This window comes from Cricetulus griseus, chromosome 3, assembly GCF_003668045.3.
Source record: "Cricetulus griseus strain 17A/GY chromosome 3, alternate assembly CriGri-PICRH-1.0, whole genome shotgun sequence".
Taxonomy (NCBI): Eukaryota; Metazoa; Chordata; class Mammalia; order Rodentia; family Cricetidae; genus Cricetulus; species Cricetulus griseus.
In genome coordinates this window covers 162,201,603-162,465,835 of record NC_048596.1, presented here as the reverse complement: position 1 = coordinate 162,465,835, position 264,233 = coordinate 162,201,603, and the positions used below count along the sequence as shown (strand labels likewise).

The following is a 264,233-nucleotide window of genomic DNA, read 5'->3' as shown; positions in this document are numbered from 1 at the left end:
TGTTTGGTGGCTTTCTATCCAAATCACAGGACTGTACACTGCAGACTGCAGCTTCTAGGGTTTTACTTGCCATCTCCTTCCAGGTCCCCACCCAGCCCTGCTCAGCCACACAGTCTGGAACCCAGTCTGGGGTCAGACCCATCCTTCATCACTTCTAGCAAAGGAATCAGATCTGCACTGCTCTGCCATATGTCCTGGATCAGGCTCAAGTTACAGGCTCTCACCTGTAACCCCAGCACCCAAACAGGCAGCAGGAAGAAGGGTCCTCCTAAATGGTCCACAGGAGCTGAAAACAAGGCTGTGTGTTCACAACTTCCCCCATCCACAGAGGCTAAACCAACAAGTCACCTGGGCCTTCTGAAAAGGGTTGGACACCCACAGGAAACAGCCCCAATACCACCTCCCCTCTGGATACTTCTGAGTCCCTTCTACTCAAAAGAAACCGCAGAGACAATGCTGTGGAGGAAGGAAAGAGGCAGCCACAATGGCCCTCTGGTGAGTGTGTGGGCCCTGGTCTAACACCTTGAGGAAGTTCCTCAGTCTCTTTGGAAGGCTTGATGCTACTGCCTGGAAGACTTGATGACATGGATACTGTTGTCTGCCCCCACATACCCTCAGAGCTAAACCTACTGAAGTGTTACTGCAAGCTGTTGTGGCTATGCATAGCTGAGCTCATGGGACTTGGGCAGCTGAGACAGGGGGATTGCCTCAAGTTTGAGGCCAGGCTGGACTATTATGTAAGACTGTCTCAAAAGAAGAAATGGGGGAGGGCCGATGCAAGGGATTGAGTGTCAAGCCTTGATGCTGGTCCTCAGGACCTGTTTTGACTGCCAACCACTAAATGCCCTTCCTGACCCCTGTCTCCACCTTGCATCCTCACATCCTGGAAGAAACGACTAATCACATCTAGAACAATTCCTGAAGAAAGAAACAAGGGAAAGGAACAGCTGGATCTTTTCAGGAAACTAGCTCATTACCTTCTGCAGCCATCATTCACAGTGTGTGGAGGCCCAGCTGGCTCAGGCTGTCCACAACCACCAACCATTAGGTGAAGCAAGGTTTGAACTCCCATTTTATCCCCATTTGTTCAGAAGATGAGGGTGGCTTTTGCCTTAGAGTGTTATGCATTGTCTGACACCTTCAGGACCTCCAAGACCAGAACCAGCCAGAGCCCCTTCTAGATAGATAGTGGAGAGCAATGCTGAACTCCTTGTACCCTCAAGAGCCCTAACTCTCGGGGCACTGGGGAGTGCTGATGGGGAGAGACCCTGGGCTGCTGTAGAAATGGCCTTGGCCAAGATGGTTGTTTAGCTCCCATCCTGATCCAGGCTTGCATCTGTTTGCTATCCTAGGATTCTTATGGTGAACTGCCTCGGCACGTATGGCAGCCTGTCACAGATAACCAAAGAAATCAGCATCATGGGTCCAGGGCCTGAGAGCAAGCCCCAGCCCAGATGGCCGTGAGGTATTCTGCTTTCCACACAGTTGCTCTCCAGATGGATGGCCCAGGCCCCCGTGCTCAGGTGTCTTCTGCAGTCCTCCCCATGCCCACCCAGCACTGGTCATCTCATGGTGACCCCATCCTGCAATAACCAGAAGACTAGGGTTAGCAGAAATAGTTCTCGGTGCAGGTGAGAAACAGGACAGCAGAGCTGAGGCCTGCCCCACAGTCTCCATGCTCCAAGAGCAACATTGTATCTACCCACTGAATAGGCCAGAAGCCATAGCCAGGTGTTCATAGCCAGCAGTCAGTCATTCCATAATGTCATCAACCCTCCACAAATACCTAAGTCTGGACATCCATGGTGTGTACCCCATGTATATCTAGGCAAGGAGAGTGTGGATGGAGCATGTGGAAGGAGCCAGCCTCGGCAAGGCAGGCACAGCCTGAGAGATCTGTCCTGGCAAAGGAAGGGACACCATGGCGAGGTTCAAAGAGCTCAGGCGCTCCAAGGCTGGAGAGATCAGGGCAAGGGGCCTGGCTGTGGCCTGCTCTCCTTTTTCAGGTGGAGGCCTGTGGAAAGTCAGCAGGCTCTGAGCTCTGCTGTTTGGAAAGCCCTTCCAGGTCCCTGTTCTGCACCTTAGAGACATCAGTGTAGGAAGGGCCTCAGTCATTTCCAGCCAAGCCATCTCCATCACAGTGGGTGTTGAGTAGTAGTGTCAGGTAGCTTCCCCAACGTGCACTGTCGAGTTCCAGGAAAGTGTGGCTTGGCCTGTCAGTAGTATGTGATGGCCCAAGTGTGCCTTAGACCGGATAACAGATACATTTTCCAAGTCCCCTGAGATGGGTCATTACCCCTGCAGGGAACCCTAACCAGTCTACATGTGTGCATTCCATGGCTAGTCAATCTGAAGCCCTTCCTGGGTAGTGGGAAAAATGCATGATTCCTGTTTGTGAAAGGTCTGAAGTGAAGCTAGGCGGTGTCTATCTGTTGGATAGCTTACACAAGGCCTTGGGATTCATCCCCAGAGAGTAACTCTCTCTCTCTCTCTCTCTCTCTCTCTCTCTCTCTCTCTCTCTCTCTTCCTACCCCTCTTCCTCTCTCTCTGTGTCCCCCCCTCACACACTTTCTGTATCTCTGTCCTCTCTCTCTCTCCCTCTCCCCCTTTCCCCCTCTCTCCCTCCCTCCCTCTCTCTCTTGCTCTCTCTCACACACAGACACACACACACACTGTCTTTGTCTCTCTCACAGAAAAAGGAGGGATTTTGGGGTTTTTTTTGGGGGGGGGGACAAAGACTGATTACTAATCATGGTGTAGTATGTAACCTCTGTTAATGAGTCCCCTAACTACTCAGAGCTTTGAGTTTCTAATCTTTTACTTGGTCCGTCTTGTAGGAAGGAAGGAAGGAAGGAAGGAAGGAAGGAAGGAAGGAAGGAAGGAAGGAAGGAAGGAAGGAAGGAAGGAAGGAAGGAAATTGAGCCAAGACAACAAAAATCTACTGTCATCTTATCCCCCCAAAGCCCAAATATCAATGTGGGCGAGTTTCTCTCTCTCTCGTGAACTCTGGGGCACATAATCAACATGTAGAAAAGAACACAGCTCATAAACACATGGCTCGCTAAAATGCCAAAACCCAACATTCTACATCAGTGACACCCAGAAGAGAAGACTGTCAGCTACCAGAGTCCTCTCCACCTCTCAGTCCCCACTTCTGCCATAATACCCACAGTTTGGCCCTCTACCAGGCTTTGAAAAGTCTTCTGGCTCCTTCAGCACAGGCTGACAAGGACCCTCAAAAAGGAATAGAATCGGGTATAGTACAGTTAAGGCAGGACCTAAGTCCCTGTGCAGGACTCCAGGTCCCGTGACCAAGTAGGACTTACCTTCTATAGGTCTTGACCTTCTCACCCAGGCTGCCTCAAGAGGGACCTCCTGAGAGCCCATCTACAGAAAGCCTACACCACAACGCCCCAGGAAAAAAGTGTTGTAAGAGGGTTTTCGAGCCACATGCCTGTTTGGTACGGCAGAGAAGATGAACTAAAAAAAGGCTGTATCGTGCCTATCATGTATAAAGATTGGAATGTGGGATTGAGCCCCAACACCACCCAGCCACACACACACACACACACACACACACACACACACAAGATTTTATACTGGAGATGGCTGTATATGGAGGGGCTGGAGATGGCTCTGTGTTAAGAGCACTGGCTGCTCCTTCAGAGGACCTGGGTTCAATTCCCAACACCCACATGGCAGCTCACAAACATCTGTAACTCTAGTTCCAGGGCATTTCATACCCTCTTTGGCCTCCAAGAGCAATGCATACTTGTGGTACACAGAAGGCAAAAGCTCATATGCATAAAATAAAAATAAATAAATATTCTTTAAAAATAAAAAGAGGCAACAGGGTTTTGTTGTTTGTTACCCTGTGCCCAGTGTCACTGGACTGGGTACTTGGGCATATGTCTTGCTTGCCTCTCTTCCCATTTCATATGCCAGTTTTCTTCATTCTTATTTTCTAGTGTGATGAAAATATTGGCATGCACATCATAGGGCCACAGAAAAAAATGCATTGAGATGTCCATGAGGCCAGAGGAGAGCATCAGATCCCCCAGAACTGAAGTTATAGGCAGTTACAGCTGAAGTTAGTTACAGGCTCCCTGATGTGGGTGCTGGGAACCGAACTCAGGTCCTCTGGGAGAGTAGTGGTGCTCTTAGCCTCTGATCATTTCTACAGTGATCTAGAGGTCCAACTTGTATTTCTGAAACAGTCTCATGCTTGAACTTTGGAGGAGTCTTACCTACAGCCCACTCTGTCCCTGCCCTCAGCCAATCCTCCCACAGAGCTAGGTAGGCAAAACCTGTCCTTAGAAGACCAAGGGAGGGAGACATGGATCTGCCCGCAAAGTAAATACTCAGCAGGGTCATGTGTCTGGTGCAGGCTCAGTGCTGCTCTGCACCTCCCTCCGTCAGGGGCCCAGCACACTCCACTCACCCCTACTCCAGTTTTAGTAGAGCCCTTCACAGAGTCCTCCATACAGGCCCCTTAACACAGGCCACCATTTCATCGGCTTCCTCGACAGTACCATCTCTTGCTGTCTCTGTCTCTGTCTCTGTCTCTCTCTCTTCTCTCTCTCTCTCTCTCTCTCTCTCACACACACACACACACACACACACACACACACACACACACACACACACACACACACACACAAATGCTTGGGAATTTAGTCCACCTGGAGGCCCCTTCGGCCCTGGTTGTCACTGATGACTCCAAAATGGGGTGTTTCCTTGGGGAACTTGCTAGAAAGGGCCCGGCCTCAGAAGCTTCCACATCCCTCTCCTACTCAATACATGCATTGATAGTTCCCCTCTCTTAAATTAATAAAAAGAAACCTGTGCTTCTGCAGCAGGACAGATGACTGTGCCTGGCTTAGGTGGCTTTCTTCAACCAACCAGAGGTGCCTGTCATTGAATCACACATTCCGTCATGCACGTTCCCTGAAGGCAAGAAAACCTCTCCCATCTGTGACTAACCAGTCTCTGTAACAAAGAATGTTAAGGAGGATGGGGCATGGTCCAATGACATATGCTCGCCAGGCAGCAACATCTATGCCCTTATGGCTGCAAAGATTCTCCTGCAAAAAGGAGTGGAAATGAACAGAGTTAAAATAGCCTTTTAAAACCGGCGTGGGAATGTCTCCAGTAATGTCTCTGGTAAAGACAAGACCTAAGTTTGCCCTTCTAAATACACTTTTACCCTAAGGCTTGTAAGTTACACGTTACATTCCTGTTAGAATGAACTCTGACTTCTTATTTCCATAAACATTTCCATAGCACATACAGCAAAGGTTACGAACATTAACAATTTCAGTATGAACATACATTAGGGTGAGTTACAATGCAATCAAAAGACAATAAAATGTTCTCATGATCTGTGGAGTGCGAACAATTCCACAATTCTTAACTTTCCCCCTTTTCCCCTGTCTAGAGCTTTGTTGGCTGTAAAATTCCAAAATCAGGTTTGCAATATCACAGTCCTTGAATGTTAACAGCAAAACTTTTTCTCCATGTCTCATACAAACATTGAGGAGAGGCTTTTGCCACTCATCACGGATTATACTAGTGCCCAATTGTTCTAAATGGGCCCTTTTTCCCCAATGGGAAAAACTGGCAAAACAGTTCTATTTTTCAAGTTGTGGCAAAACACAAGCTGTTAGTCCTCCAGTTCTTTGTCGGCTCCAGGATGAGAACTCACAGGTCTAGGGAGGTGGATGTCGAGAAACTGGAACTCTGGAACTGGGTGTCCCCTTTCCTCCTCTGGCTGTAGAGCAGATGTCATCAAGGAACAGGAACACCGGTTCAGCGGCTTTCACTTAAGCTGGTTCAGACAGTCTCCCGAGGTCTCAGGTCCGGTTTTTCTCTGCTCCACGAATCTCACCAACCACTCCAGCAGCCAACATGCCTTGTTTTCCTCCTTTGAGAAAACACAAACAAACCCTCGACCCCAGATTATCACAGGGTCTGGTCCCTGCCATTGTCTGGTGTATGGATTTCTCCATTTGACCTGAGCGAAATTATGCCAGAATCTGTCTGCAGCAGATTGCTCATTGGCATCCATATTTAAAAAATTTTAAATGAAGAGTATATGATTTAATGCATCATGTGGGACATTTCTCCTCCTTCTTAATTCTTTGAAGCTGCGTTTTCAAGGAGCTATGAGCATGCTCCATAATTCCTTGTCCTGGAGGATCATAAGGATTATCTGTTTTTTGATCATTTTTCCATTGAATACAAAATAACTGAAATGCTTTTACTATATATCCAGATCTATTGTCTGTTTTTATTACTTTTGGAACTCTCATGTAAGCAAAACATTTTAAACAATGACTTACCACATGTTTAGAAACCTGAATATCAACTGTCGTGTATATATTTTAACTTGCCAAACTTTGCAATATTAGTAACATCCCTTTGCCATGGATGATTAGCAAGTGGACCTCAAAGGTTCATTCTTAAATTAGCCACAGGTAAATATTGTGGTACACCTCACATTGTTTGACAATTTGGCAAGCAGTCTCTCTAGTTAAGCTAAATTGTTTTCTTAAATTTTTGTTATTTTGGTGATGAAAGTTATGAGACTGTAGAGCTCTCTCTATCTAAGACAAATCAACCCAATTTTGTTAACCAGTAGGCAGGGAAAGGCCTGAATGGGCTTCCAATGTGACCCATGAAACATGGCAATTTTCTTAGATGAATAACATTTTGCATTTGTCCAAATAATATTTTTATCTGATCATTACTAGTTCCTATGTACTGAACTACCTCTATTACTTAAAGAGCTTTAAAAACATGATGATTATCAGCATACAAATTAAATGAATCATTTACTAGAAGCTGAAAACCATTGTAACAGCTCCTAACTTGATTATCTGAGCTGTAGTTGGAGCCATTTGTTCCATATATTATCATTTATAACATAAGAACCATCAGTAAAAATTAACATAGTGTTTTTTATAGGACTGCTTCTTGGGGAATTTTGAAAGGATGTACTAGCACAAACTGTAACAGCCTATGAGCTGCAAACTGATTATTAATTTTCCCTGAAAACTTAGCAAAAACAAAATGTCCAATGAATCACTATTTTGAAATAATCAGTCAACTTGTTGCTTCACATAAGTAACATGCATCATATTTGGTTCTCTGCCAAAGTATCATCTAGACTCCATACGGCACTTTTACACCATATAGGCTACTGCTTCAAAGTAAGGATTTAACATTGTTGCTGGGAAGACAGCATAAGCCTTCCATGGTTTTGAACTGCTAACATAACATCTGTTGTTGCTGGATTACATTCTCTAACACTTTAGTTAACTGTGTGGGATCTAACAGGGTGGCTGTTTTGAGGCTTTTTCTCAAAAAACCTTTTTCTAAATCATGTATTAATTTCTATTTTCTAGATTTCCTTTTCCAACCCATAAAAATTTAGGAGGATTTTTGTATCCTCTTCTCTGCTAAACTCTATAAAATCATTCGTATAGATTTCTTTTGCTCTAAGTCAACACTGTTGGCTTTTGCTATTTTTCCACCAACTGGCTCTGAGGGCTCAAATCGCCAACCTTTTTATTAAGACATAGACTGACTGATTAGGTGCTCTTTTTAGCTATACTCAAAGCAATTTAAGTAACCCTTGTTTTACTATATCTGAGGCAATTTAAGTATCCTTTTAGTCATATCCAAGGCAATTTAAGCGGTTCCTTTTGTCAACATTCACGCATTCACAATCACATTTCATACATACTGGTGTGGCCACATCATAGACACAGAACATGCACACATCTCTCATTTCCCCTTTTGTCTAGGTTATGACCAATTTGTTGAAATGAAAAATCCTTAATTGAAATCTCTCGTAACATAGCAGCTATAGCCAATCCTTGAATTATAAGCATCCAAAATTTGTACAAATGCAATTTTTTTATGTTGCCTTTCTTTCTCCATAAGATCTTAAAATAGTTTTTGACTGGCTGTATTAATAGCATTTTCTATACATTTGGCTGGGCATCAGCCACAGTAGCAGCTCTCAAGGTTGCAAATTTTCTAGGTTTTGACCTTGGCCTATTGCTTGCCTTCTGCCCTCTGGGCCTGGGCTGATCTGCTGTAGATGATCTGTGGCTGTCTTCTTCTCCTGTGCCTCAGGCATAAACCTGGTTCCCTATTTCCTCCTCTGTTGGGACTCTGACCTGGTGCCCTTCCTGACAATATCCAAAGCAACATCTAGAAAGCTCTGTGACTTTCTTCCTCCTTATTCCTTGCTTTCTCTGTAGGAATAACATATCCTTAACTGGTGTTCCTGCTGGTCTGATCTCTGAACAAATCTCAATAAACTCATCTATGTCATTTTCCTTTCTATAAGGTCTTAGCGTGGACTGGCATGCTGTATCATTATTCTCATAAGCTAGTTGTTTCACAATTAAAAGCTTAACATCTGTATCTCCCATTATTTTGGATGATGCCTGTATTAGCCTAGAGATAAAGTTCTGAAATAGCTCATTGGGGGCCACTGTCTGATCTTTGTTAAGGCCTCTGCCTGCACCCCAGCAGCTGGACGTTTACTCCAAGCACTTTTGGCCGCTGTGCCAATCTGCGTATACATTGCTATCCCAAAACCTAACTGTTGATTTATACCTTTGTATTGTCCTTTCTCAGTGAGCATCTCATAAGAAATGGGAAGGTTATGGGTTCTATCTTTTTCAGCTGTGATCTGATACTGCTCTGCAAATTCTGCTTTCCACAACAAATAATCTCCTCCTGACAGACAGGCCTTGGCCATCTGCTTCCAATCTCCTAGGGGTAAGGCTTTTACAGCAATATTCTCGATTAGTGTCTGAGTAAAAACCGCTGTTGGTCTATACTGAACATAAGCCATCTTTAGTTCCTTGAGCTGCTTAGATGGTATGTACTCTATGTTCCCCTGAGCATCCCTATGCTCCAATATGGGAAATGTCTGAAATCCCTGTACATCCTCTCCTTCGTCTGTTTTTCTAATGCTAGCCTGCATTAGACACCTGACCTGCTGCAGCTTTCTGCCATGATGTGAAGGGTGTCTGTACCTTAGGCTGACCCATGCTTGGTGCTATCATAGACAAAAGAACATTTCTCTGATCTGAGGAAACCTGCAAATTTCTTATCTCCTGTGAGAGTCAGTCTGCTAAATTTTTTAAGCCTTTTCGCTCTTGCTGAATTTTACCACTAGGTTTTTGCCTCTCTGTATTCTCAGTTAAAATGAGGGAGGTGAAGACTCTCCATCCTGATACTTAGTAACTCTCTTCATATGCATTCCAATCACTCTGCCCTGTATATTCTTTCTCATCCAGCTGCTCCTTAGTAGGCATGGAGGTTTCTGCTCTCCATTACATTCCTAACCAGTTTGGGGGCATATATTTCCCACTGTCCTGCGCGTATGTGAGGTCGCACCTTCCTTTCGCCAAGCCCCGGCATAACTCTGATACAGTTAAGGCGGTGGTTTCTTCGAGAGGGAAGGATCCTTTCAAAACTCTTAAACTCTACAATCTTCTGTACTTGCTTCTCCTTTGCTTCAGCTCTCCTGGCTATTAAAATATACCCAAGTAAATATACAATCATCTGACTAATAAGTCTCTGTCTCATATCTCTAACTACATACATTTTTATTCTCAAGGCTAACTTACTTCTCTTCATCATCTGGCTAATATTCCTCTGTTTCATATCTACAATTATCTGCATTTTTTACTCCAGAGTCTAACTCGTTATATTCACTTCTTTATCATCTGACTGTCATTTCTCACTCTCATATTTATACTTGTGCACATTTTCACTTTTAGCCTATGATCCATCTTTAGTTTTCTATCTGCTCTTAACAAGGTGGAGGTTCATGTTTTGTCTGGCACATGGAGTGTACTAGTTTTCTGTGCCACATCATGAATGACCACTCTTATTCACTTAATAAACTCACACTTGTCATCTTAGGTCCTGGGGGTCAGGAGTCCAACTGGCTGAGGCTCTCCTAGAGAGCACCAGGGTGTGACCATGTGGTTGCTCCTCTCTCCTCTGAGGCCCGATGACGACAAAGAATCCACCTCCCAGTTCATTTGAACTGCTGGCAGTACTCATTTGCCTGCAGTTGTGAGAGCAAAGGCCCAGCTTGTCACAGGTCACCCTCTGCTCCCACAGGCTCCTAATGGACCCTTGTTTAGCAAGCTTCCCAAATACACTCACTTTCTCATCAGCCAGAGAGTCTGTGGCAGCTGCTCAGGACATGATGCAATACACCCTTGGGGATATCCCTGCCACAGGAGCCACTCACACTCAAGGTATGAAACCATCAGGCAAAGGTCACTGTCCATTTGACTTCGTGCCATGGGGACATACCACATTCTGAAAGGCCATCTTTTGTCCACTGACCAGTATGAGCACTTTTGTACAAAATCAATTAAACAGAAGAGTGTGCACCCATTTCGACTTCATTCGTCTGTATGTCTGTTAGCCAAGAACATGTGGTCCTGATAACAAGTTTTAGACTAGTCAACTAACCAACTTGAAACCAGAGAATGAGTCTTCTTTTTTTTTTTTTTTTTTTTTTTTTTTTTGGTTTGGTTTGGCTGGGGGCTCACCCTGTAGCCAAGGCAGGGCCTGAACTGGAGATCCTCCTGTTTCTGCCTCTATTGTGTGACCTGCAGTTAGTTTAACGCTTTGCCAACTTGCAAGAAAGGATTCCTCCAGTCAAGCAGGCTTAGAGAGCAGTAGTTTTTAGAGATTGGCCCCTCCCCCCATCCTGGGTTGGGACCTCCTTCTGGGGGCTTGTTCTCAGAAGTTCTGTGAGGCCCTGATGGGATGGGAGCTATGGCTGGGCTCTAGACTAGCCACCTAAACCATCAGGCATCTGGAGAATACACAGCAGCCCAATGCCTGGTGCTAGGCCTAGCTCTGTGGAGATCTGGGTGCCCCTTAGAAATCTGCTCTGCCTTCAGCCAGGTTGACAGGGTGTCTGTTCCAGCAAACAGCAACCAATTCTGCTCAGACACATCTTGTATCCAGTACACATCTTGTATCCAGCTGCTTCCTGCCATCAGGAGTCAGGAAGATGCTGGCCAAGTAGGTGGCCAAAGCCACTGCTCATGAGGACAGGCCTTGTACACTGCTCTCGGCCAAGTGTCCCTGTGCTCCTGTGCCTATCTTGCATGCTGCCAAAATCCATGGCTGAAGCAAAGGGGAGTGACTTTGCCCCGGGGGCCCATAGCGGCCAGTCCAGGAGCCAAGTGGCCACTCTCCCATGTATCACATTCTAAGGCACTGGCACCCACAGAGGGGACCAATGAACACAACGGAATCCACAGCCGAGCAGGGGCCAGAACTAGGGTGTTCTTGACCAAAGAAGAGATGGCTTGTGAATGACTGGCAAGGGACTTCTACTGCTGGTAACCTAGTCATTCTTCAGTGATCAGAAGGCACCTCTGGGCTCTGGAAGCAGGAGGTTCTACTCTGGACAGATGGTGACAATTACAGAGCTTGGGAGAACAGAGGAAGAGGAATGAGGCTGCACAGGCCTGCAGCCAATAGGTGGATTACACCTTGAGCCTAAGGATTCTGGGAGTCCAAGAAGTAACTTGATCAGGTGCGTTTGTTATTTTAATTTAGTTGAACTATTAACTTTTTCCTTCCATCCTTCCTTCCTTCCTTTCTTCTTTTCTTTCTTCCTTCCTTCCTTCCTTCCATTTTTCTTTCTCTTCTTCCTTTCTCTCATTTGCAGTGCTAACAATAGAACCCTGAACCTCACACATGCTTCACAATCAAACATGCCCAGTTCACTGAGCATATTAATCAGAGTGGACAAAACCAAGAGTTAGCAACTAACCTCAGCAGCGCATTTAAATCTGGTCAATTATTTAAATCTGGTATTAAAAATGGTCAATATGAGCCGGGCGGTGGTGGCACATGCCTTTAATCCCAGCACTCGGGAGGCAGAGGCAGAGGATCTCTGTGAGTTCGAGACCAGCCTGGTCTACAAGAGCTAGTTCCAGGACAGCCTCCAAAGCCACAGGGAAACCCTGTCTCAAAAAACAACAAAAAGAATGGTCAATATGGTGGCACATTCCTAAATCCCTACCACTTGGGAGACTGAGACAGGAGAATCACAAGCTAAAGACCAGTTTGGTCTACATAGCAAGATCCTGTTCCTAAATAACTAAATACAGTCAAACCCAACAAAACATACTACTTCAGAATAGCTTCTTTGAAGCCACAACAGCATATAAATATTGTAACATTAATTCTAATTAGTCTTAACAATAAAAAACTAGAATCAGCTATCCGGGTAAAAGCTGAAAGATCAGAGAAGCCAGCCATTAGAGTTCTTACCTCTACCAAATCCTCAGACTGAAAATGCTGAGCTCCTGTCTATGTCCGCCTGTCTATGTTCCTCTCAATGCCCAGCCGTATCACTTCTTGTTTCCTCCTCCCTAGTGAAAAGTTTTTGCACCCCGATAAGCCGCTCTGCTGATGTAGCAATCCAAATCAGGCCAAATCAAACCTAATTAGGAAAAGTCCATGTTTAATGGATACAATGCTCCTGAGTGGCCTTCCAGCCCCCAGAGAGAGACCAGAAAACCACGAGTATGGAGGGATACAAATGGAGTCAGAGAGAGGTGAATAAGTAATTTATTAGGGGAAATGCTCACACAAGGGAACCAGCAACCAGGTTCGCACCCTGAGCAGGATGGACCCAGAAATGCTCAGCCTCTCGAGAGGGCCCAAGTGCTGGCCTCTTTAGCTCTTATACACCCTGCTAGTACCTGTGACCATGCCCAAATGGGCATGGTCAGCGGTACCTGTAATCAGGGTCTCTCCCTACACACAAGTCTGTTTTGGGGGGGGGGACACTTTAAATATCCTGTGGAATAGCCCTGGGCATCTCTGGGGGAGGGGTCATCATTTGGCAGACTTTCTGAGATGCAGCAGGGTTTAGAGAGACATAGGGGAGGGGGCTTGAATGGAACTTCAAGTGCTGAGACCAAAGGCATGAGATCCCAAGTGCTGGGATTCAATGTGTGAGCCACCACTGCCTGGCCTCTATGGCTAACTAGTGGCTAGCTCCAAACTCTGATCTCCAGGCAAGCTTTATTTGTTAGAGCACAAACAAAATATCACCACAAAATATGCTTAAAACTAAAATACAGAGAGGAAGTTTGACTAGAATGCTAAGCAAATATGGTGGTTTAGAAGAAAATGGCCCCCAAAGGAAGGAGGTATAGTCTTTTTGGAGGAAGTGTGTCACTGTGGAGGTGGGCTTTGGGATCTTTTTCTCAAGCTTCACTTAGTGGGACTTTCAGTTGACTTCCTGTTGCCTGAAAAATGTAAAATTCTCAACTCTAGCATCACATCTGCCTGCACGCTGCCATCCTCTCTTTCGTGATCATAATGGACTGAACCTCTGAAACTGTGAAGACATCCATATCCATGCAAATGCTCATCAAACAGTGACTTTAACAGAGGAATAGATCTGATGTACTGTTCTTTGCACCATCAACCTCTTTGCCTGGCCATTCCTGTCATTACCCAAATGGACCCATGTACAAAGTGGCCATGGTGAAAGAGATGGCAGTTGGTTATTCATAGACACAACAACATGGACTTCCACTCCCTAAGGCTGACCTGGCCACAGCTGCTGCTGAATGTCAGGTCTGCCAGCAAGAGAGACCAACACTGAACCCTCAGTATGGCACCATTCCCCAAGGTGACCAGCCAGCAACCTGGTGGCTGGTTGACTTCATTGGACCACTCCATCTGTAGAAAGGACAATGCTTTGTCCTTACTGGAGTAGATACTTATTCTGGTTGTGGATTTGCCTTTCCTGCATGTAATACTTCTGCCAAAACCACCATACATGCATGACTTACAGACTGCCTTATCCACTGACACAGTATTTCACACAGTATTATTACTTTTAACCAACGAACTCACTTCACAGCCAGAGTAGTGCAGCAGTGGGCCCAAGGTCATGGAATCCACTGGTCTTACCATGTTCCTTACCATCCTGAGGCAGCATCAGAATGATAAGAAGGCCTTTTGAAGATCCAGTGACAATGCCAATTGGATGGCAGTAGCCCAGAAGGCTGAAACAGGATTCTCTGGAAGGTGGTGTATGCTTTGAATCGATGGCAAATATATGATATGGTGTTGTGGGATATTTGCACACTGTGTGAAGATGTATTGCTGTGATTAGTGTAATAAAGACTAAACAGCCAATAGCTAGGCTGGAGGTATAGATGGACTTCCAGGCAGAGAGAGAACTCTGGGAAGAAGAAAGGTAGAGTTGCCAGCCTGACTTGGAAGAAGCAGAATGGGCATTACAGAGATGAGTGACAAAACATGTTAAGGCTGAGCTTTCATAATTAATAAGTCTCTGTCCCAACAAGAAAGTACTATTACAGATAGTTTCTCCCATAGCCAGGATTCATGAGTCCAAGAATCTAGAAATGGGATTGGTTCCACTCTTAGTTACCCACTAGGAAAATTTTTGCTTCCTGTTCCTGAGGCCTTAAATTCTGCTACCTAGAAGTTTTGAGTGATCACTTATGCCAGGAGACCCAACAAACATTCGTTGAACTGGAAGCTCAGACTTCCCCCTCATCATTTTTGGTTTCTGGTGCCTTAGATGTTCTTAGACAAATGCAAAAAAAAAAAAAAAAAAGGATGACAGTGTTGGGAGGAATGACTGATCTAGATTACCAAGGAGAAATTGGATTGCTTCTTCTCAATGGAAGGAAGGAAGATTATGTCTGGAGTACAGGAGATCTTTTAGGGCGTCTCTTGGTGCTACCATATTTTGTGATTAAAGTCAATGGGACACTACAACCTAATTCAGGCAGGATGACAAAAGGCACAGACCCTTCAGAATAAAGGTGTGGGCCACTCCTCCAGGAAAAGAGCCAAGACCTACCTAAGTTCTTATTTAGAATGGAGAATGGGTAGAAGAGGACAGTAGTTATACCAGCTAAGGCCACATGACCAGTTGCAGACATGAGGGTTATAATTGGCATGAGTATTTCTGTCATAGTTTGTTAAGAATGTGTTTGTGCCAGGTGTTGGTGGTGCATGCTTTTAATCCCAGCACTGGGGAGGCAGGGGTAGGTATTCTAGGACAGCTGGGGGCTACACAGAAAAGCCCTGTCTCAAAAAACTAAGACAAAACAAAAATAGGAATGCATTTGTGCAGATATTTGTGTTTTGTTTCCTTTTTGTCTTTATCTTATAATGTAGCATCAATTAAGATAATACGATATGATATTAATTGAGATAATATATTTAAGCTGAGACACTAAAAGAATGTCCCTCAAGATACATTGCCACCTATTCTGAGATATATATTGCATTTGCAGCTATCTGTACATGGTATAGTTACATCATGTTAGGCATAACTAGAACCTGGTTATTGTTTACATTTGGAAATTAAACATAACATTAAGAGATATGATTGTGCCAAGTTGGCAAGGGGTGGGCTTGTGATGGCTCATCTTGATTGTCAACTAGACCACATCTGGAATCAACTAAAACCCAAGGATCTGTGAGAGATCACTCTTGATTGGATCATGTGAGGTGGGAAACACCCACCCTAACCCTGGATGATTTGAGCCTGAAAGACCTTCTCTAAACTTAGGCACCCCTGCTGGTGGCAGCCTAGATAAAAGGACCCTGATCTAAATAAGGAAACTGCCATTTGCCTGCCTGCTTGCCTTCACTCCTGTGAGTTCATACACCCTATTGCTGTATCATTCCTTCACTGATACTAGAATCAACCTTTCAGGCTTCCAAAGGACCAGCAGCTCTCTAAGAATCCTTTAGGCCTTCAGTACAAGACTGGGACTGCTGAGACATCTAGTCTTGTAAATGAGTAGCTACCAGATTCTTGACTCCCAGAGTGGGTGTGATGGAAGTGGCATGATTTTATGTACAAGAGCCTGCCCCCACTCCCACCCCCCAAAATTGTGTGGTTTGTTGAAGGACATATGTAAACATGTATGTCAAGTCTAGACTCTTGCAAGGCACAGTAAATGGCTGACATGCTTCTTAGCACTTCTATACTACATGCCTTGCTTTTTCTAAATCAAATTCAATCTGTCTGGGGCTCCTGTTTGTCAAGGGTACAAAGGCCCATGCTAGATTCCTGTTGTGGTGGTTTGAATAGCCCCCATAGACTTAAGGGTTTGAGTGCTTGGCCCATAGATGGTGGCACTATTAGGAGGAGGTGTGGCCTTGTTGGAGGAAGTGTGTCGCTGTGGAGGCAGGCTTTGAAGTCTTAGAAGTTCAGGTCTGGCCTGGGTAACACAATTGTTTCTGCTACCTATGGATCAAGATGTAGAACTCTCAGCTCCTTCTCCAGTACCATATCTGCCTGCATGTTGCCGTGTCCTAACATGACAATAATGGCCTAAACCTCTGAGCTCTAAGCCACCCAGATTAAATGTTTTCCTTTATAAGAGTTGCTGTGGTGTTTCTTCACAGTAATAGGAACCCTAACTAAGACACTTGTCATGGCTTTTTCTGTCTGGGGCTATTCAATGGTACCATGGCCTTGCCACCCACACCCTACACATGGCCCTACTTTCCAGCAAAGGTATCCTGGGGGCGGGGGCTGCTGCTTAGACTAGAGAGGTCATAAGAAGACAGTATCTCTGGGTCACAGTAGTTACTGTTCAGGCTATCAAAGACAGAACACCCTCCACCATGCCACTCAAAGGTTAGCCACCATCACATGCTGGCCTAGGGTGCTTTAGATCTCCCCCTTTCTGAATCCAGCTGCTTGTGTTAGGTCTACCTTATCCTACTCAGTGCAGTCCTACCAATGGCGCCATGCTCACAGACAGCACTTTTCTGAGGACTTCTGCCTGACCTTAAAGGAGCTCACAGGCCTGACCTGTGCAACCTGGAGATGGAGAATGTGCAGTGGAACCCCCAAGTTACATAGTTCAGGAAATTATCTTGTCAGGTGTCCATAAGTGACAGTGTATTCAGACTGTCCTGGAGGGCTACTCTACCCCTGATATTCTGATTCCTTGTCCATGAGCCTGTAGTCTGGTCAGCATACCTGCTGGTCTGGCCTGGCAGGCACTGCATCAGCAGCAGAGAGCCACCGCCAGGGTAGAGCTTGCCTTGCTTAGCTTCACTGACCAGGCTCTACCTCACACACAAAGACTGCTTTTTCTTGTCTTTCCACACATCCTTTTGAAACAAAATCCAACATGCTCTTTCCAGCCACTTGCTTGTCCTTGCAAGCTGCTCGTGAGGGTGCTAGGTACAGACATTTTCCCTATAGACCATAAGGATGCTGCTGGCCTAGCTCCAACTGAGAGCAGAGGCTGTTCTAGAGTCTGAGAACGGGGAAGCACAGGGTGATCCATGATGGGGGATGTCCTGAATTCTGTGATCTTCTCAAGTATGAACCCGGCAAGTTGGCAAGGGGCACAAGCAAATCAGGTAACTACAGACTGGTGCCACAAAGTGGGGCTACTACAGATGGCAACTACAGATCCGTGCCTCTGTTGCACTCTGACCTGGTAGACAAATGGTTTGTCCGCATGTGCACAGTGTGCGGGTGAGTGAAAGACAGCTTGTGCCTGCCTGGCCTTTTGCACTAGGTGGAGATGCTACTACCCTCAACTCCAAGCCCATGCAGGCAGAGTGCCCCCTAGCTCTCTGCCATCATGTCTGCATCTTACTCACTCTATTGTTGGGGAAAAGCTGAGAGACAGGCAGGGATGACTCTCCAGGGAATTCAGCATTGGGCTGCCAGTGGAAGCTCCACCCCCACCCCCGCCTCCTTCCTCGGGATTTCTTGTGGAAACTGAGTGGCCTACAGAGGCCCAGGCAACTCTATCACCCTGGAAAGGGAGTGGTTGTTTTGCCCCTCCTGCTGGGTGCTGGCTGATGGCCAGCCCTGGTTTTCAATATTCTGCTGCTAAATGGGACCCAGATGTTACTTAGTAATCTGATGTCAACAGTGCGTCACAGGAAGTTGCTGTGGGTGGACAGAAGCCTCAAACTCCCAAACCCCACACAGTTTTGGGGGGCACTTATGACGTAGCAAGCTGTGGGTTTAGCTGGCCAAACTTCTGTATTATCAGTTTGGTGAAATGACTGCACAAGATGATGGGTAGGATCTCAAGCAAAGTGCTGGCATTACAGGTACATACAGCAGGCCCAGACAGCCTGACTCCATGTGCTATTAAATGTGTTCTTAATCTGAGACCTGCTCTCCATCAAGCTTGGGAGGGTCGGACTAGGGGAAGGGACATCCAGGAGCAGAGACTGGATGTCCCATGTCCTCCTGCTCTATGAACTCTGCTACGCTCTCTTCCTTCTACCCAGGTGTACTTTGAGCCGGGCATTCTGACAGCACCCAGGCAGATCCTCTTGGATGCCAGCAAAGCCCACTGTTCTTGAGAGCAACTTGCACCACAGTGGTCTGAAAAGCAGAAACTGGGCAGGGGTTGGGAGGAGCCATAGTTGAGATCTGGCTCCGCTGATTCCAGGCAAGGGTTCTTTCCCCCAGACTCTGGCAGGCATGGCTCTGGGAAAGGAGATAAACCAGAGGCTCTGTCCTGGACTGATGCCAGCACGGGAAGGAGAAAAAAGGAGAGAAGGAGCCAAAAGAGGCTGCAAGGGCCAGGAGCCCTTTCTAGTGGATTGGTGACTGTAACAGGGACAGGATCTCACTGAGTGACAGCCTGGGGACAGTGGCTCTGGAGGAAGCAAGGCATGCCGATTCATGATAATTATGTATTCCCAGGCTGGCTACTGGGTCAGATAAGGATGCAAAAAAGGACATTATAAGGGAGGGCAACTGTGGTATTTAAATAGGAGTGTATTTTATACAAGAATAGTGTGTCAATATACAGTTTCTTTCACTGACATCTAAATTGTAGCTGTGTAAGAAAATGTCCTGTTCCTAGAAAACACAGCTGAAGCTAAGGGTGATGACTCACAAGGCTTTAACTTACTTTCCAACAGCTCCACAAATAACACCATCAAAGTGTAGACACACTGGATATGGAAAATGGCAGCATGCCGACAGCTGGTGAGTTCAGATGGAAGATAAAGAAACACGCATTGAATTAGTGCAACTTTGCTCTAAGTCTGAAAACTTTCCAAGGAAAAGGGAGAAATAAGACAAAAGTAGTGTGAGCAGGTAGAGAAGTCAAGAAAGAGACAAGAGGGCAGGCCCGGCCTCAGAGAAGAAAGGGCCCTGCAGCTGGACAGGGCAGGAGACAGGCTACAGAAGGCAGAACCAGCAAGGGGTGAGCAGGTGGCTGAAGAACAGGAGGGGCTCCGAGGCTCAGGAGTGCAGGAGAGCTGAGGGGAGGAAGCCATCCTTCCAAGATCTCTCTGGTGCCTGAGTGGAGCCACTCTCCACCCCAACCTCTAAGCATAGCAGGTGTGAGAAGAGTCCTGCTTAGCATGGGGGGAAGCCTTTCCTAGGAAGGCAGAAAGGATTGACAGAAACAGAGGTGGTAAGAGCCAGGGGCCCTCTTGCTCCTGTCAAAGGTCTCCCCACCATGTGGCATTATCTGTCCCCACCCAAGATGTAAGCCCCCAAGATGCAATTACTCTTCATCCTTTCTTTTTGTTATTTTTTTTAATCCCCAGCACTGGTGGCTGGACTGCATGGTTTACCTGGGCAGAGACTTTATATAAGTCTCTGTGAAATATCCTGGGCGCCCACATGGCGGCGGGGCTCGGGCGGCTAGGCAGAAAGATTTACCGTTACAGTGATTTGGTCCACAGCAGCAGGGGCATGTGGCAGAGGATGTTCACATTACAGGGGCCAGGAAACAGAGAGAGAGGCAGGAGTTAGGTGCTATTTTCTCTTTTGTTTAATTTTTTGTGTGTATTACACTTACTTATAATGTGAAATAGCAATATGGAGTCAGGTATAGATATAAGGGTATTTATTTAGGAGGATCCTACTCACCAGAACAGCCTAGCCAGCAAGCAGGGAGCAAGGTAAGTAGGAGAAGAAGGGGGCCCCAAGTATGTGTCCCTCACTCTTAAACCTTCCTCACATCACCCTGACCACGCCCAAGCTGGTGTGGCCAGGCACACCTGTAACCAGCCCCAAGCAGGCGTGGTTAGGGTGTTCCCTACAAACTTGTGTGCATACACATACATGTGTGTGTACATGTGCATATGTGTATTGTGTGTGTGTGTGTGTGTGTGTGTGTGTGTGTGTGTGTGTGTGTACATGTCTGTTGGTTGGAGGACAACTTGCAGGAGTCTGTTCTCTTCTCTTACCATCTAAGTTCCTGGGATCAAACTCATGGTCATCAGACTTAGCACAAGTGCCTTTACCTGCTGAGCCCTCTCTTGGGCCTGTTTAAGATACTTGTACCCACTTGTCCCTCAGCCTCCTAAGCACTAGGATTCTAGGTATGTGCTGCCACGATAGGTTTTAGGGGCTAAGTGGAGGCTTCAAAGGCTCACTCTTGACTTATGTGGTTGTTTGAGTAAGAATGGCTCCTGTAGGGCCATAGATTTCAATGCTTGGTCAGTAGGGAGTGGCGCTACTTGGCAGGGATTTTAAATTGTGTTTTGTGGTTCTTGACCTACCTAATGCTTCGATCCTTTAATACAGTTCCTCATGCTTTGGTAACCCTCAACCATAAAATTATTTTTGTTGCTACTTCATAACTACAATTTTGCTACTATTATGAATTATAATGTAAATATATGATATGCAGGATATCTGATATGCAACCCCCGTGAAACCCCAAGGGGGTCGAAACCCACTGGATTATGTTGAGAACCACTGGATTAGGAGGTGCGGCCTTCTAGGAGGAAATGTCTCTTCCTGCCTCCTAGCTGCAGATCCAGATGTAGAACTCTCAGCTAGTCTGCAACACCGCCATGACAATGAACTAAACCCCTGAACTGTAAGCCAGTCACAATTAAATGTTTTCCTTTACAAGAGCTGCTGTGGTCATGGAGTCTCTTCATAGCAATGGAACATTGACTAAGATAACCTACTTTGCTTCTTAAAATTCCATGGAGGCATCCTAGCATCTGCTACTGGGGAACTGCTAAGTGTTCAGAACACGAGTCTGTGGAGAATGTCAGATTTAACATCAACAGCTGGGCAGTGAGTGAACTGACCCTGAGGCTGCTTGTGGGTAGAAGGCACTCATCCAGACCATCACAAGAGAAGTGATGGAAGCTTCACCCATTCTGTGTGGTCCAGGAAACTGAACAAAGTCAGAAGGAAGAGGTGAGACTCAGCCAACATCTTTGTCAAGAGGCAGGACAGCCCCAAACAGAAAGAAAGTGCTTGGTAGTGGGAAGTGGGGTCTCCTCCTTTTAAAAGTGAAGCTAGTGGCTTTACACACTCCTCTGCTGTGCCTGGGCTCCTGCTTCATGCAGGCTCAGACCTATAGGCTGTCTGGTGTCCTGCGAGGGGCTATGTTGTCACCACACTCCTGCTGAGGTCTCTCTAGGAGGACTGGCCACACAACTACCCCTGCAGGAGGCTAAGGGACTATAGCCCAGGGACCCAGAGCTAGGGAAAGGCTCTGTCTACACAGACCTGTCTGTGGGTGCCATCTGGTTGAGCTGGTTACCAGTGGACCCCATCATTGGCCCAGGCGGAACCACTATCTCCATATCTGCTACTATGGTTAAAAAAAAATATCCTGGCACACTGCTGAAACTCTTACCGCTGAGGAGCCAAGCGATGGGGGATCCCTGCCGGGCATCACTTTCAAACCGGAAGAAAAAAAACTGTCCACAGCAGCCTGGCACTCTTCAGAGGTGACACGGGTGTCAAATACGGCATGGTGGGACTGGAACCCATCAAAGTGGCCCTGAACGTGGAGCGCTTCCGGAAGTGGGCAGTGGTGCTCACAGACACCACAGTCACCAGTGTCCGACACTAGTGGGAGGTCACAGTGAAGCGCTCCCAGCTGTTCCGGATAGGAGTGGCAGATGTGGATATGTCCCAGGACAGCTGCGTCAGTGCTGACGATCGTTCCTGGATGTTCTCCTATGCCCAGCGCAAGTAGCACAGCATGTTGGCCAACGAGAAAGCCCCAATTGAAGGTATTGGGCAACCAGAGAAAGTGGGGCTGCTGCTGGACTATGAGGCAAAGAAACTGAGCATGGTGGATGTGAGTCAGATCGCCGTGGTCCACACACTACAGACGTATTTCTGTGGCCCAGTGACGCCCGAGTTTGCTCTTTGGGATGGAGAGCTGCTAACCCACTCAGAACTAGAAGTGCCCAAGGGGATCTAATGAGGCTGTTACCTAAGTCCCTTAATCATGGTTTCTGTTCAAAGGATCTAACGCTGTTTTACATTGTCTCAAGCAAGTGGTAGCTCTCACAATTCAGTTGGGAGCCCTTGTGCAATATTTTAGTCATCTTCCTCTGGCCCCTACTCTATGAAAGCTAGGTATATAGCCAAACTTTGTCCTCACATTACTGCCAGTTCCCTAGAGCATCAGGTGAATTTTCTCCTCGAGTTTCTTCCTTGGGTCCCTCTACTTGTACCCAGGTGACTTTTGTACCCAGGTTTCTTAGACTGCTCAGTCCTGGGTCCTGTCTTTCAGCCACTACCTCTCCTTCCTGTTACCCACGAGTAAACTTGTTTTGGGGGTTTACCAGCTTCTCCTGAGTAAATGCTTTCTACCTCTGGCTGGAGGAGTGGTGGCCTTTTCTCTGATGCACCTCAGATTCTTGGGTTCTGGCCCCCTCATTGCTGGATTGACTCAGTAGGGCAGCACCACAGATGTCGGCCCTACGCAGATGCAGCGATGGCACTCTGAGTCCATCTGCCTTCTCCTGCACACCTCTGATACCCAGCCAGTTTGTCATAACCATTGTGCCAGTTACAGCTATGACCAAAGGGGAAGAGACACTAGGGGGCTATGTAGAACTGTAGTGCCAGAAACTCTTACCTTTGAGAAGTTCCATCTACATTTCTGCCGCAGTTGGGAGATTCAGAGAAGAGGGGAGTTCTACATATGTAACCCATTTTAGAGCCTGTTCAGACCCCAAATTCCCACCTCACCCCCTTGGTCACAGAATATACTTAATTAAAACAGTATTTGGGGTTGAGGGAAACCTGGTAAAAGAGATGGATATGTATGTGTGATATATATCGTTTGGACTATCTGACCCCAATGGTTCTGTCTTATTCTATTATCTATGATGGTGATGAAACTGGATATCCTTAGGGGAGAAAGAGAATGACTAGATTTAGCAAAGAAAGAAAAATTCATCTAATTAAAGTGTATTTGAACACACACACACACACACACACACACACACACAATCCTGACAAAAAGCAACTTAGGGGAGAAAGGGTTTATTTCAACGGGTTTATTTCAACTTCCAATTCCTGGTTATAGTCCATCATGGCGGAGAGTCACTGGCAGGAACTAGAAGCAGTTAATAGCGGTGAGGAATGAATGCATGTATGCTTCCTGCTCAGCTAGCTGCCTTGCTTGCTCACCTATGTTCTGCTTGATCTCTGCATTCTGATAAGGTCATGACTCTCACAGTGAGCTGGATCTTTCCACAGCAATTGATTTAATTAAGTTCAGCCCATGCAGGCATAGCCACAGGGCAATCCAATATAGACAATTCCTCATTGAGGCTCTCAGCCCAGATCATTCCCGGCTGTGTCAAGTTGACAAAGCTGACCATCATAACCCCTCGTAGAGGACTGGCAGCATGCCCTCTCAAACTTTGGTTTCCTCATTTGTACAAAGGAGACTATAAGATAATGCAAGGCAGACAGTAACAGTGGGAGCTTGGGATCACATTGGGACAGGACTGTGGTAAGTCTGTTTCATTACTTCCTAGTCTGTGAAATGGGCATGGTGTTGGCACAAGCCAGGGCTGCTGCTGATGGCCCTGACACTGACCAGCACTGTGCTGTGTGGCATTATGGCACAAATAATGGTCCTTTGTAATCTCTGAGGGCAGTGTACATTGTTATTAATATTAAGCCATAAGCTTGAACCTTTTAGGAAAGAAATCTGAGGGTGGTGGCTACCCTCAAGGACCCCAACCTGGTAGCTCTGCTATCTGAGAACACTGCCAGGTCTAGGAGGTGGGGGAAGGACAGGCAAGCTCCAGGGGGAGCTCAGATCTGGGTTGTCCCTTCCTAGTAGGTTGCTCCTCTCCTGAAGAGGCCTTGTCCCACCCCAGCAAAATGGTAAGAAACCCTGTCCTGGCCAATGATATGCAGGAGCTTTTCCAGGGTGAGGAAGATCATCAAAACAGGCACGGCTGTTATTGCTTGCTGTCTAGTGCTGGGATAAACACCATAACCCAAAGCAACTTGGGGCAAAAAGAGATTACAGTTCCTCTCAAAGTTGGCGCCGGAACTAAAACAGAGGCCGTGCTTACTGCTTACTGTCCCTAGCACTCTCAGCCTGTTTTCTCACACACCCCAGGACCACCTGCCAAGGGTGGCACCACCCACAGTGGGTGGACCTTCCCACATCAGTTACTATTGAAGAAAATGTCCCCAGGGACTTGCCTACAGGCTGTCTGATAGAGGCATATTCCTAGTTGAGGTTTTCTCTTCCCAGATCACTTAAGCTTGTGCCAAAGTTGACAAAAACTAAACAGCAGGGTGAAAGGTCATGATGGCTCAGAGACTAAGTCAGGATAATACAAGTCCATGCTGGGCTACAAACAAGACCCCATTTCAAACAACAACTTAACATACACACACACACACACACACACACACACACACACACAGAAGGGGGTGTCAGCCAGCCAGCAGCCACGAGGAGATGCAGGACACATGCTGTCTAAATGTATTTCAGCATCCTAGAACAGGAGGACCTTTGGGAAACCTGTACCATATTGGTTCATTATCGTGTGAGTCACTGAGAACAGGAAAGAGAATGTGAGAGGCCTCATGGGAACCAGTGCTAGTGCAGCAAATGTTCTGCAAATCTAAATGTACCCTCAAAACCAAAATATTTACTTTAAAAATGTATTGATAAAACAAGTGATCACAGAAAGGGTGTTATTTCAGGAATAGCAACAGTTTAGAGACCTTTATTTTACTTTTCTTAGAATTTTTAAAATTTTTTAAAATTGTATTCTATGAGTATGAGTGTTTTGCCTGCATGTTTATATGTACACCGTGCACATGTCTGGTGCCCGAGGAGGTCAGAAGAGGGCTTTGGATCACTTGGAACTGGAGTTACAGGTGGTTGGGAGCTGCTGTGTGGTGCTGGGAATTGAACCTGGGTCCTCTGCAAGAGCAGCCAGTGTTCTTAACCACCGAGCCATCTCGCCAGCCCCTAGAGGTTTTTATCTTTATACCTTTAAAAAATCTCAAAAACTAAAAAATCTCTTGTTCTTTTGGCTGGAGAGATGGCTCAGTGGTGAGAAGAGTGTGTTCTCAAAGAGGACCTGAGTTCAGTTCCCAGAACCCATGTCAGGATCTGCTACCTAAATGCTCCCCAAGCTCTCACAACATGTAAGCCCAGCTCCTGGGGATACACCTGCATATACCCCCACACATACATGGAATTCAAAATAAAATAAAATGGAGGAAGGAGGCCGACAGGAGGGAGGGAGGAGGGAGGGAGGGAGGGAGGGAGGGAGGGAGGGAGGGAGGGAGGGAGGGGAGGGAAACAGGAAACAACCACAAAGCTCAGAAGCAAACAGTCACACCTGGCAAGCCATGGCAACTGGGTAGATGCAGGGCATCCTGGGCACCTCCTTAGGGAACAGTCTCAGAGGACTCAGAGGAGCAGGATCAGAAAGCTGGGATCCCCTTAGGCCTGAACTGTAGTGATCAACATTGGGGAGGGATGATCTGTCTGGTCCAGGCGACCTGAGAGAGAGTGTGTGGGTTGAAGAAAGAAATACATGACAAAGGAGATAGCATAGGGAGGGTACCGGGTGAAGAGCAGGCTCAGCCCCAAGTTTATTACTCAAAGCTCTTTTATACCCCAGTCAAAAGGGGGGAAGGCAAAAGACTTCCTCACCAAGACACAAAGAACAAGCAATCACAATTACCTTCTCAATACCCAAAACATAAAGTAACCACACCCTAAACCAAATATCCTGTTAAGGTAAGGCATCCATTACTCCTTATGCCAAATATCCTGTTGTTTAATCTTGAAAGAGCAATAGTGGGTTTGAACTCTCTGACCTTAAGTCAGGATGAAGTGGAGTTATTTTTATGGACCCGGACACTGAATCCTCCAACCTGTGTCAGGTCCCACTGTGTCACCAAACATGTCACAAAGCAATTTAAAGAGGATGGGTATCCTGGTTGATGATTCAGGGGATAAAGTCCATCACCACAAAGAATGGTAATGCAACTAGCTCTTGCTGTGTTGGAAGGGTCCCAAGGTGGCTTGCTCACATTTCTGTGCATCAGAAAGCAGAGACAGGGCAGGAAGAAACTCTACAGCACTGCCCTCCTCTGTTGAGCTGCCTCATCTCCCATTCAGCAACAAGGCTGAATTTGTAGCCTGTTTGGCCTGGCCTTGTCTATTCTTAAAACAGGTTGGCTCCTCTCTGACCACAACTACCCTAGCAGCGCTCTCTCTCTCTCTCTCTCTCTCTCTCTCTCTCTCTCTCTCTCTCTCTCTCTCTCTCTTCCAAATAGCTATTCCCTCTGTGTGTCTCCCAGATTATATTTTTATGTGTACCAGTGTTTACTTACCTGTATATATGTGCACTATGTGTATGCAGTGCCTGGGAAGGCCAGAAGAGGGCATCAGATCCTGTGGAAATTGAGTTGTGGATTGTTGTGAGCCTCCCTGTGGGTGCTGCAAACTGAACCTGAATCTCCTGCAAGAGCAACAAGAGCTCTTAACCACTGAGCTATCTCTGCAGCCACTTTCACCCAACAATCTCACCTCCACCAATTGCTTTTCATTGTTTCTTTGTGCCATTGTCCCTCCTGCCAGAGGGAAATTTCTCATATAAAATAGTCATCTACTTTTTTCTTTTTCTTCTTCTCCTTTTTCTTTTTTTAAATAGAGAATCATTTTGTAACCTGAAACTCAATGTGCAGCCTGGGCTGGCCTGGAACTACACTTCTGCTTCATCCTCACACATGTTGGGATATGGACATGAGCCACCATGCTCAGATCCATCCTTTTTCCTTCTCTTCAGGCCCTCGGGTTACAAACGGGGATTTATTAGAGTACTGTGTGAGATGCTTGTCTGTCTCCTGGCTGTCTGGAAAGCTAGAGGATCTAATAGCTGTTCTGCTCAGGAGGCATCAGAACAAGAGCAATTGGTGATGCAGCCCCACCCAGAAGATGAAGGCTGGAAGACTCTGAGAGCCACTGCCATAGGGCTGTGCTGAGAGGCTGGAGGCTCGAGAAGTGGCATCCACGAACAACAGCAGCACTGTGGATGAGCTTTCTGCGAAACAGTGGAGTTTGCATGTGTTAGCTGCCTTGGTCCTCTTCCACGCTCGTTCCATTTCGAGTCCCATGCTGTTGGATGGCACTGCCCACATTTAGGCTGTGTCCACCCCTGTCCAGTTACTGTCTTACATGTCAACCATCTCTAGGAATACCTTCAAAGACTCACAGAGAGATGCTTTACTAACCTCACAGACCTCTCTCCAATCATATTGACAATAAGGATGAATCATTCCAACAGCCAGGCATAGAGAGCTGAGACTAGGTTTTAAATTTGCCTTGAGCCTGTGGGTAGGCATTGGGGATATTTGTGAAGCTGATCAAGAGCTGAAAGGAAGTGATACAGTCTGTGCATATATACGCAAACCCCACAGCTCTCTTGGGTCACCAAGTCAGAAAATGGTGTCATAAATGTGAGGTGAGGTGGAGGTCTCCCATGGGGCACTTTGTACAAGCCCATTGTGGACAAGCAAGGTGAGACGTGTGTTGTACAGAAGGTTTATGGGACAGGTCTGAGCTGAGCTGGGTGTTCTTCTTCTTTTTTTTTTTTAAGTTTTGTATGGGTGTTTCGTTTGCAAGTATGCCTTGTACCACGGGTGTGCCTGGTGCCCACGGAGGAACACAGTATGCTTGGTACCCCCAGAGGCACATAGTATATCTGGCACCCCCAGAGGCGCACAGTATGCCTGGTGCCCAGGGAGACAAGAGATGTCAGCATCCGGAGACTGGAGCTGCAAAAGGTCCTGAGCTGCCATGTGGGTATTGGAGATTAAACGGGGGTCCTCTGGAAGAGCAGCCAATGAATGTCCTTAACTTCGGGAACGTCCAGCCTCCCTGGATGTGCTCTTGATAACACTCTTACATCCCCTGAGCCTGGATTTTTCTCTAGGTGAAGTAAGGATTCAGTATTGCAAACAGGGGCATCCCTTCTCCTTTAGCAGCTGCCTTCGTTTTCTGTTATTTGTTGATTAAACACTATGACCAAAAGATGTACTTAGCTTACAGCGTATAGCAGTCCATCATCTGGGGAAGCCAAGGCAGGGACCTGGAGGCAGGAACTGAAGCAGAGATGAAGAAGGAACTCTGCTCACTGGTTTGCTTCCCATGGCTTTCTCAGGTTACTTTCTTACACACCCCAGGACCACCTGCCCAGGAGTGGCACCACCCACAGTGGGCTGGACCCTTCCCCGTCAATCATCAATCAAGAAAATGCCTCCCAGAGTCCCTATGAGTGAGTCTGATGGAGGCATTTTCTCAGTTAATGATGACATGGGAGGTCCCAGCTGTGTCAGCTTGACAAAAGCTAAGCAGCACTGCAGATATCTGAGAGGCTGTGTCCTCTCACACCCTGGTGAGCACTCTATTCCTGTCCCAGCCTCTTTTTATTTTAAGTCAGAGTATCATTAAATTGTTCATGTGGCTTTGAACTTGTGAGCTTCCTCTCTTAGTCTCCCGTAGGTGGGGGATTACAGGAATATGCCACCAGGCCTAGCTCACACCTTCTTTGGACCATGACAACTCTGAGCTCCGGGCCCCACAGTCAGTCCCTGTACCTCAGGCAGGTGTATGAAAAGCCTGACCTATTGCAGCCCTCTGGCCACAGCGACCAGGGCAGGGATGAGCACTTGACTCAGGCCAGGCCGTGGCTTCAGTTCTAAGACTGTTGCTTTGAACTGTGAGAAAGGGAAACTGCTTTTGGCAGATACTGGCAAATGAACAGATGATTTTGCCTGCTGGCAGCTGCTCACTGATGCTTGCTTCTTGACTCCTCAGTCTGCATGCCAGCGTGAAAGGAGGGCTGCAAGTCCCGTGAGTCTCAGCCACAGCACCTGCATCGAGAGTCTGCGCCTTCCAGAAAGAAAGCCCGATGCTGCTGGAAAGTGTTTAGTGGGTTCAACACCTGCTCCCTTTGAGCCCTGGAGCAGGAAGCAGAGGTGAGGTTGCAGGAAGGAAGGGCCACTCTCTCGTCCTGCTGCCAATCAGATGGAGGCTAGTGGAGGGCCTTGCTTCTAGGGTATGCCTGGGTTTTGTATGGGGTAACACCACTGACCAGCCAGTAGCCCAGGATAAAGTGCCTGTTTTAACTTCCTCTTTTCATTCTGCTTGTAACTTCAGTAGTTGTGTTGGCTTTACTCTCAAATGACAGAAACCTGACCACATGGGTTTACACAGGAGCTATTTTTGTCACTTAATAAGTCCTTTTATTGTTAGTTCAGCTGTCAGAAACCTCCGAGAAGCACCCAGGCTTTCTCTCTTTCCTCTCTGCTGTTCTTAATGGATTAGCTTTTATGTGCATAGGTATCTTCTTTCTAGTACCAAACAGCAGCTCCAGCTCCAGACATCACTTCACCACACTAGAGAAGAAGAAGGAAATGGAAAAGAAATAGGATGCATATCATTTTGTAAGCTGGAGCCTGGAGAGATGGCTCCATGGTTAAGAGGACTGACTGTTCTTGGAGAGGACCAGGGTTCAATTCCCAGCACCCACATGGTGGTTCATACCTGCCTGTAACTCCAGTTCCATGGGATCTGATGCCCTCTTCTGACCTTTGAGGGCACCAGGCATGCATGTGGTGCACAGACATACAGACAAAACACTCATACACAAAATAAATCTTTAAACTTCTTTAAACTGTAAGATTTTCAGACTTCCTCCTGCCAACCCCCAGCAGACTCCACTTCAATCTTGTTTAAGTTGAATGACTTCACAGAGCTATGTGGGAAGCCAAGACACATGTATGAAATAGGGAATCCACACCATTGACTCAGACCACAGCCCTCAGCCCTGGCTGTGCTGACTTGTATTGGCCTAGTCTTGTGGATTTTAGTCAAGAGTGATTTGACAAATTGGGTAGGTTTTTAAAATCTGTGTGTACATGTGTATGTATGTCTATGTGTATGTGTGCATGTGTATATATGCATATGTATTTATTTCTGTGTATATGTATACATTTTAGTATATGTATATATGTCTTTGTGTGTGTGTGTGTGTGTGTGTGTGTGTGTGTGTGTGTGTGTGTGTGTGTGTAGGTGGGGAGGAGAGGGAGAGGAGAGACATGCATGCCAGAGGACATGTGTGGAGGTCAGAAGACAACTGTCAGTGTTGATCCTTATCTTCTACCTGTTGGAGACTGCACCTCTTGTTTTTTTTTTTTTTTTTCCCTGAGCAAGCCAGGTTAGCTGGCCAGTGAGTTTGGGAAGTTCTGTTATCTTCACCTCCTGTTTTTGCTGTGGGAATGATGGGATTACACATGTATGCTACCATGTCTGGATTTATGTGGGTTCTGGGGTTCCAAACTCAGGTCATCACACTTGTGTGGCAAGCAATTTACCCACTGAACCATCACCCTGGGAACATTAAAAAAAATTTTTTAATGTATTTACTCAGCATGGAGGGAGTAGGTTTGATTCTTTTTCTTTTTTCTTTTCTTTTTTTCTTCTTTTCTTTCTTTTTTTTTTTTTTTTCCGAGACAGGGTTTCTCTGTGTAGCTTTGGAGCCTATCCTGGCACTCTCTCTGGAGACCAGGCTGGCCTCGAACTCACAGAGATCTGCCTGCCTCTGCCCCCTTCCCACCGAGTGCTGGAATTAAAGGCATGCATCATCAAAGCCCAGTCTTTTTCTTTTTTTTTTTATGGGGGTGGGGACTGTTTTTAAAATGGTCGTATGAATCCAAAGCTAGCCTCAAGTTCACTGTGTAGTTGAGAATGACCTTGAACTTCTAATCCTCCTGCCTGTACTGACACATGCTAGGATCATAGGCATGAACCACCATGCCCAGTTTAATGTAGTGCAGGGGATCAAATGGTAGGTGAGTGCTCTATAGCTGAGTTCTAGCCCTATCTATAGATTCTAAAGGTTGAAATTTAACCAATAACATTTTATTATTTATAATTCACTGTAGAGGCTTAGAATATTCTAAAATTACTTTTTGTTTACATTTTTCTGGAGCTTCAAATCATACCCCCACTTCACCACTTGCCTTGGACCATTTTATTCATACAGCCCCATTTCTAAATGGTTTGAAAGAATCAGAAAGGAAGTAATAGGAACTAAAACTAGACAAAGGTCCTTGTCTGATTCAAATTAGAAATATAAAGTAAATTTCTAAGACTACCTGTCATTCTATGCCTCTTTTGCTAAATAAACCAGTCAATCAATATACTCAAGGTTATTAAATGTTTGTATCAGTTTGGGAATAGTCTTAATGGAAGCTTCTTTTCCCTGGCCCAAACTACCACAGCCCTGGAGCAACCAACTTCCAATTTAAAAAGAAGAAAAATCCATCCTTTTCACTTGTCAAACACACAGTGTTTAGAACACTTTTCAGTGACAGTGATAGCACGGATGTCATGTCATGTGTCCCGTTAGTAATGTTATTTCTATCTCTTTCATTCTGTGCTTTCAAAACAAGGTTATTGGCAATGGATATTTGTCATTATTGACTGCTCAGCAGCAGATCATAAAGGCCGTGGGTAGAAGGGAGGGGTTAAATGGTGGTGTCTCATTCCAGAACCCAGGTTGACCTCAGACTGGCAATCCTCCTGCCTCTGCCTCTACACCCAGGTTCAAAACTGCTAAGTGAGATTGTGTTCAAGCTTCCGGGAGCTGGGAGGTAAGCCCTTGAACACATGAACACATGAACACATGGACACAGCGTGATGGGAACACACCATGATCTCTGTCACAGATACTCTATGGCAGTTTAAGTGACTGTGATGGGCTTCTCCAAGCTGACAGAGCACAGCAGACAGAGGACCTGGCCCCACCAACCAGTCCTGCTGGCAAAAAGATCATGTATCCACAGATTCAGAGCTTTTCCTTTGTTCTCTGTCTCTCTTCATCAGCTGTTGTTTTTATTTCTTTTTTAGAATGTGGAACTTCTCATGTCACCTCTGTCCAGGGGCCACACTGGTCAAATTGTTCAGGCTTTAGGGGTTGTGCTGCCAACTCAAGCACTGATTGGCCATTTTTTAACTGAGGTGAAATGTAGTGAAATGTTATGGATCTTAAGTACAACTCAAAGAGTTCTGACAGACATATATACTTGTACAATGAACATTTTAGTTGGTTAATTTTCTCTTTAGGAATGAGGGGTAAATATTAATTTGGGATAATGCCCACACACTCCTGACTTTTTTTCCCTTTTGATTTCTAGGAAAATTGTGAGAAAATGTATATCACAGAAAATATGCCATTGCTGACATTTAGCTCTTTCTCATGCAGCCACTGCCAAGCTCTAGAACATTCTCACCAGCCCAAAAGCAAGCCACACAAGTAAGCAGCCAGCTCCCCATCCCTCGACTTTTTGTCTGTTTAGCTTTTCCTGTTGATGGCATTTCCCATAAATAGAGGATAAACTGTCCCTTTGCACTCAGCCTTCATTTTCTACCTGGCACAAGGATTTCTAGGTATCATGTATCAGAACATCACTTCTTTATGTAACACCCCACTAGATGGACAGATATGCCTCATTTTACTTACCCACTCACTCACTGATCGACATTTGAATTGTTTCTACGTCTTAGCTATTGGGAAAGTTCACGTGTGAATTTCATTTGGCCATTTCTTTTCAGTTCTGAAAAGGGTATTATTTCACTGAAGTGGCTCAGTGTGATGTGTCATCAAGGTAACTGTGTTGAGGCCTGCTGGTCCATTCCTGTCACTGGTGAAACTGTCAAGGAAAAGATGTTAACAGCGTTATGCTGTGCTGGGTCAGCACGAGGCAACAGCATGGCTGGGTGTCCAGGAAGGGGAAATACATACAAATGGAGAACAGGAAGGAGGGGCCCTGCCTTTCTAGTTGTCAGAATCGAAGACTTTGCCAGCATTGTGTGTTAAGAGGCTTTAGTTCTGTATATATGTCCAAAGCTCTGGCCATTTGAAGCACAGCAGCTTCTTGGTGGCTGGTTACCTTTTAGGTTGGAATGTGCAACAGTTATAAAGTGACAACTGCCCACTGAGCAGTCTGGTGACAGCTGACACCACACTGACTACAGTGGGAAGACTGTAGGAGGGGATAGAAGGAGCTAGAGAGGAAGTCTGGCCTCACCAGGGGAAGTGCTGCCTACAGTATGCGTGTCTGGTGGCTGGGAGTCCCACTACCTCTCTGTCCTCAGACCTTTCAAAATAGTCCCTTCCCCAAGCCCCAGGAGTCAGCAATTCAAGAACTCCAAGAAGGAGCAATCTGGCTACCCAGTCACTCTGGGAATCCCCTTTGCTCAGAAAACAACTACGGATAGGACCTAGCGTGTGCACATGGAGGCTAGCAGCACCCTAGCTCAGCAGGGTGTGTTTCAAGACTTTCTCTGTCCTGCCAGCCAGCTCCCAAATCATGACATGGAGACTTACTATTAATTATGGAAGCTTAGCTGGCAGCTTGGGTTTGTTTCTAACTCGTCCTTATAACTTAAATTAAACCATTTCTTTTAATCTACTTCTTTGATGTGGAGCCCAGTGGTAAAGTCCTTGCCCAATATATCCAAGACCCTGGGTTTCATCTCAGCACAGTACATTAAAAAATAATTAACTTCCTGGGCACTCTGGGATTCTTCTAGAGGCCCATAAATGGGAGAGATGTGAGAAGGAACAATGTCCCTGGATGCTTATGTGTCATGGGTCACCTTGGATAGAAGCTTGCCTCTGCAGCCTAGCGACTTTGAATACACATGACCTGTGGCTCACCTGGGGACATCCCAACTACTGAATCCCTAGGTTGTAATCATTGCATAAATGAGATCATGCAATCATTCATTTATGCCCTGATCAGGAATCATTTATGGGTCATCTTTGTGGGGATTGTTTTTTTTGGGGGGGTTCTAGACAGGGTTTCTCTGTGGCTTTGGAGGCTGTCCTGGAACTAGCTCTTATAGACCAGGCTGGTCTCGAACTCACAGAGATCTGCCTGCCTCTGCCTCCCAAGTGCTGGGAATAAAGGCGTGCGCCACCACTGCCTGGCTTATCTCTATGTTTTTTAACCTCTTTATACCTCAGTTTACTAGTCCATGAAATGAGTAATGATGACAATGATGATGAAGTCATCATGAGTTTTTAATGAATTGCTGTCATCAAGTACAAAGTAGACCTGAAGAGATAGTTCAGTGAGTGCTAATCATACAATCCTGGAGCCCAGAGTTTGAGCCCTGGAACTCACATATAGATGGAAGGAGTAAGTTGTCCCTTCCATATGTACATCTTGGCATGTGGGCACATCACACACATGCATACAACTAATAATAAGTAAGCATTAGGGTGCTGGTTCTTTTTTTTTTAAGTGGAGGGAGGAGGAGGCACAGTACTGCATCAGCACTGACTTTTCTGGTTTGGAAAAGACTGACTGAGAAGAGAAACTGTGTTGAGGATGAGATCAAGAGCTTCCCTCTGGAGTGGAAGGGTTCTACTTAAAGTATCTCTTAAACATCAAAGTGGAGATTGCAGATCAGGAACTCTCATACACATGCCTGGAAGTCAAGGGCTGTTCTGTATTGGAGATGGAATCTGTAGGCAAGTAGCATTTAAAGTCAGTTGCTATTTAAAGTCATGAGACTGAGTGATTTCCAGTGGAGTGGACATGGAGAGTAGACACAACCCGAAGAGCAAGCCCTGGGATGTCCTGAGGCTGGGTATTGCAGATCTCAAAGACAGATGAGCAAAGGAGTCTGATCAGGGACAGAAGGAAACAAACCCTGTGGAGCCAGTGTCCTGGAAGTTCAGGAAAGAAGGCTCTGCAAGAATTGGGGAAAAGAAGCCTGTCATAGAATGTTCAGACAGGAGACTCAGGAGTTCAAGATCAGCCTCAGCGTTATAACAAGCTCAAGGTCAGCATGGGTTACATGCAATGCTGTCTGAAACAAGACCCAAGAAGGAAGGAAGGAAGGAAGGAAGGAAGGAAGGAAGGAAGGAAGGAAGGAAGGGACCAATAGTGCATGCTCCCCACAGCCAAATGAGGACAGGAATATTAAGTAGTGATCACAGTAAGGTCACTGGTTCTTTGGGAATGGTGGAAACCAGTGATGTATTGGAATTTGTTTAATAGAGAAAGGCAAGCCAGGTGGTGTGGTGCACGCCTTTAATCCCAGCACTCCTGAGGCAGAGTCAGGCAGATCACTGTGAGTTCAAGGCCAGCCTGGTCTATAAAGTGAGTTCTAAGACAGCCAGAACTGTTACACAGAGAAACCCTGTCTCAAACAAACAAACAAAAAACTACATGGGGACACGGGAGAGAGAAAGAGACAGAGACAGAGAGGGAGAGACAAGAGACAGAGAAGGAGACAGAAAGAGTTCTTGAATTGGAGACTGTGGTATAGACATCTCTTTTGAAGATATTACTGTAAAGGAGCTCAAAGAACTGGAGTTTCTCCTGCTTGTGTGTACCGAGTGCTGGGATCACAGGTATGTGTCATTCCCTCTGAAAATCATTTTTAAAGTATTAAGTAAGGCTAATTCAAGTGGCTGAGCATACAGACCTCTAGTCAATAGTTGATGTTACAGGATCATTGATGAGCCCTGCCCATGAATACATATACATGTAATTGGCATGGCACACATTGTTCATACTTGAAAGAAACAATATATGAGTTATGAACTGGACAGGTCACTCAGCAGTTAAAAGCATTGGCAGCTCTTCCAGAAGACCTGGGTTTAATTCCAGAAGCTACAATAGTGGCTCCCAACTGTTAGAAATTCTAGTTCCAAGGGACCAGACACCCTCTTCTGACTTTCCTGAGCACAAGGCACACACATGGTACACAGACAAACTTGCAGGAAGAACATCCGCACACAAAAATTTAAATTACAAATGATTAAATGCACTGACAGTGTTATCATCATTATCATCTAAGCAGTTGGTGCACAGAAAAAACTGTACACACACACACACACACACACACACACACACACACACACCAGAAAGCTGGTCACTCAATTTAAAACTCCTGCATGAAGAATGAGGGGACAATGTGCTTCATGGAAGCCCCTATCAACTGAGTGAAACATAACTGTGCTCTGGGGTCATTCTATGAAATCAATAAACACAGCATAAGCAAAATCTGACCTGTTGCAGTGTGGATGTAGCCTCCCAAGGCTCCTGTGCTGAAGGCTTAGTCTCTAGCTCATGTACCATGTGGATGCTGACCCCCTCCATGGATGACCCACTGGTGACATAATAGCGACTGGTCCATTAGGACATGGGTCCTAGTTAGAGGAAGTGGGTCTTTGGGCTGTTCCTATAAAGGGTTTATCTTCAGCTTCCCTCCTCCATGCCTTCTACCAGGCAGTCCAAGCCTAAGAATGGAGGGTCTGTAGGAATGAAGGTTCCTCCTGTAAGCTGAATTCTGTAAAATGGAAAGTAACACCAACCCTCTTTCACCCTTCACTGAAAGGAACCAAAGCTTCTGATGGGTGGGGTGGGGTGGGAACTCCAGGGTGGTGAAGCAAGGGAACTTGAGGCAACCTATAGCCAGGGATCCAAGGCATTCTTTTTTTGTTTGTTTGTTTGGTTTTTTGTTTTTGAGACAGGGTTTCTCTGTGTAGCTTTGGAGCCTATCCTGGCACTCGCTCTGGAGACCAGGCTGGCCTCGAACTCACAGAGATCCTCCTCTGCCTCCCGAGTGCTGGAATTAATCCAAGGCATTCTTAAAGGGCCAGGGCATTCTTTTTTTTATATTTGTTCATATTTATTATGTATAGTGTTCTGCCCAAGCCAGAAGAGGGCAGCAGATCTCATTACAGAAGGTTGTGAGCCACCATGTGGTTGCTGGGAATTGAACTCTGGAAGAGCAGCGAGTGCTCTTAACCTCTGAGCCATCTCTCCAGCCCAGGCCAGGGCATTCTTAAAGGGGTTCCTCTGAGAATAAGAAGGAGGCTGGCCCATTGGAGTTAAGGAACGTCCTTCTCAGCAAGTTTTTAATTTTTTGTTAAATTTATTCATTTTATTTTATGTGTGAGTGTTTTATCTGCATGTGTATGTTGTGCACAACATACATGATTAGCACCCATGGAAGTCAAAAGAGGGTATCAGTTCCAGAGAGGGTGGTTCCTGGTGCAGGGGCTACATGAGCTCCAGTTCCAGATCCCTTGGTTGTGAGCCATCATGTTGTGTTGGGAATTGAACCTGGGACCTCTGAAAGAGCAGCAAGTGCTCTTAACCTTTGAGCCATCTCTCCAGCCCCATCTCAATAGTTTTGTAGGATCTGAATCAGAAAAATTCTTAAGTCCTGCAGAGAGAATGCTATTCTGCATTATTTATGTCTTAGGGTTTCCATTGCTGTGACTACACAGCACAACCAAAGAGCAAGTTGGGGAGGAAAGGGTTTATTAGGGTTATACTTTCAAAATCACTGTCCATCACTGAAAGAAGTCAGAACAGGGTCAGGGCAGGATCCTGGAGGCAGGAGTTGATGCAGAGGCCATGAAGGGGAGCTGCTCACTGGCTTGCTTCCACTTGCTTGCTCAGCCTGCTTTCTTATAGTACCCAGAACCACCAGCCTAGGGGTGGCTCCACCCACAATGATCTGGGCCCTCCTCCATTGATCACTAAAAGAAAATGCCTTGCAGCTGGATCTCAAGGCAGCCTTCCTTCAGCTGAGGCTCCTTCCTCTGATGACTGTAGCTTGTGTCAAGTTGACACACAAAACCACCCAGTACAGTTTATTAGAGAAAGTGCTATGTACAGATTGAAGTTTTCTATGAAGATTTCTTTCAAGCAAAGTGTAAGATTAGTTATTACCCTTAGATACATTCAAGTTATTTGAGGAGGAAGCATACCTGAAATTCTGCAGTGTTACATTTCAAACAGGTTTCTGGGTTTTACTTGTGTCTTGAAACAGTGTCACATATAGCCCCAGCACCAGGAACTCCTGAAATTGACCACTCTCTCTGGAACTTGCTGCACTCTCTGGCCTCTGCCTCCCAGGCGCTGGAATTACAGCAGAGTGAGCTCAGGCCAATAGGAGTCGGTCTCAAAAAGAAAATGGTGGATGGTGTCTGAGGAACAACAACTGACACTGTTCTTTACCCTCAGCATGCATGCACATGCATACATACCTATACACAGGCACACACACACACACACACACACACACACACACACACACCAACAGTCTTCAGGCAGCCAGTGTCACACAATTTATGATCAGAATGTATTGGTTGACCAAGGGTTAAGCCACAATATCTCTAGAAGATCTAGTATAGGCTTTAAGGTATCATAGTTAGGGTTTCTATCACTCTGATAAAACACTATAACCAAAGCAACTTGGGGAGGAAAGGGTTTCTTTTATCTGACACTTCCAGGTACAGTCCATCACTGAGAGAGGTCAGGGCAGGAACGGATGCATTGGAAGAACCTAGAGGTAGGGATTGAAGCAGAGGCCATGGAGGATTGCTGCTTTCAGGTTTGCTTTTTGTGACTTGCTCAACACACACTTAAAACATTTGTCACCTTCTCTACTCATGACAAGGAAGGCAGCCTTTTTCTTAGGTTAAAGAAGTGTTGGGACAACACTTAGAAAGCTAGGGCAGGAGGACAGGCATTCAAGGCCAGTCTGGGCTCCATAGTGAGAAGAAAAAGAAGTGTTTTCCCAAAAGATAAAAGGAAGGAACAGTGTTTCCATTGGCCCACTGGTATCTTTGGTTTAAAAGGTAACTTGTATTTCCTAATCCTGGTGCTTGCCTCTCAACTCAGCTAGACTGCAGTAGCCAAGGTCTTGTCCTGTGTTCTTCCTGCTGCATGATTCTGCCACCAGTTTTTGTTTACTACACTCAAAGAAACGGCTTCTCATGTTTAGGCTGACTAGTAAGAGCTGGGATCTTTCTGGAGAAACTAGAAATGATATGAATAAAGATGCATAGAGTGGCTCAAGAAGTAAGGACTCCAGGCACACTGACCTCGGCCTGCCACACTGCCTCTCCTGGCAGATGGAGTGATCGCTCTGTGTTTGCCTAATACATGAGAAGCCCTGAATCTTCCATCAATCTCTCAATCAATGAGTTGTAAGCTCAGGTCCTTGGCACATGACTCCTAAAGCCATTTGGCTCTCTGGCATGCTAACAGTGCCTGTTACCTACAAGCATCTGGGACCCAAAATTGAAAAAATAAAAATGAAAGGAGAGCTGGAAAAATTGCATGAGAAGGACATATGTTACAGTGTGTGATGGTGCAAACCTGTGATCACAGCATGCAGAAGGCAAAGACAGCAAGGTCACAGGTTCAAGGCTAACCTGGGCTCCATAGCAAGATATTCAGTCAATAAGTGAATAAAGAAATATAAAACAGACACTGACAGTTGCTGTTTCTTATTTCCTACAAACTTTTATGAGGATAAGCAAACCCACATATCCCAGAGGGAAGAGTAAGAGCAAATGCCAAGGCCAGATCTGGTCACTAGCAGCCAAGGCATAGCCCGGTCCAAGGAAACAAAGACCTCACATACTTGGGGGGGGGATGGGGGGGCCCGGCAGCAGGGAAATCCACATGTCTGCAGCTTCCAGCACATGTCTGTGACACAAGCTTTGTGACCAAGCATCACAGGCTGAGGTTTCTTGACCATGTTCAGTTAACACTCAGCTTTCCTTTCATCTCGAAGCCTGAAGACAGGCACAGAAAGAAGCCTGAAGGCCAGGATCTTACACAAAGATGGAAGATGTGGCTGGGCAGTGGTGGCACACACCTTTAACCCAGCACTTGGGAGGCAGAGGCAGGCAGATCTCTGTGAGTTCAAGACCAGCCTGGTCTACAAGAGCAAGTGCCAGGATAGGTTCCAAAGCCACAGAGAAACCCTATCTCAAAAAAAAAAAAAAGAAAAGAAAAGAAAAGAAAAAAGAAAAAAAAGAAAAAGAAAAGAAAAAAAGAAAAAGAAAAAGAAAAAGATGGGAGATGCAGCAGGACCATGAGCTGCTGCTAGAGAGACGAAAAAACTGCTGAATCCAACCCACACCTTAATATGGGAGCACATTACATTCTGCCATGGTTGCTGCTGTCTCTGTTGATTGGGAACGTCTAATATATCTCAGCCATACATGGTTACTCTCTGTGAAGGACACAAAGCAAATGCCCAGTGAGTTAACAGCAAACATGCTCCAGTGTTGTTCTGTGCTTCTTTGTAACAAGATGTCTTGGATTGATGTGGGTGCAGCACCAGTTATCCCCGAACTTTCTGAGTTCAAGTGTGTCAGCATTCTCAGACAAGGCTGCCTTCTCCTCTCCAGGTACTGGGTAACCCTAGACCCTCGGGGGACCAGACACGATCCTAGAGTAAGAGAGAGCACTGGGACTGAAGAGTGTGGTCTGGCATGTTTATTTGAAAAGGAGGAGGAAGAGGAAGAAGAAGAGGAAAAAAAGGAGGAGAAGAAGAAAGAACAAGAACGAGATCAACAAGGGCAAAACGAGAAGGAGAAGAAGCTGGTGGTATAGAACAAGGAGTAAAAAAAACAGCCCTTCAGGGCCTGGACTTGTTCTTGCTTCTTTTATTTTACTTACATATTTAGAAATATCTAGGCAAGGGCTGGAGAGATGGCTCTGTGTTAAAAGCACTGACTGCTCTTACAGAGGACCTGGGTTTGATTCCCAGTACCCTATGACTGCTCACGATAATCTGTAATTCCAGTTCCAAGAGATCTGACACCCTTTTCTGGCTTCCATGGACACCAGACATACATGCAAGCAAAAGATCCACACACATAATAACAAAACTAATTTTTAAAATGCTTAGTCAACATAGAAAGATGAACTATTTCTTAGCAACCAAATTTATTGAAAAACTTAGATTGGAAGGATCAGTGCCAGCATGGGGGACTCTAAGGGGAGGTCTGAGGAAGAAAATGACAAAGTTCATGCTGGCTCTTCTGAACCAATTCAACCCCTAATAGAAATCCAGACAATATAAACTGAACACTGTGGGAGAGTCTGTGCCAGATGTAAAATAGCCATTATCTCATTTACTCTCAATACTATCCCTCAAAGTGAACATGGCAATTATCCCCATTTTCTCAGAAGAAAAGTGACACTAAAGGAAGAGGTGGAGCTGTCCACTGTATTCAGTGTGAAGGGTGTCCTCCTCTCACTTGGTTTCTCTTTGCATTAGTCAGACTTTATGTCACAATGACAGAGTGAGTACTTGAGAAAAGCAGGATCAAGGATGTGATGGTTAATATTGCCAACCTGGCAGGATCTAGAGCAATGGGGTTTTCATCCTTCTTAATCCTGTGACCTTTTAATACAGTTCCTCATATCATGGTGACCCCCAACCATAAAAATTATTTCTGTTGCTACCTCATAACTATAATTTTGTTATTGTTATTAACTACAATATAAATATGTTTTCTGATGGTCTTTTTTTAATTATACCTTTTTTTTTAGATTTTATTTATTTATTATGTATGCAACATTCTGCTTCCATGTATATCTGCAGACCAGAAGAGGGCACCAGATCTCCTAACGGATGGTTGTGAGCCACCATGTGGTTGCCGGGAATTGAACTCAGGACCTCTGGAAGAGCAGTCAGGGCTCTTAACCTCTGAGCCATCTCTCCAGTCCTTCTGATGGTCATTTGACCCCCACCCATAAAGGGGTTGCTACCCACAGGTTGAGAACCACTGATCTAGAGTCACCTGGAGACAAGCCTATAGTCCTATATGTGAAGCAGTTTCTAAAGAGGGCTAATTAAGGAAAAGACTCACCCTAAATATATATGGGCTGAAGTCCTGACAAAAAGAAAGTGTACTGATCCCCAGTGTTCATCGGTGTCTGCTTCCTGACTATGGATGCAATGTGACCAGGTGTTTTAAGTTCCCACTGGCATGACTTCCCTGACATCATTTATGTGTACTCGCAAATTGTGAACCAAAATAAACTCTTCTTCCTTAAATCTTTTTTTTTTTTTTTGTCAGTTACTTTGTCATGACAGTGAAAAAGTCCCCAATACAAGGAGAATTTATTTTGGCTCATGGATTCAGGAGGTTGAGTCAATCTTTGCTGGTCCTATGTGCTTAGACAGAATATTGTGGCAGCAGGAAAAAGTGATGTAGGAAGCTGTCCCCCTCATTGTGACAAGAAGCAGAGCACAGGGAGAGAGGCTCAGAACAAGATACACTTCAAAGAACAGGCCCAAGGCTAGGGAGATGGCTCAGTGGGAAAGAGCTCTTGGGCAATGCAAGCTCATTGGACCTCAGTTTGAACGCCCTGCATCCAGAAGCTGAGTGAGATGTGAATGCTTCATACAAGATCACTTGCCCTGTGCACTCTCAGCCCCTAGGAGTAAGAGGCCCTGATTCAAGAAGAGGGTTTATTTTATCTTCCAGCCTATTGACCACAAGAAGGGAAGTCAGGGCAGAAACTCAAGGCAGAAGCCTGGAGGCAGAAACTGATGCAGAGACCATGGAGAAGTGCTGCTTACTGGCCTGTTCCCCATGGCTTGCTCAGCCTGCCCATGCACCCCAGGACCACCAGCCCAGGGAGAGAGGGGTTGCACAGCTTACAACAGGCGAGGCCTGCCCAAATCAATCGTTAACCAAGGAAGTACCCAAAAGGCTGGCCTACAGGCCAATCTTACAGAGGTATTTTCCCAACTAAGGTTTCTTTTCACATGACTCTAACTTGTGTCAAGTTGACAGTCAACTGATACCGGACCTTATGAAGTCTGTTTGCTTTTCCATAAGCCTCAGCCCCTTTCTGGAAGGTCTGACGCAAGGAAAGATGGACACTTTCCATCTTGGGCGACAGGTACCTGTAATGGGACCTTTAAGTCTGGATGATGAATGGCTTTGCAGACACATCCAAGCTCTGAGTTCAGGCCCCCTGATAGTAGAGACTTGGCACATGCCAGCATACTTGGTGGATCAGAATGCAGGGGACGCCTGAGCTCCAATACCTCCAGCCCTGCTGCTGGAGAACTGTGAGGAGGACTGAGAGCCCACTGTCAGTGTGCTCAGATCTCAGGCCTACAAGGTCCACTAAGACCAGGGAAGTGGGGAGCCCTGCAATGCCCAGCACCTGCCTGTGCTCTACAGGGCTCACCCTGGGCTCAATGGCATCTACTGGCAAGAGAAAAGGCTAATCTCTTCTGAAGACCGTAGAAGCTCTGAAATGCTATCCACCCTGGCTCTCAAAACCCCTTTAATGTTGATGCCACCAACAGTTGCTAAGAGACCAAGCAGGCTCACCGGCGCCACAGAAGGGGATCCCCAGAGTGCTGTGCAGAACCAGCCCTGGCAGCTGCCTGGGGCTCTGCCCACATCCTTGTCTGTCTTATGGAGCCAGAGGTCTCAGCCAGCAACCAGTGGCTGTTTTGAAAAACCACTTGCTTAGAGTGTTCCAACAGCGCCCGGCAGTCCCCAGAGAGTGGAGGAAGGCTAGAGGAGGACCTCTGTGAATTGGACCTTCTTCTCAATAAAATACAAACCTGGAGAGCTCAGTTTGATCCTGGGAGCCAACATAAAGGTGGAAGAGAGAACCAATACCACGACGTTGCCCTCTCACCTCCACAAATGTGTTGTGACACATTCACGCCCCCCCACAATTATGAAAAAAATTATGAAAGTGATAACAAGCCAGGAGTGATGGTGCACACCTTTAATCCCAACACTCAGGAGGCAGAGGCATGTGCCCTCTGTGAGGTCAAGGCCAGCCTGTCTTACAAAGCAAGTTTCAGGACATCCAGGGCTACACAGAGAAACCATATCTTAAAAAAAAAAATTACAAAAAAAAAGTGAGAACACCTGAGGAGACCTTAGTGTCGCCATCATAATCAGTAAGAGAACTAAAGAGCAAGCCATGACTGCACATCTGTAATCCCAGCATTTGGACCAAAAATTTCAGGCCAGCCTGGAATACACCGTGAAGCTCTGTTTCAAAAGGCTAAATAAATAAATAAATGGAATGAAGTTATGGCACCTAAGATAGGGGAAGACACACCCACATGGCCAAACAAGACTTACAAATTATGTCTAGTGTGCATTCTTATGACATTCTTGCATGTAAGTGTATATATACCAGCAAATTGTAATATAATAGAGAATATGTTATTTTCCATAATATACATTTCATTAAATAAGTAAATTTGTTTCAAATACAATTTCCTGCTATTCATAGTTTGTTAATTCATCAATAGGAAATTATAAGTAGGTAGTTTTATAAACAGAAATTTATTTTATTAGCATACATTGATTATATAAAACAATTGGCTTCGTTATATTTCATGCATGTATATAATAATGCATATAATATACTTTTATTGAAAATAGATTTTTTATACAATATATTCTGATGATTTCCCCTCCCCCAGCTATTCCCAGCTCCTCCCCATCTCACAAATCACCCAAATACACACCCTTTCTTGCCTTCTTTCATTAAAAAATAGGCATCTAAAAAATGAATTACTAGCCAGGTGTAGTGGTGTATGCCTTTAATCCCAGCACTTGGAAGAAAGAGGCAGGTGGATCTCCATAAATTCAAGGCCAGTCTGGTCTACAGAGTGAGTTCTAGGACAGTCAGAGCTACATAGTGAGATTCTGTCTCAAAAAATAATTAATTAATTAATAAGTTTAAACTAATGACAAACCAAAGCAGAACAAAGCAAACAAAAATAGCCAAAGAAAAACCACATGAAACACATACAGATGCAGAGACACACATTCACACACACAGAAATCTCATTAAAAAAATAAAATCAGGGGCTGGAGAGATGGCTCAGAGGTTAAGAGCACTGCTTGCTCTTCCAAAGGTCCCGAGTTCAATTCCCAGCAACCACATGGTGGCTCACAACCATCTATAATGAGATCTGGTGCCCTCTTCTGGTATGCAGACATACATGTAAGCAGAATACTGTGTACATAATAAATAAATAGTTAAAAAAATAAAATAAAATCAGAAACAATAATATACAAGCAAAAAACCTGTAAGGCAAAGCAACAACAAAAAGTCCAGACAAACAGCCCAGACCAAAAAAACACCTTCCAAATATATGGGGCCTGCCCTTAAGAGTGGATTGTATACCCTGTGAGACTTCATTGGAGAAAACTAATTTTTCCTTCATGGGCAGCTATCAGTTGGAGATAGCTTCTAGATTGGGGATGGAGGCTTGTGTCCACTTCCTCTCTCAGCACTAGGATCCCATGTGGCTTGGACCCATGCAGGCCCTGTGCATGCTGCCAGTCTGAGTTCTTGTGTCAGTCCTGTTGTACCTAGAAGGCCTGTTTCCTTGGTGTCTTCCATCCCCACTGACTCCTACAATCTTTCCACCTCCTTTAACCCTTGAGGGACAGGGAGGAGCTGAAGTAGAGCCAATCACCAGGGGTCAATACCGTAAGCAGTCAGCTCACACACATGAGCCTCCATAAACCCCAACCAGAAGGGACTGATGGCTCATCAGTAAAGTAAAATCCAAGCCTGAGTAAAATCCCAGAGACTCACATGGTGAAAGGAGAGAACCAACTCTGTCCTCTGACCTCCATACACATATAGATAAAGGTTATTAATTTTTTAAAAATTCTGTAAGAGTAGATTGGGATTGCTAAACACATGGAAGCCTTTGAGGACGATGGTTTTTGAGGGACCTGGAAGCGACGTGTCCCTCACGTGTGCCCTGCACTGGGTACTTCACCCAGCTTCTTTACAATAAACCATTAGATGTGTCTCCCTGGGATCCGAGAGCTGTACAAGCAAATTGATTAGCTCTGAGGAGGGATGGAGGAATGCAGTTTATAGGCTTGTCATTAAAGGGGGCTTGTGGATTTGGTAGCAGGAGGTGGTGGCATCACGTATTGAGCTCTCCACATGTGAGATCTGTGCCCCATCTGCAGGTGGATGATGCCAGAAGTGACTGGGCTGGAGGAAGCTGAGAGTAGGAAGAAATCCCTCCTTTATTGTAGTGTTGGAGATTAAACCCAGGGACTTGTTCTACCACTGGGCTCATTCCAGGCCACAGGGGACTTACAGAAGTCTTTTGTTAATTGTAATTTCAGAGGGAAAACAGGTTCACTTCTTGTCTTACTTGGGGTTTCTTTTGCTGTGAAGAGACACATGATCAGGCTTTGGAAGAAAAATATTCAGAGGTTTAGTCCATTGTCATCATGGCGGGACATGGCAACGTGTAGGCAGACATGGTGCTGGAGAAGGAGAGAGAGTTCTGCATCTTGATCCTCAGGCCACAGGAGTCTGTCACACACTGGGTATGGCTTGATTTCTGAGACCTCAAAGCCCTTTCCCACTGTGACATACTTCCTACAACAAGGTCACACCTACTCCACCAAAGCCACACCTTCTAATAGTGCCACTCCCTGTGAGCTAGCATATGGCGGCCAATTACATTCAAACTACCACACTTCTCCAGCCATGTGGACATTTATTTGGCTTTGGAACAATAAAGGAATTTTCAAAGTCTTTGTTATACTGTGGGACCTGAACAGCCATGTCAAGCTGTGAGAGGAGGTGGTGTGGGGAGGAGGTGGTGTGGTGACATGGGTGAGAACTTCTGCAGACAGGCAGAGAGAGACAGGATTTCAGACGGGAACACTTATCCTGCTTTTTCTCTGGTCCTTGAATGAGAATCAGAAGCCCTACCTCCCACAAACTTTGAGCCAAGCCTGAGGAGGCCACATTAGAGCCAAAGACCACTCCCAGGAGCTTCTCAAAAATGAGGCTCCAAAACCCAGTGAGATTTACCACCTGAGAAAACTCTGTGTTAGACTGGAGCAAACACTGCACACAGGGAGTCTCCTGATGATGCTATTAACTTCAAATGGCTTCCAGGAGGGACTCAGCTCAAACCACAGCAAGAAGGGAGGGGAAGCATCTGCAGTGTGTCCCTGGGGTTCTGATTGCCAGGGCAACTGTGGCTACTGGAGTGTGATCTCAAGGGCCACCAGGCATCCCTGCTGGAGCTCAGATCCTATGACTAAGAATCTTAAAAGTTGGTCCCCTGGTTGGAGTTAGTGGTGTACACAGTGATCCTCGAAACCCAGAGATAATGACGAGAGAATTGTGAGTCAGCAGTCACTGGGTTACAAAGCGAGATCTCTGTGTTCTCAGGAACTCAAAGACAATCTGTATTTAAAAGTAAAATCTGGTAAAAAAAAAAAAAAAAAAATCCCCCTTTTTTTTGAAGGGCCATTTTCAACACTATATCAACGACCCATCCACAAACACTCATCTCATAGCAAAGTAGTTAGCAGTCCTTTCTGGTCCCCAAACCTGGAAGTCTTGTGGTAGAAGGAAAAGACATGAAAACAGGCAAGTTTCACAGTGATGCAGGTGAAGGGACCAGCTCCCCATTTCGGCAAACATAACAGCTGGACACATGCTTGTCTGACCTTGTCTTAGTCACTAGGAGGTCAGATGCCTGCCTCGTGTCAAGGAACCAATCAGAAGTTAGCTGGTGGTGCTATGCTTTATGGCTCTGGGTGTGCTTTACGGACAAGTGCACAGCAATGACCTGCAGAGCATAGCAACCACCCTGGGAGGGCCTATGAGCCATAACAACCAGTTGACCAATCAACACAGGGCAAACCCTCCAAGCCTGGAGCCACACCAATCCTGAGCCTGTGCATACCCCTAGACACTCCCCTTACGCTGCCCTATAAGATCTCTATGCAGACGCTTTGAGCTGTCTTTGCTAGCCATCTACCATGGCGGGTGGATGAAAGACCCGAGGTAACATGAGGTTAACTCGTTAAACAACAATAAAGCGCCAGGAGTTGGTGGCGCACACCTTTAATCCCAGCACTCGGGAGGCAGAGGCAGGCAGATCTCTGTGAGTTCGAGGCCAGCCTGGTCTCCAGAGTGAGTGCCAGAATAGGCTCCAAAGCTACACAGAGAAACCCTGTCTCGAAAAACCAAAAAAAAAAAAAAAAAGAAAGAAACAAACAAACAAACAAACCATAAAGCCTCGTGCAGTTTGCATCAAGCTTTTGACTCTGTCTGGTGATTGGGGTGATCGAGGTCCTGGGCTGAGATCCTGGAGGCCTGAGCTTCTGAGATCAGACGAGATCGGGTGCATTCACCATGCTATCTATCTAAATTTGGCAGTGAGGCCACGGGACAAAGCTCTACCTGGAGAACTTCACAAAAGAGCTGACATACAGCTAAGCCTTGACCTGTCAGGAGTATGTGTAGGAGCCGGGGATGGAGGATGAAGACGGGTGTGCCAGAACAGCCATTTTTGAAAAGCTGATGTCAAAGTGCCTCCTGGGAGATGAGTCCCAGCAGGCAATGTTGTGGGAGCACCTGAAGAAGGGCAGATAATACATGCTGACCCATGCGTTCCACACACCGGAACTGATGCCCTCAGCTGCGGGTGTTTGCTGTTTTGGATGTGACACTCCAAACTGAATACAGGGAGGTGGGCAAATCATAGGATTGTAAGTTGAGAATCATTTCAGGAGACGCTGTGGAGACTCTCTGGGGAAGCACGCCTGTGAGGGGTGGACATGGGCTGGTCTTCCCTAGACTCCAGGATTATTCCCTCAAGGTCCCTCAAAGTAATGATATGTGCCCATAGAAACGCCACCTATGCTGGGTGACAATGAGCAAGGCTCTCTGCCGGCAAACCTGGTGTCTTAGAAGAAAGACGCCTGCCTTCCTAGCACTAGTTATGTTCTCTTCTCATCTTTTGCTCATGTTGACACAAATAAAGCTCTCATTTATTCTGAGCTGAGTATGAGTGACTATGGCCCAGGAACCTAGACGCAGGTCTCTCAAATAGTAAGTTTGATGTAAACATGGTTATGTGAGCTTTTATTGGTTACTAGAGAGAAAGTCCTAAGTCTATGTGTTAATACCAAACAGACTGATGAGTGTCGCAGATAGGCAGGATATAGCAAAGTGGGAAATCTCAGCTATGGTCTCAGACGCTATCTGATGACATTCTTAGCTTTGGAGTTGGTAGAAGCTAGTGATCTATAGGTTAGTACAGTTCAAAAAAATTTTAACTGCTAATAGAAGGATGTTAATTCAAACACAGAGGTCAATAATGAACCATTATGAGTGAGACAAAAGATAATTTGGTCCTGGATCTGCAAACAGTCCAACTTTTTAGCCAGGAAGTTCTAGTCTGTAAGTCTGCCTGTGGAATCTTCAGCACAGGTGCGGGGTTTTGTTTTATTTTCCTGGAAATGTTATTTCATACTACATGATAAGAGCATTATGTCAGGCAGCTTTGGGTACTCGCCTCTTTCTTAGTGCTGCCTATGATTTCTGGGGGGAATGCTATCCAGTGATTGTTATAGAGCACACGGTGACCTAGCTGTCCTCACATCTTGAGTTGGGAATCCTCCTCTCAGTTCTATAGCTAGAGCTCTAATGTGGGAATTACCGATACGCAGTCAGGTAAAAATATAAGGGTTATTTATTAGAGAAAAGCCTTACTTACAGAGCGACCTAGCCAGCCGGCAGGGCAGGAGTAAGTACAGCAAGCCAAAAATGAAACAGAAGAAGGGAAGCCCACATGCGTGCCCCTCACTCTTAAACTTTCCCCACAGTCACCCTGACCACACCCTCGAAGGCGTGGTCAGGCACATCTATAGCCAGCCCCTAGCAGGTGTGGTAACGGTGTCCCCTACAGAGCTCTCCTAGTTGGGGACATGAGAGTGCCCAACAGTAACCCTCTGCTAGGATTGCCTCTGACCTAAAGCTTGGACAGGCAGGGTACAGGAGTCAAAGGTCTCCTCTCTGACAGTCCTCTATCCCAGAGGCTTCATGCCCCATGTTAAGCAATAGAATAACCCTGGATGCTTGCACAAGAGCACAGGCTTTTAAATGCAAAAAGCTGAGAAAAGAGACTTTTCTCACTCAAGTTTATCCCTTCCCTTGAGGCATCAGGAATTCAGGGCTTAGCTGCCTGAATGGGGTCAAAGGTCAAAACACCACAGTTGGGTCTGGATATTCCCTGAAGATGAAAACAAAGCCAAATAAGCAAACTCAACTCCCTCTAACAAAAACAAATAAGCAGCTCAAACCACAGACTGTATAGGCCTGGCCTTGAAGTCTATGTGGCTGCCCTGTGACTGAGGAAAGAGAGGTCACTGTAGGACAGGACTGGGCTCTCCCTTGCTCTCCTACACCTTCCTGGTTCCAGGAATTGTGTTTCCTTGGCCATGACCTGGCTTCTGGGCTCAAGGTTGGTGGAACATGACCAGCAGGAAAAACTATCTTGCTTGTGATTAGAACCCAAAATGAAGTTGCTCTTCAGGTTCATTTTTGACACTAAAACAAAACAAAGCAAAAAACTACTTTCTGCAGCCACTGATAGCCATCATATCCCATAGTCAGCCACCACCCACAAACCAATAACTTCGTCATCTTTCCACCCAACACTCAGAAACAGGAGCTGCATTCTGAGCTCTCTGCCTATGGCTGAAGGCTGGGCTCTGCTTTTCATGCCCCTCTACTTAACGACATTGGAGAGGAGATTGACATTTGCCATGCTTTAGCTTTGTCATGTGCAAAGCTGGGAGGACAAAGCAGGACAAAGAAGGACTGTGAAGGATGACAAGATGAGAAAGAGTCAGGTGGCAGTGCTTGGCCCTGCACCGTCAGCTCCATAAATGTCTTGAATTAGTAGGTGGCTGAGTGAATTGCAAGTATGAAGTCAGCCAGGTTGCTTTGTATGTTCGAGACTAGCCTGAGCTACATAGTCCAAAATAAAAACTGAATTGTTAGGTGACGTAGTTATTACTTCTCAGGGGGCCCTTTGAATTTCTGAGGAATCTGGCACTAAGGAACTCTCTACTTCATTTTTAAAACAACAACAGCAGGAATGGTGACATACATCTTTGATCCTAGCACTTGAGAGTCAGAGAGAAGCCCAACACCAACTTGGGCTACATTGTAAGACCCTGAATCAAAAACAGACAGATAAAAAAAAAAAAACAGAAAAGTAACAAACAAATAAATAACAAGGCAGTTAAGAGCACTTGCTGCTCTTGCAGCGGATCCAAGTTTGATTTCTTGCATTCATATGGTAGCTCAAAACTGTCTATAACAGCAGTTCCAGAGGATCTGACAACCCCACCTGGCATTCACAGGCACCAGGAATGTATATTCGTGAATTCATACATGTAGGCAAATATTCATACACCATACACATAAAATGAAAATAAATAAAATTTTAAAACAAACAAAAAACACAAAACCAAACAACATCTGTGCCTGGGAAGAAATGGGGGGGTAGCTGGAGATTTAACTAGAAGGGAGCTCTGAGGATTTCAGGCTGTAGGAAGGAAGCAGAGTGAAGTCACTTAATCTATAAATAACAGTGTTGCCGTCAAGCCCCCTATCCTGCAAAACAATGAGCTTCTTCCCCTCTGCCAGAGAAGGACTCTGGAATCTCATCCTATGTCTCCACCTACCCAGCACAACCACAGGGAAGAAATCAGAGCCATGTCCACCAACAGAGACATCAGGAGAGGGTCCTGAGGCCCTAGCTTGGTAAGAGAGCATCTTTAGTACCCCTATGGCCTTCCTTGGCAATTCAGAAAGAGACCCCATGCACTGGGCTTCCAGGGACTTCACCAAACCCATAGAACATCAACTAGGCTTTCAGGATTGGGCCTTTGGATCCCCTGCCAGCTACTCTGACAGGGAGAGGAGGGAAATATCCCCTCAAACGTCCAGAGCTGGGTCCATCCTTAGCTCTGGTTCCAGATTTTGTCTTCAGACAGCCTGGCTCTTTAGCCTAAGCAGCAGCAGTATATACCACCAGCATTGCCAAGACAGTCACTCTTGCTCCGATGTTTCCACTGAGTAGTTATCACTGACCTGGCAGTTTGCTAACTGCTAGTACCTTGTTGTGCCAGCACCGAAGTCACTGAGACTTCCTCCAAGACCACTCCAAGGCCATGTCTCCAGAAAGCCTCTGTGGTTTTAGGCCACTGTTGCATGCCTATTCTGTGCTGGACACTGTTCTGAATGGTACATGCTGCCACTGAACATTGCAAACTGGTTGGGGGTGAGAAAGAGAAGGTACAGGCTGACACAGAGAAGACAGCACATTTCAATACTTAGTTGCTCCACTTTCTTTTTTGTTTGTTTGTGTTTGTTTTTGCAGCAAGGTCTTATTATATAATCCAGGCAGGCTTCTAACTTGCCATCCTGCCTGCCTTAGCCTCCCAAGCACTGGTGTTTACAGGCATGCACCACCACAGCTGGCAGCTGCTCCATTTTCTTGGCCATTTTAACCCATCAACGTATGGCCCATTCTTACTGGTGGGCAGACAGTTGAATGACTTAGTGAGGACAGAGCTGTGGATGGATTCTGGGTGTGTATAGGTTGTGAGGGCCTTAAGGACAAGGGCAGGCCACATACCTGAATCTAGAAGTGGGCATTCAGACTTGACAAGAACTGATACAGGACAGTGCCTGTGTCCTTCCGCAAAGGCGACACAGCAGAGGGTTCTGGGCCACTTTCCATTCCCCCCTCATCTGTACCCCAATCTCATGGGCTCAGAGGGAGATATATGAGTAAATGGCAAAGAGAATTAGCGTGGTAGTGCAGACAGGGAGGGGGTACATGCTCTGTACATGTTTGACAGCACATTGAAGAATAACTTACAGGATATTATGCATTCAACTTAGAAAGTGACCAGAAGCATTTTACCCATTATCTTTCATTAGTATATAATAATGAGAGCATAATATAAGCCAGTACTACAGAACTTCTCAGCACAAGCAGAGTTGTGGGCTCAAACCCTAGTACCAGAAAGAAAGGAAATAAGCCTCTTAAGAATGTTCAACAGTGATAGACTTTCTACAATCACACCGTTGTTCGCTCTCTATTTTTGAACTAAATCAGGCCACAGTGGGGAAAGGTGGATAGAGCCTCACCCAGACACTTCTCATGTGAGCAGCCAAATAGACTGTAGAGCCTGCTGGTGTCTTCAGCTGAGGCAGGGGCTGCAGGAGGAAGGGGGTGGGGACCAGAGAGAGGCAGCCTGCTTAAGAATACAGTGGCCTCAGCCATCTGCTCTCTGGGATTTACTCTTTTCTGTTATCAACATCATTGTCCAATTTCCTTATTGACATGCAAAACAAACACCCAGAGGGGCACTTTATTGTGGGAAGGTGCTTACCCTGATGCAGTAGGCCAGGTGGGGTCTGGACAAATGACTTCATGGTCACAGGACACGGGAACAAGCTCCTTTGTCTGCTTTGTTTTAGCATCCCACCTATTCCCAGCCTCACCCTTCATCAGAGTCAGAGACAGAAATATGAAGCAGAGAAACTTGGAGGTTGAAAGCCCCAAGCAGAGAAAGACTCTGGGATGAGTGCTCTTGGGGGATTTGTCATGGCTGCCTGTCCCTCTGCAGTCATCCAGCACACTTCTGGCTTGCCCCACCTCCTCAGAAGTGCTCAGGAGAAGATCTTTATCTGCCACCTGTTTTAGTAACTTCTGCCTTCCTACAGTTCCCTCTTTTGCCAGGGATATTTGTGTGTGTGTGTGTGTGTGTGTGTGTGTGTGTGTGTGTGTGTGTGTGTGTGTGTGTGTCTGTCTGTCTGTCTGTCTGTCTGTCTTTCTGTCTGTCTGTCTATCTCTGTGTATATGTGTGTGTGTTGTTTTTTAAGGCCAGAGCTGGGGGTGGCTCAGCAGTTAAGAGCATGTGCTGGGAAATCATGAGGACCAAAGTTCATATCCCAGTACCCAGTTAACAAGCTGGAGTCATATAGAAACCTGTACCTCCAGCTCTGAGGGGCCTGATACTACCTCTGAGCTCTGGCCTCTGAGGGTGCACACATGCACACACACTAATAATGATTGTCATTATTATTGTTTAAAATTAACATTTGAAATTAAATATGTTTTGAGGGGTTGAAATCTTAGTGATTAAGAACACTGTTCTCAAAGAGGACCCAGGCTCAATTCCCAGCATCTCCATGGTGGCTCCCAACAGGGTATCAGGCATCTGTTTTGACCTCTGAGGAATGGATCTTACACTCAGGGGGTGCACATACATGTGCTCAGACACATATATACATACAATAAAATAAATAAGGCTGGGAAGTGGTGGTGCACGCCTTTAATCCCAGCACTTGAGAAGCAGAGGCAGGCGGATCTCTGTGAGTTCATGGCCAGCCTGGTTTACAGAGTGAGTTCCAGGACAGCCAGGACTTCACAGAGAAACCTTGTCTCAAAAAACCAAAATAGTAGTAGTAGTAAATATTTATTTAAACTAAATAACTAAACTAATAGAAAGGAAGGAAGGAAGGGTTTTGTTCAGCCTACAGTTTTGGAGACTTAAAGTCCCAGTGCAGATGTTACAGGTGCAATTCTCCTGAAGATCAGAGTGGGCTATGAGCAAGGAAAGGCACCTACTCAAAGCACAGGTCTTCAAAGTTCATGGCCTTTTATAGATCATTTTCATAGCACCCTCCTCTTGGGTGTTGTGTACTGTGGCCTTACCTAGTGCATGCTCTTTTAGTTACACAGCGTTAGTTTCCCCGAGTGGGGAAGTATTTTCATTATTTTGCCAACCAGTTTCTTACCCTACTCTCCTGGCACACAGGTGGCCCCATCACATCTAGCCAGGCTTCCCTTGGCTGTGCACACACGGATAAGCAGAGTGGCTCTGCTGCTCAGCAAGCTGCTATCACCAGAATAAGCTCACTGTGGGAGGCTATTCAAATCTCAGAGCAATGTCCTTGTCATCTCATTACCTGTGCTAGCCCTACACCTTGATTGGTCTACCACCCCAGCATGGTCACACCAGGAAGTAAGCTTCCAGCAATGGGCCTTTGGGGACAAGCAAGCAGTTGTCACATTCTCCTTGAGGCATCAGAGGACCAAAAAGAATTGCCAGGTGGCCGGCTGGTCACTCACAGGTCAACTGTTACTCAGTGTTCTTCCTGGTCTGCTGCCAGTGTCCTCAGTGCCTCTTGGGCAGCTCAGCCATGTGTTCAGTACCTTGGCCCTTGATGCTGTGGAGTCCCCAGGCTGTCCACTCAACCCTTCCTCTCTATGAAGGGCTCAGATTCTCCAGCAATTTCATCTGGCAGCCTTACTTTGTTGGAGAGACATGGGTTTTATTTCTCTCTCCTAATGCTCTGCTCTGTATTGCAAAGGCTACATTTCCAGATTGCTCCACAGGGCTTCTATGTAGCTTTACTTCATGGAGAACCAGACTGAAGGAGAACGGGGAGAATCAGGCCATTTTCCCTGCTGCCTCTTCAGTGTGTACCAGTTTCTTTTCCATTATGGCGATAAAATACCATGGCTAACAGCAACTCATAGAAGGGAGAGCTTATTTTAGTTTGTGGTTGCACAGGGATGAGAGTCCATCATGACAGATAGGTACGGCCGTTGAATCAGGGAGCAGTGAGATTACATCTTCAACCACAAACGTATAGCAGAGAGAGAGAACTGGAAGGAGGGATGAGGATACAAACTCTTAAAGTCTGCCCCCAGTGACATATTTCCTCTAGCAAGCCTCCATCTCCTAAAGGTTCTGTAGCCTACCCCGCAAACAGCACCACCAACTGGGGACCAAATGTTCAAATACTTAAGCCTCTGAGAAGACATTCTCATTCAAATCTCCACATGGTGGCATGGCCACTCCTGTGGCCCAGCTCTTGAGGAACACTCTGGAATTTGCCATCTCATGCATTGTCTGCATAACCAATTCATTGTGTTCAGTTTCCTCTGTTGATTGATCAGAAACCTAGAGTCCTTTCTTCGCTACTGGCTCAGAGAAGAAGCAAGCTACAGCTGAGTGTGGTAGCATGAGCCTATAACCCCTGCTCTCTGAGGGTCCAAGTTCAAGACCAGCTTAGGCTACAAAGTGGGTTCCAGACTAGCTTGGGCTGTACAGCAAGATCTCTCTCAAACAAGCAACAAACAAACAATGAGGGAGCACATGCATGGTGTACAACGTTACCTCTAAGAAGTCCTGTACACCAATGATTTGTCTGCAAAAGTCACCCAAAGCCAAGACCCCATTGACTCTGCTGAAATCCTAGATATACTACAGGTAAAGTTGGGAAAATCAACTCTTCACAGGCCTCTTGGAAACCCAGGTATGAGCTCATAGGCCCTGTCTTGACCTTGCCCGTTCCCTTTCCTCTCCCTGCTGTAGTTAGTTGGGATCAATGCCTTTCTGCTATCATGTCAGTTCATAACCATCTTGGCATAAGTGAAGATTTTCTAAGAGACACATGTGTTCATGTCTGTCCATCAGACTACAGAAACACTGGACCCTAAGAAATTGGAATTTCCTCAGGACTCTCATGCTGAGAGAAGGAGACAGATGGGAGCGTGTTTTCAGCCATGGCTAGGATTAGTCTTCCAGGAAAATATTTCACACAGTTCTGACAGTCTTGCAGTGGAGACAATGATAGGTCAGTGGGTGGAGCCACATCTTGACCAGGGATGCTTGGTTATTCTGTGGTAGTTTGAAAGAAAATGGCCCCCAAAGGGAGTGGCACTATCAGGAGGTATAGCCTTGTTGGAGGTAGTGTGGTCTTGTCAAAGGGAGTGTGTCACTGTGGGGGTGGGCTTTGAGGTCTCTTTCCTCAAGCTTCACTCAGTGTGACAATCAGTCATCTTCCTGTTGCCTGCACATTGCCATTGTCCCCTTCATGATCATAATGGACAGAACCTCTGAAACTTTAAGTGAGCCACCCCAATTAAATGTTTTCTTTATTAGAGCTGTCGTGGTCATGGTGCTTCCTCACAGCAATAGTAAACCCCAACCAAGACATATGCACAGCACTTGCCATTCACTTGCTAAACCTCAGGTCTCAACCCTAAAGACAGACTTGCAGGGGCCTCTTCATTTGTTCTCTTTGAAAGGTTCAGGCATTATGCTGACCTGCCCCTGTTACCTGGTTGAACAGGCAATACCCTGGTCAGCCCAAGGTTCCATGGGAACTAAGTCTGCACGCAGGTGCAGAGGACCCCTTTAAAAGATAGGCCCCTGCCCATTTACTCTCTCTGTTTCTCTGTTCCCGCTCTCTGTGCGCTCTGTTCCCCTCTCTCTGTTTCCCCCGCTCTGTCTCTCTATGGCGACCGGCCGTGGCGGGTCAGCCATTTACCCTGTTCCTCTTCTTAGTCTCCCCATTCTGCCGGGCCTTATAATAAACTTATATAGCCTTATGTCTGTCTCAGAATTTCTCTTTTCTTCTTTTTAAACAAAAGAATAACACTCTTTTGTCAGTGTGGCCACCCTGAACAAATCTCCATTCCCTGCTTGTCTTCATCTGTCTAATTGACCTGTAGGGTGGGTGATGAAACAAACTTGTCAGGGCTGATGGAACCTGGACTCTGACCCTAAAGTTCCTTTTCTCACTGCTGTGAGAAAGCTCCCAGGAACCACTTCAAAGAGGAAGGTCTTATTGAAGTTCCTGGTTCCAGAGGACTCAGTCCATGGTCCAAGCACTTGGGCAGAGCATCGTGAGAGTGGGAACATGTCAGGAAGAAGGAGCTGGGCAAAGTACTGCTGAGGACCCATGTCCTGAATGTTCCAGAACCTCTAAAATATCACCACCAGTTAAGGACGAAGCCTTCATCATACTGGCCTTTGGGGATACTTTATTCACACCATAGCATCCGGCCATTAAACAAACAAACAAACACACCAACAGTAATTTCTCACTTGCCTCACCTAGCTTCTCATTAACAACCAGGATGCAAACAGAGAGAAAACACAGTAGGACTTAATCTTGAGTAGATGGTTTTATAGAGCCCAGTTCCCTCATGCAGTTTGTGAGGGTACCAACAAAAAAATTCTAAAGATGTATTTATTTTTATTTTGTGCACATGAGTATTTTAGCTGCATGTATGTATGTGTACCATGTGTGTGCAATACCTACCGAGGCCAGGAAAGGATATTGGATCCCCCAGAACTGGAGTGACAGATGTTTGTAAGATGCCCATGTGGGTGCTAGAAACTGAACCTGTATCCTCTGCAAAAGCAGCAAATAATCTTAACTGCTGAGCCATCTCTCTCTCCCCTAACCTCTGAGCCAGCTCTCCTCAGTGAGAATTTCATGGAGAATCTCCCTTTAACTTTACTTGTTCTCTGGGTGGGAGAGTTGGGAGGAGAAAGAGAAGTGGAGTTAACACTGAGGCTGGGCCCCTGATGCTGTTGTTATTATTCAGGCATCTGTACTATTCTGCCCTTGGGGTTCTGACAGGATAAGTTCTCAGCTATAGCCATTTAAGAGCACCTCCTGTGCATATTCACTATGTTCCCTTTTAAAAGGGCCCTGCCCACCTCCCATCTTTCTTTCTCTTTCTCTCTCTCTGCTTCTCACCCTGTCTGTCTCTCTCTTCCTCCTTCCCTCCCTGCCTCCCTCCCTCCTTCCCTCCCTTCCTTCCTCTTCTTTTCTCTTCTCTTGCCACTCCCGTCCCCAGAGGCCAGTCTCTTCTCTCCCCTCTCCCCCTTTTCCATTCACTTTCTCCTAATAAAAAACCCTTCCACTCAAGCTCTGCCACATGGTGTCTTTCTTTAGAGCCACTTTTAAAAATTATAACAGCTGTGCCTGCTGGGAATTAGATGCTACTTTTTCACTGGAAATGGGCTAAGATTAGAGATAACCAGAAGGGAGTTCTAGGGAGGCAGGCCTGGGAGCAGAGGAGCCTCACACTGGGGCAGCTTAGGTGCCTGGTTCAAGTGTCTGTCTCCCTAGACTGATCCCAAGGCAGGCACACATGAGAGTTTCCCAGGGAGTGAGATCTGCTTCCCTCAGAGTGGCCTCAGTTGTGACATGTACTTTGTTTAAAAAGTGTTGTGGAATATTACTTTATATTACTATATAAAGGTATGTTATATTTGTTTATGCTGTATTTGTTTAACTATGTAAAGATGTGTTGCATTTGTTTTATCTTGCCCACATAAGGCACCTAATTGGTTTAATAACAAGCTGAACAGCCAATAGCTAGGCAGTAGAGGGACAGGCAGGGTTGGCAGGCAGACAGAATAAGTAGGAGGAGGAATCTAGACTTGAGAGAAGAGAATGAGAGAGAAAGAGAAGGAGAGGCCCAGGGCCAGCCAGCCAGGCAGCCACTAGCCAAACAGGGAGGAAGCAGGAAAAGTAGGGACATACTGAAGAGGGGGACAATCGTAAGATAAGACTGAGCATTCATAATTAATAATAAGTCTCCATGTCATGATTTGGGAGCTGGTTGATGGCCCAAAGAAAGTCTCCTACCAAAAAGAATAAACACTTTGTGGACCTACTACTCTGTGTATTGTACCCACTGTCTGGGCAGAGGCTGGGCACTGTGATGACTATGTGTTTAGTATCCAGCTGATGCTGATGCCCAATCCTTTCCAAGTCCTAGTTGTTATTTTTTTCTTCCCACAGACATGTTGGTCAAGGATGAGGGATATGGAGGCTTCTCCTGGCAGGGACAGCTGTAAAAATACTCCAAGAGTTGTTTTATTCTTGGTGCTTCCCACATTCAGGGAGGGTCTTCCCTCATCGACTCATCCTCTCTAGAAACACCCTCACAGACATGCTTAGAGGTATGTCTCCTAGGTGACTACAAATTTGGTCACAATTGAGCAGGTGTACAAAAAATATGGATTCTTAGTCTTTTGGTGTATTATGAATACATACTCTACAGAAAAACAGAGACAAGAAAGAAAAGCAGGGCCCCTGTACCCTCCAAATAGGAGCCACGGCAGTGACTCACAGCCCCTTTCCAGGGCACCCACTATCTTCCCTAAAGTAGTGCTTTGGTTCAGCAGTCTCCGAGTCTTGCAACCGAAGCAGGGTCACTGTAGTCTTGTGCCTGTAGATGCTCACTGATTTGAAGCTAAATACCTCTTCCTCATGTCCTTCACATTGGTGTCCACTTAGGTATGACTGTCATTCTGGTTCCACTGTTAATGACATTATCCATATCTCAGTGGGTCTTCACAAAATCCAGGCCTTTGATGGCTCACAGGTTCTCTAAGTCTTCTCACTGGGACAGGGAGAAACATCAGAATCCTCAAATGCCACACTTCAGAGGGCCAAGATGTTCTGTTAGACTGTCTTTTGTAGCTACCTTTGATGTCACATCCTGGCCATCTCTATGTCCCATCGAAATGAATCTAAGTCACCGGCCATTTTCACAATATAAAAACCAGCCCTGATATCTATCAGCAGATGAATAAACAGAGAAACTCCCTCCCTCCCTCCCTCTCTCTCTCTCTCTCTCTCTCTCTCTCTCTCTCTCTCTCTCTCTCTTTCTCTCTCTCTGTCACACACACACACACACACACACACACACACACACACACTCAGGGAGGAAGTTTATTCAGGAATGAAGGAATGAAATCATGCTACCCTCAGGGGAGTGATGGAACTGGAGATCGTTATGTTAAGAAAATCAGCAGCTTTAGAAAGACAAATATCAGATGTACAGAATTATGGGGTGTGAGGGTGTGGGTAATGGGGTGAATATGTGTGAAGTACCACATGCATATATGAATGAATACATCATAATAAGTCATGTTTTCGAAAACTCACTTTTAAAAAGAAAGTAAAGTTTTAAAATAGGCCAAATCAGAGAGTAGAGTTATCCTCTGGGCCAGCAGCCTCCCCTGGATCATGTCTAAAGGTGACAAGCCTGAGCCTGAGACTCCATCACACACTCTCCTTAATCCTCACTGGCAGCACAGCTCCGAGGACACAATCATCAACCTTCTAATAGTACCTCAAGATCCCTTCTTTTCAGTCTATTGTGGAGGAAAGGGATGCTTCATGCTCACTTCTGTGTGGCCATGATTTCTACTAAACCACCACCCTCCAACTCCAATGTCATAGCTCCCCTAGTTGCAGAGGAACCTCATAAACATTGCTTCTAAAGATGACACTGGTGTGCATAAACCTGAAAAGAAGAAACATTTACTGTAAAGAAATGTGTGTCTCAGGCTGGAGAGATGGCTCAGAGGTTAAGAGCACTGGCTGCCCTTCCAGGGGTCCTGAGTTCAATTCCCAGCAACCACAAGGTGGCCCACAACTTTCTATAATGAGATCTGGTGCCCTCTTCTGGCAGGCAGGCAGAACACTGTATACATAATAAATAAATCTTTCAAAAAAAAAAAAAAACCAAAACATCTGGGTCTCACAGGGCCCTGTAGTCAGGCAGTGAGGCAGAAGCAACAGGGCAGGGCCAACTCCACTCTCAGGTCCCTGTAGTAAATTACACATTTCTAGTCTTAAATATTGATTCTCATGGAGGAAACAATTGGGGCCTGGCTGGGCATGGGAACGTGAGGTACAGATACGGCTTCCAGGGGCGTGCTCCCACATGTGGGAGTAGATGGTGTGTGGGCAGGTCATTTAGAAAGAATAGTGTTTTCTGCATTAGGCAAGTGTCCTTCTAACTGCCCACTGTGGGGGGGACCAAATAATTAATGAAATAAGAAATAACCTTATATGGGAACAATATCTGATAAAATGTTTTAGCCAATAGTGTGATTATGTAGCTTTCCAAATATTTCTACATATAATGATGTTGATTTAACTGTTTACTCTTATGTGGTCTATCTTTGTGCCCTGACTCTCCTGCATAAGAGTCTGAAGGTGGCAAAAAACGCTCAAATCAACAAAGTCGAAAGCAAACAATAGATGAATGGATGTAATCAAAATGAAAAGCTTTTGTATTTCAACAAATGTTATCAAGAAGGTGAAAAGATAACCTAGAGAATGAAAAATAATGCATAGAAAATTATGGAAAAATATATAGATTTCAAACCCTGAGGTTTGGGATTCAGAATGTCTAAAGAACTCAATAAAGAAAAGAAAAACAGATCAATTAAAAGTGGGCTAAGGGGCCGGGCGTTGGTGGCACACGCCTTTAATTCCAGCACTCAGGAGGCAGAGGCAGGCGGTTCTCTGTGAGTTCGAGGCCAGCCTGGTCTCCAGAGCAAGTGCCAGGATAGGCTACAAATCTACACAGAGAAACCCTGTCTCAAAAAACAAAAAACAACAACAAAAATAAAAGTGGGCTAAGGGGGCCACTTGGGAGGCAGATGCAGGTGGATCTATGTGAATTTGAGGCTAGCCTGGTCTACAGAGTGAGTGCCAGGACAGGGGATGGGTAGACAGAGACACATGGGTCTTGGAGTTTTGTTGGTCTGCCAGTCTTAACCAAAACAGTAAGCTCCGTTTTCAGAAGAGACTCTGTCTCAAAAACAAAGGCAAAGAGCAATTGAAGAAGACTCCCCAGTTGACCTCTGTCCCCCGAACATGTATGCACAGGTATGTGGACCCACTCCCACATATAGACAAAAGCATACTTGCACACACACACACACACACACACACACACACACACACACACACACACACACACACGGTGCAGGGTGTTAAAGTGAGAATAAAGGACTTGAACAAATGTTTGTCCAAAGGTATAGGAATGGCTGGCCACAGGCACACAAAAGTGCACAGCAAAATTAGTCACCAGGAAAAGGCAAATCAACCCACAGTGCAACCATCTCAAGCTCCCTTGAATAAGAGTATTTTAGATGGGTGCAGTGGTGCACATTTTTAACCCCAGCACTCAGGAGGCTGAAACAGGTGGATCTCTGAGTTTGAGGCTATCCTGGTCTACAGAGACAGTTCCAAGATAGCCAAAGCTACACAGAAAAACCCTGTCTAAAAACAAAAACAAAAAACCCAAACAGTTGGGGGATGGTGGCACACACCTTTAATCCCAGCACTTGGGAGGCAAAGGTAGGCAAATCTCTGTGAGTTTGAGGCTAGCCTGCTCTACAAAGCAAGTTCCAAGACAGCTGGAACTGTTACACAGAGAAACCCTGTCTGGAAAGGGGAAAAAAATGGAGGCAAAGTATGTATCTTGTTGTTGTATAGATTTTGTCAACAATGTTTGAAGAAAGACTTGTGGGGAGCTAGGATGCACTGTGAGCAGGGCTGCACTGGATGTCCACCTGCAGGTGCCATGCCTGCTACAGTGATGAGTCTTTGGTTCTGTTGCTCTCCAATGAGAAGCAAGCATACATGCAGGTAAAGAGGGAAGAAGGACATGCTTGCCTGCACCCCTCTCATCCTATAATTATTATGAAATGGAATGAAAAGCTAGAAGGAGATCATGTGGTATGGCGAGGTTCCCTCTGAGTGGTACTGATGAGCTGGTGGCAAGGGAATATAATCCTGGCTACTCAGAGGTTGAGGCCCAGGGGTCACAAGTTTAAGACCAGCCTGTGCAACTTAGAAAAACCATGTGTCAAACTGAAAGTTAAAATCAGAAGGGGTGACAGCCAGCCATGGTGGCACATACCTATAACAGAGGACAATGGCAGAGGATCTGGAGTTCGAGGTCAGCCTTGGCCTCCGTTCAAGACCAACCTGAACCACATGAAACTCTTCTGCCATATAGGTCCTGTGAGGTCTCAAACCCTGGACAGATGGCTAATTGAGGTGCCTTTTTAACCTATCAAAGTGGGCTTGACTGCCAGGTTCTCCCTGTATCCCTCAGTCCTTACCTGTTATAGGCTGTGGCTGGCACACCCTGCCCCATACCCTAAACTTCTCCAACCCAAGGGCTGGGCTGCCCTTCCCCAGCTGCCCTTCCCTATACAATCCAGCCATTTGGTTACCCAGTCCCCTTTTGTCTGCCCTTTACCCTCCTGGCCTCTTGCCTGGCTCTTCCTTTTCTCCCCCTCCCCTCCACACATGGCATAGCTCAGGGGCATGTTCACTCTGGACTCTCCCAGATATCCCTGCCTCTGGCTATGCTCTCCCTCAGATCTATAATCAACCTTCCCCTCCACCATACCTAGAAACAGTCATGTCCTTCCTTTATCTCTTTTCTCCAGTCAGGACCACGGGATGGAACATAGATTGTGGAGCTCAGTGGCAGGCTCTCTACAGCCTCACTCACTGAGTCACCTCTCTGGCCTGAACCGGTTTTTAAAAAGTGATTATTGGAATAGTATTCCTAAAATGAAAACATATGCATCAAATTAAATTAACAAGACACGAAAATCTAAATTACAAAATTCCATATGTAATTTACAACCAAAGGATGACTAGTTCCAATGATTTACTTAGGAAGATGCCAAGAGAAAATTGCAGTGCTTGAGTTACATTCATGTAATCTTGTTAAACAGCTGTACTGGGACCTGAGTCACACATTACACACTTCACCCATTCAGGATATACAGCTCACAAAATTCTGAAACCATCACCGCATCCAACTCTAAAAGTTTTTCTTTACCCCCCATAAGAAACTCCAAATACTTTAGCAGTTGCCCCTCAGAACCCACTTCAACACTCCTCCCGCAGCCTCGGCACCCACTAATCTCTCTGTCTGTTGTAGATCTGCTGACTTGGGGTATTTTGTGAGCAGCTTGTTTCCTTAGCACAGTGTCTCTGGGGTTTATCTGTGCCTCTGAGTGCAACAGTGCTGTATTCTTTTTTGGTGATGGATAGTGTTCCATTGCGTGGGTAGACCACATTTTATTTATCTCTACTTTTGGCCACCATGAACAATGCTTCCACAAGCATCCACAAATATGTGAACATGTGGCCTCAGTTCTCTTGGTACATACTTAAGGAGTGGATTGCTAGGTCATGGAGAAGCTGACTTGAAGAACTTCCAGAGTGTGGCTGCACCATGACCCACACTCCCCACAGTAGTGAGGGAGGCTACCAGTTATCTGCACCCTGGCCAGCACTTGTTACTTAACTTTTTTTTTTTCGAGACACGGTTTCTCTGTGTAGCCTTGGAGCCTATCCTGGCACTCGCTCTGGAGACCAGGCTGGCCTTGAACTCACAGAGATCCACCTGCCTCTACCTCCCGAGTGCTGGGATTAAAGGCGTGTGCCACCAACGTCCGGTGTTACTTACCTTTTAATTGTAACCTGTAGGCAAAGTTTTTCTATCTCCACGCAGTTGCTACCAAATAACAACAGGAGACTTAATATTACTTACAAATGCTTGGTAGATAGCTCAGGCTTGTTACTAGCTAATTCTTACATTTAAATTTGACCCATATTTCTTATCTGCCCTCTGTCACATGGTGGTACCTTCTTTTGAAAGACCCCCGGAAGCTCAGGCCTCCAGGATCTCAGCCCAGGACCTTGGTCACCCCAATCACCAGGCAGACTTGAAAGCTTGATGTAAACAGCATGAGGCTTTATTATAGTTGTTTAACAAGTTAGTCCCATTAGCTCGGGCCTTTCATCCACCCACCATGGCAGATGGCTAGCAAAGACAGCTCAAAGCGTCTGCATAGAGATCTTGTAGGGCAGCGTAAGGGGAGTGTCTAGGGGTACGCACAGGCTCAGGATTGGTGTGGCTCCAGGCTTGGAGGGTTTGCCCTGTGTTAATTGTCAACTGGTTGTTATGGCCCGTAGGCCCTCCCAGGGTGGTTGCTATGCTCTGCATGTCATTGCTTGCTGTGCACTTGTCCGTAAAGCACACCCAGAGCCATAAAGCATAGCACAACCAGCTAACTTCTGATTGGTTCCTTGCCACGAGGCAGGCATCTGACCTCCTAGTGACTAAGACAAGGTCAGACAAGCATGTGTCCAGCTGTTATGGCTGCCGAAATGGGGAGCTGGTCCCTTCACTTTCAACACTGATATTCATCTTGCTTCTTTCTCTGTGTCTGCCCTCAACTCCCAAGACTCCACATTTCTTCCCAGGATTCTCTCTGCCCTGAAAATCCTGCCTAGCTATTAGCCAATTAACTTTTTATTAACAATGAGAGCAACACATTTTCACAGTATACAGAAGAACAGCAGTGACCATCCCCAGTGGGTATGATGTGGCACTTCGTGGTGGTCTTAACTGACAGTTCTCTAGTGATTGGTGGTGCTGAACATCTTCCATTCTCTCTCCTATCTAACTCTCCTGCCCTCATTGGCTGGGTCCTCACCATTTCTCCACTGCCTTGTGTGGATCCTCCTAACAGGTCTCTCCATCCTCTACTCTGTTTCCTGTAGCACAGTCTCAGGTGGTCACTTTCAGCCTCAAATAGCTCCCTGCTGCCCACAGGGCAGGATCCGTGCTTCTGAGCATGGAATATGGGATCCTTAATTCCATGCCTTTGCCTATCCAGCTCCCTCTGCCTATGGTCCCTTCCTTGAGATGTCTACCAGTTGACATTTACTCTTTAAATCTTAGTGCAAGAAGAATCTTCTAGTTGGGTGTGGTGGCACATGCTTGTAATCCTAGCAGCCAGAGGCTAAAGCAAGATGGCATCAGTTTGAGGCCATCCAGGACCACAGAGATAGACAAAGTCTCAGATAACTAAAATGAAATCAATTTTCTGAGGAAGCCAATCTAATGTCACCCCCAGGCATGGCCTGAGTGATGCTTGACTCCAGGGGAGACCATTTCCATAACACTAAGTCAGGGTCACCCAAGGACAGTGCAAGGGCCCTTGTTTACACATTGTGTGTGGTTGTTTGTGCTATGAGAGCAGATCTGACTGATTACAATAGAGCCAGACCTGGCCCATTAACATAGATTTCTTCCTACCTAGTCCTTGGCAGAAAGTCTACTAATCTCCATGCGTTGGTCAGCCTGATGGAATTCCCGACATAAACAATTAAAGGGAGGAAGGATTTGTTTGGTATACAGGAGAATGGATGTTTTGGAGCATTCAATCCATGGTCAGCTGATTCCATTGATTCTAGGCCTGTGATGAGGGACAGCATCACGGCAGAAGGGTGTGGCAGAACACAACCGGGAAGCAGAGAATATGAGAAAGAGCCCAGGATAAAAGATATCCCTTTAAAACTTGCTCTCTCCTCCAACTAGGCCACCTCTGAAAGTCTCCACCTCCTCTGGACAATGCTATCAAATTAATTCAAAGATTGGGACAGCTTCTTCATGGGTTACTGACCTCTGAAAGGTTGGCCTCACCAGCTAGGGAATAAACCTTCAATCTCTGAGCCCTCTGGAGGACACTTCATATCTAAACTGTAACACTTTGGTCTGTGTGAACAGTGCCCTGACATTGTGTGGTGGATGGCCCATGTTCATATCCTCCAGCAGCCCTGCCTACAGGTTCTTCCAGAGTGCTTTTCTACGATTTACTTTATGGGCTTCAGCTTATCGCCTGGCCCACAGACACTGTGTTCTGAGTCTTCTTGCTCATCTGTGTCCTTGGGATGGGCTAGGTCTGGCCCAGAGAAGGTCCTCAATCAATGTTTGAGTCACTGCACTGAGTTTTCCTGGATTTTGATGATAAACCCTCAAGACACCAACTAGTTCAGGATTAATACAAACCCCTAGGTAAAAACAGCTGTTAAGAACATTCCACACACCTGCATGACTGGTTTGGCTCCACCCATTCATTCTTCCTCAGAGAGGTTTCACTAATTGGGACACTTCACTGATGCTAATGTAACCCCTGGGGTTACACTGGAAGATGTTAGGGATACCAAAGTACCTCCTAAGGGACAGGACACTGAAGTAAAGCTGTCGGATGAGGTGGAGTCCATGGAGCATAATCTCAGAGCTCTTGGTGGAGAGGAAATTTGGCTGAGTTAGGGTGAAGCTGCTGGGAAAGAATGGTGAAGCCACCGGGTATCTCGGGGAGCATTGCTGAGTGCAAGGGGCCACACCAGTGGAAACTGGCCTGTGCTGGGTACTGTGAGACCTCAGATCTCCCTCATCTCATTCAAGGCTGCAACAATCCAATTCAGGCCCAACACACCTGTCCTGAGAAAGCCAGCAATCTATTCAAAGGCTCTTTAGTTGCAGCCTGTTCTAGGTCTCAATGAATGCTCACCAATCAACAGGGACTTCCACATCCTTTTATGGCTCTGTAGCCTTGGGGATGGAGCCCAGGACCTTGTGAATATGCTAGGCAGGCACTAAGCTAAAGTGTTTTCTCTCTCTCTCTCTCTCTCTCTCTCTCTCTCTCTCTCTCTCTCTCTCTCTCTCTCTCTCACACACACACACACACACACACACACACACACACTCACTCTGATAGGTTCTTGCTCTATAACCCAGGCTGACCTCAAACTCCTCTTGCCTCAGCCTCCTAAGTGCTTGGATGACAGACATACGCCACCACAGCTGGCTCTATAGTTTCCTAGCATACCCTCTACTTTGCCTGACTAATTGGAGTCACTCTATATCTAAGCTAAAATAGCGCCTCCTCCAGAAAGTCTTTCTGGGTTCCTCGATCTGTTTGTCATGGCTGTTGTGGCACAGCATCCTCTGCTAAGACCCTTCCGTAGTACTTCCCACAGCTGATGGACACAGCTGTTGGTTGCCTAGTCCCTACCAGACTGCCAGCTCTGGGAAGCCTGGGAACATGTGGGGTAGGTTTGTGTGAGCTGTGTTGCCTTGCTCTCATACTCAGCCTGACCCAGATGAGAGCCTTAGTGTCTGTCTGTCTGTCTCCCAAGACCCCTCCTTGGGGTTATCCTGGACATTAAGAGTCCAGCCAGGTTTTCTATGTGCTTGAGGGAGGTAGAGAAAGCTGAGGGCCCTAGATTGTTGGTGCTACTCACAAACTCACTCTGCTTCTGAAAACCACCCAGAGAACTCTCATGCCTTCAGTGAGGAATCTAAATCATGTCCCTCACACCCCACCCTGCATGACCAATAGCTGCATGGAGGTCCTGTCCTAGCTGCTAGGATCATAACTATGAGAGACCAAATCCTCACTGAGAATACCACAGAGCAGCAGGTGTCTCAGCCTTTGCTGCCTGTGAGGGAGAAGTAGATCCAAGATAGCCTGAAAAGCATGGCATCATTGCAGCAGAGAGTCGTGGGGCAAAGAAGAAAGGGTGAGACATATCCCTATTGCTGTACTTCTAGAAGGAAACGGGCCGTTTTCCAACAGCCTGGGATGCTGAGTGACAGGGATAGAAGAATTCCTTTTTCTTGCAGATGCTTTGAAAAAGTTAGAGTTTTATGTATTTGTATTTTTATCATATGTATTGGCTAACCATGACAGAGATGTTGGCTTTTAGAAAGGACTTTTTTATATTTATGTATTTTTGTTTGTGAGTGTGTGTACACATGTGCCACAGTGCACAGGTGGAGGTCAGAGGACACCTTTCAAGAGTCAGTTCTCTCCTGTGATGTGGGCTCCAGGGATCAAACACAGATCATGACACTTGGCAGCAAGTGGCTTTAACCATTGAGCAAGCTATCTTGCTGGCCCGAGATTTTTTTTTTTTAATAATTTTAATATGGATCTTACCATGGAGGCTGAACTGGCCTGTAACTCACTATGGAGCCTAGACTGAACTCTTCACCCTCTTGCCTTATTCACCTAGGTGTGTTAGGATTACAGGCACAGGCCACCACATTTGGCGCTTTTTTTTTTTTTTTTTTTTTTTTGTCAGTGTTACTAGGCAGCCCAGATTAGCCTGGATCTCATAGCAACCCTCCTGCCTAAGCTTCCACATGTGGGGATTACAGGTGTGAGCCACTATGTCCTGCTGGCTTTCAGAAATCAAAATAAAGAAACAGGAGCCCTGGAGGCAGCCCTGGCTGATAGCCCAGCACTGTGTGCCTGGCTGATTGGCCCGGGCAAGCTCCTCTCTCCTAAAGCTGTGGCTTCTATACCTTCTTGGAATTTCAGGCCATCTTAACTTTCTCCTAAGTGATTCATGAGGGAGGAGTGTTTCCCAGCTAAGTAGCTTGCTGGCAGCCTATAGCCATCGTTAGGGAAGGACACACAACTCCAGGATCCCAGATGTGGTCAACAACACCACCTTATTAAGAAGCCTGTCAGTGGGAGGGACTCTGTTTTTTCTGTTCTGATGATTTTTTTTTTTTTTTTTTTTTTTTTTTTTTGCAGTCAAACAAAAATGTAAAGTTATGACTAGCCTGAAAATCTATGTGGGGCCAGTTCACTGGGGCTGGCTCTGCACAAATCTTGTAGAAGCCCTGGGCCTTAAGTCATAGGCTGTGTAGGAGGCATCCTGGGATTCAGGAACACAGCTAGTCAAAACCAGTGCTGTGGGCAAGAGGCGCTCTCAGGAGGCACCAAGTCAGAATACACTGCCATGTGTCTGACATGAACTCCCATGTTCTTGAATTGTTCTTGGAGCTTCCCTTCAGCATGTGTTTGAATTCTGAAAACTTCTTCAAAGCATTTCATTTCAAACTTCACTGTTGATTTTTCCAATTCCATCCCGAGCACACATGTCTAGGTTTTACCCTGTCTCTTACTTTGGGTTGCTTTATGGTAAAGGACCATGAAACAGGTGGTTTATAGACAACAAATTTATTTATCACAATTCTTAAAGCAAGGAGGCCATGATCAGAGTGCCGGCAGGGCTGAGTTCTGGTGAGGGCCCTCTTCTGTTATCAGCAGGTGACTGATAACTTACTGCTGTGTCCTCATATGTGGGAAAGAGGGCTGATGAGAGCTTTCTGAGCCTATTCTAAGGGAATCAGTCTTCATGGGGACTCCACAATTATGACTGAGTAGTCACCTTCCAAACTCTCTGCCTCTGAGTGCTGGGATTAAAGGGGTGCACCACTACTGCTCAGCAGACTCCACCTCTTACTGTCCCATAAGAATTAGGGGTTAGTGCTGCACAGTGGTGGCACACACATTATTCCCAGCACTCTGGGGGCAGAAGTAGGCAGATCTCTTAATTCAAGGCCAGCCTGGTCAACACAGCAAGAAACAGAACAGACAGAGCTACACAGAAAAACCTTGTCTCAAAAAACAAAACAACTAAAAAGTATTAGAGTTTCAGCCTGTACATTTGGAGATGGGCTATAATTAGTTCATTATACCTTGTCAATGAATGGCATTCAGCTGGTGCTTCAACAAGACATTTATGTTGTATGTGTGTGAGGAAGGTGTATGTGTCCACACATGTATGTGGATCTACATGTGAGGAGTGCATACATGTGTGTATGTGTAGGGATGCATGCATGTAAGCATGTGTGTGGGTATATATGTACAAGTATGAACATAATTGCATGTGGAAGTCAGAGGTATACTCTACTTTTGTATGAGCTTGGGCTTCTATGGCCTGAAACTCCACCAGGTAGGTTAGGCTAGCTGGCTAGTGAGCTCCAGGATCCTCTGGTCTCTGTCTCCTGTCTCAGCGTTGTGGAGATCACATGTTACTGCACCTGCCTTTTCTCTTCCTTCCTTCCTTCCTTCCTTCCTTCCTTCCTTCCTTCCTTCCTTCCTCCTTCCTTTCTTTCTTTCTTTCTTTCTTCCTTCCTTCTTTTTTCCTTCCTTCCTTTCTTCCTTCCTTCCTGTCTTCTTTCTTTCTTTTTTCTTTCTTCTCTCTCTCCCCCTCCCTCCCTCTTTTCCTTTCTTTCTTCCCTTCCCCCCCAAAGCCCCAGATGTTTAGATCTGACCTCAGCTCTTACCTCCCTATCCACTCCACAGTTTGGCCCATAGCTCTCTTTTCCTACTTACCCTCCTTTCCAAGCCCAGATCATGACCAAAACAAAGATTGTCTCATGTCTGAGTCACTGAAACAGCCCTTCCCTGGTTCCCTGAAGCCTCTTTGGCCTCTCCCCAGCCCTCCATTACTTGGTGAATGGTCTTGCCCAGACACAGACCCAGCTGCTTGTTTGCTTAGACTCTTTTTGGCAACCGCTTTCAGATAAAATGGAAACTCCATAGCATGGTGTAGAGGATTGTCCAGTCATGTCATCCTGTCTCCTACGTCATCTCTCACACTTCTGAGTGGTCTTACACTGACACTTTATGCTCATATATCTTACCTACCTCACCTGGGCTGGGTGCTCTCTGGACTTCTTCACTGCAACCAGTTTCTTTTATGACTCTTTACCTGTTCTCCAAATGGCACCACCAACCCTGTCTACAGCTCCTAGCAGAAAGGAAAGCATAGAGTTCATTTTCATCAAAGCCTCTTCTACTTATTATTGAGTCTCTCAAGTGGGTGAATCACCAGTTTAATTTTTTTTCTGTACTGGCAATTGAGCCCAGGACCCTGCAAATGCTAAGGAGGTAATCTATCACTGAGCTACATCCTTATCTATCTATCTATCTATCTATCTATCTATCTATCTATCTATCATCTATCTATCTGCAATTTGTCTATCTGCTATCTACCAGCTACCTATCAATCAGCTATCTATCAGCTAACAACTATCAATCACCTCTGTATCAATCAGCTATCTATTTATTATTTATCTATTAACTACCTATCAATCAGCTATCTACTCTCTATCATCTATCAGTTATCTATCTCTCTATCAGCTACAAACCTGCTAAATATCTATCATCTATTATCAACTATCAATCTATCAGCTATCTATCTATATCTATCTATCTATCTATCTATCTATCTATCTATCGTCTATCTATCTACATAGAGACAGGCTCTCCTAACAGTCTCCCTTGTAACCTACCTGGCCTCAAATTCATGTAGTAGAAAATGACTTTGAGTTTCTGATCTTTTGCTTGAGCAGAGGAACTACAAGCCTGTGTTACTATGCTTTGATTTTTGTGGTGCTGAGACCTGAGCTAGGGGTTGGTGCACATTAGGCCAGCACTCCACCAACTGAACTACTCCCTTCACTCCACACTACCCTTTTATTATTTTGAGTCAGGATCTTTCTAAGTTGTCTAGGCAGGCTTTGAATTCACAATCAGAATCTTCTTGCTTCAATCTCCTAAGAATCTGAGAGTGCACTACCACACTGGCACCTAGTTAGAAATTAAGTTCAAAACCAAATAGGGGCATGTCATTTGACAATTCTCAAAGAGATGTGAGAAATGGTTCCAGTAAGGGTGAATGCTGTGGGGAAGCCTTGAAACATACTTAGAAGGCTGCCCAATCTATTTGCTACGTCTGTTTAGTTTTTTGTTTGTTTGTTTGTTTTTGTTTTTTTCTGTCCTGTCCTGGAACTCCCTCTGCAGACCAGACTGGCCTCGAACTCACAGAGATCAGCCTGCCTCTTCCTCCTGAGTGCTGGGATTAAAGGCTTGTGCCACCACAGTCTGGCTATCAGTTACTTCTGGAGAATATAGCCATGACCTCAAGGCCAACACTGCCTGGAGGGAGAAGTGTTAAGTGTTGCCCTGAGTTGATCACTTCTCTGGTGGAGGGCTTTCGTGATTAGCAAACAGGGGGTTGGAAATAAGGAATGATGTTTAGCTGGCACTCAGAACCTCTCATCCACTCCACCTTTGACAACCAGCTACCTTTATTAGTCAACAATACACTTCATCTGTTTGTTGCCAAGTCCCACCTTTACAAAATTGTCAACAAATACATGCAATTCTGAATTCTAAGGAACCCACTTTCAAATCCCTTCAGAGAAAGCTGGTGGGTATATAGGCTATCTTAGTGTACTATTTAGAGATGGATAAATTTTTGAGCTGGGCCAAATTGCTTTGGTTGCTAAGTAACAATTGGTTTTTAGTGGAAAAGTTGGCTGAGGCAAGGATTGTGCAATGATATCCTTGCCCTGGTTACTTCAAGGTATTTCCATTAACAGAGGCTGCTGCAGAGCTGGCTGAGGAGGTTGGTCACGTGTGTGGACAAACCTCCGTAATTAGCACTTAGGAGGTGTGGAAAGATGTCACAGCATTCTGTGTGAGTGCCAAGGTGGGGCAGGACTCCGATCTGGACAGGAAAGCTCCTGCTTCACTCTCCGAGTCTAATGTCAAAGCCCCCTTCTTGGATGTCACCTACCCTTAAACTCTAAAGGACCCCAAGGTGCCTCACAGGTGCCTGCTAAGAACCTGAGACAGGAATGCTGAGGGCAGAGAACACAACCCTCCTTAGGATTGCTCAAGAGTGTGCACCATGACCCTTGGCCTACTTCCGATGAGTTGTTGCTTGTCAGGGACTTAAGAGGTGGAGCCATTGAACCCACTGTCAAAAGTGACAGAAACCTCCTTGCAGCAAGTGTGGACTCGGGACAAGTGTCACCTTTGAAAGAATGGAATGTGAAGTCTGCTTATAGTATTCCAGGCCATCACAAAGGCGTTGCCTGGCAAGGTTCTCAAAAGTTTTACCTAGCAAACAGGTTTGTCTATTTGATTTTTTATGAAAAGAAGGAAGAGGGCTGGAGAGATGGCTCAGTGGTTAAGGGTACTTAATACTCTTTCAGAGGACCTGGGTTCCATTCCTAGCACCCACATGGCAGCTCACAACTGTCTGTAACTACAGTTCCAGGGGATCCCATACTTTTTCCTGGCCTGTATAGTCATTGTGCACATAAATACAGGCAAAACACTCATACACATTAAGAAAAAAAAAACTTTTAAAGAAAAGGAAGAGTCGTGTGTGGTGGTGTACACCTGTAATTCCAGCCCTTGAGAGATGGATGCAGGAAGAGCATAGGTTCTAGACCACCCTGGACTGATTACACAGTGAGACACTGCCTGAAGAAATAAGATAAAGTTGTATTTTTCAAAGAGAAGGGAAAGGGAGGAGGAGCTGGAAGATGTGGGCTTTTATTTTTCTCATGGGTTAGAAAAATTCAAGGTGCCCAATCTGAAAATCCCTCAGATTCTAATAGTTATTAAAATGAGATCTCATTAGACCCACGAATGCAACGCTTCCTGAATCTAAACTTTAATTTTTCATGACTCAGATCTGTGTCTCTCGAATCTGTTCCGAAGGCAGGATGAAATGTGACTTCAGGTGGAGGCTGTCCCTTGCTGAGCTGAAAGAAGATGGCAGAGGCCTTCTGTCCCTCCCTCTGTCTGGAAGCATGAATCTCAGTGTCTCTCCCTCCACAACCAGGGCAAAGGGGAACACGATTTCCCCAGTGGGTGGATTCCCTCTGGCCTCTTTCCTTGTCCCATCTTATCATCTTTCTCTCCACTGTGGCTTTCAACCCTCCAACACTCCCCTGTTCTGCATGTGTCACCTTGTGTGGCCCAACTCCTCGAGCTGGTACCTTGAGCCCACATTCCCACAGTACACACCAGTTGCTCACTTAGTCCAAAGTTCTCCCACAGCTATGTCCCAGTTTTACTCCAGGTCCAATTCCAGCTCTCTGTGTCTCCAAAACAAGTCCCTCAGACCACTCTCTGTTCCCTACCCTCTCCAGGCTCCTGTGTCCAGGTCAAAGGCCATGTGGCCCTGCCTTAAATTCCACAAACTCACCTCTGCTTTTATCCCATTTGTGTACCCAGCCACCTTCTCAGCAGGGGCCAGAGTTCATATGCTTTTCTACTTCACTGGGTAAGTGGTCTAGCCTGTAGCTACACATACATTTATATGTATGTGTATGTTTGTATATAGGTAACATTATAGATAGGTAGGTAGGTAGATAGACAGATGGATAGGAGTGAATGAATTTGTTTGCTTTCAATAATGCTGAGGTGGCACATGTTAAATATAACCCCCTACCACTAAGTTACACTCCCCTTCCCTGATTGAATTTTTAAAGAACTTCTCTTTTCTCTTTATCTCAGTCCAATTATTGATTCCCCCCAGAATATTATGCCCCGGTGATACTAATCTCTTTATGAAACAGGGGAAAGGGAATATGATAATAGAATTTATTTTTTACATTATAATGAACTGCATTTTATTTTTAGTGTTTGAAATTGCTTTACCATACAACTAAGTACTAATAGTTATTACATTTTGTCCCCTGAGAACAGAAATCCCCTCAATGGTGCCAGGCTGCTTTGGCAAGGTTGAGGAAGACAATTCGTGTACACCAGAGCACCATGGAGTGGGCAGCAATGTGGGCCAATGGGAGTGCACCAAAGGGCAGAACAAGGCTCTGGACAGTCCTCACTCTTGTAAGGATGAAGGGAAATCGATGAGATCTTTCTACTGCAGAGCTTACGCAACTCAATGCTAATGGGTCTGTTGGCTGTGCCACTGTGTAGTCTTGTGACAGTCTCTAGGTCCACTTCCTGGCAATGTACAGCCCAGAAGCAGCCTGGATTTCAGGGTTGCTGGAACTTGTGCTGGCCCTGGATGCTGGTGGGTGAATGCACAAAAGTGTGTCACTGGAACTGAGCATGGGGTGCCTTGTTGGGAAGTATGGGAGGCTTGGCACATGACCTCACTTGCAGGCTAACTGGCTAGTGTATAGATTCACTGGGGCCTGAAAGACAGGAGAAACAGATTTTTATTACAAGGCTAGCAGTGGCAGAATGTCAGGATTTCCCCATCAGTTTCCTAAGCCAGAGGGACAAATGATACACACGTTTGCAGCTGGTTATACTACAGGAGAGGCCCCTGAGAGTGAGGAACCTGAGGTCCTTCCCTTTGCTGGTCAGTGAGATGCATTTTTCCATCTTCTGATGCTGTAAGCAGCCCTGCTGTTTGAAGGAGGCACCATCTCTGTCTTCAAAGGCTGTCCACCATACAGACCCTTAAAAGGGGTCTGGAACAAGGCAGGAAGAGCCTCTCTTCCAATGGAGGACTGTTCTCAGAGAGGAATTGTGTTTGTTTTGATGTTTTCTGTTAACTCAGGATCAGTGGGAGGGGTCGAGGGGACAGGATAATTAGGGCTGTGACTGTGAGCAAAGTGCAATGCATTATGAAAATGAAAATGAAACTCATTACTTTGAATATTAAATAAAAATAAGGAAGACACTGAGGAGTAGCAACAACTTCAAAGAGTGTTTTTGGTTGGGGAGGGGAGGAGGCAAAAAGTCTTTTGAGGAGACTAGAGGCAGGGCCATCTGCATGCCAGGATAGTACTCTACCTCTAAGCTGCATTCCCAGCTCCAGGAACAAAATTAATAAACAAACATAACAAATAAACCCAAGTTATAATTATCTGGCCACATAAAAATCAGACAAGAGGCCAGTCACCTAAGGAAAAATCCTGGACTTTGTTTAGGTATGTGGAAATAGGTCTGGGTCACACAAGATAAACAGAAATACACCTGCCCAAAGGGTCCTACCTCACTGTCCTACCTCACTGTCCTCATGTCCTAGGCCTTGGATCATCATAAGAGTGGTCATATTCAGCCAGTCATCTTAAAATGTAATCATAGACTGGATCTGAAAGCAGATGCGACCCAAACATTGGCAGGATGGGCATGCAGAAAAGAGCCATGGAAAGGAACAAATTAGACTGACATTGCGTTCTTGATTTCTGAATTATGACTGCTTCATAGCTGATATAGCCTGTGTTATGGAGAATGCATCAGCCTCTGGGAATCATGCATCAACTTCTGGGAAGCATGCATTGGCCTCTGGGAAGCATGCATTGGCCTCTGGGAATGATCATTTTCTTTAAAGGAAAGCCACTTGTCCTAGTGTAGGAGACAGTCAGCCTCCTATTCCAACCTGCTTGAGCAGTCTCAGCTGCGTTCCATGAATGCTCTGGTACTGAGGGTCGCAAGATCACTAGAAGGTGATCACAAGGTTTCAGTCTATACTCACTGTCACCAAGGTGGAGTAGGCAAGTGCCTGCAGTTGAAGGCAAGACTGTGAGCCCTAAATACAAGACAGAGTCTCTGAGAGCCTCTGAGAGAGCATTGGGGGTCTTGGCTGTCGTCTTTTGTGAAGAGGTTTTTCAGAGTCTGGGACTTATAATCAAAAGTGATTGGGCGTCACAGAAAGGCCAACACAGATCTCAATGTGAAGGGCTGCCCTATGACCATCTAACCACAATGGCCTTGGTGAAGCATGTGACATTTCCTGAAGCACATTTCATTACTTATGGAATGGGGCCAACAGTCCAGCAACTGCATTGTCATGACTATGGTGGCACAAGGTAGTTTGCTTTTAATCTTCTAGACCTCCCACCCCATGAAGAAGGACTTGTGCACATAGAACCAGGGCCAGAAAAGTTCCTTCATTTCATAGACAAGAGAAACTCAATATAAGGTATTTGCCCTATCCAGCTCTTTCTGCCAGCTCCCAGACCCCACTTGGCTCTCATCTCTGTGGGCCCCTGTGACCCACTTGCTGAACATGGAAGAAAGGCTTAGTGAGAGTCTTCCTGAGGGAGGATTAAGAAACTGTACTCCACTGAGAGTTTGTGAGTACCCCAGCTGGGCATGTGTCAATTGGTTTAATGGATTCTTGTGCTGGCCCAGCCAAGGGATCCAGAGGGCATGGTAGTGATTGCCTTTTCCATCCACCACTGGGTTTTGTACAAGCATATCCTTGCATTGAGTTCAAGGCTCTAGATGTCTTTCTTGTTATTCCAAGGTCCTGAAGGGTACCAGGTGCATGATGTCCTGCCTTGTCTCTTAATACCCAGGGGGAAATGGGGACTCTATAGAACTTGCACTCTCTTTAGGATGTGGTGGGAGGGCTCTAGGCTGGGCTAGAATTCAATGGTAGGGCTTTCTACAGCAAGCACAAGGACCTAGTTCAAGCTTCATCATTGAAAGGAATGGAGCTGAACTGAAGACCTCTCATAACAAGACTTTGACCTACTGTGGGCTTTTAAAACCTTCATGACCCAGGCCTGAATGCACCTTGTATGACTTTCAGGTCTTACCACACTTCCCATGCCCACATAGGACTGCTATGAATCTTTCAGACTATACAGTTCTCTCCTCCAGCACTAAATGTCAGGGGTTGGTATCAAGGGTTATTCTTCACTGTACACTTTGCTTTTGCTTTTGAGACAGTCTCAAGTAGCAAGGCTAACCTCAAACTCCATCTGTAGTTGAGGTTGGACTTAACTCTTGATCCTCATGCTTCTACTTCCCAGGTTCTAGGATCACAGGCATGTACCACCACAGCTGTCTTCTTTTTCTTTTTAAATTTATTTTTATTTTTAATTTGTTTACTTATTTGCCTGCATATATGTGTGTGCACCATGTGCATGCAGTGCATGCAGAAAGCCAGAAGAGGGCGTCAGACTCCCTGGAACTGAGTTAGAGGAGATTGTAAACCAGTTTATAAGTTCTGGGAACCAGACCTGGATTCTCTGCAAGGAACTCCACACTTCGTCACTGTGCCATTTCTCCAGGCCCTCATAGTTGGCTTCTTTGCTAGGAGTACCTTGTTTCGTTTGGCCAAAAACTTGTTATGTCAGAGTGATGAAAAACAATTCCATCTGTCTATGTAAACATCTGCTTTTCTACTAAATTTTATTCTGTCGGGTAGAAGTAAGCAGGAGGAAGGTATGCTACTGATGAAAGGTGGGAGCATCAAAACCTGGCATGGGGACCCACTAAATTCTGGGTATTTAAAAAAACATTTTATTTACTGCCAGGTGATGGTGGTGCACGCCTTTAATCCCAGCACTTAGGAGGCAAAGGCAGATCTCTGAGTTCAAGGACAGCCTGGTCTACAAAGCGAGTTTTAGGACAGCAGGGCTACATAGAAAAACTTTCTCTCAAAAAAAAAAAAAAAAAAGAAAAAGAAAAAGAAAGAAAGAAAGAAAGAAAGAAAGAAGGGCTGGGCGTTGGTGGCACACGCCTTTAATCCCAACACTTGGGAGGTAGAGGCAGTTGGATCTCTGTGAGTTCCAGGCCAGCCTGGTCTCCAGAGCCAGTGCCAGGATGGCTCCAAAGCTACACAGAGAAACCCTGTCTCGAAAAACCAAAAATAAAAAATAAAAAAATAAAAAAGGAAGGAAGGAAGGAAGAGAAAGAAAGAAAGAAAGAAAGAGGAAAAGAAAGAGTGGCTGGAGATATAGCTCATTGATTAAGAGCACTGGCTGCTCTTCCAGAGGACCTTGGTTCAAGTCCCAGCACCCACATGGCAGCTCAAGACTATAACTCCAGTTCTAGGGGATCTGACACCCTCCCATAGACATACATGAAGTCAAAACATCAATGTACATAAAATAAAAATAAATTTAGAAAAAGAAAGAAAGGAAAAGAAAATTCTGACTTCTTGGGCTACAGACATAGCTCAGCAGTGCCTGCATAGTGTGAGTGAGGCTATGGATTCAAGCCACAGCACTACAAAACCAAGAACAAACAAAACCTTGACTCATAGATATCCCCAACACAATGACATCTGGGGTTCCATTTCTAGTCTATCTTTATCCTGTAGCCTCCCTTTAAGAACTAGGGGGGGAAAAGATTTGAAGTGACAAGAAATGGACACACATTCCAAGGCAGTTGCTTAAGTCAAAATGAAAACGCAGAAAATTGTCCCTGAAGGAATGGGTGACCATCCTTCAGCACTGTCTGTCCAACACAGCTGTGGTCAAATTGGGGGCTTTCTGTGGGTCTTAACCCCAGCCACATCACAAACAAAGCATATCAATGGGCAATCTGAAATCTCTGGAGCCCTGGAGTGAAGTCTATCCATCCTCCTTGCCCTCCACCACACCTGACTGCTTTTCTTTTTCTTAGTGAATACACTGTGATAAAGTCATAGTCCCTGTGCCATTTAGGTATAGAGACAATATGTGTAGAGAAGAAATCCCTAGATGTAGGGTGCCTTGCCTGTGATCACAATACTCAGAGGCTAAAGCAGGGTGGTTGCTGTTCTAGGCCATATAAGGAATTCTTATCTCAAAACTAAAAGCAAACATAATAAGAATAAAAGTGAGGTGATGCTGGCCAAATTGTGTTCCTTGTAGCAATCTAAAAATAAAGAAGACACAAAAAAATAATAAGAAGGAGACATTAGTACAAGGTCCATCACACAAGAGCAGGGAAAATTGTTTAAAAATGTGTTTTTCAGATTGGCTCTAAAAAGAGAGAAAGAGAGAGAGTGGGTGTGAAGAAAGTCAACTTTTCTTCCAAATCGGTTGTTTTAATACAAAATACTTGACAAAAGCAAGTTGGAGGAAGGAAGATTTTGGTTGTTTGGGTTTTTTGTTTATTTGTTTGTTTTCTTGAGACAGTCTTGCCATGTAGCCTAAGCCAGCCTGGAATCCCCCTCCCTCCCCAGACAGAGTTCTTCTGTGTATATAACCCTGGCTGTCCTGGAACTCACTCTGTAGATCAGGCTGTCCTTGAACTCATAGAGATCCACCTGCCTCTACCTCCTGAGTTTTGGGATCAAAGGTGTGTGCCACCACTGCCTGGCTGGAATTCTTTCCATAATACAAGCCAGTATTCAACTTGTGACCTTCCTTCCTCAGCCTCCTAAATGCTGGGATTGCTGATATAGGAATGATAGGGGGAAAGAATAGATTATTGAATCTAGTTTAATCCAAAAACAACTATTAATCTCAAAGTATTTTACGTTGGTATGGATTTTGGTTTATTGATACAAATTAAAAGTTGTTTTTTAATACTGCATGTGTGTTTCCACTCGTGTTTTGGGTGTTGTGCTTATATAGCTCATTTAAAAATATAATGTATTGCCGAGTGTTGGTGACACACAACTTTAATCCCAGCACTCAGGAGGCAGAGGCAGTGGATCTCTGTGAGTTGGAGACCAACCTGGTCTATAAGAGCTAGTTTCAGGACAGTCTCCAAAGCTACACAGGGTAATCCTGTCTTGAAAAAACCAAAAAAAAAAATGTATAATTAAGAAATACAGATTAGCAGTTAGTCATCTATAATAATCAAACTTGTATTCATATTAGGTATGTTTTCAGGGTTAAACATATATACTTAACTAGATAGTAGTCTTCAAACACTTCAAAGGTCTACAGAATATGGTGTTTAAAATGTCTTAGTGACATAAAACTTTTCCTGGTGGTGAGACAAGTCTGCTCCTAACAGCACTGATTTGCTTCAAAAGAGGATGATGGGCATCAAAGAAACTCTGTATGAAGTTTGTTTTCTTTATGGCAAAAGCTAACCATTTGGGCAAAGAAACTGCTTTTGCCTCAATTGCTGACCATATACTGTCCAAACTGGACCAGCAGGGTGCAAAAAAGGTGACTTTGCCAAGACAAGGTAGGACAGTCAAAATTTCCTATTTCTCAAAATTATCTGTCAGATATACTAGCCCTGTCAGCCAAAGTTGGGTGTCCCAATGTTGCAGAAGAACTTTGGGTGACTGTCCAGACAGCCAGATGTCCCTATTTTAGGTAAAGACCTCCCTTCTGAGGTCTTTGATGGAGTTAAAGACTAAATAATTACACTTAAAGTTTTCCTTGGTTATGATAAAAGGTAAATTAGGTATAAAACTTTATACTCTGAATATGGATGTCAATGAGGAGGCCTCAGCATGGTATGGGGCCCCTGGTAGTGGATCAGTATTTATCCCTGGCATAAGAAGAGACTCTGAGAGCCCATCCCACATGGAAGGATGCTCTTTCAGCCTGGACACATGGGGAAGGGCCTAGGCCCTGTCCAGGGTGATATGACAGACTTTGGGGAACCCCCATGGAGGGCTTTACCCTCCCTGGGGAGCAGAGGGGGAATGAGGTGGGAGGGCCGGTAGAGGTTTGGGGGGAGGGGAGGGAGAGGGAGAGGGAGAAGGGATTGACATGTGAAGCAAACTTGTTTCTAATTTGAACTAATAAAAAATTTTTAAAAAACCCTTTAGACTCACAAAGATAAGATAGATAATAGATTATTTTCTCTAATTTTGCCAAATACAAATGGACTAGATATTGTAACTGTAATTCTTACTTGGTAACTGTTTTGTTGTGTATAATTTTACTATGTTAAAGTTTAAACCTTCCTTTTTATTTAGACAAAAAGGGAGAAACGCTGTGGAATAATCCTTCTGTACACTGTGAAATGTGTTGCACTCATTATTAATAAAAAGCAGATTGGCCGATAGCTAGGCAATCTGGAAAGATGCTGGGAAGAAGAAGGTGGAGTTGGAGGAGTAGTGAACAGACATAGAGAAAGCAAGATGAAAGTGCAAGTGTTGAAGGAAGGTACCACCACGTGGCAAAGGGTAGATAAGAAATATGGGTTAATTTCAAATGTAAGAGTTAGCTAGAAAGAAGCTTGAGCTATCGGCCGAGCATTTACAATGAATATTAAGTCTCTGTAAGATTATTTTGGAGCCAGTTGTCCCAACAAAAACTGCCTACAGATTGCAGGCTTGTATACTCTGCCTGACTTTTAAGCATAATCTAAAGCATTCCATGATCAAGAAAGGCCAGCCTTGCAAAGGTTGAGTCAGGACTCCCTTCTCCTTTTACCACCTCCTCCTGCTTCTCTTGGGCTCTGGGTTGTCCATCACTCTCCACGCTGCTCCTCTGTTCCCTGTGTCCTTAGAAATGCACAGACTCCAGCATTCTCAGAAGCCCCCACTTGCACCTGCCCCAACCCCACCTCCTCCTGCTCTCCCCACCCCTCGGCCAACTCTCCTGTTTCCACTCTCTTGCCTTTCTCTGTTGCTCTTTCCATTATCTCTACCTCTTGCCTTGGAATAGTCACTGGCTTTCAGATAAGCTTTCTGTTCTTATAGCAAGTACCTGAGGCTGTGGACCTACGGAAAGGTTCTTTTGGCTCACAGTTTTGGAAGCTTCCATCTGTGGTTAGTTTAGCATCGGGTCTTGTGGTGAGTCAACACACTACAGCAGATGTGCCTGGGGTGCTTCTCTTCTTGTGGCCAGAAAGGAAACAAGATCCAGAGGATGGGCCCTATGCCCTTCAAGGACATACTCTCAATAACCTAAAGGCCCCTCACTTTTCTCCTCATGGTAAGGATTTCACTACCTCCTGGCAAGCTATGCTGGATACTAAGCATTTCTAACATGGACTTGGGGGACACTTAGTATCAAAAGTTCCTGCTATGGTTTTAAACACCCGCTCTATGTAGATGATACCCCAAAACATACTATTCTCTCAACTTGCATTCTGCAGTTCCCTCCTGTCTGCTGCTGCAGTTCACCTGAACACTCATGAGGCACATCTCTGTTTCTTTCCCCAATCTCATCACCATACCCAGTCACTGAGATTCACAACCTTGGGCATTCTGACCTTGTTCTCTTCCTATACATCTGTTCTGCTGTGCTTGAGGTTAAACCCATGTCCTCACAAATTCTGCTCAAGCACTTTACCATAAGGTGGAATGCCCAGAGCCTCCCTCACATGTCTGTTTTATTAAATAAGCACTTTGTTTCATGTCACCACCACTGCTGGGCTAATTTACCTGGATGTTCAGCTGCATCAACTCACCTTCCTGAGTTATGATTCAGAAGGACATAACAATTCCCTTTCTTCCTTTTGTTTCTGATGCTGGCCAGAACCTACTTATGTTTTTAAACTCCCTAACTAGCCCTTTGGAGGCTTTAGTCTGTGATTGGTTGAATGCTGGGCCGATGCTGAGTCAGCACTAATGGTGGAGGTGTGTATCTGTGTGTATCCTTGTGCTCGCTCTCGGGCTCCCTTCCCGGCTATGTGGCTGCCTGAAACCATGTGGCTGCCCTCTGTGCTGGTTTAGCTTCTCCATACTCTTCTTCCCTGCAGCTGTGAGAGCTTGCCTGCTTTGGGGGTTTTCCTCTTAAGCTCTCATAAACTGTTCTCGGGCTTCTGTATTCTGTCTATATTCTTTTTTTTTTCTTTCTTTCTTTTTAAATTAATGAGACGGAAACCCCTGAGAGAGGATCCCATTTTCCCCTTTGTCATATGATGACTCTGCCCGGACCCCTCAAGATTTAATTCTTTGATTGGAGGAAAAAACAAACTTGATCTTGCTCCCCTAGATGGCATCACATCTTTTCTGCTTAGCTTGCACAGACGAATCACAGTACAGCAGGACTCTTGTGTGTGCGGCACTGCCTGCCCAGAACCTGCCTTTGGATTTTTCTGAGGATAGGTTGAGGACTGGCCTTTCTAACTTGGTACCATACTGGTGCTACGGTGTGTCATGTTGAAGTTGCAGCAGCCTTGAGATTCCAAAACCTGGTTAAAAAAAAAAAAATCCTGAATGTGTGACTCTGGGCAAGCTGCTTCACCTCTACAAGCCTTTGGCTTCCTATGTCATTCTGGAGGACATAACAGCACTCTATATGTAAAGTCCTTAATCTTGTTCACATTAGACTATGAACTGCTTTGTTACTGCTCTCATCAGTCCATATAAAGAAGTTTACCTAGCCAAAGTGCTGGCAGGAGGAGCTCAACAATGTTTCCCAAGGCCTCACTGGAGGATGGCTCTCTGGGTTACTTTCCTTTTAAAATTATCTTTTCTAGTTTGCTATAGATTTGTGACAAATGGTAAGATTTTCAAAGGCTTGTATCCATGAGTTTACTCTAGCAGAGGTTGGCAGGCTTTCTATAAAGAGCAAGAGAGTAAATATTTAGCTAAGACAAATTGTGTGGTCCAGGAAGCCAGTATTCAACTCTGCTATTGTAGCAAACTCCGGAGTGAGTGGACAGTATGTAAATGAATGGGTGTGGCTGTGCCACAGGAAAACTTTACTAATGAACTCTAAAAATTATACCTTAAGGTAATTTTCATGTGTCATGACTATTTTTTCCCTAACCAATTAAAAATATAAAACCTCTTCTTGGCTAGTGGGTCGTACAGCCATGAGGGCTCTTGCTAATTTCTGTTGTCCGGAGTTTTCGTTTGAACTCAAAGCAGCAAAGTGACTTAAAGAACCAATCTTGTGAAGTTGTTGGGCAGTGGTGGCCCATGCCTATAATCCCAGCACGTGGGAGGCAGAGTCAGGTGGATCTCAGTGAGTTCGAGGCCAGCTTGGTCTACAAAGTGAGTTCCAGGACAGCCAGGGCTATTACACAGAGAAACTGTCTCAAAACAAAACAAACATAAAAAAGAATCATGTGAAGTGAGGAGCAGTGCAGACAATCTGTGGCTCTGCAGAATATTCTGACAGTGATTAAAATAATGAAATAGACCAAAGTTGGATATGGAATGCCCCTCCACAGTAGAGTGCTTATCTAGCATTGCAAAGCCCTGGGTTTGATCTCTCATATGGAAAACCAAAGCAGAAACATCATAGGACGATGGTTCCTTCCTGCTCCTGATGAACAGCACAGTCCCTTCCTGCCCCCTTTCCTGTGCAGCTCTTCTCCATGGTGGCTGGCTGGTGCCTCCACCACTCAGTTTGCAGTGTAGTTATTTTCTGAAAATGAAGGCCCTTCCCAGATCCAGGACTCCATAAGTGCCTGACATATAACAGACACTCAGTAAGCATTTCTTCAGCTTTTGCATCAGAATTGGAAGTAAGATCTGAAGATGTGGGCTAGAGAGATAGCTCAGCTGTTAAGAGCACATGTTACGAAAGTTACAGAGGACCTGAGTTTGATTCCCAGCATGACACTGTGGTTTGCAACTACCTGTAACTCCCATTCCAGTAGATCTGACACCCTCTTCTGACCTCTAACTGTACCAGGCATACACATGCATTTATGTGTGCAAAACAATCCTACATACTATTGTCTTTTTAAAAAATCTGAAGGCGGGCTTGGTGACACAAGCCTGCAATTACAGAACTTGAGGCTGAGGCAGGAGGATTGCCAAAGTTCATGGTCAGTCTGAACTATTTAGGGAGTTTCAAGACCAGCCTGGATTATATATCCAGATAAACAATAATACTATTTGATGTCATTCCTGCCATTGTATAACAGATCAGATGGTGGGAATTTTAAGAACTGGACCAGGTTTGATGGGTGTGGGGAGGCTATGAGAAGGCAGCCACTCCTGAACTGGGTCCCCCAAGCACGGCTGCTCTATTTTCGTTAGACCTTCCGCAGGAAGCAAGTCTGAATAGAGAGAAAAGTGTGGCCTGAAGCTTCCCACGCACAGGAGGTGAGCTATGAGCACGTGGAGGCCCGCGGCCGGTGCTCAGGGCCTCGGGAGAGCAGAATTCTGAGAAGAGCTGGGTTACCACAGTGCCCCAGTTCCAAGGAGTCAAATGGACGCTGATGCAATCGGCTCAATCACGCGCAGTTCTCGCAGGTTCCCTACAGATGCGCTTTGTATTCCTGCTCTCCCGGGAATCAGTGCCCTTTCTCTTCCAGGCTTTCAGCAGCTCGCCTTGCTCCGCCAGAGTCCAAAGAGACAGCAATTCGAACCGCTCGGATTACCAGGTTTCATTAGGTAAGGGCAACTGATGCTGAGATGGCCCAAATAACCTTCGTGGGACAGACAAGGCTTTTCGAAGTCAGCAGAAGTCTCGCCAAATTGAAGAATGTCAGGATGAAGTTCTGTGAATTATGTGTCTTTCTCTTTGGCACCAGAGAGGACTAATTAAGTGCTCTCGAAGTGCTTTGAAGTTTTTAGCTCCGAAGAGTTATTATTCTGGGTAATGGGGGGGGGGGTTGGAATTTTTGGCTCATTGAAACCATAATGATGTAAGCCTGAGCAGTATTTTCACCATATCCTTAAAGCCTACATTTTTATTAATAAAAGGGGCAAAGACAAGAAATGCAGTAACTACTGAAAAGTCAGGTTAGTCAGTCCCTCCTATTTTATACTGGGAGTCAAACCCAGAGTCTTTCCTACATTCTCTATCTCTATTTATTTTCTTGGAGTCTTGCTGGTCTCAAAAATCCCCACCCTCTTGCCTGAGCCTGCTGTTTGTTAGTACTGGGATTTGAACCTATTCAGCCAGGTTGGAGCCCATTCAAAGGGGTCAGGAGAGATGGCTCAGTGGCTAAGAGCTGACAGTTCTTCCTGAAGATGGCGTTTAATTCCCAGAACCCACATCAGGCAGACAGGAAGTCTGACACTTTCTTCTGGTCTCTGCAGACACCTGCACCAACATGCACACATCTACGTGTGATTAAACATAAAAATGCCTTTAAAAATGGCTTCTGTGCTCGTGTTCTTAGTCAGTAACCACACAGACTATACTTTGTCCTTATTCTCTTTCTCTTTAATTGTAAAAACAACACAATATAAAAACCAGATGGTAGAGGTGGGCCTGTACAGAATCCCAGCACCAGCACTGAAGAGACTGAGGCAGGAGGATTGTTGTAAGTTCTGGGCTAGACTGTGCTGTTAGTGGATTCCAATTCAGCTTAGAGCGGCCGCAGCCGCTGCCGCCAATACACATACCCAAAAAAGGGGGGAAAAAAAAGCAATGTCTGTGCACATTCTCCTGTGCATTTCTTTAGTGTCATGCCAGGGATGGAGTCCAGGACCTTAGGCAAGCACTCTATCACTGGCCTATAGCCTTAGCCCCTTTTAATTTTTAGACTATGTACTCCAGGCCGGCTTCGATCCCTCCACATTCTTTCTCCGCTTCCTCCCCTACAGTTGAGATTACTTCCCAAATTTTTGTGGTACTGAGAGCTGACTGAGGGTCTGGGTGTCCTACTCGATCTACCACTGATTTGAAATCATCTCTAATTTTAAATGCCTAATACAATGAAAATGCATGTAAGTAGTGTTATACTTTATTATTTAGCAGGTAACAACAAGAAAAGCATCCAAGCTAGGTGTGGTAGTACACACCTTTAGTCCCAGCACTTAGGAGGGAATGTCAGGTGGATCCAAAGAAATTGAGGCTACCTAACACTGCAGAGTGAGATCCTACCGCAAAAACAACTTTTTTTTTCTTTTTTTTTTCTTGTAGAATCCATGATGTAGAGAACATGGGTATAGAGACTCAATTACATGTGGTTTAAATAATTCAAATGAAAGCAGGAGGTGGGACATAGCTCAGTTGGTAAGAGTGTTTGTCTGGAATGCAAAAGCCCTAAACTCCATTCCCTGTCTCATATATTCCATGCTTGGTGGTGCAAGCCTGTAACACAGAGCTTCTCAACCTTCCTAATGTTGTGACCCCCAACCATAAAACTATTCTCATTGCTACTTCATAACTGTAGTTTAGTTACTATTATAAATCATAATATAAAATATCTGTTTTCCTCCGGGCATTGGTGGCTCACACCTTTAATCCCAGCACTCTGGAGGCAGAGGCAGGCAGATCTCTGTGAGTTTGAGGCTAGCCTGGTCTCCAGAGCGAGTGCCAGGATAGGCCAGGATAGGCTCTAAAGCTGCACAGAGAAACCCTGTCTCAAAAAAAAAAAAATGTCTGTTTTCTGATGGTCTTAGGTGACCCTTTGAAAGGGTAGTTAGATAATGAAAAAAATATAATAGAGTTTGGAAGGAAATAGTTCACATGAAAAGACAATGTTTCCAAAGGTCATAGGTTATTAAACAAAAGTATATAGGATACCTCCTTATAAGACATTAAGGAGGCCTCAGAAACAACCCCCAGACCCACAAACCATACAGGCTGCTTCCATTGCTCATGGTTACACACCAGAACTAGAGAGACAAAACCCCAGTACTAAAGATACCTGTCTTAGGCTTTCTATTGCTGTGAAGACATCATGACCACAGCAACTCTTATAAAGGAATATATTTAATTGGGGTATGTTGTGTTTAGCTAAGTTATTCTATTATCAGTAAAGACTCAGGAGTCAGATATTGGGGTGAAAAGCTGGTAGTTCAAAGAGGCGGTGGAGGAGTGACCAGCCAGCCTTCTCTCCACACTTCCTAGACCCCAAAAGGAAGGACAGAAAGCTCTCAAATCTCCAAGTCCTTCCCTATTCCTTCTGGTGCCACTCTATAAATATCCTAGGTCCTCCATGTTCTCTGTGACTAATTCTTGTCAGCTAGTCACTGACTCTGCCTCCCACCCCCTTCAAGGTTAACTTAATTAATACAGTCTGGGAGTTTCACATTGCAATCAAATATTCTGCAGCAGGGGTGGCTTACAGTTTCAGAGGTTTAACCCATTATCAGCATGGCTGAACATGGCAGCATGCAGACAGACGTGGTGCTAGAGAAGGAGCTGAGAGTTCTGCATCTTGATCCACAGGGAACAGGAAGTTAACTGTGTGACTGGGTACAGCTTGAGCATAGGAGACCTCAAAGTCCACCCCCATAGTGACACACTTCCTCCAACACAAGGCCATACCTACTCCAACAAAGTCACACCTCTTAATATTACCACTCCCCATGAGCTTACGGGAGACCCCACACACATTTGGCAGGACATAGAGAAAAGCTGGAGCTGAGTTAGAGGTGTCCTCCCTGCTGGCTAGCTTTCATAATGCTATATAAACTGTTAGGGGAGAAAAAGATCAGTAACAATCTGATCTACCTGCAAATCTTATGAGCTACACTATCAACTTGCCAGGCAAGATGCAATAGTAGCATGACTGTTCCATGGGTAACTGTGGTGGTTTGAAAGAAAATGACTCCCAGAGGGATGTGGCCTTGTTGGATTGGAGTAGGTGTGGCCTTGTTGGAGTAAGTAAGTCACTGTGAGGGTGGGCTTTGAGGTCTCTTGTGCTCAAGCTGCACCCTGTGAGACAGATTATTTCCTGTTGCCTGCAGGATCAAGATGAAACTCCTTCTCCACTCTCTCAGCTCCTTCTCCAGCAAGTCTGCCTGCATGCCATCATGTCCCATCATGATGATACTAGGCTAATCCGATGATACTGTAAGCCACTCCAATTAAATGTTTTCCTTGATAAGAGTTGCCATGGTTATGGTGTCTCTTCACAGCAATAGAAATCTTAAGAGTTTCCCCCATTGGATTTGAGGCCTGTTTCATAAAAGCCTGGTACTATAAACCTGGTCAAAATCTCCCAATCTGGAGAGGGCACATTACTGTTATTTGTTATATGGTCATGATGCCAAACTGCTTTCTAAATATTTATGTTTCATTGATCAGTGTTACTCCCAGCCTTGTGGAGAGAAACTTCTGTTTGGAGTGGACAATGATTAAATCATGACCACAGTCCTGAGGATAGGTGGCTTTGAGAGCTCTGCTCTAAATGGTCACCTACAACACTCCCTTCAGGGGCAGGAAACATTGTGGGAGGGGTGGGAAGAATGTAAGAGCTAAAGCTACAGAAACCTCTCTTTTAACTGTTGTATTCATTAACTCACAGTAGGAGTAGCTATAGTACAAGATTGGGTTCATCAAAATTCTATTATGGATAAGGAAGTTTCACAAGGCCTCACCTGTTTCTGGAGAGCTATGAGCAGTTCAGGGCTGCTGGTACAGCCACCTATAAGTTGCCCCATTTATGTTCATGTGGTTGACCCTAATTAAATGGGCCACAAGCCAACTATGGTGGTTTTAATGAGGATGACCCCATAGGTTCATGCATTTGACTATTTGGTTCTCGGTTGGTGGAACTTCTTGGGTAGGGCTAGGAGGTGTGGTCTTGTTGGAAAAGGTGTCTTACTGGGTGCAAGCTTGATGCTTCAAAAGCTTTCCCCCAACCCCTGTACACTCTCTGGCTACTGATTATAGATCAAGATATGAGCTCTCAACTGTTCTAGCTGCTTGCTGCCTTGTCTTCAATCCACAGTTATTGACTGTAGCCCTCTGGAATTGTAAGCCCCAAATAAACTCTCTTATAGTTTGCTTTGGTTATGGTGTTTTATCACAGCAATATAAAAGTAACTAAGACACCAGCCAATCAACCAAATATGAAAGTGGGAGGGGCATTTGATGGGAGGATGAAAGGGATGGATGGGAGAGAGGAGATAATGGGAGGGGAATATAGAATCAAGGTACATTATATATAAAGTTAATTATGAAATAATAAAATTTCAAAACAGAATTGACCTTGCCTCCCTTGTCCCCCCAAACAGACACTTGGAAAGTAATTGTCAATACCACTTGCCTGGCTTGGACAACCAAAATGACAAAATGATAAAAATGTAAAGGAGTTCTTTTTAAGTTTTTTAGATGTTTTTATTCTTTTCTATCTGTCAGGGTTTTGCCTGCATGTATGTATGTGTACCATGTGCATGTCTGGTGCTTGCAGAGACCAGAAGTTTGTGTCAATCCCCTAGAATTGGAGTCATAGGTGGTTCTAAGCCATCACTTAGGTAACTGGGAATTGAACCTGGATCTTCTGCAGGGAACAACAAATGCTCTAAAACACTGAACTATCTCTCTAGTCCCCTGTAAATGATTTTCTAATGTCTGGAAAAATGTAGTGGCGAACACGTAACCCTTTTTCTGAAGATATAGTAAGGTACGGAAGACTATAGTCATCTATAGTCTCATGCATTTCCTGACCATTCAGGAACTTCTTTTGCAGCTAGTTCCATTCTTGGATACCTCAGTTCTTCCAGCTCCCCACCCTATTAGAGTCTTTTTTGCTTGCTGTTTAATGAGTTCTCCAACTCCAGACAGGTGTGTCTAATAGAGAGCCGTGTTTTTGCTCTGATTTAGGCATGTCTGACATGCCTGGGATCTGCTGTCCTTTGCAGAGCTGATAGGAATCTGGGAGGGAGGAACACTTCCCAGTTTCAGGCCAACAAAGGCTGTGTCAGGCTAACGGCAGAGCCAAGTGTTGAGAGGAATGCGATTATGTCTCTAGGGCTGTCCATGTGAACTCACAGTCATACATAAAAAGAGATAATGTAGCTGGGCCCCTACCTGCATAATTCTAGCACTTACCAGGCAGAGGCAGGAAGACGACTGCAAATAGGTCATCCTGAGATACATGCTAGGGCAGCGAGAGCTAGAGAATAAAATCTTGTCTCAAAGAAAACATCCAGCCAGTGAGGTAGCCCAATATGAAAAGGCATTTGCCATCAAGCTGAGGACCTGAGCTCAATCCCTGGAATCCACGTGGTGAATGGAGAGTGCTGACTTCAGCAGGTTGTCCTCTGACTTGCATACATACAGCTTGCCAACTGTATGTATGCATACAGTTTCAACCTGGGAAAGTTAACAACTTTCCCAGGTTGTCCTTGAACTGGCTCTACAGTCTAAAGGGGATTAAGAGTTCTCAGCATGCTTATCTAGCCAGGTTTACAGTCACACACATACATACACAGGCACACAAATAAATTTAAAATTAAAACAACAAAAATAGGAGAAAAGGGGAGTCTTCCAGGGTGAAAGAGACTATAATTGCCTGGAAACAGCACAGGGCAGGTAGGAGATCTAAGCAGGAGGTTGTCCTTGTGAGTCTTTCTGCTGAGGTCACATGGCATCTGGAGAGCAGCAGGAAAGTCTTGATTGGTTTGGCTGATTTGGCACCATTAGAGGGCGTGGTTTCTTTTGTTTTTTCTTACTTGCTAAAACATAGAGTCTTGCTGTGTATCCCAGGCTGGCTTCCAGCTTGATAATCTCCTATCTTAGCCTCTCAAATGTTGGGAGGACAGGTGTGACAGACTACTTTTTAGTGCATTCAGAGGACATCATGCATTGACAGTAGAGGCCAGTCAGCTAGTGGGCTTCTTTAAACACAAATAATATATTCATTCCTCATAGAGTGAGTCAGCGAACCTAAGTGGTTTGATGGAGATTTAATAGGTTTTCTAAAAATGGAGGGACCGCAGAGACCCTGGAAAGCTGTTCTTCATGAGTGTAGTAGCAAACAGATGATATCAAGGCCAGATCTGTGCTTTGGAATGGGGTATTGCAGACTGCTGGGTGAGGGTCATACTGGCTGAGGCTTTTTGAAAGTTACTGTGGTATCACATACTGGAGGGATGAGTTTTTGGGTATCCGAGCTGTATACATACATGAAACTTGAATTCATCTTTGTGTATGCTTTTGCTGTCTGAGGCAGGATCTCATTTCCCAGGTTGTCCTTGAACTTGCTCTACAGTCTAAAGGGGATTAAGAGTTCTCAGCATGCTTATCCAGCCAGGTTTACAGGCATCCCAGAGTACTAGAAACCCGAATTTAAGCCAGGTGCGGTAGCACACACCTATAATCCCAGCACTCAGGAGGACTGTGAGCTATAAACAAGACATTGTCTCAGGGAAAAGGGAGGCAGGCAATGTCAGATCCATTCTGCTTATTTTAATTGTTCCTACTTCATTTCTTAAGAAAAATAACCAGGCATCAAAGACTTCTTGTTGAGACAATGTCAGGAACTGCGTATCTGAACTATATTAACTACCCCAATAAAGATACAGTTATAGATGTATCTTTGTTCCTAAAAGGAAAGTGAGTCATTTCTGTCCCTGGAGCCCTTACAAAAGGGTCATTACAGGACAGGTGCTTTATATCCAATTGGAGATGTGACTGTCACTCCAGGCTCCTCAGGTACTCTTATTCTCAAGTCTTTTCTGCACAGGACCTGAAATCCCCTCATTTACAGCATTATTGTTTACAAAGGTGCAGCTTAGTGGTATAACGAGAGCCGACCCGTAGTCAGTAAGGTTAAGATATCTTTATTCAGATAAACACCAGCCAAATGCAAGCCAGAGCGTGCCAGGGACCGAAAGGCAGGCAGGCCAGAGAGAAGGGTCTCCCATGTGCCTTGCAGCCCCTTAAAAACCTATCACAGGTCATCCTGAACCTCACCTTGACCATGCCCTGACAGGCATGGTCAGGCACATCTGTAGCCAGCCCTTAGGAGGCATGGTTATGGTGTCTCCCTACATAGTGGTATAGTTTTTTTGGTTTTTTGTTTTCTCTTTTCTCTTTGTGGGGCCCACCACCCAGCTCCCAAATAATCACATGGAGACTTATTCTTACTGTTAAGCTCTTTATTAAACCAATAGTGTTTTAGACAGGCAAAGTAACACAGCTCTACAGAGTTAAACAAATGCAACATTGAAGAATGCAACACACCTTTGCATCATTAAACAAATGTTGCACAGCATAAATGAATGTAACACATCTTCAACTAATATTCCACAACAGAGTGGCAGAGTGCTACCGTAGCAAGCAGGGGGTTCTGGGTTTGATCCCCAACAGGGCAAGTAGTAAAATTGTGCTTTTCTACAGTATCACACAAATGCCACCATCCATGTTCTATTTGACTTTAAAATGGGTGGTACATTCACTTTATGACAGTGAGGTTCATGTCCTACCCATGCCTATCACCTGGACTTAGCCAATCAGGTTTCTAAATCTCATTAAAACTGAGATGAAATTAATCTGATTAGCTTTGTATAAAAAGGAATCAGAAAGAGGAGAGACTTTTGGTTTCTGGAGGAGAAGAGACTTGAAACAATCGAAAGGAAGCGCAACAAGTCAAGAAGAAAAGGTGCTCTGGAGGCAGGACCTCATCTGGGTGCTGATGTAAAAATGCTCACACCTTAAGGCCTGCCTGCCTTTGGCATCCCCGGGAACACTCTGTCCTGGGTACCCGGCAACTTCAAAGACTCCAGAGATTTACAAAGTTCTTGGCTGGCTGTCAGCATCAGTCCAGGCAGATGCTGTCATTTTCACATGGACAAATGCTATTGGGACAAAGGAGGGGTAAGGTGTGAGGGGCAGAGATGCCTGTCTTTGTGCTGACAGTGTGTTAACTTTGTCTCAGTGGCAGCTTCTCTTGTTCATCTTGCTGTGTTCAGAAAGACCAAGAGATTGGGGGTGGGGTGGGCTTGGTGGTGGACTATGTCCCACCCCAGAGGGGCTAGCTCTCTTTTTCCCAAGTCTGTATCTTTCCAAACCCAGGTCCAGTGTCTGTGAAAATGCAACGTTCACTCCTGAACTGTCTCCATTTTTTTTCTTACAAAGAAATTGCAAGTTTCTCCTAAAAAGTGAAAGAGTTTTGTTTTCCTTCCTACTGGGGATCAGACCCTGGGCCTTACCAATTCTAGGCAAGTGCTTTACCACTAACCCAGAGCTTCAGATATTTCTGTAGTCTTTGGTTGATTCAGACAGGGTGTCACTCTGTCTGTACCTCAGGCTGGCCTTGAACTAGATATGAAGATCAGGCCTACCTTGAACTCACAGTGACCTGCCTGCCTCTGCCTCCCAAGTGTTAGGACTCAAGGTGTGCACCACATCAGTCTCATTTTTGTAAACAAAGTTTCACTAGGTTACTCTTGAACAATGTCTTCTCTCAAGAAACTGGGGCCACAAGAGTGACACACCTGCCCGGCTTGTCAACTTTTCTATTTTATTCTGGCATTTTGTTGAGATCACAGTTGTGGGCATTTTGTTGTTGCTTTTGAGACAATGTTTCATTCTGTGCTGACCTGGAATCTACAATGTAGTCCAGGCTGGACTTGAACTCTTGTCTCAGCCATGAGCCATCATTACTTAAAATTATATTCCATAAAATTCCATTTTATAGTATCTAGCTAAACAGTAATGGTATCAGCAAACTTCAAAATGTCCATTCCAAAACAAACCCTTTTTGGTTTAAATTAGTTTATCTAGGACTCCAGAGATTTTCCCTCTGTGTAGCCATACAGGGATTCCCTCAAGGGGCAAGGGACTTGACCTCCTTGAATTCTTGGTCCCCATTTCCATGCTTTTCACATGTGCTCTATGCTCCTTCCACTTAATGTTTTGTGATGAGCACCTGCCTTTAATACCAGGCAGAGGCAGGTGGATATCTGAGCTCCAGGGCAGCCAGGCTACAAAGAGAAACCGTGTCTTGAAAAACAAAAACAAGAATGCATCTTGTCTTCTGGAACCAGAATAGCAGTTAGGTCATTGAAGCTGGTTTCTTTTTTTTGGGCAATGTCTTCAATGGTGACTCACTTGTGTCATTCTCCCAAGTATTGTGTCTAAGAGTGTGCCCCACTGTATGCTACCTGGGTTGGATTTAGATCTTGACTGACATCTAGCACTTTCTAGGTTTCATATGCCTTACTTGCTCTAGAAGAGCAAGAATGGGAACAATAATGCTAGTTATTTCCTGGAGGTTTCTACCTTTGCCCCCTCCATGGCTTCTGTGTAGCCCTGGCTGTCTTGAAACATGCTTTGTAGAACAAGTTGGCCTCAAACTCACAGAGATCCACCTGTCTCTGCCTGCGGAGTGCTGGGATTACAGGCACGCACCACTACCCAGTTTATTTCATGGAGTTCTTCTGGGATTGATGAAGTAACACCTGAGTCCGGCACTGAGGCGGTCAAAGTAGCATTTGATACTTTCACGTGCCCATCTGGGATCACTGGTCTTAGATCCTTCTCTGTGGCCACCTCCCCACCATCCCACTTAAGCTCTCACCATTCTGTCACCAGGCTGAGGAGTTTCATCCTTTAGGAAACCAAATGAGTACCTTGCTCCTCAAAGCACAACATCACTAAACTCCACTGGCTTTGCAGCACCCCAGGGCCTATGCCCTCCCGCCTTAAGCCCACCCCCTAATTAAAAAAACCCAGACAGGACAAGTGGACAGCCACAGGGTTATCTACTGACATTTTTTCCTGCTTCATTAGTTAATTGGCTAATTCCTTTTCCTTCAGTTTTGTGCTAGACATCTGTGCATTCACATACCTGAGTCAGGCATGGTTGGTGATTTTTTTTCACAGTTGTAGGGAGTATATTTAATGAGACTAATGTGTCTTCTAGACTACAAATACTTCTAACTGACCAGCCAATGGTTCTGTATTCTTAGGACTAGTATAGTGACTATTGTTTATTCAATGAATGGGAGAGTAAATGAATGTCTTCCTACTTGCTAAGTTCTGTGACTAAGCTCAGTATGGTAATTTTAGATGCCCTATGTAAATAAACATTTGTTGAAATGAACACACTACTAAAACCTAAAGTCTTCGTGGACCTATATAACATAACTCTTTTATCTGGCTTTTGGGCTTTAGGGACCACCATATTGGTCGTATATGGTGCTTTCGGCTAAAAATATTAAAGAAACAAAAACAAAAACACCAAACTTCCCAACTGGATGTGCTAATGGTCCCAGAGGAAGGCCACAATAAGAAAAAGGATTACATGGAGAACAGAAGTAAATATGCTGAGGGAAGCTGATAATTCTGCCTTTGAGCACAAATTTGGGTTCTGGCTGGGGCGGTGTTTGTGCTGATGGTTGGGTGGGGAGACAACTTTCTTGAAATGCCAAATATAAAACAAAGTACTTTGTATTCGCACAGCATTCCATTTCTATAGTTCTTTCCTGGAAATTCATTCAGTAACCTAGTCAGACTCAGGCACACATCAAAAAATTGTAACGGGGACTGGTGAGATGGCTTAGCAGAGCCTGTCACCAAGGCTCACCACTCGTGTCTCACCCCAGAACCCACAGTTGTCCCTCTGACCTCCATACACACATCCTCACAATCACAGAATCAAATGTAAAGGTTTCTACCACTTCACCCGCAGTTGGGGAGTCTCATTGTAGGCAAACATTCCTCATGAATCCATCCCTAGCCTTGACGATGAGGTTTTCGTTTAATTATTTTAGATCAAGGGTCTCACCGTGAAGCCCTAGAACTCTCTGGCCTGGCCCCAAACTTGTGAAGATTCCGTTTTTTGCTTCCCGAGTGCTGGGGTCACATGCGTGCTACACAGTGCCCAGATCCGGGTTTTTTTTTTTTTTTTTCCTTTTTCTTAGTTTAAAGCAGCAGGATGGACAGTCCCCAACGAGGAGCTTCCTAGATGAGTGGGGGGGGACGCAGAGGAAAAGGCGTGCTTCTAACTAGACTACCGGGAGGCGCGGCCCTCTCTTCCTCCAGGAGTGGGGTCGTGGCGGCCGACATAGGCCGCGGGCCAGGGGAGAGGCGAGGCGCAAACCCAGCCCACCTCACAGAAGGGCCGGAGACCGCTCAGCCGCCTCGCGGCGGGGATGCTCGGGGCGCAGCTCCGGTAACCGAAGCGTCCCGTCGCCAACCGCCGCCGCGGTAACCAGTATCACCGTACGCGCGCGGGCCGCGGCCGCCAGCTGCCTCTGCGCTTGCGCGGACCTGGGAAGCCCCGCCCCAACGGGCTCTCGGCGCGCGCCCGCTCATGGCGGCCGCCGCAGTGTGTGGTGTTTAGCGGGCGCGCGCGGCAGGCTCGAGGACGCGCGGGGCGCGGCGGCGGCGGCAGGGGAGCCGGGCTGCCGGGCGGGCGCGCTCTCGAGGGCGGCGGCCCAGGGTGTCCCGTCGGTCTCGGCGCTGGGAGAGGTGGAGGCGCGGCCCGCGCGGCGCGTGGCGGCGGCGGTGGCGGCGGCGGCAGCTGGCGACCGGGCGCGTTAGACGGGGCCGGGGTCCGCGGCGCGCTCTCCGCCCACAGGTAAGCGGGCGGCCTGGAGGGAGGAGCCGGCCGCGGCCCGGGGAGGGCCGGCGGGTCCTCGCGGAGTCGCGGCGCCTTTGTCTCGGCCGCCCGGGCGGGCCCGGCCGAGAGCGGCCGTGTGGGGAGGCGGCGGCGGGCGGGCGCGCCGAGGCTACCGCCCGCGCCCTCGCGCAGCCTTTGTTGTGCGGCCGGGTGGACGGCCAACATGGCGGAGGTCAGCCGCGCCGCGCGGGCCGCGGTCGGGCCTCGCCTCGGCGGCTCCGGGCGGGCGGCCTCAGCCGGACCGGCGCCTTCATTGTGCGGGGAAGAACGCAGCCTCCTCCCTTGTTTATGTCGCCAGGAGCGAGCGCGCGGACGCCCGCCCGGGCCGCTCCAGCCTTTAAGCTTAAGCCTTGCTCCGCCCAGCTTCCTTTGCGGGATAGTTGGGGTCCTTCCTCCACGCTCCCAGATGCAACTTCGTGTGCACGCCCTGGGCCGCTGCGGAGCGCCGGTTCCTGGAAAGAGAGGAAATTTGTTTACCCTGGCAGGAGTCACATTTGTGCCTTCGGAAAATGAGGCCATGTAGTTGATTCGTCAAAGTCAAATGGAAGCCCCGAATGTGCATGTAGGAGACAGGGATCTTACTTGCTATTCCTAGCTTTGAACACTTGCCATTTCTTGATAGGGGACTGGCAAGGGTGAAATGTTAACTCGTTAAAGCGTTAGGAGCACGGGTTCCGAACTCTACTGTCCAGCTTTGATTCAAATCCTGCCCCAACGGTTTGTGACCGTGGGCAAGATGCCTCATTTCTCGGGTGCTTCATTTTCCATATCTGCAAAATGGGTCTAATGCAAAGTATCCACCTCAAGCTTGTTGAGAACTGATGAGGGGGGAAATAGCTGAAGTGCAAAGAGCTCTTACAGTTACTGCTCAACAAATGATTACTGCTCAGGCTGTTGTCTCATAGCATACGCTTAAGTTATCTTGGCATGGATACGTTGGAAGTACATAGACCAAAATATTTGGAATCATAATCGTTAGTGCTTGGGTTTTTTGCTAAATGAAAGGATTTGAGGACAAAATGATCTGCGTTCTGAAATGGTGGAATTTTGGAACTTGAGTGATCGGAGATGTGAATTGGTAGCTATTGTACATTTTGGAATTTGGAAAGTCAACTAGGTTAAAAAATTAAGTTTCCTTTTAGCTGTTTTAGATTATGGATGAGTTCACTTTCAAGGACTTCAGTTACCTAACTTGGAAAAGTAGGACAGTGAATCCCTTTAATTAGTGTAGTTACCTGTGGTGTCACCGTCTCCTTCAGAAGTTGCTATGACAAATGGAGTGACATAGTAACTGTCACGGAGAGATTGGCTCACGTGGTGGAGTGTTTCCCTGTGGGATAAGTTTGTGACCGGTAGATTTTCTCCAAGTGCATTACATAAATTACCCGTACTTTTTTGTTTTGGAAATTTAAATAACAATACAAACTTCTCTAATCTGGATAGGTTAGTTGCAATTTTGTTCAGAGCTTTTTACTTAACGTGGACTTTGCCAGATTTGTTATGAATTAGAATTGTTTTAAGAGACCCCTTTTGGCATGTTTGCAGCATAGCTTTGTAACAGTATTTAAAACTGAAATACAGTGTAGCAAATTTGGGGAATTACAAATTAGTCAGGATAGTATCTCACAGAAAAAGAAAGGAAAAAAAAGAATTACATTTAGAAACAAATGTAATTCATTTTGCATCATAATATCTGCTCTCTCCTGCCTTCAGGAAATTTTTACACCAAAAAGGTGAGCTTGGTGGTAGAAACCTGTACTCATATTACTTGCCTGGAATTCCAACATTTGGGAGGCAGAGGCAGGGGAAGAGTTTTAGGCCAGCTAGGGCTATCTAAGTGAACACCCCCCATACACACACCCCCAAACCTGAAAAAAATGTTGTATTCTTATTATCTGTATTTCAGAAGAATATTCTATTTGGTTAAAAGTAATAAGTAACAAGGGAAATACCCATATGTGCCACTGATTGGAAGAGTTTTGTTTTCAGTGTGTAAAGTATTTTGAAAATCAGTCTTACATAATTAAGGTAACAGAACAAGTTGAGTGACTTTGCATAGTTGTAGATGACTTACTTTTTATTTTATGGTAGTTGATACACTCAATTTTAAGGACTGGAAGTTCTCTTAACAAGATCTACTTCAGATCTTTAAGTACAAATATAAATTTCTGCATGTAATTTATAAAATATTTAAATGTTTCATGTATTTCATTTAGACCTTGTCTTCAACCAGATCTGTATGAAAATTTCAGAGCTTCCCTAGAAATAGACAAATATGAGGAAGAAACTTTCTTATTTACAGTAAATATAGTTACTGGTAATGGTCTGATGACAGAGGCCAGGAGAGGGCAATCTGAAGAGATCATCTGAAGCTGGAGTTACAGGTAGCTGTGAGTTCCCTGACATGAGTGACTGAACTGGGGTCCTCTGCAAGAGTTGTAAGTTCTCTTAACAACTGAGTCAGGTCTCAGCCCTGGTTAGCCATTCTTATGACTGTCTAGTGTTATCACTGTAAATGAACTTCCTCATTAAGCCCGTGAACCTGACTTGAAAGGCCTTCAAGGCCTTGATGTGTTTAGTAAGTACAGCATCTTGCCTGAGCTGGCCCTTTCTGTTGCTTCCTTGCCTTTTTGATGGACCGTGTGCTTCCAGGTCCCGCTCATCCTACTAAGTTCATAATAGCCTCATCATCATTAGCTGAGCTCTTCCTGAACTCCCTACATTGAATTAATTGGGTGCCATCTCTCCATGTTCCCACAGTACTCAGCTTGTCTCCACTGCAGTGTCTCCTGAGCTGCTGTTTTTCTGAATAGTTCTTTGCTTCTCCAAATAGGCTATAATGTCTTTGAGTTTTAGCTTTGTTTACCTGCTTGTTCAGCACTACGTTGGCATATAGCTAGCTGGTGCTCAGTAAATCAAGGCTAAATGACTTGTATCTTTTCATTTACTTAAATAGACTTTTCCAGCCATATCCCAGTGTGTCATCTTTGCCCTACTTATTCAAACTAGATTATTTAGTTCCTTGAACACTGTACATTTCTATAGTACTTTGTGGTTGTACGTAATCTTCAATGCCTGCTTTTGCTATTTTGGGAAGATTAGTTTCTCTGAGCTTTAGGTTCTAGTACTATGTAAACAGCTGTTAAGTATATTACCCACCACCTTGGTCCTACTGTTAAAGTACCATTGTAATTGTGTGATTAAAAGGACAGGCCATTAAGAGTTAGACCTGAATGTATCTTGTGGCCCTGTCATCTGTCAGTTCTCTAAGATCCTTGAGAGCAGAAATACTGCCTACTTTTACATTAAAAAACACAATGCCAGCCAGGTAGGGGTGGTGCACACCTTTAATCCCGGCACTTGAGAGGCAGAGGCAGGTGGATCTCTGTGGGTTCGAGGCCAGCCTGGTCTACACAGTTGAGTTCCAGGACATACAGTGATATTACACAGAGAAACCATGTCTCGAGAAACCAACCAGCTAGCCAACCAACCAACCAACCAAACAAATCAATCCACAATGTTTTTATTTTATTTATTTATTTTTAAAAAGATTTTATTTATTTATTATGTATACAACATTCTGCTTCCATGTATATCTGCACACCAGATGAGGGCACCAGATCTCATAAAGGATGGTTGTGAGCCACCATGTGGTTGCTGGGAATTGAACTCAGGACCTCTGGAAGAGCAGTCAGTGCTCTTAACCTCTGAGCCATCTCTCCAGCCCCCACAATGTTTTTATACACAGCTTAAATAATTGCAGTAAGATACTTCTAAATATTAGCCTGACATTCTCGTGAAGAAATAAAATTACAAGTTATTTTATGTACTATAAAAGGAGTCAGAGGTACTGAAGTAGAGACTGGATGGGAGGGGCAGCTGCTCTTTGGGGTGGTAACATTTAAAGGAAGATGAACTGGAGCTAGCCCTTTGAAGCAGCCTAGTAAGTGTCCTTGAGGCTGCAGGATTTGGAGTCTATAAGATGCCAGGAGAATGTCACTGAAATGAAATGATGGATTGAGGAAGCAGGCGGGTGGGGGAGGGGTTGTTCAGATTTTGTTGAGTCAACAGGAATGTGAATTTTAAGAGTTTTGAGGAAATTCTCAAAAAGGTTTACTTAACAAGGATAACATAATCCACTGACTTTTAAAGTTTGCTTTAAGCCAGGTGGTGGTGGCACATGTCTTTAGTCCCAGCACTTAGTAGGCAGAGGCAAGCTGATCTCTGTGAGTTATAAGGCCAGCCTGGTCTACAGAATGAGTTCAAGGACAGCCAAAGTTATACAGAGAAATGCTGTCTCAAAAAACCAAGAAAAAAAAAAATTGCTTTAGCTCTTCGAAGAAGACTTTATTTCTTATATTCTGTGATAGGTGATTATGATCTGGATTAAATAACGTGCCGGCAGCGAAATGAAGAAAGTGTTATATTTTTGATCCATAATAACAGATCTTTCTGATGGGTTAGACATGAGAGGTAGGGAAGGGAAGGAATGAAGACTTCTGGCTAGAGTGACTATGGGTTGTGTTGCCACTTGACAAGATGAAAAAGACTGGAGGAGATGATAGGCCAGGACAGCAATAAAATTCAGAGTTCTGATGTGCTTGAGTTGAACTGTCTATGGAATCTGAGGGAGAAAGAAAACCAGAGGCATGCAGTGTCATAGAAGCCAGATGGGGGCTAGTAGTGCGTGCTTATGTTGGAAAGACCTGGCCTAAGAGGGAAGTGTAACATGGAGAAGCAAGAAGATAGGGTTCTATCTAAGCAGTAATTTTCAAGGGAGAGAAGTTAGCCTGTAGGCTTGATGGAGAGAAGATAAAGTAGTTTTGGCTTTGGTGGTTTCTGCTGTCTTTTCTGAAAGTAGGAGAGGTGAAACCCTCAGTGAATGCAGGTACTGTATGTGATAGGTCAGAGGTATAGAAATGGATTGGGCATCTGTGCAGGGGGAAAGGAACTGTTATCAGGTGCTTGCCAGGACTCCTGGTTGCTGCTCAAGGAGATCCTAGGAGAGTACTAAAGTGATTGAATGATGCACTTTGGTTCTTAATGTATGCTTTCTGGTTGACATTTTACATAACTACGTATAGAAAGGTGCTCACATCATGTGTAGGCCTTGAATTTTCACCAAGTAAACCCCTATTGTAACCATTCCCTGGGGGTTAAGATGACCATTACCAGAACAAGAAACCCTCTTTCCTCATCTAATTACCACTCCTGACAGGAGGTACCCTTTGCCTTTAATGCCACAGATGGAATTTACTTTTGAGCTTTCTATGAAAGGGATTAATGCTGCATGTGCTCCTTCCCATCTGTTTCAGTTCTTGTTGAGTTTGTTCCTGACAAGGTCACCGTCAAATAACGTAGCATTCCAGCACTTACACATGGTGTGCATGATTGCTGTAAGTCAACAGAAATTGCAGTTTGAATAATGCTGATAAAGTCTGACCGAGTTGTTCTGGATAGTAAAGACTTTTCATTAAGTTCAACATATTGAACTTGTGTGTGTGTGTGTATGTACATTTTTTTGTTTGTTTGTTTGGAACAAAAGTTTGGGCACATGAACCAGAAGGAGAAAAGCTAATCTATATTTATAAACAAACGGCCAGTAACAAATATGTCCTTCCCTCCTTTTTGCTCTTCTCTTTCCCTCTTGGTTTCTGTGGTGTGGAATTCTTGGAATTGGAATTATAGGTGGTTGTAAGCTGCCATATGGGTACTGGGAACCAAACTCTGGGTCCTTTGCAAGAACAGTAAGTGCTTTTAAGCACCATACCTCTCTGCAGCTCTCAATTTATTGAAGGTTTTTCTCTTTTGCAACATCTATTTATTTTCAAATTATGTGTCTTTGTGTAGGTTTGTACCATGAGGATGCTGTGCCCTCAGAGGCTAGAGGAGGGTGTTGGATCTCCTGTAGCTAGAGTTGTATGTGGTTGTGAACTGCCCAGTGTGGGTGCTGGGAGCTGAACTCAGATTCTCTGCAAGAGCAGACATGCTCTTAACCATGGAGCCATCTCCAACCCCAGCCATAAATATTTTAAAGTTAATTTCTTTGATCTGACTGAAATGGGCATTTTCCCATTAAATGATAGATTCCTCTCAGTAACCGTTGAGCTGGCCATATCAAAAGGAGTTTGTGCTTATAAATCTTGAGATCTAACAACTTGATATTTCACTTGTGATTGTAGGTACATTTGCCTCATGCCCTCTGTGCTGATTCTGTTCTCTACTTTTCCTCCTTCTACTTACTGTTTTTGTTGTTTGGGACACTAGGCATAAATCTAGAGCCCCTGGCATGCTAGGAAAATAAATGATCTACCACTGAGTTTTGTCCCCAGACACCTTACCACTTTTAGTAGTTGATTCTTACGTGTAATATATGATAGTCTTATGGACCACAGTATGTTATCTGGACCACACTTAAACCACTTTTTTCTTTTAGACAGTGTTTCTCTGTGTAGCCCTGGGTGTATGTAGACCAGGCTGGTCTGGAACTCACAGGAATCCACCTGCCTCTGGCTCCTGAGTGCTGGGACTACAGGCATGTGCCACCATGTCCAGCCTAAACTTTTCTTCAGGAAGAGTTTTTAGTTTATTCTTTTTATGTATGTTGTAGGTATTTGTGTTCATATGTGTTCATATATCTTTGCCAACATGTGAATCAGAAGAAAGACCCTTGGAAGAAAATGTGCTATATCACAGTGATATACACTTAATATTGTGGTATAAACTGCTTAATTGTGACAGCCTTTTACATTAAGTATCTCCCAAAGAGTTGGACGATTCCCTACATTTTTGCTAAGAGTTAAGACTAAATTCTTTGAAAATAAATTTATATATGACATTTCCTTACTTTTTGAACTTTCCCTTTAGTTGAAAAAGTTTTGTATTCTATATAGTGTAGAATTCACAAGGTTTCTTTGTGTTTCTGTTTTGTTGTGAGACAGGTTCTCATCATGTAGCCCAGATTGGAACTCACTGTGTAGTCAGTCCTGTCTGGCTAACTTACAGAAACTCAACCTATCTCTGCTTCCTAAGCACTAAGACTGCAAGTGTGAGCCACTCTGCCTAACTTCTCAAGAGTTTTGTTGTGTTAGGTATGGAATATAGGGTCTCTCAGCCAGGCAAATGTTCTGTCATTGAGCTTCACAAAAGCCTATTACAGTCCTCTACTGGGACTTTGTTTGTTTTAAATTTCATGTGCTTGGTGTTTTGCCTGTATGCATGCCTAGTGCCCGAGGAGACCAGAAGAGGGCATTGGATCCTCTGGCTCTGGAGATATAGTTGTGAACTGCTATGTGGGTGCTGGGAATCCAGGGTCCTAGGAAGAACAGCCAGTGCTCTTAACCCTGAGCCATTTCTCCAACTCTATATAAGGTTTTGAAGGATGACGCCCCCTTTCTTCTTTTTTCAGGGACAGCTAGGCTCAGCTGATTGTGTTTTGTACTTAACCATTGCCTGTTGGTTTCCTGTTGTGGATGGAGGGAGCTGAGCGCATGCCCCCCACTTCCCAGTTCTCTCTCTCTCTCTCTCTCTCTCTCTCTCTCTCTCTCTCTCTCTCTCTCTCTCTCTGTGTGTGTGTGTGTGTGTGTGTGTGTGTGTGTGTCAGCCTGGCTGGACAGGTTACTTATAATTGGATCAAAATAGTAGATGATGGTTTTCCCTTGCACTATTAAAGTTGTATTTCTTACAGTGAATACCCTCTTTTTGTTCTAAGTTTTACATTGTTTTTGTGCTTTACTGTAATCGTCACCACATCCCTCACTACTTTTCTAAATGTTGAAGTTGCTTGTAGGCTGCAGACTGTAGAGTACTTACTGCCTTCCCTAGCCTAAGTTGTCATTGTTAGAGCTCCCTTTACTGCACTGAATTTATTTTAGGCTCTGTTTACTGCAATCCCTGTTCCTTCTTGCTTCATTCCCTTGAATTTGAAGAGCTTTCCTGAGAACATATGTAGAAGAGATAGTACTTCAAAATGTTGCATCGTTATTTTTGCTCTTAACACTTCCAGCATAGTTTGATCTATATAATCATTCAAGAATTTAAAAAGCAATACCATGCCGGGTGTTGGTGGTGCACGCCTTTAATCCCAGCACTCGGGAGGCAGAGGCAGGCGGATCTCTGTGAGTTCGAGGCCAGCCTGGTCTCCAGAGCGAGTGCCAGGATAGGCTCCAAAGCTACACAGAGAAACCCTGTCTTGAAAAACAAAACAAAACAAAGCAAAACAAAAAGCAATACCATATTGCTTTGTAACTGAATATTGCTGTTCAAAAGTGCAATGCTTCTGTGCTTTCTGCTTACCCATCCAACAAATGTTTTTTTAGGTGATGCTGTGTGTACTAAGTATTGTTTTAAGTATTTGAGGTATGTCATTGAACTAGACAAATTCCACCTTCCAAATAAGGGTGGATGGGCTTGGAACAATAAACCATAAGTAAATTATATAGTATATAGAAAGTAACATAGTCTAAGGAATAAATATTAGAGCTGTTTCAGAAGTAAGTGAGAGAGTAAGAGAGAAGAAGCAAAAAGGGTTAAGATGTGTAGTGATTTTAGGAGTGCACAAAAGAGGGGTTAGAGTCAGGGCACAGACCGATTTTTGGGGGTGTTAAAAATCTTATTACATTTTAGTGTGGGGGTTTGCACATGTCCATGTGGCATGATAATGTGTGTGCGAGCAAGTGTAAGCTAGAGAACACCCTGCAGCAGTCAGTTCTTTCCCTTGTACTTTGAGTCAAGTATGGGTCTTGGGATTGAACTGCCCTCCCCCATCAAGTTTTTTTTTTTTTTTTTAATTTTATGTGCATTGGTGTTTTGCCTGCATGTATGTCTGTATGAGGGTGTTGGATCCCCTGGAACTGGAGTTACAGACAGTTGTGAGTTGCTATGTGAGTATTGAGTCTTGAACCTAGATCCTCTGGAAGAACAGCCAGTGTTCTTAAGCACTGAGCCATCTCTCCATACCCATTGAATGAGGTTTTCACTGCCTCATCCTCTTTTGAGTTGCAGACATGCCCCACCATGCTCAGATTAGGTTACAGTTTAAACCACCAGGGTTGGTCTCATTGAGGAGGTAATGTATACATGAAGATTTGAATCTAAGAGAAAAGCGTTTGAAGACAGAAGAGGTCCAGTGGAACAACGTACCCTTGTCATGGAAGAGTGAGGAGAAAGAAATGATTGAAACAGAGTACTGCAAACACATCATCATATTGTTTAGGGCCTTATAGGCCATTTATAGGATTTTAGTTTTCAATCCGTATGAGCTCCATGGTACGGTACGGAGCAAAGGAGTGAGATAATGTGATATAAGTTTGAATTGCACTAAGCTTGCTGTGCTTAGGACATATTAGTGCTTGAATGTTGGAGACAAAGATGGAAAGAGAGGAAGACTGGATTAGGATGATCTCGTAATCTTCCAGGGGAGAAAATAGTGTCTTAGGCCAGATGGTAGATGTAAAAGAGGGGTGACTTAAGTCTCCTGATCTTCCTTTCGACTCTTCGTCTCATGTGCTGATCTTAGAGACAGCTGGGCTTTTTTTATTTTTATTTTTTTAAATTTGGGCTAGAGATACAATTTTTAAAAATTATTATAATTATAATTAACATCATTCTCCCTCCCATCCCCCCCCCTTTTTTTTTCTTTTTGAGACAGGGTTTCTCTGTGGCTTTGGAGGCTGTCCTGGAACTAGCTCTGTAGACCAGGCTGGTCTTGAACTCACAGAGGTCCACCTGCCTCTGCCTCCTGAATGCTGGCATTAAAGGTATGTGCCACCACCGCCTGGCCATTTACCCTTTTTCTTTCCGTCCCTCAACCCTCTTATGCACATCCCCCTACTTACTCTCTTAAACTCATGGCTCTTTTTGTTGTTGTTGTTGTTGTTTAGTTGTGTGTATTACATAATCTATAAATAAAACAAATTCAGTTTGTATAATGCTAACTATGACTATGACCACTTGGTATTGAATAACCAATTGTGGGGAGGGGTTCTTTCCTGGAGACAACCAATTTTTTTCCCCTCCTCTCAGCATTCCTCCATTTGCCTGTAGGATTTTTTCTAGGATTGAGGCTCCCTGTGAGTTTCCCACTTCCGTTTTAGCACGTCCGTTGGTGGTGTCATTGTTCAGCAGACTGACAAACTCCTGTTCCTTTGTCTCTTAATCTTTGCACCCCCTCTTCCTTCCCTCTTCTTAATTGCAGTGATCCTTGAACTTTAGTACAGAGATTTTGCTGTAGATGTGTCAGTTGGGACTAGGCACTACACAATCTCTTGTTGTCTAGATCTTGGTTAGTTTTAGTTTTCTGTAATTGTCTATTGCAAAGAGTATGAGGGGTGAACTTACCTGTGTGTATAAGGATGAATATTTAGAATGTAATTAGGAATTATGTTGGTTTAGTAATTATTTTGGCATTGTAGGTTCTTTTCCAAGATCCATGAATTTTACTAGCACTAGGTAATGGGTAGGTTTCCAGTACCAGGCATGGTCTTTCTCCCTCTTGTTGAGCGAGTCTGAAGTCCAATTAGGGAGCTGCCAAGGTGTGTGTGCCCTTGCACTCTGTGGTTACTGTGGCTCATGGGTGTCATAGCTGTGTACTGAGTATTGGATGCTTTCATCCTTTGGAAGTTTGTAGGGCATCGTCTGGTACCATGAAAGCTAGTCTTCAGAGGCTTTCCATCCTTTAGGTCTTGTGTCCAAAGTACATGGGGTCTTCAAAAGTAGGGACTTACCTTCCATGTCTGGGAGGCAACCAAGGGGAATAGCAATAGCCTGTAATGTTTTGGGAGTCTATTGGACAACTCTGACTAACAACTCAAAAGGATTCTTATGCATGGTTTTGGGTTTTTTGTTAGATATGCTATGGCTCTTGTGGAAACATTGTCAGCTGTGAAGGAAAAATTTTATTTAAGCTATAAATATATATTTATACACAGATTTATATGTATTATGTGTAATTTTAATAGATATAAATGATTCCTTATGACTTTTTCTGACAGACTTCCTGTTATTTTACTCTCTTGTAGTTTTTCTCCATCCTCCTCCATAATTAAAGCCCCCTTCCCTGATTTTCCCATGTATTTCACCAAATCTCTTATAATCTGTCTCCTTTCTGTTGCTTTTCCTCCTTCTTCATAGTCCCCTTTACCTTCTCGGTTTCTGAGGTTACTCCAGGATTTATATTCACATCTGAAAGTTTGAAGCTAGGAGCCTCAGATGAGAGAGGACTTTCGGTTCACCTCACCCAGTATGGTATTTTCTAGTTCCATCCATTTACCTGGCTAGATTCTGGTGAAGGCTGTATCTAGAGATACAAATTAAATTCCTGGGGAATTTAAAGAAGCATACAAGTTAACCAGTGTAAGAAAAGGTGGCTGTGGGCAACTCTGAAGTTCAGGAATTAGGAGAAAAAATGAGTAATCAAAGAATGATGAGAAGGATTGGTAAGACAGAAAACCATCATAGTGATTGAAATTTATACAGCAGGAGCCTGATCTGTAAACTGTCACATGTTGGTGACAGTTCACAACTTGCAAACAAAATGTACTGAAATATTGGATACTGTGTACTAAATTTATGTCTTAAAGGCAGTTGTGGAATGAGCTGGTCAGCATGCTGGCAGTTTGTTCTGGAGGTCAAAATACCTGGCTTGGGATCCAGTTTAGTTGGTAGTGGTTTTGCCTAGGATGAATGAAGCTCTGAATTTGATTCACAGCACTTCATAAAACTGAGCACAGTGGCAGAAGGTTGAAGAGTTTACATGGTGAGTTAGAAACTAGTCTGGACTACATGAAACCTTCCTCACAAAAACAAAATGAACACACAAAGTTTTATTAGAGAGCTAAATGTCCAGGCCAGTTTGTCTATTGAACCTAGAGAAATAGTTCAACTCCTTGTGTTTTTTTGGATTTGGGGATATTTGCATAGACTCTGAGTTGAGCATTTCTAACCTAGAAGTCTGAAATGCTTCAAAATTAAAAAAGCATTACATGTGTATTATATTAGAATTTGAATTTATTGATTCTTTGTGTGTGTCTAGTCATTATTGTAAAAATAAAGAGTTCTACAAACAGCCTGTTGGGGGTGAGAATACCTAAAATCAACATATATTGCATTTCATCTGTATCACTAAATAATAGAACACAGCAGAGAATTTACAAAGCCTAAGTGGAAAAGGCAAGACCTTCAGATGTTGAGAGTTAGTCAGTTTAACTTTTCTCAAAACTTTCTTGAAATACTGTGGTTGTAACAGAAAGGGTACATTTATTTTTCCTAGTAAATGGGAAAGGAAAAAAATTATGATATTTCCCTATTTCTGTCATTTTAGTTACCGAAGTTTCATTTATCTGTGATCAGCTATCCCCCATCTAATGTGTCCATGTACTGCCTACCTATACCCTTTAGTCAGTCAGAAGCCAACTGTTATCATACCATCTACCGACAAGATGGACTGTCATGGCACTACAGTAAGTCTGAATAATCCTTGTTTTACTTAAAAAGTGGCTCAAAGGGGCTGGAGAGAGAGCTTAGCAAACAGTTAAGAGCATTGGCTTGAGCATAGGTTTGAGTCCTAGCATCCACATGGTACGGGTCACTCCAGTTCCAGGATATCTAAAACCCTCTGCTGGCCTCCATATGCACTAGACACACATATGTTTCGGAGACATACACACAAGCAAAACATTTATACACATAAATAAGAAAAAAATTTAAGCAATAGCTCAGAAATTTAACTTTTATTACTAGTGATTAAGATCTCAAAGAGAGGGTAGAAATGGCTTTCTTTACATGAAAGGTCAAGTTCTTGGGAGAAAAGTTCTCAGAGAACACATAGTGTAAATTACTGGTGGTCTCTTAACTGTGCCCAATTTTAGATTAAACTTTGTCACAGATACATACATACATACATACATACATACATACATACGTGTGTGTGTGTGTGTGTGTGTGTGTGTGTGTGTGTGTGTGTGTGGTGTGTATGTACAACTAAACCACAGTGTATGTAGGATGCAGTACGGTTTGTAATTTCTGGCATCAACTGTGGGTTTTGGACTTGCTCATGAATAAGGTGGTGAAGTGTCTTGTTTTGGGATGGTGAAGGGTTTTGTTTGTGGGATTCTAATACTTCATTTCTGACATTACATAGACAAATTGTGTATGCTGTGTAATAGAACTGACTACAGTGGTGAAGCATGGTTGTACCATTCCCACAGTGAAGTCTGAGATTTTCAGGGTTCCCTGTCATTAAAGCTTCCAGTACTACTGGAAGTCATTTAGTTATTCTTGATATTAAGTTAATAATGACAGATGACTTTTCCTTTGGCTGAAGAAAGACGGCAGGAAGAGTTTTATAGAATTCACAGTGATGTAACATTTAGCAGGGTTACTTCTGCCTGCAGTGTCTTCTTTGGTTGGTTGTTTTTTTTTCTTTTCTTTTTTAGAGGTGGGGGGGAGATAGGGTATCTGTGTAGTTCTGACTGAGAGATTCATCTGCTTATGCCTGATGGTATTAAAGGCCCAAATTGTTACCATGCCTGATCTACATGTTTCTTGATGTTTCAGAGGGATTCCTTAAAACCTCTGTCTTTCTCTTTTTAGCATTACCCTTTCCCCTCCCCCAAGAGAGTGTGGCTATGCTTCCTTTACAATGAAAATGGAAAACTGGTATTTTCTTAACCTTTTCCAGCCTGCCTATATGTTTGTACCTTCTTCTGTTGCTATGGAGGAAGTTCCTTTATTTTGAGGCACTGAGTATTGTATATAGGGGCAGCCTGCACATGTTCAGCCTTTGTTTTTAGTTTTTGAGACAGGATCTCACTAAATTGCCAGGCTGGCCTTGAACTCTCTTTCGCTTGTCCTTTTTGCCCAGTCTCCCATGTAGCTGGGATTACTCACAAAACCCACCAGGCCTGGAAACATGGGGGGAAGTTCTCTCTTCCAACAGTCTGGTTCTTGTTTGAATGAAAAAAATCTCCCTCCACCTTATTAAGAATGTTACTGCTTCGTTCTGTTTCTTATGCTCTCCTTCCCTGGACTCTAATGCTTACTGAGTTCTGGTGTCTTCTATTTAAAGATAGAAAAGAAGGTTAAAGTCTCAGCCTCCGGCTACCATGCACTTGCTTCTCTTTATGGTCTCCTTAAGTGCTGCTCTCCGACCACACCCTCCTCATCTTTCTGTATGACTCTACTGTAGTTATATCTCCAAGACTGCTTTTACTGAAGTCCCTTCTAGGTGGCCTGGATTGGGGCTATTACCTTACCATGTTATTCCTACCCTGCTGAAGGGAATAGGGGGAAACACCCTTTTGCTTTATTTTTAAGAACCTTAACCTCAGCCAGGTGGTAGTGGCCCACACCTTTAGTCCCAGCACTTGGGAGGCAGAGGCAGTCAGTTCTCTGTGAGTTTAAGGCCAGCCTGATCTATAGAGAGAGTTCTAGGAGAGAGCCAGGGCTACATAGAGAAACCCTGTCAAAAAACAAAACAAAAACCCAACAACAACAAAACCCTTAACCACAATAAGTAGGGGTTTCATACATATCAAGCTGTCCCATCAGCACCAGTTGGGTGTCTTGTCATTCAGTTCTACATGCGCTCCCTCAAGTTTGACCTTACAGGTTAAGCTCTGGTCTAGAGGTTCGGATGTCATTCTTAGACTGTAATTTACACTTCTGACCAACAATATATTATGGATGGACATAAAGGGTTTACAGGACTACAATTTTTTTTTTTTTTTTTTTTTTTTTTTTTTGGTTTTCCCAGACAGGTTTTCTCTGTGGCTTTGGAGGCTTCATTTTTAAAACATGGTCGATTAAATCTCTGGCTTTTTGCAGTCAATCCCATCTTTAGCCAAGAAATTTCCTTTTTTAAAGGTCAAGTTTTTGAGTGATAGAGCTGTGTCCATGGCCACCAGCACTGTCCTCTAGCTAACTTGTAACCCCCAGCTATCAGCTATTCATTAGCATACAAAGATTTCGAGGATTTTGGCCCTTTCCTCTTCCTTCTCCAAAGTGCTGATTAGGGCTTGCATCCCTATCCTGGGCTAAGACTTCAGACCTCCCAAATTAGAATCTATGTTTTTTAAATAAGATCCCTAGATGGTTAGTAAACACAGTGAGTTTGAGAACTATTGCAGTCTAGGAATGAACTCTTTCTTTAATGAATACTTTTCAGATGCTGGGAAGTTTCATTTTTTAGTTGACTCACTCTTATTTTATATTTTATTTATTAACCATATTGCAGGATCTCTTTTACATAGTACTTATGGATTCTGAATAGGTATTCTTCTGAAGTGGAAGCCAATAGGGAATCTTGGAAAAAGCAGATGCTTCCCGGATTTGATTTGCTTTTCAAGTCACTGCCTAGGTTCCTCCCCCCCCCCCCCCAGGCATCCCTTGTCTTCAGGAACACCTCCTTTGAGAATGATCCGCAGCTTGGAGTGCTCCATTTTTGCTAGTCTGGCTGACCCTGGAGCTCCCAGGAATCCTCTTGTCTCTATTTCCCAGTGCTGGAATAACAAGTTCTCCCCACACTTGGCTTTTTATGTATGTGAGGATTTGAACTAGGTTTTCATGCTTGCAGAAGTGAGCTATCTCCAGCATGTTTTGTTTTAATTCAAATCCTAATAAAAGGGTAAATTCATAATTGGATAGTTATAATTTTATTAACATTTTTGTCACTTAGAATTTGAACTCAAGGTCTTGCATCTGGTAGTTAGGCATGAGGTTTACCATTGGAATGTATAAAGAAATAAAAAGGAAAAAGGAAGGACATGACTGCTTCTAGGTATGGTGGGGGAAAGGTTTATTGTAGATAAAAGGGAGAGCATAGCCAGAGACAGGATTATCTGGGAGAGTCCAGAGTGAACATGCCACTCAGCCAGGCCATGTGAGGAGAGGGGGAAAGGGAGGAGGAGAGCCAGGAGAGTAAAGAGTAGATGGTGTGTGTTGGGGTGGGAGTGGGGGTGTAACCAAAAAGGCTGGATTATATAAGGAAGCGCAGCTCAGCCCCTGAGCTGGAGAAATTTAGGGTAGGGGGTGGTGTGTGCCAGCCATACCCTGTAACAGGTAGGGACTGAGGGATGCAGGGAAAACCTGGCAGCCAGGTCCACTTTAATATGTTAAATAGGTACCTCAGCCATTTGTCCAAGAGTTTGAGACCTAACATCCCAGTGTTTTTGTTGATAATCAGTGATAAGGGGGGGATGAAGTCTTTTCTATGACTGCTTCCTGTTGACATTGGGGACCCAAGACAGCAGGAATGCTGGCCAAGACCTGGAAGAGCAGGGTTTTTCCCATGCTGTCCAGATTCTATGGGACCTTCTGGAGCTAGGGAAGTGCAGGCCACATTGGAGCAGTCTATGAGGCTGGACCAGCTGGGGCTAGCTACTTTGAAGTAATCTAGGCTGCAGAGGCTCAGGCTGGTTGGAAAGTCCATCTGAATGAAGCAGTTGGGGCTGTTGATTTTGGAGCAGTTTGCAGTACTTAGTTGATTGGAAATATGCTGGAACAGATAGAGATTAGGGATAGAAGGTAAAGTTAAAGGATCTTAGGGGACATATTTTTTAATAATTTATTTTTACTTTATGAGCATTGATTGGTGTATGCCTGCATGTATGTGTGGGCTGATGTGTCATATCCTCTGGATCTGGAGTTGTAAACTGCCATGTGGGTGCTGGGAATTGAACTTGTGTCCCCTGGAAGATCAGCTAATGTTCTTAACCACTGAGCCATCTCTCCAGCTCCTAGGGGTAAATTTTTAATCGAGAGTATACATTTGAAACTTTCAGACCCATGGTCTTGGTAGTTGGAGGGCTGGATTCCCAAGACCAAGGGGGTAGGAGGGGGTAGGAGGAGAGAGGGAGGAAGAAAGGAAAGGAAAGGAAAGGAAAAGGAGGGAGGGAGGGAGGGAGGGAGGAAGGAAGGAAGGAAGGAAGGAAGGAAGGAAGGAAGGAAGGAAGGAAGGAAGGAGATCCCAATCTCAGGAATAGGGCAGGTGGGGAAAATTTATGAGTACTTGAGTCTGGCCTGCAAGAGGTGATTCAAGTTGATTCCCTGAAGCCATTACCTAGATGGTTGCCCTAGGCTCCTGTGGGCTCTGTCTTCATTTGAGGCAGTGTTCAAATAGGACAGCATTTAATCTTTAGTTGCCACACAGAGCAGCCTTGGCCAGACCCAGGTCTGAGAGATGTTCCTGTGGAAAGGACTTGGGGGACTTGACCAGGCAGAGTATAGCAGTTAACCCACAAGTGTCCCTGGCAGCATCAAAATAAAGCTTTAAGCCATACATATAGTCCATAGGAAGACTGGGAACTTTTCTTTTATAGGGCACCATTATATCAATTTTTTGCATGACTCGGTTAATCCAGATAGCTAAAGCTTAAGAAAAGCTTAATAAAGTGAGCAGAGACAATGAAGCTAGATGGCTATTACTCTGACCCTGAGTAGACCTTAGGAATTTATAGACCTTATCAAATATACCTTATTTGTCAAACACATGTTGTTATCTTAGTTTTCTAGAAGCCTGGAGTTGAACAGTTAGCAAAGAGACATAAGTAGTTAGCTGTAAATCTCTAAGTCAGCTTTGTTCATCCAAGTAGACCTGTAATAACCTTAAAATTTTATCATCATAATCCATACCAATCCAAAATATTTTGGAGACCCCTGTTGTTGTTTCATTAGTCTAAAAGGGGAAACAGAGGGCTCAGTAGGACTAAAAAGAAGTATAGGTGTTGCCTTAATTGGCTTATTTTATATGGTCATCATAAGATGGTGGTTAAGTCCCTTGGCATATACCTTTTAACCCTAGTAAAGATGGCTGCCAGCCATGGAGCTGTTATTTAAAGGTTTATTTTTTTTGTAGATCACTTTTTATTTTTTATTCAAGAGTTGAATCCAACTGGGCCGTGATGGTGCACACCTTTACTCCCAGTACTCAGGAAGCAGAAGTCAAGGCTACACAGAGAACCCTGTCTTGAAAAAACAAACAAAAAAGAGTTGAATCTAAGTACATATGCAGTATGTTCTAAACAAGAGTTGAATCACATGTATAGTAACTTGTAGCAAATTATTAAGATTGCCTATGTGTAGATTTTAATTATAAGCCTTTTGTTATAAGTTTAAAGCCAAGTTTTGTTACAGATTTATAGATCATTTTTAACCATACCCAATGAACTTACAAATCCTGAGAGAATTTACAGCATAGTCTTAAGAGACTTTGATAGCAGAGCAAGGAGAAATTGTAGAGCTAAAGATTTTTAAGAGTAGGAAGTAGAAGTGTAGAGCAGAGCTAGTTTAGATAAGAGAGATTTGGGGATCATTTGTTTATGCTGTGACAGTTGTTACGATTTGTGAGGATTTGGAAATCAAGTGTGCCAATGTTTGGCCATTGGTACTGAGGCCAAGTTGTTTATAGTCCGGATGTTGAGAAATGAAACTCCACCCTCAGAGGACTTTTCTATAAACTCCCAAAAGTTGCTGAGTGAGAGTGTATAGAGGCCCAGGTGGGCTCAGGCTTAGAGAAGCTTCCGAGTTGCTGGGAGAGGCCTGGGAGGGCTTAAGGAAGAGACAGAGCAGGAAGCTGCAGAGGGTCAAGGAGACTTTAGGAGGGAGCTGAAAGAAAAAACTAGGTACTACAGCAGGACCTGAGAGAGTGGTGGCCTGCAGGATGGACTACAGGGCCTAGGGGGAGGGGAGAGAATGCAACTGAACTGAGGTGGATAAAGAGCCTTTGTGACAAGAATTTCCATCCAGGGTGTCCTCAAGGGGAATGGGAAACTTGTCAGGGAGAAAAGTGTTCCAAATCCCAGAGGAAAGGTGTCCTTCCCATGTGACTGGGGCCTAAATAGGGCGAGAGGAGCTTCCTGTCACCCTGGTGTGGCTTTTGTAGTAATAGTAGACAAAGGAGGCAGCTTGAGGTGACACTTACCCAGTAAAGAGAGATGGGCGAGCAGGGGAAAAGGGAGACGGTAAGTGTCCTTGGTAGAGATCCAGACAGATGTAGCCGGTGGAGCTGCGATGTGAGGCCAGTGTCCAGGTGGCTGGGTTCCTTGGGAGATGGAGAAGGCCCTAGGAGTCAGAGATACATTCATGGCATAGACAAGGACAGGCGTGGTTAGAGCATGTGGGCGTTGGGGGAGAAGTAGTGAGACAGCGGACTCTAGAATTTGGGGTCAAATTTGATAGATGACAGGAGTTATTGGAAACAAGTGATCTCTACAAACCTTAGGAGAGGCAAATCAGCAGCTTGATTCAGAGCAGCCCAGGTACTTGGAAGGGAGCTCATCTATGCCATTCCCGGCTGTGGGTACCGGATGAATGAAAAAAAAATGAAATTAAAAAGGAAGGATATGACTGCTCCTAGGTATGGTGGAGGGGAGGTTTATTATAGATAAAAGGGAGAGCATAGCCAGAGGCAGGGATATCTAGGAGAGTCCAGAGTGAACATGACCCTGAGCCAGGTCATGTTAGGAGAGAGGAAAGGGGGGGAGGAGAGCCAGGAGAGTACAGGATAGACAGTGAGGGTGTGCATGTAACCAAAAAGGCTGGATTATATAGGGAAGGGCAGCTCAGCCCCTGGGCTGGAGAAATGTAGGGTAGGAGGTGGGGTGTGCCAGCCATACCCTGTAACAGGTAGGGACTGAGGGATGCAGGGAAAACCTGGCAGCCAAGTCCAATTTGTATGTTAAATAAGCACCTCAGTTAACTACGTGTCTTCGGGGTTTAGACCTCACATCACTCATCTATAACCCTTAGCATTGTAACTTTATAATAAACATGTAATTTCTAAGAATTTTAGGGAAATTAAGGGGTGAGCAGTCTTGGTATTCTACCTTTTTATTTTCTTTAAATAAAGAGTGCAAGACTTAGAGAGATGGCTCAACAGATAAGAGCACTTGCTACTCTTTTGGATGTTTTTCAGTACCTAAATAATGGCTCATAACTGTCCAAACTCCAGTTCCAGGATATCCTATGCCCTCTACTGGCCTCTGCTGGCATCATGCATGCAGGTGGTGTATATATACACATGCAGGCAAAACACCCATGCACATTAACAAATGTATATGAGCTGGGGACATAGCTCAGTTGGTGGAGTGCTTGCTTAGTTTTTCCAAAGGTGTGGCACCACACAAAACTAGGTGTGGTGGTGAGCAGTCCCAGTACTCACTGGAAGTTGGTGAAAGCTGGATTATCAGAAGTTCAAAGTCATTTTCAGACTCTTAGAAATCAGTGGTAGTCTAGGATGATTGAGTGAGTCCTGCCTCCACAAACAAAAATTCTCCCAAAAGAACAACAACAAAATGTGGCTAAATGCCCTAAAAATGTTGTGACAAAATTAAAGGCATTAATACTATTTATTTCCTTTTAGATAATAGCTATTTAAACTTAATGCCAAAATAGGCTTGATGTGCAATTTAGAATGTGTAGTTTATATTTCTGTTCTTAAAGCTGTTTGTTGTAGTCTAGTATTAAACAGTTAGGTGGAAGTGATTGAATACAATAAAGGTGGGCAAGTGGTTGGAGTTGAAGTTGCAGAAGGTGTGTGAAACCCATTGTATTGGGGCACTCACTGCCAGTTTCTGGTTGTATTTGAAGATTGTCCTAAGTGTGATGTAATACCAGCTTAAGCTTTGAAGATTCAGCTGACACCATCCAGGTCTGAAGTGTATAGGACTTTATGGGCCAAGGGTAGTGCTTGTTTAAAAACAAGGCAAGCTACTCTAGTTTAATGAGGCCAGTTAAGAAAACTTTCCCAGAGTGGGATGAATATATAACCTCAATTTGGAGGTAGAAGTGGAGGTTTACATGCCCTGAGTGTGTTTACATTCTCACTGCACTGGAAGGGGGCATTTGAAATAGATTGGCACACAAGCGGCAGAGTTAGAATTGAGGAAAATAGTAGTTGAGGCCTGGAAATATTGAGTGAGTTGTGGGGGGGAATGTTTTTCTTGAGAATTCACAGGACAAAGCTGACATTAGGAGTGCTTGCCTGGTTGCGCATTTCCCTTCCTCCCTGTGTGTTTCTTACCCTAGAGACTTAGGAAAGCACTGAGATCCTGACCTCCGGAAACATGTTCTACGGGACTTAAGTGCTGCCAAGTGCACAGGCTTCATGTTGCCGTGGCGTCTGCCAGAGCTGTCCAGGTGGTCTGTGGGGCGGGGCTTGGAGCGAGGTCCGCCCCTTCTCGAGGCCCTGCCCCAGGGCCTGCCAGGTGGTGGAGCCTAAGCAGCAGGACGCCAGAGCTGCTGGCCATCTTCTGCTGACCACCCAGTTTAGAGTTCATGGGAGGTGTTGTCTCTCCTGGGGACAGGTCTTAAGACTGAATGGAAGTGAGCAGCCTTCTATGCTTAGGAGCCAAGGGCCTTGCAGGGTCCTCTGGTGCAGGCTGGCCTTGTGGCTTGCAGGAACCTGACGCCTCGATTCTTATGACCTGGAAGCCGCCCGAACCCCTTCTGCATTCCTGGAAGGGAGTCCTGCTCGCATGCTTGCCGACAGTTAGGACCAGGACCAGGAAGAGGAAAGGTACTGACGTAAACACATCTGTTTCCGAGACAGAAACTGGACTGCACGAATCCATAGATTCTGGTTTAGGCTTGGTGAAAGTCGGCATTGAGGGCTCAGTGGAGCTGTGGCAACTCCTGCTTAAATCTAGCTTTTCAGGTGTGTCCAGACTTCTGTGGACTTGTCCTTGGTTTCTACCTTGCAGCTGCTTGTGGATGAGAGGCTTTGTGGCTCAAGATGGAGCCACACTCCATCCTTCTAACTAGGGAATGGTGTAGCAGTTATCTGTGCTGTCATACTTCCAACCACATTTTGTTTATCATGCTGGGTAGAATATCAGTGTGCTTTCTCTAGTGTTTGGAAGGCAATAAAAATACGATGTAACATGAACCCAAACTTACACTGATAAGTGTTAGAGGTGTTTTGCCAGGTCAAAGCACTGGGCTAGTGTTTTTCTTCTGAACTTGGCTATATTGTGTTTAAATATAAACTGAGCTCTTTGATGTGACCGGAACTGTTTGTTTCGAGAAATCACTTTCCAAAATCTGTGTTCTTTTAAGTGAGCCACAGTTAACATGGTGAAGCAGATGGGAAACCCATGGCTTTGGTAATGCCAAGGCCATTGACCTAAAGTGGATAAATCAGCTGCATAAAGAATTTGATCAGGTGGAAAGTAGAATACAGAGGGGCCATTTTATTATGACACCTGGATCACAGGGCTTCAGATGATGAGAGCTAATTCATGTTGTATTCCTCCATGAGTCTGAGCTGTTGTGGTGGAGTTTTGTCATACTGTATGTGTTGGAGATGAAACCAAGGGATATAGGCAAGCTAAACATTTGTTAGTACTGTTTTGCCCTTTGAACTTGCTAGTATTGCTTTAGTAACAAAAGAAAAAAAATTAAACCTCCAGTGCTGCTCTTAGCCCCCTTATTTACAATGTTACTGTCTACTAAAATTCCATTTGTATTGACTTGGTTACATTTGTAACTTCAGTTTTTTTGAAACTTAAAGGTCTTTGCAACAGAGTGATTATAACTGGGAGAATTACTATATTATTTAGTGTGGTCTCAGGGAGTGCACTATTAGGACATTGATCTTTTGTCAACGTCTGAGATAAATTGCACCCTGCCAAATTCCCCAGAGGCAGAGTCCTGGGGAAAGGAGCTTATTGTGCTTGACTGTCACTGGCTGGTCCTTCCTCCAGATGACTCTGAAATCAGTGTGTATAGTTGGTGTTTGCTGCAGCCACACAGGGAACCCAAGGGTGCAGGGGAGTTCTTTGCTTATTGAGTCTGCCCCTCTCCCCATCCTGTGTTTGTGTCTGTGTGATGCTTTTACCCTTACTTCCTCCTATTGTTTCCTGACTTTCCCTTCCCTTTGCATGTTACATGAGATTTGTGCTGCAGAATGGAAGTAGAATAAGGACTTTCTTCTTTTTTTATAAGTAAAGTTTTTTTAGAATACAACCGTGTCCATTTTAAAAAGGTAGAATAAGGACTTCCTTAAATACAATAACTTACTGAACGATGGTTTTCCACTTCTTCCTGTTGCTTCAGCCTGGAGGTGGGTACTGATTGACAGGAGACAAAATGATGTCTCGCTGATTTGAAAGAAGACCCAGTAGGTAGGTAGCTGCAGGTGGATAGTGGGATGCCAACTCTTCCTTTCCCTGGGCCCTCCGAGCCCCATTCCCAGAACACAGCTCTCCAGAAGATGCTGCTCCCTGCTGGAAAGAATCAGTCTGGCTCTGATATCCTTTGGCATATGGACTACATAGGACTCGGGCTGTAGGTCCTGAAGCTGTGAGAGTTAACTCAGACTTGAGAAGTAGACAGAGGTGGGAACTCTGGGGAGAAAAAGTCCAGCCCAAATAGGTCTTATGTTGTATTTAAGGTCTTCTTTAAAAAAAAATATTTTCATTTTATGTGTATGGGTGTTTTGCCTGCATGTGTCTGTGCACCACATGTATGTAGTTCCCTGGAGGCCTCTCTTGAACCTGCATTTGGGTACTAGGATTTGAACCCTGGTCCTCTCAGCAGTGTTCTTAACTGCTGGACCATCTCTCCAGCCTTACATTTTTTTTTTTTTTTTTTTTTTTTATAGGACTTCTCTGTGTAGCCCTGGTTGTCTGGGAACTTGCTTTATAGACCAGACTGACCTCAAACTCAGAAATCTAACTCCTTCTGCCTCCTGAGTGTTGGGCTTAAAGGCATGGCTATATTTACATTCTTTTTGTTTGTTTTTTGAGACAGGGTTTCTCTGTAGCTTTGGAGGCTGTCCTGGAACTTGAGCTGTAGACCAGGCTGGCCTTGAACTCACAGAGATCCACCTGCCTGTGCCTCCTAAGTGCTGGGATTAAAGGCGTGCGCCAACACTGCCTGGTTGCACTTCTTATTTATGTAGCCCACCTGGAGGTTTTCATAACTTTTTTTAAACAGGAAGGTATTTTAAGCATGCTATACAACATTTTGAAATATGGTTTACTCATTATGTAAATAAAATTCACCTTTAGCATGTTAATTTTTATTTTATTTGTATATAGTTTTAAAACCATATTTATTTAACTTTATTCTTCTGCTCATGACAAGTATTTATGACATGTGTACATTATCTATAAATGTGTTATAGTTATAACTTTCTCCTGCCTCCTTTTATTTTCTTGTTTTTCATTACAGAAATGAGCCGTCAGACTGCTACAGCATTACCCACTGGCACCTCAAAGTGTCCGCCGTCCCAGAGGGTACCTGCCCTGACTGGCACAACTGCATCCAACAATGACTTGGCGAGTCTTTTTGAGTGTCCTGTCTGCTTTGACTATGTGTTGCCACCCATTCTTCAGTGTCAGAGTGGCCATCTTGTTTGTAGCAACTGTCGCCCCAAACTCACATGTTGTCCGACCTGCCGGGGCCCATTGGGATCCATTCGCAACTTGGCTATGGAGAAAGTGGCCAATTCAGTACTTTTCCCTTGTAAATATGCCTCTTCTGGATGTGAAATAACTCTGCCGCACACAGAAAAGGCAGAGCACGAGGAGCTCTGTGAGTTCAGGCCTTACTCCTGCCCCTGCCCTGGTGCTTCCTGTAAGTGGCAAGGCTCCTTGGATGCTGTTATGCCCCACCTGATGCATCAGCACAAGTCCATTACAACCCTGCAGGGAGAAGACATAGTTTTCCTTGCTACAGACATTAACCTTCCTGGTGCTGTTGACTGGGTGATGATGCAGTCCTGTTTTGGCTTTCATTTCATGTTAGTCTTGGAGAAACAGGAAAAATACGATGGTCACCAGCAGTTCTTCGCAATTGTACAGCTGATAGGAACACGCAAGCAAGCTGAAAATTTTGCTTATCGACTTGAGCTAAATGGTCATAGGCGGCGATTGACTTGGGAAGCGACTCCTCGTTCTATTCACGAGGGAATTGCAACAGCCATTATGAATAGTGACTGCCTAGTGTTTGACACCAGCATTGCACAGCTTTTTGCAGAAAATGGCAATTTAGGCATCAATGTAACTATTTCCATGTGTTGAAACCGAAATCAAATATTTCTGGCCAGTGTTTAAAATTTGCATTTGACTTCACAGAGAATAAGGCACCCATCTGCTTGCCAACCTAAAACTCCTGGTAGGTAGAAGCTAGACACATGAAGGTAAATAAAAAGAAAGGCTGTTAATACAGGAAACAGTTGCATGTAGTAACACTAATATATTTAAAAATAATTCAACGTAAACCACTGAAAAAAATATATATACCTAAGATGGGCATCTTTTGTATTAAGAAAGGAAACATTGTAAAATATTTCTGAACTTTGTGTTTGTTGTAGATTGATTGTATTGTTGACAACAAATTTTTGGGGGTGTGTGTCTGTGCACACATTCGTGCACATGTGTGGTTGGATTTTCTTTAACTGACAAGCCATCTGTGTGGTCATGGACCACTGCTTTCCCCTTGTGAGTCAATACATAGTGCTGCTGTGTTTTTTTTTTTTTTTTTCTTTTCTTTTGTGTGTGTATTTGCTAATTTTCTAGTTTTTCATTAAATAAATTTGACTTTCTTTTCTGTAATTCAGGTTTTTCTCACTTTTGTACCTTTTAAGTTAGTGTCTTTTTGATATTCATAATTGCTTATGTCAAAAGTTTGTGTTGAGTACATACTTTCTTTTCCTTCAATCAATTTATTAGAAATATTTTTAATTCAGCCCTTTTGTGAAAATAGGAATTCCAGAAAGGAAAGATAACATGAGAGCAGCTGTCAAAGCTGTAGCAGGTGTAAGATGGTCTTGTCTATGTGAGTTACACCACCAGGCTTACTCTTTGAAAGGTTAGGTTAGGGAGAAAATCTGATTTACATACATATTGAAAACAATCAGGCTTTTCCTCTCTTCAAATGTCTTGGGCGAATCACATGTTTAAATTGGTTCTTGTATTTATTGGTTTTGCAAAAGAGTGCATCATCATACACAGTATTTGTAATTAAAGTAAATCATTTGTTTTTAAGAAAAAGGCAGTTTGCAAAAAAAAATGTTTTTGGTCTTTTATAATTCTCATTAAAAGATTATCTGGCAAATTAAAAAAAAATCTTAATGTGTTTACTTTAGCTCTAGGTTGGTTTGTTTTTTTTCCCCTGGAGCTGAGGACTGAACGCAGGGCTTAGCATTTGATAACCAAGTACTCTCTCACTGGGCTACATCCCCAATCCCTGCTCTACTAGATAGCTCTTTGGCAAAGTCCAAAGGTATTTTCTTGTTCCAGTCTGCATTTTAAAGCAGAAGAGTATATGCCACCATTTTGAAGTATGTTAGTTTTGTTTTGAAGCACAGAAAAGACTGCCCCCCCCTTTGATTTCCACGAGGATATTTGGAGTATGGCTAACTAATGCTGATCACTATTTTCCTTTATAAAAAGTGAGTTGCTTCAGAGTCTTGACCCTGCAGCGTGATTGCCAAGTTCCCATGTACTAGTTTAGTTCTACTCAACTTACCAGCTGTGTGTCCTTGGGCCCAGTTTCCTGATGTGTAAAATGGAGTTAAATTGTGGTGAGTATGTGAATGGTTAAATGAGGAAGGCGTACTTTAACCTGAAACAGTGCTTCACACAGCATACGCATCCAGGCAATGTGGGGCCCTTAGTGTCATGTCCCTAGTTTCTCAGGCACTCAGCAGAAATCTGCCTTTGATAATTTCATGTTTTCCTAGTGGGTACCCCAAGCTTAGAAAGTCATTGAGAATTAATTTGGGTTTCTCCTTTATCCTATTTCCAATTCTGGATTATGTAGCTTGGTTCTGTTAGACATTTTTAGTACAGGTAAAGTCTTGAATTGGTGGTCATGTGCTATATTTTATAGCTATATTTTGGGTGAATAGTTCAGCCACAGATTACAACCAGATTTTTGTTTGCATGAATATTTAGAAAAGCAGTGTGTGTGTGTGTGTGTGTGTGTGTGTGTGTGTGTGTGTGTGTTGGGACAAGGTGTTGCTAGCACTGGTTGTCCCTGAATCCTGTATCTCACCTTAGTGCCCACCAAATGCTAGGATGACAGATAAGTGCCACAAAGCTTAGCTATAAAGCAACTGATTATATCTCTGGGGGAATGTCATTTTGTGGTTCCACTGTATTTTTGCCTAGACTTTAACATCTCAAATGTCATATCCAGTAGAAATCCATAGTCTCCTCCATGAAAGCAGAGCTGACTAACATTTTTATTTTACTAGTTGAATGCATGTGCATGTTCTTTTACACATTTGTTTTGAGAATGTTGATTGGTTATTTCTGTAACCCTCACAATGTAACATGGTCACCTTAGACATCACCATGTTGATGCGAAGGCTGGTTGTAGCTCACACTTATAATCTTAGAGTTTGGAGGCCAAGACAGACTCAAGAGTTTGAGGCCACCCTGCTCTACATAACAAGACTTTGTCTCCAAAATAGAAAAAAACAACTGAACAAAACTTGGAATTTTTTTTTTTTTTTTGGTTGTTATTGGGCTTTAACCTAGGACCTCAGCATACCCCATGAGCAAGCATTACACCGAGCTGAATCCCTAGCAAAAACATTTTAGTAACTTGACCACTCACTGTAATCTTAGCTAATGTGATGTTTGAGACTTTATTTTTGCTACTTACAAATTAGCCTGTACATTCTTAGTATTAGATATCTTAGTATGTTTTGGGCATTAATATTTTAAAAGTCTTGATACTTTTATCAGTACTTTCTGGAGAGGCTTCATCAATGGGGCCCAGAATCGTGAAGGGTTTTGTTTACCTCTGTTTTTGCTAATTTTAGCAAGTGAAGGCATATTTTACGTATATTTAGCAGCAAGCAGGTAAGGGTGACATATTAACATTTATTAGCTGTTAAGTCTTCATAGTCCTGATCCCGCAGATGAGAAATGTGGCTACATTTCTTCCTTCCTTTGAGATTTGGCATACACAAATGAACTCTGTCTTTACATTATTTTGTTAGAGTGGATAATTTCTGTTGATGCCTTGGACCTTTTGGTGTCTCTTGGGAGTTTTGTGGGTAGGTATACATATCCTCTGTGACTTTGTTCTTTTGCTTTTGTTACTCCTGTTTGTGTTGCTCAGGATCAAACTAGGGCCTCTCATGTCACACCCTCAGCTCTTAGCTTGAATTTGTCATACTAAATTAAGTTCTGGGCCAGTTTTGTGTGTTTCAGTGGTTGGGGAAGTTTTCCTTTGCTGTAATTGTTTTTTTTAACTGTTTATGACTTGAAAACTCACATTAATGCCGTTTGCACTTCGGTGATTTTAATTCAGAAAAAAGTGACAGTCATTCTTCATTTTCTGTCCTCAAAGAATTTTAGAGCTCTTTAAAGTCAGAAACATCTACAGTGATGATAAATAAAATGTAGTTTTCTTTAGATTCTGGGAGGAAAGTCTGGTAATTAATCCAAATTTAAAAACAAAGTGGGTTAGAGAGAAGAGTCAGTGGCTAAAAGCAGTGGCTGCTCTTCCAAAGGACCTGGGTTCAGTTCCCAGCACCCATGTAGTGGCATACAACCGTCTGTAACTCCACTTCCTGGGGATCTGATGCCTTCTGGCCTCTATGGGCACCAAGACATGCACACGGTATTCAAATGTACATGTAGGTAAAACACCTGTACACATAAAAAAAATTGAAAACAATTACCAAAAAAAAGCAAGCAAAAAAACCCCAAACAAAAAAAACCTGCAACCATCCAATATTGGATTAAACCAAACATCAGTTTTTGACAATCTCATTAGATGGACAAAAATAAAAATGTAACAGTGAGTAGAGCATATTTGTATGCGTGATCTAAAAATGGTAATCCCAAAGTAGCACTAGGGAGGCTGTAGGAGAAGGGTCGTAACACACCACTCTGCGTAGGTAGGTAGTTAAGCAGCCCCCTGGGCTGCAGAAGAGACTGAGCTGTGTTCCATGGTGGCTGATTAAAACACATGAGTTCTTGATGTCTGACTTACCCAGTTAAGCAAGTTATATCATTTACCAACAGAAACTTACATTTATCAGGCTGGCATTATCCAAAGTTTAACTTTCATATAAAGCAACTACAGTGTATCTCAAGTGAATTTTTATTGAAGACAAATTTTCCCTAGAATTAAAATCTTTTTGATAATGTTTTTATGGAGCTAGGCCTTGCAGTGCAGCTCTGTAGCACTGGCTGGCTTGGAACTTGCTCAGTAAGACTTTGGTGGGTATGAAAACCATGCCCAGCTCATTTGTTTTTGTTTTTAATAAAGAATAATTTTCATTGGAAGGCACACTGCATGTTAATACAACAAGAAGAACATTAGTATTGGGTCTTAACCATCTAATTGGAGATGGATTAAGCCTACTTTTCTTGCTCAAGTTGCTGCTAGGGGTTCTCCTGGGGATGGCCTCATACATAATAGTTTCTCCTTGTGGTCTTAGTAATGTAACAAACATGTTACTTCATTAAACAAAACTAGTGAATAATCCCAGATGAATTTTGTATTTGGAAGGATTGTCAAAATTAATACTTTTGTGTGACTACTGTCAAGACTTACTAATTGTGTGGCTTACTTCATGTAAGTTTCATAGGGGAAGACACTAAGTGCTTTTGCCCTGAGAAGGTGACTATCTGACTTGAGTTGGTTTGGTCTTGATATGAAGCATCCTCCAAAATGGCTGGTGTCAAAAGCTTGACCCCATGATGGTATTGAAAAGTGGATTACTGATAACCTCATCAGTGGATATGTCCATGGCTGAATAGATTGTTGGGGAGGGCTAGTTGGAGAGAGTTATGTCACTGGAGAATGTATTTTCAGTGGGAAATGTATTTTGGAAGGGTGTGTCTTGTCTTTGAATCTTCCTCTCTGGCTCTTCTGCTTCCAGCTGCCATGAGATGAACAGCTTTACTCTGGCATGCCTTCCCTTTCCACATCACAGTGTTCTGCTTCAACACAAGTCCACAGCAATGGGGCAGCTGTGGATGGAAACCTGAAACCATAAGTCCAAAGAAGTCTTTTTCCCAGGTATTCTTATCACAGCAATGAAAAATGACTGTCCCTTCACCTAGTATTAGAAATAAATGGTAGACATCCGTAACCACTGTGCTCCGATGAAAATCAGTGTACTGTAGCTCAAGCAGTGACTCTGAGTTGGGAGTTGGGGCTGCAAATGGAACCCACTTGTGTTTCCACTGTTATGAAGAGGGTATGTGGTATAGCCATAAGTTGGTTTGTGTTTTAGAGACTGAAGCCATGGTCTCTCCAGTTAAGCAAACATTCTGGAGAATGCAAATTTTAATTGTTATCAGAGAAGGGGAAGGAAAACCATGTTTTAGCACATACACTGACTTGGTATTTTTTTTTTAAAAGATTCAGGTATGTTTTATGTCATTCATAATATGGTATCTTATAGTCACTGACTTACCAATTGGTAGTAAATATTTTAGGAATAACTAAGACAAGGCATTTGCCCCTAAATTTGCATGCAGCTTATTGTGCATCTCAGGATCTCAGTCTTATTTAGTACATAGAAAAGTCCAGAGGGATGATAAATGAACAGAATCAGTTGAAACTATACTATAAAGTTGATAACCAAAGGTGCTTACAGCTTTATTCAACTTTGATACCTGAAACTTCTGTGCATGTGAGATTTCCAAATGGTATGGCCAAGGTAGAAAAGAGATGGGGCTGGGGTTGAGTTGTGTAGCTCAGTGTTTGGGTCTTACCCAGTATGTGCCATGTGCACACACACATGCACAGTCAGAAAGTTGGATAGATGTTATCTCAGTTGTTTGTGGCTAGTAAAGGACAAGTGTATTTCTCACAGATCTGGATGCAGAAGATGAAGGTCAGGGTTGGTGAGTTGAATGGTGGGGGCCAGATGCCCCTACCTCCAAGATGTTGCCCCAGTGCTAAGCTGGTGGAGAACTATACCTGCACAAGGTAACTAGCTTGAGCCCTTTCCTAGTGAGGGTGGAACACATGCATTTTGGGAGGACATACTGATCAGAGCACCACCATAGAAGTTCTACTTCTGGGCACACATCCCAAAATAATTAGGCAGGGATTTGGATTTGTACATTCCTGTTCATAGCCAACAGCAGAGGAGTGGATAAACAAAATGTGCCATATGTATACGGTGGCTTGTTCAGCCATAAAAAGAAAATTTGATACATGATATAGGGATAAACTTGACAAGTTGGCGAGATGTCAGATAAGAAAACAAAAAAAACTTCAAAAGCACTTTTATAATAAGGAAAAGTGGAAGAGTGCTACCAGGTCTGGAATCAGGGGAATGAGTTCAGTTATTTGTGTGGGAACACTGAATGTTGAAGATATCCCTGAATTAAATATTTGTAAGTGGTTACAGTGGTGATTTTATGCACATTTTCTCTGATCAAAACCTCTCTAGCAAACTAAAAACAGTGTTAGAAAAACAAAAACCACACTGTTAAATCCCAATGGCTCCTTTCAAAAGGAAAGATGGCTGGAGAGGGCGGCTCGCCAGTTGAGAGTGCTCACTGGAGGTTCTTCTAAGGCTCAGATTCAGTTCCCAGCATTCACACCAGGCAGCTCCCAACCACTTGTAACTCCAGCTCCAGGGGATTTGACTCCCTCTCCTGGCCTCTGAAGGTGCTCATGTACACATGCACATACACACAAAGACAGACTCAAATCTTTTTTTAGAAAAGAAATAATTCAGTTCAGACAGTACAGATATGCCCTGTGAAAGTCCTGTGTAGGTCAGTGCTGATGTCTAGGACCCAGAGAACTCCAAGTGTTAAAAGATATTTGTGACCACCTCAGGTATGAGGTTTGAGGCAGCACAGTGTGAAGGCTCCCTGGCTGGGCACAGCCAATGAATTGTTCCTTCACTCATTGTGCAGGATTACAGAGGCTGATACCTCAACCAACTAGTCCTGGTTTGGCATTTCCTCCAGAGGTTTTATTAGCAGGTTTGAACAGGGTTTCAGGGATGTACAGGCCCCATTCTCATCCACAAAGTATTAAAAGTATCTTTATATTAGCTCTAACTACGTTTTATAATGGAGGATTATGACTTAGAATTAAAATTGAGTTGTTTACAATGCATTCTTGTTGAATCAGCAATAATACTGTTATTTCACACATGAACATGTGTGAAGCAGGATTCAGAAGCCTGGGGACTTCATCCTCCTGGTGCCCTGGACTGAGTAACAGGAGAGGACAGGCATGCAAAGTTGACACCCTTGGGATTTGGTCCCATTGCTGCTTCTGTTAGCCTAAGACCTGTATTGTCATGTATGGTTCTCGTCCTAGACTCCTTTAACTTTGAGCTTTGTCTTTGCTAGTTTCCTAAGTGATTGGTTCTAGGATCCAGTAAAGTCTACATGGGTCTCCAGAATATATGCCAACCATTATTCTTTTTTGAGATAGGGTCTCTCTATGTAGTCCTGGCTGACCTGGGATGTGGTGTAGACCAGGCTGACCTTGAACGTCAAGAGATCCACCTGCCCCTGCCTCCTGAGTTGCCTGTACCACACACTTGACTGACCCAGTTATTAAGCACAGCAGACATATCCGAGGGACTCCTGAATCTCTACTCCACATCCCTGAGTTGGACTTAGGTCTGTGGTGGGCCTGAGGGTTGACATTTCTGGCAAGTTCTTTGTTCTGGGACCACAGAGAACCTCTGTTCTGTATCTTTTCCAGGAACACCCATCCCACTGATGACCACACTTCTAGCTTTAATTCTTTATTAAAACAACAGTGCTGTAATAAACATCAACAGCTACTTGAACAGACGCATTGCTACTTTGATTATGTCCACAAATTAGGGATATTTTACTTATTCTTACTGGTGCCTAAAGCCAGCCTTGCCAGGACCTCTTGGCACCTCACAATTAAAATTCCAACTGACACTGGGGCCTAAAGTTTGCTGTCAATGAGACCAGGTCTGGTCTTGACAGTAAAGCCACCATCAAAAGCTGCATTTAGAACTTCATCCAGGCAGCTTGCTGTGACGAAACTTAGATCCTGTCTGATGTTGCTTGGGATTTCTTCAAGGTCTTTTTCATTCCTCTGTGGAATTATGATATGCTTCAGCCCTGCTCGGTGTGCTGCGAGTACTTTGTCTTTAATTCCACCCACCTGCCAGGCAAGAGAAAACAGCTGTCAAGGGTTATGGTCTGCCAAGTGGATCTACTTCTCACTGATCTGTCACCGACTTAGATGTTCAGTCCACCTCCCATTTTGTTATAGTAGGAGCTGGGATGCCACTAAAAGGGTTAATGGTAGCCTATTTAAAAATGTTTGTGTTACTTCCATATTAAATATTTTTAATGAGAGAAAAATCTGAAATTACGGTTATGGATACCTTTAAAAATATATGTATATGTATGTGTGTCATTGCAACCTTGTATTTAGGTTGATTCTGTAGCAGCATTACATTAGCTTGGTTATGCTATTCCTAGCTAGAAAAAAAGGATTTTGGAAATTTTTACCATAAAGAAATGACAAATGGAGGAAATACATTGATTTAAATGTTACATAATGTGTACATGTATTGAACATCATTTGCTATCTTAATAGATAACAGTTTTGTCTTTATAAAATAAAATTTTAAAAGTTAAATGAACAAAACAGAACTGGTCTTACAGAGGATGCTCAGTTGTGTTACAAGATTATTGTCTCCATTCCCACAAAGCAAAGACCTTTGTGCCACCTAAAAATGAGAACACTGTGAACTAGCTCTGGTGGTTTTGTTGTTGTTTTGTGACTAAATCACTGCAGATTACCCTGGCCTTGAACTCATAGAGATCTGTCTGCCTCTGTTCCCTGCTTCCAAGTGCTAGGATTAAAGGCATGTGCCACCAGGGCCGGCCCCTCTTTCGATTTAAAAACAAACTGAAAGCTATGTCCACAATGGTTCCTTTACAAGAGGTGGAGTCTGATTCCCCTTCCCTCTGATGTGGGCCTGGCTTCCTAACTTGTCTATGAGAAGCATATGGAAGTGATGCTATGTGAATTTCAACGCTAAGGCATAAAAAGCAAGCGTCTGCCTGGATTGGTATCTGGGATCATTTGCCTAGTAGCAAGGGTTGAGGTTTATCTACAGACTGGGAAACCCTCAAGATGAGAGCTTGGGCCTTCTATGCATCATACAGAAGCAGGTCCTCCTGCTCAGTCACCCAGGTGACTGTAGCCTGCAGTTGACACCCTGAATCAGAGCCTTCCCACAACGGCTTCAGCCTAACTGGCTAGCTTTAGGCCTAGGAAGGCCTGCCACCTGGTCACAGCTATCACCTTGCCCTAGACTGTGCTTTTCTGGAGTGCCTTCTTCAAAGACAACTTGGAGACAGGCTGTGTCCTTTCAGTATGAAATGTATATTTTATATGCACACTTGATTTTCAGTAAGACACTATGTATAATACTGTTACACTGCATATCCAGTGTTGCTCAGTGAGCTGAGAACACCTGAGGACATCTTGGCTGCTTGGGGCAGTCTTTCTACTCCAGGATATGCTCTGTTATGACTTCGACTATTTATTCTATTCCATCTTCCTGTTTGCTATAATTCCTTTCAGGTGTTGAATATGAATATGTCAGTCTGATTATACTATTTTATTATTTTTTCCTAGTCATTCTTTAACCATAATCAAGTGACACTCAATCCAAAAACTTCCCTTTTATTTCAGCCTTAGTATTTTTTCTTTTAATTGTTCATGGTCCTTGCATGGTTGAATGAAAATATTTGGGTACAATAGTTTTAGTAGTTTTCCAATATTAGTAATTGACCCGAGTCTTACATACAAGGCTGAGCAAGTCCTCTGCTATCGAACCCTGTCTCTGGCTTATTTTTACTTCTGGCAGGGTCTCACTAAGTTGCCCATGCTGCATCAATCTTCCTGAGTTGTTGGAGTTTTAGGTGTGCCTGGCCCCTTTGGTGATCTTAACTGGTAGTTCTATAATATACTCTCATTCATATGAGGACTTTTGCAGAGTAAAGAGCATTAGCTCTTCTCTTTTTTGCTATGGATCTGTCAATGTTGTAGTAGACAAATCCTAGTAACCTAGTCACTGAAAGCCCTAACACTTGAGTCCTGTGTATTAACCACAGCATTTGTGTAGGCAGATCAGAATGTGCACTGCAGCCCAAGACTCCACAGACACAGGCAGGCTTTTTTAAATTTTTGTTTGTTTTTTGAGACAGGATTTCTCTGTATATCTCTGGCTGTCCTGGAACTCACTCTGTAAACCAGGCAGACCTCAAACTCATTCACCTGCTTCTGCCTCCCAAATGCTGGGATTAAAGGTGTGCACCACTACCACCTGTCAGGCCTTTTGAAATATGACAGCCAACTTTAATTCAGTCGTCCCCCCCCCCTTTTTTTTCAGACCAGGCTGAGATTAAAGTTGTGTGCCGCTACTGTCTGGCTTCAGTTCCCATTTCTATGCTGGTAGTTTTGCTGTAAATCTTGCCAATTATGGTAATCTAAGATTTCTACAAGGTGCTGAGATGTCTCAAATGAACTTCGAGAAGTGTGGATTGAGTTTAAAAGCACCAGTGTGACTCTGTACAGGCAAGGTGTTTAAAGTAGAGGGACTGCAGACACTCAGGAAAACTACTCATCTTCCCATCAACCACACCGATTTTTTTTCACTTAAATAAATCTTTTTAGATGACAAGGGAACATGGGAGAGGTTTTCTAAAAGAGGTTTTCTTTTAGTTGACCCAAAGTTTAAAGTAGTTACAGCTATTAAATTTTTAATATCTTATTTTAAAAGATTTTATAGGAAGAAGGCAAACTACTATTCATGTAAATTTAAAAATATTGAGTAAAAATTAAAAGCACATGAATGTTTTCTATACTTACTGGAAGAACAAGCCCTCTCAGAGTAATTTCCCCAGTCATGGCTACATCTGAACGCACCAGCCGCCCACTAAAAAGTGAGGCGAGACAAGTTACTATGGTAACACCAGCAGATGGTCCATCTTTTGTGACAGCTCCAGCTGGGAAGTGCAGATGGATGTCTGTGTTGTCAAGAAGATCAAAACTTCCAAAAGCTTCAAAAAAGAAAAAAGGAATTTTAATGTGGAAAAATTAAACCCATTTTTTTTCTCTGAATAAAATCAAACACAAAAATGGCTGTTTTGTGTAAATGGATCCTTCAAAAATATTAATGGAGTGAGGTCTGGACAGAAAGATTCGTTCTACTCTATGATTTAAAACAAACCTTTGCTCTTGTTTCTAGTTCAGGCACGGAACCAAATAGTTCTAACATGGTCACTAGAGTCTCCATAGGTGTTCAGAAGCCAAGTTCTGGACTTTACTGAATGGGTCACCTTTGTCACAGAAGTGTAAGACACTTCCTGGATCATGATCTCAGGGCCCTCCTTCCCAGCTGTGTTCCCACCGTGGCTAGGCCATGTACCATTAGTCAGGTGGTATTTCTTTGCATTGCTTCGAAGCCAGCTAATGGCGAGATGGGCAGACTCCTTCATGACGTCCCCGAGCTGGCCAGTCAGTGTTAGCTGGCCTTCGCCGTCCATTCGACTTGCCTCCACAAACATGATTTTGCCACCCAAGGGAGTCCATGCTAATCCTATTGCCACTCCAGGTTGACTCAAACGCTCAGACACCTAGAAGGGTGAAAAATGATAGGCTTTGTCAGTGTGTAGGGATTATCTCGAGAGCATTTAATCACCCTGTCCGGTGAGGCTCTGCTCTTCCAGCCAACTTAAGCACTAGCCCCAAGAACTCACTCCCTGACATTATTTTGAGTCACCTCTCACTATCTGGCTGGCTGCCACAGAGGTATGTACACTTCTTTTTAGTATTTATAGATGCAGTTTAGCCTTAGAATATGGTGAGCAACTGACTTCCCGGAGCTGGGTCCAGTTATATATGCCTTGATATTCAAGAAACAGGGGTTTTATCAGTGTATCTAGTGGACTGTGCATCTCTGCATACCCGAAGCCTGAGTAGGTTTTCACTGTGAGCTCGCTTCAGGGAGCAGCAGTCCTCTTACTGCACTTACCCAAGAAGCAGTAGCTCTCGTAGGGTTTCTATCAATATTGCAGAAACCCTGCCACTCTTTTGTGATATCCTAGACTGGGGGCATGGGACAGCCCTGTGCTGCCTGGCTGCAGTTTAAGTGGAACAAACTGCTTAGCTGGGATTATGAGTCTAGGTGGTAAGCTATAGGTTAACACATCCTAGGTATGAAAATGCAAAGTGACTGTTGAAAGACAGCAATGCTAACTTGGACTGCACTCCATGTCTCCAGACTTCCCATTCTGTTGTGTTATCTGTGTAAGAGGTAGTAAGTACAGTATGCCACCAAGTACCAATCCAATGTAAGGCTTCTGGGGTACCTGTGTCACTGTGGAACAGCAGAGACTGGCTGGCTTCTGGAGAGGGCTGGGTGCTCACACCCAGTCTATCTCTGGCAGGTGCGTGCAGTGGACACTGAGGCATCAGGGAAGCCACTGGGAGTCAGCCTACTTTAAGAGCTAACTCTGACCTTTCACTACACAGGTAGACAGCAGATTTAGCTAGCCTTGGGCTCCAGCCCAGCTCACACCACAGTTACTTCCCTCTTTCACTGGCACCTGCTAGTGCTATATTTAATTGAGAAATATGGAAAAGATAGGTCAGTGCTGTTTAAGACTAAAACAAATAGATGATAAAACTTCACAACTTTAAAAAATTAGTAGTATAGTGTCAATTTTCTTATTCTTTTTATTGCATAGCTTCCTTCAGAATGCAAAGTCATGTTTAACACAATAAGCCATTTGTTACAATTTTATTAGCTGTCAATCACATTCTTACAGCTGGATCCTCAAAACTATTAACTATGTTGCTTCAAGAAACCAGGCCAGGGGAGAGAGAGATGGCTCAGCAGTCAAGATCACTTAGTGTTTTGTAGAGGATCCAGGTTCAGTTACTAGCACTCACATGGCAGCTCATAGCAAGCTGCTTGTTAACTCCAGTTTCAGGGGACCCCATTACCTCTTCTGGCCTCCATGGGCACCAAGGATGCATGTGGTACATAGACATACATTCAAGCAAAAACATCCATACACATAAAATTTAAAAAGAAAGAAACCAAGCTGGGAAGATGATGTAGTATGTAAAGAGCTTGCTCCATAAATCCAAGGCTCAAGTAAAAAGCCAAGTGTGACAATGTGTATTTAATCCCAGCATTCCTACAGGCTACAGGCAATTGGAGGCAGAGATGGAGAATCATTTGGAAGCTTGTATACCAGTCAGCCCAGATATATGTAGAATCAAAACTAAGAAGGACCCTGCCTCAAAAACAGGGTAGGAAGGGATTATCCTATGACTTTCACATGCATGTCACGGCATGCAAGAGGACGTGTGAGTGCATACATGCACACACCCACACACATAAGCACACACACACACACACACACACACACACCCCAACGTGCACACATACATACATACATATACACACACACACCCACATAAGCGCGCGCACGCGCGCGCGCGCACACACACACACACACACACACACACACACACACACAAAGTTTTCTAACATCTGTCTACTGGAGAATCTTGGTATTCTGGGCAGGAAACTGGGAGACTGTTAACTGGAAGGGTGGCTGGGTGTGGCCAGACTGAAAGTGTTAAGACCCTTGGAGACTGACCTGAAGTGCATGACATACACAAACAGGAGAATGAAGTGATGATCAAACAGAGGATCTCTGTGGCCAAGGTTAATACAGTTATCCAAGGAAAGAGGCTGGCATTTCTAGACTTGGGGCCCTGAGGTTTTGTGTTCTCATATAAAACAGTAATACTCAAACACACAGGGAGCCCAAACATCTCTTAAATGAAAGCCTAACCCTTGGCCCCTTTACAGAGCAAGTTGTGTTTTATATTTCTTAAGAAGTGACTCAACAGAAACAATTGCAAAACCCTGCTTACCCACCAGCATGTATCTATCAACTTCCCATTACTACTACTGATTGGTGGAGTCACCAGTTCTGTCAACTAAAACAGGCTGAAGCTTGAGGTTTCCACTGTTTTCTAGGCCTGGGGAGATGGCTCATCGGTAAAGGTGCTTGTCGCCAAGCCGAGTACAGAGTTTGATCCATAGAAGAACCCATATGGTGAAACGAGAGAGCTGACTCCCCAGATCTGCCCCCCCCACCTTCCCATGCATACTGTGACATGCACCTGTGTGTGAACACACACAAATAAACCTTTTATGAATGTTTCTCTTGCTGAGCGGTGGTGGTGTACACCTTTAATCCCAGCACTTGAGAGGCAGAGGCAGGCTGATCTCCGTGAGTTTGAGGCCAGCCTGGTCTACAAAGCTACACAGAGAAATCCTGTCTCAAAAAACCAAAAACCAAACCAAACCAAACCAAACCAAACAAACAAAAAAGAAAGAAAGGAAGGAAGACAGAAAGAATTCAAACAACCCAAATGCCTTTGGTTATATGATTCCAGTTCATATTTGCTGGCAAGGATAAACAAGGTCTATTCCGGTGACTGAGAGCTCTGTGGGAATCGCATTAGCTGCGACAGCCAGTTCAAAATGTAATGCATGAGCAAGGTAGATGGGTGCAGGAAGCCTTTCTTCTCTGCTTTGTTTGTAAACCCTTGGGGAAAACCATCATGACTGCCTTATGCATGGTTTACCAGATTCATTTTCTAGCCATCTTCACAAACCTTTCCTAGGAGCTACCTTGTGAAAGCACCCTGAACAGTTAAATACCCCTGTGGCATGAAAATGAAAACACAGAACAGATACTGGAGTTCAAGCTGAAGATCAGAAGAGCAAAGCAGCCAGCCAGTAGCTCTTACCTCTTCCAAGGCTGAAATGGAGAGCCTGTCTTCCCTGTGACTGGAAACTGAATCTCACATGAGACCCTTTGCCTCTTCTTTATATACCTCTCTAGTGCTGGGACTAAAGGCATGAATTCTGTTATTCTTTTAGACTGATTCACTCTCGTGTATGAACTCACAGATATCCATTTGCCTCTGTCTCCTGAGTCCTGGGATTAAAAGTATGTACCACCACTGCCTGGTGTCTAATTAGTGTGGCTAGTTTTGCATTCTGATCCCCAGGCAAGCTTTATTAAATCATAAACAATATATTGCCACACACCCCCAAACATGCCATGATGCCTTCAACATCCTATTCTATAACCTATGTCCGTCTGCTGCCTCAGCTTGATCTGGCTCTTAGGTGGTCTGTGAGTTAGGACAGGGAAAAGCAGGAAAAGATAGTAATAGGGTAAGCCCAGCACTTGTTTAACCCTAAAGGAATAACCCACAGCACAACAGGCTCCCAAAAGATGTTATCTGGTGGGCATTAGCAGCAGTCTGACACTAAAGCTAGACTCTTGTTTTCAGACATCGGGAAGCAGGTCTGTTCACCCTCTTTCCCAAGCCCTCAGTGGCACAAGATATCCTTGGTTAAAATGCATACAATAGAAGACAGGATTCTTCTTCAGCAGCAAGTCCACCAGCATGAGCTACTCATGAGAGGGAGGTGATGACTAAGTCAACTCAGCCTGGCTGCCCAGAAAAGGACATGACTGGGGTTTCTTCCCTTACAGAGCCACACTATCACATGTAACAGTACACAGGGAAGTTTCCCAATTAAGATAGAACTTCAGCCTCAGAAACCACAACTCTACTTGTCCGATACCAAGCAAGTACCAGTGTAAGCATAGATATGAGAATTATCACCTCCAGTTCATACAGTGGCGGACCCAGGATGTCTTTCAGAGCGTGGAAGTCGATCAGAATTGGCATTTCAGGTGGCAGGGCCAAGTCCGCAGTATCACTGATGGCTTCAGGCTTTGCATCTTCCAGCACATGTTCTCTGCAACCTAAAAGAAACGTTTATTTAGAGGTTCTGAGAAGCTGCTGGTTGTAACATTCATTAGTGGTAAAGTGCAATTGGAAGCACAGCAAATGCCAGTGGTCCAGCCCTTTGTGCATTTATGGGCACAGACCTCCTTAACCTGCACAGTCAGAGGCCTCCGTCTTCCAAAGCTCTCAAGGGAGTATTGCAATTGCCTTGTTTACTGTCTCCATCCCGTCACAAGAGGCAAACTTGACTGTCGTCTTTTAAAATAGAAATTCTATCATTGAGAATAATGTTTGGTTGAGTGTGGTGGCTCAAACCTTCCAGCAATTGGGAAGCTGAAGAAAGAGGACTGCTGAAAATCTGAGCTTAGCCTAGGTTACAAAATAAGACTCTGTCTACAAACAACAAACACCTTTCAAAGTAGTACACATTGAGGCTAGGTAAGATGGACTATACCCCAGCATTTGGAAGGTTCAGGCAGGAGGACCACAAGTTCAAAGCTTGCCTGGGCTATAGAGGGAATTTAAGAGCAATCTGGGCAATTTAGTGAGACTGCTTCAAAAATGAAAACTCAGGCACAATGGCACACACCTTTAATCCCAGCATTTAGGAGGTGACAGGCAGACCTCTGTGAATTCTGGGCCAGCCTGGTCTGTACAGCCAGTTCCAGGACAGCAAAGGCTATATAGTGAGACCCTGAATAGTATAAATACATAAATAAAAAACTAAAAGCAGCTGGGGATATTTTGACTGGGAGTGTGCTTGCTTAGCATGTATAAGGACTTAGGCTCAAAATTTAGCACACTGAAAAACAACAACAACAAAAACCAGTGACCACCAGACACAGTTCATCTATTGGCCCAGAGACCAGAGGCTGAAGGTGCAGACACAACACCTTACTTAGTACAATTCTGTTGGATTGTAAAGCCTGGGCCTTAGGACAAACTCAACTCCCTCTTAGGAGAGTTGGATGTGGTGTTCCATTTTCTTTCTTACATGTTCTCAGAGACAGGGTTTTATTACATAGAACAGGCAGCCTCAAATATCCAGTCTCTCTGCCTCAGTCTTCTGTGTGCTGCAATTACAGATACATGCCATTGTTTCTATCTTGGTGTCCTGTTTCACTTTCTAATGGGCAGTGTGAACCTGAAATGACAGACCCTTATGATCTATGTATGGGTTGGTTTGTATATTTGTGTTTTTAAAGACAGGGCCTTGCTATGTAGCCTTGGTAGGTTTCCAACTCATGGTCCTTTTGCTTCACTCTTGAGCTCTGGGGTTGAAGGCATGTGTCATGGTACCTAGCCAGCAATGACTCTTTTGTAAGGAAAAAGCTCAACTTTAAGGTTATTACCTGCCCATAAATAATTGGGCATGCTGCAGTGAAAGATGCAGAAGCCTAGTTTGAGGTCCTTCTCCCTACTGGAGCTTGCTGCTTGGATGATAAAGTAAAAACCACTTATTTTCATTTGGGTTTAGCACATGGGGGCTGGACCATGCTGACATCAGAGGTTTTTTAATTCCTCAGGTGAAAGATATTATAACCTGCAATCAGAGGTAAAAAGAGTTGAGGTTTAAATCTGTAGGGGTCAGGGTAGCTGGAGAGATGACTTAGCAGTTAAGAGTACTTGCTGCTCTTCAGAGGACCTGGGTTTAGTTCCCATCACTTATATGGCAGCACATAACTTCTAAGGGACCCAAAGCCTCTTCTAGCCTCCTCAAGTGCCTGGCATAGATGGGGTGCATAGACATACATGTAGGGAAAAAGGCAAAACATTCGTACACATTAAAAAACAAAACAAAACAAAACAAAACAAAAAAAAACAGAAAACAAGTGCTCTAAAGCTGTATGGGCTGGAGAGACAGCTTTATCGGTAAAGGCCCTGCAGCCAATCCTGACATGTTGGGTTCCCAGGCCCCACATGGTAGAAGACCCATTCCCTTAAGTGCATCTTATTTCTGTAAGTGTGCACACATGCATGTGCTCACACACACACTTTAAATCAATACACATATTTTAGACAGGCTCTCATTATGTACCTCTGGCTGGAGTGGAACTTGCTATATAGACTAGGTGGGTTTCAAACTAAAAAGGAACTGCCTTTCCTGAGAGCTGGGAATAATGAATGATCTGTGTCACCATGCTGGGCATAAAAATGTTTTAAAAACTGTAGGAAATTTTGCCTTTATTTTGTCTCATAGCTATTGTACTGGTAAGTTTTTGTCAACTTGACACAAACTAGAGTCACTTTGGAAGAAGAAACCTCAGTTGAGGAATTGCCTGAATCTGATTGGCCTGTGGGCATGTCTGTGGGTTTGTTTTTGTTAGGTCTCAAACCAGGGACAGATGTTTAGGTTTCTATATAACATATCATTTAACATAACCTGGCATCCAGGTTCTCCCAGCATCCCTCAGACACTACCTGTTACAGGACCCTCATGGCTGGCATACCCCACCCACCCCATTACCCTAAACTTCCTTAGGTAGTCCAACCATTTTGTTTACCTGGTCCCTTTTGTCTACTCTTTGGGCCTCCTGACTGCTGCACCTGGTCCCCTTCTCTTTCCTGTCCTTATATGGCTCAGGGTCATGTCCACTCTGGACTCTTCCAGATGTCCCTGCCTCTGGCTATACTCTCCCACACATCTACACATCCTTTTAAGCCAAACACATCCTTTTCTCCATCAAGTTGATTTTTGTCATGGTGTTTATTACAGCAACAGAAAGCAAGCTAAGACACTAGCCTTGTTTTCTCTTTGGTTTTGCCTTGATTCTTCATGTATCTTATCATGTACTTAAATTGTTTCATCTCTCATAACCCCTTTCATTCTTCCAGGGAAATGATTAATGTGCACACTAATAAGAAAGATACAGTGGTTACAGTTAGCTAAAATTGTATGTTTATATATTTATTTTAATTTTGTTACAATTTTCCCATTTTTTCTTTCTTCTATTCTTACAGATCATAAAATTAAGACTTGTTTTTATTAACTTCTTTTCTTCCAAAAGTGATTACCAAGTATGTGTAACAGCAGCAAACCCTAAATTTAGTCTCTAATGCTAACTGCAGTCATTATGAGGGAACCATTTAAATGACACAGTATGACCTGGAGGGTAAAGGCTCTTCTGGTCTTTTCCTCATGGGTAACATGAATCATGGGTAACAGAGGAAAGAAAATAAGACTTGTTGGCAAGTTGATGAGAGAACAAGCAGAGCTATGACAGTTATAAAGCCTTAAGACACTCACTATTTCTATGGGGTCTTTTGTAGATTCCACAGTGCGATGCGCATGTATTAGGAGTGTGGTCTTCTTATCTATGCCTTCATAACCATGCCTGAAATACACATGATCTTCCAAGGTTTGGCTCAACACATACTACAAAGTCTTTTTGATCTTCCTAACTTCCTTCATAGTACTTCACAAAAAACAAGCAATGATTGGCTTCTCTGATACTTGTGAAATGGCAGACTTTCTGCAAGTGTCCATTTTCAGCTGCATTAGATCTTAGAGAAGAGAAAGCAGGTGTCACTTGTTAGCTATGGTTAACATCCAGGAGAAAAGCACTACCTGCTTCAGGTTACTGCACCCAGGAGTGCAAGGAAGTGCCTCAGACAGCTGTCAGTTGCCCTGTGAGCTCCGCTGAGATGGAATTGCTGTTGTTGGATTTCATTTACCATCACAAGAGGGGATAAGGCCATATGGGTGGAAGTCAAGAAACAGTTATGAAAGTACTGCTTTGGGATAGTCAACCTTTTCCAAGTGTAGCCCTGGGCTCAGTGCTTTGTGCATGGAGGGAGGAGGGAAGAGAATGGAGGGAGACAGAGGAGAACTTTCTACAGAAAGGATGGCCCTTTACGTACCAGAAGCTATTATAAAAAATCCAGTAAGCTCAAAGCTAACCTATAGTAAAAAAACATTTCATGATTAAAACATAGGGCTTTGATCAGCAGCATTAGTCTCTCTCCTTTCTGACCACTATCAGATGGAACCTGCTGCCACATGCTCCTGCTGCCATGGAGCCACCACTGTGCCGTCTCTTCCAACTGTGAGCCAAAACAAACCTCTGCTCCTTTAAATTCCTTTTGTTGGGTACCTAAAATAAAACTGGTATGGCCAAGTGGAACTGGTGGGATAAACATGACGCTATGGTTTGTGGCATTGTATAACTGGTTTGTAGAAGAAATCTGGAAGAGTTTGGAGTAGTGGTCTAGAGGTGCTGTAGAATGCTGTAAGCAGAGGCACATGGGCTATTCTGATGGAAGCCTGGGAAAATAGAACAGGAATGTGGAGAAAGGAGCTGGGTTCATGGGGTTTCAGTAATGACTAAAGGGTCCTGGGAACTGCACTAGAGGCCATCTGTGTTACATTCTGGTAAAGCATGTAACTGTGTTCTGTCTGTGTCCTGGAGCTGTGAGTAAGGCTACAACAACAAGTGATGGTCTAAGGTTTTTGAGTAAGGCTAAAGTAACAAGTGATGATGGTCTAAGGTTTTGACTGAGGAGATTCAGAAATCGCATGATATTGAGGCTGCGGCAGGGTTAATGCTCACTGGTCTTTGCCAGATTTACAACCAGACAAGCAGGAAGATACTTTTAAAAACATGCAGTTTGGTGAGGAAAGGAATATGAGTAAGTTAAAACTTGTGATCAGAGTTAAAGTTGTGGACAGGGATGGTAATGACAAGTGTGCACAATGGTTAAAGAGATTAGTGCCACTAAAGAGAACAGAGGGACTTGGCACTTGCACAGGACTGGAAAGCTGCCTTGAGGTAAGCCTCACCCACAGAGCGCTCCAGCATGTGTCAGTGCAAACTCACCTGAACAGAGAATGACTGAACAAGGGGAGCTGAAGGACATCCTACAGGACAGGGGGACTCAGAGAAATCTGCCCAGGCAGAGGCCACCTAAACTGTGGTCTAAGGGAAATAGGTTCAAAGGGCAGTACAACTTAGCATCATCTACATGGCACTGGTCTTGCAGGCATGCAAAAATGTAAAAATTATAGGATCACGGAGGCTGACACCAGTGTTCCAGAAAGCCACCAAAGCCAGGCAACATGCACTAGCACTGGATTGCCTGCATGGAGCTCCTGAGCAGGCTGTGTGTGAAGCTATGAAACTGAAACTTGATTGTAACAGAGACCTCAAGATAGCAGAGACGCAGAAGCACTAATCGAGGAAGGCTGCACTCAGACTAATGCAACTGTGGTCAAGCTGGCAGCACAACTTGGCAGTGGCACACAAGTACTTGTTTTGCAAGTATAAAAATTGCATTACTGAGCAGGTTCTGTGGGGGTGCACCAAAGGTCCAGAAAGCTGCCAAGCCCAGGCAACGTGTATTAAGGTTGGATAATGAACTCTAACCTGTAAGATGTAAGAAACCTTTTCCTCCCAAGTTGTTTTTGGTCATTTTGTTTATCATAGCAACTAAAAGCAAACTATCATAACATCTACAGTCCTAGCACTAAGGGGGCTGAGCCTGGGTCACATAGCAGTTTGAGGCCAGCCATGATGGCTACATAGTGAGATTCTATCTTAACAAATAAACAAAATCCCCATAACCCCTTCTAATATATAAGCTGACACAGTCATTAAAATTGTTTTCCAAGTGTCCTAAAGTAGTATAAAAGAGGTCTTTTGAAACAAGATTTATGTGGAAAATGAGGGGAGGGTGTAATTTCATAGAGCACCCCGCCCCCCCCCCCATGCACACACACCCACAAAGTGCTGTAGTCCTGTCTCTGGATTCCAAATCCCCCTTGAACAAAGTTACTTTACCTCTTTGCATTTGTTTTCTAATCAAACAAAACAAAAGCAATCACAGCACCTCCAGAAGTAAGACAGGTTCTAAGTGATTACTATTAACTGCTTCATAGAGAAACAATCATGACATGTTTCTAGAACGCTCATTACAAGAACAGAAAGTGCTCTCCACAACCCAATTCTCTCCAGGAACAAACAGGGCTCTGTTCTCAATTACACAATTGTTTCCAACTATGTAAATTAAATATACACAAGAAAAAATATGTTAATACTTAAGACATATCTATACTTACTGTATACTGTCCATATATTTTTGCCTATATATTTAATATGAATGGTATCTATTAAAGTTTTGTAAAATGACTTAGGAGCATAGTATTGGAATTAAGAGCACTCTGTAGTAAAGTGCTACTAAACAGGCGAGGCAAAGAAAGGGCATGGAAAAATAAAATGGACCTTTCAACTTAGTGCAGCTGTGCCCACAATTCACTTCCCAAGCATTCCTTTCCTATTTTGTATTACTTAATGTTTGCTCTTGCATGTTATGTATCATGATGGCTTTGTTTTTGTTCATGTTGTTCAGGTTTCAGGACTGTCACTGATGCCCTTCCACTTGGGTTTTTCTCCTCTCTCCTATCCTTAACCCCTTCCTCTTTTTGTTCAATTAAAACATCCTATAGCTTTAGCAATCCCTAATAATTGTGCACTTGAACAGTATCCCAACTTTCTCTTTCTAGCTACTTTGTCCACTTCAATTTTTTTCTTTTAAAAGTCAATGTAATACTTAATCTTCATCTTTACCCACACTCCCCTTACTGTATACATTCCTCCCACTCCTAGTCTAATAATCTGCGTATATGCCATACTATCCTTGGCTCTTCATCTTTGAGCAGTGATTGAGGTCAGATGAGCTGCTGTTACTAACTGGTTTGTACCACATATACAGAGTGGGAGTACCAAACAGCTGGGGTTGATCTCACAGTTAATATTCCACTTAGAGAACAAGAGAGAGTTCTGCCAGGTACCCTGAACTCTTGGACTAAGCAACTATTTTCTGAATGAAACACTCTATCACATTAAAGTCTCACTGGAACAATGTGAATATATCAACTGAAAGAATATAGCTGGTAAAAAATAAATCAAGCAAATAAATAACTCCATATATGTACATCCCTAGATAATGACATAACATGAAAACCCAAGCCAACTCCAAAAATTACTAATTCAACAGGAATGATGAGAGTGAGTTAGATGAAATACCAGCTAAAGAACTCAATGATCACAATAATTGTAAGAATGTTCAAAAAAAATAACAAGAAAATAAGTACCTGACTGAGAACCAAACAGCTGAATGAGACAAGGAAAGGGATGCAAGTCATGAAAGAGGAATTCTACAAAAAACTACTGAAGACTGACCAATCTGACATGATAGAAATGAAAAAAAAAAAAAGAACAGTCAAATAAAATCTCTGTGGAAAAATCTCACCAATAGAATGGATCAAGGAAAGGATGGAATACAAGGTGAAAAAACTGGAACCATCCAGCAAGGGCAAAGACAAAAGAAGGTACCAGCAGGAATTCCAAATATACATGGTGTGCAGAAAAGACTAAATCTATGGATAACAGACAAGGATTTGGAATAGAAGACTATAATCCTATTATTTTCTTACATATTTTAGAAGAAAAATGTAATTCTAGAGACATAGAAAACCTTAAAAAAATCCTAACAGGTCAGGCATGGTGATATATATCTTTAATCCCAGCACTTTGGGAGGCAGAGGCAAGTAGATCTCTAAGTCTCAAGCCATTGTGTTCTACATAGCAAGTTCTAAGCCAGCCAGGACTACAGAGTGAGACTCTTTCCATCCCAAGAAACAAATAAACAAACAATCATCATAACAAAATTTCCCAGAGTTTCGAAAAGAGATGCCAACCCAGACACAGGAGACATTTAGGACACCAAACAGTTAAGACCAGAAAAGAACCCCCTTCTGGTCATACTATAATCAAAACACTAAACATGTAAAACATAAAGTATACTGAAAGAAACAAGCAAGAAACACCAAGCCACACAGAGGCAGGCCCATCAGAATAGCAACAGATTAATTAGCTGAAACTTTAAAGGCCAGGGTTGCCTAGACAGACATATTTCAATTTCTGAAAAACAACTACCAACCCAACTACTATACCCATCTATTCTATCTGTCATGATGGAGGAAAAATAAAAACTTTCCATGATAGAAATAGGCTAAAGGAATGTATGAGCATTACACCAGATCTACAGAAGTTACCTAAAGGAATCATTTAGACTGAAGAGAAAAAAAAATCCACCCATAAAGTCACAGGAAACAATAACCCATGCTAGAATACTATTTAAGACAGAGAAGAGAAGGAATAAAAACCCAAATACTACAAGATAACAGAAATCAATGCGTAATACTAGCTCTGAATCTTAATGGTCTTAATTCCCCAATCAAAATACAGACTAGTAGGATGGATCAAAAAGGAGGAACCATCTCTTTGCTGCCTCCAAGAACACATCTAACCATAGAAGGCAGATACTACCTCAGGATGAAAGGACGGACAAAGGTATTCCAAACAAATGGACCCAGGGAACAAGCAGGTGCCACTGTCCCAGTATGTGACAAAACAGGCTTTAGTCTAAACTAGGAAGAAAAGATAGTCACTTAATATTGATTATGGGAACATTGTGATTCTAAACATATGCCCCGAAACTGGTGGACTCAATTTTATGAAATGAATATGTTAGACATAAAGCCACATATTAAACCTAGCAGAATAGTAGTGGGTGACTTTAGTACCTCATTTTTTAAAAAGATTTTATTTATTTATTATGTATACAGTCTTCTGCCTGCATGCCAGCAGAGGGCACCAGATCTCATTCAAGGTGGTTGTGAGCCACCATGTGGTTGTTGGGAATTGAACTCAGGACCTCTGGAAGAACAGTCAGTGCTCTTAACCGATGAGCCATCTCTCCAACCCCCGTAGTACCTCATTCTTATCAATTGGCAAGTCCCTCCCAACAGCAACAACAAAAAATAAACAGAGGGACAGGAGAGATGGCTCAGCAGTTAAGAGAACTGGCTGCTCTTCCAGAGTACCCAGGTTTGATCCCAGAAACCACATAATAGCTGACAACCCTTTGTAGCTCCAGTTTCAGGAAATCCAACACCCTTTTCTGACCCCCACAGGCACCAGGCACACACACTGTTTACAATATATATGCAGGCAAAACACTCATATACATTAAGTAACATAAAATTTTTTAAAATTAAAAAAATAGCGAAATGTGAATTAAATGAGCATAGATCAAATGGACTTAACAGACACTAAGAACATTCTGTTGAAGCACTGTAGGATATGCATTCTGCTCAGAAGCTCATGGAACTTTCTCTAAAATAAATCATTTTTGGACACAGAGCAAGTTTCAACAAATATAGGAAAACTGACATAACTCCTCATATTCATGACAATGGAATAAGACTACAAATCAACAGTAAGAGAAGCACTAGAACATAATAAACTCCTGGGGTTAATATCTTATTAAATGATGAGTGGGTCCCTAAAGAAATCAAGAACATAACAAAAAAAGTCTTAGAATCAAATGAAAATGAAATCACAACATTGCAAAATTGTAGCATGATAAATAGAAGATCCAGGGACAGATATTGGGGGTTCAAGCTTCAAGCTGAAGATCAGAAAAGCAAAGCAGCTGGCCACTAGCTCTTACCTCTACCCCAGCTCAGACCAAAGGGGATCCTCAAACTGCTCCTGACTTCACTGCTCCTCGAATTCACTCAGACTGCTATACTCTCCTCAACATGGCTAGAGACTTATTCTCAGACTGAATGCCTCTTTATAACTTTTATACCTTTTATACCTCTCAAATCCTGGGATTAAAGGTATGAGCTTTGATTCACTCTCCAGTAGCCCAGGGTGATCTTGGAGTTAGAGATCCATTTACCTCTTAATCCTAAATCCTGGGATTAAAGGTGTGTATCACCTCTGCCTGATCTCTATAGATTGAGGCTGGTTTTTGCTTTCTGAATCCTCAGGCAAGCTTTAATAAATCATAAATCATATATCACCACACAAAACCTATGAGATACAATGAAAGCAGCTCTAGGAAAAGAAGTTTATAGCTTCAAGTGTCTACATTAAGAAATCAGAGAGATTGCAAATGAATATTGAAATGAATGGTCCACCTTAGGGCTCTGGGAAACAATCAGACAACCCCCAAGTCAGTCAATACAAAGAAATCATTAAGATTAGGGCTGGAACTAATGAAATGGAAACAACAGCAACAACAACAACAACAACAAAAACCCAAAACACAAACAAGTAATGGAACAAAAATTGGTTCTTTGAAAATATTGATAAACTCTTAGCCAAAAAACAAAAAGAGAGAGAGAAGACCCAATTTAACAAAATTAGGGATGAAAAGGGAGCCATTATTTGAAATGGTAGTGGAATTCAGAAAACCATTTGGTCTTACTTTGAAAGCATATATTCTACTAGATTGGGAAACCTGTAAGAAATGGGTGAATTTCTAGATGCATATGACCTATAAAATTAAACCAAGCTGAGATAAACAATTTAAACAAATCTATAGCAAGCAATAAGACTGAAGTAGTAGTTAAATCTCTGTACACTGAAAAAGTCCAGGCCCAGATGGATTCACAGGAGGATTTTCCCAGGCCTTCAAAGAAGAACTAACTATAATATGTATAAAACTAGTCAATAAAGCGACATAGAAAGGAATATCACCAAACCCCTTTTATAAAGCTAGTATTACCCTGATACCAAAGATAGATAAAAAAAAGAAAAACAAAGAAATTTCTCTGATGCACTTGGATGCAAACTTTTTCAACAAAATACCTTCAAACCGAATTCAAGAACACATCATAAAGATGATTCACCATGAGCCAGTTAGATTTAACTCCAACTAAGATGCTGGGATGGTTCAATACATATAATCAATAAATGTTATAAATTACAAGGAGTCCCAAAGACAGAACTGAAGCAACTCAGAATAGAAGAAACATATGACAAATCTATAGCCAACATCACATGAAACTGGGGAAAACACAAAGTAGTTCCTGTAAAATCAGGAAAAAAGGAGGCTTTCTACCATCTCCACTCTCATGCAATATAGTACTGGAAGTCTTAGCTACAGCAGTATGACAAGAGAAGAGAATAAACAGATACAAATGAGCAAGGAAGAACTCAAAAGTGCCTCTCTATTGTAGGTGATATGATTCTGTATATAAGACTCTATACTCTAAAGACTCTACTAGAAGAACCCTTAAAACTGGTAGACACCTAGAGGAGAATGGCAGGATACAAAATAAACACACAAAAATCATTAGCCTTCTTATACACTAATGGCAAACAAACTGAAAAAAGAAACCAGGGAAACAATCCCATTTACAACAGTCTTAGAAAAATATCTTGGAATAAACCTAACCAAGGATGTGAAAGACCTCTATAGTTAAAACTTCAAAGCACAGATGAAAGAAACTGAAGAGAGCTGGGCATAGTGGCACATGCCTTTAATCCAAGCACTTAGAAAGAAGAAACAGGTGGATCTCTATGAGTTTAAGGCCAGCCTGGTCTACAGAGTGAGTTCCAGGTCAGCCAGAACTATATAGAAAGAACTGTCAGGAAAAAATCAATATTATGAAAATGATCATACTATCAAAAGCAATATACAGATGCAATGCAATCCCCATCAAAATCACAATGTCATCCTTCATAGAATAGGAAAAACAATATTAAAATTAATATAGACCCACAAGAGAATAGCAAGAAGAATACTGCTGGAGTTAATACCATACCTGATTTTAATCTACATATTAGAGCCATAATTATAAAAACAGCATGGCTAGTAAGGTGAGATAGCTTATCTGCCACTTCAATCCCCAGGACCTACATAGTAGAAGCAGAGAACCAAATCCTACAAATTGTCCTCTGAACTTCACACACATGCCTCATAGCATGTGTGCACCCAATACAAACGCACAAAGACAAATAGAGTAAAATAATTTTTTTGGTATTTTTGAGACAGGGTTTCTTTGTGTAGCCTTGCTGTCCTAGAACTCACTCTGTAGACCAGGCTGGCCTAAAACTCACAGAGGCCTGCCTCTGCCTCCAAAATGCTGGGGTTAAAAGCGTGTGCCACCACTGTCTGGCAGTAAAATAATTTTTAAGGCACATGGTACTGTTACAAAAACAGACATATAGATCAATGAGTAGAATAGAGGGTTGAGATATAAGGGCATTAAACTATAGCCACCTGGTTTTTGACAAAGAGGCCAGAAATACACTTCAATAAATGATGCTGGGAAAACTGGATAAACATGCAGAAGGATGAAACAAAATCCTTATCTCTCACCCTTCACAAAATCAACACTAAATAGATCAAGGGCCTCCTACAGGAAAAAGTAGGAAGAACACGCCAAGACACTGGCTTTAGGTTAAGGGCTTTCTGAATAGGATTCTGATTTCTCAGGGTATAAAGCCAATAATCAATAAATGTGATCTTGAAAATCCCAAGGCTTTTGTACAGCAAAGGAAACCAATAATCAAGTGAAGAAAGCTTACAGAGTGGGAGAAAATCTTTCCCAGCTTTGTATTTGACAAAGGATTAGTGTCTAGAATATACAAGGATCTCAAGAAACTAAATGTCAAGAAAATAAACAACTCAGCAAAATACCTGGAAAGATATTCCTAAGGATGGAATAGTAGCATTTATATCTTGCAGCAGCCAGCAGCTGAGTAATTAGACTAAAGGCCTGCTCAACAGGAGGTAAGTCATGCTTATTATTGTAAACCTAGCCAACTACCCGTGGCTGGTGAGGTCAGGATCCTAGAGGAGAACCTACTACTGCCAATTTCTAATTGCATTCTAAATGTTTATCCTTCTGCCCAAATGAGTGTAGCTCTCACCACTCATCAAAGAAGCCTCTTTTTGCACCAGTTGGAGATGATGACAGAAATCCACAATTTGTCAAAATGTAGAGACCATCTGACTATGGGATGACAACTCTAGTAGATACATTTATAATACAACCTGTATTATAAAGGCTCAGGGAACATTGGAAAAGAGTGTAGGAGCCACAGGAGCCAGAGGAAGATAATGTCTTCTATATATGACAGGGAAGCTGCACCTATGAAATCTCAAAAGTATGGTTGCCTAAACAAGACTTGCACAACATCATCAGTTGGCATGCCAACATGGATGGGTGTAATCTCAAAGGCCTCACCCCTAGATGAAGAGCTATAAGCAATTAATGGCTGTTAAGAAGAAGAAGAATCAGTCTTCTCTAAGATAGAGAAGATAAAACCCATGATAGGTTATCCAATCCCAAGAAGTCAGTTAAACACACACACACACACACACACACACACACACACACACACACACACACACACACACCACTAAAAGGACTCAGGAGATTATATATCTATAGATATAGATATAGATACAGATATATGACCCCATGTGGATCCTAGCTTCAAACATTTTTATCCATAAAGGCCAGGGAACTTTTTGAAAAGAGGGGGGGAAAGGGCCTATATAATAGGGAAGGGAAGGTCCCTTAAGGGATAAGAAGATACTGAACACATGTGCTGTGGAAGTAACAGAGGTACGACTGGGGGTTTAAGCAGGTATGGGGATGGGAGAACTGGCAAGAAGTTAGTCAACACTAAGGATTTATGAGAAACCTTAATGGAAATCCACTATTTTGTAAGCAAATTAAAAATACAATAAAAAAGGAGTTTGACATGGCTGCAGTAGACTTCTTTAGTGGTATCCAGCACCACTTGCAGAGGGCTGCTTTATCATATTGTATTTGGGTGTAGGACTCTAGTGTTGGGTGTACTGCATGGGCTGCATTATCTACAGCATTGTACAATAACAACTAGAAAAGGCAGTATACTTCACTGATACTTGTCTGGTAATATCACTTCTGTGTTACAATGGAAGGTTTTTTGTGTTGTATGAAACTTGTGTTTTTTATATATAAATGAGTATAGTTAGATTAGTGTTGTGGTAATGCCTGTTATCATCTGTAAATAGTTAAGTATGTACATAAGGCACTACTGCTGATTTATTGCAGTGTTCAGTCCTAGTTTTTCATTATAAAACATTCAGTTTTGCTTCGATTTTATGTACTTTAGTTCTGAGTTAGATTTGCAGATGTGTACAGATAGTTCATATTTATGTATTGCACATAATCATGCTATTCAGCATTGATGCTATATTGTATTATGTAAATAATATAAGCAGTGTACAGAGGGAAAAAAAGGAGTTTGAACAGAAATATTCTGCATTGATGACAAAGCAGAGGACTCCAGAAGACATGGGCTATTAAATCAAAATCTCAGTGACGGTGTTATAATTTTAAAAAAAGTGGCTCAAGAGAGAAAGACATCATGCAACAGAGTTCAAGCAATTTTTTAAAATTAAGGATAAAAGATTGTAAAAAGGGAAAGGGGAGAGGGGATACTGGCCTCTGGGGACGGGAGCAGCAGGAGAGAGGAAAGAGAAGAGAGAGAGGCAGAGGCAGAGAGGTAGAGAGAGAGGCAGAGAGGCAGAGAGGCAGAGAGGCAGAGAGAGAGGCAGAGAGAGAGGCAGAGAGGCAGAGGCAGGAGAGAAATGGGAGGTGGGCAGGGCCCTTTTAAAAGGGAACTTAGTGAATGTGCACAGGTGGTGCTCTTAGTGGCTGCAGCTGAGGGTATCCTGTCAGAACCCCAAGTCAGGCCAGTACAAATGCCTGAATACTAACACCAGCCATGTGTGGGATACCTCCCTTTGAGTTAATGGTCGGGGAGGACTCAGAGACCCCTCAAACAACATATTGTTGTTTGATGACAAGAGCTATTGTCATCGCTCTTGGTTGTCCATCATAACTAGATGGTAAGACTCCATTGCTGATGACATGACATATTCTTGTTCCAAGACATAGAAAAATCAAGCTGGAAATGTCTAAAAACTTCCTCCCTGTGAGCTATTTTACAGAGTACCAGTAGATGCTATGCAGGCTGCTGGGGGAGAAAAGCCACCAATAATATTATCCAGTGGTAAACCCTGAAAGCTACAATACTTGCCTGGTTAGTATTTTGCCAACTGGATGCAAGCAAGAGTCATCAGGGAAGAGGGAGCATCAATTGAGAAGACACTCCCACCAGACAGGGCTATAGGCAAGCCTGTGGGGCGTTCTCTTGATTAATGATTGATATGGGAGGTCTCATCCCATCATAACAGTACCATCTTTGGGCAGGTGGTCCTGAGTTGTATAAGAAAACAGGCCAGCAGGTGGTGGCGCACGCCTTTATTCCCCGCACTTGGGAGGCAGACACAGGAGGATCTCTGTTAGTTTGAGACCAGCCTGGTCTACTGAGGGAGTTCCAGGACAGCCTCCGAAGCTGCAGAGAAACCCTGTCTCAACAAACAAACAAAAAGATGAGGAAGCATAAAGAGCAAGTGAGTAAGCAGTGTTCTTCCGTGGCCTCTGCCTCAGTTCCTGCCTCTGGATTCTTGCCGTGATGGACTGTGATGTAGAAGTGGAAGTGATATCAACCCCCTTTCCCTAACATTCCCACAGGCAGCACTAATGGGAAAGAAGAGGGTGTGAAAGCAGGAGGGGATGTGTGCGAGGGTGCTCTGGAGGGCTAGAGAGGACAGCTGCGGTGGATGTGATCAAGATACACTGTATGCACATATGAAATTGTCAACAAATAAAAGATACTAAAAGAAAAAACCCCAACTAATATGAGTAGTAGAAAAGCTAGGTCAATCCCATCCCATAATGTTTTTCTTCCTGCTTAAACTTGTTTGAAACCAAAAGAAAGTTGAAATTTTTAAAAACCAATTTACTATCTTCAGAGACATCTTCAAGCCCTTCTGATGTAATCCAGACTGTTTTAAGTTAATTCAGGATATAAACAAGATGGTCAGAGAAAATTCAAGGCACTGAACTGCACTAGGGTAGCAGGGAAGTACATATAGCACAGGGTGCTCCAGCGTAGCTGGGAGCTACAGATACAAGGCAGAGTCAGAGGCAGGTGAATTTCCCAGGGACCATGCACACTCAAGCTTTCTCCACCTACAGACCCCTCATCAGGAGAGGTGAGGTTTACTCCAAGCAGCTCTCACCTACTGCTGAGAGACTTGCAGGTGTCCACCTCACCTTTCCCCTCTTTCACTGAACATGATTTTAATGAAAGCAGGTCCCAGAACTATGGAAAAATCATGAAAATGTCTAGGAAGGGGGAAGTCCTGGAGGGTGAGGAAGGGGCTCGTAATGTAACTTAGTTGGTATGATGCTTGTCTATTCATGAATGCACCCCTGGCTTTGATCCTAGCACCACATTAACAAAAAGCGGTGACACATGCCTGTCATCCCAGCACAGGAGGCAAAGGCAGGGGTAGCCAAAGTTCAAGGATACATACTGAGTCTGAGGCTAGTCTGGGTTACATTAGACAGTCTTAAAAAAAATAGGTGAGGTAAAAAGAAAGGTTATAGCCATCTCTAAAAGCCCAGAGAATTGCCTTTCAGACAAATCTTTCATTAGAATGTGCCTCCTTAAGGTGATCTGTCCAAGCAGGTGGTCTGTCTTGGGGCTGGGAATCAAACCCAATACCCCATGAATGCTAGACAACTGCTTCACTGAGCCACACACTGAGCTGTCACAAGCTCAACACCTGTGAACCACAAGTCCTGAAAAGAAGCTGTGTCTGGCTATCAACAAAATCCTCCTGGAAGGCACTTCTGTGTCTGCAGAGATTGGTGGCCTGGTCAGGATTTCAGTGCTGCAAAGACTGGAGTTTTCTAGGTTTAGAAGCTAATTACTTTATCTTGCGCTAGTTGTAGCCTCTGGAACAGGCATTCCTTGCCCCATAGACGGAGGTAATTTTTGTAGAAATGTTATTGTTTGTGTCACACTAACACGATGTCCTTAAGTGACAGCTTTCTGATAACACTTAGATCACCTCCTGAGGTTAGGGAATTTGGGAAGGACTGAGAACTCAAGAAAACATTAGAGAAACATATTTAAAATTTGAAAAGTTGGGTTGAGCTGATCTAATTCTCCATTTTGCGCCCAGGGAAACAGACCCTGGGAGATGAAACATATCACCTGAATCCACAGAATCATAGATGCATCAGGCCTCGACTCCCAGCCAGACTGATTTCCATAGTCCAGTCTAGGAAAGCCACCCGTAGCCCAGGAGTTCCTTGACAAGGCAAAGGGTGGCAAATCTAGAGTCTAGATTATTTAGCTGGAAATGGCAGTGTGTATTCAACCCAACTTGCAAAGCTGAGGCTGTAAAACCACTTCAAGCCATGAGTCAGAAACCAGTCTGAGCAATACAGACAGCATCCCAGCTGAGCAAGACAGAGAGAAGAGGGGAAACCGAAGGAAAGGTTTTTGTTTTTGTTTTTGTTTTTGTTTTTTTCTTATTGGGGTGGAAATCAAATCTAATGGTAGGCAATTGCTTCATCACCGATCCACACCCTGACTTCTATAAAGACTTTCTTAACTGAAGATAACCAGCATAAGTGGTATCAAAACATACCTCCATGCCAGGTAGTGGTGGCACATGCCTTAAATCCCAGTACTTGGGAGGCAGAAGCAGGTGGATCTCTGTGAATTTGAGGCCAGCCTGATCTACAAAGTGAGTTACACAGAGAAACCCTGTTTCTAAAAGCCAAAACCCCAAACAACAAACAAACAAAAACAAAATAAAAAACATACCTCTGGACTTCTTTGACTATCACTAGGTGAAATCACGAGAGACTTGGAAATAAAAAGAGATAGGGTCTTGGTCTGCTTACCCTCAAGCTGTCTGTACAGTTTATCATCTACCTTCCAATTCTGTTAAGTTAAGCTACATAATTTCAGCATACTTAGATTGCAAATAAATTGGTCTTTGCTTTTTTTTTTTTTTTTTTTTTTTGGATTTTCTACTGAACTAGAATAAAACCTTACAGGGTCTCTCAACTGATGAGTTACTTAAATCTTTGACACACCGATTTATTTATATGCTAGTAGTGACTTTAATTATTTGTTAAAATACTGTACAGGAAACAGGTAGATTTTTCTGAGTAGACTGTTGTGAAATAATCTTTTTTGTACACTGTGAAGATGTGTCTGCCAAGGCACCTTCTGATTAGTTTAATAAAGAGCTGAAGGGCCGATAGCTAGGCAGGAGAGGCAAGGCTGGACTTCCAGAAAGAGATAGGAATTTGGAGAGGAACCTGAGCCATGGGAATTCACCAGTCAGACATGGGAGGAGTGGGATACATGATACTGAGCAGAGGTAACGAGCAATGTGGCAGAACATAGATTAATATAAACCAGTTAATTTAAGTTTTAAGAACTAGTTTCGAACAAGCCTAAGCTAAGGCCAAACTTTCATAATTAATAAGAAGTCTCCCTATTATTATTTGGGAGATGGCAGTCCAAAGAAAGGCCTACTAAGAAAGTTTGACTTCAGTAGACACTTTTTAACATCTAAGAGCAATGGATGCAGTTTGGGTTTTAAAAATTTAGGGGGTTGTTGGCATGGTGGCACACTGATTCCAACACTCAATAGGCAGAGGCAGGAAGAAAATCTCTGTGAGCTTGAGGCCAGCCTATCTACATGGTGAGTTACTCACAGAGTGACCATTTGAAATCCTGCATGCCCCTTTGGGGAGATGGGAGGAGAGACAGGAGAACTGAGTATAGGGTAGTGAACAGTAAGAGATACCTTGCCTCAAACAATGTGAAAGGCAAGGACCAACACCCAAGGCTTTGGGGCAAATCCTCCAAAATGTCCAGCAGAGGTACAAATGCTTTTTCACTCTATCTCAAAGATGCCTCATGGTCAGACAACCTGGTGTAGAAGTCCAGCTCTTTTGTTTGCATAGACTTTGGGAAAGTTCCTTTGTATCCTTTTCTAGAAGTTGCTTTTATTAGAGCAAAATGTGTAGCTCAGTACTTAAAATTTTAACCAGCAAATGAACAATCCAGGTACATCAAATATATCCACAGTGATACAATACCACCATTATCTATACCCAAACTTCCCATCATCTTTAGCATAAATGAACCTGCTAAACCAGTGGCTCTCAACCTTCTTAATGCTGCAACCTTTTTGTACAGTTCCACATATTGTGGTAAGGAACCATAAAATTATTTTTTTAAAGACTTTATTTATTATGTATACAACATTCTGCTTCCATGTATATCTGCACACCAGAAGAGGGCACCAGATCTCATTACGGATGGTTGTGAGCCACCATGTGGTTGCTGGGAATTGAAATCAGGACCTCTGGAAGAGCAGTCAGTGCTCTTAACCTCTGAGCCATCTCTCCAGCCCCCATAAAATTATTTTTGTTGCTACTTCAGAACTATAATTTTGTTGTTGTTATGAACTGTAATGTAAATATCTGATATGCAGGATATCTGATATTCGACCCAAAGGGGTCTTGACCTATAGGTTGAGAAACACTGTGTTAAAATACAATTATCCATTTCACCTCTACAGCCCTGGTAACCATTACATTTACATATCACATTGTTTCTCAATTTATTTGATGACAGACACTTGGATTGTTTTGCCTTTTAGCTTATGGAAATAATTCTACTATAAATATGACTACATATATGTTCTTCCTTTCAGGTACATACAGTGCCCAGGAATAGAACTGTTGGATTACTGCAGTTCTATTTTTAATTGTTTTGAAGAACTGCCACATTCTTTTTAAAGTGGCTACATCATCTGACAGAAATGCAGTTGTCCTAATTTCTCCACATTCCTGCCAACACTAACATGTCCTTTAAAATTTATTATAGCCACCCTACTAAGCATGAGGTGGATTTCACTGTAGTTCTGATAGGCATTTCCCCAGAGAACTTCGATATTATGTATCTTTTCATGTGCTTATGGGCCATCTGCACATCTTCTTTAGAGAATACATGACCTATTTTTAGTTGGGTTGTTTCTATGTAATTATGTTGTTGTTCTTTATATGCTTTGGGAACTGATTCTTATCATATATGGCTTACAGGTGTTTTCTTTCACTGTGTAAACTTTGCTCACTATCATTTTTAATTTTGTAAATTTATTTTATGTGAGGATTGTGCGGATAAATGCATGACATGGTGCAGGTACGGAGGTCATAGGACACCTAACAGGAGTCAGGGGTTGAACTCAGGTTATCAGGCTTGGTAGCAAGAACCTTTACCCGCTGAGCCATCTCACCAGCCCTTCTTTCACTTTGGCTCATTTTAGATACACATTTCCAAAAATTGTATATTTATTTATTCACTTACTGAGTGTGTATGTGTGTGTGTGTGTGTGTGTGTGTGTGTGTGTGTGTGTGTGTGTGTGCGCGCGCGCGCCGTGTGCATGCTTATCACAGTGAATGTGTGAGGATCAGAGGACAACTTGCAGGAGTCAGTTTTCTCTGCTCACCAGTTGGCCTGAAGGATCCTCTTGCTTCTGCCTCCCTGATGCTGGGGTTAAAGCCATAATCTACTGGCTTCAAGCTTTTAAGAAAGAGTCACAGGGCGTGGGGGAGAGCGTGGTGGAGAGCTTGGCAAGCAAGTGCAGAGTCCCACAACCACATGGAAATAATAATGCTGATAATGGAAAACAATTTAAAAGGCTGACAAGATGGCTCACAGGTGAAGGAAGGCACTTGTCTCCAAGCCTGATGACCTGAGTTTGCTCCCCAGACCCACATGGAAGGAAGTGACAACAATTCACTCAGATTGTCCTCTGACCTCCACTGGCATTCAGAGGCACACATGTATGCAAGCACACATAAATGTAGTGCAATAAAAAGTTTAAAATCCTTATTATGAAGTATGTTTTATTTCTGCTTGCCCACTAAGCATTCTACATACTAGTCACTGTAGCACAGCTGAAAGTTATGAATTACTAAGTCACATTTCAATCTGAGGGAAAATTGTGAAAATAACAAATATCTGTAACGTTTCTTTTTTACTCATGAATTTAGATGTCAAATAAATTAATTTTTGTTTCAATTTATTAAAAGCACTTCTTTTTAAAGCCACAGTATATAAAACATGAAGGTCTGCTGGCATAACTTTAAAAGCTGGCATCCAGTTAATGCTGGTGGGAATGTAAATTAAGCCAGAGAGTATGAAAATCAACATGGGGGTTCTTCCAAAATGAAAATAGAGTTACTGAGTGACACAGCTCTGCTCTATCTGAATATTTATCAGAACCCAAGTCAACGCACCACAGTGGGACTCGCACACCCAATGGTGCGGCACTGTTCACAATGGCCAAGTTATGGAGTCAGTCAGGTGTTGTCAACAGCACATAGAACAGAGTTTTAGAAAAATGAAACTGTTGGCCGGGCGGTGGTGGCACACGTCTTTAATCCCAGCACTTGGGAGGCAGAGACAGGTGGATCTCTGTGAGTTGGAGACCAGCCTGGTCTACAAGAGCTAGTTCCAGGACAGCCTCCAAAGCCACAGAGAAACCCTGTCTCAAAAAACAAACAAAAAACAAAAAAGAAAAAAAGAAAAGAAAAGTGAAACTGTGTGGTTTATCAGAAAACTGATAACATGAGATCATCATATTAAGTGAAATAACCCAGACCTGAAAGAGGGAAGGGGAAGAGAGGAAAAGGGACGGCACTGGCGGTGAATATACTTAAAATAGACGAGACCCTTGAAAGGAACTGCCTTTATGAAACTCAGCACTGCCTGTGACACCAGTAGTTTTCTCTTTATGTGTCTGCTTCAACCAGTAGACAACATGCTTGTCACAAGTTCTACTCAGTTTGCAGATCTGATAGAGAGCACGGCATACAGTAAGCACTCAGCAGTGCTAGCTGACCCTATGATTGAATGAACCAACATACTCCAAGCCATATGGTCCTGTTTGGTACTAAAGGATTCTGTACCCCAGTTTCTCAAAGAGTTTATAGGAATTACTTAACAAAACTCATTCTCTACAGTGGAGATTCAGAAAATATTCTCAGACAATTATTTGACTTAGTTTAGCTGCAATGACCATGTACAGTATTTAAAAATTCCCAGTAGAGGGGCTGGAGAGATGGCTCAGGGGCTAAGAGCACTGACTGTTCTTCCAGAGGTTCTGAGTTCAAATCCCAGCAACCACATGGTGGCTCACAACCATCTGTAATGTGATCTGGAGTCCACTTCTGGCACGCACTGTATACATGATAAATAAATCTAAAAAAGAAGGCTTTTAAAAAAAATTCCCAGTAGAACCTTAAGTATTCTTATAGCCAAGAGAGGCTAGTTTTCCCTTTATTGCAGGTTCCTATATATGCATGTATAGGCAAACACTGTGCTCCTGATCCAGGCCAGTCCCATACAGGAAGAACCGGTAAATCAGTCTAAACTTCAGGTGCAGAAGGAAACATTTAGTACATCTTCATGACACTGGCAGATGTAACAGTTTTCACTTCAACATTAGAATATGGTCTGGTTTTAGATGTTCAGACATAACTTACTGCCACCAAACACAAAGGATTTACTATAGAAGCTATCAACTCTAGTCCTAAAATTTATAATTTTAGTTTGTAGAAGGCTACAAAAGCCTAAAGCTTTACCAGAAGGCCCAGTGTCTTGAAAAGTGTCCCTGAAATCCATACTCCCCATCAGTAACCTCAGGCCCTTGACAGTGGCAGATTTTCAACTGTTCTGAGCTACCAATATAATCAAAGAGCACAAAAGAACTGACAAGATGAAGGAAAACTTTAAGCAGAGTCCACACATCCGTGCGCTGTCTGTATACCTTGGGTCTTGAGTGAGAAAGTTCAGTGTTGGCTAAACCAGTCTTCTGATTGTCAGAGTGTCTCAGACTACAACGACTGTCAACTGTTAAAGCTTTTCAGTGACCAAGCTTGATGGGGACAGACAGAGTTCAAAGCTGCAGAGTCTGAAGATTAGGAAAATGGGGGCCAGCTTTATTCAGCCCCCATCACACAGAAATTGTGACCTGTCACAACCTTACCATCACACCCAGGCATTACTCTAGAAACTAAAGCTCACTTCTGAGTCTTGTAGCGAATCAAAACAAGAAGCTGAGGCTCATGCTTTGTGGTTTTGGCCTATGGAGGCAGATACACCATTCTCTTTATTCTAAATCCAACCAGAAAGGCGAGAATGGCAGGTTAAAGTCTTTGAAGACCTGTCTATGTAACTAGAAGCCTGCAAATTCCTTTCATTTCACTAAAAATAGTGATGAAAGGTATTTTTTAAATAGACGTATTAATTTTATGGGTATATGAGTATTTTGCTTACATATATCTGTCTACTATGTGTGTGCCTGGTGTTTGCACAGGTCAGAAGAGGGTGTTAGATCTTCTAGACTGGAGTTGCAGAAGGTTATGAGGAACCATGTGGGTGCTGGGAAGTGAACCTTGGGTCCTCTGCAAGAGCAGTAAGTGCTCTTAACTACAGAGTCATCTCTCCAGCCCCATGAATGAAATCTTTATGTCTTCAAACAAGAACAAAATCCACACTGAATACTGACAAGCAGTCTCAATATTTGGTAAAGATTTGCTCATTTGTGAGTTTTATAAACTTTTCTTCCTCTCAAGGGCATTCAATAATGTCCAATCCTATTCTTACTGCTTCTGTGTCACAGAATTTTCTATTCTCTATTAACACCCAAACACAGGATTTCTTTAGAATTCTAAACAAACTAATTAATCTCTGGGAAATGGGACTGTATTGACAGAAATGAAATATATAAAAACCTCAAAACAGCAATAAACTGTGCTCCCTGGCAACACATACACTAAAATTGGATATACATATTAGCATGGCCTTTTGTTAAAATTCCTTCTCAGGCAGAGACATACACAGAGTCTACCATTTTTCCTGCGGTTCCAATGAGAAACCAAGATGTGTTCCACCAAGGTTTACTCTAGGGAGCCAATGAGTCTACTGGGATTCCTTACATAGCATTGGTTACTTACAGGAGTGTAGGTGCTCCTACCCTGACAAGTCACCACTGGGAAACAGTTAGCTAACAGAGATGAAGGCTTCCCTGTACCTGCATTGATGGAGTACCCTTCCTCTGGTCTTTGCCTATCTGAATACTCTAACCCTTCCTCCAGACCACATACAATCAAGGCAGAGTTGCACACAAAAAGTATGAGGGAGCAAGGAGGTGTGGTTGAATGTCTCAAGGTGGTGGTTGCTGGGCTTGAAGGATAGTGTCTCTCTCTCTCTCTCTCTCCCTCTCTCTCTCTCTCTCTCTCTCTGTGTGTGTGTGTTTGTATGTGTGTTTCTTGAGACAGGGTTTCTCTGTAACAGCCCTGGCTGTCCTGGAACTCACTCTGGAGACCAGGTTGGCCTACAACTCACAGAGATCCACCTGCCTCTGCCTCCTGAGTGCTGGGATTAAAGGCCTGTGCCACTGCCACCACCACCTGGCTAGGAAGTCTCTTGAGACACCTCTCCAAATAGTACATTTCTGGGTGTGGTGACATATGCCTTTAATTCCAGTATCTGGGAGGCTGAGGTAGGAGGATGGCACATTCAAGGCCAGAATTCGTTACAAAATGCTCACTTCCCCCTTCCCCAGAATTCTTTGCTTTCTGCTCTTTGATCCATCAAGGATGTGAGGAGTCTCGGCTGAAAGTTCCCAACCATCTTGACTGTCCCTTAAATGGTGAAAAGTCCACTCTTCCTCCCTCCCTTCCTTCACTTGCTTCTGCCAGTTATATTGTCATAGCAATAGGAAAGTGACTGACACAGTGACAAGCTAAGAGCACTGCCTGTTTGTCTTAAAGATGAGGCCAAGACAGGACTTGCCAATGTGCCTTGCCATTTAAAATTCTGCAAGGGATACATGCTACCCTGTTAATCCTTCAGTGTTCAAGACTTACTTCCTAGGTTCTGGCAGAGTCCCAGGCACTTATGTGGACAGAAATGTACCCCAGCTGTTGGCTGTGGGGGACAGCATTAGTTGAGGTTAACCTGTGTGGATTCAGATGCATGAGTTGTTTGGTGTATGATCCTGAACAGGTCCCTGGATAGCCAATTCCTCTTTCATAAAATAAGGCAGATGTACCTAACTTTATGAAGTTTCTATGATGTGTGGAGATAAGGCCTATAAACTGAGCAGCATACAGTAAATGTTTTAAAAAATTTTTAAACCTGGCCTGTGAATACAGTTCAATGGCAGTGTGCTTGGCTAGCATGTGTGAGGCCCTAAGTTCAATTCCCAGCATCACATAAACAAACACAAAAAAATCTAAAAAGGGAGGAAGGCAATAAAATAAACAAGTAAGTTAGTGGAGAGGGTCTGTTGGATGGCTCCCAAATAGCCTATCCCCACCAACTAGCATCTCTATTGAGTCAGTCCCTTTCACAGTTTATCATAGGTGCTATGTGTAACCCAAAGAATATGGTGCCAGTACTATGAAAGATTGCCAATTCTGCCTCTGGCTTTTCCTATCTCTCTTACATAATATATCCCATCCTCACTGTGAGAAGCCAGCTGCTATGTCCTAAGCCCAAGGAGAGGCCCCTGTGGAAAGAAAGGACTCTAGCCAACAGTCAGCAGGGAACTGGGTTTGGTTAACAGCTGTGAGTGAGCAGATAGACAGTCCCAAGGTGAGCTTGCAGCCTCACTACAAAACTTCAGGGCAAGCCTTGGGTCACAGCTACTCAGCTACCCTCCCTGCTTCTGGATTCCTGATCCACAGAAACCTTGAAACAAACACTTGATAAATAGTTTTAATTTGCTGAGATGGGGGATAATTTGCTACAAAGTAACTGATGAGTAATTTGAAATTCAAAAGACAAATCTTACAACAAGCATAAGTTTGCTACATGAAGATAAAAAGGATTCAGCAAAAAGTTGCACAAAGCACAAACCTTACCACCTCCAAGTATCATATATACCATTTTTTTTTTATTTATTTTATGTTCTGAGACAAGGTCTCATACTGTTGCCTAGGCTAGCCTCAAATTCCTGACCACCCTCTCGCTTCCCTCCTCTTACATGCTGGGATTATGGGTGTGAGCCATGGCACCTGACTATATATACAATTTTCATTACCACATAACACACTTATAGCAATAGAGAGGAGAATGGAAATCTTCAAATTTGGAGACTACTCAGAAGAAAAGTTGAAAATACAAAAATCCCAGGCGTCTCCTGCAGGAACAGCTTCCTGTTTTGGTTAGGAAGGAGCTACACTTAAAATACCCAGCACAGCATGTTTTCAACTTGAGAAGTCAATGGTAGGAAGCTACCACAAAGAACTCCAACAGCTAGGGCCCACCAGAGGACCAACTCTTCCTACAGAACTGGATCCTGAGAGGGGCAAGGAATGACAGCCAAGTGTCTTTGAGGACATCTAGACCCTGCCCTAAGTACATGAGCTCAGGGTGTGGGTTACCTTCCCTTCATCTACCCCGTTCCTGCTTATAGGCAAGGCTGTGGTTACCTGCAAGAATTAAAATGAATGAATGAGAAATCGTAAGGTAGAATTCCAATCTTTTTTTTCTATTGCATTTTAAACTGTGGCGGTGCCTAGAAAGGATGTGGTAAGGCATTAAGATACAGTATTTATCTTAGGCCAAGGTACTGTAAGTATACCTTCTGGAGGACAGTGGGACTAATACAAGGGAAATTATACAAATCAAAATGTACCTCAGTTAAAACAGGATCTACACTGAAATACAGACTGTCCTCAACAGAGACTGGCTGTGCTCCACCATCCCAGGATTCTGTGCCAGCATAGGACTCAGAGGTTTATTATGGGAGGACAAGCCTGTCTTCAGGGAAATAAAATCCAACCACTAGCTTTTTCTCTTTGAAAATACAGCTCTTACTTATCCTCCTGTGGACTGGAAAGTAAGCAGCTAACCAGATGAAAGAGGTAAAGAACAGGTAAGAAACAGTGCTGGCTGAGGAGAACTGTGGATCAAACTGGGGTCACTTACATGCTAAGTGATGGGTGGCCTAGGCCCCTACCTCTGTCTTTTGGCCAAGTGTGCGCACTCTGCATCGAGTTACAACTCTCCAGACCAAGATGTATTTTTCTCTTTCCTTACTTGGGGATATGGGCTAGAATTGTGCATTGTCATGCTTCAGAATGCTTAGAAGATAAGTGGATTTAGTTAAAACAACTATGAGAAGTCAAGTTTATGGAAACACAGTTGACTTCATTGGCAAAGGAGCTAGAAAATTTAAAATCCTTCCCAAATGTGACTGGTTCCTAACTGGAGCATGTTCAGGGTGGGATTCCAGAAACCCAGGAGGAAAACCAACCAGAAAGTAAAGGCCCAACCAGACTCGAAATTGAGGACTCACAACTAAGGGGTCAGGGCAGCAGTAAGATCTGCATTCTTAGAGAACCATATTCTAGAAGACCATATTTTAGGAAAAAAGCTAAACCAGAAATAGAGTAGTCCTACAATGTCTAAAATAAAGTCTTGACAGTATCAAAAGTAGCCTGCTGGTTCCTAGGGATTTGTGAGGAGAAAATATCACCCTTTTTAGAGGGCAATGACTGTTAATAGCCTTTATATTTTCATTATAAGGAAGGAAGAAAACAAACAAAAAAGAAAAAAGGAATCCTAAGAAACAGAAGTTAGTGAAGGAGGACGACGATGATGATGATGACGACGATGATAACAAGGAGGAGGAGAACAGCAACAAGAGTAGGGCTGGGGCAGCACTCAGTGATCGAAGTGCTTCTTCAGCATGTGAGATCCTAGGTTCAACCTACAGCTCTGGACAAACAGCAGACATGAAATAAAGTAAAACAAAACAGAAACAGAAGACAACAGATACATCTGCCAGCAACAGCAGCAGCCACAATGGGCAGGTGACACAGACAGACTCACAGCTGGATCAGATGACAGACTGCTCAAAGGTACCCCAAGCCTATGCTGAATATCTAAGATGAGCAGCTGGGTGTGGTGGCATACACCTTTAATCCCAGTACTCAGGAGTCAGAGGCTGGCAAGTTCAGGAGAGCCAGGGCTACACAGAGAAACCTTGTCTTGAGAAACCGAGACAGAGAGAGAGAGAGAGAGAGAGAGAGAGAGAGAGAGAGAGAGAATTTCAACAAAGAATCCATTGGGTGAAAAATTATATACATGCATACATGTACACACATATAATATATATATATATGTATATATATATGTATATACATATATATATATAATTAAATGGACATTCCATGGGATAAATATATGTATATATACACATACACACATTTATAATTAAATGGCCATTTAAAAAGCAAAAAGCATACTTTATGAAAACAATAATTCCATAGGTTTAAATAGTAGAAGTCAGCAGTTATAAACTGGAATAGAGGACAACAAAAAATATACAAACTGAATTAGAGAGCTAAATTAATGGGAGAAAAGGGCATTAAGAGACAGCATAGTTTTTTCTTAGAGTCCCAATGGAGAAGGAAAAATAATGAATATGTGAAAAAACAATTGTCATAATTTTTCTAAAACTGATGAAAGAAATTAGTTCACAAATTCCAAAAAGCTGGGAAATCCTAAGAATGAATATAAATGATATTTATCAGATGTGATGGTACAAGATGAAATTCCACTGCCTCAGGAGGCTAAGGCAGGAGAATTGAAGGTTCAAGGGCAGCCTGGGCAACTTAATAAGACCTTATCTAAAAACAAACAAATGAACAGAAAAGAAAAGAAAATTGAAAAGAAAAAAGAAAATGAAGTAAGATGTAGCTCAGAATAGAAAATTTGCCTAGTATGTGCAAGGCTCTTTGTCCAACCTCTAGAGCCTCAAATAAATGGACAAATCACACTTTGCCACATGTCTGATAACTGTCTGTTCCCAGAATTGGAGGCCAAGGCAGGGTTTAGTGGAGAACATGAGAAAGAGATTTATGAATCAAGTCAGGATCAAAATGGACAATTTCCTGCTAAGGCTGGCTTCTGAGGAAGAGCCTTACCAGATAAATTATGTCATTGAGCACACATGACACTTAAAGAACTGAACAAACAGACATTTGTGCAACTTCACATACCTAAGTATGTGAAGTTGAATACATGGAATATTTGTCTTAGCAAAAGATAGGCAAATAGCAGAATAAAACTCTAGTCACATGTTTTTATTCTTCAGGCCAACTAATACCCAAGGAAGAAAAAAAAATAAAATTGGAATGTCCTAAACCATGTAGAAAAACAGTAATCAATGTTTTCATGAGAGGCTCTGCTTCACAGCTAACTGAAGCGTCAATATTCCTCTGCTGGCACTAATCAGCTTACATCCCTCATCTGCCTTCCCAAATCACCCATTGCTATGTGACCAATTTTATTGCTTATCTGCCTTCTCAAACCCCCCTCCCCCCATTGCTATGTGGCCAGTTTAATTGTCAAAACAATCCCACAAACATAAAGACGCCGTTCATAGACCAGAGATCCTGGGTCTGTTCCAGGAAGCTTGTTAAAAACACTGGCAGTTTCTGCCTGTTTTGAAGCTCATGGCCCAAAGTTACTTTTCTTCTTGGCAGTAACTCTGTGTCCAGCATTATTTCTAGCATTAAAAAAATAACTCACCCCCTGAAGTACTTGAAATTTCTGAAAACAACTGTTTTAAGCAAATAACTCCTGCTTTAAATAAATCATTTTCTAATAAAAAAAACGCTCAGTTACTGAGCTCCATTTGAAGTTTCTGGCATGAAAACCTCATGTAGATTCTTCTGTAGAAATGTTCTTTTTGGTTTGTTTGAGGTCACAAACACCATTTATTATCATTATATTATATGCCACATATGTTATAATTATAACAGTCCTTTCACTTATTCTGTTAAGTCTGGAGGATGCTCATTCATAGTAACTTGGTGTTTCATGATATCAGAACTACCTAGGGCCATGTCTGTGCCTCTGATAAGGACTGTAGCCAAGGTATCTGAAACATCAATGTCTTCTTAATTATGAAGACACATAGCTATCTTAGATGACAGTTTAAATATTCAATTTTCCTTAGTTATGAGATCATGTACAAGATGAACTGTGATTAAAGAAAATAACAAAACCCAAGTAAATGTTCTCATTAAAACTGTAGGTTCATAAACACTTCACAAGCTTTTTGAATAAGTTCTTGAACATTTGTAAAGATAATATAAAAATAAATGTTAGAAATATTATATATATATATATATATATATACAAATATTAAACTGCATTATAACTATGGAAAATTCCATTTGACACCTCTGAATGTACTGAAAATTCTAAAAACATCTAAATTTTAAAGATAACATCCTGAATGATAAGTGGACACATTTCACTTTAGCTTTTACTTTATATTATATCACAGATACAACAAAAAGACAGAGGCTTAGATGGCTGAGGGCTGAGCACATCAGCGTACAGAAAGAGCACAGCTCCTAATTCTAAAGAGACAAGAAACAGCCATAACCATGCCACTGTATGGCCTTTTCTCTTCATAGGCCTAGGGCAGATAATTTTTTGTTTGTTTTGTTTTGTTTTGTTTTTCGAGACAGGATTTCTTTGTATTGCTTTGAAGGTTGTCCTAGTACTCACTCTGTAGACCAGGCTGGCCTAACTCACAGAGATCCGCCTGCCTCTGCCACCCGAGGGCTGGAATTAAAGGTGTGTACCACCAACACTAGGGCAGACTTTTAAAACTACAATTTCTACAAAGTGTAATCTGAACATGTCTTTATTTTTCCTCTACCAAATTATACTAACTTTCTACTAAAACAATCAGAAATGAAAAAGTACAAACTCAATAATAAGAGAATAAAGATAACTGATAAAGAGATGTTGACAAAATTTTGGAAGGTATAATGTAAATAGACAAAAACACAACGAAAAGTTAGTAGGTTAAAGAAAGCAGAAACCTCAATGTCTACAAGAAACTGATTTGAGCTATGAAATCCTAAAAAGACTCAGGAATTTGGGGTATGCCTTAAAGTATGGGTGAGAACTGACCTAGCCTATTTTTGTGCTGCTATAACAGAATACCACAGACTAGGTAATTTACAGTGAATAGAAATGTGTTTCACTCCTAATTTTGGAGACTGAGAAATCTAAGGGCAAAGAACTATGTCAAGGAAGGACTATGTGCAACATGGCAGAAAGAGTCACATGACAGGAGAGCTCCTGAGAGACAGAGGTGAAGGAAACCCAAAGTGATCCATTCACCAGGAGCCTATTACTGTGAAATGTAACATACACTTCCTCAAGATTAATCCCATCATAAGAGAAGAGCCCTCATGACTTAGTCAGGATAGAACTCAGGGATTGTGGATCCTAGGCAAGCACACCATCACTGAGCTACAGCCCCAGCTCCTCATCATCTCTTAAAAGTTCCCACCTCAGGACACTGGTTGCATTGAAGGCTGAGTTTTCAACATATGAACTTGGTAGACACAAACCACACAAAGGACAACAGAAGTCTTCTGTCCTTATAAGAAACAGTTAGACTTCAATATTCATACTCTACATACCATAACTATAGCGCTCCAATTCAGCGAAAGTGGAGGTTTATTCTCAAGAACAAATGAACCAGTGAGGTTCCAAGCAAAGTGGGAGCAGGTGAGATTACATAGAACCAAGAGGGTCATAGGAACACCTACTCTTCTGTGTACTGAGACATCATCCGGTCTACTACGACTACCACAAAATGCAGTTACTCTCTCGTGGTCACCTAACTGCATCTGGAAAGAGTTTTGGAAATGGTAGAACTCTAATAAATCTGTTTTCTGTGGAGCAATTTTCATTTCCTTACTACTTCATGTTACAAAAACAAATTTTGGTAAATTATATAACATGCTGTGATGAACTGAAGCATAAGCTTCTTAAAGTTCAGGGGCAAAAAGGGCACACATTTTAACTGGGAAGCGAAGGAAACACACGCATTTGGAAAACTACAGTAGTACAACTCTCCTTACATTATCATCTGTTGGATTACTGGAACAAAGTTTGTATTACATTCAATTGTGTACCTATGAAGAAGGGGTGTCAGAAAAACACATGAATCTCTTCTAGTATATAGATATGTGCTGGCAGACTTGGACAGCTTATGTTTAAACAAAGTGTAGCAGCATCATTGTGTCATCATCGGCGTTTTTAGGACAGGCTCTTGCTATGTGGACCAGGATGGCTTTGAACATGTTTCAGCCTCAGCAGTGCTCAGATTATAGGTGTGTGTGTCATCACATTTGGCTTCTAACAACTTAATTATAAAGAATTTAACAACTGCCTACACCAGCCTGAGAAAGAGAACAGTAAACCATACGTAAAGTGTGCACTATAGCAATCTGAAGAAAGTTACTTTATCATTAAAGTAGTAATATTGAAGAATATTGAAGAAGAGTTAACTCTTTGCTATTTCCAAAAAACAAAAACAAAAACAAAAACAAAATCTTGAGAAATACATCAAACCTTATGTTATCCCATCCTCACTTGGACATGATTGTTTCAAGAACTGTCTGATACCCTTCTTGCTCCATACTCAACTGATAGTACCATTTACCTTTAGCTGCCAGACTGAGAATACCAGAACAAAGCCACAAACCTTCTCCATCAGCCACATCAGAACGGTCCAGCTTGGCTTCCTTATGCTGTCCTTCTGCAACTTTCACTGCAACAGCCCGGCAAATGGCCCCAAACTTTCTGTCCAGAGAACGGACTCCTGCCTCTCTGGTATATCTGTTACAAATACAAACATTTTATTTTTGGATACACACCACTTGTAAATAAATAAAAGATAAACAACCACTTCACTAAAGAAACAATGTCGATTTGAAAGTTAATTTAAAAAATACTAACTTCTCTACACATGACACATTTCATTAAAATTAGTGTTTTTTTAACTATTAAAGTATCTTTTCAGCCACAGCTATTTCCTTTACATACACTCTCTTAAACTGTTATTCTTTATCGAAAAGCAGACCATTGGCCTTGTAATTTCACACACCTACAGTAAACCTGGCAGCACATTATACACCACTTATTTCTTGGTGTATATTAAGTAGCTTACTAACTACAACTTGTCAGTGTAACTTGGTTCTGAATGTACAATTCTGGAACTACAGCTAAAGGGATTAGAGAAACTGGTCAGAGCTTGGTGACACCTGCAATCCTAGCACTTGGAATGTAAATGTAGAGGGACTAAGAGTCATTCTATAGGATGATATACTCTATAGGATTCGATAGCATTCTATAGGATACGATAGACTCTGATGACCCCCTATGGAAGGCCTCACCCTCCAGGGGGAGCAGAAAGGATATGTGATAGGTAGGGTTTCAGTTGTGGGGATGGTAGGGGAGGACGGGAGGGAGAGGGAACTGGGATTGTCATGTAAAACAATCTTGTTCCTAATTTAAAAAAAATAGGAAAAAAAAAGGTGTGCAGTGGTAGCGCACACCTTTAATCCCAGCACTCAGGAGGCAGAGTCAGTCGGATCTCTGTGAGTTCGAGACCAGCCTGGTCTACAAGAGTGAGTTCCAGGACAGCCTCCAAAGCCACAGAGAAGCCCTGCCTCGAAAAAACAAAAATAACAACAACAACAAAAAGAGTCATCCTAATGGGCTGGAGGCAGCCTGGGCTGATTGATATACTGTCACAAACAAACAAACAAACAAACAAACAAACAAACCCACTAAAACCTGTGACAGAGATAAAACCATAACAAAAAAAAACTTCTAAATTGTAAATCAAGAAAAGGCTAATGAACTGAATAGACAGTTCTCTCTTAAAGGAAGAAACACAAATGACCTAAAAAGTGTTCAGCATTCTCAGCCACCAGGAAATGCAAATTATAACTGCATATAACCTCTATCTCAGCCAAATAGAATAGCTGTCATTAAGAAACAACAGATGCTGCTGAGGATGTAGGGATACTGATGAGAAGGTAAACCATGAGTGTATTACAGTGGTTCTCAACCTCCCTAATGCTGAAACCCTTTAACACAGTTCCTCACGCTGCAGTGACCCCAACCATAAAATTATTTTGTTACTACTTCATAACCTTAAACTTGCTACTGTTATGAAATATAATGTAAATATCTACTATGCAGGATATCTGTTATCTGACCCCTGTGAAAGGGTCATTTGACCACCCAAGGGGTCATGACCTACAAGTTGAGAAACACTGCTGTAGAAGTCCCTTGTAAACTTATCCCTAGTATAGGTGTGGACTTTGGGAGCCCATTCCATATAGAGGGATACTCCCTGAACCAAGACACGCGGGGGTGGGCCTAAGCCCTATCCCAAAGGATACGATAGACTCTGATGACACCCTATGGAAGGCCTCACCCTCCAGGGGGAGCAGAAAGGATATGTGATAGGCAGGGTTTCAGTTGTGGGGATAGTAGGGGAGGAGGGGAGAGAGAGGGAACTGGGATTGTCATGTAAAACAATCTTGTTCCTAATTCAAATAAAAAAAACATAGGAAAAAAAGTCCCTTGTAAAACACAAACTAGAATCACCAGATGATCCAGCTATACTACTTCTGGGTGGACATTCACAGGTCTGTAAGTCAGCATGCCACAGAAATGCTTACATATCCATGTTGACTGTTGTGCTACTAACAGTAGCCAAAACATGAAAACAGCCCAGGTGTCCATCAACAGACAGAATAAGAAAATTCGGTACACAGACACAGCAGAATTCTATTAAGTGGTAAAAAGAATTAAATTATGACACTTGCAGGAAAATGGATGCACTTGGAAATCACTAAAGTTAAATGAAACAAACCATACTCAAAAAGATTATCAAGTTTCAGAGGAATTATACTTCGGCTTCAGAGGTCTCTATAAGACAGGAGTACAAATTCATAGGACAGTGACTATGAAAGCATACGGCATTCAGGGTTCTCACAAGGAAGTGGAGTAAGCACCTGAGAACTACAAGGTTCCAATCAACTTGAAACAGGGAGGGGAGGGGACACGAACACCAAGGGCCATGACTATAGTGCACAGCAACAGATGAAAAGGTCTGGCCATGATGCTCTGTCTCCTGTGTCTGGCAACTCAGTACCTGGAGCTTAAGTGGAGCTGTGTACACTGCACTGTCTGCTGCTGTGCTCTGCTTACAAGTACTAAAAGCAGTAACACTGTGCACAAAAAAAGTCCCTAATGGCTTTTGCCATCTCACATTTTGAACTAACAAGTTTGTAAGAGGCAGGAACTGGGAACTCGGTATCAGTCTTAGAAGTAAGCAAGGCAGGTGTCTGCTCACTCACTCCCCTTTTTGGATGTAGAAACTATCATAAAGCATCAAGTGGCTTGTTACAAGTTCAGAGTGATGTCACTGCTGGGAGTAATCATTCAGTTTATTTCTTCTGGCATTATCCACATAGTTTATGTCCAAACAAATTAAGAAAAAGAAACTTTTGGGTCAGACTTAGTCCTGCTTTCAGTATGTAAGTAAATAGACCTAGAAGAAAGCTGGCACAGATCATAAGGCAGTCAGTGAGGCCATGCATGGAGAGAAATTTCACATTGCTCGAAAACAACAGTTACTAGGAAAGGGCTGCTGGAGTTCTTGGCAGACCCAAGTTGCTGGATGATGCAATCAATCTGTAACAGTGAGTCAGGAAAACTGTTAAGTGGCTATGGCCAATATAAATTCCAAACAGGGTCTATATTTCATTCAAACCCATGACCTATAAATGAGATCAAGTAATACTCCTCATTGGGGGGGGGGTCAGTGGAGAGAGAGGGTCTTTCTACATAGCACTGGCTGTTCTGGAACTCACTTTGTAGACCAGGCTGGCCTTGAACTCAGAGATCCACCTTCTTCTGCCTCCCAGTGCTGGGATTAAAGGTGAGCCACCACACCTAATTTTGACTCTAGTTTTTAAATGTGTATAAAAAAACACTTCTATATTTTTCTTGAGTTTGGTTCTTAACCTATTAAAGGAATCCCTTAGTTTGCTATTGTGGCAAAGTAGAAGTTCTGGCTCAATGAAGACCCTTTACAATGAATAGAATTCTACATGGTTTCATGCAGAGCTAGCTATACCTACAGCAATACTTTCCATTGCTAGAGGAATCCATGCTCTAGGACGCCAGTTAAACATTTCTTCAGTGCACAGACCTTCAGCAAATTATTGGCATGAAAAAAAAATCCCATCTTCAAGATGACTAACCTGGTAATGATGGCCAGAGTTGTAAGCTGAGGAATCTGAATCTGCTGAGGAGTCAGGCCATGTTGCTCCAGCTGCTTAGGGATCAGGTGCCTGTGGGCAATCTCTATCTTCTCCTCCTGTGTATACCCTGAAAAGAAGAGACCTGTTCTGTAATCACCCTCCAGGCTTTTGCAATGCCGCATCTTGTTTGGTTTCAAGATTTATTTACTTTATGTGTATGAATGTTTTGGCTGCACGTATGTTGGTGCACCATGTGCATGCCTGGTGTCCACGGAAATCAGAAGAGGGTGTAGGAACTTTTGGAATTGGAATTTCAGAGTTGGTTGTAAGACACTATGTGGGTGTTGGAAAACAAACAGGTCATCTGTAAGTGCCCTAGACTGCTGAGCTGTCTCTGTAGCCCCTGCCACAATTTTTAATGAATCAAAAGCAGATTCAGTAGACCTGAGGTTTAGAATGAGCTTAAGTGTTACTTCAACTAATACTGTAACCAGAATAAGGAAATTTAAACTAAATCGTTTTTGATTTTTACCTTCACATTTTATAAAAATACACATTACATATCTAAGAGACTATGTTCTTATTGACTAAGAAGCCCCAATGTGCTTAAATTGTGTAAGAAAAAAATCCCACCTAAACTAGTGTACCCTCTCTGTCTGATAAACATGGGTTGATAAAGCATTTTCAGATAGAAGAGGCTTGAAAACATCACACAGGCTCCAGGACAGGACCACAGCTGTCAAAGGAAGAGGCAGCACCGCAGAGCCTATATGTGTAGCCACTGCCTTCGTCACCTCAGTTCACATCAGTGCAGTGCATGAACTGGCTGCCTCATTGGTAGTTTCTGGACAACTGAATCTCCTTTGTTTACTTTAGTCTTATAAATACACAAAAGCAACATTTTACTCCGCTACATTTTAAAGCTAAATAAAAGAATCTACAAGGCTTTTGGGTATTGGGAAATTCAATTAACATTTACCTAAGAATAAACTGTATTTAGAATGTAAAATATATTGCTACATTTTCAAATATATTTAGAGTCTACCCTATTTTCACTGTAGTGAGTACTCACTGATGTTGGATCTCTTTTAAGACAAAATAATTTTGAGTAACTAAATAGAGTGAAAAGGTTAGGCTCTGAGTATAACTAAAAAGACTATGTAAACTGCAATGAGGCAAAGACATGGCTGAAAAACACGAACAACTAACTGTGTAACTATGACATAATCAACGGGAAGGAAGAGTTCGGTCTGAGAGTACCAGGAGCTTTTCGATAAGAGTGAGGCCAGTCATCAAGAAAAAAGGGTCTTAGACATTGGCTTTGTAGAAATTAATCCTTTTCACCTGTCATTTTGGAATTCTTCAGAGAGTAATGAATGACTGACATTCTAAGAAGGAATCATCCCTTAAGGCAGCATTAGAACTGAGTGTATAGTCCACACTGATTCTTGTGTGATGTCTTCCAGAATGCACTGACTCTTCCCTACCATGGTACAAGCAAATGAACTCTTGTTTGACTCTGGATCTACAGAAAAGATGGTTTACACCCCTTGTGCAGAACTTCTGAAGATTAAATAGTAACAAAGTAACATTCAAAACAAATGAACTCGAGAACATGACCGGTTTGAAAGGATATGCTCCAAAGAGAGAGAGAGAGAGAGAGAGAGAGAGAGAGTATGTATTTATAAATGAAGTACCTGGAACCTGAATGATCTCCATCCTGTCCAACAAAGCAGGTGGAATAGTAGCAGTAGTGTTGGCAGTAGCTATGAAAAGAACTTGGGAAAGGTCAAAGGCCACATTTAGATAGTGATCTGTGAAGTTATGATTTTGTTCAGGATCCAACACCTAGGAAAGAACAATTAACATTTAAACAAACTTAGTTACAACAGAAAGTTCCACAAAACTAAAACCCACTCAGTGTATCAACAACATTGACATTTCTGTTCAATAGAGTTAGCTGATCAACACAGGGATAACAAAAATACCTATATAGCTGATCAACACAGGGATAACAAAAATACCTAATCTTCCTACATGCTAAATCCTTTTTAAAAATGTCACAAGTTCTACTGTCAAAATAACTGGAAGCACAGGAGGGCACACCAACACAAAGCCACAAACACTGCACTGTCAAGCTCTGTCCGAAGACTTCTCTACTACCAGCTCATATGGAGCACAAGCTACCTACCCTGCAGAACCACTTTGATTTTGGGGAACATACCTGTCTTAGTCACTATGGAATACAAAGTAAATATGCAGATTATTTTGAAATTCTTAGGTAAATTAATAATCAGTAGATACCTCTTCAAACATTACCTGAATGTCTGGTATAAATTTTATACCTGGAAGGGGAATGCCAAATGAAACAAACTTATTGTCCCTGTATTCTGTGTAGCACAATGAGAAACTGACTTCTTAAAACACCAAAAGACCTAAGAAAAATAGTTAAACTGATGCAATATCTAATTTAATAACTAGTCTTAATTATGTGGTTTAATTGTTTTTTATTTTAGATATGTGTACACATGCATGCATGTGCATACAGCATGCTTATGGAGGCCATCACATAGCCATCACATGGCTCCAGGTGGCAGCAGGTGTCTTCACCAGCTGAGCCATCTGGGTGGCCCCCTTAGTAATTACCTTCTTAAAATGAACAACTTTGTGTTGAATAGATAATCTTCAGATTATTGCTCGTGTACTTCAAGTTACAGGTGCTCATGTTCACAAGTTACATAGGGCTATAAGCTAGCCAAATCCTTAGGCATGTCCTAAACCTTCAACATATCTAGGGTTGATATACATATTCAAAATGGAAATAGCATGACTTAATATCCATCATAGGCCAGGTGTGGTGGTGCACGTCTTTAAACACAGCACTTGGGAGGCAAAGACAGGTAAATCTCTGAGTTTGAGGCGAGGTAGTCTACAGAATGAGTCCCGACAGCGAAGGCTACACAGAAAAAAACCCTGTCTCAAAAACAAAACACAAATTTAAAAAACAAACAAAAAAAAAACAAATCCAAAATACCAAATTTAGTTTCTTAAAATGTTCATCATAAACTCACCATAAAATAGCTTTTTCTTGCTTCTAATTTTTTAAAAAGTCCCTGCACCCTCGCTCTCTCACACACACACCCCTACCAGTTAATTTTAATTCAAAGCCTGAATTACAGTCCTGAATCTCAGAAACTCATTGTACCTCTCTAGATTGCATTTCCAAGAAAATTCTAATTTCACATTTTATAAGGCACTATAATGTATGTATAATATTGTAAAAAGAATAAAGTACTTTCAACTCCACAAAGAAAACTCTACTGTCTTTCTTGGTGAAGAATAATCACAGTCAGACTGTTGAGATGAAGTGATATTTTTCCCCTTAAAAATAAGACAGTGGGTGTGATGCTTAATATTGGTGTCCACCTGACTGGATCTGGAACCAGCTAAAGGTAAGCCACTGGGCATGCCTCTGAGGGTTTTCTTAACCAGATTAATGGGAGCAGATCCTCTGGACATGGAAGAAGGAAGCTTTGCTCTGTGCTGCTTGCCCTCAGTCTTGACAGCAAGTTCATCTATCTGTTGCTGCATTGCTTCATTGATACTAGGATGAGCTTCTTTTGGTTCCAATATAAAATGAAGTCCAGCAGCTCTCCAAGGGTGTTCCAGGCTGTCAGTGCCAGATTGAAACTGAGTTCTCAGACATCTAGCCTTGTGGGATGAAAACTATTGGATTCTTGGCCTCTCTAGTGTGAGTCAGACATTGTTGGACTAACCTAGAGCATACCTGTAAGCTAATCTGATAAATCGCTTTGATATATATGTCTGCCTGTTATCAATTTGAATTCCACAAAGTTCTTTTCTTCTAGAGAATTCTGACTAATATAATGGGCTTTGTTTCATCTATGTTTTTATTTGTTTGTTTTTGGGACAGGGTCTCTTCATTGTTTAGCTCTGGCTGTCCTGGAACTTGTGTAGATCAGAATGGTCTTGAACTTACAGAGATCCACCTGCCTCTGCCTCTCAAGTGCTGTAATTAAGATGTGTTACATTTGGGGTTTTTTTTGTGTGTGTTACATTTGTTTAATGATGCAAAGATGTTTTACATTCTTTTATGTTGCATTTGTTTCACTCTATAAAGATGTGTTACTGTGTCTGTCTAAAACACCTGATTGATCTAATAAAGAGCTAAATGGCCAATTAGGCAGGAGAAGGAGAGTCAGGGCTGCTAGGCAGAGAGAATAAATAGGAAGAGCGAAAAAGAAAAAAGGGAGAGGAGCAAGAAAAGGAGGAGAAGAGGATGCCAGCCACCCAGCCAGCCATGGAGTAAGAAGGGAAGAATGATACATAGAATGAATAAAGGTAAAAAGCCCAGAAGCAGAATATAGTAAAAAAGAAATGGGTTAATATAAGAAAAGCTGACTAGAAATAAGCAAAGCTAAGACCAGGCTTTCAAAAGAAAGAATAAGCCTCTGTGTATTTATTTGGGAGCCAGGTGGCAATCCCCCAAGGAGTTAAAAAAATCAACTACAGGCATGCATCACCATGCCTGGCCTTTGTCTGTCTTTTGGAATGGAGTCTTACTATAAAGTGAAATCTGGCCTGGAACTCACCATTTGTGATTAGTCCCATTTAGTCCTGGGCTAGAACTTGCTATCCTCTTGGCTTAGCTTCCTGAGTACTGGGGTTATAGGTATGTACCACCATACCCAGAAGGGGTCTTTCAAAGTTAGAAAATTAAAAGCAATAGCTATGAGCTGTGAATAAAGTATTGAATATTTTTTATCACTTAATGTGTGTGGGTGTTTGGCCTACGTATATGTCTATGTGCCATGTGCATTCAAGGTGCCCACAGACCACAAGAGGGCATCAGATCTCTTGGACACAGAGTTACAGATGGTTGTGAGGCACCACGTGGGTGCTCAAAATTGAAGCCAGGTCTTCTGGAAGAGCAGCTAATATTCTTAACCTCAAAGCCATCTCTCCAGTTCCAAGGAGGTATTTTTTAAATGAATCATAGGAAAAATGGGTATGGTGGCAAGTGTCTTGTAATCCTAGGCTAAGTGGGAAGATCACTAGAGTCTAGGAAAGGAAAAACAGTATAAGGTATTTAGGTGATAAGAGAAAGTTAGTAGTTCTCAATCTTTTTTTTTCAAGAAAAGCACTAAGGGAAGTGTAGGCATTTTAAAAGCTCCAGAAATACTAATCAATAACCTAGCAGAGAAAGTTACTACTTCTAATAATTATTTCTCAGACTAAGCCTCAGAGCAAAGTGATGAACACACAAAAGAATAGCATTGCTCTTTGGCCTTGGTCACCACAAAACCTCTGCATTTTAGCCTAATTTAGTGCCAGGGTTATCTGTCCCTCCAGCACAGCTGCATGCATGGTTGGCTTTCCTGGCTGACTAGAGCAACCTTTCCCCCTTTCTTCCAACTTCATGTCAACCCTATGAACGGAATTCCTGTCTAACGTAGCACTTCTGGGAAGTATGGAAGCAGCTGAGATGTAACACTCTATTCCTTAGAGGGTGAAGTCAGGAGGCAGGGATGTAACCATTGTGTGAGTGTGAGTGTGTGAGTTGTGTGTGTGTGTGAGTGTGTGTGTGTGTAGAGAGAGAGGGAAGTATCCACTGAGCAGTGTTCTTTAATAATGTTTTCTGAAAAGAAGTGAATTACATTTTTACAGGCAAGTCAGGAAACATTACATTGATCAGAGATAGCTAGGTAACCACCATATTGAGGTATGATGGTATAGTTATCCCTCTATTGTCATCTACAAAAATCTATTCCCTTTAGAGATAGGAACTGAAATAGTTACAAAAGGACAATGCCTGGATTTTGCTTTAAAATATTCAAAATCCTGAAGACAACAGAAAATATGTAGCACATATAAGATATAAAGTTTAACAAAGAGAACATGGTGACTCCTTTACCCAGGTGGGGCCACATATGTTTTAGATGAGTTGTCAGAGTGAAAAATGACCCTCCTACAAAGTACAAGCAGAAACATTGATGCTTATTTATCTGAAGATAAATAGTAAGATACTGGCTTTCAAAAAAAATAAATAAATTGAAGTGATGGCCTCAGTCAATAGCATGCCAAGTATATTAAAGTGAACAGAAAGCCAGTGGGCAAAGCTAGTTATGGTGTGCCAACTCACCTGCTTTCATTGTAACTTATGCATCTGACACGTGTGCCAGGTTAAGCAATTCTACAATCTAAAACAGACATGCAGAGTAGTTTTAAAAGACTACTGAAAGGTCTTTTCCCAGCCATCCACCATGGTGGATGGATGAAAGGCCAGAGTTTATGGGATTAGCTCGTTAAACAACTGCAATCACTTGCCTCCACCTAGTGATTGGGTCGCCGAAGTCCTGGCCAAGATCCTGGGGGCCTGAGCCTCAGGAGGTCTTTCATTTTTTATGTTGACTGGGAACCTCGACCACCCCTCACTTGAGTGGATTCAATCTTGGAGGTAAGCTACCCTATTCAGTCTCATCTACTGTCTTCCAGCTCTGTCTATTCTGTAAGAGTGCTTTCGGTTTTTGGTTTGCAGTTGTTGTCCTGGCGGTCATGAGATGTGGGGGACCAAAATAGTTCTGCTATGGAATATTTTGAGATCCAGCCTTGGGTTTCACTAAACAGGCCCACTATTGTATTGTTAATGCCAGTAAGGCTACTATTCTTTACCATGGCCTCAGGGTAATATGCCTCCTAATTTGCATCTCTATGTGCCCAAGCATCTGAAAAGGCCTGCACCTGGGCAGGAGGGCTAGATCTGTGAGTAACCTGTGAGGACATGAGGATCAGAGAGGAGAGAACAAAGACAGAAATGGTTCCCTCGTGGTAATGAAAGGATGGTTAAGAAACAACAGAAAAAAATGACAAATAAAGAAAAGACTCTAGTTTTACAACATGGAACTGAGAGCTCTCTGAAGATGACAAGATGCCTGTGTTTGGTCTTTATCGCCGCTGGGTTGCTAGGAGTTTCCAGGTACACACACCCCCACTCAGGCCGAAACCTCATGGGTTAAGGCTGAGGCATGCCGGGTCACGACAGAAAGACTGCTTGGACTGTGATCAGTAGACGTGCCCGGAGGATCGCAGACTGTTGCCCTGGGGAACGCCCCAGGAGGAAAGGAGACCCAAGAACACTTGGGACCCTCCTCAGATAGCAGCGATTGCAGCCACCTGGTTCTGTCTCCTGTCCACCTGGTACCATTGCCTTATAAATGGTGTAGATAGATTGGGTTGGCGTCTGTTCTTTTCTGTCTATTCTGTCTCTGAGTGTTTTTATAGTTGGTTTTCAGTTCAGGATCCACCCCTTTTCATTGAGTCACGTGGTGCCACACAAGGTAACTTTCTTTTTTCTGTCTTTGTTTCTGTACGTTTTCTGTGAAGCCTAGTCACACAGGCTGTGTGACTGGCCAGTTAAGCAGGTTTTAAAAATCTGATCTGTTGCAATCCACAGCTAGCCTGCCTGCTTTTTGGTGCTGGCTTGGCAGATCCTGAGCTGAATGTTCTGTGTCAGTTTTGTGTTTTCATGTCTGCTGTTTTTGTCGATTGTGTAAATGTAAAGGTCCTATGTTGGGTTCGCTAGCAAAATCTGTAAGTGGACCCAGGAGGTCGCCCAATCTGTAGGGGGTGACTTGGTTGTGGACCAAGTTGTTCCCCATGTGGCTAGCCATCTGAAATTCTGAATAGGACCCTAGTCTAGTCTGTGCTGTGTGCTTGTTAAGCCTGTCTTTGTCTTTTGTCCTGACTTTGGAGGTCTTTCAGAACAGCTGCTGCTCTGGACTCCAGAGGCATCTCTGTCCATACCGCCCATGCACGGGGCATGCGTGGGTCAGGGGTCTTTTCTTGCTGCCCTGAGCATGTGGTGTGCGGGACAGGAGTTCCTCTGCCATGTGCCATGGGTTAGAGTGTGCTACGGCGGAGTCCACTATCTCCGAGCACATGGTGAGTCTGCTGTTCTGAACTCCAACCACTGCTGCGGCCCTCACAGGTGAGCCTGGCCTGTGCAGGTGAATCTCTCTCTCCATCCTCACCTGCCTGTCTGTGAGGCATGCAAAGTGGGGCTCTCTCTGCCCCAACTGCCATCCTGCTGCAGGTCCTAGCACTTGGCAGGGGTTTCCCTGCTCTGAGTACATGGCTTGCAAGGCCACCATTTGCCCGGCCTTCTCCATGCTCCACACACATGGTGTGCAGAATGTTGGAACAGGGAAACTGTGGGGTCTCCTGCCCCTGCATGGGCAGAGGGTCTGGGCTTACCAGCAGCCCCCGCCCCCCCAGTCTCTGCCCTGGGCACATGGAGCTGGGGCAGGTGAACCATCTGGCATGATCTGGACGTTCTAAAGAAATGGCCTTAAAGTTATTAAAAACTACAAGAAGGACTTTGGCAAAAGTTTTTATGTTGACTGAGAAATAAGAGAAAATGTAGGAGATTAAAGTAATAAAGAGGGAAAGGGAAAGAGAAATTTGTCTAAATAAGAATGTCTAAGGGAATCGGAGGAATGAACTGAAGGTATATAGAAAGTTATAGAGGGTCAAAGAAAGTCATAGAAGGTCAGAGGAAAGTTGTCAAAGGTCAGAGGAAAGGTTGTTAAGTCAGAGAAAAATGTAAACTATGTTTGTTTTGGTTTCTCATACTTAAATACTAAATTTCAAAAATTGGTAATATAAGCTTAAATTTTAACCATATTAATTCTGTTTTAAAAGTTCTGTTAATTACGGAAATAAGGCCTTACCTAGCCACCTTTATGCTTAAGGCAAGTAACTAAACAGACATGAAGGGACCAGCTCCCCTTTTGGCAGCCATAATGGCCAAACACGTGCTTGTCTGACCTTGTCCTAGAAAGTCAGATGCCTGCCTCATGACAAGGAACCAATCAGAAGTTAGCTAGCTGGTGGTGCTATGCTTTACTGGACGTACTTTACGGACAAGTGCACAGCAATGGCACAGCTATGCACAGAGCATAGCAAACACCTTGGGAGGGCCTATGGGCCATAACAACCAGTTGGCCAATCAACACAGGGCAAGCCCTCCAAGCCTGGAGGCACACCTATAGTGAGCCTCTGCATACCCCTAGACACTCCCCTTACGCTGCCCTACAAGATTTCTCTCTGCATCGGTTAGAGCTGTCTTTTGCAAGCCATCCATCATGCTGGTGGGTGAAAGACCCGAGCTAACATGCGGTTAGCTCGTTAAAAATACAATAAAGCCTCATGCAGTTTGCAGCAAGCTCTCGAATCCGCCTGGTGATTGGGGTGACCGTGGTTGTGGCCTGGGACCCCGGATACCTGAGTTTTCCGGGGGTCTAACAGACAGACCTCTAATGCTTCAGAGACTTGCAGAATGTGGCATTTAAAACGTTGTTGTAAAAATTTATAATATCAGACAGACTGCCAGATCCTGACAGTGACCCAAAGTCTCCAAAGACTATTATGAGGCACCCTAGTTCCTGCACCTGGATGATGACGACGCTGACCAGTGAACAAGATGCTTAGATGCAACACCTGCTGCCTGCCAGGACCTGGCCCAGACTGTAGACAAAGCTGCTAGACATTGGAAAATTGATTGTACCCCCTTTGCCTAGACAAAACAAGGTCAGTCTTTTCCATGTCCTCCTTCCACAGAGAGAAAAAAACCTCTCACCTTATAGGTCTGGTGAAGATTACTGTTCCTTGAGACTTCTGCCTCCAACGCTCGATGGTGGAGACTTGGGTATGGCTAACTGTATATGGACTGGCCTCTGTCACTTTTTAATAGATATGGAAACTGTATAAAATTTACCGTTCTCAGATCTCTGAAATATTAATGGTTGTCAGCTTGACAGCATCAGGCAGTCAGATCCACTATAGACTATAGTCGGCTTGGTAGCTGATAAAGTAATGACTACCTACTCTTCAGTCACAAGCTCAAGGTTTTTAGGTTTATTTTGGTTGTCATCTAAGTATAAACTTCAAGGGCTTTTCATCAGGCCAAAGGCACCTCTGTCCAATCCATACATAGGTCTCTGGACAGAAGAAAAATGTACATGCTTCTAGCCTAAATTTATGGTTTTTGCTAGGACTCAAAGTTATAAATATGTTCCTGCTGTTGAAACAGATATCCAGATATCTACTTTTTCTGTACTGTGGGTTTCAATAAATAAGTTTTAATCTCTGTTCCCAGTTTAAACATGTCTTAAACAGGTTTCTGCTTCTGGCAGACACATCTGAGTATCAGTTGCTGACTACAGGCTGTTCCTAAGTAGACTGTGAGCCCTGGACTTGCTGTGGATGTGAACCAGTCCAGTTGATGTGGACACCCCCTGTCTCTTCAACAGGGTCTGATAACTGGCTGCTTCCCCATTGCCTGAATTCCCTTTTTGCTTTTGACTAGCATTTCAGCCTTTTTGGGTCCCTAACTTCGTCCCAAAGTCAGCAGGAAGTAGCATGGGAAAGAATACGTCGCCCATTTTCCATGGTTGAAATGCTAAGTCAAAATAAACTCCCTTACATAGGGGATACCAACATCACTCCCTCAGAAAAATCGGAAGGACTAGAGAAGCACCAATGGGAGAGAGAGGCCAACCAGAGCTGGTTTGAAAGCTGGTATAGCAGATCCCCTTGGTTTACTACCCTGGTCTCCTCGTTGCTCGGGCCTATCATTATTATCTTGTTACTTCTCACTTTTGGTCCTTGTATTCATTCTCAACCACCTAATGATTTCCGTTCGTGAGAGAGTGAGGTCCAGGTACTGATGCTGGGCCAACAATATCACTCACTCCCTGATGGGGACGCCGGAGAGACAGCAATTCCATGATTGGAATCTCAAAAAAAAAAAAAAAAAATGGGGGAATGAAGGGACCAGCTCCCCATTTCGGCAGCCATAACAGCCTAACATGTGCTTGCCTGACCTTGCCTTGGTCACTCGGAGGTCAGATGCCTGCCTCGTGGTAAGGATCCAATCAGAAGTTAGCTGGTGGTGCTATGCTTTAGGCTCTGAGTGTGCTTTATGGACAAATGCACAGCAATGATGTGCAGAGCATAGCAACCTCCCTGGGAGGGCCTATAGGCCATAACAACCAGTCGACCAATCAACACAGGGTAAGTCCTCCAAGCCTGGAGGCACGCCAATCCTGAGCCTGTGGGTACCCCTAGACACTCCCCTTATGCTGCCCTATAAGATCTCTGTCCCATGGCTTCTGGGGTCTTTTCCCAGCCATCTGCCATGGTGGATGGATGAAAGGCCTGAGCTAATGTGGTTAGCTCTTTAAGCAACTGCAATAAAGCCTCTTGCTGTTTGCATCAAAAAAAAAAAAAAAAAGATTATTGAAACATACCACTAAAGACAAGGATTTGAACAAGAAAATAACAGAGTTGTCATTTTCCTTTCTGAAATAAGTTTTTATGATAACATTATGAACTAAACAATTATTTCTCTGTCATTTTTCTTTCTGAAATAAGTTTTTATGATAACATTATGAATTAAACAATTATTTAAAACACATTGGTTTTCACTAAAAATGCATCATATGCAGCATACTCACACTGTGGTTATTCGGACATAGAACTTTTAAGGAGATATTAAGGCTAAAAGAGGTTGGGCATGAGGTCCTAATACAATTTAACTGATATCGTTTCAAGAACAGAAAGTCCCTAGTAATGCATATACACAGAAGAAAGACCTTCAAAAGTTACAGAGCCCTAGGAGGAATGAAACCTGCCAACATCTAATTTTAGACTTCTAGTCTTCAAAGCTGTCACGTTTTTAGAAGCCAACTATTTTAGTATTTTGTGTGGCAGCCATAACAGATGACCCATCCTTGTTTTATGTAAATGTTTATGTGTGCATATATGTGAGAACATAATTTTAACATGTTTTATGAACAGAACACATAGAAGCTAATGGCACAGATGACAAAGAGGCTTCAAATATAAAAGGACTCAAAACACAGTCCACAGACAAATCTTTAAAAAAAGTAGTTTGAAAATAAATGTTCTCTAAACAGGAGATAAACCACAATAAAAGTGTCAAAAGCAAGAACCAAAATCATTTGACACGCCAATGGGATGAAGGAGAGCCAGAAAGAACTCCAAAAATCTGCTCCTCCATAAAAGCAATGAGTCAGCCCACCAGCAAAAAGGGCCAAATCAACCTTAGATGTTTCATTCCAACCTGGAATAACCTGAATATTGTATATTTCAGGAAAACACTGGATCCTGGCAAGAGATGCAATGCTGTGGTATTTAAAATCTGCATTAACTTCACCTCCCTTTCCCAAATTGACAGAAGTCTGGGAAACCACCAACTTTGTAACTATGAAAGTGTGAAAACCTGTAGCCTAGCAACCACCATACATATAGCAGAGCAGAATTAGAGTTCTCTAGCACCAGTCCTGGAGAATTGTTGGCATTTGACCCACATGGCACATTCTTGGAAAAGCTCTCCCTTTTGACCTAAGAGAATGTGCCTGCAACCACTTCTATTCTAGCAATCAATAGCAACTGTTTAAGACTACAACTGCTTGATGCAATAATACCCACTAGCACTAACATGGAAAAACAGAAACAAAAACAAAACAAAACAATCTACAGGAGGGCGGGAGGGGGGTGTAGTCAGTAGCAGAAGCTTGTATAGCATGTGCAAGGCCCTGAATTTTATCCTTGGCATCACACACACAAAACAAAACATTAAAAAGGAAAAAAAAATGGGGACTAAGATGCTCATTGGTTGTTTTGTTTTGTTTTCAAAGTCCCAGTGTATTTATTGCTGGGAATCTAGAAAGCCATGACTAGGCTACATATGACCAGAAAGGCCCAAGAAGACCCTTTCTTGCTGCTTCTTTTAAACTGACCACTCTAGTTCCTGACTATAAAGTGGCTCACAGCTGTTCCTTTGCACGCTGTTGGCTACCTGTCTTTGCTTCTTGCCGCTATTTCATGTGACCCAGGACAAGGCTGCCCTTCTGTCTCATGGTGCCCTTCTTGTCCATAATTTGTTACTAAAAGCTGAACTTATTTTTCTACTGTGGTGGTAGATAGACTTTGTGCCTGTCAGTTGAAGGAGATACTCCCCAGTGTAGTTTTTCCCAAAGACACCCCTGGGAAGAATACCAGATCAGTTCCCCAGAGCCAGATGGTTGGATGGTCAAGGAGGTATACACTTGTTACAGATCAAACAAGAGTCATGGAGTATCTGCCAGTACCAGGATTCCTGTGAGGGACACAGTGGAGTGTCAGAAACTGGATAGCAGGCCACCCCCAGTACAGAAGTGTCCTATGGAAGTGTCACACACACAAACATTTGCATACAGTTTACTGAAGCTTTGGCGGGACCCTAATTTAATTTAACTAGAGGATCTCAAAACACTAGCTTTTCCAAAATTTAAATATTTATAAAAAGGACTCTAATTAGCACCAAATTTAAGAAATAGTTTAAGTAACATTCTAGGATAATATACCAAGCACTGAAATTGTAGTAAGTTACTAGTTGAGAATAAGTGCTGAGAACACAGAGTCTAATATCTATCTACTGGAACACACTTGCTTTCCTGTTTTCTTTTTCATCATTTTACATGACTTTCTAATTTCTCTTGTATCTTCTTTGGTTCATTGGTTACTCAGGAATGTGTAATTTCCATGTATTTGTGATTTCCTCCAATTCCCATTACTGATTTCTAGCTGCTGTGATGTTTTAGGAGAACACACCATATGCTTTTATCCTTTTAACTTTATTGTGGCTTGTGTCATGGTACAGCATATATTCTATCCTGGAGCATGTTCCATGTGAGCTCAGGAAGATTGTGGATGTTGCTATTGGCAGAAAGTGTTCCATAGGGTGGCTGGGCTTTCTATTCCTCCCAGTGTCTAATTAGTTTCCAGTGCCACTGAAAGTGGGGTGATGAAACTATACACCATTATTGGTAACTGTCAGTTTTGTTCCATGTGTCTTGGGGCTCTGGTGTGTGTGTGTGTATGTAGTGGAGAAGACTACTGTAACTTCCTTGCAGATTTTCCTTGTTAGGAAATACTGCTCTTTACAATATATTTTGTTTGATGTTAGTCATAGCTACCCTGGCCTTCTTTGTTGCTATTAGTCCTGGCCTTCTTTGTTGTTATTGGCATGTAGGTCTTTTGTGTAGTTCTGCTTTCTGATACCTTGTGTTTCTGAGTAGTCACTTCTTTAACCCTAGTAAAGAACAGCTCCGTTTCCTCCTACCTCCATTGTTATTATTAAACATATTGTATGTTCCTATGCATACTCAATCACACATATATATGTATAAATATACATATATATTTCTATATAACTGCTTTTTAAACCAGTGAGGAGCAGAAAGTCTTTCTCCTGTCTTCACTAATATAATTCCTTTTTTGGTACTTTTGTTTGTAGTTCTGAGCTGCTCACTTTCAATCTGAAATTCTCCTTTTGTGTTTCCTGTAGGGTGAGTTTGCTTAAAGTGAATTCTTACTCTTTATTTGGGAATGTCTTTATTTTGCTTTCATGTTTGAAGTATGGTTTTGTTAGTTAGGAGGACGTAGGAGGACAGGGCTGGATTTAGGAGGATAGAGGGAGGAGTGGGGAGTGACTATGATCAAGATACACTGAATGCATGTTGGGAAATCTCAAAAGGTTAATAAAATAATTTTATTTTTAAAAAGAACCACAGTTTCTTAACAATTTTTTTCTTTTTGATGTTTGATTTAAAAAAATTGTACAATGACAAATTACAGATGTATACATTATGGAGTACAAATATGATTTATGAATACAATGTGAAATAATTAAGTCAAGCTCAGTTTTTAAAAATTCATTTTTGGGAGACTTTAGGCATTATTTTTTTTTTAAACAATTGTCCCTTTTTCTTCTGTCCCATAACACATGTATTGGGTGCTTAGTGACATCTGACGTTTTCCTGATACTTCAGTAAGGCTGTAAAATTTAAAAATCAACAGAACATATCTAGATGCAATTTGAAAAGGTAAAGCTCTCTGGTTTAGTTGGAGGGTGGCAGCTTGCATCACTCTTGGCCTTCTCTCTCCACTTGTTAATGGAACTACCCATTATAACTTCAACTGGATATTTCTCTTTTCACATGGGACTACTGAAGCCACTGGAAGGTCCCTCCAGAGACAAAAAGATGGCAGTGTCGGGATTTGAGATGTATATTTAGCCAACGATTCCCTAACATGGTATCTCTTAGGATTTCAGGAGAGGAAAGGAAGTGTCGGGGATTATTAGTCAGTCATGGGTTCATACAGTAATTCCCCATCTCTTAAGATTTTCATGGAAAATTCGGTCATTACTGTGAACTCTAGTAGTGGGAGTGCTAAGTTGGAAATGAAAAAGAACAAACTGCTAGGAAAACAACTAAGAGCTGTTACATACTTTCACACATCCAGGTGGCAGTTGTGAACAATGTAGATAAGAGAAAAAAAAAAAAAAAGAGAAAAACAGAGCTCGGCAGATGTGGCACACACCTCTAATCCCAGCACTTAGAGGGCAGAGATAGGTGGATCTCTGAGTTCAAGACCAGCCTGGTCTACAGAGTGAGTTTCAGGACAGCCAGGGCTACACAGAGAAACCCTGTCTTGAAAAACAAAATAAAACAACAAAAGAGAAAGCAACAGGCTAATGAGAACAGCAGGACTTTTTTTTTTTTTTTTGGTTTAGTTTTCAAGGATGCCTTATGAATTGGAAACAAGGACTGTTGGCACTGAAAATTAAGAATTAACAACAGAAGACCTTGTTCCTCTAAATTAGTTTGGTTTGGTTATTTAGCACTGTCTTGGTGAAGAGAAAAAGTCAGAAAAAACAAGCATGCATTATCTTCTGCACTTCCCTTGTAAGATCATTATTGAGTCACTTCTAGAATTTATACATGTGTCCCTTCACTTATACACATCCCTCCAACACCAGGGGTTTATTTTCTTAAGAAAACAGTGTTGTTTTGTTTGTTTGTCCATGCAACTCAGCACAGCTGAGAAGAGTGTGTTCTATTCTTCTAAGGCTCAGGAGAAGGCACACATATAGCTGCTGAATGCGGTGATACTCTAGACCTTCTCTTATTTTCTCCCAGTGTAGGCCTTCATGCTCAAGAGGCCAAAGAGTCTTTTCGGAGGAAAAGGAAAGCTGAGAAGAAAGGCCTCACTGGGGACTGGAGAGATTACTCAGTGCCTGAGAACTTGCTGCTTGCCAGGCAGTGGTGGCGCACGCCTTCAACCCCAGCACTCAGGAGACAGAGGCAGGTGGATCTCTGTGTGGGAGGCCAGTCTGGTCTACAGAGTGAGTTGCAGGACAACCAGGGCTGTTACACAGAGAAATGCACCCCTACCCCACCCCCCTAAAAGAAGATAAAGCTGAAGAAGTTCTCATGGAAAGTAGAACAAAAACTAAAGGGCATGAGTACCAGGTAAGAAAAGATACAACTAAAGAACTAACATCTCTGAAGTGGGAAGGATAGCTTGATAGGAAGGGCGCTGGCTGCACTTGCAGAGGACCCAGATTCGCTTCTTAGCACCCACATGGCCGCTTGCAACCATCTGAAACTCCAGATACAGGTATCCAATGCCCTCTTCGTGGGTACCAGACATAAGCATGGTGTATGAACATATGTGCCACCAAAACTCATACACATAAAATAGAAATAAAAATCTGAGCTCTAACAAAAATGAGGAAAAGTTATCAATAAGAGAATTAAAGAAGTCTTCCAAAATAAAGGACAAGAAAAATGCAAAGATTCTTTAAAGAATCAGCAAAAATGTCTGGAAAGAGCTCTACAACAGTATCAAATGTATATAAGGTGATTATATATGTACATATATAATATTATATTATAAAGCTGTACAAGCCTGAAATAAAGAGAAGATTGTGAGTTTCTGTAGAGGGCAAATGTGCTTGCACACACAGATCAGCACTGGAGAAGCCAGGAAAGCTAAATTCACACTCATCTTTCAAAGGAAAGAGATGTTTAACTTTCCCCTGGAATGCTGGGAATGGATGTAGTTTACAACCTGGTGACTCTTTGCTGTCTGATGGGCCAAGCTCTGGTTGTATTTCTCAAAATTTATGTTTTATTTATCCCAGACCCTTTCTCCCTAAAACTGTGAGCATTATTTCTAGACCATAAAACTCATCCTTGTGAGAGACATCACTTGCCCTACAAGAGCCTAAATGACTTCTGTGTGCTCTTATGTACAGGCCAAATCCCCACTCCCACAAGGATTACGTTTACCTCATTCTTCCCATACAGTGGTTCTCAACCTGGGGGATGAACGACCCTTTCACAGGGGTCACCTAAGACTATGTAAAACACAGGTATTTACAATTCTTAACAGTAGCAAAATTATAGTTTTGAAGTAGCAACAAAATAATTTTATGGTTGGGGTCACCCCATCATGAGGAACTGTATTCAAGGGTGGTGGGCATTAGGAGGGTTGAGAACCACTGCCCTAGACCCTTATCCTGAGCATTTGTCCCTAAGTCAACAGGAACTCTCCTTACAGAGGAAGCCAGATGTTCTTTGTAAAGAGCCTCAATGCAAACATGCTTTAGGCCTTGTACTCATGGGGCTAAGTTAACTGTTACCTGAAAAAACGTTTTTCCAGTATTGTGGTATGCTTAAATATAGCAAAAACAAATGAGCTGAGGTTCAACTCTTGAAGTCTGAACCCAACACCGATTTTCTAAATCAAGTTGACCGAGCTTCATGCTTCCCTCACCCCAACTTTTTTCCCTGCTGGCTGTACTTCCACAAGTTTCCAGAGAATAAAGCAGGATAGAAACAAAATGACTTCAGGCTTCCCAATGGCAATACTAGATCCAGAAATTATTCCCAACTAGAACTCCATTGTGGCCAAATTATCAAGCAAGTCTGAGGAAAAAAATCAAGACGCTTTAAAATGTACATTTAAAGATACCACCCAGATGAGCTTTCTCCAGAAACTCCTCCTGAATTAACAACACAGAGTGAGGTAAACCAAAACATGGACTGGTTTACCATGGAAATTCAACATGGTGGGAGGTGAAGGACAACACGGGAAGCTCCATGGACTACAGATAGAAAGCAGCTGATTCCAACTGAAGACTAACAGTGGGAAAAAGCTAGGACACTGGAGTGCCTGACTGTCCTGAGAGCAGAGCAAGGACTGAAAGGAAAGAGAAGACATTCTCAGAACAGTATAAGCAAAACGAGACCAGTGAGGACAGGTGGTGGGCTAACTGCATGGTCATCTGTGAAGAGCTGGATCTATGAGCAGGACAGCCAATGATGAGCTAGCCAAAGAGAACATTCTATAAAGAAAGATGAGGGATCAAGAAAGTAAAGGCACGTATTGACATCTTGCAACAAATAAAGCTTGTCTGAAGATCAGAGAATGGAGCTTGCCACTAGCTAACCATAGAGGTATGGAGGTCTGTACAGACAGACAGGAAATGAGATGGCTGCGCAGAGAGAGGATATATGAAGGAAGAAACAGGAATTTGCTCTCTTATCTGCTGAGGTGCTAAGGAGGTAAGGTGTGGCTGTGGCTTGCTCCTTCTCTCTGATCTCTCAGCATTTTCCTCCTTTTTACAAAGGCAGAATCTCAATTTGCCATAGCAGTCTGCACAGAGGATCGAGCTGTTCTGCAGGTGTGAAGCCCATCTTTTGCTCCTCCCTGTCCTCTACTTCTGTCTTCAGGATCTTGCTCTATAGCCTAGCCTAATGTTGAATCCAGCCTGTTTATCGTAGCCTCCTGAGGAGTTAGAATTACAGGCCTGTACCACTGAGCCTGGCTACGTCAGGCAATGTAGAAAATGGAGCAAACTAACAAAGCCTATTAGAGACTAAAGCACAGGAGTAGGATGGGTCCAGGGAACGGGGGCTTTATGCCTTCTTTCTGCAATAAACTTACTACTAAGTCAGTGAGCAACAAGCTAATGTCTAAAATTTTGTTTTCATAAAAATGAAAAAAGAAAGATATCAAAAGATGAAGGAAGTGATTTTTATGTAGATGTCAACAGCTCTCCACTTCAGTCTGTTTTTCTTATAAGCAATTGCACACCAATATGTATGTGACTTGGGTGTGGCCTATGCTCATTCATTCATATGCAAGTTTGATTTCATAGGGAATTTTCTAGACCTTACCTCAAGCAGAGCTGCTGCAGGATCACCCTGTAGGCTTTTTCCCAGCTTGTCAACTTCATCCAATAGGAACACTGGATTGTTAACTCCAACAGTTTTCAAGCCATTGATGATGCGACCAGGCATACTGCCCACATAGGTGCGCCTGAAGAGAGCAGCAGCAAGGTCACAGCAGTGAGGATCAAGAGGCAAAGGGCAACGCCACTGAGAAGTGAAACTTTGGGACTGGTAAGTCCTTAGTTCTCAGCAGCACACAGGAAGGAAGCTCTATGTACACAAAAGCATTACAATATGTTAAAAAGATGTTAGATTCAAGTCTAATTTTCTGCTGGATTTTAATTGTTAGTTGCCAATGACATTGGAAGAACTATAAGTCACATACAAATTTCTGGTTGAGGGATATATATATATAACCAAATCTCTAGCTTTTAAAAGCAATAACCTGAGGTAAACAGAACATCTATCAAGCCTCCATGACCCTGGCTTACTCCTGCCCCACATGCACTAAATGGCATAACTCAGTCCAGTCTGGTATCACTGGGTGAAAATGTCAGAGGCTGTGTTGTCACATCTGAAATCAGGATCATTATGTAACTTCAGCAGATGTAAGCATGTTTACACAACTGGTAGAGGTGCCTTTCCCCAGAGGGGGCAAACGTTCTGCAGCAATCTATTGACTTTACTATAGCCTTGGTGCCTCTACCAGGCAGAGCAGACTCTGCTTCTGGAAGGACTTCAAGGGCAGCCTGCCTGGAAGGAAATGACCAGCAGTAAGGGGAGCAGCAGCAGTTACATCATACCCATACAACCACAAAGCCCATTTACAGAGCAAGCCTCAGCTCTGTCACGTGACTGCACAAAGTAGGGCAGAACAGAGTGACCTTTGAAAACACAAAGCCTGAAAAACTCATGGGAACAGCTTTTCTCCTGAGAAGGTGAACAGTACTGGAGCTGATACAACAGTGTTCTTTTACAATAAGAAATTAGCACATTCAAGGTTTCAGAATGGAGGTCTGGGAATGTAGAGCACTTGACTAGCAACGCACATGGTCCTGGGCTTGATCCCTAGCACTACCTAAGCTAAGCAGGAGGATCAGAAGTTCAAGGTCATCCTTGGTTCTATAGCAAATAAAGGTGGCCTGAGATACAAGAGACCTTGTCTTAAGAATAATAATCATCTGTGTAAGAGCCAGGGGTAACGAATGACTCCAAGGAAATAGTGTCTTCCAGGCACAACAGTATTCATGCACATATGAATTTATAGAGACTATGGCAGCACACACAGGACTTGAACAGGTTCAAGTCAGCTGAGGGGGAAGATGGCATGGGCTACCACACCTAACCAAGAAGCTATCTGCAATTGGTATCCACTGGCAAAGGGAAAATCAGGGTGGGCTCCATGCCCAGGGGTAGTTAGCTGGCCAACACAAAATAAACTCAGTATTTTTGGAGACTTTTTGTCTCATTATGCTTTGTTTGGGCATTTTTTTTTTGTCTTAGTCTTATTGGTCTTCTGTTTGTTTATGTTGATTTTCATTTTTTTTTTTTGGTTTGGTGGGAGATTTTGTTTCTGTTTTGTTTTTGTCTCTGTTTTGAGAGAGAGTGTGTTAAGTTGGGTGGGTACAGAGGTGAGGAGGATTTGGGAGGAATTGGAGTAAGGGAAAAATACAATCAAAATATACTGTGTGGAAAAAATTTAACAAAAAGTTTAAACACTAATAATAATAAATTTGAGAATGGAATACAGAAAGGACAACATGAGAAATCACTAAACTTTTTCAAATTTTTTCTCTACTGAACACAGACTTGCCACTACTCTGATTATTTAAATGTGGCAGAAAAGAAAGTTGTTTAACTTTCAAATGGGCCATTTCTTACTTTTCTGGTTTTGATAAGATTTCAAAAACTAGCACTTATAATTCTATGCCTAAAGTCAGGGGAGAAAATGATATCCCAGGACCCTCTCTAGAGCACAGCAAACAAACAAGTCCTTGTTATGGCTCACTTTCCCTCAAAGCCCACAGAAAAGATCCAAACCCTTCTATCTAGAGTTATGGTTCATCACAGTCTACCTGCCAGTCTTCCCCAACAGCAGCCAGCCTTCTGTTGCTTCATTCATAAACAAGATATTATAATATTAAGCAGAAAGGGTAATATTACAATTTTGTTGCTTTAAAAATGGTATCACTACCACCATCATCATTGTCCCCAATGAGGGTCTGGACAGAAGGTCAGTGGCTAATGAAGCTTATTGCTTGCTTTTCCAGCACCAGCATCAAGCAGCTCACAACCATCTCTAACTCTAGCTCTAGATCTGATATCCTCTTCTGGCCTCTGTGGGCACTGTACTCACATGAACAAACCCACACACAGACACACTTCAAAAATAAATCTAAAACAAAATCCTCAATGAAAGTCTAGCAGCAAATAAATAAATAAATAAATAAATGATAGTGATTGTCTTTGTACGAAAGAAAAAACAAGTATTTTTTTCCTTAATTTTTTTTCATGATCTCTATCAATGGTGTGGTGTGGTGATAGTGGTGTGTGTGCATTTATTTCCTTATGCAAAAGTTTTAACTGAGAAAAAGGCAGGTTGAGGGGAATGAACAGCATTGGTTCTGGAAACTCTGACTACCCATGTGCACTTATATGTAGCTATGCTTCAAATCTGAAAAAGTAGTAAGCTTAGAGGAGATTTCAATGATCTTCAGAAGAAAAAATGTGATTTAAATGTATCATGTCTAAACAAATTTGATTGTTACTTTTCCGGCAGTCATTTCTAAATCTTTATAAAGACAATTTGGATTTACCTGAAGGGCTGAATTCCAAAATGCAATTAGGTTTTAACCTTACATGAATTCACAAAACACTCAGAAACCATGTTTAGCACTGTGCTAAATAAATAAATAAGCATGAGTTAATATAAAGATGTGTAAGACACCCAGTAAATCCTCTGGGTCACAGATCATTTTTACATACAGGCTGACTATTCAATCCAAAATGTTTGAGAACAGAAGTGTTTTGGATTTAATTTTTTTCTGGTTTTAGAATATTTGCATATATGTGTAACAGGTGTTTTGGACTAGGATCCATATCAACACAAACAATTCATTTATGTTTCCTATGTATTCTTACACATAAAGCCCTTGCACACATAGCATACAGGCAATTTATACAATATTTTTAAAGTACCTACATTAAAAATTATTTTATATGTATGGACAGTTTGCATGTCTCACATGCAAATGCCTTAAGAAGCTAGAAGAGGACATTGGATCCCCTGGATCTTCAGTAACAGGCAGTTGTAAGTCATATGTATGTTCTAGAAATAAAATTCAAGTCGTCTGGAAGGGCAGTCAATGCTCTTAACCACTATACTATCCCTTATCCCTTAAGAGCACATATATTTTGATTGAGACATGCATGAAGCTAGGCATGCATTTTCCACTTGGGCATCATGTCAGCACTCAAAAATATTTGGTATTTTAGAGCTCTCCAGATTTATAGATTAAGGATGATCAATCTGTATTTATGTTGTACATTTTCAGATGTGTTAGAAGTGGTGGAGACCTACAGTATTTGATCACTAAGACGACACAATAAAAATATGTCCTCTGGTTCATACACAGAAAAGAACAATCATAACTGGTTGTATATATTAATAAGGGAAGCCTATTAATAAGGCCTGCATTACTTCCTTGTTGCTTTGACAAGAGGTAACATAGAGGATTTGTTTCAGCTTATAGCCTGAGGGAGGGCTAGTTCATAATTAATGGTAAGGAAAGTTCGAGAGCTTAAGTGTGAGGCCATCAGGAAGCAGAGAGATGAATGCTCAATTTGCTTTCTCCTCATTATTTTACTTATGTATTTATTAAGACAGGGTCCCATTGTGTTTAGCCCTGGTTGTCCTGGAACTCATTCTGTAGACCAGGCTGGCCACAAACTCACAGAGATCTGCCTGCCTCTGCCTCCCAAGTGCTGGGATTAAAGGCATGCACCACCATGCCTGGCCCACTTTCTCTTTTTGTTATTCATTCTAAATGGTGTTGCCCACATTTAGATTGGGGCTTTTTACCGTATTAACTGAACTGAGAAACCTCCCTTATATATAGACCCAGAGGTCTGTCTCCTAGGTGATCTAGATCTTGTCAAGTTGACAGTGTTAAACATGGAGTGTGTGTGGGGGGGGGCTTAAATAAATCTCTTTTAGAAGAATTATAAGCAAAGGCAGGTGGTGAGGAGGATATGAGCACACCAGATTAGATCTAATGTACTTTGGTAAAATTAATATTAAGAACTTACTGATACAGCTATTTTTGCTTTGTAGAGGAACAGATGGTTTATTTATAGCTATCCTATTTAGTTACAGATGAAAATTTATCAACATAGAAGTCAAAAGATTTTCTTTTCATCTTGTTTTAATTGTGACCCGTTGATAACTTGCAATGACAGAATTTTATTATTTGTACATGTAGGAAGCAAAGTTATTTCAACAAGTCAATATCAGCAGTGATTTCAGACATATTATAAGGATAAGTATTTGACTTTTTAAATCAAAGAACAACACATAAGAAACAGCATTATGGGGCTGTGAGATGGCTGCGGTATTAAAATGCTTGCTGGACAAACAAGAGGACCAGAGTTCAGATGCCAAGAACCTATGTAAGTGCCAGGTAGTGTGGCCGGTTGTCTGTAACTCCAGCCTCAGATGGTAGAGACAGATCGCCAAGGCAAGCTGGCTAACAAAACCAGCTGAACTGGCAAGCTCTGCTCCAGGTCTGACAGAGATCCCACCTCAAAGAATAAGGTGACAGTGCAATCAAAAAAGATTTCATTTATTTGTTTGTTTATTTATTTATTTATCTCTTTATCTTTTCCCTTTTTTATTAGAAAGAAAATTATTTTACATGTCAATCCCAGGTCCCTCTCCCTCCCCTCCTCCTCTGCTCCCTACAACTAATGCCCTACCCATCCCATACCCTTTCTGCTCCCCAGGGAGGGTGAGGCCTTCCATAGGGGGTCTTCAAAGTCTGTCATATTCTTTGGGATAGGGCCTAAACCAACCCATTTGTCTAGGCTCAGGGAGTATCCCTCTATGTGGAATGGGCTCCCAAAGTCTATTCCTATGCTAGGGATAAGTACTGATCCACTACAAGAGGCCCCATAGATTCCCAAGGTCTCCTCACTGACACCCACATTCAGGGGGTCTGGATCAGTCCCGTGCTGGTTTCCCAGCTATCAGTCTGGGGACCAAGAACTCCCTCTTGTTCAGGTCAGCTGTTTCTGTGGGTTTCACCAGCCTGGAATGGACCCCTTTGCTCATCAGTCCTCCTTCTCTGCATCTGGATTTCAGTTCAGTTCAAGGTTTAGCTGTGGGTGTCTGCTTCTACTTCCACCAGCTGCTGGATGAAGGCTATATGATGGCATATGAATTAGTCATCAATCTCATTATCAGGAGAGGGCATTTAAGGTAGCCTCTCCTCTGTTGCTTAGATTGTTAGTTGGTGTCATCTTTGTAGCTCTCCAGACATTTCCCTAGTGCATGATTTCTCTGTAAACCTATAATGTCTCCCTCTATTATATTATCTCTTATCTTGCTCTCCTGTTCTTCGCTCAACTCAATCTCCCTGCCCCATCATGTCTTCCTCATCCCTCCTCTTCTCCCCTTCTCTTTCTCCTAGTTCCCTCTCCCCTCCCGCTCCCCTCCCGCCATGCTCCCAATTTGCTTAGGAGATCTTGTCCCTTTCCCCTTCTCCAGGGGACCATGTATGTCTCTCCTAGGGTCCTCCTTGTTTACCAGCCTCTCTGGCTTCCTAGGCTGCAGGCTGGCAATCCTGAAAAAGATTTCCTGACATCAACCTGGGGTCTCCACACGCACATGAGCTCAAATACATGTGCCCATACACATGAGAACACACATACATGCACAAATGCACAACACACACACACACACACACACATACACACACACCAGAAAAGAAAAAAAAAAACACCCCAGACTTATACAAACACAATTTCATAAACTTCATCCTTTAGGAAAATTTTTCATACTCTATTTCTAATAACTCATGTATTTAGATACAAAAAACAAAAGTAATGGGAATTTTGTGGCTTATAGACAGAAAAATATGCATAGAGATAAAACTGCATGTGTGAATTAATGGCCATACTTTACTTCTTTCCTCCTTTAAGCCACTGAAAATATATGAAGAAAACAACAGGCTCCTTTCATCAGATCATTACTTAACACATAAGTGTAAGTCAAGCCTTTCTTTTTCTCCCCTATCTCCCTCTCACTTCATCATTTTTCAACTATTAAAATACAGTCTTGAGCTGTTTTTAAAAACCAATCTCTGACTTACTAGCACCTTCCTTTTCTATAAACAGGTGACACTAGCAAATGGCTGGCATTCCATGCATGGGAAAATGGTGGCTGAAGCAGACAGCACAAAGCAACCACGTTTCCTTCTATCTCAGACTGTAGAGCAGTGGCGCCTACTCAGAGGCCAAGGAAGAACAAAACTTCCCATGAATGCCAATAGAGTGCATGTGACAATACTCAAAAGCCAAACCTGGGTGTTTCCTAAAGGCCCCCACTTCACATGGAATTGCATGTTCTCAGGGGACACCTGAGGACTCATAACTATGCTCTACCTTCATTGTTCCTTCTGCCTCCTTCCAGTTACCTTCAGTTCATGACTGGGATGTGGACCCACACTCTGTCCTCACTGCTTCCATTCTTTAGCAAGCGCACCCCACTGTCCATGAGCTTCCAACAGGTTTTCAAAGAAAAGCTTTAGTACTTTGTATTTATCCCCAACAGCATAAGGGTGGATTGCTGTGTTGTTCAATAAACTACAGAAGATACACACCCAGAACATAGCTGGACTGAATTCACAACCAAACCTAAATATGTTTTGGGGGAGGGGACATCAATCACATTCTCTATCTATACCACCTATTTCTAAATGAACTCATAGCTACAAATATTTTAGGCAATGGAGACCATAAATTTTAATTTTCAGTAGACTTAGCTCTCAATACAGTTATACAATACATAAAATACATTTGCTTGAAAATTTTATTTGCAAGCAAAAATTTAGATCAGAGATGGTTTAAATTCAGCAATGTCAGTAAGAAATGATGAGACCCTGCATGTCTATAATACTGCATTTGGGAAGTGGAGGCAGAAGGATCCTCAGTTTAAGGCCAGCCTTGACTGCATGGTAAGTCCAAGGCCCCACTGGTTTATAGGAGACCCTCATCTCAAAACATATAAAAAAAATTAGTGACAAGACCCATGACAGTATATATTCACTACTAGGCAAGAGACTTTTTTTTTCATAATTCTGCTACATAAATAATAACACCAAGAATAGGATAAATTGTTTGAGTGAAATTTAAAAATCTAATGTTTATAAAAGGTCATATTGAAGCTTATAAACCTAGACCCATCCTCCTGAGGATTCACATTTAAAATAAAAACAAAGCTAAGGTTTGAAGTGAAACTGTAGAGCAGAGATGTGTTTAAATCCAAGAATGGCAGTAAGAAGCAATGAGACCTTGCATGCCTGTGTGCCAAGCACTGCGCATTACACAATTACCAGCACCGATGGAGGAAGAAACAATGGAGCACTGATGGAGAAGATGGACTCCCTATCAACCATGTACATGCAACAAAAACTCCCTCACACTGCCTAACCCCATCAGACACAGTACAGTGCTGCACTAAGAAAGGGAATAATCCAAAATCAAAGTGTACAAGTCAAATCACTGGGAAGGGGAAAGCCTCATGAGTTTTGTGGTCAAAATCAGATTTCAGCCCCCAAATTCTCTGCAGTTGGTCCACAAATAAGGGTATGATTTCATTATGAAAGTGAACTACAGCCCCTAGTGGCACTAGTGAGAACAAGACAGTCTAGGCAAAACAAAAACAAAAACAAAAACAAAAACAAAAAAACCAAACTCTGGCCTGATGTGTACTCTCATGCCTTATTAGATCCTTTGCAGGCTTTTTCCTTATATACATTCTTCATTTATGAACAAATAAAAGAGAATAATATTTTTTTAAAAATAGGGGTAGCCCAGGTTGGTCTCAAACTTGGTATATAACTATTGCTGCCTTGATCTCCTGGCTTTTCTACTTCCACCTCCTAAATGGTAGGATTACAGGCATTCTTAGTAATGCTACTAGATCAAAGAAAACATAAAGGCAACTAATGTCCAATCATAAAGTAAGTTACAATTCTATTCAAGTAAGACTGCGGAAAGCTGAGGCATACACTAGTCAGCCCACTGTACAAATGTCAGTTAAATCATGAAGCCGAATCAGAGGTGAGGCTGAGAGCAGTGTTTTACCTGTGTCCTCGAATGTCAGACTGGTCACACACGCCCCCAAGTGCAATCCTGTGGAACTCTCGACCCAGAGTCTTGGCCACTGATCTCCCCACACTTGTTTTGCCTACTCCAGGAGGGCCAACAAAACAGAGGATTGGGCCCTTCAGGTTGTTTTTCAGCTGTCTGACAGCCAAGTACTCCAGAACCCTCCTCTTCAATTTTTCCATAGCGTAATGGTCATTGTCCAGAAGAATCCGGGCTGCCCGAATGTCCAGGCGGTCTGCCAAACAATAGAAGTCATTTCAATACTTGGGACTTTTATGTGAAAGAACTCTTTTCAAGCTTTACAAGAGCCTAAATATTATTTAGAAAGAAAATTAATGAAAAACAGATTTGAATCACTCTAAGTCTTCAAATAGATTATGCTAGCTAGTTTTTTGTTTGTTTGTAACTTAGCACAAGCTGGAGTCATCTAAGAGGAGGGAACCTCAATTGAGAAAATGCTTCCATAAGATTGGACTATAGGCATGTCTATGTTGCATTTTCTTGACTGATGACTGATATGGGATGGCCCAATCCATTGTGGGTGGTGCCACCCCTCACCTGAGTACTATAAGGAAGCAGGATGAGCAAGTCATGAGGAGCAAGACTGTAACCCTCGCCCCTCCATAGCCTCTGCATCATCTCCTGCCTCTAGGCTCCTGCCTGACTTCCCTGGGTAATGGACTACCAATTGTAAATTGTAAAAAGAAATAAGCCTCTTTCTTTCCAAGTTACTTTTTTTGGGGGGGCAGGTTTCGAGACAGGGTTTCTCTGTGCAGCTTTGGAGCCTATCCTGGAACTCGCTCTGTAGACCAGGCTGGCCTCAAACTCACAGAGATCCACCTGCCTCTGCCTCCCAAGTGCTGGGATTAAAGGCGTGTGCCACCAACGACCAGCCCAAGTTACTTTTAGTCATAGTGTTTATCACAGCAATAGAAAACAAGCTAAGATAGAGGCCTCCATTGTGTTGGATTGTTCTATTTAAAATTTAGTGTCTCCAGAGACACTCACCCATTAAAACCCCATGTTCAAATCATATAATGTGCAATGATTTTCTATATATCCATTATTTCTTTGGGGGATATGTTTTCTATATAATTTATTGTGCTGTCATCTTGCCTTTAGAAGAGAAAAGGGGTGGTGGGAAGAAAGATGGCTTAGGGGGTAAAAGCACTTGCTGCACAAGCCTGACCACCCAGAACCCACATAAATGTAAAGGAGAAAACCAACGCCACACAGTTGCCCATTGACACCATCCCCTCCAGGTAATAAAAATGTAAAAATTTAGAGTATTTTTCTCATTTCAGTAGTAATATTATATATTCCCTCCCCCAATCTAGAAACTCATAAAAAAAATCAAGAAAGCAGTTATCTATAATCTTCTTCTCCTAACAGTGTTGTGTGTTGTCTCGGGTGGTGTAAGTGTGAGCTTATATACATATTTTTCAAAATGAGGGCTTCTGTCAAATACTTTTCTTTTCTTCCCCATTTAATGTTAGGCAACTTTCAAAAACATATATACATTTCAACAATACTTCATGGCTACTTTACAGTGTATTATTTAATTATCCATATTCACTTAACATTTCCTATACTGAACTGGACTCAAAAACACATTAAAAGACTCATATGCCATAACCATGTGGGATGTTTTACTCAGGCTACACAGTTAGTTTAACATACACAAAACAATAAATGTCTACATTACATTAGTAAAATGGAAGCCAAATTCATACAATCATCTCAATAAATACAGAAAAGCATTTGACAAAGTTCACTTTTTTGTTGTTTTTTTGTTTGTTGGTTTTTCGAGACAAGGTTTCTCTGTGTAGCCTTGGCGGTCCTAGAACTATCTCTTGTAGACCAGGCTGGTCTCGAACTCACAGAGATGTGGTGCCTCTGCCTCCCGAGTGCTGGGGTTAAAGGCAAGGTGTGCACCACCGATGTCCGGCAAAGTTCTTTTTTTTTTTTTTCATGATAAAAATTCAGCAAACTTTGGGTAGAAGCTGATGACCAAGGATGAGGCTAGAGCTGACCCAGGGTAAGGCACCCAAAGGCAGGCAGCCCCACAACACATGAGCTAAGCCTTGGAAGCAGGGAGGAGGCTGGACCTGACTCAGGTTAAGGTGCGCAGGCTACAAAGAGAGGGGGTATAATTTTTCCTTGGGGTGTGACCACTGGTATGTTGCCAATGCTTCACTGGATGGCCCCACACCATGTGCACAGGGGCAACATTAGGCAGATTCAGAGGGTTACACAATAATCAAGAAGTATGGTTTTGACATGAAAACATTCATAAGAATGGAATAGAACAGATCCCAGTACATATATGGCCAACTAATTTTCAATAAGGTCTTCAAGACTGAATACTAGGGAAAGGATAGTCTCTTCCAACAAATGGTGTAGCAAAAACCAGGTAGTGCATGTAGATGAATGAAAAGTTCTAGAGTTGTTCTTGGCAATGACAATTTTGAAAATGACATTAATGGCAAGTCACCAAACGCAAAATCAAGAGCTGGGCATGGTGCACATGCTTGCAATACTAGTATTGACAGGAGGAAGGCAAGAGGATCCTCCTTAGCTATACAGTGAGTTCAAGCCAAACTGACCCACATAAGACCCTATCTCAAACAAGCAGCAAAACAAATTATACCAAGTAATAGTGAGAAAATGGAGAAATGGGAGCCTTCATACACTGTTATAGCAATGTGAATTGGTATGCCCAGAATTAAAAACAGTACACAGGTTTCTTTTCTTTTGGAGAATGGGAGTGGTGAGCTTTCACTTTCGCATAGCAGTCTACCTTTGAAGGAAGTCTGTGCAGGAACTAACAGGAACTGATGTAGGAGTGCTGCTTGCTGGCTTGTTCCCAATAGCTTGCTCAGCCTATTTTTTTTAACACACTCAGAACCACTAGCCCAGGGGTGGTACCACTCACAATGGGCTGGGCCCTCCCCCTCAATCACTGGTTAAGAAAATGCCTCACAGGCTTGCCAGTCTTGTGAAAGCATTTTCTCAACTGTGGTTATTTATTCTAAAACAACTCTAGCTTCTGTCAAGCTGGAAAAACAAAAACAAAAACCAGGACAGCCCAAAACTAATAAACACCTTTGTTAGATTTGAGAAATAGAAAAAAAAATAGTCTGAGAGATTTTTTTTGTTTCTTTTTTGAATCAGGGCCTCATGCAGCATAGACTTGCCTTGAACCCACTACATGGATCTTTGTCTGCTGCTTTTCAAATGCTGTGATTACAGGAGTGCACCACCATGCCTAGCACAAGAGGATGTTTGTAACCCTTTCCTTTCCTCTTACTTCCATACTCCTGAATGTATTTTCAGTAACTGCTGTGTTCTCAGATGCTAGTACAGAGGTTTCTTAACACTTAAAAAATAAACCTACCAGCCAGGCAGCAGTGGCTCACGCCTTTAACCCCACCACTTGGGAGGCAGAGACAGTTGGATCTCTGAGCTTGAGGCCAGCCTGGTCTGCAGATCCAGTTCCAAGACAGTCAGAGTGTTACACAGAGAAACCCTGTCTCAAAAAACCACAAACAAACAAACAAACCTACCATATGACTAAGCAGTCCCACTTCAGGGTATATATAATTTAAAGCAGGACCTTGGAGAGTGTCTACATGCTGACATAAAATGCAATATATTATTTACAATACCCAAGAATGAAAGCTGTTCAAATGTCCACTGAGATGAACAGATGAAGAAAATGACTCTGCTTCTCTATCACACACATACCGATTAGAAGAACATAATGAGGGCTGGAGAGATGGCTCAGTGGTTATGAGCACCGGTTGCTCATCCAGAGGACCTAGGTTCAATTCCCAGGACCCACATGGCAGCTCATAACAGCCCCCTGGGATCTGACACTGTCACACAGACATACATACAGGCAAAACCCCAATGTACACTATATAAATAAATAAATCTTAAAAAGAAGAAGAACACAATGAATGGGAGTTGACTTTGGGAAGTGATGGGTATACTTACAGTGTAGGTGATGGTGGGAATTTCATGAATGGTATTTGAATTTCATCAAGAGGGAATCATAACGTGTGCAACTTTTTCTATGCCACAACATCTCAATAAAGTGGTTTCAAAATAATTAAAGTAAAAATTTGTTGCCGTTTGTTTTTTGAGATAGTTTCCCAATGTAGCCCAGGCTGGCCTTAAGCCTAGAACCCTCCTGAATGTAGGAATACAGGCATGTACCACCATGCCCTGCTATGCTGTGTAAAATGAAACCTTGCATCAGATTTGTGAGTGACCATGAGACTGAAAAGCAGGTGTCATTGTGAGCTCACCAGTTGTACTTTTGTTCCAAGGAAGCTCCACCATAAGTTCCAAATAATTTCTAGTCAGAGCATATTCAGGCATTGACTGAGGCATTTTTTTGAGTCTGTGGGGAAAAATATGTAGTCAACAGATTCAAGAACACAATAATTCCACAATAACAGAAAATCCAAGCATGTCTCCTTATGTGTGCTTGAAAAGCCTGAATAAGGTTTTAAAAAGCTAGTTGGCAAGATATCTATCTATCTATCTAATCTATCTATCTATCTATCTATCTATCTATCTATCTATCTATCTATCATCTATCTCCAGGGTTATCCTGAATGTGCAATCCACTTTATGCGTGTATAAACTAAATACCCACACAAGTAAAAAATAAATAAAATACATCCTATTTTGTTGTTAAGGTTTTCCTGTACTTTGCCTATAGAAGGAAAACTGACAGTCCCCATTCCCTGGAGTTAATTAACTAATTAATTCATTGCAGTACTGGGCAAGGAACCTGGGTTTTGTACATGATATGCAAGCATGTTACTTCTGAGCTACAGCCCTAGCCCTCCTCTGGAATTTATAATATAGTGAGAAAAGGAAACAACAGAGGTGGGATAACAACTCAGTAGCAGAGCCATGCTTACTGTCCACAAGGTCCTGGGTTAATCTCTTAGAACCACAAAACAAACAGGCCCCTGACCTGTAAACAACATTGTAACTAAACAAAGAAGTTTGGTCAATTCTTTTAGAGACTGAAAAGGCAGCTGTAGTAGTTAGGTATGACTGCAGAATACAAGCAGAACAGATAAATCTCCTCTCAGTCTTTGAAGAAAAGATCAGTGAAAGTGGTGTTAATTTAGGAGTATTGACAATGTTTCCACAGCTGAGCAAGGTGGTACATGCCTATGGTCTATTCACTTAGAAGGCTGAGGCAGGAGGATTGAGTTCAAAGCCAAGGCCAGTCTGACCTACACGGAGAGATCCTTTCCAAAAAAAGCTGAGAAAAAGAAATGTTTTAAGATGTAAGTTATACAAAGCAAAGAAAACAGAAGGAGAACATTCCACTAATCACAGCTGCAAGTCAAGAGTTAGGGAGGGTAGGGCTGGAGGGATGGCTTAGCAGTTAAGAGCATTGGCTGCCCTTAAAGAGGACCAGGTTTTGATTTCCAGCACCCACATGGTGGCTCACAACCATCTGTAACTCCAATCCCAGGGGATCTAATGCTCTTTTCTGACCTCCTCAGGCACTGCATGTATTTACAGGTTAAATACCCATACAAGCAAATAAATAAAAAGAAAGAAAGAAAAGAATTATGAAGGTCAAGAAAGACAAAAGTTGGCAATGAAGTAATATGCATAGGTGGTTTAAGAACTGATCAAGCATAAGAAAAGCCAAAGATCAGTGAATAAACAATAATGCAGATTTTAGTCTATGACTCAAGGTAGCATAATCAAGTTTCCACAAGCAATAATTTTTAACATTAGCAAGCAAAGTGAAAATACTTCTGAACTTTTACCTTTTAATCTCTTTGACACAGACTTTATGAGCCTGCTCTGGCATACTAGATGTTTTTATTTTTTTCTCCAGCATGACAATGTCATCATTATCTTCTTCCTCATCCTCATCTTCTAAGGTCCCTGGGATATGTGTAATCCTCCTGATAGGGCGTATTGCTATAACCTAAGTAGAAAGTATATGTCAAAACAAATCGGAGCTGAGGCAGGATGGCAAAGAGTTTACAAAGTGAGCCCTGTCTCCAAAGTATTAATAAAACAAAACAAGAAAAACAAGGAAAGAAAAAAAAGGAGCAGTGAGAGAGAGGATAAGGAGTGTGAGAGAGAATGAAAGGCAGAGGAAGAGAGGAAAGAAGTAGCAGGCTAAGGTTGGCCAGGATGGGTGCTACAGAGACACTCTTATGGCGACAGTTGGTCCCTTCAGAAATAGGTTCAGAACTACTGGGAGGTAGGTGCACATGTTCATACAAGGAACTTAAAAAACAGGCCAGCATAGAGTGGGCATGGCTGTCAGTGCGCACAACAGACAGGAAGTGTCTACCAGAGACACTAGGAAGCAGAGGTGTCCTCTGTGCCTGACTACACAGCTGTTTCTCACATGCAATGCCACCTACACTCAGTAACTGCCATCCATCTCCTGCATGCAAATGTCGCTTAGCATTCCCAACCTTCCCACACTAATTTTAACTTCATCTGTCTTGTGACCTGTCCTGGGTGAGTGCCACCTTGCTTACTCGACTTCTTGTGATATTCTGCTTCTCTAGCAAAGGGTCATTAGCCCCGCCTCCCAGCACCAACCCCCTCCCCCCAGTTCTAGCGCTTCACTGCCTTCTGCCTTCTATTCTATTATGCTCAAATTGTTCTTTTCCCGATCCAAACTCTTTTCTGTGCCAATTCAAAAAGGCTTTCCCTCCTCAAATGGTTTTTATTTATTTTCTTCCCATGATCACCCCCACCCTGCCCCGTGAGACAGGGTTTCTCTGTGGCTTTGGAGACTGTCCTGGAACTTGCTCTGTAGACCAGGCTAGCCTCATACTCACAGATCTACCTGCCTCTGCCTCCCAAGTGCTGTGGTTAAAGGTGTGTGCCACCACCACCTAACTCTCATCCCATGATCTTGCTATCATATTTTAAAAATACTGTATGTGTTCTTTGAATTTCCAAATCATTAGTATCATGAACTAACTCCAACTATTGCTAGACAAAAATGATAGCATTTTGGGAATGTTGTTAAGAACTGAGATGGGGGTTTATATACTACAAGAAAAGAAAATCCAGGCAATAAAGAACTACTGCGGACACATCAAGATCTTCTGAGAAACAATGAACTTTTGTCTTCTTTATTTTCAAATTCATTTAAAGGTTTTTGTTTTCTTGTTTATTTGTGAAATAGGTTCTTGCTATGTAGCTCATGCTAGCTCCTATCACCTATACTCAAGAGATCACCATATTTATTGCTCCCTAGTAGTTAGAATTACAGACACACATTGAATTCCAAGTTTTTCATTTCTCAAAAGAACTTAATCTCATGAGAGAGAGAGAGAGAGAGAGAGAGAGAGAGAGAGAGAGAGAGAGAAAATGTAATAAAAGAATGAGATGGGAATGATGGCACATGTTTATAATCTTGAGGCTAGAGAAAGAGAACTGCTGTGAGTTCAAGACCACCCTGGGTGGCAAGGCAAAGACACTGCCAAGAAAGAAAAAAAAGAAAAGAAAAGAAAGATATTTACCCGTTTGTCATCATCTTGTTTAGGTTTTCGGGTTTTCTGAAGTAATTTCAGGCCTTCAATCTGTCTGACAAGCAGGGGTATGGTCATCTTGAACCGATCCTCCAGGCTCACAGCATCTAAGATCTAGGAAGCACAAGCCAATTAATAGCACCTTTTCCAGAAGCACATGCTCTAAACACAAGCAGATAGAACCATGACTTAAGTTCTTAAATTATAAGAAAGGCAAAACTGTAATCCACATGGCCCTGGCCCCACTGGGGGCCTACCAGGGTGGTGTGGCAGTGCCTGGGCAGTTGCCACTGAGGCAGAGCTGTGTAAGGTGCAGCTCTGAGGCACTCTGTGTTGTGGTGGGCCTCATCTCTAGCCCAGCCTGAACCTCTTACCTCCCAGCCACTTCGGGCATCTAGGCCACACTGGGCCTGGGTCAGCCAGTCTCCTCCAGTAAACTATAAGATGCAGCCATCCTGCCAATTTTAAGTATATACTCCTCTAAACTAAAAGAGCCTCAACAATTCCATTAACACAGGAATCATGCTATAGCATGGCTAACACCACCAAATCATATTATCAGCAGAGTGGAAATGAGCAGAATTTTTAAAAGATAAAAAAATTGATTTTTTATTTTAAAATGTTAAATATCCCATGATCAAGAACTAAATATATAGCTAAGCTTGGCAACAGAAAAGAAAAGAGGAAGAGAACCAAACATGATCGATTTCAACTGTTTCTAACAATTAGTCTATGTGTATTTTGGAGCTCAGCAAATTCTAGGTCCAAAATACTAAACTGTGTATGTGTCTGAGTATGTATGCATGGTGTATGTGTGTGTGTGTGTGTGTGTGTGTGTGTGTGTGTGTGTGTGTGTGTGTGTGTGTGGTGTGCTTGCACATAGACATGGAGGCCAAGGGGGTTTCAATATCAGATGTCTTCTTTAACTCTTTCCAACTCTTCTTTTGAGAGAGATTTCTCAGTGAAGCAGAACTTGCCATTTTGGCTAGACACTCACTAGCTCCCAGGACCCATTGTCTCCTAAAGTCCTAGAGTGACAAATGCTCATTTACCTCCATGCCTGGATTTGACAGGATGCTAAAACTCTGAACTCAGGTCCCCATCCATGCATAGTAAACAAGCACTTTACCCACTGAGCCATCTCCCCAGCTCTAAATACTACATTTTTCTATAGATGATTAACAGATATCAAGGACAGCCTGATTTGGCAGCTGCTCCACTCTACTCCCTTGGGATAATGTGCTCACTAATGCTGCAGCCTGGTGACTCCAAAGCATGTCTGCTCTCTCCTGCTTCTACCTTTTGAATCTATACCAACCAGCACATATCAGTTGAGGACCTGAGTTTGGATTCCCAGGAACCATGTTGAAGCTGGGTGTGCTGGCTCATCTCCATAACCTTAGCACTTGGAGATCAGGGGAAGAGCCAGGCAGATATCCCAAGACCTCACTGTCAGCCAGTCTAGCCAACCAGAGAGCTCCAGGTTCAATGAGAGACCCTGCCTAAAGAAGGAAGGTATAAAGTGATGGAGAAAGACACCCAACATCAATCTCTGATCACCCCATAACCCCAAATATGTGACATTTAAATAAAAAAACTAGGTATTTACTTTAAAAACCATCTTTTGCTTTCTCTGTTTTCATAAACTGACCACCACTACTACTGATTGTATACACGCTCCCCCACCCTCCGCCAAAGCATTGATTGTGCAAACAACAATATAAACTCTGTTTTGTTTGCTTCTGGTCCTGAGACACAGTCTGGCTGTGCAGTCTAACCTAGCCTTGAACTGCTGATCCAGGGTGCTAAGATTACAGCTGTGTGCTACTGGCCTGGTAAAAATAACCACCTTTGAAAGTCAGTTCGTATTCTTTCTTCCCACCTCTTACTTCCTCCTCCTCTTTTCTCGAGAGAGGGTCTCATATAGCCAAAGTTGGCTTTGATATCCGTATGCTGCCAAGGATGACCCTGAACTTCTGATCTCTCCACCCTTACCTCCCAAGTGCTTAGATCATAAGCAATTGCCATAATGCCTACAAGAAGTCATTTTTTTAGAGTAAAAGCATCTTAACTACATCCTTGAGCCTCCAGAATGTGTTTATGAAGGTGAAAGATTAAGTATTATCCAGATCTACTTCAGAAGGGCACAGTACCTGGAGCTTCTCTTTGTTACTTGTTCGAATAATTGAAGTTAGAATGTCCGGTAGAGCTTCCCTTGGAAGGCTATCTAAAAGACGTCTCAATTTAGCAACGGCAGGGACTGACATATCCAACATTTCAACCAACTAAAAGAAAAAAGAGAGAGAGAGTCTAATGAAATCAAGCAGTGGCAATTGTGAACCAAAATAATCAGATTTGCATGCAGGTTTAATGTTTGCATTTGTATCTTTTGTTTTGAAAGATCACTGATTCATAATGTCAAGCATTTCACAGGCCACAGAAGAAACAAGTATACATCACAGAATGTACATCAGCAGGTACAGGTACCATTTTCCAGGCATGATGACCTGTGACCCCCAGGATGCACATGGTGGAAGGAAAGAACTGATTCCTGAAACTTGTCCTCTGACCCCACACATATGCACAAAAAAATAAAATATTTTTGAATGTTTATGAATGAGAAGCAAAATGGCTAGTATTTAATACAAAATTGTACAAGGCTTTACAAATTTGTTCTATGACTTTAAAACTCAAATTTATAGCAAAGTTGCAAGAATATGATGAACCCCTTGTATTCCTCATTTAGATTCACTAATTCTTCCTATCTTGTGACGCTGCTTTCTCTCTGTGCACTTCCCAGACATACTACATGGAAGCTGTCGGCATCATGCCTCTTGTTCCTAATGAAAGAACACTCTTACATAACTACAATGTAATAATTAGATTCTGGAACTTGATAGCACAGTTGATGCTAATATAACAGCCAATTACTAGTTGAAATCCTGATTTTTCAGTGTACTATTTAGGTTAATTAGTTTGCACACTGATAATTTAGTTGGCGAGCATACACAAACAAAACTTCCAGGCTAGAATATTACAACAGATTAAGCTGAACATAAGCTTCTAGCAACTGTCTTAGTTATTAGGACAAGTGACAGAGATCCCTTTTTCTTTTGAGCACACAGTTGGGCTGCCCTTTCTCACCTCTTCTGAATACAGAGGCAGCTACAGTCTTGTGCTGATCTTTGCTATTTTGCTGTTGTTGTTTGTTTTTTGAGACAGGGTTTTTCTGTGTAGCTTTGTAGATCCACAGAGATCCACCTGCCTCTGCCTCCCGAGTGCTAGGACTAAAGAAAGGCATGCACCACCACTGCCTGGCTTGTGCTGATCTTTGAAACGTAAGAGACATCTCAACATTCCTTCTCCAGAAATACTAAGTCAGACTACCTTTTCTGTCAGCATAAGGAGAAAGGCTCAGCAAGTAGAATGAGTCAGGGATAGGAGAGAGTAGAAGGAACTCAGAAAGCCCCAGAAGAGGCAGAAAGGAAGGAGCTGAAGGGAAGCAAAAGAAGCTCTCACTAAACATACTCTTACAGTCTAACGAGGACAGCAAAGCCAGTGACTTCAATGCACATACTTAATTAAAAGTATTTAACACAAAAGTAAGACACATATAAAAATTAAACAAAGCAGAGTATAGACCAAATACAGAAAAAAAAGGCAGAAACTAAATTCTATTTTTCTACAAAAGTTCTTCTAATGTCACTGCAAACTCTTCACGTTAATAGTCTTCTGTGGACTCAAACTGGAGAGAAGTAAAGGCCAGAAAAGAGGCTACAGAGCTGCACCTTTGTGTTAAATGGGGGCCATCCTACCTCTCACCTCTGCAAGTCAGGAGTATATAACCCTGCTTCATGTATTGGAGGTTCTTTCTTCCAGTACACACATTCTTCCTCAGCCCTGAAGTTCCAGCTCCTGACCCTCCATGTTTCTATTGCTGTCTCCCACATCAGGAGCGCATATTACTTTGAATGACCATCAGATGCAAACACCACAGACTGTGAACATCTGCTCCCTACTTGAGTCATCATTGGATGTCTGAAATCAAGACCTTAGGCACCAACTAGTCCTCACAGACTCAGACATGCAGTGGATTACACTAATAGAAAAGTAGTAGACTACATTTGATGATACAATTTCACATTTTATCACAGTTTTAAGAAAAACAAGGTGGAAAAAGTTTTTAATCTAGAGTTGACCAAAAACCTGACACATAGAATTAAGGAGTGGGATTCTTTTTTTTTTTCCCAAGAAATTATTTTTTTTATTAGTTCAAATTAGAAACAAGCCTGCTTCACATGTCAATCCCTTCTCCCTCTCCCTCCCTTCCTTCCCCCCCCACCCCCCCACCCCATCTCCCCTTTACTCCCCAGGGAGGGTAAGGCCCTCCATCGTGGATCCCCAAAGTCTGTCATATCATCCTGGGCAGGGCCTAGCTAGAATGCCAGGAGGGAAACATGCTTTAGTTATGCATGAAGAATTTGCACTCCTGGCATTCTAGCTAGCCAAAAGTGCAACCATTCTTGAAACTGGTTCACTATGGCTTCACCCTCCCAGTCACTGGACCTGAAACAGTATAACTTCTATTATCCTAACTGGGTATTTTGGTGGCAACTCTGTATTATTTTCCTTTTAACATTGAATACTTAGGTTTAACAGGTCTGGTTGGGAGATACTGGGGATTATCAAGAAACTGTAATCATATTTTTGGAACAACTTTAGAAAGAGTTGGCCAATATGTCCAGGATAATTTAAGAACAAAGCAAGGCAAAGGAAAACTGGAATACACTATAAAATACCACAAATTATTTCTATGTACGCAGCTTCACCGCCTCACAGAATCACCTGATCTCAGGACAGCAAAGAACCAAGGGGAAAGGTTTTAAGGAAAAGTTGATGCCACCCACTTGCACTGCATATCTGTAGAACTGCTCGGACAACTCTCCCAGCTCCTCCTTAGTTTTGCAGGTGTTGGGAAATTCCTCAAGTCGGTCCAGCTGCTCCACTTCAGCCACGGGATATGGTTTCTCTTTTAAGACCTGCACAATCTGGAACCGGCACAGGCCTGTGATCAGCAAAGTGTAGTGTGGCTTGGGCCAATTACTGCCCACAACCTGAACTGCCAGGGCAGCTGTCCCAATCCTGAAAAATACACAAAATGTTGGCATTACACTTAACATGGCAGAACAGAAATTCCCTTCAAAAGGTACTGACGTAGCCAGGTGTGGTGGTGTACATCTTTAGTCCCAGAATTCAGGAAGCAGAGGCAGGGGCATCTCTGAGTTCAAAGTCAGCCTGGTCTAAAGATCAAGTTCTAGGACAGCCAGGGAAACACAGGAAAATTGCCAGCTCTGCCCCCCAAAGTGCCGACTTTCCCAGACTCAGAAAGACAAATATCATGCTTTCTACAAAATCTGCATGCTACAAAATGCAGATTTAAACTTGTAGATACATGTGTACACTTATGTCTATAGCACACAAAAGCAGAAAGGAAACATTGAGGGGAGAAAGAAGACTGAGGAAGGGAGCAAGGGAGGAGGAACAAATAAGAATGAAGTATAGTTATATACATATATGAAATGAAAATGTCACAATGAGCCAGGCATGATGACACACCTGCCAAAGGCATCTGATTGGTTTACTAAAGAGCTGAATGGCTAGCCAATAGCTACATAGGGGAGAATAGGCGGGACTTCCAGGCAGAGAGAGAAACTAAGGTTAGAATCTGACACAGCAAGAGACATACATGTTAGTGAGACACGGAGGGAGTCAGATGTACAGAATGGAGGAGAGGCAAAGAGCCACATGGCAGAACATAGATTAGTAGAAACAGGTTCATTTAAGTTGTAAGAGCTAATTGGGAACAAGTCTTAGCTAAAGGCCAAGCTTTCATAATAATAAGTCCCCATGTCATTATTTGGTGGCTGCCAGTCCAAAGAAAGCCTGACAATAAAGACTCACTACAGGATTTCATATATTTGGATTCTTTAAATACAAAAATGTAGGAAAAAAGTAATTGGTAATTATATAACTTAATTATACCAAGTAGGAACACCTAAATACCATTCTGAAAAGCCAAAACATAAGCAACACAAATGAATGTCCAAATCTGTTCCAGTATCACCTCTGCAAATATCAAGCCAATTATCTCCATCATCAACCTGTCATTTAGATTTATATGCACTTAAGCTTGAACTGCTACACTGTTTACACTGTAGGACTTAGTAGAGAGAACTAAAGGCATGTTGTCCAAGAATCCTTAAACCTAGTTACAAGTGGCAAACCTCATTGAATGAACTGAAAGGTTTTAAGGTTTTGGTTTTTTTGTTTGTTTGTTTGTTTGTTTGTTTTTTGGGGGGGGAGTTGAGACAGGGTTTCTCTGTGTAGCTTTGTAGACCAGGCTGGCCTTGAACTCACAGAGATCCTTCTGCCTCGGCCTCCTGAGCGCAGGGATTAAAGGCGTGCGCCACCACCGCCTGGCCAAAAGGTTAAGTTTTAGCTCCTTATCAGACATATTTTTGACCAACTCACATGCACATGTAATACACAGAAAGAAAGTCTTATCTTCAGGGCCAGAAAAATAGCTCAGTGGGTAAAGAATCCTATCACCAATCCTGCCAACCTGAGCTCAACTCCCGAGACCCACATGGTGGAAGGAGAGGACTGACTCCTGTGGGCTGTTCTCTGAAGAAATGAAATAAATAAAATAAATATCCAAACTAAAAATAAAAAGCTTCCAAATCCCAAGTCAGAATATTTTATTCCCTCAAGGAATGTGGAAATCTCAGAACGAGGCTGAAATTAACATGACATGCTGCTTGCTTAGGAATTCTATTGTGATAAAACATCATGTCCAAGAGAAAAATGGGGAGGAAAGGGTTTATTTTATCTTACAGCTTGTAGTCCATCTTCAGGGAAGCCACTGCAGGAAAACCAAGGCAAGAACGGGCAGAAGCCATGGAAGAACACTGCTTACTGCCTTGCTCCCCGTGGTTTTCCCAGCCTGCTTTCTTACAACTCAGAACCACCAGCCCAGGGGTGACCCCACTCCCAGTGAACTGTGCCCTTTCACAATCAATCAAGAAAATGTCCTACAGGCTTGCTGTTGGGCCAATCTGGTGGGGATATTTTCTCAAATGAGGTTCCCTCTTTCCCAAATGACTCTAACCTGTGTTAAGTTGACATAAAACTAGACAGTACACCTGCACTCAGGGAAAATGGAAGAAGAGACTCTATGCCCACTTATCACAAATGTACTGAGTCACATACAAATGTGATTATTTCAGTAAATTTGCTGACTTGCATATACAGCAAATTTCCAACTACTACTTATAAACTTTACTGGATTATATACACATTCAGCCTCCTAGCTTTGCTTCATTCTACTTTATAGAATGAAACAAAACTAAAGAGATGAGCCAAGTCAAAACCTCTAGATTTAACGACAAATTTAATTATTTTGTCTAGGTTACCAATAAAATTTTACACTAAAAAATGAATTTTCTTACAAAGCACTTGTATATATAATGAAAGAAATGTGTTCCAAACTAAATCCAGTTTAAGCTGGACTTACATTATACCTCTCAGGCTCCTAAAGGGACAAAGGTTTAAATGTGTCAGTTGGTTCTTTCTTGAATTCACAAAGAGCTGACAAGAACATATACCTTTTAATTACATTTACTGACTTATTTAGTGTGTGAGTTTGCATGTGTGAATGTATGGAAGTCAGAACTTAAGAGTAGTTGGTTCTCTCCTCCCATTATATGTATCCAGAATTGAACTCAGATTGTCAGGCTTGCAAGCACCTTTACCCACCGAGCTTTCTTAACAGCCCTGAATATATGCATTTCAAAGAAAAACATGATTTGTGACATTAGAAGACACTATTGGTATTATTAGACATGATACCCGATAAAGACACTTTCAGATAAAAAGTATTGTGGAAAAAGTTTAATTCTATTTTAGGCAAGTTATAGCATCTTTTTGCAGTAGCCTGAATAAGATGTTCCACATTTTCCTAGGCATTTGCTTACTTAGTCCCCAGTTGATGAGGACACTCCTAGGTGTGGCAATGCCAGAAGTGTATCACTGGGCACCGGCTTTGAGGTTTCAAAGTCTGCTGCTACTTCCAGTGTGCCCTCTCTGTATCCTGCTTGTGGTTTGAAATATGAGCACTCGGTTATTTCTGCCACCATGCCTAGTGCTTGCAGCCACAACTTCCCTCCATGATGGTGACAGACCATTATCCCTCTGAAACCATAAGCCAAAATAAACCCTTCCTTATATTATTCACCTTGGTCATGGTGTTTTATCACAACAATAAAGAAGTAACTCAGATAGAAGTTGGTACCAAGGACTGGGCATGTGCTCATGTCAGGTTTATGCCAGTGCCTTCAGAGGCCAAAGAGGGCACTGGATCCCTGCAAGCTGTAGTTACAGGACGTTGTGAGTGACCCAACCTGATGCTGGGTGAGAACTGGTAAGCCACCAATCACTATCTAAAAAATGCTATACAGCCTGATCTTATGGAGGCATTTTCTCAATTGAAGTTCCCTCCTTTCAGATGACTAGCTTGTGTCAAGCTGACACAAAACTAGCCAGGACAACTGACCCTTTGTCAACTCAATGCCCAAACATATCACTGTTAAGCCATAGTCTTTCCTTTCTTGTTCAGCCTCAAGATTACACATTAACAACAAAATCACACTATAAAACATTTTACAAACTTTAAAAGTCCCAGTCTTTATAAAGTCAAACCCTGTAAAATCAAGTCTCTTTAAAAATCCAAAGTTTCTTTTAAAACCCCAAATCTCTCTAAAAATTAGTCTTTTAACTGTCGGCTCCTGTAAAATCAAATATAAGTTAAGTACATTCTTACTTCAGAAGGGAAGAACCAGGGCATAGTCACAACTTGAACAAAGCAAAACTAAACTCCAAAGGTGTAATTAACACCACATCCAATTATGTGGGATTCACTCATGATCTTCAGGCTCGCCACTAGTCCAGCATGGATGGCTCCACACCACTGTTACTGCTACTCTTGGTGGTGATTCCATGGTACTAGAATCTCCAAAAAGCTGGGGTCTCTTGTCTAGCTGGGCTCCATTTTCACCAACAGCTTCTCCTGGGCTCTCTTCAGGGATTCCAGCCCTGCCACACAGTGCCAAGCCCCAGATGCTCTCCATGACCCATTCATACCTTCAAAAATAGTACTATCTAGGTGACACCTAAACTACCAAGTTCCGCTATGACCTCTGGAACATAGCTTCTATGTGCTGACTCTCAGGAGGCACTTCCCAGAAGATTTCACTTAATTGATGCTGGCCTCTTCTTAATCACAACTGATTTTTCAGCCCCAGCTGACCAGCGTCCATACTCCCAGCAAAGCAAAGCTTTTAGTAGTTCTGGTATCTTGTCAATCACAGCCAATTTTCTTCAGCTCCAGCTGACCAGACACCACAGATTCTTCACACAGAAGACCCAGTAGAGTCTTTGCTTTTCTATGAAAGTTCATAAGCCAGGGCTCCATTATCTGCACTGCTCTCAATATTCTTGTCTTCCAAGTTCCCATAGAAAAGCTCACCAAGCTTTGAACACTCAACGGCCTTTCTAGGCCAAAGTTCCAAAGTCCTTCCACAATTCTCTCCCAAACAACATGAAACACCATGACCAAAAGCAACTTGGGGGAGGAAAGGGTTTATTTCACGTACACTTCCATATAACCTTTTATCACCAAAAGCAGTTAGGGCAGGAAGTCAAGGAGGGCAGGAACATGAAGGGGGAGCTGATGCAGGGGCCTTGGAGGAGAGCCTTACTGGCTTGTTCTTTATGACATGCTCATCCTGCTGCCTTATAGAACACAGGACCACCAATCCTGGCAGGGTACCACCTACAATGGTCTGGACCCTCCCACATCAATTACTAAATAAGAAGATGCTCTACAGCTTGCCTACAGTCTGATTTTATAGAGGCATTTTCACAATTGAAGTTCCCTACTCTCAGATGCTTAGGTGATTTGAAAGAAAATGTCCCCGAAAGGGAGTGGCACTATTAGCAGGTGTGGCCTTGTTGGAGTAGGTGTGGTCTCATTTGAGGAATTGTGTCTCTGTGGAGGTGGGCTTTGAGGTCTTGTATATGCTCAAGATACTGCCCAGTGCCTCAGACCTCTTCTGTTGCTTGCACAAGATGTAGCGCTCCCAGTCCCTTCTCCAGCATGTCTGCCTGCACACCACCATGTCCCACCGTGATGACTGAACCTCTGAACCGAAAGCCACATCATTAAACATTTTCCTTCATAAGAGTTGCCGTGGTCATGGTGTCTCTTCACAGCAACAGAAACCTTACCTAAGACAGAAGTCTATAGCTGTGTCAAGATGACATAAAACTATCCAGCACACATTAGAAATAAATCAAGCTAGACCTGGTAGCACAGGCATATAAATCTTACTACTTGGAGCGCTGAGGACAATCACCAGTTCAATTCTTGATTGCAGTACAGAAGAGTTCAAAGCCTGTAGGCAGAGTTTTTTTATGGGGACAGCTAATCATCTTTGTTCCACCAGCTGCTCCCAAATAACCACACAGAGACTTAATATTAATTATATTAGCTATATTATATTAATTATATTTAGCTGATTGCTTAGGCTTGTTTTTAGCTAGCTCTTAAACATAAATTAACCCATTTCTATTAATCCATGCGCTACCCTGAGGCTTGCTTACCTCATCTACGTACTTCTCATCCCACTTACTCTGCATCTCATGGTGTCTCCTCCTGACTCCTGAGACTCTACCCTTCTTTACATCGTTCTCTCTGCTCCAAAAATACTGCATAGTCCTCGGCCAATCAGCTTTTTATTAATAATGAGAACAACACATTTTCACAGTATACAGAAGGATTATTCCACAGCAAAAGCCAGCACAAAGTACTTAGTGAGACTCAGAATCAAAATAAAAAGCTAAAAAAGGGCTGATGATGTAGCTTAATGGTAGAGTACTTACCTAGCAAGCATGAGGGCCATAAGTTCAATCTCTAATGCACTCCCCCACAGAAGAAATGAAACAAAAAAAATCTAATCATGAGAACTTCTGCCTCAACTAAGCAGTTGAACACAGAATGTAAAATAATATGGAACACATAAGCAGAGGTTTAAGGAATGAGGTAACATGCTGGGAAACTAGTGTCAAATATAATAAAGTACTGAAACTTTAGTGTCCAACCCTATTTAGGCAACGGCCAAAACAGATCAAATGGAGGTAAAAAATTATCATGATGATGCAATGTAAACTACCATTATCTAGTTGTTGTGGGTTTATCTTGTTTTACTGCTCGATTTGTTTTTAAGGAACTATCAGTCTCCTTTGAAAATATGAAGAAAAGCTACAATTTTTGTCAAAGAAATGTAGTCCCACTTAAGTATAAATAAGGCATTCTAAACTTTATCAAAATCTATTCAGAGTCAGGAATCCTTAATTTGAAAATAAAGAGGGGAAGGAGGCTCTCCAAACTGGAGAAATTCCTTCAGTACAATATATGGACCAAGAACTTGGGAGCAGAGTTTGAAAATAACATGCGCTAAGACATACAATATATAGATCAGTACTGTTCAATAAAAATACCAGCCACATCTGTGATTTTAGTATCCACAAATAAAGTAGTAACAGGTGAAATGGTCAAAATATTAGCATTACAACATTTACTTTTTGTAACATTAATCAACATTTTTCATGCTTCCTCAAAACCCAGTGTGCACTGCACATTTATGACAAATTTAAGGTAACCAACTGTCCTAAGCTTCCAGGAGTTGACAGCCTTTCTGGGACACAACCACTCCAGTACTAAAACTCATACTAGACCAGCCGTACTTCAAAAGGTCTATATTCATAACCACTGTACAGTCCAGGTGAGCACAGCCATCCATCAAGCATGGTACACAACGTCTTCACAGATGGACCTTCATAACACACCTAAGAGACAGATGCAGTTTTAAAGATACAGATACAGAGTCAGGCACAAGTGAAATCTAGCACCCAAGTTGTAGAACTAGGGCCAGGACACGGGGAAATCCAGTGACAAGCCTAAGATAAAAATGCTAGGATGGAGCCGAGGTGAGAAGAGGCTGGGAAGGTTGAAGACGGAGACCCCAAGGAAAAAGCGAATAGGAAAGGGCCCTTCAAGGAGGAGGCCACTGGAGGTGGGGAAAATGGGTAGCATAAAATGTAAAGCAAAACACCCAAAAGTTAACTGCGCAGTTTAGGCATAGGCAGGAAAAAAGAAATCTCTAGATTTATAGTGTTTCAAGTGGAGAACATGGCAGGAGGCCGGTTGAAAATTGAGAAAGGGAACAGGGTGAAAGGTAGGTGGGGGAAGGGAGCAGCACCCAGAGAGAAGGGAGGGGCCAGCAAAGTAAACAGTACTGGCCTATAGCACCGGTGGGTCGGACCAGGTTTCAAATCAGATTATCAACAGCAGCGGACAGGTAATCAAGCAGCAGCAGAGTTTCCAACGGTGTCAGGGATTGCTCCAAGAATTATCTAGCTCGCTAATGGTCATTGGTTAAAAGCGTCACTCCCACTTTTCACGTGAGAGACCCGAGACACAACCGTGCACGCAGGCCGCCGGGGCGCTGGTGGAGAAGACTCCGGGCGCCCGGCCTACCTATGCAAAGGTGGCAGGTCCTGCGCGTCGCTGGCCGGGTCCGGCGTGTTGGGGATGATGCCTAGGATGGTGCTCTGCAACGACGTGCCCTTGAGCAGGCGGCTCCGCACCAGCTGCAGGTTGCGGGCCGTGTCCACACTTGTGCGCATAGTGGAGCCGGGCAGCAACACTCCCTCGTGGGTCAACAGCAGCGGAAGGCGGCTGGGGATCTGGATGGGGCTCACAGACGACATGGCGACAGCTGTTAGCACCAGGACTGTCAGGAGGACTCCCGCTGAGAGCTCTGATCGTCTTGTGCCAAGGCCACCGGAGCGCACCACAGACAGCCCACTACGGCCCGCCCCCAGGCCTGAGTGCCGAAGCTTCCGGCCCCGCCCCCTCCCCTTCCCCAGGCCCCTAGGCTCAAGCCCCGCAGCTTCGGCCCCGCCCCCAGGCCTGAGTGCCGCCGCTTCCGGCCCGCCCACAGCCCTCCCAGAGACCTGAGCGACTAGGGTTCCGGCCTCGTGCTGTGACCCGCCTTCAGGCAAATAGTGGCGGCTTCTGGCCCCGCCCCCAGGCTCCGGCCTCTCAGTTTCTGGCTGGTCCCTACACCTGAGCACCTTCACTTCCGCCTAGTCCAGAGATACGGTGGGCCCTCTGGTCCAAACTCTGTGGCTTCGCTCTGCACTTCTCCCTGAACTTGTGATGCCAGAGTTAAAGAAAGAAATCGGTGTGCAGCAACATAAAAGAAATGTTGAGAAGGAGTGTATTTGAAAGGTGTACACTAGAAAAATTTTTGCCTGTAGTTGAATAGATTTTAGATTTTAGCAAGTTTCATACCTTTCACCCGGTTTTTCCTGTTATATTACACAATCAGGGTTCATTATCAAAACCAGGACGTTAGTATTACCATTACCTCATCTATTGACCTTCCCTCAATCTTCTGGGTTTTACTGTTGTCCTTAATTTTCACTGAAGTCTGGGACGTTGCATCCATTTTGCTTTATCTTATTTGTATTTTAAACAGATACTTTAAAAATATTATATAGAGATGGCCCTTTATTTAAAAATCATCTCACACAATATAGTGAGCTTGAAGCTTTAAAGAAATCCATTGTTATCATTTGCAAATGAGGTGAATTCCAAGAGGCCAACTAGTCACACAGTTCAGTCAACGATAAAGTTGGGTTTTTTAAAGCAGTCTTACAGATTGACTGACATTCAGTGAACTATAGATATTAATAGCCTATGCTTTGATAATGTTTGACGTGTGTAGACTAAGGGAACAATCACCTTGTAAAGATAAAAACATACCCATTATCTCCGAAATTTCCCTTGTTCTTCTTCATTATCTCTTCCACTTGAGCCCTCAAAAACTTTAGAGTTGACCGGAAGGCCTGCTGCCACTTTGCCTGGGCACTTTTCTCACCCTCTGATAGGCCCCGTACCCTGCTGGGTAAGAGTAATATGGTAAGGATGAAATAAGGTTCTTGAGAAAACTTTAGCAGCAGGTTGCCTGGCTCAAATTTGTAATCCTTACCTTTGCTCTCCCCTCATCTCCCACCACCTGGGATGGGAGAACACAGGGCTGAAAGCAAGTGCTTCCTCTCTGTGCTATTCCCAGTCACACTGGACTTCAGCTCTGGCTCCTTCCTGGGAGAAAGTTAGGAAGCCAGGGACCTTTTCGGGGCCCTGGGGCTGAAACTCTAGAGGGGATTTTTGTAGCTGGTCTGGGAAGATGGACCTTACTGAATGCAAGGAGATAGGCCAATTCCAGTTTGGGAGAGATGAACAATTCACTTTCTAGAAACATAATTGTTACCAACCCTTGCACTTCATCATTGTTTATTTGGATTATTTCCCCTGTAGTTAGTTTCTTGAAAAAATACATAGAGGAAAGAGTCACACATATGAAACTCTTGGAGCAATGCTTTGCAGGTGTGTGTGTGTGTGTGTGTGTGTGTGTGTGTGTGTGTGTGTGGTGTTGTTTTGAGATAAGATTTTCATGCCTTCCTGCCTCAGCCCCCAAACACTGAGATTACAAGCGTGTGCTGTCATTTGTGGCTGTCACTGCAGGCAGTGTGAATAAATCAGGCCATCAAATTATGTTCCAGCTTAAAAAGCAAAAGAAACTCATAATTTACTTGGTCTCTAAGAATCTGTTCTTCTTCTGGTCTGTCATTTGCTGATTAATGCAAGGAAGATAAATGTTCAAGTTTACCACTCTAGGATTTTCTTTTGGTTCCGTGATGCAATTAACTTCGTTAAATAGTGAGCAAAGGTTCAAGCTCAGAGCAGCCAGGTTCAAGCTCCAGCACTTTTCCTACGGTCTGAGGCTTTTGCAGGCCATGATTTTGTCCACCTGCCTTCGCTGTCATTGGAGGATCTCCTGCAGATTTTCAGCTATGCTTTTTGGCTCACTCACGTGATTATTGCTGGGACTCACCCCTCCCATTTCTGCTGGCAATTTACCCCATCTAAGACATTCCCATGATTCCTAGGTGTTCACAACCTATCCATTAGGCTCACCCACACTTTCAACTTCTTTCATTATTTCTGGTTGTTTGAGACAGAGACTCCTGTAATCCAGGCTGGCTTTAAGCTTGCTGTGTAGACTTGGAGGCCTTGAACTCCCAAGTGCTGGAATGTACACCCATGGCTAGTGACTTATTTTCATCTCCACCACAGGAAAGCTAACAGCAACATAAGCATAGCAATATCCTTGCATAGAGCCCTTAGGAGCAAATTGTGAAAGATGTCCTAGTAGAAGGAAGGAACATTTAGGAAAAAAACTCACAATTACTTTCTTTTTAATTAAAAAAATTGTGTGTGTGTGTGTGTGTGTGTGTGTGTGAGAGAGAGAGAGAGAGAGAGAGAGAGAGAGAGAGAGAGAGAGAGATCTGATGTCTGCAAGCATGTCACCACATTCATGCAGAGGTCAGAGGGTAACTTTTAGCAGTCAGTTCTTGCCTCCCACTTAGATCAGACAAGTCTCTCGTTTCTGTCAAAATGATGCATACTGCAGGCTAGCTAGCCTGTAAGCTTCTGGGTGATTCTCTTGACTCTGGGTCCCATCTTGAAGCATGAGTGCTGGGATTACACATGTGTGCTGCTTCATCTGGCTTTTCTACATACCAAGGTTATTGGGCTTACACAGCAAGTGCTTTTCTTAGCGAAGCCATCTTAGTAGCACCAAGTCTCCACCTGTAGATGAACTTTTCTTTCCCACCCGACAGTTCCCAAATAACTGACTTGAAGACTAATATTAATTATAAATTCTCATCCAATAGCTCAGAATTTTCACTACCTAACTCTTATAACTTAAATTAACCCATTTACATTAATCTATGTTCTGCCACGAAGTGTTACCTCTCTTTTATCTTTTACCTCCTGTTTCTTCTCCATGTCTGGCTGGTGACTCCTCTGACTCTGCCCTTCTTTCTCCCAGTGTCCTTAGTCTGGTTCTCCCACCTAGCAGTCTCAGTTTGGCTCTTCTACCTAACTTTATTGTGATCAGCTATCAGCCAGTCAGCTTCTTTATTAAACCAATCACAGCAACATATGTTGCACAGTGTAAATGAATATTGCACAACCACCTTTATTAAGTGGTGGTGCTTGTAGAGTCTGCTCACAGCAACTTGTGGAAACTGGTCACCAAAACAAGACATTTTGACAGTTTAGTTTTACCTTACAAATACTATTTTAAAATAAGTTGTATTAAGCTTAGAGTTAGGCAAATTAAAACAAAAACAAAGGTGTCTTAGTTAGAGATTCTTTTTCCTTTGTGTGTATGTGTTTGTTTTGTTTTGTTTGTTTGTTTGTTTGTTTTAAGACAGGGTTTCTCTGTGTAACAGTTCTGGCTGTCCTGGAACTCACTCTGTAGACCAGGCTGGCCCGGAACTCAGAGATCCGCCTGCCTCTGCCTCCTGAGTGTTGGTATTAAAGGTGTGTGTCATCATGCCCAGCTATCATTTGTGGTTTTGAAGCTCACATCTGCATGGTAGTAACAGTATGGAGGAGGTATTATGTGATGCTATTCCCATTTCTACATTTAGTAGAGTATTGTTGCTTCCTTGAAATCAGCCACTGTGGGATTATTTACCTGGAGGAAATTTGCAAAAGATACACATAAAGGCTTGATTATTATTTTGTTAGTTATGTGGGCTTGAACAGGATGTGTAGGAAGTGTTAATAATATAAATTAAATTCACAAATATGTTGTCTATAGCCGACACAAGAATAGTTGTGTGAGGAGTTTCAGGCTTAGAAACTAGTCAACAGTTCCTAGGGATATTGACAAACAAGTGCAAATACAACCAACACATGTCTTTGGCATTTCACTTTTCTCCTAATCATCAATGTAAAGCAAAATCTCAAGCAGTCCTGAAGTTGGACTGCACACACTGACTGTGATAGCTAGTCTTGAGAGAAGAGAGGAACTCAGCTGAGGAATTGTCTCTATCGGATTGGCCTTTGGGCATGTTGGTGGGGCATTTGCTTGATCACTAACTGATATAGAAGGGCCCAGTACACTGTAGGTGGTGCCTACACCTCTGGGTGGGTGGGCCTGGTAGTTGAGCAAGCCAGGAAAAACAAGCCAGTAAGCAGTACTCCTCCATGGTCTCTGGTTCAGTTCCTGCCTCCAGGTTTCTGCCTTGGCTTTTCTCAACCACAGACTATAACCTGGAGGCCAAATAAACCCTGTCTCCTCAAAAGTGTTTTTGGTCAGCATTCTGTCACAGCAACAAATAAGCAAACTAGGACTTGTAGGTTTGTTAGACACCTTGATCAATACCAAGGATGAAGCAACTTGCCAGGGTACATGACTTGCAATCTGGGCTATTCTGCCTTAATTCCTCACCTCTTTCTCTCCACAGAGAGTCTTTGTGTATGAACAAACTTCACAGCAGTAAACCAGTAGAGTTTCAGTGGATTGAGTCATGTCAGTTTTTGCCTCAATGTGTTTATGACCTATGCTTCGCATGTAACCAGAAAACTGTTCCCCCATGTTAATCACAGAATGAACAGTACCCTCTCTTACCTAAAACACTCTCTTTTCCCACCATTCCTGAAGGGCCCACATTCTACCCTTATGCAGCATAAATATAGTCTCATTCCACAGCAGGGAAGTCAGTCTTCCACAAGCAAAATCTATCAGAGTTTTTATGAGCTGTTACAGGAAGGAGGATGGGATAAAAAAAAAGTTAGAGAATCTTCTCTCAAAACAATGTGTGAGTTTGTAGTCTATTTTCTTGCAGCATAACCCAATCTGAATGTCAAAACCTATATCTGTATTCCAGGACTTAAACCATAAATTGCCTAGGCTCCAATGCCAGATGAAAATACCAGGTTCCTTGTAGCCTAGGTGAGCCTCCTGCATCACCCTCCCAAGTTCTGGGACAGCAGGCTTTCCATCATGCCTGGCCGAGAAGATGGCTTTCTGAATAGGTCTATGGTGAGTCAAAAGATGACACAAAAGATGGAAGTCTGGGAGCAAAGTAGCAAGGGTAGCTAAGAAAGGTTCTCTAAGTGACTGCCCCTGAGGCTGGAGAATCGAGGCCAAGCATATTCCCAGTAGAGAGGAGTAGACAATGCTATGTCAATGACATATGTAGGCTTTTGGGATTAAATGAGTCATAATGCCTACTTATGACACATGTTCTGTGGTTTGTGCATACCTGGCTATCGGGCCATCTCTAGTTCTCTGTCTATGCTTAAATCATCTACTCCATTTATCTGTTTGTCTACTTTTAATACATATCTGTAAAAATCATTATCAGCATAGCAACTTGGACCTTGATGATCACATCCATCTTTCTATTTGCCTATAATGGTTACTATTTTCAAAATGAATAGGTGCTCATGTAGGAGACAAACATAGGGAAGATCCATGAGAAAGTCTCAGGATTGGGGTAACTGATTTGGAAAGATCCCCCTTGTGTGGACAGAAGTTTCTGTCCCACCCAGTCCTGCAGTAGTATAGTTCCAAATAAACACACAGAGGCTTATATTAATCATAAACTGTTTGGATGATGGCTAAGGCTTCTTATTGGCTAACTCTCTCTTAATTATTAAGCCATTCCTATTAATCTGTGTATCTCCATGTAGTCTTGGCTTACTGGTGATGCTTGGGTCTCTTGCTTCCTCAGCAGCTACATGGTGTCTCCCTTGAAACTCACTTTCTGTGTTCCTCTTTCCAGAATTCTCCTAGTCTGGTAGCCCTATCTATACTTCCTGCCCAGCTACATCCTGCCTGTCCATTGGCTGAAACAGTTTTATTCATCAACCAATAAGAGAAACATATACTCACATCATACAGAGGGATATCCCCCATCAACCTTGAGTGTCAGCAATACCATCTCTGAGGATTCTGGGCTAAATAAAAGAGAGCAAGCAAATGAAGCCCCAGTGTTCAACTCTCTCTGCTTTGGGGGACACAATGTGACCCTTTGCCTCATATTTCTTCTGTTACATCTTCCACACTTTTATGGTTGTATCCCCTCAAACTGTAAGCCAAAACATCCCCTAAAGTTCCTTCTTGTTATGTCACAACTACAGGAAAGGAAACAGTCCTTTTCCCTGTATCTCACTTCCATATTTGCTCAACTTATCAAAACACTGTCTTCAATCTTTTTCAGCCTACCCTAAGATATACTTCAAAAATAACATTATAGTCTTTTCTGATACCACGGTGAATTGATTCCAGAACCACTGACTCCAGCCCCACATGAATACCAAAACTGGTGGATCCTCAAGTCCCTTATATTAGATGACATGATATAAAAAACAAAAACCCCTACCCTACAGACATCTTTCTAAAGATTTATTTATTTATTTATTTATTTATTTATTTATTTATTTATTTATTATACAGTGTTTTGCCTGCATGTATGCCTGCAGGCCAGCAGAGGGCACCAGATCTCATTACAGATGGTTGTGAGCCACCATGTGGTTGCTGGGAATTGAATTCAGGACCTCTGGGAGAGCAGTCTTTAGAGGTGACTTTAAGCCATCTCTGAATTATTTGTAATACTTGATACAATGGAAATGTTGTGTGTGCAGTTATTGTATTGCTTGGGGAGTAAAGGAGCAGGCAAGAAATGTATACCTGTTGACTGTAGAGGCAGTCCCTCTCCCCAACCCTCCACAGCCTCTCAAGTAGAGCCTGTGGGTGCATGGCCAGCCATATTTGTTTCTAAATGAAGTCCTAAAATACTGATTTTCTTTTTGTTTTAGTTATCAAGAGGGCAGTATAGTATGTTAGGGTTCTCTTCTTCTGTTACTGATCTGTTTTTTTAGTAGGTTTAACCAGACAGGGTGATGTGGTCCCTTATCCTGAGAGTGACTCCCCTAAAGGGCCACAATCCTCAAACCTCATATTCTAGACCTGTCCCAGATTCAGAGCTATGTTCCCACACTGTCATGTCACCTCTACAACCACTCCACTGTAGCCTATGGCACATCAGAGAGATAGTCATTATATATGCTTTCCCATTCATCCATTCATTCATTAGCTAATTCATTAACAAGGATTATAGAGTACCTACTGTGCCTGGCAATGTGTGGGACTATAGAAGAAGAGCAACGAACTGAGCAACAGGCATGGAAAGAAAACAAAGTAAACTCATAAATAACCATGTGCCTAAGCTGTTTTAGGAGGGTGGTGTGAGGAAGTGTGAAGGAAGAGGAGGAGGAGGAATCATAAATCAAATTGCTTTATGATTAAATACAGCCTTGCTTCCCAGAATCCTCAGAGAATAACACCCCTTTATGAGGCACACATATGTGTACTCATTCTTTATTGACTACTCTTCTTGTCTTGCTTGCTCAGTACTTCATCACTAAGAATCCCTCTTGTGCACTTGGATCTCCCTTTTCTCCAACATAATTTCTATAAATTTATCTACCAACAAACTTCCTTTGATTTTCCCCATTTTTTTCAGAAACTGAGTTTCTATGCATGGTAGCTGGGCTGTTACCCAACTGAATTAATATTGACATCCAACACAAAGTACACTTTCATTCTTAGCTGGTTCTTTGGTTCACCCTTGCATATTTCAGTTGGCCTGTGGAACACTAGTGCTAGCTCATAGATCTTTGTTTTGCCTCTGACCCACATGGCTGCTGGCACTACTCTTCCTCCAACCCTTCTATTGTCTAAGACTTTTGGCAAATATGATTACCCTTGTCCAGAATGCACAGCTGTGGTATGAAGGGTCAGAGAGTGAAATAAAGAGACCACAGTGATGCCTACCCCACATCAAAACTCCTAAATTTGACATCTTTCCTTCCTTCTTTCTCTCTTTCTATTTATTTATATTAAGTTTTCCTCATGTTGAAACACATAACATCAAAAGCAATTTTGAAAATAGAATATTTATTTATAATCTCTGATATGGTTATTTCTTGTGTGTGAATGTTGTGGGGTGTGTGTGTGTGTGTGTGTGTGTGTGTGGTATATACATGTATGCAGGTGCTTGAACCTATATATGAGCACATAGAGGGCAGAAGAGGAAATTGGGTGACTTCTGTTGCTGTGTGCCTTATTCTCTTGAGAAATGAACTCACTGAACCTGCAGCTCACTGTATTTTTTACTAGGCTTGTGGCCACCAAGCCCCAGTGATCTTTCTGTCTCCACTCACTGACTCAGTCTGAGCTTACCAGCATTTTATTTGGGTTCTGGAGATCCAAACTCAGGCCCTCATGCTTGCACAGCCATCTCCGTAGCTTTTTGTCTGCATTTTTTGAGTAAAAAACATGGCTTATCCTGGCCCTGTATTGAAGAAAAGCAAAGCAATACAATGATGCAATCTGTGTGGATTCATGCCCAGAGAACCTCCCAGCTCCCATTATCATTACCCTAGGGCTGGCCTGCTGACTGGCATTTGGAGGTCTTGAGGGAAGTCTGTAGGCAATGTCTGGGATGTTGCAGGTGGTGGTCTCAGATTCTTTGACTACTTGTTTGATTTACAAGCTGCCCCCACTGATGGCAAAAGGCTTAGAATACAGATGCCTAAATTGGCATCTGTTGTCCTGTGGACACCATAGCATCATGTACAATGCCAACTCACCAGTACCTGACAGCCCAGCCCCAACCTCTCACTTCTCTTCCACAATCCCATATTTGGCCACTGCTTCTTCCTCTGATATTTCTACATCAAATTTGTCCAGCGCTGGCTAAACCTTTCATTTCCCTCTCTTCCCTGTCTCTGCTGACACTGGCAGTCTATGATCAAGTCAAACAGGTCTCATTGATGCCTCAGCTCCCTATCCCTGCTACCCCTCAGTCCCTGCCTGCTATCTTCCAGGCAATCACGTCCCAGAACACAGCTCCCATTTTGCCACTGCTTTGTGGCAAATTTCATAGAGGAGTTCAAAATGTCTTAAAAATAAAAGCTCACCAAGCTTTTGTCTGGGCAAGTCTGCTGTGAGATTTAATGTGTCGAGATTTCCACCCATGAATAGGAAGATCCACATCCAAGAACAACCATGTTGCACTGCTTATAGGACAAATGGCTCAACACAACATAGGTGCCCCTTACCAGAGTACTTGTTAAATAACCTGTGGTGTCATTTTGCAGTGGAATTATAAGATGCTATCAAAGTAATATCAACCAACCATGTATTGTACTCACCTTTAATCCCAGCTCTCAGGAGATGGAGTTGGGGAGATTGCAGTTCAAGACCAGCCTGGGTTTATACTAAGTTATAGACTAGTCTAGACTATGACTATGTAGCAAGACCCAGTTTCAAAAACAAAACAACAATAACAAAAGCAAAAAAATTCCTAAGTCTAACAATTAAAAACAACATTCACCTATATATTCTAATATTTATATATTAGAATATATATATTGTTTCTAAATAAGTAGATAAGATACCATGCTAACAGCTGCTTCCTAGAAAAGTAACTAAGAGTCATAGATGAGAGGAAGACTTTTCAGTGTATTTTTTTGCTTCTGTTCATAGATTTGCAAATGGTGTGCATTAGTTTAAAAGAAATGAAAGGAGGATATAAATGAAAAGGCTCCTTGGGATTCACTACAGCACCAGATCAAGTCTAAATATCTTAGCATGGAATTCAATGGCTTTCCGTTTGATACTTGATGTCATCAGTGGCCTGAAGTCTAGGCCACCTGCTCCTTTAAGCACCTCCAGGTGCTTACTCCACTGCTGTTCCTAAATCAGGCCTTGGGGAAATCACAGAAGTGGTGAAGGTAAGCACGAGAGCTGGGATGGGACTCTGTGTTCAGGCTGCCTCCCTAGAAGGGAGGGGGCATCAGCTCTTTCTTCTCCAAGCAGTCAGTCTTTCCCAGAAGCCACTGCTTTCAGGGTAAGGACAAGGCTGTCTCCTGGAAGACAAGTCGGGGCTGGTGCTGAAGAGGATAGAGGAGCCTTACCCCACAAAGCTGAGCAGGTTTTGGAGCAGGAAGTAGGTCTCGCTTGGTGTCTTTCTGGCCAGCACTTTCTCTGACAGTGGGAGCATAGCCAGAGGACCCTACACAGGCAGTCTGACTTCCAACTGTAATTTTTTTTCTGATGATTTTTTTCTTTACACCCTCTTTTAATCTACATAAAATTCCTCCCCCAAGATCAAGTTGTATTACTCTCTCAACTTTACTGTCCCAAGCTGGCTTAGTCTACCAAGTCTACTTAGTCTACATTACATGTAAACTGTGACTCCTGCTATGTGAACTCCGTGTTTTGGAGAGCCTCACATGACCCTAGGAAGAGCCTCTTATTATCATTCTTTTAGAAAAGGAATTATAAATCACTGGGGACAGAGTGCTCATTCTCAGGAAGAGAACTCAATTCTCAATGTAAAGCTTTTCCTTCAATGGAAAGAACAGGCATTAGGCTACTGCCCTTCCCTGGCTGCTGTGAGGTTTAAATGAATGAACACATACAGAGTACTTTGAATAGTGCCAAGCTGAATGCTATGTGTTACTCTAGGAGCACAGCAGGCATTGCATAAAGGTTTGTTGGATGAGGGCATAAATGGAGGTGCTGAAATTTGGCAAAGTCAAGCAGCTTCTCCAAGATCACATGGAAGTGACCTTGTTGCACAGCAGTGACAAAAGAGTCTCTCACTCCTTCCCCACCTTTGAGACAGGGACTCTGTAGCCCAGGCTGCCCTTGAGCTCATACCCCTCTGCTCTGGCTTCTGAGTGCTGGGATGACAAATGGGGACCTTGTCCAGCTTTTGGACTCTTTGCTATAGAGACCTCAGAAGTGTATGGTAGTCTAAGACTTAAAAGCTGGCTGATGCATCATCATTGCCTGTCTGAGGGACAGGGCAGCCAGGAACTCCCTGCCATGTCAATACAAAGACCTTGTATGTTGCTCAGCATCTTGGATTTCTGCCCTGGACTCCTAACTCTTCAGGAGCCCTGTGAGTTGACCTTGCCACTGTGGTCTCTATCAAGCCTTGAATAATTGCAGCCCTATCTGCTGAGTAGTGTACCTAGTACAAATGTCTTAGATGACATCCCAGCCCAAATTGGTGATTCAGCAACGAAAAGGTGCAGTTAACTGATTGAGTCGGAATGAGGGTTAAGGCTGTGCTGGAGAAGCCAGAGGACAACTTTGTGGAGTTGGTTTTCTCCTTCCACTTTTCCATGGTTTCTGGGGATCAAACTCAGGTTATCTGTCTTATGTGGCAAGTGCCTTTATCTGCTGAACCATCTTAAGAGCTCTCAATTTTTAGTTAATTAAAGATCATTTCTTTCTTTTTTACTAAGCAAATTTGAAAAACCTCTTTTAAGTCTCAGGGAAGTTAGATTATCAGGTGTCCCAGACTGTGAGCATATCTTGGTCTGTACTGGGGAAGTTTTGTCTGCCATATCTGCCCACCCATTCAGTCACAGCTGCTCACTCTTGTCCTGTAGACATGCTACTTTTGGGTAACTTTCTGTAGAATGGGACCTGTGGTATCAACCTCTCAAGACCTGGTTCACTGCTGGGAGAAGTTAATCTGGATAGGAGGAAAATAATCTGGTTTCTGGAGAAAGACACTGTGGTGGTTTGAATGAGAATGGCTTCCATAAGCTCACATGTTTAGATACTTGGTCTCCAGTTGGTGGCTGTCTGGGGAGGATTGAAGGTGTGGCCTTGTTGGAAGAGGTATGTCACTGGGAGGTGGGCTTTGAGGTTTCAAAAGCTCACACTATTCCCAGTTCTCTCTCTCTCTCTCTCTCTCTCTCTCTCTCTCTCTCTCTCTCTCTCTCTCTCTCTCCTACTTTTTGAATAAGGATGTAACTAACTAATCACTATGCTTGCCAGTCTGCTGCCATGCTCACCACCATGATATGATAGTCATGAACTCCAACTCTCTAGAACTGGGAGCCGCAATAAACTTTACTATAAGTTGCCTTGGTCATGATGTCTCTTTACAGCAATGGAAAAGTAACTAAGAGACACTAACCCATTATGAAGGCATGCCCCCAGAACTGATTATCTCCTCTTAAGTTCCAACCACCTTTCAGTGCAATCATATTGGGGACCAAGCTCCGGCACATGGATGCTTGGGGGCTTGGGGAGGAACCACATCTAAATCATAGCATGTAGAGACTGTCATATGATCTTGGATTTCCTTTGCTGTCTACAAGAGATCATAGACTGGTAAAGTATGTTGGAGCTAATTTAAAAACAAATTAAGGTTTCCTTTGTTTTCAAAATTTTATGGGTGGATCCTGTTTTTTAAGTTACAAAGAAAGAAAACAATCCCTAGGAAGGCAAATCCCCATGCCTCACAGTCTCAGTTTAAGAGTCACCTCAGACTATTTGCTAGTGGAGGATTGTGCAGTGAAGGGGCTGCTATGGATGTGGGCTTTCGGCAGTCAGTTTTCGATGGCATTAGCCTCAATGACTGCATTTTCTTTTTCTTTATTCCTTCCTTCCTTCCTTCCTTCCTTCCTTCCTTCCTTCCTTCCTTCCTTCCATCTTTCCTTCCTTCCTTCCTTTCTAACTTATTTTCTTGCCCATTATTTTTTGCTTTCCAGGGAACAAAATACTAGAATTTTAAAATGTTTAGAAGATAATTTATAAAAACCTATATACCTACCAAGAATATCAAATAATGAAACATTTATTCCATCTGAAGTTGATCCATTACCTGCCTCCCAATCTTTCTGTAAATGTGTTCATAGTTGTACAGTATTTATGTATAAATCTCCAAGTGTGATAAAGTTCCTTTTACATATGTTTCAAAGTTTACATATTGATTTTTTTCTTTGCCTTTTTAACTCAGCATTTGAGCTCTTCCATATTTAATATACTCTATTTTATATATTTATTATTTTTGGAGGTTCTTGCTATACAATCTAGTATGGCTTCAAACTTTCAACCCTCACCTCCACCTCTAGAGTGCTAGAATTACAAGTTTATGCCTCCATGCATACTTTTTACATCTGCAGATTCTAGAATTCACTTCTTTAGATGAACATGAAGTTGTTCCCATTTTCCTGTTTTACAAATGCACTTCAGTGTGCTTCTTTCTACATCTGCCCTGTGCATAATGGAGAGGTTTTTTTTTTTCAAGATTTTATTTTATGTGTATGGGTGCTTTGATGGGGGTGTCTGTATATATGTTTCTCTTATTGGCTGATGAATAAAAAACTGATTGGCCAGTAGCCAGGCAGAAAATACAGGCAGGGCTATGAGATGAGGGGAATTCTGGGGAGAGGACATAGAGAAAGGCCAAGAGAGAGAGACACCATGTAGCTGTGGGGAAGATAGGATGTGTCGGATGATCTCTAGTAAGATAAGGCCATGTAGAAATACATAGATAAGTAGTTATGGGTTAATAATTAAGAGATATCTAGCCAGTAAAAAGCCTAAGCCATCATCCAAACAGTTTATAATTAATATAAGCATCAGTGTGTTTGTTTGGGGAAAAGCAGCTGTGGGACCAGGTGGGAAAGAAACTCCGTCCACAGTGCTTGCCTCCATGCATACATATGTACCATACATATGCCCCAGGAAGTCAGAAAAGGGCATTAAATCTCCTGGAATTATTGTGACAGATGATTGTGAGCCACTATATCAGTGCTAGGAATTGAACCATGGTCCTTTTCAGAGCAACAAGTGCTCTTAACTACTGAGCCACCATTTCAGTCCCCTGAGAAGCTTTCTAAGAGGCTGTTTTTAGTTGAATTGTTGGTTCATAATTATCCAAAAATCTGTATAAATTTCCACAGGAGAAGAAAAACTTTGGATACCATCAAAGTTGATCAAGATGAAAAAGACAAACCTCTCAACAAGGACAAGTGACAGGTATTTACTGAGGTATATCTCATAACTAAATAGAAACCTCCTAAAGGAAAAGGAAGTGTTTTGTTTCTATCTTCACAGGAAAACTCATCTCCAGAAGTCCAAGAACATGGGTAGATGCTTAAGAAGAGAAGGTAGCTATAACCATCAAACAAAAGGATCGTGCCATACGGTAAAATTTACAGCTGTCTCTCAAATAACTCTATTTCTCTTCATTTCCTAGTCCCTATTAAAATAAATCAATGCTGGATTTAGAGTTGGATTTGGCTTTCCTCCCCTAAAATCCAAGCATGTTGGTTAACTAAACTTTAGAGTTTCTGTATTATATCAAGAAGCCAATTGGTATAATACAGAAAGAGAGAGGAATTTGGGGACTGTCTTTGTCTTTCTTGGCTCTTTCCTTCAAGGTGTATACCGTCTCACAATCATTATTTTTCCAATATTGCCTTTTCCAGCATACATACACACATATACAAGCAAACATTTCCCTGCTAACACTTATGTTTGAGTCCCACACAGCCAATGAAGACCTGCCTGACAGCAATCCCTGGATGCTCCGGAAAGAAAATGGGCCACACCTCCTGGACTGCACCGGATCCAACTTACTCCGGTTTCACCTGACACTCCAACCACAGCTTCGAGTACTGACTTCAATCAAGTTGAGGATTTCAACCTAGATCTTCAATCAAGCAAATCCCATCTAACATGGACTGGATATAACCTGTTAGAGACTTTCACTATACTAATATTTTTCCCCACAGGACCCCACAAGGCTACCATCGTTCCATTTCAGCAGGAAGTAACTTGGAGGATGCTACGCTCCCATTCCCCATCATTGTCTATTAGGGTAATGTAAACCTAGCTAGGAATGACCTTCCTATTGTTTATGGTTGGGATTGGAAGGAGGTGTTCATGTTTGGACACCTCTTTCAGATGACTTTAGGGTTTAGCTGAAATAGACATAGTTAGGATGTGCAGTAACAGATTACTGTATCTTCTTGTATTTCACCTTTATGATTGTTAATTTTGGATATTTTATACTATTAAGTTTTAATCCTCTTTTACACTAAAAGGGGAATTGTAGGGAGACACCGTAACCACGCCTCCTAAGGGCTGGCTACAGGTATGCCTGACCATGCCTATCAAGGCGTGGGCTCTTAAGCGACCACGAGCACATGGAACCCCCTCTTCCCCTTCTGCTGCCTCTTCTCTCTGGCCTCACTACTCTGGCTTGCGTTTGGCTGGTATTTATCTGAATAAAGGTATCTTGAATCTATAAGCTTTTTCCTTCACTCAGGCATGATACCTATTCCATCCAGGGTACCTCTTTGTTCTGGCTCTCCATGGAGGCTCTCTACTCAGGTGACTCCCGACCTCACTTTCTATGGTGCTCTCCCTCTAAACAGACTGTAGTAGCTATCTAGGTAGCCACGGACAGCCCCTCGTGGGCAGTGCTGACAACGGTGTAGGAAGAAAAGGAGACTGACGTCTGCTTGCTGCCGGGCCCTTTGGAGCTTCCAGCATTTCTTCCTGACCCCCAGCTTGAGCCATGTACAATGTCTTCTTGATTATCATGTGCACATGAGTTACAGAGAGCAGCAGGAGAATCCATGGTGTGCACTGTGGAGCCTAGGAGGCCTGAAGAATCCCTGAAATGAATGCGGAACGGTGTGGCATAGGCCCGAGTGGCTACAGATTTCCTGGAAATCCTGATAATCGGGTCAGACCCATGTGACTCCCACCTTCACCGTGGGCCTTCCTGAGAATGTTAGAAAGCAGGAAAGAAGGTGTTGCCAGGACTCCTGACTCTGGAGCGGGTGAGGTTATCTGGAGGCATCCATTTTCTTCTCTATACCCGCCCTGTGCTGGAGCTCCCAGTACCAAAGGAGACCATAGAGGAAAGTTCCAGAAGTGGGAACATCTAACACCACTCAGTTGTTGACAGCCAGAGGTAGGTTGGCCCTGTGCTGGCCTCCAGGCATGGGGATGTGGCTCAGGTCATCATAGGTCAGTCTGAGCATGTGAGGACATGTGACTTAAGAGGGCTTGGCTTGCACAGATCCAGCCACACTCAGGTACAGCACAGTGCCTCTCTAACCCAAGATAGCTCTGTAAGCCATGCTTCCCATGGTGCTCATTATTCCTGTGCTTTCTTGACTTTATGTCCTGACCCTCTGCTGGGTCATGAAACCTGCTGAGCAGATAAGGAATGCATGCCCTGAAAGAAACAGGAGAGAAAAGGCACCCGGGACAGGCCAACTGCCGGGCTTTCATTTCGGTGGCCTTTTAGATGTGGTTTAAATGCATTCAGCTTCAGTTTAACCATCTTATTTCCAAAAAAGTAAATAGTGTTACCATAGTCAGCATAAACAAAGAATGATTTATTTATTCTCATTTTAACTGTACCGATGTTTTTTGCCCACATTTATGTTTGTGCATTGAGTGCTGGGTGCCCATGGAGACCAGAAGAGACCAATAGATCCCCTGGAACTGTTATCCACAATGTTTAATGCTTTTGTGCTTGTGTTGTTTTGATGTGCTATTCAATGAAACCTCATTAAATGTGAGTTTGGGGCAGCAATTGTTTCATCTATTAACTTTTAAGGTCTTTTATGTCCTCTTGTCATGTATTATCAGTAACTACATCAGAGATGTTGGCAGTGAACAAAGAAAACTACTTTAACATGGTTTATACTACCTACTCATGTAAATCTCTTGTTCTAGTGCCTCTTAATGGCACTAAAGAAGCCATTTATTTAGCGATGTCATAGAGGCAAGTTGAGCCATCCATATTTGTAGCATTGACACTGTCAGTCATCACAGTGTAACACGAAAAATAAAAGAATCCAGAGACTGATATTGGGGTTCAAACTTCTAGCTGAAGAACAGAAAAGCAAAGTAGCAGGTCACTAGCTCTTACCACTACCTCAGGCTGAATGGGCTGATCCGGCTGCCACTCTTCAGTGTGGCTGGAGAATGAATGCCTCCTACTGAACACTGAAGACCCTGCTTCTATCTTTTATACCCCTCTAGCCCTGGGATTAAAGGCTTGTGATCTGTTACTCTTTTAGACTGATTCAATCTCATGTATCCCTGGGTGGTCTTGAACTCAGAGAGATCCATCTACCTCTTAATCCTGAGTCCTGGGATTAAAGGTGTATACTACCACCTCCTAGCTTCTGTCTGCTGGAATTAAAAGTGTGTTCCTGGCTTTTATGGCTTGTGGCTGACTTTGCTTTCTGAATCCTCAGGCAAGCTTTAATACATTATAAATAATATAGCACTACAACATAGCACACATTTTAAATTTTAAAATTAGTTGCTCTACCCCAAAGGCTTTTAAATACCTGTTCCAGTTTCCTTAGTTTGTCTGATTATCATCCAGTGAAACAAACTGAGATTTAGAAATAACTTCCCTTTCCAGGGCATATCGCATTGGTTACACTCTCCATGTACTGCTTAGTTAATTCTCCATCACTAACTTATTTTGATGTTGTTGCCATTAAATACGCTAACGCATAACTAGTTTTTTAACGATAGAATCTATCTGTGCTGTAACTTTGAAATTTGTGTTGCTAAAATGACAGTCTCTTGCTTCTTTGCTATTTTGTCCACATAACACAATCCTTGAGACACACTGAATTAGGTGGGTCTTGGAAACTTGCACAAATTAAGCAGCATGTCCTATGATTTGCCCTGGCAATAAAGTAGCCACTCTCTCACTTTCTATGGAACAATGTCTTTCACCTGCAATTTCTCTAATTTAGGGTTCTATTTTCTTTTTGAGACATTGCAGGAGCCATGTTGTGGAGTCAGGAGGAGTTAGTTTTCTGTAGGCAGTAGGGACAAAGGGCTGGAGGAACAACTATAAGCTGGTTCTAGAAACCTGAGAACAAAGAGAACATTGTCTATTAACAGCCCGCAAGATGTTAGCCAAGGAGACCGGCAACCCCAGCAAGGCTGGAGACTAACAAAGCTGGCAAAGGTCAGAGGCCGGCACACACATATAATATAAAATAATAGGCAAAGGTCTATATTTATTTTTATTATGCAAATTGATTGGTGGGAAAATAAAAAGTGGGGCCTGGATCCCTGTACATATTAGCAGCTGCTGCAGTAAGAAGAGGCTGCCTTCCTCCTTCCTGAGGCACCATGCATCATTTCATGTCTGTCTCAGGTTGCATGTTGTAAGGAGCCTTGTAACCAGGCAGACAAAGGCCTGGCTGAAGAAAGATTAAAAGAAAGGGAGCATAGGCCCACTACAAGGTCCTTGTAGATAAGAGTGAGAATGTGTAGAGTGTGGCAAAGTGTGATTAGCAAGAGTTAGCAAACTATTTAAGGACCAGCTCAGAACTGGGAATTTTAGAGTGTACCAAGACTCTATGTCTCCTCTGCTAACCTGAGACAACCAGTCCATCAAGCGAGTGCTGCCTGTTCTGAACCCGATTCCACGACATGGGGCCTTCAGGACACTCAATAGCCTGAATCCAGAGGAATGGAAGTCCTGAGCAGGAACCTGCAGGCCCCTGCAGGAGAGGTACCCCCTGCTGTGAGTCCATTGTCTGTGGTTCTTAGGATTGTTTGCTTATGCTTGTGTGTTGCTTTGACATAGTGTGAAGTAAAATTTATATACTCAAAACCAACTTGCTGAGTTTGTCATTCCTCCCAGCTCAAAATCTGGTAAGGGCTCGAGACAAATGTCTATCATGACTTCCCTCCCCATGGTGGGTTCATTCTTTCTTTCAGTGTCTAGTGCCAAGTTGTTGGTTGCTCCAGATGATGAGGTAGACTGCCTCTCTGGGGGCTTTTTGAGGTGGCTTTTTTTCTTGCTTCCTGAGGCCCCATAGGGCAGTGCCAGATCTGAGAGCTATTAGTACTGGGGTATGTATGCCTGGCTTCCCTCCTGACCCTGGCCCACAAATTTGCAGAGTAGGCCATCACCCCATAGCCCTCTTGGGATGATTAGGAGGTTTTTGTCCACAGCAGTTCCTGGGAACCCATGTAGATCTCTTCAGGGAAATTTCCCTCTGGCTTGGGCTTTGCCTCTTTAGTGAAGTGTTGTTTAAATGTTTCCCTGAGTAAAGGTAGAGCCTTGGTGTGCTCTGCTGTCTTAGGTATTTACATTCCTGGTCATACTCCAGGCTAGGCAGACTATACTCTCCTTGTCTGTGGAGACACTGTCTAGAGAGCCTAAGGGACTGGCCCAGGACCTGAGGAATACAGCACTCTGAGCCGAAGCCATGTTTCTTCACTTAGTTAACTTTGGAGCTGAATACTAAATGAACAGAACAGTGGAAACCACATTAGGTATTTAGAACTTCCAAAGATTTCATGTTGCCAGTTAGAGGCCGTCATTCTCACTGGAAGGAGATGGAATGTGGTCACCAGTGACCAGTGGGCAGAGAAACTGAAGTGACTCTTGGACAAATAGACCCCAGTTGGCAAAAATACATTTCATACATTCAAATTGTCATGAGGGAATAAGCACTTCTCCATGACCTTTCAGATTTTCCATGAGCTCCTCTCCTTGCCAGGCTCTGACCCAGAGTCACACTGGCAAGGGCCATAGGGACTTGAATTTCTACAGTGCTTGTATCACAGTGAAAGGGAAGCCATTGAGGCCCAAGGAATGCACAATGGGGCTTAGTTCATGGTAGGGCAATGGGAAAGTTAGGCCAGGGAAGACAGCAAGATAGCCCACATACTGTAGGTGGTCTAGTGTATGTCTGCATCCTGTACCAGAAACCCTCCATCTTGCATGACCTCAAGGGGAAAGACGCTCCCCCACTACATTTCTCTGCAAGCATGTGGTCTGGTTCTCTGTTCTCCTCCTCCTCTTCCTCGTCCCCCACTCCTTCTTTTCTTCTTAAGATCAATGGAAATCAAGAGAACAGGATGATGGCAAACCTAGGTAGCATACTGAGTAATCCTTGGCTGCCCTTTTCCCAGATGGTACAGAGCCCCAGTCATGTCAATAATCTGCACAGGACCCACTCCCCAGGCATCTTCACCACAAAAAGGGTGTTTACCACTTTGCACAAGTTTGAGGATGCGGTACAGGCATGAATGGTGGGCCCAGGCTGACTACCAACCTTCCCCAACTTCTGTTTTTCAATCAATACATTTTATTTTGGGGACAGGTTTTGTTTTATAGATAAACTGATTGAAAGTAAGTTAATTCCTGTACACCTTGCCCCATCTTGATCCTTTAGTTCCTCCTATTCTCAACGTCTTGCAGTAATATGAACATTTCTAAAAATTAATGAACCAATATCAGTACATTCTGAAGTCCATTCTTTATGTTAGGGCTCACACACATGGATTTTAGCCAGTGTACATCGATATGTATCCACCCTTTTGGCAACATAGTGATTCATTCCACTGTCATAAAAATCCTGGTTTGACCTTTTCATCTCTCCTTTGTTTCCCTCAGGTCCTTGTCAATCAATGACAGGTTTTCTCTCCCCTACTTCAGCCTTTTCCAGAAAGCCACAGTTACTGCTGATCCACAGGGCTACTGGGCAAGTAAGAATGAAGACAGCTTTTCAGAGCTCTCTTGCTGCTGGGAGTATGAGCCTAAGAGGTCAACCAGTCTCCTGGTTGAGCCCTGTCATGTATAGTTGCTTATAACTGCCCTAAGTTTCATTCAAATGGGTATGAACACCTGTATTTTACAACCAAGAAGGCTGAAGTCCCAGTTATATTATGGTCAGAATTCATGTCCTTGATATGGTCATAGCATCAAGCTGTCCATGGCAGCACACCTTCTATTGGAACTACCGTTTTTTCACTTACTTATCATCATCAAATATTACCAGTGCCAGATTTGTGAGTGGCGGTTAGGCTTATGGTCATGATTGACAAATGCAGGAAGGGGTTGGGCCATAGTGGGCTTACGTCAAATAGAGGAGATGGTGCTGAAAACAGACCATTGTACTATGGTGTATATGTTTACCACTGAATGGGGCACAGAGCCTATAGGAACATGTGAGGCACTCAGCCTCCATTTGGTTATGGCAGAAGGAAGTTGTCAGGAGGGCCTGGGAAGGTTTCTTGAAGGAGAAAACAACTCTTTGCAGGATAAATTGGGAACTGACCAGCTTAAGGTTAGGTCAGAAATCAACAAAAGTAGAGTGTTTCCCAAAAGATTGGAGTTCAGTAAGGTTTCGAGTCAGGGTATGGAATAGGGTCTGATGGTTTCAATGGGAATGTTCTGCATAGCTTGGGCATTTGAACACGTGGTTCCCACTTGGTGCTGCTGCTTGGGGAGTTCTAGGAGGTGTGGTCTTGCTGGAGGAAGTATGTCACTGGGGGAGAGTTTTGAAGTTTCAAAGCCTCATGCTTTTCTCTTCTCTTTGTCTCCTGCTTTTGGTTCAAGATGTAAGCTCTCAGCTTCTAGTTCAACTTCCATGCCACAGCTCTGCCATCATTGACTGTTACCTTCTGGAATGCTATGCCCAAATAAATTTGCTCTTCTATAACTTTCCCTGATTATGGTGTTTTATAACAGTAATACAAAAGCAAGTAATACATAGAAGCTCTGATAAGGGTACCCAGCAAGAAAGAAGGGGCCCATTGTTCCTCATAGTCTGAATGCAAATTATGTCAGTGTGAAGTTCAGACTTGGGAGGAAGAAGCAAAGGTTTTCATCACGTCTAAGCCAAGCCAGAAACAGGAAGGGAGATGCTCCCCGAGGCCTGGGGTTGGCACCTGTGCCTGGTGGCGGAGATTGACCTCATGGTCTCCAAGTATAAGGATCAATCTTGGTTGCCAGAATCACTGGATCTGGAGTCAAGTAAAAGGCTGGTCTCTAGGCATGCATACCTCTGCGGCATTGTTTTGGTTAAAAGTGAAAGAACCCACCCTTCCACTGGTGGCTCATATGTAAGGTCTGAGGGAAAAGCTTTTTGTTTTTTTATTGCTTACCTTCAAGTCTCCTTGGTGAGTTTGTTCATCCTGTCTATGAACTCATCTACCCCGCTGCTGCTGCTACCCCAGTTGATACCGTCCTCTGCCAACACCAGGACCTAGCTCTGCCAGTCTTCCAGTGTGGACCAAAACCCAGTGGTTCTCTAGGGACCATCTAGGCCTTCAGTGCTGGATTGTTCCACTGACACCTTCAGCATTACAGGCCAAGCAGCTACTGGGTTCTCAGCTTGTCCATAAATTCCCCCTTAACACATACCCATTCTGTTGGTTCTGTCTCTCTAGAAAGCCGTGGTCACCACACCTAGGTTCTAAAATAACCAGTATGCAAATCTGTGACAATTCTATGTTAATTTTGAAAAATGTTCAAGTTTCTTTCTACTAGAAAATGCTTTATATTTGAAGTGCGTTCCTTTCTCTAGTCTTTGTATGGCTTATTGATGTTTAATTTGCCTTCGTAGTTTTAAATAATTAAAAGTAAAGACTAAATCGCTGAGAAATCAGTTCAACTCCAAAAATGGGGGTGGGGAGGGGAAGAGAGACAAAAATTAACTGACTAACATCTCACCCTGCCAATTTGGTGCTTAGTGGCAACCAGCATTTCTCTGCCTGCTCCTCACTGTGTGGGACAATCCTCAGCCTGCCAGGTTCTCCTCACATAGAACTGGCAATAATAGCCTTATGCTTCTATTGCCCCAAGTCCCAGGAGTACTTGGCCTTTTAATTTCTTCTAGTGGTTGTGAAAATTCCAAAGATTATAACTCAAGTATTTAACAAAAGATCTTAGAATGAAAACTAAGATCCTAATTAAACTAATGCATTCAGAGGCATCAGAAGCAAGGTAGCTTTTAATCTGTTACTGACCCTCAAGTCTCCCCCTCCTTTCTGAGAAAGCAAACCTGAGGGAGAGCTCTGCTTGGTCATCAGGACTTGGACACTTTGTGGATATAGTAATGTGTCAGTGTTGAGTCAACTCCCCTCTGCTCTCAGTATCTTCAATAGATACTGTTCAATAATATTTGATTCTATTTTCTGATGGCCAGACTTTTTACCACCGTGACAGAGTATTTGACCCCAGAAACATTAGGGAGGAATTATTTATTTTGGGTCACAGTTCAGAGGTTTTGGTCTGTTGTAGCAGGAATGACAGTGGAGCAGATCAGCCCACATCACAACAGCCAGGAAGCAGAGAAAGTGAGAATCAAGGAAGAGCCAATGGTGAGATAGAGCCTTCAAGGACTCATCCCCAGGGACACTCTTCCTTTCATACTCCTCAATGGTCTACTCAGATTTTGACTCCACCAGTGTATTAATCTATCATTTAGATCAAAGAACTCAAGATCCTATCACTTCCCAAGAGCCCATCATCTTGCAGTCGGGCCTCCCATGTGAGTCTGGGAAGGGGGTTTATGTATTCAAGCCATAGTACTTACATAATGGATTGAGAAATACTCGAAGGAATGAAGATGGCCAGTCAGTTGGTGCCATGGCCTTTAAGAAAATCCCTCTATGAAGACAGGGAATGTGCTAGGGGTAGGGGGTCCTAGAGAGATGATCTTGAGCAAATGACAAAGTCACTTCCTTTCCTCTATATCAGTGGAACAAAGATACCACACTAGATATTTACATTAGAGCCATCTAGGGTGAAATGTTCACTGATCTGACAGCCCTCTGATTGTTAGCTGTTAGAGGTCACACTGACATGTGTCCTAAGAAGGGGCAGTCACAGGTAAACTCAGCTCAGAGCCCAGGCTCTGTGGATTGCAGTGGCACTGAAGCTGCTGGTATTCAGCAACCCTGGGTAAATTGTCCTATTTGTATGAAATACTGAGAATTGATGCTGATGGAATGCTTGCTGGGGAATGAACTGCTCTGAGTCCTTTCCATGTTATAACATATAGCATGCACACTAGAATACTGACCTTTTAAACCTGTACAGCTCCTAGGGGTTTAGTATATTTTTCAGAGCTGTTCAATCCTCCCAATTCTAGGAAATATTATCACTCCCATTTTATCAAGGGGGACCTGGAGACTCTGGGGGAACATGTAATTAGTCAAAGATGAGGCAGCAGTGACTCAGGCTGTAGGTGAGAGGCTGGGGAAAGGACTGCAGAGCATCTCCATGGTTTCACCTGTTGTTCTACAGCCTGGACTTTATCTTTGAGGCCTAACTGAGCGAGGAGTCTGTCCAGCCTCAAGCTCATAGTCCCACTGAGCTCTGTCCCTACAGGTTTCCAACATTGTCCCATGAGCTACTTGGACACACTTCAGCATATCAGCCTTGTACTGCTTGGTGGGGAGTGGCTAGACTGAGCCAGTGTCTGTTGATTGATGCTATTATATGGTACAAATATTTTTCTCTGTTCTGCTTTTCATTTTTAAATCATGTTCTTGTTCTCAAAACTTCTTTTCTTTGCCCAAATCCAGTAAAGTTATACTTTGAGAAGGATATTGTCTTTTTAAGTTAAAGCAGCTAATTATACTGCATTGAGTTGTCTATTGAGAAAAATTCTGTGACTCGAACTAAAGGTTTTCAAATGAGGACTTAAACACAACAGCAGCAACCATAACAACAAAATATATTAAAAATGTTTGATATTGCTTCTCTTGCATGGAAGATTGCCTGTTCTGCTATTAAAAACCCTAATGTCTCTGGAATTTTCTCTGACCCTTAAATCAGCTCCCAAATAAAGACATAGAGGCTTATTATTAATTATTATTGTTTCAAAGCTAGCTTTTTTTTTTTTTCTGAGACAGGGTTTCTCTGTATTTCTTTGGAGCCTTTCCTGGACCAGACTGGCCTCGAGCTCATCCTACTTTTCTTAATCTGTCTCTCTCAGTTGATCCCTCTTGTCTGTGTTCCCTCTGTACAAACCCCAATTGCTTTTCCTCTGTAAGATGCTTTCTTTTCTGAAACAGTGTTTCTCTTTTTAACTCTGGCTGTCCTAGAACTCACTAAGTAGACCAGGCTGCCTTGAACTCACAAAGATCCACTTACCTCTGCCTCCCGAGTGCTGGGATTAAATGTGTGTGCCACCAATGCCTGGCTTTTTTAGCTAGCTTTTTAAAACTTAAATTAACCCATTCCTATTAATCTATGTGCTACTCAGAAGCTCTTTACCTCATCTACAGAATGGATAGTAATCCATTCTGCTTTCCTGCTTCCTCCATGTCTGTCTGTCTGACTTCTGGCCTGCTCCCCTTTCCTCTCTGCTCACCAGCCCCACCTATCTCCCCTCTACCTAGTTATTGGCTGTTACATGTACTCTTTTTGGCCAGCCACCTGGGTCCCGTCGCCACTTCAGCCCCCAAATAACACACAAGACAGTTATTAATTATGAAACTGTTGGCCAGTGACTAGGATTTCTTATTGGCTAGCTCTGTCTTAAGTATTAACCCATAACTACTACTATATGTATTTCTACATGGTCTTACCTTACCAAGAACACCAGACTCATGTGTCCTCTCCTCCAGGGATCACATGTTGACTTCTCTCCTAATACACTTCCCAGAATCCTCCTTGTCTCCTAGTCCTGCCTATCTTGCTTCCCTATTGGCCAACAGTGTTTTATTCATCAATCAATAAGAGAAACATAGGTACAGAAGACTTCTCCCATCAATTGGCTGTTTAGCTTTTTATTAGACCAATCAGGTACCTTAGGCAGGCAAGGTGAAACAGCAACACTACTTTATATGGTAAACAAATGCAGCATGAACAAATGCAACACATCTTTACATAGTTAAGATATTATTCTATTCCACAACACCCAATGACTTTATTTTCTATTGTGACTTTTACAAGTACAGACAAAGTGAAAATGGTTTATGCGAACTGTGTTGTACAAATGGCACCCAACACAAACTTTTTAAAAATTAGTAGGACACTTGTTTTAAGTTGCATTTTGACTTTTTTTTTGGTAAGGCTATACATTGTATGTTTAGCCATTATTAACTAATTTTAAAGACTGCAGTGTAGTTTGACATTGAGCTACATCCTCAGCCCTCAGTGTTTTGTGATAGGGTTTCTTCATGTATCTCAGGCTGGCCTCTAACTCAGGATCCTCCCCCCTTCTCTTATTCCTCCTCAGTGCTGAAATCTTAGGGACAAGGCTGCTGTGAGCTGGCTATGCCATCTCTGGGAGACCTAGCTGTCAGATATGACAGCACTTAGAACCAGGAGGAACCTGCAGTGAGTTGCTAAATAAACCTTGTCTGAATGGAGGGACCTGCATCCTGGGCCCTTCTGTGTCCACCCACCTTTCTTTTATGGTTGCAAAGAGCAACATGGGTCTGTCCCTATGGCATCTGGCTGCCCAAGAAGTGTTCCTTGTGTAGAGCCTAGCTCCCTGGCTGTGGTGGTCATGTGCTGGATCACGATCTTACAGTCCAGGATTGCAGACTAGCACCACCTGTGCCCACCACTCTTATGCTTGTTGACATTTGTGTTTTTCTAGAAAAGCAAGCATAGGTGTCATGTGAATTTGGTGATTAGTGTCTTAACAAAAATGAGCATTTGTCATTCATTTTAAAATAATGCACATGTTTCCATGGTGATCCCTCAAAGCCCCCTCAAAGCACCAACTGTCCCTACCTCTGTCTGCACTACTCATCTCCCCTTGGATGTGCTGATGGTCAAAGCTATAAAGCCTGTGTGTGCTGAGTGCTCTAACACTGAGTTGCATGCCCAGCCTAAAAGCAACTTTACTTTAAAAATGTGCTATTTACCATGTGTCCATATCTTGTGTTTCTTGATAAATGTTACTCTTGCTTTAAAAAGCTAATACTTTTAAACAATTCTAAAGATTATTAAACTGTAATGTACAACTTGGAGTAACCTTGAAGAAGATTTAAAAACTCAGTTAAGGCACTACCTTCAAAAAAAGAAAAGGGCAGGTAATTGTGGCACTTGCTTTTAATCCCAGCACTCGGGAGGCAGAGGTAAGAGGATCTCTGTGAGTTCAAGGCCAGCCTGGTCTACATAGTGGGTTCTAGGGCAGCCAGAGGTAAAAAGAGAAACACTATTTCAGAAAAGAAAGAAAAGAAAGCATCTTACAGGGAATTGATAGAGAGGAGAAGCAATTGGGTTCTGTGCAGAGGGACCACAGACAAGAGAGAGCAACTGAGAGAGACAGATTGGGGAAAGTAGGATGGGTTGTTTGACTAATGCTTATGTGGGTGGGTGCTAATAGGAAGTTAAAAAGCTCAGCCACGCACTAATTTCAGCACTCCAGAGGCTGTAGCAGGATTACCAAGAATTCATGCCAACATGGGTTGTACTGAGTACCCTGTTAGAAAATGCTAAGTGGCAAGACTATGTCACAAAATCCTCCAAAACTCTAAATGAGTCTCTTTTGCAAAATTGTTGAAGGTTTTCTACAAGCTATAAAACTGCATAACTGTTGTAAAAGAAAGAACATTTTTATAGTATTGGTAGTGAGCTGAATTATAACATTGCACATTGTAAAGTCTATTTTTATAATAAATTCTGTTTACGAATAGTAAAAAATGTGAACTCTGATGATAAAAACTGTTGTGGTGTGTGCATAGAATGGTATATATGCATATTAAAGAATGGCAGTTGATAAAATGAAATCAGATTTTCTTCTTCTTAATAAAATAATATTTGGGCCTGGGAGCCCATGAATCTGGGCTAACTGGAATCCGGCTCCTGTTCTGTTGGCATGGGAGAGAACTCAGGGTGGGACAGACAGAAGACACTTATTCATTCTGGCTACAGAGGCCCTGCCATGTGCTCAGCCCTACCAAAGGGAATTAGGTAGGCATAGTCAGGCTAGGCATTGACCTTTGATCCAGGCATTAAGGAGGCAGAGACAGAGTTTGAAGCCAGCCTGAACACACATATATATATTTCAGGCCAGCCAGGGCTATATAATGAGAGCCTGCCTCCAAAACAATCAGACAAACAAATAAACAATAAGCACACTCCGTGGCCTGAGGCACAAAGCAGGATGAAAGGCAGAGTGAGGCTGGAGGTGGGGACTGCAGTTACTATGTGGGAAAGGATACTCTGTAGAGATCCTGGTCCAGTGAGCAGGAGCTACGGAAAGATGTCTGTCAAGCCGAGGGAACCGGAGATGCAAAGACTCACGTGGAAATATAGACTTGAAGGCCAGCCAAGTGGCTTGACACAGAAACCACACTGTGGTCAAGTGTGTTGTTTTAAACACAGGAAGGCCTCGAGATGAGGGTGATTCATTGCCATGGAAGGGGTCTGATGGACAGAATGTGGAAAGGTTTCTGGTGTTCAGGGGGTGGGGCAGTGTGCTGTATAAGCACCATGTCTGTGGCCAGTGTCCACTCCAGTGATAATGAGGTGGTTTTGTTTGGGATGTAGACCAACACTTTCTGTTTCAGTAAACAAAACGTTTATTTGAATATTCTTTAGGAAAAATACATAACTGACATATCAGACCCATTTTTATAATTTGGGGGAAAGATGTGGGCTTCTTTTTGATGTTAATTATGGAATATATTAAGCCAAATACAGGAAACACATTATTAATCAATGTACAGGAGCCAGGCATGGTGGCTGCATGCCGGTCAGGCCAGAACTTGGGAGGCAGAGGCAGAAGGATAATGAGTTCAAGGTTAAATTGGGCTACACAGTGAGCTCCTGGCATGTGTGTTTGATTTGGAAAATTGTGAGGTGTAGAGTGTGAAAACTGGACATTGGTAGGCGTCTTTTAGGTAGAAAGGTCAGGAGAAGACTAATTCATATGAGCTTAGAAGAGACTTCAAAAACAGAAAGCACATTAGCAGCAAAAACAGCAAGCATACTAGCAATTGCTAAATTAGACAGAGGGCCCATGGATGTTCATTAGATCAGCATTTTAACTCCTCTGAGCTTAAAAATGAGTATAACAAAAGGCTGAGGAGGAAGGGCTAGGGTGCTTTTGTTGGGGGAGATGATGAAACTTAAGGGGGCACACACAGTGAAGATTGACCTTAGGCTCAGATGTGCTGGTGGACCATCTTTCTTCTTGGCCCCATCATGTTATTTTATATTCTCAGCCTTGGAGATTCCCAGGCAGGCTCAGGGTTCCCTTGTGAGAGTAAAATGGCAATTTCGGACCTATGTTGCCAGTTCCAGGGATCCCTACCCTCCAGGCCACTCACACAAATCTTGGCATTTACTTACAACACACTTGGGAAGAACAGCCAAAGATTCCTGGGCTAGGTTGGGAGTGAAGTTTTAACAGTGTTTCTTTAGGAGATGGGGAGTTAGTGATCTCTGTGCCTCGGGGCCTAAGTCTCTCCATGCCCTAGCACTAGGCAGGTGAGAGGTGGCATAGATTGGAGTTGACAGTCCACTGAGTCCCACAGGAGGGATGTAGGCAAAGCACTGTGGGGCTCTCAGGGCACCCTACCCCCAGGTTTACTCATTAACTTCTAGCTTGTGACCTTCCCTCTACTTGGCTTCTCCTGAGCATGGAGAAATTATTAGGGTGTGCCAAAGCTCTTCCTTGGGGGTGTCCTTGCTCTTCAGGAGCAGTGAACTATGTGTGCCCTGGTCACATCTTGTAACACATGCCTGTACATGCAGAATTTAGCTACATAGATTCCTGGGCTGTGCTCACACTCAGATGTGAGTGTGGCAACATCTGTGTTTACTTGGAATACTTAGCTCAGTGTCTGAGTTTTGATTCCATAAATCCTGGGTCCTGGTAGGACACTGCCCAGAAGGTCAAAGCTCAGGGGCTGGATAAGTGACATGGAGTCCTTTGCACACATAAAATCACTCATCCACTGTGGAGATACGTGTTCCCAAGCCAACTAGATCAGAGGTCACAGATGCACAGAAGAGAGGTTAGTGAGTCTCCATGAAGGTGCCCAGGAACTGTCCAGCCAGGGTTTGGCCTGGTGCAGTTAATGCTAACCATTCTGCATGACATTCAGCAAAATGGAGAGGGATGTGTTGTCTGTAATGTCCATGTTAAACCTGGCTCCATCCATTGCCAAGTATATGACTCAGAATAATTTTGCAACCATTCTGTGCTGGGGATCTTCACTTTTACAAGGTTGGTAATTCAAGAACTGAACCCACAGTCTTGTGAGGAATACATCCAGAAATCAGGGTTAATACATAGAGAACATCTGGAAGGCTCCCTGAGACCAGGCGTTCCATGGATAGCAGCCTGTAGCATGCCCTTCCTCCAAGCTGAGAGAGAATAAGCATCCTGCCCATGTTTTCACAACTAGGAAGACAAGCTGGTTCATTGGCAGTTCACATTTATCATCTCTATCTTTCACACACACTGACTCTCACACATTTGCACACATGAGCAGCATATACAGTCCCAGGATGGAACTGTCTGAAGTCTTTTAGGACTCTGGAGAGATGTGCCAGGACCTGGAAATCCTCTGGGACTAGGTGAGACATGGGCCCAGAGGGAAGAGATTACAGAACGCTTTACAGCACTAGGGTGTACACACAGTCCTGCAGACAGGGACAGAGCTCCAGTTCCTTCATTTGTTCAGGCTCCTGCTCAGAGATGTTTCTTCTCTGAATTGGCCTCTATTACGACATGGCATAAACCAAGCTGTGCTTTCCCTAATCTACAGCATCAGTAGAACACAAAAGATGTTATCTCACGTCCTGAAGGTATAAGGGGTCTCCCCATGTGTTAGCTAGTTTTATATCAACTTGACATAAGTTAGAGTCATTTGGGAAGAAGGGACTTTTGTTGAGAAAACGCTCTTTCCAGATTGGCCTGTGAGCAAGCCTGTGATGCATTATCTTGATTGATGATTGATGTGGGTGGGTCCAGCTCACTGTGGGCAGTGCCATGTAGAGGGCAAAATGTCCTTGTGCACACAGATTAGCATTGGAGAAACCAAGAAAAGTTAAACATGCAAACTTATCGATTCAAAGGAAGAAGATGTTACCCACTCTCCCAGAATGCAGGAAGAATGTAGTTTTCAGCCTGATGATTCTTTACTATCTGCCAGGCCAGGCTTCACCTGTATCCCCCAGAATTTATGTTTTATTTACCCCAGACCCTTTCCCCCTAAATATTGAGCATTATTTCTAGGCCATACAACTCATTCTTATGATTGATGTCACTTGTATTTTACAACAGCCTAAGTGACTTCTGTGTTGTCTGAGGGCCAGGCCAATCCTGACTCCCACAGGCATTATGTTTACCTCATTCTCCCTAGACCTTAGATCTTGGGCACTATCTCTGAGTCAACAGAACCCATCCTTGTGAAAGAAGCCAGATGCACTTTGTAAAGAATTTCAATGTAAATATGTCTTAAGCTCTGGTATGCATACAGGACTAAGTTAATTTTTTATCAGAAAACGTTTTTCCCCCCCAAATTGTGCTGTGCTTAAATATGGCCAAAATTAACAACCTGGTATCAGACTCTCAAAGTTTGGACCAGTGATTGTATGACATAAACAGATTGTTGTATCTTCTTATATTTTACCTTTATGATTATTAATTTTGGATACTTTACACTGTTAAGTTTTAATCCTCTTTTAGACTAAAAGGGGAATTGTAGGGAAAGCTGTAGCCACACCTATTTAGGGGCTGGCTACAGGTGTGCCTGACCACGCTTGCCAGGGCGTGGTCAGGGTGACGTAATGCGATTGTGTTTTCTCTTTAGGTTTCTCTTTGGGGCTTGCGTACAGACTGCTGCCATGCCAGCTGGCTAGGTTGCTCTGTAAGTAAGGCTTTTCCCTATTAAGTACCCTTATATTTCTACCTGACTCTGTATTGGTAATTCCCCACTATAACTGATGGCTAAGCTAAACCAAGTTTTATTCTTTCCTCACCTTGATTGTTTACAGCCGGCAGGGACTCTTCCATAGGTCCACCCCTGGCTGGTGATCCTGGATGCTATAAGAAAACAGGCCCAGCAAGCCATGGGGTGCAAGTCAGTTAGCAGCTCCCCTCCATGACATCTGCATCAGCTCCTGCCTCAAGGTTCCTGTCTTTAGTTCTTGCCTTGACTTCCTTTGATGATGGACTGTGATGTAGAAGTATAAAGTGTAAGCAAAATAAACTCTTTCCTCTCCACGTTGCTTTTAGTCATGGGATTTTGTCATATCCATAGAAACCCTAACTAAGGTTCCTTACCAGGAGCCGGACGAACTGCAAACACATCAGCAGACATCAGCCAGGACTTCTCTCACCCAGTTCAGTTCTGAGGTCATCTGCCTGGAGAGTGTGCAAGTGGAGAACCCAGGCCCAACAGAGATCCCAACCCGATGTCAATCACAAGTGTCACCTGTGGCCTGTATTCTGACCAACTCATTGTAAACTGAGGTTACTTTAAAATCCTCATTGGGTTTCATTAGTTTCCCTAGGAAACTTAGGGAAGCATCTATGTCTACCACTTCAAATGCACAGGGCAGGCGAGTGGGATGCAGTGCAGGGCTCCCACACCTTCTCTGGGATGTACCACGCTCTAGAAGTTGCCCCAGATCCATCTTTCCCTGGGAGTCCCAGCCTTTTGGATTTCGGTAGAAGCTTTTGGATTTGTGTAGCATAGCTGTTCTGTCCTTGGCTCCTGGTGATCAGCTCAGCCTCCAGTTCCTCTTCTCTCCCAGGAGGCTGCAGGGCACACCTGGAAGCCTCAACCCTCTAATCATGCCTTGGTTTTCCAGTGAGATCTCCTGTCTTGAAACCTCCTAGGGTCCTAGACCCTCTCCACTTTATGACATTCTTAGCACACTGAACATTCTATGAACATCCTAAGAGTGTTAGGAGTGTTAGGAGCTTTTTTTTTTTTTTTTCCTGTTCTCCTAGGTAACTTTAAATCCAGTGAAGAAGACAAAGAAGATTAACTATCACACCTGTGAAATGCATATAAAAAGGCCCACCTACAAGGAGAAGGATGGAAGAGGAGGGTGGGAGACTGCCCATGAACTCTAAGATACAAACAATGGAGTCCATCCATTCTTTTTGCTGCCTATATCATCAGTGTTCTACATTCTATTCTAAAAAGTTCTTTATTTTTAAACAACTTTTAATATTTAGTTATTTTTATTTTATGTATGTGGGTGTTTAGCTTGCATGTAGTCTGTGAACTATGTGTATAGCCTGGTGTCCACTAAGGCCAGAAGAGGGTGTTGGATCCCCTGGAACTAGAGTTAAAGATGGTTGTGGGCTGCCATGTGGGTGCTGGGAATCAAACTCAAATCCTCTGCAAGAGTGCTCTTAACCACCAGGCCATCTCTCCAGCCCCAAGGATTCTAGTTCTTTAGAGCTGCACAATAAGTTAGCAAAGTGTTCTGTGCCGTTAACACGGGTTCCTGCAATGTGTATTTTAAGTGAATGGCGGTGAAAGGTTACTCATTGTGTGATGTCCCTCTGAGCAGCAGCTTGGCCATGTGTAGTCTTGCCTGGGGTTGGTTACACAGCCAATGGCTAGGAGCTGGCAGATCCACAGGGTCTGGGTAGATGTTCATGTAACTACTGATTTCCTTTTCTTTCTTTAAAAACACAATGTATGTCTTTGTGGCTACTTGATGCATGGAAGGAGCAAGTTGTTCAGTCAGGTGGTCACAGCAGGAGGATATCACATTCCAGGAATATCAGCTGATACCCAGAGGTGATACACCTCTCATCCTCCATGGCACCGTGGGTGGTCGGCATATGATTTATTTATCTGCACCTGTGAAGCGGTGGGCTTTGGTGACTGCTGATCTGGGCTGTAAGAAAGTTATTCATGGCTCTGGGTACTCCTGGGAGCAGAGACCCAGCACTCTTATCCTCTCTGGGTTTGATGTGATTGAGAAGGGCCATGGAGGGGTATTGCTCAGGTCTGAAAGAGGGGACTATGAGCTTCCCTGGGGAGGACTCACAAAATGGAGAGGCACTGGTTTCTTGCCCAACAGTCAAATCCTCCTTGGAAGTGACCCTTCAGGCTGGTGGATCCCAATTAATAGCATTGGCATCTGCAGCACAGGACTGGAGTACCTGCGGGTGACACAGACTAGCCCTTACTCTTCAGTTCTGGTCTTGGTGATCATAAGACAAGTTCAAGTCAGAAAATGCCCACTTGTGGAGGATAGCATGTAGCTCTCTCTCTTGGCATGCTGGGCTACTCAGGCTGATCTGACTCACCTCACTGAGGTATTGTTGAAGATTGGACAAGGCCACAATACACAAGGACACTTGCAAACCACAACGTCCTAAATAAAAGCAAGCCATAGTTTAATTAAAAAAAAAAAACCAAACCAAACCAAAAAAATATTAGAGTGATCAATACTTGAGCAAGCAATGTACTGGGGACACCATCTTCTTTGGTGTCCCCACGTGACTTACTCTCTTCTCGTTGGTCAGGAGCTGGGACATAGTTAGGACTCTCTGTACAGGAGATGTATTTAGGGTAGAGGGAGGCAGAAGGCGTCCGGGCAGGCCAGCCATTGGAGCAGCTGGCACCAAACATTCCGGCATTGTCACCGCAGCAGCATCCGCTTCCTTGGAGCTCAATTTGGGGACTGACTTTTTCCAGGTGAGTGCTACTGCTGCTAGTGCAGTTCTCTGCAAAGGGGTGGAGGTGTGAAGACTGGTGCATTAAAATTGGTCCGATTTTGAGCATGGCTTAGTTCTTAGGAGCACTGGCTGCTTTTCCAGAGACCCTGGGTTCAATTCCTAGCACTCACATGGCGGCTAACAACCATCTGCTACTTCAGTTCAAGGTGATCCCATGCCCTCTCTGACCTCTGCAGGCAGCAGGCATGCATGTGGTACACAGACAGACATGCAGGCAAATATTCATACACATATAATAAATAAATGAATCTGAGAGAGACAGAGAGCTAGAGATAGATAGATAGATAGATAGAGAGAGAGAGAGAGAGAGAGAGAGAGAGAGAGAGAGAGAGAATCAATTCTCCACAGTGCAGTGATAGTTAGGGACATTTGTAGAGGTGAAATGTTAAACTGCCCCCCCCACCAGCCTCCATCTTTCCTCGTCCAGCCCATTTAATTGGCCCTTTCTGAGTTGCTACCAGGTCCAGACACCATGATAGCTACGGGGGACACTTTCATGAAGAACATTTTCTGGATAGGCATGGTAGCATAGACTTTTAATACTAGCTCTGTGGGAAACAGAGGCAGGAGAATAGCAAATTCAAGGTCACTCTTGGCAACTGAGACCCTGTCTCAAAATGAAGACAAAAGCTGGGGACTTGCCTGGCATGCATGACACCCAGGTTCAAGGGTCTACCATGGGGACGCTGGGGGAGAAGGACATTTCCTCTGCTCCCTTAGGAGCCTGCATCACAGTCTAAAAGGTCAGTTCTGTACAGACAGAAGATCTGACGAATCACGACATAAGATGGCAGCAACTGTTATATCATCTCTGTGAGATTTTGCTTAGGGAACCAGGGTAGGAGAGTGGCTCTGCCTGAGTTTTCACTGATGAGGGATTTTTAAATAACATCTGGAAGAATAAGTTGGACCTTGCATGTCAGTAGCGGGGAGAAAATCTTTGTAGCAGAATGAACAATAAGTGCACAGACTGTCTGGGGGATTAGTTACATCAGAGTATAACTTGGCCAAATCTAGTGTGATTTGGTATAAAGGGTTGTAAAAATGAACCATTATCGAGCAATTATTTGTGACATATACATGCCTTAATATACTTTTTACTGCCACAGGAGGCTGTTTTATTTTGTTCACATTACTGTTGAAGAAAGCAATTCTGGAAGGTGACACAGTAAAAGATGATATCCTGGCACACTGACTTGGTGAGGATGTGCCTCCTTGTGGCAGGAAGATGTGGCACCAGATCCAGAATCCAAGAGAATTAGGTATCTGCTCTTAGTCTTGTTTCTATCCTGGCTTTCATATAGATTGTTTCTGTGACCATGAGCACATTTAAGCCATCATTTCTCCATCAACAAGATGAAAGGGTCATCTTCATCTTGAGGGAGGGGTGCCCATGCAAAAACATCTGAGATTATAAATAAAACATCACACAAATAAGGCATTGTGATTGTTTCATCTTTCAGGTCGCAGACTTTGACAAACCCATGGTCCGGCAGAAGCACCAGAGTCGCTGCTTGCAATCTCCTGGCAATAGCCAGCCCTTTGCTTACCTAAGCAGACAAGGGAACTTCATAGAGGCTGCGGCCAAGTACAGATTCATGGCCTCTTGTCTAGAGATGGAAGGCAGCAGAGCCTGAATGCAGTGAGGGAAGCTGGGATAAAAAAGGAGAAGCAGGCAGCAAGACATGAGCAGGCAACTACTCTGGGGTTTCTACATCTTAGGACCCCAGCCCTGCACAATCACAGAAGCGCTCACAGTGTCCTGGCTGTGTCAGAAGGGGTGTGGATGACATGTTTGGCTTGTAAGCAGTAGACCAAGAAGGGAAAGCCTCATGCTTTGCTTTGTGTGTCACTTATGCTTCGCTCAGTTTCAGGAACCAGGGACTCCTTCAGGCTGACTCCTAGAAAGACACTTTAATGGCTCATGTAACAGGAAAGTCCAGAAAAAGTTCTGGGTTGAGGCCAGTGTACCAAGGACACCAATCTTGAAGATACCATCTTTCTTTTGGCTTTACTTCTGGCCACCTTCTACTTCCTGGTGGCATCATTGTGACCAGAAACTCCAGGATCATGGCATATCCATTTTAGCAATTCCTAGTCAAGATTTCAAGTGAGGATACAACTCATTGGGCCAAGTCAGTGATGTGCTTATCTTTGAATCAATCATGTTAAGCGACTAGACTTTGGATTTACCAGGCCAATGCCACATCTTAATTCCTTCACAGGAGGTTGGGGTCAGCTTCTCCAAGTCGCATGGACTGGATGAACAGGTTGCCTCTCTAAACTGAGAGGCTTTTGTTATAAGAAGGCTGAATGGGTATGGATACCAGCAGGCCTCTCAAGTGTGTTTATAGATACTAAAATAGGAAAAGAAATGATTCTCAACTTCTAGACAGAGCTCTAGGGACATGTTTCAAAGCATATTTTAATTTGTTTTCAAATTATGCTCACCAAGTTCCTCAGAATTCCACAAGAAAAACAAATCCAGCCAAACCAACAGTCCCCACAGTTTCCCACAATGGAATAGAACTGAAGATGAATGATATCCTGCCTTGTGGTGGCTTTGGACTCTTGGGACACTAAGTAAACAATAAACAAGTCAGCAGGCTATTCCAGAGCTGTGTCAGGAGGTGTCGACAAAGAGCTAAGATAAGGTTCTCTAGAGCTTGCTTCCCTGGGGGACATGCTGCGGATATTTCCCTAGACCTGCAGCAAACAAACATTTGCTTAGTTTAGATAAGAAGGATGGGGTGTGGAAGAATGTTCAAGGCTGAAGGAACAGCTATACAGGAGGGGGATACGATCTCAGGATCAAACAACACCATCTACACAGAAGATGCCCAAGGTGTTTCCTATGGCACCTGCTTCTCCTTCTAGGACATCCCCTGACAGCGGATGCTTTATCTCACTCCCCTCCTCTCCCCTCCTCTCCCCTCCCCTCCCCTCTTCCTTCTCCCTTCCTCCTCTATTTCTTCACTCTTCCCTCCTTTCTCCCTTCTGTCTTTGGTTTTTCAAGACAGGGTTTCTCTGTGTAACAGGCCTGGATGTCCTAGAACTCGCTTTGTAGACCAGACTGGCCTTGAACTCACAGAAATCCCCCTGCCTCTGCCTCCAGAGTGCAGGGATTAGAGACCTGCACCACCACATCCCGGCACCTCTTCTGTCTTAACAGCCCTTTGCTCTGTTATTTCTTCCTCCACTCCCCTTTCTCCTTTCTTTGCTTCCTGACTCCCAAAGAGCAACTGAGCAACTGAAGCAGCTAGTGCCATCCCATCTGGCTTCTGCCAGGCCAGAGTTGCCAGTTGAAAATTCCTCCATTCACTGGGCTCTGCTCCTCCCACAATTGCTGTGTGGTTACAGCCTGCTGTACCAACAGGATGCCCTCCCCAAACAGCAGTGTCTGTGTTGTCCTGTCCGTGCTCCGCCCCCCCCACCCCACTTCTTTTAAGCACCTTCCAGGCCTAACATAGCCGTCATGCTTGCCTCAAGTTGGCCAGCAGATGGCAGCTTCTTCCCAATAAATGGCGAAAGGCTCAGCTGACTCAGAACGGCAGTGATCTACAGAGAATCCAACACAGAAAATCAGACCCCCCTGAGGCACAGGACAGGACAGAGGCCACTGCCACCAACCCACAGGGCCCCACTCACCTCCCTGTCCCTACCTCCTCCAGCAGCCTCTCTTTCTGGGTCCAGTCTTAAAGTCAACCGCAGCTAAATCAGAATTTATTTTAATCAATCAAAGCAGGGTCTGACTCTGTAGCCCAAGCTGGCCTTGAATTCACTTTTTTGCTCAGGCTGGTTTCAAACTCACTATATGGATGGTGCCACCAATGTGTATTCTCAAGCCTCATTTAGTTGCCTAATTTTTACAAACCTCTCATGTATCGATGCTTTGGACTTTTGGTCAAGAGACCTCTTTCTAGATCATGTTACTTAGTGTGTCAACACAGCAGACTATGTTTTATAATATCCAGTATTTTTTAAAAAACCATAACCTGTTTTAATATAATTGGCTATTATAGTTCTGTGTATCTTGTATTAGACATTTGAAAAGCTATCCTGAAAACATATTGGAGTATCAAAGAGGCCCATGGCATGGAAAACGATTACTAATAACATTCATCTAATACATCCCTGTGATGTGATAGAGGGACCCTGACTTTGGCAGAAGAGGTGGCTTCCTCTGAAGCTCATCTTTGGCTTTGAACAGGCTTACTTGCTCTCTAATCTCAGACAGAGGAGGAAAAGAGAGGAGGGATAGGCAAACAGCAAGACATGGGGGCATGGTGACTAATGACCCATGTCCTGCTTCCAAGCTTCCCATTCTGTGTCATCTGCCCCTCCTATCTATAGCTGGGTTGGGGTGGGTGTCCCACAGGCTTCCCTTCCCCAAGGCAAAAATTCAAGGTCTCAACTCTGCTCCATGGAGTACATTTTCCAGGGGCTCCTTAGCTTGCTGCTGGGAACTTGTAGACACTTTCCCAGGACCTGGTCCCTTTTCTGGATGGTGTGCCAAGCAGTTGACAAATCCTTTTATTTTAGATATCCTTAGGCTTGAGATCTTCAGTTTAATAGCATACCTTAAGAATTTTTCAAAGGATGAGAAAATATAGCAAGGTTTCCTTCCTTCTTTCCCTCCCTCCCTTTTTCCCTTCCTTCCTTCTCCTCCATTCTACCATCTTGCTTTGTATCCCAGGCTGACCTCAAACTAATGACCCTTCTGGTTCAGTTCCTTTTGCTGCCAAGTGCTGAGATGGGTGTGCCACTATGCCAGGCTATAGAGAGTATGCCCGACTTTTCTTCTCATCCTGCAATACATTCTTGTGCTCTGTCCACCCTCCCAGGCATGCTCATGCAGCTGAGTCTCTACTCCCTGATCTAGAATGAGCCCCGATGCTCTGTGAGGTTGAGCTCATCTCTTCTGGAAGAATCCTTTATGCAGAGACCTATGATCTCAGAATCTGACCTCAAGATCCCATCTTTGGTACCATTTTATGCACCATCTTTGGTACGATTTGCTCTTCCTTGCATGAAGATGGAGGTAAATTGAGCATCCTCCTTTGGAAGCATGCCGTATCTGGGTCTGTTTGAAAGACATTAAAAGGGAGTCTGGCTGGGCTTAGGAGGCGTCCTGAGGCTGTTGTGAAGATCAAGCAAAGAGCTTTATAAATGTCAAGTGATATTATTAGCAGCAATTTGCATCCATAGAGGAGAGAGGGGCACATGAAGCGAAGTACTCCAGGCATGAGTAAAGAGAACCTACCTTGAGTCCATCTCGCTCCCCTTGAAGCATCCATTTTGCTACCCAATTGTCCAGTGACCACATATCTACCTTCCTTCGGGGCAGGGAGAAAAACAGCAGGCAGAGAAATTCAACCAAATTTCTGCAGGAAATGTAGAAGCCAGAAACAGCCAGCAGAGGGAGGAATCAGTAGAGATAAGCAAAGCTGAGACCTGACAGGTCTGAAACAGAGCAGGCTCCTGTGGTCTGTGAGAAATATGTTCCAAGACCCCCCAATGGAAGCCTGAGACACTACCTGGCCCTGAGCCCTTCCTTATATGATGCTTTCCTTTCTACCTACACGTGACAAAACTAAATGTTAATATGCCTAAATGTTAGGCATATTAAGAGAATAACCGCAATAAGTAATAACAAAATAAAATAATTCATACACTGTGATAAAATTACCAGCATCACACCCTTGCATTTTGGGTTATGATTAAGCAAAATAAGGGTCACTTGAACATGAGCACTGTGATTCTGTTGAAATTGATCTGATAACTTAGCTGGTTCCTAAGTGACAGCAGTTATGTCCAGAGTCAGGGCAGTCCAAGCGTTGTCACATTCCTCAGAGTAGGCTCCAATTAAATAAAACCTTCTGAAGGATTTTCTTCTAGAGTCTTCCATCTAATATTTTCAGTTGACTGCAGGTGACTAAAACGCAGGAAAGCAAAACCCCAACTGGGCCACAGCAAAAGGCCAGGTAACTCAGCAGAGGCCTTTGGGGGTTCAACAGCACTTTAAAAGCCAATCCATGGTTTGCTATTTTTGAGATCAGAGGATCTGCACACACATTCATGGCCACGATGGCATCAGAGGTCCAGCTCCTTCTGCACACATTCGTGGCCACAGTGGCGCCCTTCTACAACTT

At 43.2% G+C, this 264,233-nt stretch overlaps 2 protein-coding genes and 1 pseudogene across 4 annotated transcripts; 2 read left to right on the top strand and 1 right to left on the bottom strand.

The window, feature by feature from the left end:
• Positions 1-19,041: 19,041 nt before the first annotated feature.
• LOC100774900 lies at positions 19,042-22,259 on the top strand (annotated as a pseudogene).
• A 76,438-nt stretch (positions 22,260-98,697) lies between these two features.
• On the top strand, positions 98,698-127,312 carry Siah1 (siah E3 ubiquitin protein ligase 1). Of its 3 annotated transcripts, none has more exons than XM_027405515.2 (2): positions 98,698-98,898; positions 123,109-127,312. In XM_027405515.2, the coding sequence occupies exon 2, from the start codon at positions 123,111-123,113 to the stop codon at positions 123,957-123,959; it is 849 nt and encodes a 282-aa protein (XP_027261316.1). In that variant the 5' UTR covers positions 98,698-98,898; positions 123,109-123,110; the 3' UTR covers positions 123,960-127,312. The 3 variants fall into 3 exon arrangements, with proteins under 3 accessions (XP_027261316.1, XP_027261317.1, XP_027261315.1); XM_027405516.2 differs by lacking the exon at positions 98,698-98,898 and adding an exon at positions 108,665-108,698; XM_027405514.2 differs by lacking the exon at positions 98,698-98,898 and adding an exon at positions 119,045-120,451.
• A 4,294-nt stretch (positions 127,313-131,606) lies between these two features.
• Positions 131,607-223,734, bottom strand: Lonp2 (lon peptidase 2, peroxisomal). The gene is made up of 15 exons (XM_027405513.2): positions 223,378-223,734; positions 215,630-215,864; positions 212,876-213,007; positions 210,714-210,836; positions 208,986-209,149; positions 207,489-207,583; positions 203,152-203,410; positions 194,794-194,935; positions 177,373-177,523; positions 175,676-175,802; positions 172,096-172,229; positions 139,621-139,763; positions 135,320-135,527; positions 134,761-134,951; positions 131,607-132,033 (listed from the first exon to the last, which is right to left on the bottom strand). Exons 1-15 carry the CDS (start codon positions 223,608-223,610, stop codon positions 131,812-131,814), a joined length of 2,559 nt encoding a protein of 852 aa, XP_027261314.1. The 5' UTR covers positions 223,611-223,734; the 3' UTR covers positions 131,607-131,811.
• Positions 223,735-264,233: the final 40,499 nt, after the last annotated feature.

Coding starts and splice junctions, on each gene's coding strand:
- Siah1 (XM_027405514.2), top strand. CDS start 120,253: ATGGAAGTGAGCAGCCTTCTATGCTTAGGAGCCAAGGGCCTTGCAGGG. Junction 120,452..123,108: donor CAGGACCAGGAAGAGGAAAG/GTACTGACGTAA, acceptor TTTTCATTACAG/AAATGAGCCGTCAGACTGCT.
- Lonp2 (XM_027405513.2), bottom strand. CDS start 223,610: ATGTCGTCTGTGAGCCCCATCCAGATCCCCAGCCGCCTTCCGCTGCTG. Junction 175,803..177,372: donor GGAGATCATTCAGGTTCCAG/GTACTTCATTTA, acceptor TCTTCTTTTCAG/GGTATACACAGGAGGAGAAG. Junction 132,034..134,760: donor TGAGAGGGCTTGTTCTTCCA/GTAAGTATAGAA, acceptor CTTGCCTGGCAG/GTGGGTGGAATTAAAGACAA.